Raw genomic sequence first — 247170 nt, forward strand, 5'->3', positions numbered from 1 at the left:
CCTCAAACATAGTCAACCAATAGGTGCTATGTAGAATATAAAATCATTCAGCATCAGCCTGGGATATTACATCAATATAAAATCAGTGGGGATCCAACACCCGGGACCCATGCTGATCATCTGCTAGAAGTGATTGTGGCACTAGCAACACTGAGGATAGGTCACAAATACAAATCTACTGGAATACCCCTTTAAAGCAGTGATCCACTTTTTAGAAATTGATGGCCTAACATTAACATTTTAGATCAGTGGAGATCAAACTATTAGGACCCCGCAAATCAGCTGTTTCCCAGCAATGTTTACACGCTGGGCACTGGCCACTCACTCCCTATATTCTTGATAATTCTGGTTGTGAGTATACCTGTATCCCTTTCAAGTCTATTGGACACCACTGCAGCCTCCATAAGTGTTGCTATCAAGAATGTGTCTTAGGGATGGGGTTGGGGGCCACAGTCACAGATTGCACTGGGGCCCACAACACTTTAGTTACGCTACTGGACTGAAATATTTTACAGCTAAAACCACTCCTATTATTTCTAGATGACCCTTCCTAACATCTCACACCTAACAGGTATAGTTTATGGTTTATTCCTTCACCTGGATCAATTAATTTCTACACAACTGTACTTATTCTACAATACCAGCTGAGATTTTGGTGAACTATGGACACCACTACAAACAGCCATAGAGTCACATCTCCTGCCCATCTACAGATGATAGAGCACTAGGAGAACAAGCCATGACCTCCTCCATTCCTCTGGACATTAGACTATCAGTCATTATACCCACATGATATATGTCAGAGCTGGTACATGTAGTACTGGCAGGCAGGTGACACCTGAGGATTCTGTGACCTCTGACATAATGTCACCTGCACATGACCAACTGTCATTTAGTATTCACTGAAGATGGTGGCGACTAGACTGTACCACTGGATCTCAGCGATACCTTTCATTGGACACAGAGGAAGAGGCGATAGGAAGAGAGAAGAGGGAAAATGAGAAGAGGATGGAGAGAGCGGATTTATGAGGATAAAGAAGATAAGAGGAGGAGGAGATGAGAAGAGAGAAGATGAAAAGAAGGAGAGAGAAGAAGATGGAGAGAGCAGATATAAGATGAAGATAAGAGGTAAGATAAAAAAAAAGAAGAGAGAAGAGGATGGAGAGAGCAGATGTATGAAGAAGAGAGGAGGGGAGGCCAGTATATGGAAGGATGACAGCTCAAGACCAGGCAGCATCCAGCCCCTACCCTGTCTTTTACATCAACCGATTCCTCATCCATCAGGAGTTGGGTAGGGGCACCTTTGGTCAAGTAAGTTTTAAAACTTTATTTTTTGTTAATAGAACAGTGAACCAAATTCTTTGTTATTTACCTTTGGAAAACTATTGTTTTCTGTTGTCAGCCATTTAGGCAAAATGCATTTTCCATTAATGAAGCAAATGACAGGATGTCCAGAAAGTTCCCATCCTCCATGATAACTCCTTTCTATCTCTAGTGCTGAGGACCTCCAATTACTTTCTATATATACAATATATATATATATATATATATATATATATATATATATATATATATATGTGTGTGTGTGACTGGTATCAGCAGCTGGTTCTATAGAGCTGCAGTGTAATAAGCCTCCACATAGTCTATTCTCATAGAAAGGGATATCCCGTGTGATGGGGTGCTGGTCTCAGGGACTGAAGAGATTGGGAAATGTGCATTGTTATTTACCTGCCCTGGTCTGTGTAGGCTGCAGTAAGAACACAATGTATATATTGACGTCTTTACACATATTACAACCAATGTCCACCTAGATCTGTAAATATACTTGAACATTAGTTCACTGTTCCTATCTACAGTTTCCTCTAGTTATGCCTATGTATATGGGACATTATATTTGCTCACTTCTTCTGATCTGTAGGGTCTGGATCCAGCTGACTGACCAACCACTCGGTCCACCCCTCTGTCACAGGCGGCAGAATAGCCAGAAACCCCTGCAGATAAAATCCCCCATGTAATAAATATGTAAGAATTTTCCCTGTGACCACTTTCAATGACTTTTCCATCTTTTTCTTCAGGTGGTCCTGGCATTAGTCCCCGGCCAAAACATCTTCATGGCTGTCAAGATTGTCAACAAAACAAGGGACAACGCAGAAATTATAATGAGAGAGCGACGGATACTCTTGAAGGTCTGAGACTGCCCATTCCTCTGCCATCTATATGCCGCACATCAGTCTCAGGACAGAGCCTACTTCATCATGGAGTATCTGTCTGGCAGCAGCCTGGAGGATTTACTGAGAAGGTGCGGCAGTCTGAACATCAAAACTACAAGGTACGTTAATGACGTGGGAAAAAATTGGCTGGACTGAAGGGTGGAAAATACGGTACATGGTGACATGTCAGGTCAAATATAGAAGAGACTGGAGGGAATACAGACGACCATATACAGCGCCTCCTGCTGCTGGTGATGCTTTGATAATACCAGGATATTAGGGGATTGCTAGAGAATGATTTCATGTCATTGATACTACACTCTGTCCTCTCTCTCAGATTCTACACAGCAGAGATGGTATGCGGCCTCCAGTTCCTCCATGGACAGAACATCACAGGTAAGCAGATGTCATTTGTAATGGTGGACTAATGTACCCAGTTTTTCCAGAGTCCTGAATGATGCTTGGTTTTGCTGAGGTATATGCCATGTCTTTTATATCACTACAACCTTGGGCAGGTTTCCCATTCTCTTTCATTTACACTTCATCTGTCTTCTTTCATTGCAGAGATATGAAGCCAGCCAACATCATGCTGGGTGGGAATGGTCACATCCGCATTATTGACCTGGGGCTTGCCCGAGATGATGTCACCTCCTCCAATAAGATCTGTGGAGCGGCGGGCACATTACGTTATCTGGCCCCAGAGATATTTCTAAGACAGGGTTATGACGCAGCAGTGGACTGTTAACTCCAGCCGGTAACGGCCTATTAAAAATAAAGAAAAAAAACGCGGCAGTAGCGGCTGTCACCGGGCCCCCTAATGTCCCGGGCCCTGTGGCAGCTGCCTCCACTGCCTCCGCAGTAGTTACAACACTGTATAGACATATAGATAGGTAGATAGATAAGTATAGATACACACAGATACATATAGGTAAATAGATAGAAGTTAGATTTAGATATCGGCTTTGATCCTGGGACATGATCTGATCACCATGTTTGGAGTCAGGAAGGAATTTTTCCCCTTGAGGACAATTGGCTCACTCCTCAAAAAGGTTTTTGCCTTCCTCTTGATCAACTCAGCCTTAAATAGGTTTAGTGTAATAGATCCTAAATTGATAAGTAATAATTCATATAACAGAATATAAAAATAGAAAAAAAAGAAAAATCAGTTTTAGTTTCATATAATGTAAAGCTTATATACAAATAATAAACTTTTTTTTCACACCAGACTGGCTTTTGATCCAGGGACTTGCTTTTTCATTTTTTCATCATTGAACCGTATAAAAAATTCTATACATTTTATATTCAATGTGAAAGTAAATGCACCTGAATCTGGTTGTGTTACCATTATTCTAATTCAACCTCTTGAATTTGATAGCATTTCTATATCTCTTACTGTAAAGTATATGCTCCTTATATAAATGTAAGGTCATATAAGGACTAGAGATGAGCGAACAGTGTTCTATCGAACACATGTTCGATCGGATATCAGGGTGTTCGCCATGTTCGAATCGAACACCACGTGGTAAAGTGCGCCAAAATTCGATTCCCCTCCCACCTTCCCTGGCGCCTTTTTTGCACCAATAACAGCGCAGGGGAGGTGGGACAGGAACTACGACACTGGGGGCATTGAAAAAAATTGGAAAAAGTCATTGGCTGCCGAAATCAGGTGACCTCCATTTTAGACGAATAGTGGATTTCAAATCCGGGTCATATGAGAATGTGAACTTTGTGACTATGAGACAGGGATAGCTGTACAGGCAGGGATAGCTAGGGATAACCTTTATTTAGGGGGGAATGTTATTAAAAATAACTTTTTGGGGCTCTATCGGGTGTGTAATTGTGATTTTTGTGAGATAAACTTTTTCCCATAGGGATGCATTGGCCAGCGCTGATTGGCCGAATTCCGTACTCTGGCCAATCAGTGCTGGCCAATGCATTCTATTAGCTTGATGAAGCAGAGTGTGCACAAGGGTTCAAGCGCACCCTCGGCTCTGATGTAGCAGAGCCGAGGCTGCACAAGGGTTCAAGCGCACCCTCGGCTCTGATGTAGGAGAGCCGAGGGTGCACTTGAACCCTTGTGCACCCTCAGCTCTGCTACATCAGAGCCGAGGGTGCGCTTGAACCCTTGTGCACACTCTGCTTCATCAAGCTAATAGAATGCATTGGCCAGCGCTGATTGGCCAATGTATTCTATTAGCCTGATGAAGTAGAGCTGAATGTGTGTGCTAAGCACACACATTCAGCTCTACTTCATCGGGCTAATAGAATGCATTGGCCAGCGCTGATTGGCCAGAGTACGGAACTCGACCAATCAGCGCTGGCTCTGCTGGAGGAGGCGGAGTCTAAGATCGCTCCACACCAGTCTCCATTCAGGTCCGACCTTAGACTCCGCCTCCTCCGGCAGAGCCAGCGCTGATTGGCCGAATTCCGTACTCTGGCCAATCAGCACTGGCTAATGCATTGTATTGGCTTGATGAAGCAGTGCTGAATGTGTGTGCTTAGCACACACATTCAGCTCTACTTCATCGGGCTAATAGAATGCATTGGCCAATCAGCGCTGGCCAATGCATTCTATTAGCGTGAACTGAGTTTGCACAGGGGTTCTAGTGCACCCTCGGCTCTGCTACATCAGATTGCTACATCTGATGTAGCAGTGCCGAGTGTGCATCAGATGTGTAGTTGAGCAAAACTGACTCAGCACTGCTAAGTCTGCATTCGCATAGGAATGCATTGGCCAGCCTTCGGCCAATCAGCGCTGGCTCTGCCGGAGGAGGCGGAGTCTAAGGTCGGACCTGAATGGAGACTGGTGTGGAGCTATCTTAGACTCCGCCTCCTCCAGCAGAGCCAGCGCTGATTGGTCGAGTTCCGTACTCTGGCCAATCAGCACTGGCCAATGCATTTCTATGGGGAAAAGTTAGCTTGCGAAAATCGCAAACTGACAGGGATTTCCATGAAATAAAGTGACTTTTATGCCCCCAGACATGCTTCCCCTGCTGTCCCAGTGTCATTCCAGGGTGTTGGTATCATTTCCTGGGGTGTCATAGTGGACTTGGTGACCCTCCAGACACGAATTTGGGTTTCCCCCTTAACGAGTTTATGTTCCCCATAGACTATAATGGGGTTCGAAACCCATTCGAACACTCGAACAGTGAGTGGCTGTTCGAATCGAATTTCGAACCTCGAACATTTTAGTGTTCGCTCATCTCTAATAAGGACATGACTTGCAGTCCGATCTGCTGATTTTGTTTTACAGGACAAGGCTTTTCTTAATAAAATATATTTTGTCATAGTTTTGCTTTAAAACATTTTTGGAATCATTTTGATCTGAACACCCTTCTGTCCTAAGTGAGAAGCGTTCGTATATGATTTTGATCTTCAATCAACTATTTTTCTTGCCTATTTTCTATAATCCCAAATTCAAGATTTACGTATAAATTATGATCCCATTGGGTGTGGATCATAAATGACTGCATGGGGAAGAGGTTAGCAGCTCGAAGATTTACATGTAGGAGTAAAATTGCAAAGAGATGCTATTAACTTGAAACAAAGCGGAAATATATATATATATATATATATATATATATATATATATATATATATATATAATATTTTAAAGTAAATTCAATAACCGATGCTAGGAATGATCTATTAACCCCTTGCACTGGTGGCATTTTTAGATTTTTGTTTTTGACACCCTGTTTTCCAAATCCCATAACATTTTTATTTTTCTGTTCACAGAGCCATATGAGGGCTTAGTGTTTGTGGGAAAAATTGTTCTACATAATGGTACAATTTATTATTCTGTACAGTGTACTGAGAAGCTGGAAAAAAAAATCTGAATTCTTACAGGCTTCGTTTTTATGACGTTCACTGTGCAGCCAAATTGACATGTCACCTGTATTCTATGTTCCAGTATGATTCCCAGGATACCAAATTTATATAGTTTTCTATATATTTTAACCCCGTAACAAAAATTAAAAAATTTAGAATAAAACCGTTTCTTCTTAAAGGGGCTCTATCATTGGGAAAAGTCATTTTTAGCTAAGCACATACATGCATAGCCTTTAGAGAGGCTATTCCACATCTATCTTTTGTATGTAAATCGCCTCAGTTGTTTTTGAATGAGCCCGCTTTTATTCATATGCTAATTAGCCTCCAGTGTGCACAGGAAGTGTCAGCGAGCACTGTCTAAGGCTGCCGCTGATGATTCATCTCCCTGCTCTCATACACAGAACACAGCAGAGAGAGGAGTGCTCACTGAGAACTTCCAGTGCTCTCTGGAGCCTAATTAGCATATGAATAAAAACGGGCTCATTTGCTAAATTACAATACATTACAAAATATTGGCATTTCTATTATAGTCAGCATAGAGAAGCCAAGATAAGCCTGGGAACCTTGAATAGGCTCCTGGCTGTTATGGCAACAGATTGGCTATCTATCTATCTATCTATATATATATATATATATATATATATATATATATATATATATATATATATCAGCAGCTATTGCAGGCGTGCGGCTCCTGAGTGAGTTTTTTAAATCATCTCAATTTGTTGTCTCAATTGGTTGCCTATGGATATGACCAGGAACGCAGGAACTTTCTATGGACTAGTACTTGTCAGGAACCCAGTTATGATTTCCTTATTGTGGCTGGATTACTGTCTTCTGTATGACCTGTCCCAGTCTGTTTTTGTGTAAGGAATAATTACAACCATGGCTGGGTTTCTACCAAGTGGCAGAGCATAGAAAGCTTCCACAGTCATGGTCATATTTATTGGCAACCGATAAAGTTAACAGACTGTCAGCACTGAGATGGTTAGGGAAATCTTTAAAATTCAGCCAAATTTTTAATTATTTTAATTAAATAATTAATTATTTACATTTGCAAAAATGTTTAATTATTGTCTACAAATTAAATATGATTATGTTCATTGGAAAACCCCTTTAACTCCAATTCAACTACTGACTTGAAATCACTCAAGGGAAATCTCATTCAACAATAATGCTTTCTTAGATGGGAGACACACTATGTACCTAGATGCTCTTATAACGGAATCGGACTTCATCATCTTCACCCCACCCCCTATAGCCCCCCCACTTGACCCATCTATCAAAGTTAACGGAACCACAATCACCCCTTGTCCCCCCTTGGCATGATGCCTTGGGGTAACCCTGGACTCCGACCTATCCTTCAAGTCAAACATTCAATCCCTCAACACCTCCTGCCGCCTCCAACTCAAGAACATTCATCGAATCCGCTCCTTCCTCACCCCTGAAACCACTAAGATGCTTGTCCAGGCCCTCATAATCTCCTGCTTAGACTACTGCAACACTCTTCTCCATGGACTCCCAGCAAACACCCTCACCCCCCTCCAGTCCATCTTAAACTATGCTGCTCGTTTAATTCACCTCTCCCCCTTCATCGGCTGCTCCCCTCTGCCAGTCCTTCCACTGGCTACCTATAACCTAGCAAATTGAGTTCAAGCTCCTAACGCTAACATTCAAAGCCATCCACAACCTGGCCCCTCCATATATCTCTGAACTAATCTCCCGCTACCTGCCCACACATAACCTCATATCCTCCAATGACCTCCTACTCCGCTCTCCTCTCATCCGCTCCTCACACAAACGTCTCCAAGATTTCTCCCGTGCATCTCCCATACTCTGGAACTCCTTACCAAGACACATAAGGCTGACCCCCACAATCACAGGCTTCAAGAAGGCCCTGAAGACTCACCTATTCAGGAAGGCCTACAACCTCTAATAACACTATCACCACATCACCATCTGCACAGCCTCCCCCCTCTCCTTCTGTCTCTATCCCCCTTCCCTCATAGATTGTAAACCGTCGCGGGCAGGGCCCTCTACCCCACTTTGCCAGTCGGTCATTGTTAGTATTATATCTACCTGTATATTTTATGTATTGTATGTAACCCTCAAATGTGAATCACCATGGAATTAATGGTGCTATATAAATAATAATAATTATAACCTCACTTAGACTCCATGCACACATCCGAGTGTGCTTATGATAAGGAGCCAAGTATGCAGCGGAATGTTAGGTGACAGTTGGAGTGACATCAGAGTGTATTCCATGATACTGTCCCTTCTATGGGAGCTTCTGATCTGTTCTGATGACATGGATGATTATTGACCAGGTCCTATCCTGCTACATGTCATCAGAGCTGAGAAGGATAGGACTTGATTAATATTAATTACTGATACTATGATATTTTGCTGTGACTGTGTTGTACGTGTTTCTATATTTTCTTCATCAAAAATGCACTGTGTGAACTCCGCCTAATGCACGCCCGACTGGCACAAGGTGTGGCTAAATTATTAAGAGGCTCTGACCTCACAATAATCCAGGCACTCACCCATGCACCAGAATGGTTTATATTCAGGAACTGGCATAGAATTCCTATATAACTCAATCCAGAAAACTAGTGTGAGTTATGATAAATGTATCAAGCTGTGGCATCCCCGGCCCAATCCAACTCTGTCCACATTTGCAGAAAGTGGTAAGCAGGGAGCAGAATCCTTGGCACAAGAAAGGTGTCAAAGATGCTCTACATCAGGGGTCCTCAAATTACGGCCCACGGGACACATACTGAGAACATTTGTCCAGCCCGCCACGTGGCCAATGTGTCGTCACCCGGATCGCTCACTAACGGGGAATCCGGTTCAAGAGTCCCCATTAGTGAGCTTTCGCTGCTTTCAGTTGTATGTGGAAATGAACATACAACTGAAAACTGTCAGTGTAGGCAGCAGTCTGCGTGACCTACACTGACTGCAGAGTGTGACCTCTGCCCTGACGCAGACGCCATGATGTGGCAGCTCTTCATGGGTATAAGTGTGTAAGTATAAGTATGTATGTATATAGGGGTGTGTATAGGTGCATACTGAAGAGCATATCATACTGGGGGTACTGAGGAGCATATAATACTGTTTATGTGGGGGGGGGTGTACCAAGGAGCATATAATACTGTGTGGAGGGGCGTACTGAGGAGCAGATAATACTGTGTGGAGGGGCGTATTGAGGAGCAGATAATACTGTGGGGGGGGGAGTACTGAGGAGCATATAATACTGTGTGTGTGGGGGGCGTACTGAGGAGCAGATAATACTGTGTGGAGGGGCGTACTGAGGAGCAGATAATACTGTGTGGGGGGTGTACTGAGGAGCATATAATACTGTGTAGGGTGGTGTACCAAGGAGCAGATAATACTGTGTGTGCAGGCGGGTGTACTGAGGAGCATATAATACAGTGTGTAGGGGCATACTGAGGAGCAGATAATACTGTGGGGGGGCGTACCGAGGAGCATATAATACTGTGTGTGTGTGTGGGGGGGCATACTGAGGAGCAGATAATACTGTGTGGGGGGGCGTACTGAGGAGCAGATAATACTGTGTGGAGGGGTGTATTTAGGAGCAGATAATACTGTGTGGGGGGTGTACTGAGGAGCATATAATACTGTGTAGGGGGTGTACCAAGGAGCATATAATACTGTGTGTGTAGGCGGGCGTACTGAGGAGCAGATAATACTGTGTGGAGGGGCATACTAAGGAGCAGATAATACTGTGTGTGGGGGGAGTACCGAGGAGCATATAATACTATGTGTGGGGGGGGGCATACTGAGGAGCAGATAATACTGTGTGGAGGGGCGTACTGAGGAGCAGATAATACTGTGTGGGGGGGGTGTACTGAGGAGCAGATAATACTGTGTGTGGGGGGCGTATTGAGGAGCATATAATACTGTTGGGGGGGCATACCGAGGAGCATATAATACTGTGTGTGTGTGTGTGGGGGGTTGTACTGAGGAGCAGATAATACTGGGTGTGGGGTCTACTGAGGAGCATATAATACTGTGTAGGGGGCGTACCAAGGAGCAGATAATACTGTGTGTGTAGGCGGGCGTACTGAGGAGCGTATAATACAGTGTGTAATACTGAGGAGCAGATAATACTGTGTGGGAGGGGGTGTATTGAGGAGCATATAATACTGTGAGGGGAGCTACTGTGGAGCATATAATCTTACTTTTTTTTTTTAAACTATATTTCAGCCCTCCAATGGTCTGAGGGACAGTGAACTGGACCCCTGTTTGAAAAGTTTGAGGACCCCTGCTCTACATTATCACACATCTATGCCAGAATACCAGCGTGGATGTGTTGATAAATTTCCCCCATTTGGACCACAAGCCATTAAAGAGTAGCAAAATATTTTGCAAGTGAAAAGTCTTGCACAAAAATTGCAACTCAGAGGATGGGGGACGTGGAGGTTATAGAAAGGTCACATACATTTCTATTAGTGTCTTATTATGGCTCTTTGTAACATGAGGCCTAAAGGGGAATAATGCTCCATCAATAAAAGTAATCCAATCTCATTCTTACCATTAAAATGCTATTAAACGCTTTACAATATCATTAATATTTAATATCATGAATTACACAATTGAGTAATCCATATTTACATGGAAATATGTGTACATGTCCAGACAAATAATCTGAGAACTATCTTGTCAGGGACTGGTAGTAAAGTTAAGAACTATGCCTCAGTAATCTACTACAAATGTTCTTCTTTTCGAAAGCTTTTATGATTGCAAAAATTGACTAAAATTAACAATGACCATATGTGTTTTCTTGCACTTTAGATCGGATTGTTTATTTTACAGATCCACAATCATCATTAAGTCAAGCTGTATTTTCTCATTGCAAAGAAATTTCCCACGCCTTAGCATCTGGATCACTGGCTAACCTTGAACTTGGCACTCATTCTGCAGTATCAGGAGGGTCCAAGATCTGTTCAGACGTATGGATGAAATACTTTCCTGGAATTAAACGTACAGCTCTAACTGGGAGGGTTCATCTGTCATCCTGTATTGTGATCTAGACCATACTATTTTATTCCGAACCAAAGCTTCCTCTCCTTTATACGTGTGGAATTGTTCAGGACTCCGCGGCATGTTTGAAATTCCTACTATGGGAAGGGGGTTAATCAGCTTTATAAATATTTACAGAGATATATACTTCTGTATAACATCTGTCTACATTGCTAGTGCTCCATAGCTACATTACAGATACAACTGTACAGATGCGCACCTTTCAATTTTATCTGCCCCAGTCTTTAACTAGGAATAAATGTTTTAAATATTAATGATCTATATGATCGGCCATCAATATTAGATCAATAAAAGCCCAACACCCAGGACCCCCCCCCGAGATCATCTGCTCTGGTTATATGCTGGGAGCCATATACCCTGTAAATACTTCTTTAGGTAATGCAGCGATGTCCCATAGACTTCAATGGGGTAGTATCTAACAACACCACTACAATTTATATGGCGAGTAAGCAGTGAGGCACTCTGCATGTAAACATTACTGGGAGTCACACTGTCCCAGGGCAGATTATCTACAGGGTTCCTAGGTATTTGACCCCACAGATCTAATATTGATGACCTATTCTAAGGCTAGGCCACCTGTCTTAGAAAATGGATATTCCCTTTAAAGTACAAATTCCAGTTATTTCTAGATTTTTGTGGATTTAATACTTATTAATTTATTATTATAAATATTGTAAGCCAATGGCAGGTCAGGTAATGGAGGGGGTGTACATCTCGCCCAGACTACTCAGGTGGGTGAGATGAGAAAACTCCAGGAATATTTGTTCGCAGCAGACAATTTTCGTCTGCTGAGCATTTTGGTAAATGCTCAGTATTGGGCTGGATTTTTAGGAATGACAGGTAGGTTGGTAGTGGGACCTGTCATTCCACCCCCTCCAGTCCACACTTTGGAGATGTTCCGGCAGCGACTCAGCTGCAGAGAGTCTCCTCGTCAAGGAGGCTTAAGAAGCCAGCTCCAGCAGCAACACTTGGGCAGAGTTTGGCTGGAGAGCTGACAGAGAGGTCATATTTTTGGAGCTGTGTCCTGAATGACTCAACTGGCTTTTGGATTTCTGTTATTCTAGGTGAGGTAACCTATTCTATGTTTAGTTAGAGCCTAGCCGGGCAGGGATTTATTTTTGTATTGTTTCCTTTTGTTGCTGCACTGCCTTTTTGAGTGAAAATAAAACTCCACCTTTGGTTTTGGATGAAAGAATCTGGACTTTTGTGTCTATGCCACCCCACCTAGCAACCCCAGACCCTGACAGTAATTAATAGCCTAGTATTTTTTAGCAGGTTTTACATTTGCAACTATTATTTCCTTATGATGTTGTTCTGAACTATACCAACTAAATTTACTTCTGACTTAAGGCTGTGTTCACACTATCATCACGGCTTCTGCCATGAAGTCTATGATGGGTTTAAAGGTGTTGTCCAGGCTAAAATTTTATTTATTAATTAGGCCAGGGAAGTTGGAAAAAAACCCAAATAATCTTCTGGTTGAAGTACCCACCACATGTGACCACTGAGGCCAATCAAGAAGGGAAACGGGACATCACAGCCGGTGAAAAATTCCACAGCATGAATGCAAGACCGGACCTCCCTGGAAGGACACCGAATAACCAGCCACAGGTGTGATTTTTTTTTTCACCTCCCCCAACTTAATTAGAACATTTTGTTTAGCCTAGACAACCTCTTTAATTTTAACCACTTCCCACCTCAACCATTTTTTCATATTCATTTTTTTACTTCCCTCCTTCCAATAGTATTGTAGTGGTACAAGCTATCTAATACTTGTAGGTCAAATGAGTGTCATGTAGAGGTACGGTTCTAAATAAAATAAAAACAAGTTAGCATAGAAACTGAAAACATTTAGCAGTAGAAAACATTTAGTGTAGAAAAGTTTAGCAGCTGCAGTTATTTGTGTGTCTTTTCCAGCAGCCTCCTCCCCCTGCCCTCTCTATAAACTTCTATGTAAAAAGTACCTTATAAGCTTGATAAGTGGAGAAGGAAATATATCCATCTATTGTTTCATATTTGAACACATACTTCACAGGTATTAAAACATAACAATTAATATGTAAAAAACACGTAAGAAAAAGGCACATTACCATTAAATTCCTCCTCATTCTTTTCCCAGCATCATGTAGTACAATTTGGTCCACAACAATATAAACCCTCATACTGCTTTGTTAACAGAAAAATAAAAAACCTATGACTTGTGGTAGGGCGGGGATTAAAAAGCAAACATGAAATAGAAAAATGGTTGCAGCAGGAAAGGGTTAATTGTTATATGTCAGCATTATAGGGGGAAAAAGACATGGTTCACACATCCAAGTATTATACATTAAAGATTCACATCAAATGATGGAACCACATACAGTTTCTTTCTTAATTCTTCACACTTTCAATCCCCCCCTTCCCAGGTAAGTAGATCTTGAGGAATATGTAGAATATACAATACACCTCCATTTAGAAAAGAAATAACATAAGCAAATGAGGGCTGTGGCCAAACCGGGAATATCACTCATATAAATATCTCCATGGTGAGGAGTTTCTGTGAACTTGCTCTATATGTAATAATATAAACCAGTTTAATATGCTTGCCTATGGGAACCTGTTCACACTCACCTAAAATTCATGAGAAACCTACACTTACAGTGGGGCAAAAAAGTATTTAGTCAGTCACCAATAGTGCAAGTTCTACCACTTAAAAAGATGAGAGGCGTCTGTAATTTACATCTTAGGTAGACCTCAACTATGAGAGACAAAATGAGAAAACAAATCCAGAAAATCACATTGTCTGATTTTGTAAGAATTTATTTGCAGATTATGGTGGAAAATAAGTATTTGGTCAGTAACAAAATTTCATCTCAATACTTTATTATATATCCTTTGTTGGCAATGACAGAGGTCAAACGTTTTCTGTAAGTCTTCACAAGGTTGGCACACACTGTTGTTGGTATGTTGGCCCATTCCTCCATGCAGATCTCCTCTAGAGCAGTGATGTTTTGGGGCTGTCGCTTGGCAACACGGACTTTCAACTCCCTCCAAAGGTTTTCTATAGGGTTGAGATCTGGAGACTGGCTAGGCCACTCCAGGACCTTGAAATGCTTCTTACAAAGCCACTCCTTCGTTGCCCTGGCGGTGTGCTTTGGATCATTGTCATGTTGAAAGACCCAGCCACGTTTCATCTTCAATGCCCTTGCTGATGGAAGGAGGTTTGCACTCAAAATCTCACGATACATGGCTCCATTCATTCTTTCATGTACCCGGATCAGTCGTCCTGGCCCCTTTGCAGAGAAACAGCCCCAAAGAATGATGTTTCCACCCCCATGCTTTACAGTAGGTATGGTGTTTGATGGATGCAACTCAGTATTCTGTTTCCTCCAAACACGAAAAGTTGTGTTTCTACCAAACAGTTCCAGTTTGGTTTCATCAGACCATAGGACATTCTCCCAATACTCTTCTGGATCATCCAAATGCTCTCTAGCAAACTTCAGACGGGCCCGGACATGTACTGGCTTAAGCAGCGGGACACGTCTGGCACTGCAGGATCTGAGTCCCTGGCGGCGTAGTGTGTTACTGATGGTAGGCTTTGTTACATTGGTCCCAGCTCTCTGCAGTTCATTCACTAGGTCCCCCCGCGTGGGTCTGGGATTTTTGCTCACCGTTCTTGTGATCATTTTGACCCCACGGGGTGAGATTTTGCGTGGAGCCCCAGATCGAGGGAGATTATCAGTGGTCTTGTATGTCTTCCATTTTCTAATTATTGCTCCCACAGTTGATTTCTTCAATCCAAGCTGGTTGCCTATTGCAGATTCAGTCTTCCCAGCCTGGTGCAGGGCTACAATTTTGTTTCTGGTGTCCTTTGACAGCTCTTTGGTCTTCACCATAGTGGAGTTTGGAGTCTGACTGTTTGAGGGTGTGCACAGGTGTCTTTTTATACTGATAACAAGTTTAAACAGGTGCCATTACTACAGGTAATGAGTGGAGGAAAGAGGAGACTCTTAAAGAAGAAGTTACAGGTCTGTGAGAGCCAGAAATCTTGATTGTTTGTAGGTGACCAAATACTTATTTTCCACCATAATTTGAAAAAAAATTCTTACAAAATCAGACAATGTGATTTTCTGGATTTGTTTTCTCATTTTGTCTCTCATAGTTGAGGTCTACCTATGATGTAAATTACAGACGCCTCTCATCTTTTTAAGTGGTGGAACTTGCACTATTGGTGACTGACTAAATACTTTTTTGCCCCACTGTATATAGACTTTGTTATTGATATGACTTTTGTGCTTGCACCATAAAAATGTTAACAAAGCCATTTTATCCAACAATAAACTTTCAGGACAGACATTTGGATCTCATTCACATTTGTAGACAGATGATTTATTTTGGTTATTTTTGCATCATATGTAATACTTGAAAGAACACTCTGCCTTTCATTGAACTTGATAAGACCTGACCAGCATGCTTTCTAAGGAACAGACACCCCCCAAAGAAATTATTTGCAAACCTTGGATTAATTGCCTTTATGGATTTGTAATGTAAGGGTTTCCCAGGCCTAAGGGTGCAGTTATGTCACTGTTTATACTTTGGAGCAATGTATATTGTGTAATTAGGTGATACTATGTATCCTTTACTATAAGCTGCCTATGTCTTTAAAGTGGACTGATTCTTTATCTGTGAGACTGCACAGTAGTTTTTTTTGTCTCGAACATATACAATATATACAGTCTCGCATATAGATATGTGTAGCCTTTACTATACAAGTTGTCCTGACATCAGGTTGTGATGACCTGCAGCACTATAGTGATATGCTGCTGTAAATGGCTGCAGGGATGACAGTCTTGTTGGCTGTCAGCTACCGAAGGGGCTAAAAATAGTGGAGTAGGTCCAGGATATGCCTGTTCCTCATGGGTAGATGTGCAAGGTAACACCAGATGGCTGTACCACCATAATATAACCAGTATCTGCTGGGAGTAGCATTGCAGAGTAGATAAAAGTGTTGGTTTGGCACCAATATGGGAAAGTGAGCATGTTATGTATATGGTGAATGCTGGAGCTGCTGTTGGTCTGTTAATAAACCTAGGCCTGTTCTGCCTGGTAAGATTGTGGAGTGCAGAAGATTGACATTGGGAAGACTTGGGTGTCTTGAGAGAAACATCTTGGCAAAGAGGAACAGAGCTCTGGAGGGTGGAACACAGTACATAAGGTTCTAGAGGAAAGGTCTTGTACTATGAGAAATATCTACCTAATGCTTGGAGGGAAAGTTAATGGATTTGTGGTGCCTGTGACATCAAGGACAGACTGAAACCATACCAGGAATCAAGAAAAAGAAAATATTTCAAAGACCCACAACTAATAAAAATATTCCTATTTAATATAATAATAATAAACATAATTGATATCACCGAATTCAGAAATTCCCAATTAAAATATATGAATTAATCCACACTGAGAATACCAAAAAAATAACAATGCTTAAATTGCTGCTTCTCGGTCCCCAAAATGAAATAAATAGTTAAAAAAAAAAGTTCTATGTACCCAAAATAGAACCAGTAAAAACTACAGCTTGCTTGCTTGAGGCACCGTTCTCTATTCAGGAATTGGAATCGGGTATCTCCTCCCTCCTGGGTAGCAAAAGTCCAGGTCCAGATGGTTTCACAGCCCGATTCTTCAAGGTCTTGAAGGCCGAGTTGGCTCCACCACTATTGAAGGCCTTTAACTCTATCTCCCCTGGCACATCCTTTCCACCGTCCTTTCTTCAGGCCCACATTACGGTCGTCCCTAAGGAGGGAAAAGATCCCTTGCTCTTCCCTAGTAATAGTCCAATCTCCCTACTTAATATGGATGCCAAGTTGTACGCCAAATTGATTGCGGTCCGCCTGAGCTCGTACATGGGAGATCTTGTACACCCTGATCAGGTGGGATTTATCCCCTATAGGGAGGCCCGAGATAATACTCTGAAGGCCTTCTCTGTGATCCATCATACAAAGTGCTCACAGATTCCTATGATGCTGCTCTCCTTGGATAGAGTTGATTGGGGGTGCTAGAAGTGACTCTGGATTAGACAGGCCTTGGCCCTGCCATGCTCACGTGCATTCGGTTGCTTTACAACTCTCCTGTGACTCGGGTTCAGGTAAACGACTCACTCTCTTCTCCCTTCACTATCCATAATGGCATCCGGCAAGGATGTCCTCTCTCCCCGTTGCTGTATGCTCTTGTCACGGAGCACCTCTTGGTGGCCATTAGGAGCAACCCTGATATTAAAGGCCTCCATGTCCATGACCTTCACTTGAAAGTACCAGCGTTCGCGGGCGAAGTCCTCCTTTTTGTGACTCATCTGCTCACTTCCCTTCGATCCATCCTGTGGGAAATTAGTGTCTACAGCTTTTATAGTAACTATAAGATTAACCTAACTAAAAGCACTACCCTTAATGTTTCCCTGCCGGTGATGGTCCTTGGTGCCCTGCGCTCCTCTTTCCCATTTTTGTGGTCCTCCAGGTCTATTAAATACTTGGGAGTGCAACTTCCTGATAATTTAGCAGACACTTATTTGCTGAATTTCCTCCAGATCCTGTGTACTCTGCAGACTGATTTAGCGTGCTGGGACACCAAGGGACTCTTATGGTTGGGTCGCATTAACCTGTTGAAAATGAACGTCCTCCCCCGACTGCTGTATCTCTTCCAAACCATTCCTGTGATTCTGCCGTCACGGTTTTTCTCAGTAGTGGGGCAGGCCTTTAATAAGTTCATTTGGGCTTCTAAACCTCCGCGGATCATCAGGACCATCCTGTTCAGGCCCAAACGGAGGGGCGGGTTGGCCGTCTGGATTGTGCAAAATATTTATTGGCTGCGGTTGCCTCGCACATTCTTCCTTAGCTTCATAAGAGGCATTGGTCTGACAGTAAAACTCTCCCGCTCCCCTTTGTTGCTCGACAGACACTGCGGGCGTGCTGCTTATATGGCTCTTCAAAAACGACGGTCCTTTGACTCCGATCTCAAGCAACCCAGACTTCCCTCCAGCGCTCCACTCCCCCTTCTTGTCTCATTCGGTAGGTACCATACTGTTGCCCTCCTGTATGGTATGTTGATGGAGGATCCTGATGGTGCTTTGGCAGCATTCACGGATAGCTGGGTGTGTGGTCCTCTGCCTTCCACACGTGCCACAAGTTCTCCATCTCATGTAAAGCGCAGGAGATACTTTCCAGGTGGTACCGAGTTTTGGCTGTCCTCGATGAAATTTATCCTTCCACTTCTGATAGATGTTGGAGGTGTCACTCTAAGCGAGGCACAATAACTCACATCTGGTGAGGATGCCCTCTTCTGCGTCCCTTTTGGTCTGGAGTTTGTCGAGTTATCCTACAGGTTATGAAGGTGGACTTGCCAGACGACCTGTCCTTTTACTTTACTTTTACTTTTTGGTAGAGTTGTATGGCACCTCAAGGGCCATCGGGTCCAACCCCCTGCGAGTGCAGGTTTTCCTAAATCATCCCAGCTATATGTTTATCCAGATTCCGCTTGAAGATTTCCATTGATGGAGCGCCCACCACCTTCCGTGGCAGCCTATTCCACTCTCTCACTACCCTCACTGTCAGAAAGTTTTTCCTAATGTCTAATCTGTATCTCTTTCCCTTTAGTTTCATCCCATTGCTTCTTGTACTTCCTTGTGCTAATGAGAATAGGGTAGATCCCTCTGCACTGTGACTACCTTTCAGATATTTGTAGACTGCTATTAAATCTCCCCTCAGCCTTCTCTTCTGCAAACTAAACAATCCCAATTCTTTTAGCCGCTCCTCATAGGACATGGTTTGCAGACCTTCCACCATTTTGGTTGCTCTTCTCTGGACTTGCTCCAATATATCGATTTCTTTCTTGAATTGAGGTGCCCAGAACTGTACACAGTATTCCAGGTTTGGTCTGACCAGGGAAGAGTACAGCGGTCCCTTTACTCCTCTCCATTTTTTCTCGTGAGTTCCGGAAACCCACCCTAGACTCCTAGGGTTCATGCTAGTTGCAGCGAGGTTGGTCATCCCCAGACTGTGGAAATCCCCGACACCCCCTACGCTCCTATCTTGACTGAAGGAGATCCTTAGTTTGCGTACCATGGAAAGCGTGGTAGCTGAGCTTCAACAGGAGTGCACCAACAGACGTGGCTCCTTTGGAATAATTTCTATTATTTCCGACGATTTCCGCTCCTTCTTCAATTCTGTGTCCTCCTGATTTTGTTCTTCCTCTTGGAATCTTCTCTCTTTCTGTGGTTCTACTCATCTGATTTAGTTGATGCTCACCTGTTTTGTACATGATTGTATTTTGACTCTGCTGAGTCAGAGTACTTTGTTGTCCCCCTTCCCTCTCACCCCTCTCCATTGTGCCTAATATCCTTATGCCAATGTCCCTCCCATACTTCTTGCTCCAGGTTTACCCCCCCCACGCACACCTTCCCTTTTCCCTTTATTGGTATATCCCCACATGTGTTAATGAAAAATTTCAATACAACTTTTAATGAAAAAAACAAACAAACTACAGTTTGCCTTGTTAAATACAAGCTCTCACATGACTATGTCTCAATACATTAAACATTAAAATAGTGGCATTGAAAAATACATGTCCTACAAAAAATAAGTCCTAATGGCAATATTAATGTAAAAGTAAAAAAGTTCTATCTCATGGAATGCGGTGAGGAAGAAATGAAAAATTACAGTGCCAGGAAGGGGTTATTATTAGAGATGAGCGAACACTAAAATGTTCGAGGTTCGAAATTCGATTCGAACAGCCGCTCACTGTTCGAGTGTTCGAATGGGTTTCGAACCCCATTATAGTCTATGGGGAACATAAACTCGTTAAGGGGGAAACCCAAATTCGTGTCTGGAGGGTCACCAAGTCCACTATGACACCCCAGGAAATGATACCAACACCCTGGAATGACACTGGGACAGCAGGGGAAGCATGTCTGGGGGCATAAAAGTCACTTTATTTCATGGAAATCCCTGTCAGTTTGCGATTTTCGCAAGCTAACTTTTCCCCATAGAAATGCATTGGCCAGTGCTGATTGGCCAGAGTACGGAACTCGACCAATCAGCGCTGGCTCTGCTGGAGGAGGCGGAGTCTAAGATCGCTCCACACCAGTCTCCATTCAGGTCCGACCTTAGACTCCGCCTCCTCCGGCAGAGCCAGCGCTGATTGGCCGAAGGCTGGCCAATGCATTCCTATGCGAATGCAGACTTAGCAGTGCTGAGTCAGTTTTGCTCAACTACACATCTGATGCACACTCGGCACTGCTACATCAGATGTAGCAATCTGATGTAGCAGAGCCGAGGGTGCACTAGAACCCCTGTGCAAACTCAGTTCACGCTAATAGAATGCATTGGCCAGCGCTGATTGGCCAATGCATTCTATTAGCCCGATGAAGTAGAGCTGAATGTGTGTGCTAAGCACACACATTCAGCACTGCTTCATCAAGCCAATACAATGCATTAGCCAGTGCTGATTGGCCAGAGTACGGAATTCGGCCAATCAGCGCTGGCCAATGCATTCTATTAGCCCGATGAAGTAGAGCTGAATGTGTGTGCTAAGCACACACATTCAGCACTGCTTCATCAAGCCAATACAATGCATTAGCCAGTGCTGATTGGCCAGAGTACGGAATTCGGCCAATCAGCGCTGGCTCTGCTGGAGGAGGCGGAGTCTAAGATCGCTCCACACCAGTCTCCATTCAGGTCCGACCTTAGACTCCGCCTCCTCCGGCAGAGCCAGCGCTGATTGGCCGAAGGCTGGCCAATGCATTCCTATGCGAATGCAGACTTAGCAGTGCTGAGTCAGTTTTGCTCAACTACACATCTGATGTACACTCGGCACTGCTACATCAGATGTAGCAATCTGATGTAGCAGAGCCGAGGGTGCACTAGAACCCCTGTGCAAACTCAGTTCACGCTAATAGAATGCATTGGCCAGCGCTGATTGGCCAATGCATTCTATTAGCCCGATGAAGTAGAGCTGAATGTGTGTGCTAAGCACACACATTCAGCACTGCTTCATCAAGCCAATACAATGCATTAGCCAGTGCTGATTGGCCAGAGTACGGAATTCGGCCAATCAGCGCTGGCCAATGCATTCTATTAGCCCGATGAAGTAGAGCTGAATGTGTGTGCTAAGCACACACATTCAGCACTGCTTCATCAAGCCAATACAATGCATTAGCCAGTGCTGATTGGCCAGAGTACGGAATTCGGCCAATCAGCGCTGGCTCTGCTGGAGGAGGCGGAGTCTAAGATCGCTCCACACCAGTCTCCATTCAGGTCCGACCTTAGACTCCGCCTCCTCCGGCAGAGCCAGCGCTGATTGGCCGAAGGCTGGCCAATGCATTCCTATGCGAATGCAGACTTAGCAGTGCTGAGTCAGTTTTGCTCAACTACACATCTGATGTACACTCGGCACTGCTACATCAGATGTAGCAATCTGATGTAGCAGAGCCGAGGGTGCACTAGAACCCCTGTGCAAACTCAGTTCACGCTAATAGAATGCATTGGCCAGCGCTGATTGGCCAATGCATTCTATTAGCCTGATGAAGTAGAGCTGAATGTGTGTGCTAAGCACACACATTCAGCACTGCTTCATCAAGCCAATACAATGCATTAGCCAGTGCTGATTGGCCAGAGTACAGAATTCGGCCAATCAGCGCTGGCTCTGCTGGAGGAGGCGGAGTCTAAGGTCGGACCTGAATGGAGACTGGTGTGGAGCGATCTTAGACTCCGCCTCCTCCAGCAGAGCCAGCGCTGATTGGCCGAATTCCGTACTCTGGCCAATCAGCACTGGCTAATGCATTGTATTGGCGTGATGAAGCAGTGCTGAATGTGTGTGCTTAGCACACACATTCAGCTCTACTTCATCGGGCTAATAGAATGCATTGGCCAATCAGCGCTGGCCAATGCATTCTATTAGCTTGATGAAGCAGAGTGTGCACAAGGGTTCAAGCGCACCCTCGGCTCTGATGTAGCAGAGCCGAGGCTGCACAAGGGTTCAAGCGCACCCTCGGCTCTGATGTAGGAGAGCCGAGGGTGCACTTGAACCCTTGTGCACCCTCAGCTCTGCTACATCAGAGCCGAGGGTGCGCTGGAACCCTTGTGCACACTCTGCTTCATCAAGCTAATAGAATGCATTGGCCAGCGCTGATTGGCCAATGTATTCTATTAGCCTGATGAAGTAGAGCTGAATGTGTGTGCTAAGCACACACATTCAGCTCTACTTCATCGGGCTAATAGAATGCATTGGCCAGCGCTGATTGGCCAGAGTACGGAACTCGACCAATCAGCGCTGGCTCTGCTGGAGGAGGCGGAGTCTAAGATCGCTCCACACCAGTCTCCATTCAGGTCCGACCTTAGACTCCGCCTCCTCCAGCAGAGCCAGCGCTGATTGGCCGAATTCCGTACTCTGGCCAATCAGCACTGGCTAATGCATTGTATTGGCGTGATGAAGCAGTGCTGAATGTGTGTGCTTAGCACACACACTCAGCTCTACTTCATCGGGCTAATAGAATGCATTGGCCAATCAGCGCTGGCCAATGCATTCTATTAGCGTGAACTGAGTTTGCACAGGGGTTCTAGTGCACCCTCGGCTCTGCTACATCAGATTGCTACATCTGATGTAGCAGTGCCGAGTGTGCATCAGATGTGTAGTTGAGCAAAACTGACTCAGCACTGCTAAGTCTCTGCATTCGCATAGGAATGCATTGGCCAGCCTTCGGCCAATCAGCGCTGGCTCTGCCGGAGGAGGCGGAGTCTAAGGTCGGACCTGAATGGAGACTGGTGTGGAGCGATCTTAGACTCCGCCTCCTCCAGCAGAGCCAGCGCTGATTGGTCGAGTTCCGTACTCTGGCCAATCAGCGCTGGCCAATGCATTCTATTAGCCCGATGAAGTAGAGCTGAATGTGTGTGCTTAGCACACACATTCAGCTCTACTTCATCAGGCTAATAGAATACATTGGCCAATCAGCGCTGGCCAATGCATTCTATTAGCTTGATGAAGCAGAGTGTGCACAAGGGTTCAAGCGCACCCTCGGCTCTGATGTAGCAGAGCTGAGGGTGCACAAGGGTTCAAGTGCACCCTCGGCTCTCCTACATCAGAGCCGAGGGTGCGCTTGAACCCTTGTGCAGCCTCGGCTCTGCTACATCAGAGCCGAGGGTGCGCTTGAACCCTTGTGCACACTCTGCTTCATCAAGCTAATAGAATGCATTGGCCAGCACTGATTGGCCAGAGTACGGAATTCGGCCAATCAGCGCTGGCCAATGCATCCCTATGGGAAAAAGTTTATCTCACAAAAATCACAATTACACACCCGATAGAGCCCCAAAAAGTTATTTTTAATAACATTCCCCCCTAAATAAAGGTTATCCCTAGCTATCCCTGCCTGTACAGCTATCCCTGTCTCATAGTCACAAAGTTCACATTCTCATATGACCCGGATTTGAAATCCACTATTCGTCTAAAATGGAGGTCACCTGATTTCGGCAGCCAATGACTTTTTCCAATTTTTTTCAATGCCCCCAGTGTCGTAGTTCCTGTCCCACCTCCCCTGCGCTGTTATTGGTGCAAAAAAGGCGCCAGGGAAGGTGGGAGGGGAATCGAATTTTGGCGCACTTTACCACGTGGTGTTCGATTCGATTCGAACATGGCGAACACCCTGATATCCGATCGAACATGTGTTCGATAGAACACTGTTCGCTCATCTCTAGTTATTATCATATTGCCTAGGTTTTCAGGCAGGTTATATTAATGGAGGTGTGTACAGAGGTGACATTTATCAAGTATAAACTCTAAAAGCAAAACATACTTTTTGGATAAGCGCCAGATTATTTAGCTATTAGAAGATGTTTCAATTTTGAAGAATGTCACAATGACATATAAAGGGAAATGAAATGTTGTGCTACAGAGGTTTTGCCTCTTTTTCCTGAAAAGTGTCACATCACAACGTAGAACTTGGTGGGATTATTTTGTTCAATGTTACATTTTGGAATGTTCTATTACATTGCTTCCAAATGAGTAACAATTGTTGGCAAAACAGTATTCTCCATCTGTTTAGCAGACTGTGTTAACATGTTCAGTGCTAGAGATGAACGAGCAAGATTTTTTTGTAGGTCAGGTCTCGGTGTCAAATAAATGATAAACTAAAAGAACAAGATGTGATAACTATGATATTTTTGAGACTCCAAGATTTCATTTAAAATCATCTCATACTTTGTTACTGTACCATTTATGGACATTTGCGAAGTAGAACCTATTAGCTAAAAATTTAATTATATTATACAACCTCTGTATATTATAAGGAACATGCATAATAGGGTAGATACACAATGTGGCAGAATTGCAACTGTATATCAATTCCATCCTTTTGAATGAGGTTGTTTGGTGGTAAGCACAAATCTGCTTGTGGACTCACCCTTAGGCTAAGGCCCCATGTAGCGAAATGCAGCAAAGAACGTTGCAGAAAAAACGCATTGGAAACGCATTGTTTTTTTTCCCACAGCATTTTTCACATAAAGTCTACCGAGGTTTCCTCAGTGGACTTTCCGCTCCTATTGTACCTATATAAAATGCGTTTCCACAGGTATAACTGACATTTTTGAAAATGCAGCATTTCCGCGGCAGATTTTTTTCTGCAATTTGTAAATGGGATTAGTCAGAATTCCATCTACTTGGCAGGTAATGTAAAACGCAGAATTTTTGCAACATGGGGCCCTGTCCTTAGACCTATTTCACACAATCAATATTTGGTCAGTATTTTGTATCAGTATTTGTACACCAAGTAGAACCTTATAGCAAAAAAAGTATAATGCAAAGATTGTCTCCCCTTCAGTAGAGATGAGCGAACACTGTTCGGATCAGCCGATCCGAACAACACGCACCCATAGAAATGAATGGAAGCACCTATGACGCTGACTTTGCCGGCGGCCGGCCAGCGTCACAGGTGCTTCCATTCATTTCTATGGGTGCGTGCTGTTCGGATCGGCTGATCCGAACAGTGTTCGCTCATCTCTACCCTTCAGTAATCTGGAAAATTACTGACCAAATACGTTTAAGTTTTTGGATTACAAATCAATTAACCTGAATGTGCGTCCTTACTGTCTCTGTTGTAACCATAGAGGTCGGAGTAGTTGCAGTTATGACCAGGCCAAGGAGCAAGGTCATCCTCAGCACATTACGGCTGGGTAAACTTCTTTGTTCTCCTTTCTGACTTCCTTTGCCCTTCCCTCTGGTGCACTGGAGTAAGAAGATTTATGATTAACCTACTGTCCATTGTCAAAAGAAAATGAACCTTTTAATGTAAAAAATAGCAGTTGGCCATCTGCATGTAGTCACGGAAGGTTTCCTTGTGGAAGACTATGGCACAATAAAGGGGGAATTATTATGTAGGAGAAATTGACAGGGGATGATGATCGGCTTGTGTACAGGTATATGTCATTTTGGGTCCAGATAGAGAAAGAAAGAGAAATGTAAGCGTTGCTAAAATGTAAAGATGGGACACATAAATGCTAAAATGGGACATGTTCGACAGATATGGGGGGAGGTTGCACAGGGACCCAAGCTGAGCTTTTGCACCAGGGTCCATTAGCATTTAGTTATGACTTTGCTTACCCTCAATAATAACATATGGTTATACTCTATCATGTAATTTGAATGTAAAGTGTTACTCAACTCCATTCTAAAGGGAATTACTAATGGACGCAATATAAAAAATGCCATATACCTGAAATATGAATTTTTATAAAATTATTTAAAAATAATTATAAAAAAAACAACTTCCTGCTGCATTGAGGAACGTTACTCCTTGTTCAAGACTAAATCCATAGCTAATACATAAACTCACATGAACTTAGTCAAAACACCATTTCAGTATACTTACAGTAAACCAGCCTAAAAATGATTTTGTGATATTTTACTAATTTGTATGAGATTCTATAATATTCACTAGATAAAAAAAATTCTGTCAGCGCTTTCTAGTATTGTAGTATCCGCCCTCTGATGAACATCTGCCACAGGCAAAGGTCGATCTTTAGGGGAATTCATTGTACCAGGGGAGAAAAAACATCCTCCCTAACTTGTGCTCAAAATGTGAAAAAAAGCAATGATATATTCTGCAGTATGTAAAGTATCACACCCATATAGCCACATGCCTTATAGCTTGTACAATGACACACTGTTATAAACAAGGGTGGAACAGAAGATAATACTATATGACGTCTAAATATCTATAGTTGTTATACAATCATTTAATGGATAGAAAGTTTCACTAAGGTTATAGTAGAATTTAATATCAAGTCTGCTGGCAGATACATTGGTTAGGGTCATCTTAATCAAACTCTTGGAGCCTCCGTTTATGACCAGAGGGCATTCTGCACTTTTCACTCCTTGAGCACCCAGTTTGGCATCCCCATACCCCGTAATTTTATCGATTCCTCCAAATTAGGCATGCCTTGTCCACACAGTTCCCTTCGCCTGTCACCATTTCAGCATATCCCCTTATAGGGGTGCTTCGTTCTCAGGACCCCCTAGGTCTTATCTCGGTACTGTATGATCACCTTATAAGGGTTAAAGGGGCTCTATCATTGGGAAAAGTCATTTTTAACTAATCACATACATGCATAGCCTTTAGAAAGGCTATCCCACACCTACTTTTTGTATGTAAATTGCCTCAGTGATTTTTGAATGAGCCCATTTTTATTCATATGCTAATTAGCTTCTAGCCAGCACAGGAAGTTCCCAGCAGCCTCCTCTCTGCTATTCTCTCCTATGTGTGTGTGCAAACAGGAAGCTGAGTCATCATCATCATCATCAGCAGCAGCCTGTGTGGTACACATAGCAGATGGTGCACGATGAGACTTCTGGGGTGCACCAAGAGGCTAATTAGCATATGAATAAAAATAATTTGAAAACCACTGAGGCAATTTACATACAAAAGATAGGTGTGGAATAGCCTTTCTGAAGGCTATGCAAGTATGTGCTTAGTTAAAAATGACTTTTCCCAATGATAGAGCCCCTTTAAGATGTCTGGTCTGGAAGTTCCTGACCTACTGTGATGGTGCACACTTATTCCGGATCTAACAGACAATACATTCTTCTGGAGTCAGCACAGTTTGTTTCCCCTGTTGCTAATAATAAGCTGATACAAGTTTACATTCTGCATCAAAGCTACCTGACTCCTGCACGTCTGCACAAAATGGGGAGGTTACGACACCCTGGGTGCTTGGGATGTGCTGGTATGTATGCTGATTTTTGGCACATGATTTCAGAGTGTTTGATAATTAAGGGTTTTTGGTCCGAGGTTGTAGGCCTGCTATCAGATCTACTAAGCACCCTGATTCCACTCCTACCTGAACTATATTTGTTTGGTGTCTTGGTTGAGGAGATTTGGCCGCACCACGTCCGTATCTTTTTGAGGGAATCTCTTTTCCTAGCCAGGAAAGCAATTGCCCTGCGCTGGATGACTCCCCATCCCCCCTCCTTCCCCATGTGGAGGAATTCCACTGTCCCATATAATAAAGTGGTGTATAAAGGCAGGGTCTGCCCTCAAAAATGTTATATTTTTGGGGCCCTTGGTGCGATTCTCCCTTGACTCTGTACACAGACCCATCTTTTCGCTCTGCCATGAACGCGCTCATTGCTTAGATGCTCAAGGGGTGACTGTGATCCATGCTTGTGCTATGTTTGGAACAATGGGTATGTTTGTCTGCATGGGTTCTTTTTTGCTTTTCTCTTGTTTTTTACTCTCGCCCTCTGCAGGTTGGACTTTACATGTGGAGTAACTACTGGACGACTTTTGCTAGTCTTCAAATACTACTATGGATTTTGCAGCATTGTTTTGGTTTCTTGTTCTGTTTGACAAGACTTCTGGTGTATTCTTATGTTGGATTATGTACCTTTTGTCATATCTTTTGTATTGACTTCTTGTAGTGTAATCTGTTGTACACTTTCTCAATAAAACAAGTCTAAAAAAAACAAACAAAAAACTGTCGGAGACTCCATTACTGAGATACCTCTGTTTTTGTCTATGCAATATGTCATCAGGCAATATTATTATTATTATCCACTGACATAGTAGTTGTGATTTGGAACAAACTTCCAGTAGACGTAGTTGAGAAACCCACAATAAGTGAATATAAGAATGGCTGGGATAAACACGCCTATCCGAAGATAAAATGGTAATATAAGGACAAACTGAATGGACCATGTGGTTTATTAAGTTTCTATGTTTCTATGAGATCTTTGGAACAGTAACGCCCACAATTGAGAAAACAGTTTGATTCAGGTGACCCTAACCTATCTATCTGCAGGGCTTGGTTGACATGCTAGGCTTAGCTGACAGATTTCCTTTAACCCAGTTAAGCTTCAATTCATTTGATGATACATGACTGCCATCCTTGGAGCCAAGAGACATTTTTATAGTCATACCTGGATCAGGATAAACATATAGAAGTTGTTACATAGTAGATGAGGTTGTATAAAGACACAGGTCCATCAAGTCCAACCTATAACCCTACAATCCCTAAAGTGTTGATCCAGAGGAAGGAAATTGCCTCATGTCAGGGAAAAAAAATTTGTTCCAAACTCCAATCTGACAATCAGTATAAAACCCTGGAATAACTTGTCTTTGAAAAAAAAAAAAAAAAAAAAAAAAAACTAGAACCCATAACCCGTAATATTTTTCTGTTCGAGAAAGTCATCCAGGCCCTCTTTGAACTTGTTGAATGAATCCACCATCACCACTTCCTGGGGCAGAGAGTCTCAGAGCCTCGCTGTTCTTACTGTGAAGAATCCCCTTCTATGTTTCTGGTGGAACTTTCCCTCCTCCAGACGTAGAGGATGTCCCCTTGTCACTGTCACTGGCCTAAATGTAGAAAAATCATTTATAAGAAGTTTATCTACTTTACAAATGTATTTTCTTAATTGTCCATAAAAAGGGCAACAATGATATAAACTATTGTCTTTTCAATTTCAGCAGAAGATATTATTAAGATGGGGTAAAATTCAACATTGAAGATGGATGATGAGAGGGCATTGCTAAATTGTTCAAGTAAAAGCCTGCTGCTGGGAATTTTTTTGTATGCAGGTATAAACTAAATAGAATTTTACAGTGCTGAGATGCCTAAAGGTAGAGTTGTACTTTGAAATATTTTTAGACCTGTTTTTGTTTGTAAAGTGTAATATGTCTGTTTGATAATAAATGACACTTTAGCATAATCCTAAACCAACTATTTACACCTGAAAAGCGGAGAATCAAAAATTTGCCTGCAAGTAGAGTCTGTAAGGCGTTAGCAGATGACTCTAGGCTGTGAGGAACACCCTTCTGACAGTAGGGAGATATCACCAGCCCCGGGGCACATAGAGGGAAAGCTGAATTCAGTGCTCTATCGGCTTTCTAATGGCATATAAAACTGCATATTCATACTCTTACTCAGAGAAAACCACTTGGATGCTAAGATTTAAAAGTATGTTTTGGGTGTACAAGAAATTACTTTTTGTGGGGTATATACTGTCTGTCTCCCTGTTCCATCCGCATGGATCCTATCAAAGTGCAAGCTATTATATCCCTACCTTTCTTAAGGCCTTGCAGAGATTTCCGGGCTTTACTTATTATGATAGGAAATTCATTCATAATTTCTCTTCCATAGCAAAGCCCTTAACTGACCTTGCAAAAGAGGATGCTGACCTAGTCCATTGGAAACAAGATGCTACCTTGTCCTTTAAGTCTCTTAAGTGTATGTTTATATAGGCTCCACTCTTGGTTCAACTAGATGTTTCGTGTCCCTTTCTAGTAGAATTTGATGGCTCGAAGTAAGAGTAGTCAAGGACAGCAAAGGGTCCCGTGATCTGAAGTATTAGGATTTCAGTCTGATGACTTAAAACTGAGTAATTCAGCAGCTGTATTGGTGTGTGCACGCCAACATTGTTTAAGCCTCACACAATGCAGGACTGCTCTACCTGTGGCAGACTTTGGGTGCTCCATTCAGCGGGGGTCACAGTAAAAGATTTACTGTTTTATGAAAAGGGGATGTGTAATTGATCAGGGGGCTGTTATAAGGGGCAAACTATTATTTATAAGGATGAAGCTGTTATAAGGTGGAACTACTATTGTTAAGAGGTCTATTAAGTGCTGCAACTACCTCCTGAACTCACTCAATATTACGGTGTTGTTGGATAATTAGCATTTAGGGCCCAGCTTTTAATTTTTCAAAGGGCAACAGTTTGTCTAAACTGGCCCTGGAGTAGGGGTGGTATTATTTTGAGGTTCCGACTCCATGACTAACCTATGCCCTTTTGACTTCTTCTCTTTTAGAAGAATTACAATATAAATATAAATGGGCCTTTGAAGAATTTTTAGAGAGAGCTATACACAGAATCACTGTTCTCACAGACCCTAAGAAATCTATTTTTTTTAGAATCTGCCAAGAGACTCAATCTATAATTTTGCGGTAACCTACAAATCTGGGTCAAAAAATGTTAAGGGTGATGCTTTGTCTACAGGTTTATGTCCCTCTCAAATCCCTGATCCTGAACCAGTCCTCTCTGACATTGTTATTTCTGTTGTTTCTTCTAGTGTCACCTTTGAGGTCAGCTATTAGCCCATCAAAATACCCTGGTCGGTAAATTATTTGTACTTCCTCAATTTAGACTTGAACAAACTACATGATTCACCACTTATGTGGACATCCAGTTATTTCAGGAACTAAAAGACCAGTTTTTCATCTCTCCTGACGGCCAACAGGGCCTCGTTGATGCCTATGTTTCCACCAGTGTCCGAACTGTGTGTCCTGCCCTGTGGATGAGCTGGTTCCATTGCCAGTCCCTCAAAGACCATAGACCCATCTCTCAATGGATTTTATTACTGATTTTTTGATTGTTTCACTAAAATGTGTCATTTTATTCCATTAGCTCAACTTCTAAATGCCAAAACTCTGTCCTGATTATGTATTGATCATATTGTTCATTTACATGATATTCCAGATAACAATCTCTAAATTTTGGAAAGCCTTTTTTACTACACTTGGGAGACTGGTCCTGAAACATCTCTGATCTCTAGTGAGCTGTGCCACCATCCAACTTCTTCACAGGGCTCTTTCTCACTTGGAGAAACCGGGGAACACCGTGAGGATAATGTTCTTTGATTTCTCCAGTGCTTTTAACACCATTCAGCCAAGGCTACTGAGAGACAAGCTGGCCCTTGTTGGACTGGACCATCACCTGTCCAACTGGATACTTGACTGCCTCACAAACTGACCTCAATGTGAGAGCCTGGGACTGTGTGTCTGACACTGTGATCTGCAGTACGAGGGCACCACAAGGTACAGTTTTTGCTCCTTTCCTCTTCACCCTGTACACTGCTGACTTTAGGTGCAACTCATCTAGCTGTTACTTACAGAAGTACTCCGATGACTTCGCAATAGTAGGCCTCATCATTGATGGAGATGACAGGGAATACAGAGACTTAAACCTGGACTTTGTGGAATGGTGTCAGCAGAACCACCTCAGGATTAATGCTGAGAACACCAAGGAGATGGTGGTGGACTTTAGTAAGCAGAGGAGTGCCCCGAATCCAGTGGACATTCAAGGGATGGGCATTGAGATAGTCAAGACCTATAAGTACCTGGGCGTGCTCCTCAATAATAAGCTGGATTGGGCTGATCAGCTGGATGCACTGCACAGAAAGGGCCACAGAAGGCTCTACCTGCTCAGGAGGCTGAGGTCCTTTGGATTCCAGGGGCCACTTCTTAGGGCCTTTTCAACTCTGTGGTAGCATCAGCCATCTTCTTTGAAGTGACCTGCTGGGGCAGTAGCATACCACCCAGGATCAGAAATAGACTTGACAGGCTGCTTAGAAGGGCCAGCTCTGTCTTGGGGAGCCCCTGGATCCAGTGCAGGTGGTCGGTGACAGAAGGATACTGTCCGTGGTGAGCTCCATGCTGCAGAACAACTCCAATGCCATGTATGAGACTGTGACAGCACTTGGCAAATGCGGTCAGGCTGTATAATAAACATCCCATTGAAATAAATGGACTTTTAAACTGACCACTAGCAAGCTGTCCCCAAGCTGTTTTTTCTGTAATTTTGGCAGAATCACGGTGGGAGACAGTGGTGCTAGTGTGAATGCCCCCAAACTGGTTTTCTTCTTTATATTTATGATTCTGCTGATACTAGGTCCCGGGCAGCCACATCCAACCGGGCTCTGGTAAAAACCCAGGAATAGCCTTAGTTTCCACGCTCCAAAATAATGTTGGGAAACTGGGAGCAGTTTTCTAGTGGAATTCTGACCTAACCTGTGTTAGGGCATTTCAGGGAACATCTCCATCTGGAAGTTGCAATCTGTATCTCTTTACAAACCCTTTCTTTAGTAAAGATTAATCTGGCAGTGAAATGAGCAATTTAGCAGGCAGGACAGAAGCTGGTAACAGGAATTAGAAGCATTCTCCTCTGATAAGAAATATTACAAAGTTTCTAAGGTTCACCTGAGATTTTCATTTACAAAAGAATTTGAAAGAATAGTTATTCTTTCACTGATCAATGGCGTGCACTGATATATAAAGCTGTTCACACGTAACAAAGTGGTTGTATAAAAAAATTAGGCAAGCTGATTTTTATTTATTTTTGAAGCATGGTTGAAATGTGAATAAGTAGCTCCCTCCTTCCAGGAGTTGTGTACTGAAGGCTCCATCTCTAGAAGCAGATATATCCAGCCTGAAGTACTTTACAAAATCGGAAGATAACAACCGTGTTACAGCTCTGTCCTGTTTTGTGTCTCACAAAACTGTATTGATAATTTTGAGCAATAACCAGGATAGGAGCCTGCACAAAAATGGGAAATATGTACTTGTTCTGTGTTTTTTATTTGTTCTTGGCTTTGGATGACAATCACTAAAGCAAATGACTGACGTGTTAATAAGAGTATACAAGGCCCAGACCAGCTAAAAAAAAACCCTTGTAAAGACTCTTAAGTCCCTATGATTTATCATTAAACATTTTACTAGAAAGGTGTTGATAGACTCATTGGTCCAAGCTTCATGATCTATTATTTGGCCACCATTGTTATATGCATTGTCTAGCTTTAAGTTGTTATAGGGATCTTCTGTGTTTGAGTATATCACATTTCTCCAGCATGTGCTAACGTTTAGCATTAGGCTATATGGTCTTGCGTTACGCTACATTTCAAAGAAATATGCGCAAATAAATCAGGGATAACAGACATGATTAATAAATAAGACACTCTCCTTGTTCTTATAGCAGGATTCATTTATCCAAACTGTAGGCCGCAGGATTTACAAAATCCTCTTTTTCCTGACATCTGCAGACCATTATCAACAGTATGCAATGTACAAGTCAAAATATCACACTGACCCTGTGTCACAGTTATGTATTACCTGGACAAGCTAAAGTGGAAAACAACCAAAAGATAAGATTAGTTCTCGTATAGTAGCTACAAAGTTCAGGCTTTGCCCCTGAGCTGACGGTACAGAACTTTTTCACTAATTGCTCTTTTTTAACAAATATTGGTTATGCAAAATCTAGTTTTTTCATGGCTGTAACCATACCTGTAGCCAAAGATGACGTCACAAGAGTTTTTAGAGTATCTCCAAATATAAAATAATTTGTCGATAAATAGTACATTTGACAAACCATGGGATGGGAACAGAAGCGTAATTAAGAGTTCAGCACAGGGGGAGTATACCGGATATACCAATATTAACATCATACAGTGACTATATAGTCATAGGTACCGGCTGTGAACAAGGCTCTGCAGACCATTGAAGTGAATATAGTGCAGGTAAATGTAGTTACTTACAGGTAACGTCTCTGACTGTATTCATTAACATTTCCTGTCACTTCCATCTGGACTAGGCCGCCATGACCACTTCTTCCAGCTGTGACGTGTCTATGTAAAGTTTGCAACACAGACACCCTTGGCTCCTCACTTTTCCAGGCACCGGCCCACATTGACCTCACCTGCACACCCATCCTAATGCTACCCCCAAATATAAAATATTTAGTATACATATCTCTTGGAAAGTAATAATACCTCCTTTATGCATCTTTAGATTATAATCCCCCTTATTATTAAAGGTTTTGTCAGCGATTTTAAAAAATGCAAAAAAATAAAAGTCTATTTCTAATAACCTGCATCCTCTCCTCCCTTAGTGCATTGGGCCAGATATTTCCTCCCTTTATATTATTACTGTCTAGTGATGTACCCCTTATTTTAGTAAGGTCCCCTTAAATCAATATTACCTCCTGTATTAGGGGCTTCCTTAACATATACTGTATTAATAATGCCCCCCCAAAGTTTGGAAGAAAAATACTAAAAATGAAACTCGCCTATATCCAATTACTGTATGCAACTTGCTGAAGCCACAGCCTTCTCTTTCAGGCTGCAAGCATACAAGGCCCCACGGTCATAAAATGTTAAAAAAAAGTTATGGAGTTTGGAAGATGGGGATTCAAAAACGAAAATCGAAAAAGTGCCTGTGACCAGAAGGGGTTAAAGGGGTCCTATCATTTAAACTAATTTTTTTCTGCCTATCACGTAGGAATAGCCTTAAGAAAGTCTATTCTTCTCCTACCTTTAGATGTCTTCTCAGCGCCGCCACTCCGTAGAAATCCCAGTCTTCGTCGGTATGCAAATGAGTTTTCTCGCAGCACTGCGGGCATCCCCAATGCTGCCAGAGAACTCTCCAGCGCCGCCTCCATCTTCTTCAGGAATGGGTCTTCTTCGCATCTTCTTCCGGGGGTTGGCTTCAAACTTCTAGGCCTCGGCTCTAGGGAAAAGACGACTGTGCAAGTCCGCCGGCCACAAGAAAATGACTGCGAGAGAACACATTTGCATACTGGCAAAAATCGGGATTTTTATGGAACGGCGGTATAGAGAAGACATCAAAAGGTAGGAGAAGAATAGCCTTTCTTACGGCTATTCCTATGTAGGCAGAAAACATTGACTTTAAATGATAGGATCCCTTTAAGTGCATTTGTCTCTGCCTCCGGCCATGGGCAGGTCATTCAGTGCTCCATCCTTCGCTCATTGAACTGGTTGCCTGTAAAATGGAGAATAACTTTTAAAGCTTGCTTGATGACCTTCAAATCCATAAACTGTTTATTGCCTGACTACTCAAGGATGGGGTCCCACGTTGTGAATATGCAACTTTTTAGCTGCGACAGAAACACCACAGCAAAAAATGCTGCCTATTACAGTACCTGCAAAGTGGATGAAATTCTGGATAATCCCAGCCACACATTGCAGAAAAAAAGCAGCAGTGAAAATGCTCCGATTTCAAATACCGTTGCATTTTTGTAAATCTCAGCATGTCAATTAAACCTACGGAAACGCTGGCGGTTTCTGTGTAGTTATAATAGATAGGTTTTTTTTCCGCAGTATTTCTCACAGAAAGACCGCAGAGTTTTCCTCTGTGGACTTTCTTTAAAAAACACTGCAGAAAAAAAACTTTGTGTGGGGTCTTGCTGACTTCTGAGATAAGAAGGCACAAATAAATTGTCCATTTCCAGGATTATACAATTTGGAGCCAGAGCCTTCTGCCATGCAGCCCCCACTTTCTGGAGTGTATTACCTGGACCGATCAGAGAGATCTCATCATTGAACAATTAGTAATCAGCACTCAAAACACGTCTATTCAGTTTGGCATTTGAGGGCAAATAATAACGCCCTCACTATACACAAGATATTGCAAAATACTGTTTAGTTAACATCTGGACTGTGCTTTGAGTCTATTGTGAGAAAAGCGCATTACCAATGTCTATTGTTGTTGTAATTTTGGGGCATGCCTCCTTTCCTATAAAGCCACTTTCAAAAATTTTTTTATCTCAAACTAGATGAGCCACATTTTGGTGCATCTTATGCCACAAAACGACTTGTAACCACATTAGTACGTCTTCTCCAGTTTACCATAGAATGAAAATTTCCTTTTGCTGTGCACTCATTGGCTGCATGTAACTATGTTTACAGCATTCTTTGTTTATGTTGAAATCTTGGGTACGGAAACATTTGCTTAGTTTTTTTTTTTAATATGGTTGGTGGGTGGTGAGGCTGTCTGATTCATTGTTAGGCAGATGTACATTTATGAGTTAGGTTTGCATGGGAATCCATGGCCTAGTTTACAATACAAGCATGGGTCAGTGTTTTGTTTCTGAAACCCCGCACACTGGCACACCCAAGATATGATTCATTTTTATCACAAACAAATGTTCAAATATTGTAACAAACAAAACTACCATCAATAAACTGCAGGGTCTGACTCAGACGTGCCGATTAAAAAGCCATAGAAAATGTGTGCCCACATAACACTTAAAAGGAATTTTGGAATCCCTGACAATATATCAAAGCAGACGAGATGAAGCGCCAAGTCAGGGAATTCTAACAGTATACACTCTATAGCCTTATATAAAAAGTACATTATACATAACCCAATGAATTGAATTGTAGTGTAGTCATAGGAGAGGTGAGGGATGGCATGTTAGCAACCAGTCTATTTTCTTAGTATGAAATGTGCGCTGAAATTAAGATCTATGGTCCCATTCTTAGAGCATCACTGTTATACTCAGTGTCATCTTTAACTATGACTATAAGATTTCCATAAAAAACTAATAGGTTAGTGGGTTCTATAACATCCCTCCTCCAAATAGCTAAATATGAGTTTGCAACATAAAATACCTCCCAGGCACAGCCTAGCAAATACTGCGGCACAGCACAAAATACTTCACCAGAGATCCCTTATAACATAAAGGACGCCTTGTAGTATGGTTATATAGACCACATTCCCTTTCTAGTATAATTTCAAACAGCCTCCTCTAAAATTACACCAATTGTCCACACGACAGCAAAACTGGATTTCATCTATAGCACTTGCCTTTCCCATATTCCAACTGTGGCTCGTGGTACTCAGATACCCCCAGGACTTATCAGTATAGATGAATTGCACAATGGATGGTCGCAAAACCACATTTATAAAGCATGTAACAATACTAGAAGGAAACTAAACACTTAAACAAATTTACTGGTGGAAGAGAAGGACTGGATGCTGAGGGTTGAAGGAGAAAAGTGTTCTTAGGAATAAAGTAGATGGCAGATGTATGGCATACGGCTAAATAGCAGATGAAATGAAGTGAACTGAAAAAGGCAATACTGATGTGATGAGATTTCTGCTTAAGCAAATCCCCAGGTGTCGGAATTGCAGCAGGTACTTGGCAGGACTGAAAAGGGTTCAAAACCAGGATAGTTAGGCCTCATGCATATGACCAAATGCATAGGCCAATGCGGGTCTGATGTATTAGCGGAATGCACTCACATGACATCTGTTCTCTTGATCGTGTGCATGAGGCCTAAGGATTATACAAAATAAAAGCAGAGAAATACCACAGTCCATAAAGGTACTAAGTCCAAGAGGTCATAAATAGAGATGAGCGAGCAGTGTTCGATCGAGTAGGTGTTCGATCGAATACTATGGTATTCGAAATACTCGTACTCGATCGAACACTACTAGCTGTTCGAAGTTTAATGTTCGATGCAGAACCAGTGTTGATTGGCGGAATGCTATACATTCTGCCAATCAACACTGGTTCTTCTCTTACCTTTCCGAAGTCTTCTCTGCGCTGCGTCCCCGCGTCTTCTTCCGGGTGGAATTCATTCTGCCTAGGCATCCGGCCTAGGCAGAGCCGACTGCGCATGCGCGGGCATGCACACGCATACACGCGCAGTCGGCTCTGCTCAGGCGTCGGGCCTGGGCAGAGCCGCACGCACATGCGCAGTCGGCTCTGCCTAGGCAGGATGCCTAGGCAGAGTGATTTCCACCTGAAAGAGGACGCGGGGACCCTGTGCCGGGAGAAGACTTCAAGCAGAATCCAGCCCGACCCTCACTCGTGGACTTGGTAAGTATGATTTTATCGAATGTTGCCTACCCCTGAAACGAGCATTTCCCCCCATAGACTATAATGGGGTTCGAAATCCGTTCGAACAGTCGAACAGTGTACGGCTGTTCGAATCGGATTTCGAACCTCGGACGCTTTAGTGTTTGCTCATCTCTAGTCATAAATAGAATCAAATCAGCAAGAGACAGAATGACCAGAAGAGTTAGCCAAAATCAGTAAACAGGGAATCAGCATAAAACAGTATAAGGCTCCGTTCCCACTGAGTAACGCGCCGCGCATTCAGACACGTATACACGAGTCAGAGTGTGAGCGCTCAAAACCGATCCCATTCACTTCAATGTGTGCCGGCTTACAGGTGCTACACATTGAAATTAATGGGAGCCGTTTTAACTCATTGATTTCAATGTGTAACACACGTGAGCCGGCACACATTGAAGTGAATGGGATCGGTTTTGAGCGCTCACACTCTGACTCGTGTATACGTGTCTGAATGCGCGGCGCGTTACTCCGTGGGAACGGGGCGTAAATCCTGAGAACACAGAGACAGAAAACTAACGTAATCACAGCTCTGGATGGGACAATGAGGCAGCACTCTATTTGGTTCTGCTTCTCAAAGCTTCCTCTCCCATTTGGCCACAGACAAATGGCCTACGGACATGCGCAGTAGGCACTTTTGGAAGAAGAGGAGTGCGAGAGAAGAGGCAGAGAAGAAGACAGAAGCAGTCGCTGGAGAGTTTTCAAGCAGCACTGGGGACGTCCCCAGCGCTGCAAGAAAAATCATTTACATGAGGAAGAAAGAAGATATTTCTCAGGAACGGTGGCGGGGATCAGAATAATAAAGGTGAGAGAAGAATAGCTTTTCTTAAGGCTATTCCTACATGTATTAGGTTTAAAAAGGGAATTCTGGTGATAGAATCCCTTTAATAAATGTTAAAAAATAGCAGAGCCATCATTGAACCTTGGAGTACATCACTTATAACATTCTGATCATTCACCACAATTCTCTGGACAGGTTGACACAGTTTTTAATCTAATTACAAATGATACTTTGTAAACCAATAGATCTTATTTAATTCCTTTGCAGTCCAAGAAGACTATATTCACCACCTATCTGACCAGGCTTATACGGACTTCTTCATAAAGATGCAGCGACATATTGAGAACTGCATGATAGCTCATATACGAAGTTGATACAAAGGCATGCACCATTGTCTAAACTTGACCTTCTACTTTATGACTAACTGTACTTAATGGCAAATCCCAGTGTGAAATTGCATAGAAGGCTGATCTTATTACACATATTTCAGACACGCCAAAGTGGCAGACAATGAATCCCCTCCTGCATGTGATTTCACATTCTGAGGCTGGAAACATGAAGGTCCCAAAAGGGTGGGTGAAGTGTAATGTGAAGATACTCCCATATCAAATATGAAAAACGTCTGATTTTATGTTCTTACAGTTTGAGGAGGAGGGATGTGCATGTTGCAATACATACAGTATTTAATAAAAGTGCTAGTCCATAGCTTTGTGACTTTCTTTTTTACAGGGTATCAGTTTAAAGATTATAACACAAAAAGCAAACAGTAGATTCCCTGATCCTGAGACATTTTAATCACATAGATTTTTCTCATGTAATGATGAATAATGGCACTTTTTTATATAACAGTCATGATTCAGCCAATTCATCTATATTGTCCTCTCTATAACCCTGGCACACCCATGTAAATGCACTTGCCATGATTGGAAATTCATTGAAATAGGTTGCTTCTGTAACACAGAAAATCTAGACATTTTACACTTGTCCACCAGTGTCTATACCCATATGTTGAGTTTATTCATGCCAACAAAACTGGTAGCTGTTAGAGGCAGTCATGTTTCTATGCCATGTTACTACATACCAGTTAGGCTCCATACACATGACTGAAGTGGCATTTACTGTCCGGAAAAATGGATCTGTATTAAAAAAAAAAATGTCCACAATTGCATCTATATGTCATTTACAATCACAGGTCCACATTAAGACTTGAATGAAACCATAGACTTGTATTTTTAGGTTCGATGGTTCCTACAGATGTATGTATAAGGCTATAGAAATGAATGGGTCGGTGTACTATCCACAGTCATGGATCTGTAATTGCACACAATAAAATGACTAGAGTCATGTGCATGGGGCCTTAGAGTAACATACATGTTAGTATACAGTCATTACTTCTAGCAGAAAAGCTCCATTTATCACATAATACTGACATGATCAAGGCGATAAAAAATCTATTCTTTATTTTAAGCTAGGTCAAGGCTTTTGTCCTCTAGGTCTAGTAGGCCCTCAGGGTCCCATGAGACCACCAGCAAATGACAGGGTTTGTTCATAATAGGGTTATGAGCACAAGTCATGGGCTACCCTAATGTTACTAAGAGTAGAGGAAATTGTTTTCTATAAATTTTTTGCCATTGATGTGTAATTCAGCAGACAATTCTGACTAACTTTTTGGCAAATACACAGGAATTTAGGCCTCTCTTAAAACAATATGATATAGATTCCAAATGTAGGTCTGGCTCAAACTGGGCCACCAAGGATTACAAAGACACTTGAGTGCTAAGAAGAGATAGTCAATATATCACTCGAGTCCAGGTCACCATCCAAAGGACACTGAATGAGACTGGACACTGAGTAAAGGAGACATGTGAGTGAATGATTTACCAGATAGCACAAACTGGAATGACATGGCTCGAAAAAGTAAGGGAACACTTATGGATCACAGTATAACCTCAAGTCAATTAAAGGGGTTATCCAATTTCTAATATTGAAGGCCTATCCTTAGCAGCCCTGGGACAACTCCATGGTAATATTAATTGTTAATTAAATGAGAACACCAGAATTGACTGGTCTACTATTGCTGCCTTATTCTTTTCACAGATGAGAACATGTTCAGCACTTGGGACAGGCATGAAAGAGTCTGGATGCTGCCTGAAACATTATCCAGAGTGACTTGTTTGGCGATGGAACAGCATATCCTTGGAGGGCCACACTGACTTACATGTGATTGCCAATGCTGCCCTGACTGCTTGTAGGTATCAGTATAAAATCCTCAAAGCAATCAGACCTTACACTGGAGAGGTGGACACTGGGTTTCTTCTGTTGCAGAACAGCACCCAGTCTCATATGACCTGAGTGAGTAGGCAGTTCATGGATGACAAAAGCATTGATGCCATTGACTGGCCTAATGTTCTCCAGTCTTGAGAACCACTGGGACATTATGAATCTGCACGTGCAATGCCATCATATAGCTCTATAGACTATCCAGTTGCTCACTGATGCACTGATTTAGGTCTGGGAGGAGATTCCCAGGACACCATATCTTGTCTCATCAGTAGCATGCTCGGATGTTGTCAAAACTGCATATAGACACGTAGGGCAATATACACTACAGAGTCACATTGTGAGTTGTCGTAATGCAATTCATGCTAATTGCATCTGCCTCTGATTTCAATTATTTGCTTTGATATTTGGGGTAATTTGTAATCCAGCCTTCACCTGGCAAAGTGAAGAGATGCCGCTGATAGATTCCTGGTTTTGGCATGGGGACAAGCATGTATCATTTCACCAATGGGGACATCTTAACTGTATGAAATGAATGACAACAAGTGGTGTACAGAGAGATATTGCCAAAGGTAGATTTTCAATAGGTAGAAGTAAAAATGTCCACGTGTGTGACATCACCAGTGGGAATCAAGTCAAAGATGGAAACAGAAACAAGCAACATAGCTAGCTGTAAACTTGACACTCTTAATATCATTTAGATAATGTAGAAAATCTGGTATGGCTACCACAGAACAACAAAAAAGAAAAACTGAAATATTCCTACCCTTTGCTGTGACACTCATGTTTAACTCGCATGCCGTCCATTTCCTTCTGATCCACCTTGAGATGGTTCTACTCCTTCATTGGAGTCCAGCTGTGTTTAATTAAACTGATTGGACTTGATTAGGAAAAGGCACACACTTGTTTATATAAGACCTCGCAGCTCACAGTACATGTCAGAGCAAATGAGAATCATGAGGTCAAAGGAACTGCCCAGGGAGCTCAGAGACAAAATTATGGCAAAGCACAGATTTGGCCAAGGTTACAAAAGAATTTCTACAGCACTCAAGGTTCCTAAGAGCACAATGGCCTCCATAATCCTTAAATGGAAGAAGTTTGGCGCAACCAGAACTCTTCCTAGACCTGGCCGTGCAGCCAAACTGAGCAATCATGGGAGATGAGCCTTGGTGAGAGAGGTAAAGAAGAACTCAAAGATCACTGGGGCTGAGCTCCAGAGATGCAGTAGGGAGATGGAAGAAACTCAACTATCACTGCAGCCCTCCACCATTAGGGGCTTTATGGCAGAGTGGCCCAAAGGAAGCCTCTCCTCAGTGCGAGACATATGAAAGCCTGCATGGAGTTTGCCAAAAATCACATGAAGTACTCCAAGACTATGAGAAATAAGATTCTCTGGTCTGATGAGATGAAGATTGAAAATGTTGGCATTAATTGTAAGCAGTATGTGAGGAGAAAACCAGGCACTGCTCATCACCTGCCCAATACAGTCCCAAAAGTGAAACATGGTGGTGGCATCATCATGCTATGGGGGTGTTTTTCAGCTGCAGAGCTGCAGGGACAGGATCACTGGTTACAATTGAAGGAAAGATGAATGTGGCCAAGTACAGAGATATCCTGGAAAAAAACCTCTTCCAGAGTGCTCTGGACTTCAGAATGGGCCGAAGGTTCACCTTCCAACAAGACAATGGCCCTAAGCACACAGCTAAAATAACAAAGGAGTGGCTTCGGAACAACTCTGTGACCATTCTTGACGGGCCCAGCCAGAGCCCTGACCTAAACCCAATTGACCATCTCTGGAGAGACCTGAAAATGGCTATCCACCAACGTTCACCATCCAACCTGACGGAACTGGAGAGGATCTGCAAGGAAGAATGGGAGAGGATCCCCAAATCCAGATGTGAAAAACTTCATGAATGTTGAATCATTCCCAAGAAGACTCATGACTGTACTAGCTCAAAACAGTGCTTATACTCAATACTGAGCAAAGGGTCTGAATACTTATGACCATGTGATATTTCAGTTTTTCTTTTTTAATAAATTTGCAAAAAATATCTACAATTTTTTTCTGTCAAGATGGGGTGCTGAGTGTACATTAATGAGAAACAACATTAACTTTTTTGATTTTAGGAAATGGCTGCAATGAAACAAAGCATGAAAATCTTAAAGGGGTCTGAATACTTTCTGTACCCACTGTATATTAGAAAAATATTCCAAACATTTCTGTTTGCAAGGTGAATAGTGTCACATTTTATTCTACATAGTTGAGACAATCAAATCCAGGCAGCATAGATATATAAATAGACATCAAAGTAATACAGACAACCAAGTCTTGTAGAAGATCCCAGATGTTTCAGTAACAACTTCTGCAGTGGGAGCAAAAGACTAAATTGTTTTGGAAAACACAGTGTTCCTTCTGTGCGTATTTTTCCGCATCCACTTTGCAGGGACTTTAAAACATTACATGAGACTAGTCTAGTCTAGTCTAGTCTAGTCTTGTCTAGTACAATTTCTGAAAAACCATGGTTTAACCATTTTCATGAAGCATTAAAAGAGTATTTCTACCACACATTTTTATTGTCTGACTGGTGGAACATTGATTTATGGGGAGCTTTTATACTATCAGTAAATTGTATAGTGTACGCTAGGTTCACACTAGTGTTGTGGAGTCAGACTGCTACAACAGTCATTACAGACAGACACTGGAGGACCCCATTGACTATAATAGGGTCCAATGGGTGTCTGCTGTGTAGGACTTTTCTCTCCATTGGTTTCCATTGGGAGATCACTGCCCCAGCAGTCCCATAATGGTGAATGGATCAGCGGTCATGCATATGCACCATTGCTCCACTCACTTAGGGGAACTTATAGGTCTCCATTTTTACAGATCTATGGGAGTCAGACAACCCCTTTGATAGCCATCACTCCAGTAAAACTTCCTGCACATGGGATGGATTTTTCAAGTGGGTCTACAGCAAATTTTGCTTGTATGACAATGATATTGCCCTGGAGTTATTGTGGATTTCAGTGCAGATTTATCTCCTTAAATTTACGGGAGTACAATCCTCTGCGAAAACTGTTTCAGGCTAAGGCCCCACGGGACGATTCGCAGCCCTAAAGCACTGTGGGAAAAAACGTGGCGGAAATGCATCGCTGTTCTCCCTGCAGCGCTTTAAACAGAAAGTTTGTGGAGTACTTTCTGTTACCATTATATCTACACAAAAGCCACCGGTGTTTCCGTAGATATAATTGACATGCTGCGATTTCTAAAACTGCGCTGATTTTGGAAATCACACCATGTCTGCGCTGCAGTTAGAAACACAAAGTGGGCATGGGGTTCGCAGGAATCCCATCCACTTTACAGATACTGTAAAACAGTAATGGAAACGGGCAAATCGCAGCGTTTCCGGTCCCGTGGGGCCCCGGCCTCAGTGCTAGAATTGGTTTACATAGCAGCAGTGGTGAGGCCTCTGAGTACATGACATGTCACTACTCCAGACCAGTTAAAAAATCCCAGCAGGGACAACCAAAGCTCATAACACAAAAATGTTACCTACAGTAGAATAAAAGGAGTATTTTTATTATTTTTTTGGAGGCTCGAAATCATTAAGTCTTTTACCCGAGTGTATAAAAGAGTTGGAATGTGCCACACAAATGTACAGGTACCTATACCAAGCCTTCTCCAAAATGAGATGGGCCCGCGAACAAAACCCCACTGAGCCAAAAGGCAGCACAAGGGTCAGCGCACAAATGTCTCCTTGCCTCTCCTTATTTTATTTTTTTCCCAGCATCTGGGCATTGTCTTAATAACTTGGACAACCCCTTTAATTCTACTGTATGTAACATTTTTGTGTACTAAATACAATAAGGATTTTATCAAATAGAATATTGTTTGTAACCGCTATTTACATATTGCAGCTTATAAACATTCTTTTCCTGTGATCTGTAATGCTATAAACAATGGAAGGAAAATGGAAAGGCTTTAATTTTTCTAAACTATGGGTAGAGCCAACATCTGCACATCCTTCCATTTAAGGGAAAACAAACAACGTGTAGCTTTAAAAAGCTTGATTTTAGCAGAACTTGGAAAATCAATGAGACATGACAATATGTTACATAATATATTATCTTCTTTATTAAGTTAACTAGAAACATTTGATTCTGGAACGCGTCTGTAGAGAGAAGTGTAAGGCTTGGTTTACATGGTGCTTTTCTGCTGAAGAACTCTGCGCAGTTTATAACTGCAGGAATGCGTAGCGTGTCACTATGTATCTCACCCGTGTGATAACTAGAGATGAGCGAGTAGTGAAATATTCGAGATTCGATATTTGTTTCGAGTAGAGCCTCAATATTTGACTACTCGATCGAATATTGAATCCCATTATAGTCTATGGGAAAAAATGCTCGTTACAGGGGAAACCACTATTCGACTAAAGGAGAGTCACCAAGTCCACAAGTAGCAAGAGGAGAGTATTTAGGAGGAGTGCTGTGCGGTTAAAGTGCACCGACCCCATTATAGTCTATGAGGTCCGTGCGCTTTAACTGCACAGCTCTTGCAGTTTCGCTGATATTCCGTTCGGGGGGGTCCTCCTGCGGACTCCTTCCGGATGGGAGGCAAGCGCTAATGTGAACCGGTCCTTACTCGTCCTGCAGAACCAGCATTGATTGGCTGAATGCTATACAGTGTATAGCATTCGGCCAATCAACGCTGGTCAGTGCATTTCTATGAGAAAAAGTCAGCTCCCACATAAACACAAGCTGCCAGCTCTCCCGACTAGCAAGGACGAGCCTGCTGCAGAACCAGTGTTGATTTGCCGAATGCTATACAGTATCCAACAAATATTCCTTCTAAGGCTCTGTTTTGAAGTTTGGATCGTTTCTCTTCTGGAATAAACACAAAGGCTTTACAACCAAAAACTCTTAAATGCTTCACACTTGGTTTATTACCTTGTCATAGCTCATATGGGGTCTTTTTCAGTTTCCTTGAAAAAAGTCTGTTTTGCAGATAAGTGGCCGTCATTGCTGCTTCGCCCCAATATTTCTCTGGTAGTTTGGAATCTGTCAGCATACATCTTATCATTTCAGTCAAAGTTCTGTTTTTTCTTTCTGCTACCCCATTCTGCTCGGGTGTGTATGGAACAGTCTTTTGATGCTCTATTCCATTCTGTTTTAAGTAGTTTTCTATTTGGTGTCCTGTAAATTCACCTCCATTATCACTTCTAATGATGATTGGCTTCCTTTGAAACTTGTTACTCGACTTTGTCACATAGTCTTGTAATTTACTGAAAACTTCACTTTTGTTCTTTATCAAGTACGTGACTGTGTATCTTGAATAGTCATCTATGAAAGTCACCATGTATCTATTACCTCCTGATGTGGTCACTTTCATGGGTCCACATATGTCAGTATGTACCAAGTCAAGTGGTCTTTTGCTTCTTGTTTCACTTTCTTTAGACATTGACATTCTTGTAGCTTTTGATTTGATACAACATTCACACCTCATGGTCATTGAGCAATTAGATATTAATAGATCTTTTGTCAAATGTTTCTTCTGTAATGCCATTATACTTTCAGGATGTCGGTGTCCTAGACGTCTATGCCATACATGAATACAATTCTTGTGATCATGTGTACATAACTTCACCTGTTCCTGTACTGTGTCTAGATGATATAATTGTTCTCCTGCATTTACACTGACTATAACCTTGTCTCCTGCTAGGATTGTACCCTTATCATCTTTGAATTCTACAGTAAGTCCTTTCTCTGTTAGACGTTTTACGGATAACAATCCTCCTTCTAGTCCTGGAACATACAATACATCCTTTACTAGTACTTTTACATTATTTTCAGATTTATCAGAACAGATCAGCATTCCTTGTCCAATACCTTCTGCTGTTATTCTGCTCCCATCTGCAAGATAAATTGCTTCCTTCTTATCTAAATCAAGCTCAGTAAAGAAACTTCTATTACTTGTCATGTGACTTGTTGCTCCTGAGTCAGTAAACCAACTTGATGATGATGATGACTTTTTATCAGCTGCTTTAAACGTACCATTGCAGTGATCTGCATGTGAGTTAGAAATGGAGCTTTTCACTTTGTTTACTGTCTCTCTGTTGTAATTTTTGTTGTTCTGCTTTCCATATAGAACAATTTTTCTTTAAATGACCCTTTTTCTTACATCTGAAACACTCTCTTGTTTCTGTCTTGTGGCGCTTTTTATCTGTAAGTTTAAGAGCATTCCCACAAACCTCTTCTGTGGATTCTTTTGTTTGCTCTTTCCTTCTCTGGTATTCATCTATAAGTCTGGTCTTTACAAACTCTAGTGTGATCTCTGCTTCAGGTCTTGTTTCTAGAGCGTTTATCAGAGCAGTATACGAATCTGGTAAGCTGCATAATAATATCGCTACTATATGACTTTCCTGAATATCTTCACCAATAGATCTCAGCTGTGTTATCACTTCCATCATGGCGTTTATGTGCTCATGCATGTCTTTCTCTGCACTTAATCTCATCTTGTAGTTTCCTTAGCAGAAATAACTTGTGATTTAAGCTGGATCTTTCATGTACCTTCCTCAAAGCTTGCCACATTCCCATTGCTGTATTCTCATTTCTTATGTGAATGAGCTGATCATCCTCCACTAATAAGCTGATAGTAGCTCTCGCTTGTCTGTTTTTCTTCTCCCATGTCTGATCATTCTCATTGGGTCTATCTGTGGTGATTACCTCCCATAAATCATCCTTAGACAACAACATCTCCAGTTTGAACTTCCATAACTGATAGTTCTCATTGTTCAGCTTAGCTACTGTAAGTCTGAGCTCTGAGCTGCTGATCATCTTTAACTTATCTTACTTTGTTGTAGAGACTTGTTCTGGAAAATTCTTTTGCATCCTCTTGTCTTCTCTGCCTGGTTGCTGGGGTGCCTGGACTGTCTGGGTGCCTGGGCCCATAACCTGTTGCAGAGTGCAGTCGCAAAAGAAAGCTTCAGAGTAGATTATATGGGTTAATCTTCAGTTTACTTTTCAGAACATGAGGTAACATACAGCATGTCTATACAGCAATATAACAGGAATACACTGGAAAGGACCTTAACCATAGATATGTGCAGCATTTTGAGATACAGACAAGTCTCCATAGCTTATCATTACATGTATTCAGCACATAACAATAATAACATCGCCATCTAGTGTCCGGAAGCTGTAAGTTCCTCCAACACAGTATAATACAATAAGTCTATATCTGTTGCATATATGTATATACCAACAATTTGTGCCTTGTATATTTTCTTTTTTTATACATTGATCTAGATAAAGGGGGTGATTTACATTTTTAATAATAGCAAGTTTTAGACCCCCTAGCTAATGAATTACAAAATAAATACACTTCTATTACAGACTTCTAGTGCAGCCTGTAATAGAAGTATACTGATGACAAGCCTGAAAGCCTTCAAAAGGCTACTGGATGTAATTGTAAAAGATCATGAAGCTTGTGAACGCAGGCTGGTGGCATTTATTCATCATGGTTAGGTTTGATTCACCTACAAAAATCACCCAACACACACCAAGGCCAAAGTTTGGTGCGAGCCCTATATTCTATTGATCCTGCTCAAAACAGAAGTCTACAGTGCCAACATCAGTGGCATGATAAAGATATGGCATGTTTCTCAACAGAACTTCAAAAATACTAATAAAATGTATGTATAAAACACCAGAAAATGCAGTTCTGATATTATACCAATGGAAACGACAGTGGTCTCCCTATGGGTATAACAGAAGCAGAAAGTGACTTTCTGTAAAAAGCACTGCAGGAAAAAACGCAATGCGTTGTCACTATGGTTTTTCCTGCAGCACTTTTTTGCTGCAGCCATTTACGTGGGGCCTTAGCCTTTGGTAGCTTTCAGATGGGTATAATAGCGGATGTTTTTCTTTGCACCCACAGTACACGCAAAACACCTGGACTCTTAGTAGGTCATCAGATCTAGAATTATAGCTCTCTAATAGAGATGAGCGAACACTGTTCGGATCAGCCGATCCGAACAGCACACACCCATAGAAAAGAATGGAAGCACCTGTGACACCTGCCGGCAAAGTCAGCGTCACAGGTGCTTCCATTCATTTCTATGGGTGCGTGCTGTTCGGATCGGCTGATCCGAACAGTGTTCGCTCATCTTTACTCTCTAACACTAGAATGATGAAACGCAGGAACTTCAGAGGTTGTGTCCATAATATATGAGCAATAAAGTGGCCATGTTATGCCAGTCTCAAAGCAGCCCTGGTTATCACATTAGTTGGGTATAGAGATTATAATTATTCATTAGTGTTACAATTAGGGGGGGGATAAAAAATGATATTCTATGTAAGCCCTATTTAATTTGCATGCATAAAATTGGTTGCCACATTCCTGCAATTTTTGGTGTTTTTTAACATCTGCAGTAGAGACGAGCGAGTACTGTTTGGATCAGCCGATCCGAACAGCACAGCACGCTCGCATAGAAATGAATGGACGTAGCCGACACGTGGGGAGTTAAGCGGCCTGCCAACGTCAAAGCGGAAGTACCAGGTGCATCCATTCTTTTCTATGGAGTGTGCTTTTCGGATCGGCTGATCCGAACAGTACTCGCTCATCTCTAATCTGCACCTGCAAAAAATAAATAAATTAATTAATTAAAAATAAATAAATTATATATATATATATATATATATATATATATATATATTAATATATATATATTAATCAATTAATTTGCATATATTTTTTTAGAAAGTATATACTATTTGTATGCAGTACGAAGTGGCATTTTGAGAATGTTGCAGGTGTCTACTTTCAGAAAATATATTGATTTGGGTGGTTATTATAATGTTTTAATGTTGCAATATAGGTTTTATTTGTACATCACAAAACTGTGATAATTGACCTGCCTACCAGAGGTGCAAAATATCCAAAAACCCTGGCAGATGTAGTTATGTTATTTAATACATGCTTTCCTTTATTGCTGTGCATCATCGGTGGTGACCACCCATATATTACATACAGTATATCCTGTATATTTTGTGCAGGGGTGTAACTAGCAAAGCCTGGCCTGTAGCAAGCGTTTGACTTTTTATTTAGGCTGATTATATAGTTACTGGAAAAATTCATAACTTCAGTATGGCGTGGATAAAGAAAAGTGAGGAAATCTTTGGCTACCAGATGTCGCCTGTATTTCACTGCATTTATACATTTTCAATCTTTATTTTCTATATAAATAAATAGGGCATCACTTTTTCTTTCCCATTTTCTTTAAAGTTGATATGTTATATATACTGTATATATATAATCGATATAAGCAATAAAATGATTCAACTGGTGGCATTACTTTTATTAGCACAACAAGCTCACATGGTGAGCTCCATAAAAAAGAAAGAAAACAACGCCAAAATTGCTGATTTTTTGTTAATCTTGTATGACAAAAATGGAATAAGTGATAAAAAGGTGCAAATACTCCAAAAGGATAAAACTAAAAAAGTACAACTAATATTCCAAAAAGTGCTCTAACACAGCTTGACTAAGAATTAAACATTTTTGATACTTATGCTATGCTGTGAATGGATATATTACTTGAAATAAAACATGCAGCTTCTGGCTGCCACAACTGATCTTTACGAGGTCTGGTTGTTGGACTCCCACAGATCACATACTGATGACTTATCCTGCGGATAGTATGGAAATTAAATTTGGGGCCATTTCCCACTGTATCCATTTTTCAATTTTTAATTTTCAATTTGTGGAACATATATAGTTACATAGTTACATAGTAAATGAGGTTGGATAAAGACATTAGTCCATCAAGTCCAACCTATAACCCTACAATCCCTATTGAACATTTTATATAATATATATAGAGATGAGCGAGTAGTACTCGATCGAGTAGGTATTCGATCGAATACTATGGTATTCGAAATACTCGTACTCGATCGAGTACCACTTGCTATTCGAATGGAAAAGTTTGATGCAGAACCAGCATTGATTGGTCGAATGCTATACAGTCGGCCAATCAACGCTGGTTCTTCTCCTACCTTTAGAAGTCTTCTCCGTGCAGCTTCCCTGCGGCGTCTTCCGGCTCTGAATTCACTCTGCCAGGCATCGGGCCTGGGCAGAGCCGACTGCGCATGCCCGCGCTACAAGAAAATGGCCGCTTTGACTGTAAGCGGCCATTTTCTTGTACTGCGGGCATGCACAGTCGACTCTGCCCAGGCCCGATGCCTGGCAGAGTGAATTCAGAGCCGGAAGACGCCGCGGGGACAATGCATGGAGAAGACTTCTCGGAGGATCCAGCCCGACCCTCACTCGTGGACTTGGTAAGTGTAATTTGATCGAATGTTGCCTACTCCTGAAACAAGCATTGTCCCCCCATAGAGTATAATAGGGTTCGATATTCGATTCGAGTAGTCGAATATTGAGCGGCTACTCGAAACGAATATCGAACATTTTACTGTTCGCTCATCTCTAATAATATACTGTGAAGCTGAAAAAAATGGGGTAAAATTAGAGAAAAACTGCGTTTGTGAAACTTTCTTAGGCAGGGGCCCCTTGGGCTAGAAACGCTGTGATTTGGCCGCGGCGTTGTACAGTACTTGCAATGTGGATGGGATTCATGTGACTCCCATGTCTACTTTGTGTAAAAAATTACAGTGCGAACACACTGCGATTTCCAAAACTGTGGCAGTTTCGAAAATCACAGCATGTCAATTATATCTACGTAAACGCTGGCGGCTTTCCCATAGATATAATTGTAGCAGAAAGTCTGCGGAGGAAAACTCTGTGAACTTTCTTTTCAAAGCACTGCGGGAAGAATCACAATGCATTCACGCCGCGGTTGTTCCTGCAGCGCTTTAGCGCAGTGGTTCCGGCCCGTGGAGCCTAAGCCTAATGGACTGTGTTTATACAGCATTCAATGTTCAGCCAAAATGATATATTACCTGTATTCTGCAGGTCGGTACAATTACGGCGATACCACATTTAGGCTAAGGCCCCATGTTCCAGAAAACCTGCTTTTTTCTTGCGTTTTTTTTAAGCCAAACCCAGAAGTGGTTACAAAAGGAATAGGAAATGTAAAGACAGCACTTATGCTTCTTCGTCCTACCAAATCCACTCCTGAATCTCACAAAATGAGTCACACAAAATTCACTCATTTCTAGCTCTGACATCATGACTGGAGTATCCCTGTTTGTTTCTAGAAGTGTGAGAGGACTCAACTAACCAAATAATAACTAAAGTGATGGGAATAGGAATACGAAATAATGGGACAAATTCGACAGTGGGTAATTAACCACCTGTCTAGCTATAAGGTGTTTGTCCCAACAAGCAGTTTGGGCTCTGCCATAACTTGAAGGTCTAAAGGAATGGTGATTGCAGGAATGTAATAAACAGGAATATAATAAACAGTAATTTACATAAATAAAAAGGGTTTATTTTGGTGACACATTCCTTTTTAAGAGTTGGAGGGTCACAATGACAACATCCATCCACAACTATTTCAAGTGTTGGCAAACAAATCAGTTTTACATTTGCCAAAAAGCCACAAAATATAAGACCTACCAATAGTATAGACCTAAAAATGGCAACAGTCCTTTGGTTGGAGCCCAAGTAGGTTGCGGTAGTAGTCCTCTGCTTAGGCAGTACCACGCTCTAATGAAATAGAAGTCTTCTCAGTCTAACAGTATCAGGTTCATGTTTGCAAGTCCTTATTAATGTAAGGATGGAAATAAGAGCATATCTTCATTATATGTGCAGCTTTCTTCACATGGATCCAGGTATCCAAGTTCTTATAAATGAGTCAGAAACAAAGATATATACAAATAAAGATACATATTATCATTTAGTTGACTTATAGATTTCTTATATTTGATAGTGAGTTAAAGGCACTGTATTATAGATATGACATCGGGGCAGATTTATTATGCCTTGTATGCCAGGTTTTCTATTTTTGCTCAAATCATTGCGACTTTTTCATTTCTGCTATGCCCTCGCCACTCCCAAACAAGGCCATGGCAAGGTCGTACAAGGGGTGGAACTATTGGACCTGCCAGATTTATTATGATTTATGCCAAAAATGTGGTGTAAATGATACAAGAAATACATGCCAGCTGTGAGATGTCGTGCATTTCCCTTTGAGCGCATGGCCCACTGGAGGCATGTGTTTCGTCATATATGAGGTGAACCTTCTGCCGGCAATGGGGCTATGAAGATGGCATTAAAGCCATTGTTAATAATTCTGTTCCATTGATTTGTCATTACAATGTTGTCAAGCATTCATTTACGACTATTTTTTTCTGTCTTGCTCACCCACATCTTATTGACATACATACATTTCAACCTGGTCTAGGCTCCAGAAAAACAACATTATATGTAGGTATATTCATGACTTTGCAGACATTTTACCAAATGTGATATTCCTATTATAGGCTAAGGCCTCACGGGCCATAATCGCAGCGCTAAAGCACTACGGAAAGAACCGCTGCGTGAACGCATTGCGGTTCTTTCTGCAGCGCTTTTAAGAGAAAGTTCACAGAGTTTTCCTTTGCAGACTTTCTCTTAACATTATATCTACGGGAAAGCTGCCGGCGTTTCCGTAGATAATAAATATAATTGACATGCTGCGATTTGCAAAGCCGCAACGGCTTTGCAAATAGCAGCATGTCCGCACAGCGATTCTTTTCCACAAAGTGGGCATGGGATTTGCATGAATCCCATCCCCTTTGCTTGCACTGTACAACGTTGCAATTTTTCCCGCAGCGGAGATCGCGGCGTTTACGTCCAGTGGGGCCCCGGCCATAGAATGATATTCTCTCTACCTACACCTGGCCAGACTATTATTTTCTAATTGTGGCTTTCTATCCACAAAAGGACAGAACAGTCTATGCTATGGGTTGCAAAGACCCAAAGAGCATTGTACTTGGCATGAGCAGCTTAGTTGAAGATCAGAAGATTAGTGCAGGTCCCAGGGTCACACTGCATCTATCAAACATTTATGGCAGGGGTCCTCAGACTTTTTTAAACAGGGGGCCAGTTCACTGTCCCTCAGACCATTGGAGGGCCAAAATATAGTTAAAAAAAATCTAAGATTATACGTGCCACAGTATTATATGCTCCACAGTACACCCCCACACACAGTATTATATGCTACTCAGTATGCCCCACACACAGTACTGTCTGCTCCTCAGTACACCCCCATACTGTATTATATGCTCCTCAGTACACTCCACGCACAGTATTATATGCTCCTCAGTACACTCCACTCACAGTATTATATGCTCCTCAGTATACCCCCCACACAGTATTATATGCTCCTCAGAACACCCCCACACTGTATTATATGCTCCTCAGTATGCCCCCTCTCACACACACAGTATTATATGATTTTTTGTAAGCACTTCCCCGCCACACACAGTATTATACTTACCCATGAAGAGCCAATGGGCGTCCTCCTTCTTCTGACTGCAGGAGCTGATGACTTAAGTCATCGCGCCTGTGTTGAGGCAGAGGTCACACTCAGCAGTCAGTGTAGGCCACAGTCGCGCAGTCCCCGGCCTACACTGACAGCTTTCAGTTGTATGTGCATTTGCACATACTACTGAAAGCAGTGGTCGCTCACTAAAGGGGGATCCTGCACCAGATTCCCCGTTAGTGAGCAATCTGGGTGACGGTGCCACTGCTGGCGGGCCGGAAAAATGTCCTCGGTGGGCCACATGTGGCCCCCGGGCCGTAGTATGAGGACCCCTGATTTATTGGATATCCTGTGGTCTAAGATAAGAAGACTAGTTTAACCCCTTCCCGCCAATGGCACTTTTTGACTTCCTGACCAAGCTCGATTTTTCAAAACTGAAGTGTCACTTTATGTGGCAATAACTTTGGAATGCTTTAACTTACCAAAGTGATTTTGAGATTGTTTTTTCGTAACACATTATACTTCATGTTAGTAGTAAATTTTAGTTGATATGTTTTGTGTTTAATTATGAAAAAATAGGAAATTTGGTGGAAATTTTGAAAAATATGCATTTTATAAAGTTTGAAATGATGTGCATTGCATATAGATAGTCAGATCGCCAAAATTATATCATAAATCTCATGTCCCAGATCTCGGCTTTATGTCGGCATCAAACTTTAGTCACCCTTTTATTTTTTATGGACATTAGAAGGTTTACAAGTGAAACAACAATATTCAAAATTTTCAAGAAATTTCCAATTTCTTAATTTCAATTTCTTTCCAATATATTAAAGCCCCCCATAAATCACCCAATTTTCAAAACTGCACCCCTTAAATAAGCCAAAACAACATATACCTAGTATTTTAACCCTATAAGTGCTTAACAAGAATTAATACAAAATGGAGGTGAAATTTTCAAATTTGATTTTATTTTACTAATATTTTCGTTTAGCCCTAGAATTTGCACATTCACAAGGGGTTAAAGGAGAAAACACATCCCACAATTTGTTATGCAAGTTCTCCAGACTACCATAGTACCCCACTTGTGGGTGTAAACTAATATATGGACGCACAGTGAGACGCAGAAGGGAAGGCGCGCCAAGATGCTTTTAGAGGGCAGATCTGGCTGTGATCAGTTTCAGGCACCATGTCGCATTTACAAAGCCCTTGAGGACTCAAAACAGTGGAAACCTCTAGAAAGTGACCCCATTTTGAAAACCGCACCCCTCAAAGAATTTATCAAGTGGGGGCCACACGGTGGCTCATGGTTAGCACTGCAGCCTTGCAGCGCTGGAGTCCTGGTGTTCAAATCCCGCCAAGGGCAAAAAAACCATCTGCAAGGAGTTTGTATGTTCTCCCCGTGTTTGCATGGATTTCCATCCCATATTCCAAAAGACATACTGATAGGGAAAAAAATGTACATTGTGAGCTTTATGTGGGGCTCACAATCCACATAAAAAAAAAAAAGAAAAAAAAAAGAATTTATCAAGTGATGTAGTAGCATTAGTAACCCAGAAGTGAATGTGTAAGCTGTGCGGAGTAAATTGGGTACACCAAATCCCATTCTATTTTCCCACTAGCTCCTATGACACGGACGGGGAAGAGGGGCATTCTGGGGGATCAGCGCTGGTGTATTATCTCTCATAAGCTCTAAATATGGGGTGTCCCCTGAAAACGCTCGCTCAGCTTATACATTTCCTTCTAGTCGCAGCCACTTATGTCCTAATGATTTGGCGACTTTTGGGGTTTTTGTCTTCACATTGTACAAGCTAGATTTTTATTTTTATTTTCTGGCAATGTGGCCATATGAGGGCTTGGTGTTTGCGGTATTAGATGTGCTTTTCAATGCCACCATTTTGGGGCCTGTAACTTATTGACTACATTTTATTAACTCTTTCTGGGTGGGATGTAAAAGGAAACATCAATTTTGGCATTGCTTTTTAGCATTTATTTTTTCCCGCGCAGCGTCCAGCATAAGTAACATGTTACCTTTATTCTGCGGGTCGGTACAGTGACAGCGATACCTCATTTATATTATTTTTTAATGTGTTGCTATTTGTGCAGAATAAAATTCAATTTAGGGGAAAAAATCAATTATTTTTGCATCGCTATCTTCTGAAAGGCATAAAATTTTTATTTTTTGGTAGACAGAGCTGGTTGAGGGCTTAATTTTTTTTCGGGATGACCTCTGCTTTTTATTGGTACCATTTTGGTTTTCATCTGACCATTTGATTACTTTTTATTGAACATTTTGTAAGGCAAAGCTGGTGAATAATCATTATTTTGTGCTGTTTTCTTCATTTTTTTTAATGATATTCGCCGTTCGCATTAAATAATGTTTTAATTTTATTGTTCAGGTGATTACGGACGTGGTGATACCAAATATGTAATGTTTTTTTCTATTTTTCTTTATTTTACATAATAAAACATTTTATATGGGGAAAATGGGATTTTTGGAACTTTATTTATTTCTAATTTATTTTAAACTTATTTAAACTTTTTTATTTTTACTTTTTTTTATACCTTTTTTTTTCTGTCCCCATGGCGGATTGAAGCCGTGATCTGCTGACCACTGCTTAACTATATGTATGCTGCAATATACGTGTATTGCAGTGTACAGGAAGCTCTCAGCCCCGTGCACACGCACGGGGCTTACAGCTTCCATTTTGGCAGGATCAACCAGGTACGTGGAGGGGACGGCATGGGGCAGATCCGGGGTCACTGATCAGACCCCGGGCTGCCCACTACCAACACCGACACCCCTGAAACCGTCGGCACCATTATGTACCAAAACCCCTGAGATGCCGGCGGTCATGTTTGACTGCTGGCATCTCAGGGGTTAACACCCGCGATCGGACCCGATTCCGACTGCAGGTGTTACAAGGCATTGTCAGCCGTAACATACGGCTGACACTCGCAGGGCATGGTGCACACACAGGTTCTGTGTGCGCACCATGAAGCCACCGTAGTACTATGGCGGTTTGTGGGAAGTCCTTCACGGCAGCGCCGTACTATTATGGCGGATGTTGGGAAGGGGTTAAGACTATTCCGACGTGTTAGTGAGAAAAATTGAGTTTTAATGATAGGATCCTTTTAAGGGGTTTTCCACATGGCCAAAATGAAGATTCCAGATGAAATGAAAGTCTCAGATTCCTCTTCATTTTCTGCTCCCCCTCCCTTTCCCCACAACCCCTACAACTCTATGGCTATCCCTTGCTGTTTAGATTAATGGACCTAATCAGTGGCTTCTATGGACTACACTATGGACTCTATGGTTGAATCAAACGTAGAATCTGTGACAAGATTTAGAAGGACAAGACACGGACCAGTAGATGACCCAAGAATTGAGTTTAAAAAAAACCGGCAGGAACTGCGCTTACCCAGCTGGCTGAGTACAGTTCATGCTGCTTTTTGACTCAATTCTTGGGTCATCTACTGGTTCGTATCTTGTCTTCAGTTGATGCCCTAGAGTGTTGGCGGGATCCTGCTGCCTATCATAGTCACTGCGTGGTAGTCATGCCAGTTAGCCCTGTAAAGTTCTGAGCCTAGTCTGTCTTGTCCCACCACTGTGGGCAGATATCTTTGTATGGATGTCATTACTACATTAGTGTTCTAAAGTCCCCTGATGATTGGCACGACATGGTGCCAGGAAATGCGTAGGGACTAGGGATTTTTATGCCAGGGATATATACAGGGACAGTTTAGAACTGCCCTTGTCAGGGCAGGAACAATTTGGGGATCGAGGGTCAGCAATTAAGATTTGACCATAGGTAATTCTTTCCTTTTTGTGCTGAGCCCTCTGCACCGTGATTCCTCCTGCCATCTGATCCCGGTAAGATCGCTTCACTTATTTCTTGACAGTCCGTTTAAGGTAATTCCTGTATGGGTGAGGTGTGAACTTTACCTGACTACCAATTGTGTCAATGTTTCAAATGTGATCGCATTTGAGGTTTTAAGGGATCAATTTCTTATGTAGATTGTGAGCCCTACATAGAGCTCACAATGTACATTTTTTCCCTATCAGTATGTCTTTTTGGAATACGAGATGGGATGCAAACACAGGGAGAGCATACAAACTCCTTGCAGATGGTTTTTTGCCCTTGGCGGGATTTGAACACCAGGACTCCAGTGCTGCAAGGCTGCAGTGCTAACCACTGAGCCACCATGTGGTCCCCTTAAGGAATCAATTTCAATTGGAAATAATAAATGTTATGTTTTATGTTCTGCATCAGTGCTTTTTGAGATCCTGCTGCCTACAGACTCAAAGAGGAACCCTCTATTAATTGGTTCCAATGCGGACCACATGTCTAAGCTCACAACTCTTTAAGGTGAGAGTCTAATCTTTTCCATCTAATCTTCTCTTCTATTGAACTAGCCTTTCCCAAGTGGTTTTACACTATGCACTGCTCAGTACCCTGTTTGTGTTCTGTTTAAGAAGATTGAAAAGGATGCTTATTTTCCACAAGACATGTGCGATACTAACGCTGACCAACTCGAATGGTGGGATAGAGCGCTCTACCCCGTCGGACTTACTTTTTCAGTGTTCTGTTGCAATTTATACCATTGGCAACAAGGGGATGCAGAATAAGGGTAGAATATGCAACTAATTTGGGGGCAGAATCCGCCTCAAAATCAGTACTAGATTCTGTTGTGTGAATGTACCCTAAGGGCCCCAAAATGAAGTGTTTTGGCTGTGGCAGAAACTCCAAGGTAAAATATGCTGCATTTTACAGTATCTGCAAAGTTGTTGGGATTCCATCCAATTCTGAAAATCACATCAAGTTAAATACACTATGAGAGAGTGAAGGGTGTGGTCTGGGAAGACAGGTATATTCCAGCCAGGCAGCTAAAGGGTGTATGGTTAATATCCACACCAGGGAGGTCAGATGAGTAATTAAGGCCTGATAATAGTCAGTGTGTGGGGACTAGGAGTGTGGCACCATACTGACAGAGCTGACCTGTCCAGACCAAACCTACAGAGCAGGTACTGTGCCACCAGTGGTTGTTACCAAGGTGGGAGTCTGGTAGCCATTCTCCTGCATAGTCAGGGAAAAGTTTCCTTATGTTTAGTTACATCTCAGCCGAGAAGGCCTTTGCAAAGGCAGTTAATGTACAAGTGAATAAAGCCTGAACTTGTGTGCAACCCAGTCTCTGTGTCCCTGTTTCCTGCACTGCTACCAAGCGTCTACTTGAGCGATTCCCCACAACACCTACAGAAATTCTGGCATTTTCCATAGAGATATCATATGGGCAGGCCTTCTTCTGAAAAAAGTGTTCCCTGTCGTCCGTACCAGCGGCACAATGTGGGGTATTTCTGCCCCTGTGTGCTGGTAGGACAGGCGGATATTTAATTAGCCAATCAAATGCGTGGCAGGCCCTATAAGAGGGCACAAGAACCTCCCCTCTGCGTGTTTTTTTCTGTCCTGTGTGGACAGAGGACAGGTGGGAGGGTACAAGGACGATGGAGATGTCCGGAGCTGGGGTCATCCAATCTCAAGGAACTCAGAGCAGTGTACCTGGCCCTAGTACACTTTGCCCCAGAATTAAAAGGCAAGTCTGCCAAAATCCGGTCAGACAATACGACGGTGGTAGTCTATATAAACAAACAAGGGGGCACCAGGTCACCAACCTTGCTGAGAGAGACGAATCTCATATTTGCCTGGGCAGAGAAGAATCTGGTCCAGTTATCTGCTGTTCACATAAAGGGCTCCCTGAACATAGTAGCGGATCAGCTGAGTCGGGGTATTACCGTATCAGGAGAATGGTCTCTCAATCCAGACGTATTTCAACAGATCGTCCAGATATGGGGTCTCCCGGAGGTCGATCTTATGGCTACCTGACTCAACGCCAAGGTGGGGACCTTCTGCTCTCTGTACCAGGAGGACAATCCCTTGGCGGTGGATGCCCTGTCCATCCCATGGAGGTTCAGGCTGTTTTACATATTCCCTCCAATTCCAATCATACCGAAGGTATTGATAAAAATAAGACAGGACCAAGCCTCGGGAATAGCCATAATCCCGTTCTGGCCAAAAAGGGCTTGGTTTGCTCAGCTCATACAAATGAGTCAGGGCATATATTGGAGGCTTCCCCCACTCCCAGATCTGGTAACCCAAGGAGAGCTGAGATGCCAGGATCTGAGGAGACTCAACCTGACAGCCTGGAGGTTGACCAGTCTCTATTGAGGAATAGAGGACTGTCACAAGCCATCTTGAAGACCCTATCCAGCGCCAGAGCGGATTCGACTAACAGGAACTACCATCGAATAGGTAACATCTTTAATGCCTGGTGTCTGCAGCATCAAGTGGACTCCACTGATCCCCCGACGGAGGCGATCCTGGACTTCCTTCAAGACGGACTAGACAGAGGTCTTGCTGCGGCCACACTCAAGGTACACGTAGCGGCCCTGTCCGCCTATCTGGGGAGGCGTTTGTCTCAGGATTCCTTAGTGAGCACCTTTATTAAAGGGGCAACTAGGCTGAGACCGGTGGTAAACACCCCTGTCCACCAATGGGACCTTATTCCGGTCCTGAACGCCCTATGTGGCCAGCCATTTGAACCTCTGGAAGAGGTCTACCTCAAGTCGCTAACCGGCAAAATGGCGCTGCTATTGGCAGTCACAACTGCCAAACGCGTTAGTGAACTACAAGCTTTGTCCGCTGAGGAGCCATATACCACCTTTTTCTCTGACCATGTACAGCTTAGGTTCCTCCCTGGGTTTCGTCCCAAGGTGCCATCTGCTGTAAACAGGAACCAACTGATTTCCCTTCCAGTGTTTTTTCCTTTCCCTTCTTCTGCTGAAGAAGAAAGATGGCACAAGCTGGATGTGGTTAGATGCCTGCAGATATACTTGCTGCGCACTCGCCCCTTTAGGCGGACTGAAAACCTGTTGGTCAGCTACACGGGGAAAAACAAGGGCGCCAAAGCTACAATATCCCGGTGGGTTACCGAGACTATTAGAGTCGCCTATACCGCCCAAGGGCTGTCGGCTCCATCTTTCCTTCATGCCCATTCAACCAGGGCAGTGTCCACTTCACAGGCAGAAAGAAGTGCTTTGTCTGTGGACCAAATATGCGCAGCTGCCTCTTGGGCATCTGAATCCACCTTCATTCGGCATTACCGCCTGAAGGACCAAGTGGCAGGTTCCACTGCCTTTGCCCAGACCGTTTTAAGTTCGGTCATGGGTTAGTCCCACCCATCTTGGGGACCTGCTTGCTATATCCCCACATTGTGCCGCTGGTACGGACAACAGGGAACAAGTGATTATGAAGATAATCTTGTTTCCTTTAGTCCTAACAGCGGCACAAGATTTCCCACCCTGGGAATCATATTTTATGTATAAAACTATATATATAAATGTTATGGAGGTACTTTTGTATTTACACGCAGATGGGAGGTTCTTATGCCCTCTTATAGGGCCTGCCACGCATTTGATTGGCTAATTAAATATCCGCCTGTCCTACCAGCACACAGGGGCAGAAATACCCCACATTGTGCAGCTGTTAGGACTAAGGGAAACAAGATTATCTTCATAATCACTTGATGTGTTTCTGCCACGGTCTTTTCTGCAGCGATTTTTTTTTTCTGCGGCTCGCTACGTGAGGCCTTAGGGTAAGTTCACACGATGTAACGTGCCGCGTGATGTGGCACGTATACGGCGTGTGAGACTTTGCAGGCCGTATACGCTCCCATTGATTTCAATGGGAGCCTGGATCGTATACGCGGCGTTATTTTGCAGCCGTGATTTTGCGGCCGCAAAATAACGCGGCATATACAATCCAGGCTCCCATTGAAATCAATGGGAGCGTTTACGGCCTGCAAAGTCTCGCTCGCCGTATACGTGCCACATCACGTGGCACGTTACTCCGTGTGAACTCCCCCTTAGGGTTGGTTCACACTAGCGCTTGCATTCCGTCCGGAAGGAGTCTGCATGAATGATTCGTGTGGGCAGTGCGCGGCAAGCACACAGAGCCCATTATAGTCTATGGGGTCCATGTGCTTTGTATTCCGTCCTGGGGGTGTCAATAGATATGAATGGGTCAATGTGCTATCCGGGAAAAACCCAGCTAGCACACTGACCATTCATACTGTCACCTGCAAGGGGGCTAAGGGTGATAACATTGCTAGTAAATCCCTCCTAGGATGCAGCACCTTATAGCTATATGAGGTATTACATGTCATGTGTCAGCAATCCAAAAATAGTAAAGCTTTTGTGCTTCACATTTCATTCAATAAGAACAAGTGATTATGAAGATAATCTTGTTTCCCTTAGTCCTAACAGCGGCACAATGTGGGGTATTTCTGCCCCTGTGTGCTGGTAGGACAGGCGGATTTTTAATTAGCCAATCAAAAGCGTGGCTGGCCCTATAAGAGGGCACAAGAACCTCCCCTCTGCGTGTCAATACAAAAGTACCTCCATATTTATACACAGTTTTATACATAAGATATGATTCCCAGGGTGGGAAATCTTGTGCCGCTGTTAGGACTAAGGGAAACAAGATTATCTTCATAATCACTTGTTCCCTGTCGTCCGTACCAGCGGCACAATGTGGGGATATAGCAAGTAGGCCCAAAGATGGGCGGGATTACTCCATGACAGAGCTCAAAATAGTTTGGGCAAAGGCAGAGGAATCGGACACCCGGTCCCTCAGGCGGTAATGCCGAATGAACGTGGACTCAGATGCCCAGGAGGCAGCTGCACAAATCTGATCCAAGGACAACGCACTCCTCTCGGCCTGAGAGGTGGACACTGCCCTGGTCGAGTGGGCATGAAGAAAAGATGGGACCGGACGCCCTTGGGCGGTATAGGCGACTTTTATGGTATCGGAGACCCAGCGGGATATCGTGGCCTTGGCGGCCTTGGCGCCTTTATTCTTCCCCGTATAACTAATTAACAGGTTTTCGGCCTGCCTAAAAGGGCGAGTACGCTGCAGATAAATTTGCAGACATCTGATAACATCCAGCCTGTGCCATCTTTCCTCTTCAGATGAAGAGGGGAAGGGAAAAAATGCTGGAAGAGAAATAGTTTGGTTCCTATTTGCAGCAGATGGAATCTTGGGACGAAATCCTGGGAGGAACCTAAGCTGCACATGGTCCGGAAAAAATATAGTATATGGCTCCTCGGCAGACAAGGCTTGTAGCTCACTAACTCTTTTGGCAGTTGTAACTGCCAATAGTAGAGCCATTTTGCCAGTTAGTAACTTAAGTGAGACTTCTTCCAGGGGTTCGAATGGTTGGTCGCAAAGAGCGTTCAGGACCGGAATCAGGTCCCATTGGTGGACAGGGGTGTTCACCACCGGTCTCAGCCTAGTTGCCCCTTTAATAAAGGTGCTCACTAAAGGATCCTGAGACAAACGCCTCCCCAGATAGGCGGACAGGGCCGCTACGTGTACTTTGAGTGTGGCCGCAGCCAGACCTCTGTCTAGTCCGTCTTGAAGGAAGTCCAGGATCGCCTCAAGAAGAATTATGCTCCAAAGGTAGGTAACCCATAGAGCCTAAAATAAGAGGACACAAGTCCTCCCCACCTGTCCTTGACCACACAGGACAGAAAAAAACACGCAGAGGGGAGGTTCTTGTGCCCTCTTATAGGGCCAGCCACGCTTTTGATTGGCTAATTAAAAATCCGCCTGTCCTACCAGCACACAGGGGCAGAAATACCCCACATTGTGCCGCTGGTACGGACGACAGGGAAAAAAGATTTATTTGCTAAATCATGGGAAAGTGAATCTAAAGTTGTGTTCCAGTTTTACATACAGTATGTTATGTTTTATTTCACATACATTAGTGCTTAAACCCTGATGTACATCTATTTATGTGATCTAATATATTTGGACAGATTTATTGCACTGGGGCTGGTATCACTGCCTATCTGGGAGACTCTACCATATCCCATAGATAGCCACTATATCGTCACCCAGCTTTCCCTGGGTATGGCTTTGTCTATGATATTGGCGAGCTTGGGCATCAGATTGATGTCCTAGGCGTTTGTCAGCCATCTGTCCAGGTACAATGCACTGCCAGGGTGCAGGGATGCCGCAGCCCAGTGCTGGTGTGTATGGAGCCCTGCTTGCACACAGCCCCTGGACAGCCTCAGCAGCTGCTGCAGCCAAGAAAGGCAGAGCCTGGAGAGGAGAAGGAGCAGCCGCAGCTCCTGCCTGATGTCTCTGGGCGGGTTCACTGCCACTAAAGCTTTTTATCTACTTTATTGTCCCTGACGGCCACTTGCTTGTATAAATTCTAAATAGCCTGTGTCCTGACAGCACAAGGATCACCATGGCATGTGCAGCCCTCACTGCCTGCTGAAGCTGTCCCTGCTGGAAGTCACTTCTTGGCCAGTGCGTCTTGGGGGTAGGGCTGTGCACACTTCTGCCTGCGTAACGCTAGTCTGGAGCAGGGTAGCTAGAAGCTGGAGGCTAGATAGCGCAGCGCTGGGGTAGATAGGATCTCTGCTGGGGCTTCTGGCAGCTTGCAGCTTCCTCCTAATGTGAGAAGAGCTCTTCTTTATTCTTTTGGACAGGAGCCTGTGGAGCACAAACATCTGAGCCTGGGCAGTAAGACTAGAGAGGACCTGGAGGAGAAGAAGCCCCTGTGAGCTGCACCAGGATGAGGCTAGCTACTCTGCTGGGGCTGGCACTGGGATTTACAGTGTTGCTCTCCTTCAGTGCCAGTCAAGGTGCTGACAAAGATGTGACATCTGATACAGTCAAGGAATCCAGAGCCAACAGAGCCAAGAGAAGAGGTGGAGGTGCTGGAGTGGGTCATGATGTCCTCAAAGGGTAAGTATCAGTCATTTACTGCAAATGTATAGGTAATCCCTGTTATATATGTTACTGTACCTGTCCAAATGAACAATATGGAAGAATTCATATATGACAGGTTGACATAGACTAGATGTTAATTATATTGTTCACATCTGATTGACTAATACATTATTTTATATTGTATAATATATATATATATATATATATATATTTATCCCAATATATATATATATATATATATATATATATATTATATATAATATATATATATGTATATATATATATGTAAATGTTTAATCCAAGTAGTGCTGTTTATTATTAGTTTTATCCATAATATTTATATGCACATATAGAATTATTTACTTTGTGACTGTGAATTGGACGCAGGTTTCTTGATGGACTCTAAATTCATATATTCATATAACCAGTACACAGTATCTTAAGACAGTGTACTAGTGCCACTTGGCATAGTTATCTTAAGGTGCCAGCTCCACTTAACTATGCCAGATCTGTCTAGCACACCAGAGCGGTGTCATTATCCAGAGATACTTAAGAATCTTTATACAGATGCAAATGTTAGGGTTCCAGCCTTTAATCATAAGGGTGGGTTCTATATAATACAAACACTGGGATTTAGATGTTCTATCATGTGGATTACACAAAAATGGGGAGTGGACCTTTACATCATGGGTAGAGATTTACTGATAGCTCTTGTTCTCACACACACAGGCTTAGAGTGTATGGAACACAGATATTTTAAGGGATCGGATAGGCTTTTTGCTACGTTTATATCAGTATCTCTGCAACTGAAGTTGGAGATTCTACTTTTTTATACAGTTTCATAAACATCTGTCATTGTCATTATTATACTTTTTTTTTTATTTTTTATAAATCATTAATTCCATGATGCTTTACATCTGAAAAGGGCTTAACATAAAAAAGCCCCAAAACAAGTTTAATAGACTAACATTGTGATCAAGTTATGCAGTGGTATAGAGGACCCTGCCCAAAGGGGTTATTATAATCTATGGGGAAAGGAGGTCTTCAGTATATATTTTAAAAATGGCATATATATATATATATATATATATATATATATATATATATATATATATATATATATTAAGTATATGAGTATATATACAGTATAAGTGTTAAAGTATTCAGGTATAAAGTAATAAGGTTATAAAAAATATCAATATCAGTTCTGTATGATTATGAAAACCCCATAAACTGAGCATTCACAAGCCATAGGCTTCCAGAAATACTTGTCTATTTAGAAGTTGTAGCCTTAAACATATTGAATGGGTTGGGGTAACATTTTCAGCGATGCCTGTAATTCTCTATGATCGCACAGTTTCCGGAAAGTCATTTGTTTGTTACTGTGAAATTGCTATGAGACCCCCTGACAGAGATCATTGCAGAGAATTGTTCAGACAGCCTGTATTAAAATGACAGGATATAGAGAGCTCATGCCAAAATATGTCAGCTATGTGCAATTTTTTTGCTAACAGATAATAAAAATCCCATGAATTATTTTTGAGGGAACATATTTCCAAACACTTTTGCTTAGATCATGGTTGACGTAACTGAACTTAGTTTATCATTTGCGGTGGGGTCCCTTTGACATACAGTATATTGCATCACTTTAAGCTGGAGGTTACCTAAACATTTGGAGTATGTAAGTGAGGCGCGTTCCAGGAAGAGAACAGTCAAGTCAACTTGGGCGAATACTGATATTCTTGAAATATTGCAGTTTTGAAAATAGAATTTTTGATGCAATATTTTCCATTTTATAAAGAAATATATTGTTCCTATGTTATATATTATGATAAAAGTGACTTTTACAACAGAAATACACTTAGACTGATAGATAGATAAATAGATAGATACAAGAAATCTGTCTTCTAGAGTAATAAATAAATAGAGAGATAGACAGAATGTTTAGTTAGGATAGAATTGTGGTGTTGCCTGTTGCTATCTGGAGAGTGTCATTGGAGTGTCATTGATCTTATCAACAGTCTGTGCTGTAGTGGGCACTGTAGCCAGTAGGGGGATCTCCAATGGTTTTTACAAAGGTAAGTTGTATAAAGCTGTTGGTGCTCCCCAATGCTGAAACTACCTAGAAAAGTTAGTACAATTTTAATTCCCTCGTGATGGAAGAGCAGCGAGCAATGCATAATTATTCTTCTGTAATGTTTAAGACACTATACAGATGGCTAAAGGAATAAGACGCACTGCAGTTGGCTTATTCATACAGCTGTGTTTTATCAGGCCAGTCCTATATAAATTCCAAGGAACTGTGCATAGAGAACAGTAACAGTAGTAACTTAAGAGGTTGACTTTGTATAATAAATGCTCCAAATTGAAAATGTAACCTTAAGATATAAACACAAGTACATTCATATGTTTATGTATTGTAAGGCATTGCACGCCTTCCAGGTGCAGGAAACACTTGTCCCCCTTACAGTTTCTATAGCCTTCAGTAATGGACTGTATTTGACTAGATAAAGCATCCAAGACTAGAAAGTTCACTGGACACTTGACTGTATGGTTGTTATATAGGGCCAATGTATTGAGTACTTTACTGATCTTTTATATTCATGTTCTTCTGTCACTTTTGGTAGAACTTAAAATCCGGGTTTCCTCCCACCAGTCACAAAGATTGTATTGTCAGTTTTCATGGAAGCTGATTGTTCTTGAGATTGTGGGATGAGTGCCTGGAATAAGTCCATATAAATACATGAAGAACATATAAACCCCATTCAGATGTGCCCATGTTCAGCATTAACACATCAACCCTTATCACTGCACATTGTTGGGGGTCTAAGCACAGTTAATATTGAGTGAGGCCTACCACATTAGTTGTATGGCCCAGTTTATGTACAATGGTGCAGTAATAATATATAATTGTGTATCTTCAGTTATATAATAATATGTTTGTAGATCATGTAGGATAAGCATCTCCTTGTTAGTCTTATATAGGCATGTCTAGTACACTTTGTGGTTGATCTCTTCAAGAATGTGAAGACAGTAATGAGATGAATGTCAGTTTATCACATAGTCAGGGCTCGTTCACATCTGCGCCCGGTCTCCGTTCATGCAGGTTTCCATTTCCTGCACAAAACTGAGCAGGAGACGGAAACCTGCAGGACTCTTTCATACCCATTCATTTGAATGGGTTTGAAAGATGTCCGGCCGTGAGCGCCAGTGAGCGTTTTATGCTCTCTGCCACAAAACCATTTTTTTTAAATCGGACACAGAGTCCGACATGCAGTACTCTGTGTCCGGCTTAAAAAAAAACGGTTTCGCGGCAGAGAGCATAAAACACTCACCGGCACACATGGCTGGACCCGGTCTGACAGCTTTCCGTCTTCTGCATGTAGAAGACGGAAAGCTCAGAACAGACTCCGGGCGCTAGTGTGAACCTAGTGTCAGTCTATGAAATTCTTACTGGTAGACATATAACAAGATCAGAGGGTGGAGGGAATAGTTATCAACTCAGCAACAATGAGAATGGGTCCCCATTCTGAATGGAGCAGTGGTCTGAGTTTGGTCTCAGTTGTTGGACCCCTACAATCTGCAAGTGATAGAATAGATAAGATAATCCTTTAATAGTCCCACTATGGGGAAATTCAGTGTGTTACAGCATCATGGATAATACAGTAATATACAGTCCTATGAAAAAGTTTGGGCACCCCTATTAATCTTAATCATTTTTAGTTCTAAATATTTTGGTGTTTATAACAGCCATTTCAGTTTGATATATCTAATAACTGATGGACACAGTAATATTTCAGGATTGAAATGAGGTTTATTGTACTAACAGAAAATGCGCAATATGCAATAAACCAAAATTTGACCGGTGCAAAAGTATGGGCACCTCAACAGAAAAGTGACATTAATATTTAGTAGATCCTCCTTTTGCAAAGATAACAGCCTCTAGTCGCTTCCTGTAGCTTTTAATCAGTTCCTGGATCCTGGATAAAGGTATTTTGGACAAACAATTCAAGTTCAGTTAAGTTAGATGGTCGCCGAGCATGGACAGCCCGCTTCAAATCATCCCACAGATGTTCAATGATATTCAGGTCTGGGGACTGGGATGGCCATTCCAGAACATTGTAATTGTTCCTCTGCATGAATGCCTGAGGATTTGGAGCGGTGTTTTGGATCATTGTCTTGCTGAAATATCCATCCCCGGCGTAACTTCAACTTCGTCACTGATTCTTGAACATTATTCTCAAGAATCTGCTGATACTGAGTGGAATCCATGCGACCCTCAACTTTAACAAGATTCCCGATGCCGGCATTGGCCACACAGCCCCAAAGCATGATGGAACCTCCACCAAATTTTACAGTGGGTAGCATGTGTTTTTCTTGGAATGCTGTTTCTTTTTGGACGCCATGCATAACGCCTTTTTTTATAATCAAACAACTCAATTTTTGTTTCCAAAATGAAGCTGCCTTGTCCAAATGTGCTTTTTCATACCTCAGGCAACTCTATTTGTGGCGTGCTTGCAGAAACGGCTTCTTTCTCATCACTCTCCCATACAGCTTCTATTTGTGCAAAGTGCGCTGTATAGTTGACCGATGCACAGTGACACCATCTGCAGCAAGATGATGCTGCAGCTCTTTGGAGGTGGTCTGTGGATTGTCCTTGACTGTTCTCACCATTCTTCTTCTCTGCCTTTCTGATATTTTTCTTAGCCTGCCACTTCTGGGCTTAACAAGAACTGTCCCTGTGGTCTTCCATTTCCTTACTATGTTCCTCACAGTGGAAACTGACAGGTTAAATCTCTGAGACAACTTTTTGTATCCTTCCCCTGAACAACTATGTTGAACAATCTTTGTTTTCAGATCATTTGAGAGTTGTTTTGAGTAGCCCATGATGCCACTCTTCAGAGGAGATTCAAATAGGAGATCAACTTGCAATTGGCCACCTTAAATACCTTTTCTTATGATTGGATACATCTGGCTATGAAGTTCAAAGCTCACTGAGGTTACAAAACCAATTTTGTGCTTCAGTAAGTCAGTAAAAAGTAGTTGGGGGAATTCAAATCAATAAAATGATAAGGGTGCCCATACTTTTGCACCGGTCAAATTTTGGTTTAATGCATATTGCACATTTTCTGTTAGTACAATAAACCTCATTTCAATCCTGAAATATTACTGTGTCCATCAGTTATTAGATATATCAAACTGAAATGGCTGTTGCAAACACCAAAATATTTAGAACAAAAAATGATTAAGATTAATAGGGGTGCCCAAACTTTTTCATAGGACTGTATTACAAGAAAGAACACATACAAGCGCATAGCAGATAGAAAAGACACTAGGAGTCATAGCAACTAAAAAGAAAGACTCGGGATCATTTAGTTCTTTGTGCGGATTGATCTTCGCTTAGCCTGATGTTGATTATACAGCCTGACCGCGGTTGGGCGGAAGAACCTCCAATAGCGCTCCTTCTCACACTTGGGGTGAAGCAGTCGGTCACTGACAGTACTGTTGACCGATATCGGGATATAGGGGATATCAAGCTACGATGAGAAGACCCCCTTTAACTAGTAAAGTTCTGTTTTAGAGAGATACATATGATGCTGAAAAACAGAAAGAGAATCTAATCAGGTCAGGTTGTATAGTGAGTGGTTACATAACGTACATGTACTGAAAAGAGAGGCCATGATATTTATACACAGTCTGTTACTTTGATCACAATGTTCTTTTCAATACTTGGGTGTTGGACCAGTAGATAATTCTGCTGCATTGCACGAATATCTCATTTATATGCAAATTAGAATTGTAAGATTTGGATTGGAAGTAGATTGGAGCTATGTTGTCTATTCCAGCCTGCAGCACGTTCAGCATACTATAGTGCTAGTGATGAGACTTTGGGAGTACTTGTAAGTAATGTTTACGTTGGCTGAGAACTTTATCCAGTGCTTAGAATGTGAGCAGCGATTCAGTGTGAACTTTCCGTTAACCCTGTTTAATGACGGAATCTACAGTAACAGTATAGGTGATGGGAGATTCTTTCCTTTTTCAAGCAGAGGGGATAACCCCGTCATTCCAAACAGGGTAAGAGACTATCACAGTTTTATAGCTAAACAAAGTGGTAAGATGTTTTTTTTATTTGTAATAGTTATGCGGTACAGTAAAGTTTTATGTGTTTTGCGCATCTGGCCTGTGAGATCCTCATTTTTACATGCTGAGAAATGAAGTCATTGATGCTCCCAGTGGACTCTCTTATCTAAACTGTCTTAGTTTTACTAGTGTTAAGCTTTCAAAGTTCTTAAAATGTATAAAAAGTTGTTGGCAGAACTCGAGATTGGATTGTCTTATGCTTATGCATCTAAGGCTGGGGACACATGGGGAGGAGTCGCAGTGGGTTAGCTGCCACGAACTTGCCAGCACTAACCTGCCTGTAGCCTACAGAAGCAGCATTATGGATGAGAAATAGAACAAAGTAATCTGCACTGCAAGTTATAAACCTGCAGCATGTCATTTTCCGATAGGGTTTCGCCTGCGGCTATCAGCTTGTGCCATGTAGCGGCTTTTAGCTTTTATCTTGGGACCCACCCACTGTGAAAACCTGCCGAAAATCGAACAGAGGCTTGTTTTTCACATAACTTACTTTTTTGGATAATTTTTGCAGTGGTTTCAGTGTTTTTTTTGCAATGGGGGCTTGCAAAAAAACACACAGAAATTCAGCAGCATGTTCACACTGGGGCCCAGATTTATTATTTGAGCTGTGCCAAGAATATACTCAAAAAGGTGCCTCAATTTGGAACGTTTTTGGTACATCCTGGCACATCTGAGCTCCTTTGCCCTGCTTGCCACATTTTTAGACAGTGGTTGATATGGGGTGCAATCTAGGCAAGCCGGGGGGGGGGGGGGGGCTGAGAAAACTGTTGTGAGATACCAAAAATCTAGACTAGTTCCTTACTGGTGTAGATTTGAGATCAGGTGAGCCTGCAAGCACAAGAACTGCTAAGAGGCCAGAGCCTTTTAGTGATATAGGCGAGGATTGTGCCTGTTGGGAATTAATTAAGGCTCATGTAATCTCCGGTTTTAATTAATTCCACTCTATGGAGCAACACGGTGGCTCAGTGGTTAGCACTGCAGCCTTGCTGCGCTGGAGTCCTGGGTTCAAATCCTGCCAGGAACAACATCTGCAAGGAGTTTGTATGTTCTCTCCGTGTTTGCGTGGATTTCCTCCCATTCTACAAAGATATATTGATAGGGGAAATAAATGTACATTGTGATCCCTATATGGGGCTCACAATCAGGGGAACAGTCCGTTTTCAATTTATTCACACCTTTCTAGGAGAAATAAGAGATGAATGGCACCTCTCAGAAAAGATGTTACAGAACTAATATATTATTGGGAATACGAGTAGTTACCTATACAGACATGTCAGGAGAGGCCGCGGGTCCTCCTAAATCACTTTTCTTTCTATCTTAAATTACAAATTGAGAGAAATGACACCGGTATTAAATACTATTACAGTGGATGAGGGTGAAAGGTTGGAAACGTTACTGGTTGGAATGAAAAATTACTTACAGATGTAGACACAATCTAAATATGGTTCCAAACGTGTGCCTTAAGGCATGGGGGCGACATTCTAAATACATTGCATTGCTTGTCTTGGGTTGGCTCTGAATTACAGTCTGCATTGCAGTCCAGAGCTGCATTTACCATTCTTCTTGTTGCCAATGAAAACAATGTACAAACTTGTGCTCGGGCACATCTTTAACAGTTTAGTAATGGGACAGTTAGATTTTCCAGCATCAGATTACTATAGATTGTTACTATTACACTGTTATACCACACCCTCTCCAAGTGTCTTATGTGCCAGACCACACCCTTCCCAAATCTCTAATGTGCTAGACCACACCCTCTATGGCTGTTCTGTGTCCCAAATTACGTCTTTAGCTTCCACATGAACCTGACAGTGCCCTCCTTTGTGGGCCACCACAACGTGTTCCCTTGTGTCAGACCACTCCTTCCCCCAGTACTGCTGTCTATGACATCTGTTGTCAATAAAAGAATAAGAAGGAAAATTTCAGTAACAAATGTCTAAACAAAAGCAAAACAAAGTTTCTGCCATCAGTGGCTTAATACAATCCTATGGATCCCAAGACAAACTTTAGATCAGCCTCCCTACTTTAATTCTCTCATTGATATTGCTCAACCCCATCCACCATGCACCATTTGCGACCGAACCCCAAAGCTCCTCCTTTCTTTATTGCCCCTTTAAATTATTGTGTTTACAGGGTATACCTTTATGTTATATAAGAGCTCCCTCCCTTTTATATTATACACTGACTCTTTGTATTACACACAGCCCCCCTCCCACCTTTATATTACACACTGCCCTCTTTAAATTATACACCGCCATTCACTTATATTCCCCCACCTTTATATTATACATTCCTCCTGCTCTGTATATTATATACTCCCCCACACCTTTATATTATACACATTCTCCTTCTTGGATAGTCTCTCCAGCCATGTCTTGACTGCACACATTTCTTTCCTCCTAATTCTGTAATTGACACAAGGATACTTGTACTTGGGCTTATTTCTCATATACCCCTAACCGTTACAGATTGCATGATTTCGGGATCAAGAAGCAGACCTATGATGCAAGTGTCATCATCTGACCATAACTAATCACGGGTCTCAATGATATTGTACAAACCTATAAAGAATAAAATGCTATGTATCCAAATATGAGAAAACAATAACAATCTCTGTTGAAAATTCATGTATTAAAACCACTAAAAAAATGGAGCAAATCCACTAGCATATAGAAAACAGCACATAAAGTCCCAAAAATACAGGTTGCAAAAAAAATAAACAGTAAAAAGTCATTTGATGGTGTAGCAGATTAAACCCTATGTGTTATAAGATTTGAGGAGTAAGTAAACAAATATAAGATAAGATAATCCTTTAATAGTCCCACAATGGGGAAATTTCAGTGATACAGTTTCATAGATAGTACAGTAGTATATAACAAGAGAGAAAACATATACAAGCTCATGGCAGAATCATAGCAACTACAAAGAAAGAAACGCAGACACACTGCAGGATCATTTAGTTCTCTGTGCGGAGTCATGTTGATAATACAGCCCGACCGTGGTTGGAGGACACGAGGAGGGGGTCACAGCATGTAGATATAACAGACAGAAGCGTTTTTTTTGCAGAGGTGGGGGACATAGGCAGCTATCATGATAACATGTGGCAGTTCCTTTGGTAGGTGGTGAGATCTCATGCTCACAGCTGATAGTTTGGTATCTTGCATCAGCACTGTTGTCCATTAACCACAAAAAATGTCCCAAATGTCCTTCATCACAAGCCCTCCTCCTCCTCCTTTCTTCTTACCACTGTGTTCTACTGCCCAAAGAAGTCTAAATCCATCCAGGTAGACAGGGTGCTGCTCTCTTGCCAAGCTTCCATAACCACATGGGGTAGGTGGGTGATGGTAGGTTCCCAGGCTGTAACAGAGTCCCACGTGTCCACAGTAAAAGAAAGAAATACCAGTCAGCTGTAGCATCTTCACACATCAGCAATAGACACCGAAAATCATCTCCTTGAAAGAAGATATATATATATACAAGTATAACATAATGGTGTCTGTAGAGTGGTTAACTGTAGACTCCCCTCACTTAGGGGCCTTGCTGTAATTGTGAACCCTATAGCTACATCACAGAATACACCAATAATGAATGGGGGTACATATTTGCTTCCATTTGGGCATTTGTCTGTGTTAAATAATAATACATCTGTCTTGCCTCCTCCTCATTAACCATGACTAATATCTTCCCACCTTTCAAAAGTGCCAAAAAAGGGACATATTTTAAATTTTGGTATAAATATGGAATGTGCAAAGCTTTCCATCTCCATATGACATAGTACAGTCGTATGAAGTAGTACAGTATGTGCCCATGTACCACTGAGTGCTTTATTACAGCTTTCTCTAACAAGGGGCCATAATAAGACCATGTGCAGCGGCCTGACTGTTCTCCTTTGTGTGAATACATGCTGACATGTTGGGTCTGTAGCTAGTGTCTTCTGTAGTCACTTCTACCTATATGTAAAGACAGTGACTGCGTCATTCTGCTATCTTTAGGAGCAGTATATTTAGTTCTGTTTACAAAGAAGATTTTCCATTTATTGTGTGCAGTACATTTGTCCAGAATCTAGAGATAATGATTTACAGCTGAAATGTCCTGCTTTGTAGAAACCAGTGACTGGGATGTACATGTTTCATACTGCTCCAGTGCTAGATTGTCCTCAGATAACCTATCTCTGGGAGGTTTCCTGTATATGTAGTATGGGGAGACTCCTTATAGCGCTGCCACTTGGGGATGTTGTGTATTTGACACCCTTGGCACTCAGGACTGTCAAGCCTATTCTCTAGACGAACATAAAAAAAAGAAAGGACTTTTTTTAAAAAATTTTGGCTTCTAGTCCAACAGCTGGATAATCTCTCAATGGAGGGATGTTTGGACCCTCATGTAATATAATGCAGAGATACACCCTGGACAAGCGAAATAATCACATCTGATGAATACTTTCTGTCCACATTATTTCAGACTCTGTAATGCACAGTAGTATGACCCAAGAAAAATACTCCGTCTTCATTATGTCCTTGTGAAAAAGATACCCAAAGATGAAAGGATCACAGTTCACAGTGTAGAGAGACATGGACTGAATATTACTGTATTCTGTTATCTGTAATTTTATACATTTAGACAATGAATGCGATATCACCATCTATATATAGTTTTATATATTTATATATACATTACAAGATACAGTTAATTTTCATAGGAATATAATAAATATATATATATATATATATATATATATGTATATATAAATATAATATTTTATATTTTTTTTACGTAGGAATATATTTTTTCAAGCAGATGTTTTATTTATCAGTTGAGAAGTATTGTGCAAATTATCTTTTGTACAAAAGAGAAAAACGTCCTATAACTCAAAGTGAACTTGTGACATGGAAAATGTTATTCAGTCTGCCAGCGGCATGTGATAGGGGAACTGAACAGACTGATATATAGATTTGTAGGAAAAGATTCAGTATAACTTTGTCTAGACTCCTTCTATGGAGGAGAATCAGGAAGGAAACTAAACTAAAAGATTTCACGCAACACTATATATCATATATCTGCTCAGCTCCTTCTGCTCTATAACATACTGCCCCCAGATTGAACAGCATTTTTAGTATTTTGTATTACCCTAACCCTTCAAGAGTGGTGCATGGTATAGTACATTCACTGCACTACATGCAGATAGCCAGCATACAGTATCTCACTCAGCCTATGTGCCTATACAAAGAACTTGGTTAAATATTTAATGTATAACATTTATTATAAAATATTATTATATTGTCAGAAATAACTTGACAAAATAACAGTTTCTTATATATACAATCATTGCCTTGTTGAGACAATTGATATAGAGGCAGATTGATCCTTCCTCCAGGGTCCTGTCTCCTGTCCTTGTCCCTAGGGAAAACCTAATCTAAGGTAAGGGTATTGTGGACCTCCAGAATAAATGAAATATTATTTAAGTAACATATGTAAAGGTGACATATAACTTATTGCACCAGTGACATTTTGCCCTTCAAGATCTATTTTTTTTACTTACTAGTAAAAGTCTTCTAATGTCGAATCACCGTTCGTATGTTTTTTTTTGTCCTTTCTACCTTGCTGCTGGAAAAATTTAGTTAGATTTTGAGTGGACTTGGTACAAATCCTATTTTCTGCTGTCCATTGCAAGATCTTTGTGACACACGTGTTTTAGCTGAGATGAGAGAATTTTCTCTTTTTTTAACAAATAGTTCTAGGCAATGTTCCGAGAGCAGAATATTTTTTTCTAGTTTTAAATACAACGTCCCTGTTTTTTTAATATTGAACTCCATGGGGAAAAGGTCACATAACACTAACAAGCGCATGCTGTAATAATAAGTCATATGGTGTGATCTGTATTAGTAGATAACTAATAAATACTAACAGTTCACTTCTGACCATTACTACTATATAGTCCAGCAGACAAACCAATATAATAGGTTGCCCTGTGAATATAAGCGTACATATTGTTATGTTATGGCAGAAGTACAGTATATTTAGGACTTAGGCCTCAAAATCACGGCCGCAAAATAGCGCCGCGTATACGATCCCGGCTCCCATTGAAATCAATGGGAGCGTATACGGCCCACAAAGGCTCCCGCGGCGTAGACGTGCCAGATTACGAGCCAAAATACATTGTGTGAATGCACCTTTAAAGGAATTTTCTGGGACTGTGATATTCATAACCTATCTATAGGTTTTCTATAACACCTTTATTAACCTTCTTTTATCTACTTAATGTATGTAATACATCATGCAGCAGAACACATACAGCTTGATTCTTGATAACAAGGATTTAAAGCCAATTTTTCATAGTTTTTCCATAGATAGGAAAACTATGTGTTACAAATGTACGTTTGTCACACCCTAATTCTAAAAACTAGTTCCTCCAGGATATATCAGGTGTCGTGCACTATTATATGAGCTTAGTCTTATCTCTTTAATATGGCAATCTGTACAGAAATCAGAAATGTCAAACCTGCAGTTTTCACATTGGCCACTAGATGTCAACACAGATGGTTCACATAGGGTTAAAAGGGTTGTCCAGGGGTTTTACTTTTAGATCATGTTAAGTTAAATTTACTAACTAAAAATAAATGGGCACCTTCTGAGACAGGTCAGGTTTTCTTAGCCACCATGGCTGCAACATCCATGTGCAACTCAGTTCTCCCAGTAGCTCAATCTGACATCATCTAGTGGCCACCTACCTTAGATGTAGATGCACCGTGCCTTCATAAAATAACAGTCTATCTCCATGTCCGTATGAAGGGGCTGTGATTATTATTTTATGGGGTTGGCAAGCTGGTAACATTTGCGATACTATCCTGACTGATCCCCTAAGGTTTCCACTGCAATGCATCCCAGGTCTCTGCTTGTCACTCCTCTCAGCCACTCATTGGATGTAGTGCTGATCATGTTCTCAGCCCATGTTCTAAGAATTGGTCCACCGTGAACATACAAACTCCTTGCAGATGGTTTTTTGCCCTTGGTGGGATTTGAACACCAGGACTCCAGCGCTGCAAGGCTGCAGTGCTAACCACCGAGCCACCGTGTGGCCCCTTCTTTAGTTTTTCCCCACTCTACAACCCTTGTCCATTAGTACACTGCAGTCTTCTTCCCTGATAATTCTGTGTTTGTGTGTCCATATGTAGAAACTTCATTATTGTTCAAGGTTCTGTTTCTACTTGTCCAGACTTACCCCTTTCCAGATATTCATGGGGTTTAAAGCATACTTTCAAGTTATAGCATGATTTATTACACCTAGGATACACCATCACTTTTCGGATCAGAGAAACTATGGAACCCCGACCTTATAGTAAGAGTCACAGCGCTGGTTTACTGCTCTGTCTACTTCAGATGAGGAAATGAAATGGCTGTAGACTATTATAATTTGTGGTCAAATTTTGGGTAATTATGTTTATTTTATAGCAGTTATCTTGTACTCAATATTTTCTGCAAAAGGAAGGAAGTTCAGCCATATTGGTTGTCACTTTTGAATATGTGGTCCAAGGTATTGTGTACTGCCACCTAGTATTCATCTCTAATGGGTCTGTGTACAGTGAAACTTGGATTGTGATATCTGATCCTTGGTTATTTGAGTTGTTGCATTGGATAGAAATGGTTAGAAAAGTGAAACTTTAGCCGGAAATGTTATATATTGTGGGGAAGTTAGCTCGGTAGAAGCAGTGGTGTGAACTCAAACAGTCAAGACGGACACAAAATTTGCAGCAAACCTGTTTATTTAGAAAAAAAAACCCAGGAGAATAAATAAACTTTGGCTTCAGGCACAAAATTAGCAAAATAAAATACAGCCTTAACTTTAGGCAAAAACAAAATAAAAAAAACCAGTACTGATACAAACAAAACAGGAGCAATATTGTCTCACCGGACTCAGGGTTACAGGACAGAACCACACACCTCCTTTCACCTCATGGAACTGCCTTGCAATGCAGGAGATGCAGCATTTTTCTGGCCCAGTAATGAGCCCAGGATCTACACCTGTGCTGAGGCCTACTCCAGATCTGCCCTGGACCACACATATGTCAGAAACCTGGGGCTGATATTCTTGGACTCCAGCACTCTGGCTGTCACCTTCTCACAATTTTCACTTATTTTTGGTTGTATTCTTTTTTTTTACGTTTTAATATTTTTTTATATGCTTCTTAAAAACTTTAGAAACTTTTTTATATTCTTTTTTCTGTCCTGCAAAGGAACTTGAACATGGGATAGCTTGATCCCCTGTACAATATGCTGCAGTACTTCTGTATTGCAGTGTATTGCATATACAGTAGATTGCCTATGTTTTATAGTGAAAGCCAGCCAGGGGGCTGTTGATTGATCTCTTGGCTGCCTTGGCAATGCAATCTCCTCACAAGGGAACCGAGAGGTTGAAAGGGGTAAGTGATCTTGCTTAATAACCACCCAGATGCGAATGATCACTATTGACCATGGTATCTGAGGAGTTAAGCTATACCAGTTTATTTTACCTCCTGCAGCTAGTACTCGTCCCTACTGAATGTTATACAATATACACTGAGTGCTAAGTAATAGCATGACGCAGGGGTTAAGGGGTTAAAACACCCCCTGTCTATATGTTCTGTTAGACCATATAGACATTGCAGTGGAGTCCCACACTTTGGGGCCCCTTCTATGAGCCAAAGCAAAGTGCTGCGAAGTAAAGCTGCATAATAATGGATCAACTCAGTCTGGTTACTCTCAACTCAATTTGGATACCAGGTAGTTAGTTTTGCAGGGCAGAAAGTACCCACTGTATGTAGCTGGTTGTTATCTATAGTGATAATCTATCCGCTGAGCAGTGTTTAGACACTTAACATGGACACGAGCATGTTTAGACATGTAAGTATAACTTTGACATCTCACCTACCTAAAAAAGGACCAGTTGTGGCGCTTTTTAGTATTGGAAAAATGACAAAAGCAGTCTAAGGTGAGCTGAGGTGATTTGGTACTACTGCTCTGGCAGAAATGGTTTTTCTATTACATAGTCATCCATTCATTTGTATGATCTTCTTGTAATACTATATTTCTCCAAGGGAAATGTATAGACAATTAAACTTTGGCCAATAACATATTATATTGCTGGAAGTCCAGAAATAATCCCATTGAAGAACTAGGTTATATCCAGGAATAAGGTGACTATACGCATGTAATGGTGATCATCTAATGTGTATGACTGGCCTCCTGACTTTTCTCCAATGCCATATATTGGGGAAGATAAACTACAGAATCCAACTAAACCTTTCGTTCTTTACAAGGTTGTCCACTGTCGGACTCCTCCGCCAGAAGACTTCTCTCAGTACAGTACACAAGTATACATGCAGTGCATATGCTTTACTCGACCATGTGGAGCGAGAGATTGACCTACAGTATTCTGAAGTGTATGGCTGGCTTTAGTGTTTTTTTTAGAGGATTTTTGTTACATGGTAGTCACAGTGGCTATGCTGTATTATAATAGTTAATGAGGCTAGTAATACTGACCTTTGTACTCTCAAGAAAGCCATACACTTTATTCCTGTGTAGCCGTTTCTCACGTCCCCCTTCCCACAATATATGCACTTGATTGCCCTCTTGGGCGTAATTTTTTAAGACTGGTGTGTCATACACTAGTCTTAACAAGGTCTCTCACAGGCACAAGGTGCACCTGACTTCTTAAGGAGATCTAGCCCCTTAGGCGCAACCCCATGCAGCAGAATTGAAATTGATACCAGTCAGGAACTGCCGTAGATTTCATGTTCCCATCCCAGCCCGTTTTGCTCTCTGCTCACTTTCGCAAAGAAATGGTGAGTGAGGTGCAGAGTGAACAATGTGGTGCATCTTTGGCGCCAGAAAGAGTCATGTACTAAAGATGCTCCATAACTGCAACCATGAACACCGAAAAGCTACCATAGATAATTAATAAATTCCCCCTAGTATATAGTATTATATCCCATTCATGTACGTTTTTAAAGGCAGTCGCCTTCTGCAACTTGTACGTAATATATTTTACAGTCACAATAGAACCACCTTTATTCAGGTAAAAAGCAAGCGCTGACACGTCAGTGATAGCAGAAGAAAGAACTAGAGAGAGCTTTTTAAGAACTCTGCATGCCACGGTAGTGTCTGTGAACGCAGTCACTGATGTTCTAAAGATTATCGTAAAATTGCGTACTTATTTCCTGTTGCTTATTTTAGTAACAGGAAATACAGCGGCTTGTGTGTTATGCAGCATCTAAGGAGTTAAAGGTCCCTGAAATGACCATTTGTCTGTAATTTTTTAATGGACTTTGTTGTGCCTGGGGAGAGTCCAACTCATTAAGTTGTAGCTGAGTGAGAGCATCCTGGACTCATTAAAATACTGCTGAGCTGGGCAGAACGTGGGCCATGGTGACCGTTAATACCTCATCAGGTTTTTTATTTTCTAAACTCTCAGGCGCAGCGTCCGTTCCACTTGTCTTTCACCAACCAAATAATGTGTCAGTTACATAAACCTCAGAAAGCTGATACTTTTCTGCAGCTACCTGATTTTTTCTTCTTGCATGAGTAATGATATTAGATTAAATACAACTCTTAGTCCTTTTTCCTATGACATAAAGAAATGAACATCTGTTTCTATACTTGACACTTTAATGCCGTTTAGCCACATTGGTCTAATATTCTGCTTTTGTTTTTAAGACCCAATGTTTGCGGATCCAGATACAATGCATACTGTTGTCCCGGGTGGAAAACATTACCAGGAGGAAACCAATGCATCGTCCGTAAGTTGCCATCTCTTTATTATATACTTACCTGCTAATACTATATTTCCTAGGTTAACAGGTTGTGTTTCACCACCTACTTGCCAACCCTGAGTGCCACAACTTTTCTGAATGATGGTGATCATCAGCCATCATCTTCAGAAGGAGAGTGGCTCATTGGCTACCGGGCCTACCCGGAGGTTAGAGGTTTCCATCAGTACTGAATAGATCATAGGTTATTAGCTGGGCCCAGGTAGAGAGCAGTGAGAACAATTCTTAGTACTCACACCTCACATAAAACTCTCTGCTCTACCTGTGTGCGGGCACCAGGACCAGAGAAGGTGGAGGGTGTGCTAAGATGAGTATTCAGAAAAATTGTCACTATCACTCCCTGGGCCCTTTTACTCTATATGCTCTAGACAATGGCATTACACTGTGTGGGACCTCAGGGCATTATATAATGTGAGACTGGGGGACATTATACTGTGAGTGTTCTTGGGACGTTATACAGTATGGGATCTGGGACATTATACTATGTAAGGACTATGGACATTATACTGCATGGGGGCTGGGGACAGAAACAATATGCTGTGTGGAAGCTGAGGAATCATAATGTGGGGTTTGGAGTCATTATAGTTTCAGCTGGCCGCTGAGGAGCCATTATACATTGTGGGATAAGGGCACTTACAGAGATAATATACTGTATGGGGATCACTAAGGAGAGCATAATACTGTGTGGGGTCGCACTGAGAGGGCATTATACTGTGTGGGGTAGGGGCACTTACAGAGATAATATACTGTGTGGGGTCGCACTGAGAGGGCATTATACTGTGTGGGGTAGGGGCACTTACAGAGATAATATACTGTGTGGGGTCGCACTGAGAGGGCATTATACTGTGTGGGGTAGGGGCACTTACAGAGATAATATACTGTGTGGGGTCGCACTGAGGAGCCATTATACTGTGTGGGGTAGGGGCACTTACAGAGATAATATACTATGTGGGGGTCACTAAGGAGAGCATAATACTGTGTGGGTTCACACTGAGAGGGCATTATACTGTGCAGGAAGAATCCTCTGCACTGTTGCAAACAAAAGAACCCTTTAGTTCCCGTCATGATATTTTACCATCCACCCCTTCTTTTAAACAACAGTAAACCCCCTTAATCTCTTAACCCTATCCAGCCTGTGTTACCCTCAACCTCATTTACTATATGTTTTCTCCATTTAGACTTTGCCTTCACATGCTCTTACTAATATAGAACTGGGCAAATCCAATAAATCAATCATTGCAGACAGACAGACAATAAGACAGAGAAATAATGTCTTAATAATTCTTACAGGATGGAAAGCTCCAGTTAGTGGCTTTATGGACATCAGGGGATACATGTTCACACACCTGCTACAATAAACACCTTTTTTTTACCATTGCACATAAGATTGGAACTTCCTCAATGTAATTCGAGTGCTAGATTATAGAAGGCAATGGCCACTAATGGCAACAAGTCATTGTTCATCATCTCCACTATTACACCGCATCATCATTTTTCAGCACATATCCTGCACAGATGTTACTGCTCTCCATAAATTATGGAGCCCTAAACGGGAAGCAGACATACTGCCTCAGCATAGTTATGTTACATGCAGGTTACACCCTCCGAAAAACGCTCACTAAATGTCAGCCAGGCAGTCCGGTGGATTTATGTTATCGAAATAAAATGTCTTTGATTTTTTTAGAGTATTTTTCATTGATTTGACTCGATTGATTCTTTCTGTTACATTTTGTTTTAGTATTACATAATGATAAAGCCTAGCTATCTATACTCTGATCACTTCCATTATTGTGTTGGAAAAGGGTATAGGAACAGGGATTTGACTACCAGACAAGCACTGACCCCCACTTATGTCATATGCTGACCTATATCTGTGACATGTCAGAGGATATGTAAAGGTGACGTTCACACAAACATTTGACCATACATTTCCCTGTATTTCCCTACATTGCCAATGACATATATAAATAGGTATGAGTGTGTGTCCCATTCCAGAGACCATATTACAATACGGATCTAAACTTCCCAAACAGATATCATGATGTCCAGACAATGCCCTCAAAAGGAGCCTAAATACGCTTATACAGTATATACTATATATTTACTATGTCATTTTTCCCTCTGAGACCGACCTGAATACTAATGGATAAAGTAATGACCCCTCGTTTTCGCTGGAAAAGGTCTTGCCACCTGCAGCAGACTCATGTTATTACCTTGTAATGTAAATCCTGTATGCCAGATAAGCAGATTTTCCTACACAAGGAATATAAAAATGGTGGTGTTTTACTATAAGATATGTTTGTCACCATATTTTCACCCAGGCATGCAAGGCCATTTTTGATGCATGATTTTCATTCTAACAGATGATGTCATCGTGTTTTATTTATATAGCTGTTGCTGGGTAATAGCCTACATGTATGATTTAATTTTTATATCACATTTGCAATATTAAAACTCATCATGTGCTTCCAGCTATATGTCGCCATTCCTGCGGTGATGGATTCTGTTCACGGCCTAATATGTGCACATGTCCAACCGGTCAAACAGCGCCATCATGCGGATCAAAATCAAGTAAGTTCTGTATTGTGCCTGGTTTCTGTATAAATGGAAATCTATATATACTCAGAATATAGAGAAGAGAAGAAAGGGGGGCCCTCAGCAAATCTTCAGAAAAATGATACCTTTATTCCAAAGTCCTTTTTTTTTTTTAATGTAGATTGTGAGCCCCATATAGGGATCACAATGTACTTCTTTTTTTTTTTTTCCAATCAGTATGTCTTTGTAGAATAGGAGGAAATCCACGCAAACACGGGGAGAACATACAAACTCCTTGCAGATGCTGTTCTTGGCGGGATTCAATCCCAGGACTCCAGTGCTGCAATGCTAAACACTGAGCCACCGTGTTGCCCCCTCCAAAGTCCAATTGGTAAAAGACAATTGGTAAAAGCAGATATGGGAGAGAGGTGCAGAGTACAGTGTCCGGGTGACGGCCATCTCCTCTGGCCCCAAAATAGAGGGATGCTAATTTTGTATCTTGGAGTCGGAAGTACAAGACAAGATGCAATGTAGAACTTTCGAAGTAAAGAAATGATCATTCACAGTAATTTGAACTGGTGATTTTATAAGCTCTTAAGTATATTTCCACTTCCTGAGAAGTGGTAAAAGTGTATAATAATCACTGAAATATGACACACTCAAGTAAATATACTCCAGTAATTGGCCTCATCCTCAAAATTTTGTCCTGGACGTTCTCCAAGTTGCATGCTGAAATTAAAAAAAAAAAGCTGTGATGGAACCGATACTTTGAAAACGAATGCGTTCATTCCTCCCCAGATAAAAAGACTCAGTGGAAATATTACAGACAACGTAAGAACAAATGTAGGAAATGTCATATTAAGGGTTCATGTGAGCTTGTTTTCCGTTTCAGAAGCGTGTCTTTCCTCCAGCTTGGAAAAGTATTCTCAAACCATGTCTTAAGCGTCTGTTCACTCTTCTAATCTAAACTACAGTTCAAAGTATGTGAATGAGCTTGATGGGAATGGAATTAGAAGTTGGCAAGAGCTGCATTAATTGAAATCAGTTTTCTTCAGTCGATTTCCTACCCTACTTCTTGGATGATATAATTTCCTATACAACTTGCAAACCAAATATTTCCTTCAGAGGAAGAAAGCTATCTAAAACAACACATTTTTTAAATTTAATTTACCCTTTTCCAATGTTTTATAGTAGATAACATATTTAGAATTAAAACATCACTTCTAGTCTTATTTTAGGCTAAGGCCCCATATAGCGAAACGCAGCAAAAATAAAAAGCTGCGTAAAAGACTGTGGCAGAAATGCATCATGTTTTTTTCTGCAGTGTTTTTCATTGCATTTTCACAGAGTTTTCCTCTACAGACATCCTACTGAACTTATTATACCTACATGGAACACGCCTGTGTTTCCACAGGTATGAATGACGTGATGCTGCAGCTTTTCCACGGCACATTATTTCCTGCAATATGTGGATGGGATTAGCCAGAATCCATCTTGCAGGAACTGTAAAACACGGCGTTTTCAGCCTTACATATATGAGGATTTCCATCTTATAATGTTATGGCATATCCACTGGCAGTCTTAAAAATAAAGAAATTATGATATAGTTGCGATATAGAGATTTAGTTTTTTCCACTTGTGAGCAGCACCCTTGTCTCCCTGATTTACAGGGAACAACCACATATTTCTAATTCCATTCCAGACATTAATGGGGTATCTTGTAGTATGAATACAATTTGAGTCCACAGAAAGCCCTGAGTCAAAAAATCCAAGAATGGAGGTGCATGGACCACTCCCCCCGGATAGGGGCAGGATACAAAAAGCAAAAAGAAAATTGTATCTTGTAGTATGCCATAAAATTCCAGTGTCTGAATACTCCCTTAACTAGGATTTCATTCTGAGAATTAATGGGGCTCCTCACAGTTGGACCCCTATGGATTAGGAAGTGATAGCATATCCAAGTGATATGCCATTTCTTTTAATAATGGGTAAATCTTGTGGTAATCACAGGATTCACTTACCTGCTTACTTCAGATCACCCCTATTTCTTAGTCTCTAAGTCACCACCTCCATCAACTTTAACTCTTTGCATCCTACTACATGTTTTGGTCAACTTATTCTGGCGCAGTTGGAAATTTTTCTCTAATCCCTACCATTACTAAACAGTTTGGCTTATAAAGGCAAGCATGCCTTTCATCACATTTTATAACTATTGTAGACATTTTCTATACCTTGTCCTTATCCGGGGGTTAGTGCTTAGCCTAAAGAGGATGTGACACACCATAAAAAAGGTTCTGGGATTTTATTTTTCAAAAGTAAAACCAACTATACAGTTTAACGATGTTCCAGATTTATCACCCTGCTCCAGTCACTGTGATAAATCTGGAGCATTTTAAGATTACCTAGTCTAACTATGTACTGGCTACCTATTAGACAGTATTAAAGCGGACCTTTCATCACATCCAACTCCAGTTCTTATCATATGTGCCACTGATTCTGGCACAGTTGGAGTTGTCAACTACCCCCTGTCTGACAATCTCTTCTGACATTATAGAGCTTAAATAGCACATCAGTCACCAAGACTACCAGCACTTGTTCCTCGGGAATGGTGGGGGCCAGAGAAAAGTATTCCAAACGCTAACAACCTGAGCTGCTGGAGGTGTTGAAAGGTCCCCTTTAGTTGGTAAAAGTTAAACCAAATAGTGTGGAGAAGGGCCAGATTTATCATTCAGTATCAGACACTGCGACATATCTGCCCTATTTACAGATTGTACAACGAAAAAGAATCCAGCTCTGCTTCAAAGATCCTTAAAACTTAGCGTTTATTTGCACTGATTAAAATCCAAGACGCATTACAAACATTGCTGTTATCACAATAGTTCCATTCCTACTGGGAAAAGCGACCAGCTATTTACAGATTGCCCAACTAAGTTTGCTAATTTAGAACTGGATTAATAAATCTTTCCAAAATCTTATACAGCCAAAAAGCCTTTAATGTGAGACATCTTAGTTTTCTTTTATTCTTTACCTGGAAGGCAGTCAGATGAGAATCACTTTTGATGGTTGCTTTCATATTATGTTTTATTTCACATGATCAGTATTTCCATTTATCTGTAATTACAATCTTTTATATACTCCACTATCTACGTTCCCAGCCAAGATGTTGACGTTAGTCGAAGAGGGCTGGAACATGCACATTAGTCATGTTGTAGACCAAAGTCATAACATACATAGACAATTTTTATTTTACTGTCTTGAAAATTTACAGCATGTTGATTTTAGGGAATCTGATGTAAATATATACTCATATGTTCTCATCCACTTTCATATTATAAAGCACGACCATGAAACTCAGGCATAGATTTATAGATCATTCAATGTCTGCAACAATATCTTCTATGTCCAAAACTACCCTAATTGTGGATGGTTATCTTGGGTTTTATGGGAATTTATTATCTAGAATTGTCATAATTTAAGACACCCATCAAACTTGAGCACACAGAAGATTTAGAGGAGTAAAATCTCTACATATCCACTCTAGCAGATCAACTCCAAGTATGTGATGATGGGGTTGGAGGAACTTTTGGGTCACACTTAACAAAAAATACATTGTCTTATCAGTTGCTTTAGACAAACTCTATGCAGATATAATAATTAGTGCATGGTAAATTGAATACCTCTCTGTAATATCCACTTATATTGGTAATACATTGTATTCTATCATAAGCTGGGGTTTAGGGAACAGGAGAATGGCCTTGGAACAAGTACTGAGTATTCTGATCCTTCATAGTTCTAGGCCCAATAAACATATGTACTACTATCAGTTACTAGCTGTGATTTTCCCCTTGGCTATTCGTACCATTATACTCAATAATTCATATTTATAGGTATAATTTAATGTTTCTGGCGCTGAACAGGTCCGGGGTGGATACAGCCAAACAGACTAACCAAACTTTTAATACCACAAAAGTTCAACAATTAATTCCCTGACAAACCATAAGAATGTGTAGAATGTCTGGTTCATTCACTCTAGACATGTTTAATAGATGTAGAAGGTAACATTGGATGTAGGGTATGGTACTCTTAGACGTTAGTGAAATTTTTACTGCATAAGCTTTAGAAAGCTTTGCCTTCGGTCTTGTCATGACATCAGTATGTCATTTTTTTCCTTAACATCAGACACTGCATACGGTTATTTTAACCTTGAGTTGTAGATACTTTAGATATCTTTACTGGAGGTTCAGGGGCACTAGGACATTAAACTCTCTGTGATAGCAATAAAATATTCTCTCTTTTTTTTGGAAGCCAACAACTGAGATCAATAAGTAAAAGTGTGATAAAATGTCTAATTCTTGCCACCTGTTATGGGTCCAATCCTGTATTGGATGCGTGCAACACTATGCACTCTTGTGCTACAAGACCCCACAAGTCATATTCACACCTCCAACCAGCTTCCTGAAATAGAACCTACATTATCACATTTGGGAAGTTCGGCTATCATGTTCTTCATTTAGAGACCCAGGCACGGTGACGAGACAGATTCATCATGCTTTACATTGTTCATATCAAGTTTATTGTGTTTCAGTATATTTTTAGCATACTCATAAATTGACTATAATATTTGCTATTTATTTACAGACCATACAATAAAACCTTTAGTTATGGAACTAAGATAGAAGATATGCTGCAACAAATTTGGCATTGACTGAACCAAGGCTCAGGGTTCAAGGAACCCTGGTATTATTTACTTCTTCACAAAACTGATCATTCCCATATGAATCTGCAGGCAGTGGAGTCCAGGCTAGTCAGTTGATCATCAGTTGGTGCACAGCAGAGGTGTAGAGAGGAGGCATAGATTATACAGCTCAATAGTGCTTCGACAGCCCAAGTCAAGCTAAAGGGTCATTGTTGGACTCGGTTGCCTAGCCATTGGCAGTAAAATTCAGCCTGGAGATCCACTCCACCGCTACATGCAAATATTACCTGATCCCTTTTTCCAAATTTATAAAACTCTGCCGGCACACATTTTTTTCGCATTAGAAGTTAGCTGCCTAGTCCTTGCCTTGGATTGTTTTTGTCCATGGGGCCTATTCGTAGACTGCTGCCTTCTTAGCTCTGTGAGTCAGGGATATGTACTCACACAGGAACGGGCCTCAGACAACAGCAAAATTGGGGCTCCTGCAGTGACTATGAGAAGGTGGGGCTCAGGGAGGGAGGATATTTGTAGGCCTGTGTCTGCACCTATGTGTCCCGGTGCATCTACATTTGAATAAACTATAGTTTATTATGTGGACTCATAGACCAGTTATGATAGATGTACTGTAATTGGATTCACGGTGGCTGTAGTCTCTCTGCCACTATTCAGGGGCTGGCACAGTGAAGAGGGTGCCTGCACTGTAATATTGCCCAGGGCACACCTTGTGGTTTCCTGTGTCTCTCTAAGCCAGACGGTGGTTGGGGTGCCATTGATGTTAATGTTTCAGGATTGAAGACTCAATAGACAATGAATGGTACAAACAACCCAGAATTTCATTGCATCTTAGTGGGAACAAACAACAAAATCTCTATAACAATTGAGGCTTAAGCTTAAAGCAGTGTTAAGACTTCAGTTGAGGCTGGTGTCTCCCTTGCTAGGACAGTCTTCCTCTATAACAGTGTTCAGAATCCACTAAAACTACAAAGTGTCCACAACATCCTGGCTGTGGGATGTATATTTGAAAATGGCTGCCATGCCTGACCTGAGGTTACAGGCAGTGTTAAAGCTATGAGGTCCAAATAACTTTACCCTCACAGACACTTCTTGCAAACAATTGCCACAAAAATGAGCATGGATAAATTCCATCTCCTGACTGCAGATCTACTCTTGAACCAAATTACAGATATCCTATTGATCACCTAACCAGAATACCTTAGCTCGATACCTCCTCATTCCTCATGAGGAGGCAGGAGATTATCTGTCTCCCCCCTTAACTATAATGTTCTAAGTCATGGATCGTACCATCTTCCAGTTCAAAGTTACAGGACATCTGCAAAGACATTTGTTATGTAAACATGTTAAAATGTAGGAATGTAGAAAAAATTCTAAAATTTCTTTCCAGTGATGGCCCCACTGGGATACTACAACTGTACTATACAATTGTGCAAGAGTTGAGTGGCTGAAGGGCCCACCCTTGACCAGGGGCTCATCTGCTTCCCTGTGGGACAGTCAAAAGCCTGTTTATGATGGAGAATATACAGTAGTATTTCATACTTGTGACACCATAGGATGGATCTTTATATGTATTGACCGTCAATGAGCAGCTAGGCTTTTTCTTATTATCAGGAAAATACATATGAATAAAACTTTTTATGGTTTAAGAGGATTCATCAATTTAGTGTATCCAACACATACAGCTGTTTCATCCTTCTGGGTCTCATCAGGGGTGTTCTGGATTCTGGTTCTGCTCTGGAAGGGGTCTGCACATCAGGATCCAACCCCATACGGAGAGAAACTCGAAAGGTCAGCTGTTTATGACATGACCTGGCAATCCTTTCCTAACTGATTATGTTGTTAAATCCTACATTATTCAAGGGAGTTAGTCCAGAAACTCGGAGTGGTGAGTTTGTGTAGGTGTAGTTCTCCAACAAATACAGTGAACATTACAAATAGATAGATACAAAGAAGATAAATACGATTATACAATATTTACAATTACAGAAAATACTCACCGGAAATGTAATACATATGTTATTTTATAATATCTGTGAATAGAGTCTGGGATATCTCTCAATCATTTTCATGTTGTTAGGATTTTATTATGTGTGCATATTATGGGAAATAAGCTTTGACTTGCTTGTTGAAATACAAATTATAGTGTGACAGCGAATTTCCTGACATCTAATAATCCAACAATTCTGATAGTATGACAATTGTTTCCAAACCAGAGTTGGAATAGAGGGGGCAAGTATCAAACCCTGTACATTAGTTTTCTGGTGTCTAAAAAGTTGCAAGTAGCTTTTTGCAATTTCAGCTTAGGTAATCATTTTTCTACCATAATTATTTCTATATTATATTATAACGATTCTTCACTTCTAATTTCAGTTCAGCAGTGTAACATCAGATGCATGAACGGTGGCACCTGCAGCGATGACCATTGTATGTGTCAGAAGGGTTATACGGGAACACATTGTGGACAGCGTAAGTAACTTTTTATTATTAAATGCTTCAAGGGAATGTTTTTTATATTTAAAGAATTTTGGTGAGGTTTTTAAAAATTTTAGTTATTTATATCTGAAAGAAATCCTAAAAATCCTACAATTCTTACACTGGCCACTTTGACCAAATAATATACTGAAACTTCCTATTTACCGTAGGAGATTTCTTTGCAGCACCCGCCTTACTTATCAGCACACAGCATACAGCTATCATGTATATATAGATAAGAAACAATCTACCACAATAAGTGACTTCACTGATGGTCACCCCCCCCCCCCCCCTCCATTGACCTCTACACATGTCACAGAGCATGCCTATAAACCTCTCCCCTAAATGCCAATAGTGTCTGCACCAGACCATTGTGTCTTTGGTCCATAGTCCTTCAGGAGACAGGAAATCACAAACTATTTTAGGTTTAGTAGCGCAAGAGTACTGGATTTTTAAAAAAAATATATAAATAATAACATGGACAATTTAAAGCAACATCACATTCTTAAGAAATATATTTAATTTACAAACATGATTTAAACATTTCCTGGCGACACTTTTCCTTTAAAGCATATTGTAATAATACATCTCATGATTCAATAATGGTAAACTTTGCAATAAATTTTATTAAATAAAATGCTTCTTTTCCCATGTCATGTCCCTCCTTTCCCTGCACTGATCACAGTTTTTGTACATATGTGTACAATTTATGTTTTGATATGTATTCCTTTTACTTACAGCTGTCTGTGAACATGGGTGTCTAAATGGTGGACGGTGCGTAGCTCCAAATAGATGTGCCTGCACATATGGCTTCACAGGACCCCAGTGTGAAAGAGGTAATAACAAATGGAGAAGATAGGCATGCTGCTAGCACAAATAATGCCATACTATAACTACAATCTCCATTCACTTTATTCTGTATACACCTCAGTAACTGAACTACTGGATTACCACAGGGGTCTATGTTATGGCAGATGGACTAATATTTTTTTTTCATATTGCCAATTTTTTTTTTACTTATTATGGCTTATAGCTCTATGCTTATGCTAGCTATGCCTTAGTTCCATGCAAATGGAAATTTGTACATTTTGTCTGTACTTTATAAACTAAAAAAACTATAAAAGCTTCATTATTACCAGAAAACAGGTCATATGACCAATATAGACTTCATAGAATAATTATACAGAAATACATATTGTACACATTATTTAATATAAATTTTAAAGGAGAGCTGTTACATTGAATATGCAGTTCAGTTTGCTGGTAGCCTTTTATGGCCATGTGGAAACCTTTGTTTTTCTCATAGAACATAGAAAATTTACTGCCCACTTGGTGAATAAGAGCTAATTTACATATAATCTTCTTGAATCTTGAATCTTCTTGAAGCTTTCATTTGAAGGGGTGGATGGATTAAAAAAGGGACAAATTGATAAGTGTCACATTGTCAGACAAATGATGTATTACATTTACTGTAGTGTATTGTATTAGTAGTGTTAGGATAGCAGATGCAGTTCAAAGCTAAAGTGAGAACCAGTACTAGATACACTGATTTAAATGGTTAACATGGCGCAGTGTGTCAAAAACCACCCGGGTCACACCAACTCCAACCCCACAATGGTGTTCATCAGAGCCGGGTCCTGGTCGTCTACTAGAGGGCAATGCAGTACAGTGGGAAAGTGAGTCGATAATAAGAGCAGTAGAGCAATACAAAACAGGAAGCCGAGGTCTAGAGGCAAGCCAGGGTCATAAACAGGAGCAGGCACTGTACACAAATCAGGAGGCAAAGGCAGGGTCAGAGGTCAAGGCAAGGGGTCAGAAACACAGGTCAGATAACAGGAGAAACGCTTACTATTAGGACGCGAGGTATAACTGATTAACCAGCGGCGGTCCGGAGCCAGAGCCCTCCTTAAATAGGCTCCGGCCCACCGCTAGGCCGAAACAGGAAGTCCCTCGTCTGGCTCAGGAGGAAACCAGCAACACCAACACATCACTGCAGAGGTTACGGCCTGCCTCTTGAGATCCCAAAGTAGGGGACTCGGGAGCACAACGAGGACAGGGCCGGCAGCCTCCGCACAGCACTGCGAAGGCTCCGGTCCAACTCCCAACAGGTAGCAGGTCCACTTTGAAACACACTGTTTCCATATGTTTGTGAAGACAATGTTGGCTCGTGTTTTATTTACTAGATTTCTAAAATTTCACTTTTCACTAACTTCTCCACTTTTGTCTTTCTTCCTTCTTCACTTTCTTATATATAGCTATCCTCTTTCTGCTCCTTTCCTTCTTCTTTATGGTTATTGGTGCAGCTGCAACAAATTTTAAGTATCTCAAAGAATTGAATGAAGAGCCTCCTTAACAACAGAGGTACTGCCATCTTACTATTGCACTACCCTAAAGCATATCTGGGGGACACTGGTTCTATTATACACCTTCATTTTTCTTCCCCTTAGATAGATACTTTATTTTGGAAACAATGAGGACAAATAGGTCAGATTATCAGATTGTCAAATAGGCCAGATTATCAATTGGATGCTTATAAAAAAGGATTGTATCCCAAATTAAAGAAATCCTACTGTATTTACTGTCCTAGAAATCCATACTGTGGCACTTGGTACCGCTGGGCATCTTCCCTGTATAGCCACATGGCCTAGAAGTGCTGATGTCCTGCATCTATGTATTCAGTATAGTTAGTAACACCACTTTTGAAGCATAGAGTTCATGAAACATCTCCTGCAAACACCAATGGTCCCGACACATTTGAACCTATAAACACCGTAGGTGAAAAATAATTTATTAGGGATTTTGATTGTATCCATATTTGAAACTTACAATATGGTATCATATTTTACTTGGGTCACCTCTCCTGTTAGATTGTATGGACTTCCCTATTGTGATTAATTCCAAGGCTGTTTTGTAGTATAGAAATTGTGGTCTGGCTCCTTTGCTATTGTGGGATTATTTCAAAGATTCCTATTACAAATGATTGTAACCCCCTAACCTTTCAGCAAGCCCCCTCCCAACAGAAGTCATATACAAAGCATAATTCCTTGGTTTTAACACATTGTTCAGCTTATATATGTAATCTTTATTGTGTGGGAGCACCCCGCTCAAGTAGTTTGTCCTTTTGCCTAAGATTTATGATCTGCATACATGAGATTCATGTGTCTGGATACACCAATGAATCTTCCGCTGGGGAAGATTTGTCTTTCCCTTAGGAAACAAGGCTCAACAGGCACTTTGCCAAATCTATAGAGATTGATGATAATAGAGTAAAGTAAGCCTTATGTTTCTTACCATATGCAGTAAAATATGCCATACTATGAAAGTAAAAAATCTTATAAAAACAGTATTAAATTTGCAGCAGAAAACTGTGATTGGGAAAGAACTTGTAAAATGGTGATAGTCATACACACAAGGAAAAAATTAGAAATAAGAATTGATATACAATCATATAGGATCAGTATAATTGCAGAACATTAGATTTCAGGCAAAACATATACTGTCATTAGTATTATTATATAATAGTATTGTGAGGACAAGGTAATACTGTTCGGGTTCACAAGAGCGAAATTTATAGCCAGTGCAGACCATCTTGTTTCACTAACCGGCTCTACCCACAGCCAAATGTTCAGTTAGGGGTAAAGGTTTCTGAGCCGACACGAGATACACCTCTTCCTCACTACTCTCTACCAAGATCTGTTCTTGTGCGAATGCGTATCACAAATTTAAGAAATGCAGTTACTACCATGTAAAGGTGCTTGGCTGCAGATCACTGTTCTAAGATGACTTTTCTTTATACATATTTCATATAAGATTTCAACAAAACGCTCAAAATAGAATGGAAAACTAAACAGAACACAGTTTGTATGTAGACATTACATTGGACCACAGTCTATATCTTTAAAGGTGTATTCCCATGTACATAATCATATCTATATTTGCAGATAAGTAAAATTAAGCATTTTTGGAAGTATAAGTAGTTAAAAATTCTGCAGAGTTTTAAAGATTTTCTCTAACTTTCTTAGTGGTGACAGTCTGTTATCTTGATCAGTTGCCAATGGATAGGACCACAAGTGCAGAAACTTTCTATGGTCTGGGACTTGTTGGGAACCCAGCTATGATTTTCTTATAGTAGCTGTGTTATCAGGCAGGGACACTACATGTATCAAAAGATATCCCGGCCACAATAAGGAAATCATAGAGGATTTTCTGACCTTAGAAAGTTCCCGCATTCATGGTCGTATCCACTGTCAACCGATCAAGACAACAGACTGTGACCACAAGATATTTAGAGAAAATCTTTAAAACTCTGCAAAGTGTTTAATTACTTATATTTGCAAAAATGTTTAAGTTTTAATTTTCTACAAATTAAAAAATAATTCTGTTCATGGGAATACCCCTTTAAGTCTATTCCAATAACAAGCAAAGCAGTGTTACATAAAGTATTTTGCTCCCCATCTAGAAGAAGGATCCTCATACTTGACTGGGTATTTGCAAGGTAATATCAATGAAACCTAAAGCGGAGTTGCTTATTACTATATGCCCTCCATCCTCTTCACATGGGATTTTCCATATCTTTAGTGGATCTAGAAAGCTTCTTAGGTTCTGTTGTAAATTCAAAGAGGGAAGCTTGGTAGTAAGCAGGAATATATTACATAACTGCATCTGACATTTATATTTGGCTGTTTGAAGTCTGATGAAGATATTATGCAGTTGAGAATAGTTAAGAAAATCAATGTCTTCTAAGTGACTGCATGTTGATCCTAGTTTTGACCTTACATGTGAAAGATAATTTGTGTATTTCCTTCCTCTATAGAGTTTCATGTTTCACTTCTTACGCGACTGTCATCTAGGTGCCCAGTATTGAACGTAATCGTAGATTCAAGGAGAAGAGGAATAGTTGGGTGCTGCTAGAATGGGACATGTTCTTTCTAGTTCTCAGTATAGGAAGTGTTATCAGATGTGACTTAATGGTGGTTTGGATAGAAGAAACAAAATAATATTAACACCACTCTTTTAGGAACAAAGCAAACTATGCAATATTAAAATTGGGGACATAACTGAAGAATATTTGTGTACATTATTTAATATTCAGTCATCTATCACACACCTAATATTGTGATGTTCTTCATTTGTCTGGTTACATCAGGTAGGGCATTTGTCACTGCAGTACGTGTAAACCTTCATGATCTTTATGTATGCATGCTTCTCCATAGGACTCAAAAACATAGTAGATTACTTGGAGGGAAGTACAGTATGGTAGGACATCTGTCTACACATTGCTTCCTAGACTCCGCTAAATATTTGTGCTTTGTTGCTACAGCTGAGTAATGACATTCATATCCATGGAGTATATTTACTTTCATGAAACAAATGGTTAGTTTTACTGTGGTGTCAATCAGATGATTTACATAGTGCGGCGGTAGCGATGTGCGTACTCTCTAAACGCTTGGAAATATTACGCTGCATTCTTTACTGCCACCCATCTCAAGCATCTGTTCTTCTACAATGACTTAATCTGTAGTACATCATTGTTTGGATTCATCACAGTATTGGACAAAGATAACTTTTGGACAGTGATTCTAGGGACAGATGTGGTGTGCTGGCTGCAGGTTGCGCATGGATGCAGTCACATTTTGCACGTTGAAAGCTACAACTATGTGCAGTTGTTTTTCATATACTTGATAACTTTTTCAATATAAACAGATAAAAAGATATGGGCAATGTTTACTGTGCTAGGTACATGACATTCAAAGCAACTAAGGGCTCCTAAGTTAATGGATTTTACAAGACATGGTGCATATGCTAAAATTATGACCATCCCTTACAATAAAAGGGGTTGCCTGTTAGTTTGTAAAAATTACCATATTATAATTCCTATAAAATATAGATAAGATAGAAGTATCTTGCAAATAGGAGTCTATTTAATGCTTTGGCTTTGCCAAAGCCAGTTTTATGCTTTTGCTTAAGCCAGTGGGCATGGCTAGAAGGAGAGTAGCAAGAAACACCACTTTGTACTGTTTGTTGGCCTTGCCACAAAATGGTAGGTGAGATGTCTTCAATGTACCCAGGGATGGACAGAATATACAAACAACAGGATAAAGTAAATGAGCCGACATGATGTCCTACCAGCCATTCACATGGGTTACTCTCCTTCTAGTCATGCCCACTTTACAGGCCATATGAAGAGGGCTGTCGTTTAGTTACCTCTGTCGTTTCTGTCCATCTCTGGGTACATTGAATAGATTTCATCTCCCATTGCTTCTAGTCTTAATAATGTTATCTGAGCTGACATAAGCTTTGAGTTGCAGGTAAAGCTAAACCACAACTCCCGTAGTAGAGAGAACCATTTTATTGGTGCCCTCTCAGTTGCAGCAGTGGGCATCTTCATTGGCACTGGTTACCGACTGTCATGTTCCTCTTACAGCTTGTGGTTTACGGCTTCAGTTTTACTGCTTTGAAAGTTGTTGAAAGGTTGAAATATTGGAACGGGGAAGTGCAGTTCAGAGAGGCGTTAGCACCGAGATGTTTACTCAACTTGTCATTAACTAACGGGCTTGTTTAAAAACTGAAACTAATTAAGAATTCCAGAACCGTCACTATTTATATAAGGTATGACTTAGGAACTTCGTTTCTGCAAACATTTTTTCCTTTTGTTTAACCTCTGAAAATGTTGAGATATGAGATCCAAGCTTTTGTTGCCAAATCCTTTTGGGGGTAAGACATAGGCCACTGGTATATATTATGTACTACGGCTGTGCATAGGCCTGGTCATACACTCAAACAGTGAGCGCTAGTTTAAAAGGTGGAGTCACTTGGTAGATTTCCAAAGAAAGTGAGTAATTATTGACCTAATGTACAGAGCACATATTCTTTTGGTAAGAAATTTATGCTTTACAGGGTGTACAAGAGTTCACATCCCCTTTTTTCACATCTTCCAAAAAATTGTAAAATGCTCAGCTGTTCTATTAAATGTTTAGTCCTAAGAAGACTGAAATGAAAAAGTCGATCTCGATAAATCATGGTGATCCGTGTCCAGAGATTCCAGAACCTTCCACTCCAAACATATAGTTTACATGTATCCCACCACCCGTGTTTGCCCCGTGTTTGATGCTTTTGCCAAACTTCACACCATCACTTGATTATAATTTCTGCATGAACTAGAGTTATTCAACTCCATATATATCGCTTTTATTATGGCCATTTTATATTGTTTCTATAGACACAATCGTATCTGGGATGAATGGAAAACAACTATAAAAGTGAAAAGAATAAAGCAATATAATGAATATTGTCCGCTATAAATATAAGACATTTTTCAGTGTTCCTTGAGAGCATATTCTAAAGTATATTCAGGCAATCAACAGATATGGCAATAACTTTGGAATGCTTTTACTTATCTATGTGATTCGAAGAATTTTTATCATTACATATTGTATTTTATTAGAGATGAGCGAACACTAAAATGTTCGAGGTTCGAAATTCGATTCGAACAGCCGCTCAATGTTCGTGTGTTCGAACGGGTTTCGAACCCCATTACAGTCTATGGGGAACAGATACTCGTTAAGGGGGAAACCCAAATCCGTGTCTGGAGGGTCACCAAGTCCACTATGACACCCCAGGAAATGATGCCAACACCTCTGGAATGACACTGGGACAGCAGGGGAAGCATGTCTGGGGGCATCTAACACACCAAAGACCCTCTATTACCCCAACATCACAGCCTAACAACTACACACTTTACACACTCAATACCACCTCTCTGACAGTAGGAAAACACCTTGAAACATGTGTATTTGGCACTTGCAGTGAGGAGAGCTTGTCACCAGCAGTGAATTTGGCCCTTGTAGTAAGTTGAGGTTGGCACCAACATTTGTTTTGAAAATCAGGGTGGATTGAGCCTCTAACCAGCAGAGTTTGGGCAAATTCATGGTGGAGGGAGCCTCTAAAAACCCCAGTTTGGACCAATTCATGGTGGAGGGAGCCTCTAACCAGCCCAGTTTGGGCAAATTCATGGTGGAGGGAGCCTCTAAAAAACCCAGTTTGGACCAATTCATGGTGGAGGGAGCCTCTAACCAGCCCAGTTTGGGCAAATTCATGGTGGAGGGAGCCTCTAACCAGCCCAGTTTGGACCAATTAATGGTGGAGGGAGCCTCTAACCAGCCCAGTTTGGACCAATTAATGGTGGAGGGAGCCTCTAACCACCCCAGTTTGGACCAATTCATGGTGGAGGGAGCCTCTAAACAGCCCAGTTTGGGCAAATTCATGGTGGAGGGAGCCTCTAAAAAACCCAGTTTGGACCAATTCATGGTGGAGGGAGCCTCTAACCAGCCCAGTTTGGACCAATTAATGGTGGAGGGAGCCTCTAAACAGCCAAGTTTGGACCAATTCATGGTGGAGGGAGCCTCTAAAAACCCCAGTTTGGACCAATTCATGGTGGAGGGAGCCTCTAACCAGCCCAGTTTGGGCAAATTCATGGTGGAGGGAGCCTCTAAACAGCCCAGTTTGGGCAAATTCATGGTGGAGGGAGCCTCTAACCAGCCCAGTTTGGACCAATTAATGGTGGAGGGAGCCTCTAACCAGCCCAGTTTGGACCAATTAATGGTGGAGGGAGCCTCTAACCAGCCCAGTTTGGACCAATTAATGGTGGAGGGAGCCTCTAACCACCCCAGTTTGGACCAATTCATGGTGGAGGGAGCCTCTAACCAGCCCAGTTTGGACCAATTCATGGTGGAGGGAGCCTCTAAAAAACCCAGTTTGGACCAATTCATGGTGGAGGGAGCCTCTAAACAGCCCAGTTTGGGCAAATTCATGGTGGAGGGAGCCTCTAAAAAACCCAGTTTGGACCAATTCATGGTGGAGGGAGCCTCTAACCAGCCCAGTTTGGACCAATTAATGGTGGAGGGAGCCTCTAAACAGCCAAGTTTGGACCAATTCATGGTGGAGGGAGCCTCTAAAAACCCCAGTTTGGACCAATTCATGGTGGAGGGAGCCTCTAACCAGCCCAGTTTGGACCAATTAATGGTGGAGGGAGCCTCTAACCAGCCCAGTTTGGACCAATTAATGGTGGAGGGAGCCTCTAACCACCCCAGTTTGGACCAATTCATGGTGGAGGGAGCCTCTAAACAGCCCAGTTTGGGCAAATTCATGGTGGAGGGAGCCTCTAAAAAACCCAGTTTGGACCAATTCATGGTGGAGGGAGCCTCTAACCAGCCCAGTTTGGACCAATTAATGGTGGAGGGAGCCTCTAAACAGCCAAGTTTGGACCAATTCATGGTGGAGGGAGCCTCTAAAAACCCCAGTTTGGACCAATTCATGGTGGAGGGAGCCTCTAACCAGCCCAGTTTGGGCAAATTCATGGTGGAGGGAGCCTCTAAACAGCCCAGTTTGGGCAAATTCATGGTGGAGGGAGCCTCTAACCAGCCCAGTTTGGACCAATTAATGGTGGAGGGAGCCTCTAACCAGCCCAGTTTGGACCAATTCATGGTGGAGGGAGCCTCTAACCAGCCCAGTTTGGACCAATTAATGGTGGAGGGAGCCTCTAACCACCCCAGTTTGGACCAATTCATGGTGGAGGGAGCCTCTAACCAGCCCAGTTTGGACCAATTCATGGTGGAGGGAGCCTCTAAAAAACCCAGTTTGGACCAATTCATGGTGGAGGGAGCCTCTAAACAGCCCAGTTTGGGCAAATTCATGGTGGAGGGAGCCTCTAAAAAACCCAGTTTGGACCAATTCATGGTGGAGGGAGCCTCTAACCAGCCCAGTTTGGACCAATTAATGGTGGAGGGAGCCTCTAAACAGCCAAGTTTGGACCAATTCATGGTGGAGGGAGCCTCTAAAAACCCCAGTTTGGACCAATTCATGGTGGAGGGAGCCTCTAACCAGCCCAGTTTGGACCAATTAATGGTGGAGGGAGCCTCTAACCAGCCCAGTTTGGACCAATTAATGGTGGAGGGAGCCTCTAACCACCCCAGTTTGGACCAATTCATGGTGGAGGGAGCCTCTAAACAGCCAAGTTTGGACCAATTCATGGTGAAGGGAGCCTCTAAAAACCCGTTTGGACCAATTCATGGTGGAGGGAGCCTCTAACCAGCCCAGTTTGGGCAAATTCATGGTGGAGGGAGCCTCTAAACAGCCCAGTTTGGGCAAATTCATGGTGGAGGGAGCCTCTAACCAGCCCAGTTTGGACCAATTAATGGTGGAGGGAGCCTCTAACCAGCCCAGTTTGGACCAATTAATGGTGGAGGGAGCCTCTAACCACCCCAGTTTGGACCAATTCATGGTGGAGGGAGCCTCTAAACAGCCAAGTTTGGACCAATTCATGGTGGAGGGAGCCTCTAAAAACCCCAGTTTGGACCAATTCATGGTGGAGGAGCCTCTAACCAGCCCAGTTTGGACCAATTAATGGTGGAGGGAGCCTCTAAACAGCCAAGTTTTGGGAAATTCATGGTGGAGGGAGCCTCTAACCAGCCCAGTTTGGACCAATTCATGGTGGAGGGAGCCTCTAAACAGCCCAGTTTGGGCAAATTCATGGTGGAGGGAGCCTCTAAAAAACCCAGTTTGGACCAATTCATGGTGGAGGGAGCCTCTAACCAGCCCAGTTTGGACCAATTAATGGTGGAGGGAGCCTCTAACCAGCCCAGTTTGGACCAATTAATGGTGGAGGGAGCCTCTAACCACCCCAGTTTGGACCAATTCATGGTGGAGGGAGCCTTTAAACAGCCAAGTTTGGACCAATTCATGGTGGAGGGAGCCTCTAAAAACCCCAGTTTGGACCAATTCATGGTGGAGGGAGCCTCTAACCAGCCCAGTTTGGGCAAATTCATGGTGGAGGGAGCCTCTAAACAGCCCAGTTTGGGCAAATTCATGGTGGAGGGAGCCTCTAACCAGCCCAGTTTGGACCAATTAATGGTGGAGGGAGCCTCTAACCAGCCCAGTTTGGACCAATTAATGGTGGAGGGAGCCTCTAACCAGCCCAGTTTGGACCAATTAATGGTGGAGGGAGCCTCTAACCACCCCAGTTTGGATCAATTCATGGTGGAGGGAGCCTCTAACCAGCCCAGTTTGGACCAATTCATGGTGGAGGGAGCCTCTAAAAAACCCAGTTTGGACCAATTCATGGTGGAGGGAGCCTCTAAACAGCCCAGTTTGGGCAAATTCATGGTGGAGGGAGCCTCTAAACAGCCCAGTTTGGGCAAATTCATGGTGGAGGGAGCCTCTAACCAGCCCAGTTTGGACCAATTAATGGTGGAGGGAGCCTCTAACCAGCCCAGTTTGGACCAATTCATGGTGGAGGGAGCCTCTAAACAGCCCAGTTTTGGCAAATTCATGGTGGAAGGAGCCTCTAACCAGCAGAGTTGTGGGAAAGCAGGGTGGAGGGAGCCTCTAACCAGCAGAGTTGGTGGAAATCAGGGTGGAGGGAGCCTCTAACCAGCAGAGTTGGGGGAAATCATGTTGGAGGGAGCCTAGTATTAGCAGAATTGTGCAACGCTTATGGTGGATGAGTATGAGGATGCGGAGGAATTGGAGAGGTTGAGTACAGACATGGAGTTTCATGTTGGGGTGCTTTACACAGGTGGGCACAAAAATGAAGGCTCTATCCAGTGGTGGTTCATTTTTATCAAAGTGAGCCGGTCGGCACTCTCAGCTGACAGACGGGTGCGCTTGTCAGTGATGATGCCACCGGCTGCACTGAACACCCTCTCAGATAGGACGCTGGCGGCAGGACAGGACAGCACCTCCAAGGCATATAGGGCAAGTTCAAGCCACAGGTCCAACTTCGACACCCAATACGTGTAGGGCGCAGAGGGGTCGGAGAGGACAGGGCTGTGGTCGGAAAGGTATTCCCGCAACATGCGCCTATACTTCTCACGCCTGGTGACACTAGGACCCTCCGTGGCGGCACTTTGGCGAGGGGGTGCCATCAAGGTGTCCCAGACCTTAGACAGTGTGCCCCTCGTTTGTGTGGACCGGTGAGAACTTGGTTGCCTACTGGAGGAACTGCCCTCCCTGCCGCCAACGTCACATGCTGGAAACATCTCCATCATATTCTGCACCAATTGCCTGTGGCAAGCATTGATGCGATTGGCCCTCCCCTCTACCGGAATAAAAGACGAGATGTTGTTTTTATACCGGGGGTCAAGGATAGCAAAGATCCAGTACTGGTTGTCCTCCATGATTTTGACAATACGCTTGTCGGTTGTAAAGCACCCCAACATGAACTCAGCCATGTCTGCCACAGTGTTAGTTGGCATGACTCCTCTGGCCCCACCGGAAAGTTCAATCTCCATTTCCTCCTCATCCTCCATGTCTACCCATCCGCGCTGCAACAATGGGACGATTCGAAGTTGCCCGGAAGCCTCCTGTATCACCATCACATCATCGGACAACTCTTCTTCCTCCTCCTCCTCCTCCTCCTCCTCCATTAAACGCAGTGAAGCGGACAGATGTGTGGACCTACTCTCCAGCTGTGACGGATCGGATGCTATCCCTAACTCCTCTGTGTGATCTGAGTTATCCCTGATGTCAATCAGGGATTCTCTCAGAACACACAAGAGCGGGATTGTAAGGCTCACCATCGCATCCTCAGAGCTCACCCTCCTTGTGGACTCCTCAAAGACCCGTAGGATGTCACAAAGGTCTCTCATCCATGGCCACTCATGGATGTGAAACTGAGGCAGCTGACTTTGTGGCACCCTAGGGTTTTGTAGCTGGTATTCCATCAAAGGTCTCTGCTGCTCAACCACTCTATTCAACATCTGAAACGTTGAGTTCCAGCGTGTGGGGACGTCGCACAAAAGCCGGTGTTGTGGCACATGCAGGCGTTGCTGGAGAGATTTTAAGCTAGCAGCGGCTACTGTCGACTTGCGAAAGTGGGCGCACATGCGCCGCACTTTCACCAGTAGCTCTGGAACATTGGGGTAGCTCTTTAGGAAACGTTGCACCACTAGGTTGAAGACGTGGGCCAGGCATGGAACATGTTGGAGTCCGGCAAGCTCCAGAGCTGCTACCAGGTTCCGGCCGTTATCACAAACGACCATGCCTGGGCCCAGGTGCAGCGGCTCAAACCATATTGCCGTCTCATCGAGGAGGGCATCCCTCACCTCGGAGGCAGTGTGCTGTCTGTCCCCCAAGCTGATCAGCTTCAGCACAGCCTGCTGACGTCTACCAACGCCAGTGCTGCAACGTTTCCAACTCGTAGCTGGGGTCAATCTAACAGCGGAGGAGGAGGCGGTGGCGGAGGAGGAGGCGGTGGCGGAGGAGGAGGCGGTGGAGGAGGAGGAGGAGGGGGGTGTTCTTCTCGTGTCCCTGCCAGGAATGTTAGGCGGGGAGACGAGGTACACCGGGCCAGTTTGGGAAGCAGTCCCAGCCTCAACTACATTCACCCAGTGTGCCGTCAGTGAAATGTAGCGTCCCTGTCCGCATGCACTTGTCCACGCGTCGGTGGTCAAGTGGACCTTTGTGCAAAGCGCGGAACTAAGGGCCCGCCTGATGTTGAGTGACACGTGCTGGTGCAAGGCGGGGACGGCACACCGGGAGAAGTAGTGACGGCTAGGGACGGCATAGCGAGGTGCCGCAGTTGCCATCAGGTCCAGGAAGGCGGGAGTTTCAACAAGCCGGAACGCCAACATCTCCTGGGCCAGCAGTTTAGCGATGTTGGCGTTCAAGGCTTGCGCGTGTGGGTGGTTAGCAGTGTATTTCTGCCGCCGCTCCAATGTCTGAGAGATGGTGGGTTGTTGTAAAGAAACGCCTGATGGTGCCTTTGATGGTGCAGGAGAAGGAGATAAGACAGGACCAGGGGAGGATGAGGTAGAAGTCAACAAAGTGGCGGAGGCAGATGAAGTGGTGTCCTGGCTCGTCCTCTGGAGTGCATCGCCAGCACAGTCAGCAGTGGCAGTGGCAGAGGCAGAGGCAGTGGCAGAGGCAGTGGCAGTGGCGTGAACGGCAGGCGGCCTTTGTCCTGCCGTTGCTGCCTGCCACTGATTCCAGTGCTTGGATTCCAAATGACGGCGCATTGAAGTGGTGGACAGGTTGCTCTTCTCAGAGCCCCTAATCAATTTCGAGAGGCAAATTGTGCAGACAACACTATATCTGTCCTCGGCGCATTCCTTGAAAAAACTCCACACCTTCGAGAAACGTGCCCTCGAGGTGGGAGTTTTTCGGGGCTGGGTACGAACTGGAACATCTTGGGAGATTCCGGGTGTGGCCTGGCTTTGCCTAAGCTGCTGACCTCTGCCTCTGCCTCTAGCTACCCTTTTTGGTGCTGCACCTGCCTCAACATCCACACTACTTTCCCCGCTTGACATCCCCCCTGTCCAGGTCGGGTCAGTGTCCTCATCATCCACCACTTCCTCTTCCAACTCCTGTCTCATCTCCTCCTCCCGCACAATGCGCCGGTCAACTGGATGCCCTGACGGCAACTGCGTCACATCATCGTCGATGAGGGTGGGTTGCTGGTCATCCACCACCAAATCGAACGGAGATGGAGGAGACTCTAGTGTTTGAGCATCTGGACACAGATGCTCCTCTGTTAGGTTCGTGGAATCGTGACGTGGAGAGGCAGGTTGAGGGACAATGAAAGGAGCGGAGAACAGCTCTGGGGAGCAGGGACAGTTTGGGTTATTGTTCTGTAAAGCTTCGGAATTTTGGGAGGAAGGAAGACAAGACTGTTGGGTAATAGGAGGAGAGGAGGCAGAGTCTGACTGGCTGCTGGACAATGTGCTGTAAGCGTTCTCTGACAGCCATTGCAAGACCTGTTCCTGGTTCTCGGGCCTACTAAGGTTTGTACCCTGCAGTTTAGTTAATGTGGCAAGCAACCCTGGCACTGTGGAGTGGCGCAATGCTTGCTGCCCCACAGGAGTAGGCACGGGACGCCCTGTGGCTTCACTGCTACCTTGCTCCCCAGAACCATTCCCCCGACCTCGCCCACGGCCTCGTCCACGTCCCTTTCCGGGAGCCTTGCGCATTTTGAATTCCTAGTTAGAAATTGGCACTGTATACCAGTAGTAAAAATTGTGGGTGCACGTAACCCCAATATATTCTTTGAATTCCCAGTCAGACACTGGCACTATATGGCAGTAGCAAGAAATGAGGGTATTTGTATTCCCAATATACTCTTTAAATTCCCAGTCAGACAATGGCACTGTATACCAGTAGTAAAAATTGTGGGTGCACGTAACCCCAATATATTCTTTGAATTACCAGTCAGAAACTGGCACTATATGGCAGTAGCAAGAAATGAGGGTATTTGTATTCCCAATATACTCTTTGAATTCCCAGTCAGACAATGGCACTGTATACCAGTAGTAAAAATTGTGGGTGCACGTAACCCCAATATATTCTTTGAATTACCAGTCAGAAACTGGCACTATATGGCAGTAGCAAGAAATGAGGGTATTTATAACCCCAATATATTCTTTGAATTCCCAGTCAGACAATGGCACTGTATACCAGTAGTAAAAATTGTGGGTGCACGTAACCCCAATATATTCTTTGAATTACCAGTCAGAAACTGGCACTATATGGCAGTAGCAAGAAATGAGGGTATTTATAACCCCAATATATTCTTTGAATTCCCAGTCAGACAATGGCACTGTATACCAGTAGTAAAAATTGTGGGTGCACGTAACCCCAATATATTCTTTGAATTACCAGTCAGAAACTGGCACTATATGGCAGTAGCAAGAAATGAGGGTATTTGTATTCCCAATATACTCTTTGAATTCCCAGTCAGACAATGGCACTGTATACCAGTAGTAAAAATTGTGGGTGCACGTAACCCCAATATATTCTTTGAATTACCAGTCAGAAACTGGCACTATATGGCAGTAGCAAGAAATGAGGGTATTTGTATTCCCAATATACTCTTTGAATTCCCAGTCAAACAATGGCACTGTATACCAGTAGTAAAAATTGTGGGTGCACGTAACCCCAATATATTCTTTGAATTACCAGTCAGAAACTGGCACTATATGGCAGTAGCAAGAAATGAGGGTATTTATAACCCCAATATATTCTTTGAATTCCCAGTCAGACAATGGCACTGTATACCAGTAGTAAAAATTGTGGGTGCACGTAACCCCAATATATTCTTTGAATTACCAGTCAGAAACTGGCACTATATGGCAGTAGCAAGAAATGAGGGTATTTGTATTCCCAATATACTCTTTGAATTCCCAGTCAGACAATGGCACTGTATACCAGTAGTAAAAATTGTGGGTGCACGTAACCCCAATATATTCTTTGAATTACCAGTCAGAAACTGGCACTATATGGCAGTAGCAAGAAATGAGGGTATTTATAACCCCAATATATTCTTTGAATTCCCAGTCAGACAATGGCACTGTATACCAGTAGTAAAAATTGTGGGTGCACGTAACCCCAATATATTCTTTGAATTCCCAGTCAGACACTGGCACTATATGGCAGTAGCAAGAAATGAGGGTATTTGTATTCCCAATATATTCTTTGAATTCCCAGTCAGACAATGGCACTGTATACCAGTAGTAAAAATTGTGGGTGCACGTAACCCCAATATATTCTTTGAATTACCAGTCAGACACTGGCACTATATGGCAGTAGCAAGAAATGAGGGTATTTGTATTCCCAATATATTCTTTGAATTCCCAGTCAGACAATGGCACTGTATACCAGTAGTAAAAATTGTGGGTGCACGTAACCCCAATATATTCTTTGAATTCCCAGTCAGACACTGGCACTATATGGCAGTAGCAAGAAATGAGGGTATTTGTATTCCCAATATATTCTTTGAATTCCCAGTCAGACAATGGCACTGTATACCAGTAGTAAAAATTGTGGGTGCACGTAACCCCAATATATTCTTTGAATTCCCAGTCAGACACTGGCACTATATGGCAGTAGCAAGAAATGAGGGTATTTGTATTCCCAATATATTCTTTGAATTCCCAGTCAGACAATGGCACTGTATACCAGTAGTAAAAATTGTGGGTGCACGTAACCCCAATATATTCTTTGAATTACCAGTCAGAAACTGGCACTATATGGCAGTAGCAAGAAATGAGGGTATTTGTATTCCCAATATATTCTTTGAATTCCCAGTCAGACAATGGCACTGTATACCAGTAGTAAAAATTGTGGGTGCACGTAACCCCAATATATTCTTTGAATTCCCAGTCAGACACTGGCACTATATGGCAGTAGCAAGAAATGAGGGTATTTGTATTCCCAATATATTCTTTGAATTCCCAGTCAGACAATGGCACTGTATACCAGTAGTAAAAATTGTGGGTGTATATAGCCCCAATTCTATTGCTAGGGGACTTGCAGGGTATTTCTGGGGTGAAGGTGGGGGGGCACACCGTTGGAACGGGTATCGGGGTATATATCGGGTATACGGGAATACACTGACAGTGTATTCCATTCAGGATCCTGGGAAAGCTGGGTTGCGGCGATTGAGCCCGTCAGTGCCACGTTACACTGACAAGCTTCTCCCTGGAATTTAGCTCTTACAAGAGCTGTTGGTTGTCTTCTCCTTCCTATCCTAGCCTGTCCCTGCCTACCCAGAATCTAAGCCCTAGCTAGCTGGACGGAAACCTCCGTCCTCGGTGAATTGCAAGCTCAGAATGACGCGAACCTGGGCGGCGCTGTTCTTTTAAATTAGAGGTCACATGTATTCGGCAGCCAATGGGTTTTGCCTACTTTTTTCAACGTCACCGGTGTCGTAGTTCCTGTCCCACCTACCCTGTGCTGTTATTGGAGCAAAAAAGGCGCCAGGGAAGGTGGGAGGGGAATCGAGTAATGGCGCACTTTACCACGCGGTGTTCGATTCGATTCGAACATGCCGAACAGCCTAATATCCGATCGAACATGAGTTCGATAGAACACTGTTCGCTCATCTCTATATTTTATGTTAGTGGTAAGTTTTGGCCAATATGTTTAGAAATTATTTGTAAAAAAGAGCCAAAGTTTACAGAAAAAAATGGAACAATTTGCAAATTTATGCTTGTATTACAGAGTCATACCATACAGAATAGGTAATAATTAATGTTTAACATCTCTATTTTATGTTGGTATCATTTTTTGCCCACACTTTAATTTTTTTTAGGATTTTAGAAGGCTTATAAGTTTACCTGTAATTTTTTTCACATTTAAAAAAAAAAGTCCCAAACCTTTTTTTAAAGGGACCAATTCAGCTCTGAGGTGGTTTGGGTGGGCAGTGGGTCCAAGCTACACCCACTCATCGGTGTCCTTTGTTACATCACGCCTATTACTCCTAGAAGACTCTGGGACCAGAGAGGTGGTGGTGGGTCCCACTTATGAAGTCTTTGCACAGGGTCCACCAATGTGTTAAAACGGCCCTGACTATATTGTACTATAATGAGTATGGGACAATATGTTGCTGGGAGGCAGGGACTCATAGCAACATAGATACCTATACTGATAGATATTCCTCTCTCATCATGATGTTCAGGCCGGTAAATCTGGCTAGCACATGGACTGAGTTTTCGCACGTGAAACTCTGTCATGTGAATGCAGTTTAAGACAGGCCCTTTTATAACTTTATGACACTTTTTTAAAGTCACTTTTATTACTTTATGACACACACACAGTATTATGCCCCATAGTGGTCCATGCGCACAGTATTATTCCCCATAATGGCCCCTGCACACAGTATTATGCCCCATAGAGGATCCTGCACACAGCATTATACCCCATAGTGGCCCCTGCACACAGTATTGTGCCCCACAGAGGATCCTGCACACAGTATTATGTCCCATAGTGGCCCCTGCACACAGTATTATGCCCCATAGTGACCCCTGCATACGGTATTATGTCCCATAGTGGCCCCTGCACACAGCATTATACCCCATAGTGGCCCCTGCCACACAGTATTGTGCCCCACAGAGGATCCTGCACACAGTATTATGCCCCATAGTGGCCCCTGCACACAGTATTATTCCCCATAGTGGCCCCTGCACACAGTATTATGCCCCATAGAGGACCCTGCACACAGTATTATACCCCATAGTGGCCCCTGCACACAGTATTATGCCCCATAGAGCATCCTGCACACAGTATTATGCCCCATTGTGAATTACTCATGAACAATTATTATACTCTGGGGTCTTTTCGGACCTCAGAGTATAATAATCGGAGACCCAGTAGAGGATACAAGCATAAAAAACACTATTACTTACCTCTTCCTGGCTCCAGCGTACTCCCAGCAGATGTCGGCCATCTTCAATGATGGAGCAGATGTCACTTGAGCTGGGCCTTGCGTTGCAATGCATAAGGACGCAAGCCCGGCCCTGGAGCCCAGGAGAGGTAAGTAACCGTGTTTTTTATGTTTCGTCACCTCCCGTGGGCCTCTGATCATTATACTCGAGGAACAGAAAAGACCCCCGAGTATAATGATAGCAATGTTTGTGGAGTTCGCGGACGCGTGGCTTTACTTGCTGATCCCGGCTCCTGCTCACTGCCGCTTCCACAGAAGGGGAAGCGCCAGCATCCGTGAGCTGCAGCCAGGATTGGAATTTAAATAGGGCCCGTTACCTGCAGGGCCTCCTAATGTCCCAGGCCCTGTGGCAGCCGCTACCGCTGCTACCCCTGTAGTTACGTCCCTGAGTGATCATTATCTCTCTGTGCCCAGAGAAGATCTGACATACAGTGCTGAGAGATACAGAGCAGTACAGAATGGCAATCTGCATTTTTAGGCCATCCCTTAAAATAACGTACTGCAGACACAAGGATCAGCTATGGAGCCTGATAATTTACTTGGATTGTTCAGGAAGAAGTTAAGACATAAACACCGCTCCTGTATAGGGAGTGCCATATAATTATCCACATACACAGTTCCAAAACAGGCAGTTGCAGCTTATCAGTGCTATAAATCAGACTGGCCGCACTTCACCAGTCCTCTTTGAAATACTTCCATTTATTCACTTTTACATGAGGAAGGGGTGTGGCCCCCCAAAAGTCATGTCAAGCTGAATTGATTATGAAGGAGTCACCACACAAAGTGTTCTCTCTGTGGACAGATTTATGATGCTAAAAAAGTGAATAAATGGAAAAATACTAAATAGAACTTCTGAAGTGTAAGTAGTCTGATTTATATCACTGATAAGCCACAATTGCCTGTTTTGGAACTGTGAATGTGGAAAATCTAAAATGTAGGAGCAAAAATTATGGCATTTGAAAGTTATGCACAACTTTGATGTGATAAAAGAAGATTTTTGCATATATAAGTGTTTAACTTGAATTTAAAAAGTTATTTCAGGCTGCAATCCTCATTTCTTCATTTATTTTCAGACCCCATTTCTTTATTTTCAGACTCCTTGATGTGCAGTTTGCAACCTCTTCTTAGTTTCAGATTTTCCTCATAAGAACCTGTCCTTTCCATATATTAATACATGCTGAATGTAAGGTTTGTGCGTCGAAAATGCCGCTGCCTTCACTGACCTTCATGTATCAGCACAGCTTGGGGCTGACACTGATGCTGGGGGAATGTGTGATTTTACTCATCCTGTATTCTGCCATGGGTTCTCTTCTCTCTTCACAGCCTATGTGATTTTACTCTCTTGTCTCAGGCTGCCATTTGTGCTTTGTTCCTTATCTACAGGCTATGTTATCTGTCCTCCTTGATAACTCATGCAAGGTTCATACCTGCATTTGGGTTTCCGTTTGTCGGTCTGCCCGGTTTCTGCCCAGTTTCTGCCTCTAAAAGGTAGAAAAATGTGGAGAGAAAAGTCCTGCTTGAATTTTTTTAAGCAGATTCCCCGAATGGAGACCAGTTGCAGATGTGAACCTAGTCTTAGGTGTATTTTCCCTCTCCACACTCTATGTATTTTAGCATTTAGGAAACAAATAGTAAAAAAAAAAAAAAAAAAAAAAAATCCGAGTGAGGCCCCAATTTGCAGAAAATGTACTTTTTTATTGCAGATTTTACTGCATTTTTTAACCAAATCTAGTAGCATCTGCAGAAAGAATGGGAAATATGTAGGAAGTACCTATAGCTTATCTCTCCTGCTCAATCCACTCCTGACTTTGGCTCAGCAAATCGCAGCAAAATCCGCAACAAAAAGAGCTGATTCAGTTCAAGGTGGTTTTTGTCACTACAGAGACACAGCTGAAAAAATGCTGCGTTTTAGAGTACCTGCAAAGTGGATGAGATTCAGGCTAGTCCCATCCACACATTGCAGGAAAAAAATCTGTTATGGAAAAGCTACATTTTAAAAAATACCTGAAAATCACAGCATGTCAACTATACCAGCGGAAACATTGGCATTTTCCCTATAGGTTTAATAGGCTGTGGAAAACACGTGAGTCATTTCTGCCATTTTTTTCAGCAGCGGTTTTTTAGCTCCATTTTACTATGTGTGGCTTTAGCTTCAAGGTTTGGTTTTCTCCAAATCTATATTAGTGACATACATAGCAGAGGTATGTTGTATATGGGCCCATTCACACTACGGATACGCTGACTGATTCTGAGCGTTAAAACACGTTCAGAATCAGCGCGTATAAAGCAGATCCCATTCATTTCAAAGGAAGCCGGCATACGAGTGCTCCCCATTGAAATGAATGGGCTGCTTTTTTCTCTACGAGCAGTCCCATTGAAGTGAATGGGCAGCGCTCGCGTGTACGGCTCGGAATGAGCTGAGCTAGCCATACACGCGAGTGCTTCCCATTCACTTCAATAGGAGCGCTCGTAGAGAAAAAAGCAGCCCATTCATTTCAATGGGGAGCGCTCGTATGCCGGCTCCCATTGAAATGAATGGGATCTGTTTTATACGCGCTGATTCTGAATGTGTTTTAACGTTCAGAATCAGTCAGCGTATCCGTAGTGTGAATGGGCCCTATCACTGTCATGTGTAGCATGGTGGTGACAGCTGAATATTCTTGGCGGAGGTGATAGACCCCCTTTAATATTTTGTATTGGTACTAGGAAATAATACTATTACTACTTTGTGTTAGAACAAAAAATGAGTAAACTTGTAATATGACTAGTGTTGTTTTGGAACATAAGGCCACATAATGTTTGAGATTCACATTGAATTAACATGGGTAATGTTAAATGTTCTATTTGATCCAGTCTAGCCACGAAATATCATCTGACGTGTGCTGGTTCCATATGTAATTGAAAAATCAACTAAAAGCATAAATATTACTTAGTGTATTACATTGATGATGTGAAGTTCCTTGACTAAAGAATCTTTTTAAATCCAACACCTGTCATGCTACATACTGAGAATGGTGGCCATTCATAGATATAAACATTAGCTACACAAATAATTTATTAGCCATTTTAATATCCAAGTCCAGTCTGTCCATATGTCCATTCATTCATATAAATTGTTTTATTTGGTAAATGTCATTAGCTCTCTGCCACAAGAAAAGGCGTAAATGAGTCTCATCTCCAAGCCCTTCATCGGTGCAGTATCCAACGTCCCCCCGGGTGCAGTAAATATAGTCTGCATGCATTATCTCAAAGTAAAGCCTTGTAAAATAACATTCATGAAGGAAGCACTTTGTAAGTTCATGTGGTAACGCTGCCTGACTGTACCCTTATTGTACGACCGCTATGTGCTGCATGGACTGCCTGTACTAAAAAAAGAAAACAAATCTAAGTAAATAAAAACACGGTCAAGCTAAGTAAAGCTCTGCAAACATAGAAGATGCACTGAATTCTCCACAGAATCTCCAGCCATGCTCTGCACAGTCTACAGCTTTGACACTAGGCACTGACTTTCAGCACAACACTATTGCAGTGTACATGGGGTGATCATGATGCAGAAACATCATGGATAAAAAACACTGGCATTAAATAATCATGATTTTTTTCTATGAATGGTCCCTTCATTACGCTGCAGAGAGTAGCAGCTTGTATATAACAGTCTGGTCCTGTCTATGTTCCAGATAAGTGCCGGGCTGCACATATAGTATGCTTACATTCTAGATGCTTGCATTGTCAGAGGCGTGTAAGCTTAAAATGATACCCCGCATTAACTCTTATCAAAAACATTATGGAGAAATGACTTTGTTTACTGTAAAAGAAGGTGAATATTCCCAATCATTGAAGTTTCCTTTGTATAAGTCCTGGGGGGTTCTAGTTTCTAATTTGAGGATATTGGATTTCGGCATGAGGTCTATTGGCAGTATTCCTTGGGAAAATAAATATGAAAGAGATAAATACAATATACAAATTAATTCTAGATAACTAAGCTGTAAGTCTATGTCTCACCTGTATAGAGCCTTGAAACACTACTAGGGATAGGGGCATTCTAGACACCCTTCTGTAAATAGCTCTTTACATGTTCTTCCCCATATCTGACTACTATTCACTAGATGAGAAGCCTTTGACACAGCACTGACAAGGGGCAAGTACCCCAAAACAGCTGTCGGGTTAATATCCCTGGTCATTTTTTAAAGTCCTTTTTTGGGATGAGCATTTACATCCCAGGTGGCTACAACAGAAGTTGAACCAATTTGCACCAATTCTACCCTTACATGTTATTAATCTTTGTGCTAATCTGGTTCACATCTGCATTTGGTATTCAATTCGGGTAGTCTGCTTGGGGACCCCCCGAGCGGAATACTGAGTGCATTAAAAAACAGTTATCAAAGAAAGCACACAGACCCCATAGATTATAATGGGGTCCGTGTGTTTTCTGCATGGTGTCCGCACGAATCATGCGGAGAGATACATGCTGCTTGAAGTATAGTCTATGGGGTTTGTGTGCTTTTTAATGCGTTTGGTATTCCTTTCAGCGGATCCCAAAGCAGACTCCCCAAACGGAATACTGATCTGAATTAGGCCTAAAGAACCCAGTTTGATCCATATATCCTGGGGTTGAGCCAGTTGCTTCTGTAAGACTCTATATTTTATCTGTATCTCCTCAATGAGAATCAATATAACACATGGGAGAAACTACCAGGGTGGGTGGCCTAGTAGCTATTCCTGGGCCGAGGAGTCAAGAGGTTCTGCATGAATGGAGGCACACGACTGGAGCCTCCATGAGCGGAGATACGCCTAGAAGTTTCTCCTATATTTTATATTGAATGATCACTTAGTTAGATGCTCCTGAAAACTTGTGGTAATGAAGAAAATGAGTAAAGTTTTACATAAGTTACGTGTAGGTATGTCTAAGAAAATAACACAATATTAATAAGCCTGTATACCTGGATGGCCTCACATGAACATGGATAGTGTCTTGTTCACCTGTATTTTATCCTTTCTTCGTTCTCCTCTCACCATGTCTGTCAATCCCGTTCGTCATGTCACTGTGACTTTTGGGTTAGTCCAAAGGACAGGGACGCCCACATGACAGTCTATGAGCAGATTGCAGCATAATCTACTCTTCTTACTTTTTTCCAGCCATTTGATTTTTAGGAATATAGTAGGAAAAAATATATAAAATATGACGTTTCAAATGAAAAATATCTCATCTCTTCAAAAAATGTTGGAGAAATGTCTATAAATATGACTACAATCTTTACTGCATAAATAGCTAATCTCCTTTATGCAGAAATGTGGTGTCTAAACATGATACATGAACAAATAATACTGATATATTTTAAGTCCATAAAACTGTCCAGGCCTTGACTTTAAGCATTACTGTATATACTTGGCAGTCAGCTGGGGCTTAATGGACAGTGTAGCATTTAGTATCAAGGGTTTCTACAATCAGTTTGTGGTAGGAACATTGCGTGATGCCAGGTCTTAAGGCAAAATACAGATCTTGCATATCTCATGCTTTAGTGTAGGTTTCTAAATAGTTACTAAGCAGAACAAACAAAAACAACAGGAAAATACAAAAAACAGCAGGATATTTACAGCCTGTACTCCCTAATGGATGAGGTTGGCAAAACCCGTGTGACTGTTGTGTGTGTAATGCAAAGCAATGTTTTTATACTGAGCACTGACCCACAAACAACACGGACACTGGAAGGCAGTGATTCTAACTCTGGTGTAATAAGGCTTGTTCCATAAAACACTCATACTCAAATATTGTCCTATCTCATATGCTTACTCAACCTTAGTTGTTTCACTATTTAAGCCTGAGGCCCACCGGGACGTAAATGCTGCGATTTGCCCAAAGCGGAAATGCCGAGGGAAAAATCACAGCGTTTTGCAGTCAGGGTAAAGTGAATGGGATTCTAGGGTATCCCATGCCCACTTCGCAGTATGTCACTTATACCTACAGAAAAACCAGCGGTTTCCCCATAGGTATAATTGAATTAGAAAGTCTGCAGAGGAATAAAAAGGTATCAACTACTGAAGACTTTATAGAGGAAATACTAGTTTGGCAGAGTGAGAAACTATAGACGAGGGTCAGGGGATAATCATACACATTAGGGAGGATGTGTAGCTACATAGGCATACGGAGACTTGCAAGTCATTCCTGCTCCGCTAGGGATTTTGGGTACAAAATATACATACTTCCTGGAGAATAGATTTGCATATTTTTTACCCAGAATCCCGAGCGGAGCAGAAATGACTTGTAAGTCTCCGTACGCCTATGTAGGCACACAGTCTCCCTAATGTGTATGATTATCCCCTGACCCTCGTCTATAGTCTCTCATTCTGCCAAACTAGTATTCCTGCACTATGCTGAGGAGGTCCAAAAGACCGAAATAGTGCTGTCCATAGCTGGGAATCTGTTCCTTTTGGAATAGAAATACTAGTTTGGCACTAAACCTCGCATCATGTCAGTAGCCTTATTAACTGAGTCATGCATGATGTTAAGGGGGCTGCCTCTAGAGGGCAGCATACGGAGGCACTGTTCTCCTAATTACATCCTGGAGAATAAATTTGCATATTTTTTCCTAGCGGAGCAGGAATGACTTGTAAGGATCCGTACGCCTATGTAGGCACACACTCTCCCTAATGTGTATGATTATCCCCTGACCCCCATATATAGATAGATAGATAGATAGATAGATAGATAGATAGATAGATATCTATTTATATTACCATTATTTAGTTATTGCTTTCTATATGAGAATTTATGGGATCCTTCTCTTCATGATGGTCATGTGATCTCTTTCTAATCTGCTGGCGATTACATATCTTTCTTTGATGTCTTTTGAAAAGTCATAATCTCAGTTCCTGTATGATGAAAAGTCAGGAATACAGTAATCATAAATAATCCAGCTCAGCAGTCCCAGGCTCTATACACAGCGCACAGGTCCATGATAGGTCAATGTAACTCCAAGTACAAAAAATGCAATCCAGCAAAGACATTCAGCTTTATTCCAAATTCAGATTAAACACATGTTGAGGCAAAAAGGGGGGGAGTGTAGCCAAAAAATTAATGCTATTAATAATGACCGGCGACCTGTTCAGAATGCATAGGATTACTGTGTTCACCAATGTTTGTCCCAACACATATGTATTTTAATCGGAATTTAGAATAAAGCATAATGTCTTTACTTTTTAAGCAATGGATTAGGAGGAGGAGGAGGGGTACTATGTCTAAGAATTCTGGGAAAGGAATATACAAATAAATCATCTTTGGTGGAAAAGGAGAACCTGCTATGGAGCCAACTTTTGGAAGATCAATGGCTGCTTTTCTTGAAACCCAGTGGCATTTGAGAATAAAACCAAGCCAAAATAAGCCCTCTTAAAAGAAGAGAAACCATCTGCAGACAGCTGTTAAGGTTTTTACCTCTCATCAGTGTGAAGCAGGGTACTGATTACCTCGGGGAGAGGTTGAAGACATGGGTCTATATTTATTGTATATAGACTGTTCCACACTGGCTGTCTACAGAGGAGACACAAGGTCCTGTTACAGTTATTAATGTGGATTAGACAAGCTGCTTTGAGACAGCTCTAATAAAGAAGATGACAGTCTCACTGACTGTATACTTATGGTGGCTTGCGTATTTGTAGCAGAATATAGAAAGAATGATAGGCAGAGATGGTACTGTCTCTAGCTGCCTAGCTGATGTTGTGCTGAGACATCATAACATTGAAAGAAGAGCATGGAGAAAGAGAAATCTAAAATCCGATCAGACAGGAGGCCGCACTGCAGGGATTGAGTGCTATACACATAAAAGTAGTGCAGTGCAGAGTGCAATAAACAATCAGGTGAGGGGCGCAGCGATAAAAAATTTTTTTCTGAACTTCTTCTTTTTCTTCTTGCTTGTCTAATTTCAATTGTGAAATCCTTCTAGCTGGAGGAAAACTTTTAACTTCTGAAAGTTATTTTTGAGGTAGAATACCTCACCTCAACCCCCGCCTCACAACAGGTTCTATAGACTGAAGCTCTCTCCCAAGAAATGCATGAGGAGAAACGCAGTGTTGGCTGTGGCCATAATGTCCTCTCTCCTGCTGTGGACATTGACACATTTCCCAAATCCTAATTCTGCCCCTGAGTATAAGGGATGCTTTTTAGCTTTATAAATATTGCACTGCATATCCTTTTGATTATGTTTCGTCATTCAAGCATCTGTATTTTTCTGGGAAAGAAACTCTAAGCTCCAGATGGAATATTATGCTAACATAGGAATACTTATTCATACATCTGTTAGGGTGGTCACTACATTGTTTTGAAGAATTTATAATGAAAAGAAAGTTAAGACTTCAGTAGACTTCAGAATTGCTGAACTCCTGATTTCTGTCAATCTTGTACTGAAAATACATAAGTGTGGAAGAAGCAACAAACACAAGTGGCAGGGAGTTACCATACATTGCAAATATATTTTACTAGGCAAACTATATCAATAATGTCCCTTAAACTTAATAGTAACTAAACTTCTTTCTATAAATCAGTAGTTTAAGTGGAGATAAGAAACGTAACATAGTTTATAAGATTAGATTAAGGGAAGAGGAGGAATCAGCTTTTAAAGTTGCTGCTACAGCTTCTAGTAAATGATCTATCTCACCCCAGAGATGGATTCACATTAACTCAATATTGCTATAGTACAGTAGAAACTGCAATAGGTAAGATATGAGTAGTAGGGCATTTAAATAGAAGACTCGTGTCCCTTGCTTGCCCCCGACCCCCAGTTTTTCTCCCAAGCTGTGCACGGATTTTTATGTTGCTTCCCCTCCTCTCTGCTTTTCTCTTATCTCTCATCCTTTACTCCATCCATTTAATAATGGTTCCCCTTTAAAAATGTCCTTGTATCAAACAACTGGAAGTTATATTTCATAATGTACTTTTTGCATGTATGTCTACACCTATTCTTTCTGCAGAAAAGGTCAGTGCATGTGCAATGCATAAGCCAGTGTGTGTAATGCAATATGTGTGACTGTGTGTGTATTGTTTATATGTGACTCTGTGGATATGTGTACATGTGAGTGCATGTAATGCGTATACACGAGTGTGCGTAATGCATATAACATGAGTACATATAATGCATATACACGAGTGTGTGTAATGCATATAACATGAGTACCTATAATGTGTATATATTTGAATGTGTGTAAAGTGGATTTGTGAGTGTGTGTAAAGTGTGTTTGTTACTGTGTGTACTGCGTATACTTGTGTGTAATGCATATAAAGGCATATCTGTATTGTTAATGTTCATACTAACATTTTTTCGGTATATACCATATAAACATTACTATTTACCGCATGTATATTGTTAGCAGATAAGGTCACTGACATTTACTTTAGTGACATTTTCCAGTATAATGAATGTGAACAGGGTTTCAAAACGCAATGCAGAAATGGCAGGAATATTACACATAGGAATAACACACAACAGTGGAGAGAATTTAACAGGCCTATTTTTAACAATTTTTTTTTATTATTGTACACCTTTTTTAAAAATTTTACACCATGTGAACAGGATGTATCTGTTTTGTGCCTATTTTCATGACTTTTACAAAAGACTTAGGAAGGAACAGGACAGCACTCTAAGGCCGGGGTCCCATGTAGCGTTAACGCCGTGGCAAAGACTGCAACGCTTTACAATCGCTGCAAAGCGAAACCCATCCACACATTGCCGAAAACTATGTGCAGCAGAAATGCTGTGATTTCCAGAACTGTTGCATTTTATGAAAATCGCAACATGTCATTTGTAACTATTGAAATGCTGGCGCTTTCCCTATATGTATAATTGAAGTAGTAAGTCTGCAAACTTTCTGGAAAAGAGGTGCAGGAAAATCGCAATATATTTCTGCTGCGGTTTTCCCCTGCTATGTGGGGTCTTTGTTTAAAAGTTTGTTTGTGGGCTTTATAGTTATTTTATTTTGCATAATACTGAGATACATATATAGTAAACAAACAAAGAATATTCGTTCAGTTTGCACATTACATGCAGAAATAGACTCACATATAGAACACCAGTTGGTAATTGTATTGCACTAATCAATATTGTAAAAAGAATGTGTTACTACAAAAGGTGCTGAATAATAAATCCCCCCCACTATGTTGTGGAAAAGGGGCATCGGGGCCCATAGTCCTTTAGTTACGCCAGGTGCTATTTATTTTCTATCTTATAATCCACTCCGGGTTTTGGCTTCAGAAACTGCATCTGAAAACCTGAACATATAAACACACCCTGCAAGTTTTAGATCATTCCTGCAAGAACGTGCTAGGATTTAGAGATTAATAACAGCTGGAGGAGCAGATGTTGACCTGTAATGGCCAATGCAATGAAGTAATTTGTTTACAATGTATAACTCACATACTGTATAATGCTACTTCAATGTATCATGTTTAAGTGCTGGTGAGTGCCTTGACCTTTTTCAGGATCATAAATTTGGGTTGACATCATTTGTCATGGTGCATTTGATCATGTGAAACTGATGGCTTAGTACTTGTAGCATTTGTACTACTGTGTGCTAATCCCTATTTTCATGGTACACATAAAGAAGGGCCATATTATTACCAACCCTTATGGTTAAATGTTTTTTGGAATCCAATATTTATCAGGCTTAAAGTTTCCTATATACTGTATGTATCTTGGAATAGTAAGTATATTGATTGATATAATTATGTATGATATTAGGCTGGTATTATGATATATTAGGCCAGTATCATATACAGTATAAACATTACCATAATTCATGTTCCTTTATAACCTCTGTTCCCATCTCATACATTTTGGACACTTTAAAACAGATCATATTCATAGGGGCAGGGCCCTGTGCGCCGCTGTGGGCGGACCAAACGAGTGATGTCACACAGGAGCACGGCGTCACCTACACCATACCTCCCAACTTTTGAAGAGTAGAAAGAAGGGCAAATTTAGCTCCACCCAATTTTATGTTGACTCCATCCATTCTCATTCATTTTTCTTATGCTCCCACACAGTATAATCCTCCTACAGTCACCTGTAAATTATATGCCCCCCTCCATCTCTCCCCCAGTTTCATATACACCCTTCCTCTGCCCCCAGTTTCATGTCCCCCCTCCATCTCTGTCCCCAGTTTCATGCCGTTCTCCCCCCCTTCATCTGCCCCAGTGTCATGCCGTTCTCCCCCCTTCATTTTCCCCAGTGTCATGCCGTCCCCCCCCCTTCATCTGCCCCAGTGTCATGCCGTTCTCCCCCCTACATCTTCCCCAGTGTCATGCCGTTCTCCCCCCCTTCATCTGCCCCAGTGTCATGCCGTTCTCCCCCCTTCATCTGCCCCAGTGTCATGCCGTTCTCCCCCTCCTTCATCTTCCCCAGTGTCATGCCGTTCTCCCCCCCTTCATTTGCCCCTAGTTTCATGGTCCCCCTTCATTATGTTCCACCTTAATGTTTAACAACAAAACAAACACTTACACTGACCTTCCAACTTTCCCCCACTGCTCTCTGCTCTCACTCCACTCACATAGTTGTAGGCCCGATGTGACGTCATCACATCACGCCTACAAATGCAGAAGCCAGACTGTGACAGCTCCTGCTTTCATCGCCTATGTATTCAGCTCATCGGCGTCCAACGATTCGAACCCGATCCCGATCCTAATTCCGATCCTAATGCAAGTCAGTGGGATTTTTTTAATAATCGAAGATCGAATTTTAAAAACGATCTTATTCACTACACAGCATGTAGTCCAAAAATTGAATGCTTTAATTTTTAGACTCCACGCTTTGTAGTGATTAAAAAAAATCCTCTGGCTACTTAGTCCCCCTTGGTGTCTACTTACCTGCACAGATCGCTGCCGCTCCCCGTTGTTCTCGCTCCTCTTCTTTCTCATTTACAGGCCTTCAGAGCACCGTGCACGCCTCCGCCTCCCTAGGCTAGTGTGAGAGATGCTGGGAGTAAGCGGGGCTTGTTGTGGATTAGGAGAGTGTAGGCGGGTACAGGGTGGTGAGATGTAAGTGCATCACTCACATCTCCCCTCCCAGTACCCGCCCACACTCTCCTAAGCCATAAGCCCCACCTTCTTCCTAGGTCTGTAACACTAACCTTGGAGCTAGGGGTGCACACGGTGCTCTGAAGGCCTGTAAATGAGAGAGAACCAGATCGAGAAGAACGGGGAGCGGCAGCGGATCTGTGCAGGTAAGTGGACTATTCTAGTGGACTATATTATTCTATTTCCTCCCTGCTGTGCCATATACTTGGCTCTGCTACATCTCAGATGTAGCAGAACTGAGTATACAGTAAAACAGGGATGAAGCAGAAGAGTGGCAGGCTGCGGTTAATCACTCTGTGCTGCGCTGCTGTGAAATGAGCGAGTACTATTCGAAACTGCCATTTGGAATAGCATGCTACCATAGGAATAAATGGATGCATCTGGCACGCAGGGGGTTAAGCGGCTGGACGCCGGCACAGGCTGTGTGCCGGCTGTATCCATTCATTCTTATGGGAGCGTGCTATTCGAAATGGCAGTTTTGAATAGTACTCGCTCATCTCTAAATTCATTGTTATCTTTTCCCACAATGCTTGGCCAGTAGCAAAGCATTGTGGGAAATAACCTCCAATCTCGATCCTGCCTAAAAAGATCGGGATCGGAATTCCGATCACGAAATTTACTTGATCTCTGATCAGAATCCGATCTTTTCCACTCCCAATCGCTCAACCCTAGTTGCAATGTATTACTATTTATGCCTGCACAGTGGAGCTTCCGGTCACCTATTGATTCCCAAGGGAAAAACAATAGATCCTTACCTATCTATCTGGGTAACTGGCTTGATTTGCTGAGTTGTGGTAGCAGACTCCCCTGAAAGAGGACTTTTCATCATCTCTAACAAGTCCAGATCTTTACATCAATTAATAGCTGCTGGAATTTTCTTGCTAGCCCCCAACATTTCTGAGCAATCAGTGCAGTTAGTTTTGGTACCTGATATGCTATCTAGACTCTGTACTGTCAGGGGGCGGTGTCAGGCAGGAACAGACAATGAGGTGTGACTCTGAGCTTTGATACTGGCTGCCTCTGATTGGAGCTCTGAATCACACTCCTGCCTGACACTGCCCTTCTGACATTACAAAGATTAAATAGCATATCAGGCACCAAAACTAACTGAGCTTGCTTGCTTACTAATGTGGTGAAGGTGGTGAAAGGTCCTCTTTAAGCACTTTCTGTGTCTTGTTAGCATAAGAAACTTTCAGTATATTTAAGTGAAGACCTTTAGAAATACTTTAGAGTTTAGCTAATGAGAAATGAAGGAATATCGATTATTTAATACTGTATACCTTTACTAAATAGTTCTCACCAATCTGTGTATAAGGGTGTTTCATCTGTTCCCCCCATCACCAGATTTTACGGTAATCAAAGGACTATGCCTGTTGGATTCTTATACAAGTGATCATTTGTTCTTCCAGAAGACATGTCACTGTCCTAGTTGTCTGGCAGCGGCTTATCAGTTGTCCCATTGAAATAAGCATGTAGTATCAGCCACGCTTGCATGTCAATGGGCAGGCCACTGAAGATAGCAGTCAGATGAACGAGCATTCAGTTTCGCCTGACAATAACTTTAATAATGTCCACCTTTAAGATTAAAGAGACATTACTGATAAATTTATCCTACTAGATGCATTTCAACCCCATTGAGCAGAATTTTTTAGTCTGTTTTTTTTTTTTTTTTTTTTTTGTACATCCTGATAAATGGAGATGACAGCGTAGCTGTACCTATGGAGGGTTGTGCCATATGGCAAGCTCAGTTCTGCTACAGCGACAAACACAGCTTTCCAACTTCATACTTTTGTTTTTCCCCACAATGTTTGTGAACTTAAACTTAGTTTCTTTTTTCCGAATAATTGCATGGAAAATCTCTTAAACCTTAAAAATAAAAAGATTGTTGAAAGAAAAATAATAAAACAATAAAACACTAGCACAATCACACACTTGTAATACATTTATAGGAGCCTCCAGATTGTGGTGGTTCTCATAAGTAGCATTGCCCTTTAATTGTAATATTTCAGTATTCATTATTGTGTGCACACAATAGGGTTATTAGTAAAGATTCTATTGCAGTAATACGTGGTTAGTACATTGGCAGTGCAAGGAGATGACTGTAAATATTTTGAGTTGGTATAAATAGTATAAATGAGAATTTTTGACATTTTATAATGCTATAATTGGTGTAATACAGATGACTTTGATGAGGAATTTGGTATTAATGGAACAGTTGACATTTTCATGTTCTCATGGGTACCAGTGCAGTAACAGCAAATGTCAAGGAAAAAAAGAGATCAGTTAAAGTGGATTACTACAAACCTTTGTTTCCCCCCCGATACCTCTGGCATTGGATTGCTTCTTTCTCCTCAATGAAATGAGCATGACCACTCGTCTGATCTGAGCATGCATGTTTATGATGGAACTGGCAGAAATGGTCATTGACCAAATGACCTTCCACTTACTAGCCATCTCATGTTTATGGCTAGCCAAATAGATTTTGGTGCATCTAACAGAAAATGATAATGTTTAAGCCCTACCAAATGACAGTCTCAATTTTGCTACGGTATATTGACATTGAAGCCCTGCTACCATGACATGATATGATATACTTTAGCTCCTGCTACCTTTGCCAGCTCAGATCATATTCGTACTACATTTGTGTTAATCTCTGTGTATGTTTTTTTCGCTCCCAGTACATCAGTATGCTTGTATGATTATTAAACAGTAAAAAAAATATTAAATAGTAAAAATGATGAACAAAATCCCTCCCTTGGGCACCAACATGTATACTATGTGCCAAACAAAAGTCTCAGAATAACCTTGATACTAGCCTGCCCTTAAAAGCCCTTCGTAAAATCCTGGTCAAACTGGTACAGAGCTTCCCTAGTTTGCCATTTATAGTCCAAACTGGCAATATTATTGCACTTTACAGAATAGAATATTTAGATGCCAAACCCAGTTTGCCAGCATCAGTTATTGTTTGGTCCCTTCACTGCCAAGTTTCCACCATTCAAATCTGACATGTACAATAGTCCAGATGTTCACAATGTCATGGATACGGTGGTGTTTTCTCCATGTATGGCGTGTGTTTGGCAATACCGTGCTATAGTTGTTTGTTACGAAGGATGTCTTGTGTAAATGCAGACTATTTGTACTATGCACTTAGAACAGGAAGCTTTGTGATACACAATAGAAACATGAAATGTGCATTTGGGCACCTAAACAATAAATATTTGATTCCAGCGCTAAACATTACATTTGGAAAAGACGCATTTACTTTAATTGTTACTTAGTTCCGACTACGTAAAATATCGAGCTCCTCTCTCCGGATACTCATATTATACACGTGCTATAACTTCTAGGAATATTTGGCAGCGGACCAAGTAGAAGGCAACATTGTTTAGATTACACTTTGCATTTTCTACAGATGTATCCGTTGGCAGTGTTCTATTTTTCTAAAGTATCTGTTGGTTTTTGTCTTAAGATTACAGGACAGGACCTTGCTTCTCTATTGTGAGCAACCAAATGTGCCAAGGACAGCTGAGCGGTATTGTGTGCACGAAGACGTTGTGCTGTGCTACAGTGGGGAGAGCATGGGGCCACCCTTGTGAGATGTGCCCGGCCCAGCCACATCCCTGTCGCCGTGGCTTTATTCCAAACATCCGAACAGGAGCGTGTCAAGGTATGCAAAGTACATGGAGCTGTTGAAACTGCTAATGTCTTAATGTTGATAGAATTACAGGGCTTTGGACAGCATGCCTTGTTTCATACCCCAGCCTGTGCATAGAGAATGGAAAATCATTGTCAAATGCATTACCTCACGACTGAGTGACTGCGTGATGTAAAAGGGGGGGCATTAGCAACTCAGGTCAGACAGACGAGCCAAAGTCTTAATGAATTTCTCCCTGCCAAGAACTCCCTCATTCCTTCAGAAAAGAAGATAATTTAACATGACCTCAGATAGAGACATTTTCTTTCAAATAAAGATGGAATATAATGGAATCCATGCAAAGTTATTACTGCCTCTTATTAGGCAGCTGAAAGATTGTTTGCTTTGACTTGTGAAAAACTTACTTATCCACCTATGTCTCTGACTTTTTCTTGTGCTGGAGCGTGCAGTTGGTTCAGATCATTGCATTCGCCCAGATGTTCCTCGCTTATTCCTGAGCATGCCTCCTGATAGAGAGCTCTGACACAGTTTTTGGCTTTTGCTCTAATACTTCCAGCTGTATAAATTCTTTTATTGTCTGGATGTCTGGCAGGAAGCTGAAGAAAGTTAACAGAGGCAGTCATATACTAAACTGTTGAGTAATCTAACTTTCCAGCACTGTGGGGGAATTTTGCAAAGTTTTATGTAAGTTTTTCACTTGGGTACATAAAAAACATTAGAGACATCAGAAAAGGCAGAATAAGGTAGATTTCAGTCCAGACAATCTACATTCTGATCTTTTGCATGTGAATACTGGCATCGGCACAGAGGATATAGCAGGACAGACTTTTTAGTAGCTAGTTTGTGTGACGCGGTTATATTACAGCATTCAGAGGGGTTCGTATATGTACTCCAAGAATAGAAAAGGTCTCAGGTTAGTTCTGTTTACATGCCAGCTCTTGAGCCAGCGCTATACTCAGTGGGATCAAAGACTATGCTTGTGCATGATACATCATAAAAGGAACTGGATTCATCTTAACTGAATAAACATTCTAGATACGATTCTCTTTTAGGCCGGGTTCTCATAAATGTTAAAAAGAGAAATGGCCAACAACAAACAGCCAATTTTTTCCTATGTGTCTGCAGTCCTTATGTCTGTGCATGAGAATAAGATGGACTGGGAGGCCACCAAAGACAATTTTCTCTAGTGATCTCCAAGTCCATGTCATTTTATGCAATTTTAAGGTCTGGGTTGTGTGATTAGCAGTATGTGATATTATAGGTCCATGTGCAGACACAACACAGGCCAAAAATACATCTGTCTGAATTTGACCAAATAAAACTCAATTAATTCTGTACATTAGTAGTACCCGACCTTTTTTATCATAAAAGGAACCCTGAAAAAAGTTGGGAGACAACTACTCGATACCTACTGTACAGATAACATCTCTACTGGAGCACCCATGACCAGATAGCCAATATGTCGAAAAAATAGTGTACAATGGCACAGTTGCCAACTCTTTACTTAATTTCATGCATATTAGATCTAGATCCCCTATAGTTTATGTATACTAGATCTAAATCTCCTATAGTTTATGCATACTAGATCTAGATCTCTTATAGTTTATGAATACTAAATCTAGATCTCCTATAGTTTATGCATACTAGATCTAGATCGCCTATAGTTTATGCATACTGGATCTAGATTTCCTATAGTTTATGCATACTAGAGCTAGATCTCTTATAGTTTATAAATACTAGATCTCCTCTAGTTTATGCATTCTAGAACTAGATCTCCTCTAGTTTATGCATACTAGATCTAGATCTTCTATAGTTTGTGCATACTATTGTTTATGCATACTGTTATTCCTTTCATAGGTCTCCTATAGTTTATGCATACTAGAGCTAGATCTACTATAGTTGATGCATTCTAGATCTCCTATAGTTTATGCATACTAGATCTAGATCTACTATAGTTTATGCATTCTAGATCTCTTATAGTTTATGCATACCAGATCTAGACCTTCCATAGTTTATGCATACTAAAGCTAGATCTCCTATAGTTTATGAATACTAGATCTAGATCTCCTCTAGTTTATACATATTAGAGCTACATCTCCTCTATATGCATACTAGATATAGATCTTCTATAGCTTATGCATACTAGAGCTAGATCTCCTATAGTTTATGCATACTAGAGCTAGATCTCTTATAGTTTATGAATACTAGATCTAGATCTCCTCTAGTTTATGCATACTAGGGCTAGATCGTTTCTAGTTTATGCATACTAAATCTAGATTTTCTATAGTTTATGCATACTACTGTTTATGCATACTGTTATTCCTTTCATAGATCTCCTATAGTTTATGCATACTAGATCTAGATCTCCAATATTTTTTGCACATTAGATCTAGATGTCCTATAGATTATGAATACTAGATCTAGATCTCCCATAGTTTATGCATACTAGATCTAGATCTCCTCTAGTTTATGCATACTAGATCACCTATAGTTTATGCATATTAGATCTAGATCTCCTATAGTTTATGCATACTAGATCTAGATCTCCTCTAGTTTATGCATACTAGATCACCTATAGTTTATGCATATTAGATCTAGATCTCCCATAGTTTATGCATACTAGATCTAGATCTCCTCTAGTTTATGCATACTAGATCACCTATAGTTTATGCATATTAGATCTAGATCTCCTATAGTTTATGCATACTAGATCTAGATCTACAATAAATGAACATTAAAAAGTGGGAGGAGGTTTGCTAAGTTCAGTTCAGTATGGTCACTCATTTCTTCCAATGCCAATTCAGGACTTTCTGGTGTTAGGCAGTCTTGGACAAAGTAGGTAGTCATTACTGTGCCCTATACTAGACCTACTAGCATTCTATGTAGTGTATCAAGACATTCTTCCTACGAAATTCATAGTACACCAAAATGTCAAGACCAAAACCTCAAAAAGTGACTTTAATAAGTGTTAGATTTTACTGTAGTGTACCTACTTATTGAGGGGCACAAGTTTCTGTTTGCCGGGTGCCTCTGTGCTTGAACAAACAAAGCTTTAGGCTCATGTACCCTTAATTTGTAGGGACTATTATACCGCTGAGTAGACCCATCTATCACATAACGCATAATGAAATATCCTGTCCCATGTTTCTTAATCCCCAACACTAGAATGATTTCAGTTTTAAGCCAATCTTGTATAACACTCATGTTAATGAATGGGTGACTTAGCCTTTAAGAATAATTAGCTGTAATGGGACAAACTGAGAGATGTTTTCAACATTTTGTGTTTTTTGTTGTTCTGTATGCTTGGGGCAGATGTGGACGAGTGCCAAGCAATCCCTGGGATGTGTCAAGGAGGAAATTGCATTAATACTGTGGGATCTTTCGAGTGCAAATGCCCAGCTGGACACAAGTTTAATGAAATAACACAAAAATGTGAAGGTAAGACGTTTCCAAGCTCATCAGGACAAACAAAGCAGTTCATATTTCTGTTTTCGGAAATCATAGAATGTCCTGTTCACTGTTCCGCATCATTATTGTTGATTATTGTCATATTGTATGTGTCATATTTCATTTACTTAACTCGAGTTATTTGCACATGTTGAGCAGGACACTTGTGATCTGGATTATGATACAAAGAAAACTGAGTGAGGTTAGATCTTCAGGGAATTCATTTCACAGGGCTGGGATGGGAAATGCAGCTGCTTGGAGATTACAGTGTCATATGGCCTCACGGTGTGTTTCCTAGGTCCATAGTCCCTTCTTACATGATGTGATCTTAGGAGGGGTTTCTGGAAGCATCTACAAGACTCCTTGCCAGGAGAGGCCCCAAATTGACCAAAGGGACCCCAGCAGATGAGTGTTTTCTAACTATCTTTACACATCATCTGCTCATAGAGTTTAGGTTTTATGCGCACAAACATGTGCTTTGTCAATGTAGTAGTTTTGTCTTCTAGGTCTAGCACAATGACTCTTTATTTCTTATGGTTCCATACATATGCCCGTGTATTATGGATGGATCTGTTTAGGCGGCCATGAGCCTGGGGCAAACAGAACAAGTCTTATTCCCGTCCATTTTGCGTCCTGGCTTAGTGCAAGAATGAATGGGTCACTGGAAGGCACAAGAGGCAGACAGACATCATCCATGTGCTGTCCATTTCATTTTGCTACAGACCCACAGAGGCCCCTGTTTATGTGCACATTGCCTTGCTGTTATTCCTTTCAAGTTTAGTAACTTAGCACTTAAAAGATTTTCCAGTACTTTAAAACTGAAGGCTTAACCATTGGATAGCCAGTCAAGGTTAGATTGGTGGGGGTCCAACTCTTGGTATCCCAGTCAGTTAGTTCTTTGAAGGGGTTGTTAGCATTAGTGTGTACTGCAGCCTCCCGATGATTACCAGGCACAGTACTGTACTTCTAATAGGGCCATGCCAGGTATTGCAATGCAGTTACATTCACTAGAATGGTATGAAATTGGAGTAAACTTTTAATAGCAGGCACGCAGCTAATAAACCTATGAAGCTGTGCCTGATAAACAATAAAGGGGGTGCAAACCTTGCTGAAGCTTTGATGTCCTACAGACAGCTGATCGGCAGGGGTGCCAAGACACTGATGCCCATCTATGCTAGTTTTGATGACCTATTGTAAAGATAGGCATCAGTTTTAAAGAGCCAGATAAGGTCACATTAAACCATTCAATATGATGCTGTTTTATAAACTCAAATGCATCATGGTTCTTCCCACAGCACTTTTCACAGAAATATCCAAAACGAAAAAAAAGACATGGCCCGCACACCCCAGTCTTATACAAGGTGTATAAGCCCACTAGCCACTTCACAGCGACCTCTTTATAGCGGGTCTCTACTCTACTGGGTGCGGCACTTAGCAGCGACCGCCACAACCACAACACGGCGCCCACAGGGTGAGCAACTCAGCTGCTCACAACACTCCTACCACCAGGCTAAGCCCCCAGGCATTGCACCACAGCAATGGCAGACACCACACAGCACTGCACCATGTGAACAGATCACAAAAAAGTTCACCTTACAGTATGGTGTCAATCAAAGAACTGCAACATGTGAACAGATCTTTTCAAAGAAAGACCACAGAGTTTTTCTCTGTGGACTATCTGCTTCACTTATACCTGTGAGGAAAAAAAACTGTGTTTCCGTAGATATAACTGAGATATCATGACAGTTTAGGAAATCACGGCATTTCCACTGGAGATTATTTTCTGCAATGTGTAGATGGGATGCTCTAGAATCTAGGGTTGAGCCAATCTTGAGATTTCAAGATTGATTTTAAAATCCGATTTCCGATCATTTTCCAGCCGATCTCGATCGTGAAATTTGCTCGATCGCCGATCGGAATCCGATCTTTTCCGATCCCGATCTTCAACCCTAGTCAATGCTTTTCTATGGGAAAAGTCACTTTTAGGGTTGAGCCGATCTTGAGATAACCTCCGATCTCGATCCCACTGGAAAGGATGGGGTCAGAATTCCGATCGTGATCGTGAAATTTACTTGATCGCCGATCGGAATCCGATCTTTTCCGATCCCGATCGCTCAACCCTACTAGAATCCCAACTACTTTGCAGTGATTGTAGAACAGTGCGGATTTTGCCACGAGCAGCGCTGGTCTGTTTTGGTTTCTGCAATTGGTGTGACAGAGGGGCGGGGCTTAGTAAAAAAGCATGTGGCTAATAGAGAAAGCGCTTAAGATGCAGGACTGTTCTCCAAAAATGTGCCAAAAGTATGGAATTTTTTTTCCTTGGAAACTAGGCCAACTCATACGTGGTGTAAACTTAAGCTTGACAATCCAGCAAAACCCCAGTTTTATAAGCTTAAAGTAATAAGCCCTATTTATCACAGTGCCTGATACTGACCCCTCGTACATATCTGCATTTGGTAATCCGTTCGGGGAGTTTGCATGGGAATACCAAACACAATTGCAAGCGCTGTGCAGTAAAAGCGCATGGATCCCATAGACTATAATAGGGTCCATGTGCTTGCCGCCAGATGTCCGCACAGAACATGCAGAAGGGAAAGTAGTTCACAATCTACTTTCCAATGCTTAAGCCTTAGCCTTAAAGGGAAAGTGCTCTGTAATAATGATGACTATGCCCCAAAGACCCAAAATTTAAAATAGTCAATAGCTCGCTCTAATGTGCAGGCTCTAAGAAATAAATATTTCTGACATTTAAGAGTTTATGAACATGGAATTTTGCTGTATAAAAATATGTGCAAGGTTTATCTGTCACCTCAAGCAAAATGGTTTGCCTAACCTCAATTATAGAGTAGAAATAGCAGTGGTTTACCAGTTGACCATGTGTAATAATATAGAATGTTGCCTTTCCAGGCCAATACATCTACAGACATCTAGACTGGATACGTATTGCTGGCCTTAGTCAATTAGCGTCATTTCATCACAGCCATTCTTCCAGGGGAGGGTTATATTGTATAATCAGGTTAATGACGGTATAAGAGACTCCAGTTAAACTTACATTATAAACCACACTTTTGGGTCCCATATGGCTTTAATTTGAATTTTGAGGCTGAGAAATTTAAACAATTTCTGCTAGTTGAAACGGTCCATTACCAAGGTTCTTACAAATATTTTTCCAGTGGTCACCAATCCAACCACAAATATTTCAGGGGTCAGGAATAGCCACAATGTGGCATCGTGGGAGAATGTTTGGTTGGCTACATACAGCAGTGCACTGAGCACATAGCTGGTTGTTTGAGATAGCTGGTGCCCAGTGGTGGCCACAAGCAATAAACACTAACAATTTTCAATATTGTAAATGTATAGTCTTGTAGCATATATATACTTAAACATGCAGGACATTCTTTGTATACTTATTTATGTTCTCCAGGTCTTTGTGTTAGACATCCCAGTAGTGTTTCTGGCCACACTTTTTGGTGCTATTAGCTGATATTTGATGTTTACCTGCCCCTCCATACCCATTGACATGTTAATGCTTGGCATGAAGTACTTCATTTGTTCTGCAGCAATTGGTCATATCACCTGTTCATCTAGTATCTGGAATTTGTGGAGCTCATCACATTATCGGATAACACCTTTAAGTTAAGTTTTCCAAAAGCATCAAACACCAAAAGTGGCCCCTATAGCTCCTACAGGGTTTTCACTCATCCTTCTAGAACACCCAATCTAACATTCAGGATGGGGCAACAAAGAGAGTATTTTCAGATAACATGGAGAAAACCAGATGCTTAACATAGCTGGATAGCATTGTTAAAGGGCTTGTCCAGTTTCAGCAAATAAATGTTATTGTTTGTACAATGAGAAATTCTACAATTTTCCAACATACTTAACAATTCCTCACAGTTACTAGATCTCAGCTAGCTGCCATACTTTGTTTAGTTTAAAATCCTAGACAGAAGGATAACAAGTAGAGATATATAAAGCCATAGAAAATTCATGCAGAAAGTATATTGCAAAATTGTATACCTTTTGTCTGAAACTGGAAAGACCCTTTAAATAATAATAATACATCATGTATATGTCACAATGAAGGTGTAATATCCAGTAGTATATCTTGTAGCCATGCCACAATGAAGATGTAATATCCAATGCAGTGAAGTATTTCATCAACAGACTGACATTGTCATAGTAGTGCCCTTGTATAGTAATTGTAGCTATGCCCTTCCACTAATATTGTGGAGTATTTGGCAATCCAGCACACACATTGGGCATGATGAATGCCAGTACTTTTACGGTGCCTAGGTTAGTGATGTTTAATTTACATTCAGCCAGAACATCGCCCGAACATTGGAATTTCCCTCCAATCCCATGTAACCAGCCATAATCTTGAGTGCTGTGTCAACATAGACGTGCCTGAGCCAGGGACGTTCAAAATGAATACATATGCTGCATTATTTCACAAACCATGGATGTGTTTTCTGAAACCACAGATGTTCCCCAAGGCCTCTTTTAGTGCTCAGTGCTAATACAGAGTTGGGGGAGTTGCTGAGACATTCGCTACTGTCAAATAAAACTGGAATTACTACTGGGTTCTGCCTAGATTACTTAAAACCTAACACCTTTCATTTGGAATTATGTGAGGACCCCGGGGCTTCGGCAGGGATTTACTCTCATGCAGGAATTGCAACATGTAATTGTTGACTCTACTTGTGTGCAAAGCCTGAAAATGACTACCTACCAGCAGATATGACCACATATCTTCCCATGACATTTACAGGTCTCAAAACAGATTTCACAATTCCAGGTTTGTTTTTGCATTACTGTGTATATCAAACCCAGACCTAAACCCAGACTTAAGTTCTGTCAAACAATCTTTGTATATACAGTTCAATACACGGCTCTGCAAAGCTTATAGCTCAGTCTACAAAGGATAATGGTAGGTTTGGGTACCACAATTATGGATTATATGTGTTGTCCTGGTAGGATTCTCTACATATATATTGTTTTTTTGGCATATATTTGATCAGTTTAAAGTCTGGTAAAGGTTTTTTTTTTCTTTACAATGGGAATCTGTGCCTTTTGAGCCAAGTGCAAATGAAACAGGAAAACTACAGACTTGTACTTCTGGAAAACTACATTTTACGGTGTTTTTTTTTCATTTTTATTTTAGATATTGATGAATGTAGTACCATACCCGGCATCTGTGAATCAGGTGAATGCGCAAACACTGTGGGCAGCTACTTCTGTCAATGTCCGCCAGGATTCTTTGCATCAGCAGATGGATCCAGGTGTATAGGTGAGTATCATAAAATAATAATCTGGGTGTTCATGTTTTTTATTTGAATTATTTTGAGTCCAGAAGAAACCAATAAAAATATAAATTAACACTACTCTTTTGTTAATGCCAGATACTCGTCCTGGATATTGTTTCGCAGCTGTAAGTAATGGACGCTGTGTAAATCAACTTCCTCAGCTCCAACCAAAAACCCAGTGTTGTTGTGATTCTGGAAGATGCTGGTCTGCAGGAGCAGCAGGGGTGCCTGATATGTGTCCTTTCCGAGGAACAGGTGGGACTTCTTTCTGTGCCAGTAATGCATCTGGCTGGGCCAAATAAAGCTAAACTACATCTGCTTGACCCTTACACATAAAATAATGTGCAAGTATATGTCCATTAGAGGACAAATAGGGAGGTACTAGGGCAGTGATGGCCAACCTTTTGAATTCAATTTGTCAAAATTCATTAAAAAAATCAAATATAACTCAGATAGTGTGTCATTTCTAGAAAAATCCACAGTTTTGTGATATTTGTAGCTCGAATAACAAAAAGGTATACTTTTAATATACGTAATATATTTATTAATAAAGCAAAAACAAAAAATTCTTTACCTTACCACTTAGTGACTTATATATTTTTGAATTTCATTTGCTAAATCTTCAACTGAAGGTTGGTACTTTGTACACTTCAAGACCAGTGAGTTCTTAGCAGAGTTAACTGTCTCTGATGGGGTGTTCTCTTCCCTCAGAATTGCTGAACGGTAACTGTGTTGAGTTACAGGGGCAGTTATGTGTCTCTGATGGGGTGTTCTCTTCCCCCAATATTGCTGAGGGCTAACCGTGGTGGGTACACTGGCAGCAGGGTGAGATTTTGGTAGCTGCTTTAAGATAATAGCTGAGGTGTAAGGAACACACAAGCCTGAGATGACTCTTCTATTGCCCTGCAGTTACTGGAATGGACCTTGGTCCAGCCGTCTGCCATTGACAGGGTAACTGTGGGACACATTTCTAGTGTTCCCAGCTGTCTGGGTGCAAATCTGCAATACGTTTAGTACAGGTTGGAGTTCTGGCTTCACTGCCTAGTCCTAAAACCAACTTCACTAACAGAAGTAAGATGGCTGCCATTCGCACAGCACTCTCAGCAGGAATAAGAAGAGTTGCCCTGCCTTCGGAGGCTGTTAGCTTGCTGTGTGTCAGCAAAAACACCTCAACGTGTCACCTGTGACACGTATGTCATAGGTTAGACATCAGGGTACTAGGGGATGGCTCTAGTGGATGCTGAATGTAAGAAGAGCATTGCAATGCTATTCTTTCATTTGTACGAACTTTTGTAGTAATACACGGTGACTGTTATTGGGTACAAATCGCAGAATAATAAATTACACTATGTAACAAATTTTTATTTTTGTTTTAATAATGTTATTTTCTGATTATTTAGATCTGAAAAGAATATTAAATGCTAATTTCAACTCATAAACTTTGCTTTTGGTACCAGGACATTGATATTTTAAAATCATATATTTTAATTAACAAGCATATCATATATCTAGATGTTTGTGTAATATTTTAGACTGTTCTGAAGACTTCTAACGTCTACATCATTCTAGCCATGTCTAGACGTCGGTACAATATTCTAGATGTCTACCTGTTTCCTATATAAACACGTGTGTTGAACAGTAGTACTTATTGTAATCGCAGTTATAGTTTGATAGTGGATAGCGATATAGTGTGAGAGCAAGTGCAGCAACTGAATAGGACTGAGAAATACGAGTATAGTGTGTAGTTAGATGCAGAGATGGCATCCAGAGGCTGTAAGCATTCTGCTGATTCGTTTAGCTACATATGTGACGAATTCATCAAGAAGTGAGCCAAGAAATATTCAATGAGAACATCGGTCTGGATGTGTGAAGCCTATAAGGTATACTTCGGAGTACAGGTTGGGGACCAGGACAAATCCTGGGCACCTCACTACAGTTGTGAAAACTGCAAAAGAACACTTGAGGGATGGTTCAAAGGGGAAAGAAGATCCATGAAGTTTGCTATTCCAAGAATTTAGCGAGAGCCTACCGACCACGCAACCAACTCCTACTTTTGCATGGTCGATCCTTTCAAACATCGAAGTGGTAAGAATATTCTTCCAGTGGTGTATCCTGATATCCCATCATCAATTGCTCCAGTACCACACTGCACGGAGTTCCCCATACCTGCACCTCCTGAAAGAAATCAGCCATCATCAGAAGAAAGTGGCACATCAGATTGTGAACCAGAAGATGTAACTGATCCAGTCTATAGTGTCAGTAAGCGAGAAATGGAGAGATACTACCTCAATCAAAGGGATCTCAACGACTTGATACAAGATATGGGAGTCACAAAGTCCAATGCTGAGCTACTGACATCTAGCCTGAAGCACTGGAACCTTATGGACGAAACTGGCACAGTTTTCTTAAAGTGGTGTGAGGTTTCCTTGGTAAGCACAAGGCAGAAAATTATGTAGAGCTTGTCCAAACTCTTGTGCACAAGTACCACAAAATGGACTGCAGGATGTCTCTTTAAAGTTCATATTCTTGATGCCCACCTCAACAAGTTTAAGGAGAATATGGGGGAATACTGAATTTTGAACGTCGCTACCAAGGACAGTACAACGAAAATATGATGGGAGATTACATTTGGGGACTTGTTCGAGAAAGTGACTTACAGTATAATCGTAAACCTAGAAAAGCAAACACACTTTTAAGTTTAATAACTTGACTCTTACAGTACTGTATAATGACATTATTTTTCTATGACATTTTGTTATTGTATATGAAGCTAGACATCTGAATATAGTCGTTATTTATACTAATATCAAACATTTTTATTGTTTTCGATGCCCTGGTCATAAAAACAAAGTTGATTAATAATAATTTGTATTTTCTGTAATGCCAACCTATGCACTGTTAGGAAATAACATTTGATGAACAAGGACAAAAACTCTGTTACATAGTGTTATTAAAGGTATAGATATATGTATAAAGATGTTGTTCTTGTCTATAACTTTATTAATTCAGTAAATATAGTTGCAGCTGGAGATTGTAATATAATTTTTATATATTTTTTTAGATGAATATCGCAAATTGTGCACATTTGTTCGACCTGGTACATTTCCTGTGCCAGAACCTGGACCAGTCTTTCCTCCGGGACCAGTGTATCCGCCTCCTATAGGACCCCAAGTACCATACCCCCCAGTGTTTCCACAACCACCTGTTCCAGGAGTGTACCCTCATCCACCTCCGACATCTCCTGGTAAATAAAGGCACCATTATGTAATATCTTGTAATGTTCCACTCCTACAAGTCTTCTTTTAGTCTGCACAGTAACTTAACAAGTTAGAGCAGATTTTGTTTTGAGATTGTGCGTTACACTTGTTCCTCCTAATGTTAAAATAGGCACAAAGTTGCTTGTGTCAGACTGGAAAATTGATTTATAGTTGTGACATTGTCTGCAAAACCAAGGTGTATGGAACAAGATGATCATAGGAGATTTTATTAAGTAACAAAATAATGGAACTTGACATAAATGTTTAGACATAAGTCAATAAAACATGTAAAAAACTCTGTTGAGGTCTAGTCTCTACTGTACATACCCCTCATACTCGCATGAAACAGATAGTGTTAGATATTAGGATTAAATATGTTATTAGATAAGTGTAGGTATTGTTGATAGTCAATGAGTTTATATATCACGTATACTATTTTTATATTGTGACTTTTTTTTTCAGTGGTTTCATTGAATTTGACGCAAGATTACTGTGCATTGTATAGAAACCTGTGCATACATGGCCGTTGCATTCCTACTCCTGGAAGCTATCGTTGTGAATGCAACAAGGGATTCCACTTAGATGGTAGAGGAGAATGCATAGGTATGATAACTTTCTAACATTATAAGTTTGCTGTCATTTGTACCACAAGTTGTTCTTATTATTGTTATTGGGTTTTTCTTTTTCTAAAGTCAATGTGAAAGTGATTGTAAGCGTTAGATGAAAAGTTAACAAAAAAGTCAAATCAGACATCAATGGATAAGAATAGTTTGGATGAGAACTAAGTTGTCTTAAAATTAGTGACCATTTAAGCAGTCTGTTAGTAAATAAAACTGTAAACACATTCTGTGTACTGATTTGGTTAAACCCGTTGAACCCCTTTAAGCATGTAGGGAATTGCTTTTGTACTTGCTATAATAATACCTGTAGAAGGAATGATTTTTTTTTAGTATCTGCTGTTAGCAACTTGTGGACATTTGGCTAAGCTGGCGGGAAATAGTTGAAATGGACATTTCAAAAATTCCAAGAATGTATTAAATCAAGATATTTTCCCTGAAGGAATAATAGAAAGATCCCTAGAAACTGTCACAAAGTTTTAAAATTCTATAGGGAGAACGATTTTGATAAAAAGAGGCGCTGAGTCTAGATTTATTTATTTGTATATATTGGCATACATTTAACTAAGGTTATTCATACATTGCAGATAAAAGAAAAGCACTGCTGAAAACCTGTGCATTCAAAAACTCATGCATTTTTGCAAAGCGCAGCACGCCAATTTTACCTGTGGAAATGCTTGAGTTTTCTGCATAGATTTAATAAGGGAAGAAAAACCACAGAGAAAAACCTCCCACAAGATAATAATGCCTCTTTGGTACCCCCACTTAATAATGTCCCTTAATTGAATAATACTTGAGTATCCCCTTAAATTAATAATGTCCCTGGAGTGCCCCCTTAAAGTATTAATGCTGCCTGTGTGCTCCTTAAATATTAATGATAGTTATAATTCTCCTTGTGTCACCTCTTAACTTTCAGTGCCCCGGAGTGTTCTCTTAAATTAATTATAACCCTGAACACTCCCTTAAAGGGGCTCTATCAGCAAAATCATGCTGATAGAGCCCCACATATGCATGAATAGCCTTTAAAAAGGCTATTCAGGCACCGTAAATGTTATATTAAACTACCCCCCGTTTTAAAATAAAACCCTAAAAAAAGAATATGATCTACTTACGCATCGTGCACGCTGGGCGGGCATTCAGGGTGTGTTTTCTTCTTCATCCACGCCTCCTCTTCCTCCAATGTCCTCCAGTCCCGTCCTCCTCCGGCGCTCGTGAACTGACACTGATATAAAAAAAATGGCCTGGGCGCATGCGCAGTAGCATGCGGCTTCTACTACGGCTACTGCGCAGGTGCCCAGGACATTTTTTTTTATCAGTGACAGTTCACGAGCGCTGGAGGAGGACGGGACCGGAGGACATCGGAGGAAGAAGAAGCGTGGATGAAGAAGACGGCGCACCCTGAATGCCCGCCCAGCGTGCACGCTGCGTAAGTACATAACATTCTTTTTTAGGGTTTTATTTTAAAACGGGGGGGGGGGGGGTAGTTTAATATAACATTTACGGTGCCTGAATAGCCTTTTTAAAGGCTATTCATGCATATGTGGGGCTCTATCAGCATGATTTTGCTGATAGAGCCCCTTTAAGACTAAGGCCCCAAGTAGCGAGCCACAGCCAAAAAGCACTTCAGAAAAAAACGCGGTGGGAATGCTTCATGTTTTTTTCCACAGTGTTTTTCCAGAAAGTCCTCAGAGTTTTCTGCAGTGGACTTTCTTTCCCTTTTGTAATTCTATGGAAATCTCTAGCATTTCTGTAGGTATAACTGACATGCTACAATTTACAAAAACGTGACAGTTTTTTGAAATTGTAGCATTTCTACTGCAGATCTTTTTCTGCAATGTGTGGATGGGATTAGCCAGAATTCTATCCACTTTGTAGGTACTGTAAAATGCCACAGTTTTTGCTGCATCGTTTACACCGCAGCCAAATCGCTGCATTTTCGCGGTATCCTGGCCTAAAGTACCTAAGCTTTTCAATTGTTCCCTGAGTCTCCCTTAAAGTAATAATGCCCTTTGAGTTCCTCCTTGAAGTGATCATACCTCCTAAGTGCCTTAAAACAGTATATAGTGCTCTCCACTTCCACAAAGCTCCAGCTCTTGTAAAACCGTATTGGGACCTTGATCTTTCATGTTAGTGACACCACTGCGTCCTTCTTTAAAACTCACTTGCTATGCTACTGAATGGATGTGTTACTTTATATTGTAATCCTGCCTTTGATGACAATGAGATAATTTCTAGGAGATAACCTCTATAACTGAACAGAAAGTGTCAGCTATTGTGAATACTCAGGGGTCAGTGTGAAAGCTGCAAGGTTTCAAGATTCTGATTACTATATATATATGTCACTTTCTGATGGTATATTCCCTCTAATATCTCTAACATTGGCAATTGCATGTATTACAAGTTGTTTGAAAGAAGAACATCAGGATGGTGGTTGATGAAGAGGCTGTGTTGGTGTATAAATGCAATATATATATCCATAAATGCAGCTGTTGGGTTGTGCTGTGTACATTGATGGTTAACACACCAACTTTATATATGCAGGAATGGGGCAAATTATAGAATGCCTTATCGTAGGGGATAGTAATGACAAATAGTAAATAATGGTTTGGATACGATAAATGGTATTGAGGGTCAAACAATAAACAATGTCTGTGGCCATTGTTATGCAGCTTTTCTTTCCCCAAAATATTACTTACTAGAACAACACCATTTCATATACTGCTTGCCCCAGTGTTCAATTCTAGGCTGCATTGCAAACTCTGGTACCTGAGCAATTTTGTAGTGACCCGGCAGGGATTTTGTATAGGAAATACTGCAGTGCACTTGCCAATCACTGCTGTTTGTGACTGGAGTATTGACTAGACCTAAATGCCTTGGTTGCTTGGCTATTATGTTGTCAGGCCCCATCTGTGGTCTAGAAGAGAACAGGAAGGTTTTTCTGATATGGTACTGTAGAGGCAAGTGGAACTGGGTCAAGGAAATCTAAGATAAACTGGATTTTCAGTTTTCATCTGCAGTTGCACTACAAAAATCTAATAGTCCATGTAGTCCATGAAACAATATTTAAAAAGAAACTATAGACTGGACCAAGGACAAGAAGAAAACGGCATGTTAACAAAAATGAAAATCTTCATCTTAGCATATGCCAAAGTCATCAGCCTTGGAATTCTTTATGGCTTCTTTGCAATGGAAAATACTGGTTGCCAATAAATGTACAAGTGACTTTGAAAGTAAAGAATATTATACTGTTAGAGGCTGCAACGCAGGGAGCGTCGTGAATCCTGGGCTGGTAAAATGTTTGTGTAATACATTTGGAAGTGTGTGGAATTTATACTTGAGAATGTTGGTTCATAAACAGCATTGGTGAGTCCAAAAGTTTTGTGGTGAGTCATGCTTTGAGATAGAGGATGCCAAGTCATAAAATGTATCCTAGGAAACTTCTCCTTGGAACATTGGTTGCTTGCCACTTTTACAGGATACTCAACTCTACCTGTGCTTTTTAAGAATAGAATATCTACCCAAAGAAATATATTTTTTCAAGGCTTGAATGAACAGCTTATTTGGAAGGAATCCGTCCATGGAGTACCCCGCACAGGGAAAATTAAATGACACTAATAAAACAGGCTGTTACTTTTACAGTTATCCTAAAGAAATGGACCTATGAATTACACAGGTCAGCCATTGCACTAAAGCCGCCTGCCTAATATTGTCCAACAAGTGAAGCCTTCATGGCTCGGACATCTTTTTTCAGCACGTCCAACGGATGCTTGGTTGGATTAAGATGTGATAGGTTTGGAGGCTGAGTCACCTCCTTGAACTCTTTGTCATGATCCTCGAATCATTTCTGAACAAATTTTCAAGTGTGGAAGGCAGGGCACACTGTCTCAGCTATCTTGCCTACTTCCATTATTGCATCCTAATACCATCTATTCCCCAGGTTAGTGATTCACACATGAATGACTATCCAAATAATTTAATAGAAATCATTACTTGATCAGATGAGGCCACCTTCCTTTATTACTTCAAGGTCCAATTTTCATACTCATATGACCATTGTAGGTGCTTTTCAGATGGCCAGGGGACAGCATGGGCACTCTGACTGGTTTGTGGCTATGTGACCCTATAAACAGCAAGCTGTCATGCTCTTTGTGTTCTGTTGCCCTTAACTTTTTTGCAATTTGTGCTACAGTTTGTTGGATTGGAAAAAATGGGTTAGCCTTTTACTACCCTCACATATCAATGAGCCTTGGGTATCTGGAATAATTTCACAAATTGTTCTTTCTTTGATCACTTTGGTAGTTTCTAACCACAATGTGCCAGGAATGTCCCACTAGACCCCTTGGTTTGGAGATGGTAGCGCCTTTTGTTTTGACCCTTGTCAAATTCGAACAGGTCCTTCACCAGATCCACCTGCTCATTTATCCTGTTTCCGTCACAACAACTGGCTATGAGTATGCTGTCTAATATGTAGCTTTTGACATTTACCCTTGTAATGAATTAACATGGGGGAAGTTGTGAATTTTGATAAGTAGCTCAAATCAAAATGTAATATATTTTGATTATTTTGTGACTTACTGTATTTAAAAACACAAAGCAAAGTGGGGCTATTAATATTGTAACTAACTAGATTTGAGCGGTCATTGTCCTAATGAAGGTTAAAAAATCTCTAAGTTTTTAACTATAAATCCTTCTTTTCTGCTCAAACTTGTTATTATACATACCATGTTTATACTGGGGGAATCCCTATTTTGCTACCTTTAATGACCCTTGAAGGCGCTCTATCATTGGGAAAAGTCATGTTTAACTAAGTACATACTTGCATAGCCTTTAGAAAGGCTATTCCACACCTACCTTTTGTATGTAAATTGCCTCAGTGGCTTTTGTATGAGCCCGTATTTATTTATATGCTAATTAGCTTCCAGCCTGCACAGGAAGTTCCCAGCAGCACTTCTCTCTTCTATTCTTTCCTATCTGTGTGTGCAAACAGGAAGCAGGAAGTCAGCAGCAGCAGCAGCACAGGCTACATAGGAAAGAATAGGCAGAGGGTGACACGATGAGGCTTCCGGGGTGCACCGAGAGGCTAATTAGCATATGGATAAAAATGGGTTCATTCAAAAACCACTGAGGTGATCTACATACACAAGGTATATGTGGAATAGACTTTCTAAAGGCTATGCAAGTATGTGCTTAGTTAAAAATGACTTTTTCCAATGATGGAGCCCCTTTAAATTCAGATGATTAATAAGATATTATACATACATTTTCTATTTGTTCTGTTAGATGATGCCAGCTTCTACAAAAGTCTGCTTCCACAAAATGCCACTTGTGACAGATATTGTTGCAAGAGGTGTTTACAAAGTTGCAAACCCCCAGTTTGCGAATTTTTTTTATTCTAAAAAAGTGGTGTATGCCCATTATAAATGTGTCCTTAAACGGCCGAATTTCTGAACTAGGGTTAGTGTTGATGGCAAGAGTCACTGGTTCAATGATAGACTGTCCCTTATGTTTTGTCCTATATAGTTATAAAATATTATATATATATATATATATATATATATATATATATTATAAAATATTGTCTAGTATATTTCAACAACACAGTAGGTACATTAGTGAAATATCAAATTTCAGTTTTAAATTGATTTAATATATCCTAAATTTCCTTTTGGGTAATATAATTCAGTATGGTTTGAGCCCAGACATATAAAGTAAAATGATAGTAGGAGATGTTAGCTGCGCACTGTAGTCTACTGTTGAGATGACTTGGTGATGATTCCAATTTCTTCACACCTAGTTTTTTATAAGCTCTAATTCTGTGCAAATATGTCAGAAATCACTCTGTATAGATTATTCGTTCAGCTAAACAACGCCTGCAGCACATAGCAAAGTGAAGATGAATTACAGGTCATTTTGGGAAGGATGTTTGACTAGAAAACGCTATTTACCCAAGGGATAGAATTATGAATGAGCGACAGTCTTTACTAAGTCTTGATCTTTTTTCCAGATTGTGTTGAAAATTAACTTTTGAAATGCATTTAACATTGAAAAATTAATACATATACTATGATGTATCTTGTTTTAACCAAGTTCATATTTTTAACCACAAATCCTTCTCATTGTTATAAAGAAAGTGGTCGCTCCCATGTGCAGCCAGGGCTATATTTGATAAGCAATTCTGTCTGTTACTTGGGGTTAAGAATATGAACGGAATGCACTTTAATCCTCTGGATTTGCATTCTTTCTGACTATATTTTAAGGAATTCCCTTTTCTATCTGATGTTTCACAAAGACCTGAAAGCATGTGAAAGGATAAGCTTTATCTCTGATACACTTTGTGCTCCTAGCATGTGTGATGAGTATGTATTACTAGTGATAGTAATAGTCAGCACAGGGCACTATCAAATATATAATATATCTATATATAGTAAAGGGGACCACTACCCAAACATATAACAACACTCGACTTAGGTTGAACGTTGCAGTAACCTCCTACACCCTTACTTACTATGAGTCATTGAGATTGGCAGGGTTTTGTCTGTCTCCTGGCTCTCTTGACTGCTGTCTTCTTGAATATCTTCATCAAGGTATAGGAGAGTTCTTTAGACATTACTTGAAAAAGGAAAGAAGAAGAGAGATGGAAGAATATTTTACGTTGGTTTCTGCCTCAGGTTCCTTATATGTAGTGTTGGTTTGGAGAGATTTGGTGGCCACCAAAAATCACCCAACTTTGGATCTGCTATTACAATATAATTTTCATTGTATTAAATTTGATTTTTTTTTAAATTATTTTCCATTTCTACTTTCTAGATGTTGATGAGTGTGAAAGAAACCCCTGTCTTCATGCAGAATGTGTCAATACCCAGGGATCATACATTTGCCAGTGTCACTCTGGATTCCAGAGCACATCTACACGGACAGAATGCAGAGGTATGGAATAACATGGTAACAGGACTGTACTGTCTGGAAAGGCACTAGGTGCATCTCTGTTTCACTACTTTAAAGGGATTGTTTGGGATAAAAACTAATCCCTACGCTAATCTAAACACCCTCCCCAGAATACTTTCTAAATAACATAATTTATCAAAAATGTATATTTACCCATATCCCTGGGGAAGTCATGTGACCTCCCAGGGACATTTGATAGTTGTTGATTGACGATCCGTTTCCCCATTTCTGGAAATGGAATGTCACTACTGCTCCCCCCATCTACTCCATCATACTTACCTATCTTCCTTCTAGGCTTTTTCTTGCGGGATAATTCCTCCCTCCTTTCTGACTACCGACACGCTATATAGTCCTAGTGCTGTTCTGCGCACTGCTGCTGATAATCCACCTTTACTGCGCAGCTCCCATGATTGCGCAGTAGAGGTGGATCATTGGCTGCAGAGCAGAGAGCAGTGCTGGGACAATAGCGCGTGTCGGCAGAATCAGAAAAGAAGGAGGAGCCGTCTTGCAGGAGGAAAGCTGGAAGGAAGAGAAGTAACTATATAATGGGGTCAGGGGTTGGGCTGAATAGGTAAGGAAGGACTAGTAATGGGCGGGATAGCTAGAGGGACAGGGAGGGGGCGTACAAAAGGGAAGGAGAGAGTATGGAGGGAGGGAGAGAGGAAGGGGAGAGTGAGGCGAGAGGGAGCTACTGTGGAAGTTACATAACAGGAAACTGAACCATGTAAAGAAATGCATGGTGACCCTGACCTATCTATCTGCAGGGTTTATATTCTGGGTTGTAGTGAAATATAGGCGTGGTGGGGGCCTTGGTACAGAAATTGCATGGAGTACCTCTGCTGACCTGAGCTCAGCTAGGTTGTCTCATCTAGAACTAGGTTCTCAATCTGTGGTATATGTATTTCAAGGGGTACATTTCTGCTCTGTTTTTAATAGTCAGCACAGTGTATGTTCATAGCATTGGATACTCTAAAAAAAAGCACACTGGGTACACTGTTCCATCACAGCGTAAGAAGAAAGCGATTATAATGATGTCACATGGAGGCATTGTAACGTCCCAGTAAACTAATGGAGGTGCATTCATTTCTCCATGTCCCTTTATTTATATCTATAGCCATCCCAGATTATGGCTTAGGTTTAATTTTGAAAGATTTTGATAAGTGTAATATCTTTTAGATATTGACGAGTGCTTACAAAATGGTCGTATCTGCAACAATGGACGGTGTGTAAACACAGATGGCAGTTTTCACTGTGTGTGCAATGCAGGCTTCCAAGTGTCACCTGATGGGAAGAATTGTCAAGGTAAATTATTTCTTAATTTGCTTTATTTTCTTTGACTGATGATAGTAGATTACTAATTATCTTCTTTTACACTCATCTCAATGTCATTGAGGCTCTATACATGCAGACTTGTGATCAGTGTGCTAACATGTTTTTCACAACTAGCACACTGACCCAGTGTTTGTATGGCTCCATACACATGACTATGTACTACCATGGGCCCATGTATGAGGCTATGAGCTGAGGCAAAACTAAGGACCTGTCCTATTCCTGTCTGTTTGCTGCCTGAGCTCACTGAAGGAGGTGAATGAGGCCATGGAGGAATGAGTGGCACGCAGAAATCATCCATGTGGCGTTTTACCACCAACCTAGCACATACACATGGTCATGTGCATGTAACCATAACTCCCGCTTTACACGCACAATGTATTTCCTCAACAGTGATAAATAATATTCCCTGTCATAGAGAGGTGTAACTTAAAACTCCGGGCCCAAATGCAAAACCTGTAATGTGGCCCCTACCTATCCTGTGCTATTTATATTAGTGGTATATTTTATGTTGCACAGAGACCTTTGGAGCTTTCTCCAGGTCTAGAGCCCAGTAGTAATTGCTATTTAATATATGAAACAGTCTAAAGTAGGTCATAAAGCTGTGTAAGGCCGGGACCCCAAGGGACAGAAACGATGTGATTTTCTCACAGCGTCAACGCCACAGGAAAAATTGTGGCGTATTACAGTACAGGCAAAGTGGATGGGATTCTAGCAAATCCTATGCCCACTCTGCAGTAAAAAAACGCTGTGCAGACACATCGCGATTTCCCAAACCAGTTCAGTTTTGGAAATGGCAACATGTCAGTTATACCTGTGGAAACACTGGTGGTTTCCCCATATCCTTGTAGCGTAGCTGCCGCGGTTTTTCTCGCAGGGCTTTTTTGCTGCGGGGCGTCCCATGGGGTCTTAGCCATACACATGCACACTTGGCTTAGCTGGATAGTGCATGGGTGCTGACCTGTACAGGGAAGAGAGTCAGTAAGTGGTCATCTCCACAAGAACAAAAGGTTTGGGCAGTTGAAATCCAATTGTCCGATTTTTATCTCTCCTCCAAATCTGCTGTCAGTAGGCCTCCATAATCAGTAAATATTTCAGTAAACCATTAAAATCTGAAAATATCACGACGAACATCTAAAGTATACGTATGGGATGCCCATCGGCCGAATCTGTCCACCAACTTTACTATGTCTGTGCCTTATTTTACTGCCTTGACCTTTTAGCATACTAGGAGTAAATATAGCACTGGATATTGTTCAGCAGAGGAAATTTAGTTATCAAAGTTTCCCAGAAAGAAAGTGTGTTATATTGAGGAAGTAATCGCATTGTTATTGAACACAATAGTGTTTTGAAGATTGGCAAATTTACAAGTTTTCAGGAAAAGCCTTCCTTTCCTCGTACAATAGTGGGCGTAGCTGTGAGATAGCAATGAAAGTGATACCATACGGTAGAGCCTAGAATGAAACCTTCGGGACATCACTGACATCATCGAATGATGTTACTAAGCAGGATAGAAAATATATTAGAAGTGTATATGAGCATAACTACAACAGGGTGTTTACTTGGCTACAATCTGTAAGATCAGATCTTTAAGGGTCCATTCACACGGAGTAAACGCGCACTCATTTTGGCAAAATACACATGCAAGGAATAAGAAAATAAGACTTCTATTGACTTCGATGACATTTTACACGTGTATTTTGAAGTGTTTTTTTTTTTACACGTGTAAAAAATTGTAATTGAAGTCAATGGGAAGTCTGCTCTGCCCCTCTCTGATCATAACCTTCTGTCTCTCACCATCAGTGCCCTCTCCCCTTCACAAGATACACCTACCCATCATACATATAGGAACTTGTGTACTATCGACACCCAGCACCTCTCAGATACTCTACAGTCCTCTCTGTCCCCTATCTCCTCAATCTCCTGTCCCAATCTGGCCACCAGTCACTATAATGAAACCCTTAAAAATGCATTGGATGAGGTGGCTCCCCCCTCCACTCGTAAAGTCCCACGTAGGAGGCAGCAGCCCTGGCACACGCCACAGACACGATTTCTTCAGCGGTGCTCTAGGTCTGCCGAACGTCTCTGGAGAAAATCACGCTCACATGCAGATTTCTTCCACTTCAAATTTATGCTTAAAACATATAGTTCTGCCCTTTACCTCGCCAAGCAAGACTATTTCACCGCCCTCATCTCTTCTCTCTCCAGCAACCCTAAAAGGCTTTTTGAAACCTTTCACTCCTTACTCACACCCAAGGCGCAGACGCCATTCACAGACCTCAGTGCTCATGACCTGGCCACGTATTTCAATGATAAAACTGATAAGATCCGTCAGGAAATTACTGCCCAAGCCCCAGGTGGCATTGATCCCACCACCTACCATAGCAATGATCCCCTCACCAACCGCACTACAGACTGTCCATTCTCATCTTTTGAACCTGTTACAGAAGAGGAAGTCTCCCAACTACTTTCTTCATCTCGCCCTACAACCTGCAGCAGTGACCCCTTCCCCTCACACCTTCTCCAATCTCTGTCGCCTGCTGTCACTACTTACCTTACTAAAATATTTAACCTCTCTCTCTCTTCTGGAATCTTCCCATCCTCCTTCAAGCATGCTGTTATAACCCCGCTATTGAAAAAACCCTCCCTGGACCCGTCCTGTGCTGCTAACTATTGACCTGTCTCTAACCTCCCCTTCATCTCTAAACTCTTGGAACGCCTGGTCTATTCTCGTTTAATCCGCTATCTCTCTGCTAACTCTCTGCTTGACCCCTTACAATTTGGCTTCCGCGCTCTGCGCTCTACTGAAACTGCTCTCACAAAAGTCTCCAATGATCTCCTAATGGCTAAATCCAATGGCGACTTCTCTCTTTCTTATTCTTCTGGACCTCTCTGCAGCTTTTGACACTGTTGACCATCAACTCCTCCTCACTATGCTCCGCTCAGTTGGCCTCAATGACACTGCGCTCTCCTGGTTCTCCTCTTATCTCTCAGACCGCACTTTCAGTGTATCATTTGCGGGCTCTGTTTCCTCCCCTCTTTCCCTTGCTGTTGGGGTTCCTCAGGGCTCGGTCCTAGGCCCCCTCCTCTTTTCTCTCTACACAGCCCCCATTGGACAAACCATTGCCAGATTTGGCTTCAGGTACCATCTTTATGCTGATGACACCCAATTATACACATCTTCCCGTGACATCACCCCTGCACTCATACAGAACACCAGCAACTGTCTCTCTGCTGTCTCAAATATCATGTCCTCGCTCTATCTGAAACTAAATCTCTCCAAGACTGAACTACTATTGTTTCCACCATCTAATAGATCTGTCCCTGATATATCCATTGTAGTCTCAGGCCTTACTATAACTCCTAGGCAGCAGGCCCGCTGCCTCAGGGTCATATTTGATGCAGACCTTTCCTTGACCCCTCATGTTGAATCACTCGCACGTTCATGCCACCTCCACCTCAAAAACATCTCCAGAATATGCCCTTTTCTCACCAGAGATACACTAAAGACACTTATTGTCTCTCTGATTCATTCTCGCCTTGACTACTGTAACTCCTTACTTATCGGTCTTCCCCTCACTAAACTCTCCCCTCTACAATCTACAATCTATTCTGAATGCAGTGGCCAGGCTCATCTACCAGGCTAGATGCTACAGCGATGCCTCGGGTCTGTGCCAGTCACTACATTGGCTGCCTATTCATTATAGAATAAAATATAAAGTTATCACTCTCATCCACAAGGCTCTCCATAATGCCGCACCTCCATACATTTCCTCCCTCCTCTCTGTCTACCGCCCAACCCGTGCTCTCCGCTCACTCAATGACCTAACACTTACATCCTCTATTATCAGAACCTCCCACGCTCGTATACAAGACTTCTCCCGAGCTGCACCACTTCTCTGGAATGCTCTACCCCGGACAATCAGATTAACTCCCAATTTCTACAGCTTCAAACGCAAACTAAATACACATCTTTTCAGACAAGCCTATCACAATGTCTAACGTAAACCCTTAACCCTCCTCTGTCCCCGCTCCCACATTACCCCACATGATATGTCATCTCAGGATAACTTTATAGGTCCAAGCTCCATCCACATGTTACAGGACACGACTGGTGACGGCTCATAAAGTCTTATGTTTGTGTAATGACAGTAACCTCTATTACAAAAGTGTCTGACCTCTGCATAAGCAATACCGCCCCTGCTACCTCTTGTATCACCCCCTCTACCTCATAGATTGTAAGCTCTTGTGAGCAGGGCCCTCAGTCCCATTGTGTGAAATGACTTTCTTTGTAATGTATCTGTCTGTATTTGAACCCTACAAATTGTACAGCGCTGCGGAATATGTTGGCGCTATAGAAATAAAATTTATTATTATTATTATTATTATTAATGGGAATCTTATTTTTACGTGTGTATTTTTTACACGTGTATTTTGCCAAAATGAGCGTGTGTTTACTCCGTGTGAATGGACCCTAAAAGATAATTTTTTTTCTTTTCCACATTCTTACTACAACAGTACCCATATGGAACATTTTCTAACTTTAATCACCTAGTTATTATGAATGTACATGTTGCTTATAATGTTTTTATTTTCTGACTTTTGTTCTGTTTACTGTACATGAGTGGTTCTCCACATGGAGAATATGAGAATATTGTGGGCATGCTCTGTGTCATATAAATAAATGTGATCAAACTTGGTAATCCAGCATGTTCATCAGTTTGACCATTAGACATTACCTAGTCTCAGTCAGTGTACTCATTAGTAGAGATTAGCGAGTAGTATTCGATCGAATACCTCCCTTGCATAGTTATTGGTGTAATCGGTCAAATACCACATGGTAAACACAGTAAAAATTTGATTCCCCTCCCATCTTCCCTGGTGCTTTTTTACACCAATAACTCTGCAGTGGAGGTATTCAATCGAATACTACTCGCTCATCTCTAATCATTACTACTGTGAGCTTTCCAATTGGCAGATTGTCAAGTAGACGTATACATTTATACAGGAGAAAGGTGATATTGTAGATAAACTCATAGGATTACTCGATCTAAATGTGTCATGTTATGTTGCAGATATGGATGAATGTAGCGTAAAGAACATGTGCTTAAATGGAATGTGCATTAATGAAGATGGAAGTTTTAAATGCATCTGCAAACCTGGTTTCCAGCTCGCACCTAATGGCCGTTTCTGCTTAGGTATGTATTATCAATCAATTTACTAAGATATAGTGATATTGCAATAAAGTGTATAATGTGTCTGCCTGAACCATCATAAATGTCTAACATGGCAGTGGCTGCTAGAAAGTGTTTATCCTAACAAGTTTTCTAACAAAAATTACTGCTATATAGTAATTACATTGGACATTTTGGCCCTCAGCCATCGAGACCAGAAACTCATCTATCTCCACATCCTGATCTCCTTGGCACACAAGAACTGCCACGCAGATGATCACCACTGTGGTCAGCGACTGGATGGGGGCTCATTATGCTGTGTGTGTCAAAGGAGACCAGGATAAAGACCAGTGGGGGCCTGGTAGGCCTCAGGATGGGTGTCGCAGAGTTGAGTATTACTTCTTAACCCATTCTGAGCCATATGTCATACATCTTTCCTAGCAGAAAACCCCTGTAAGTGCTGCTATTATTTAGAATATGTGTCATTCTCCTTTGTTATGTTAAGTTGACTGTCTCGTACGTGTAAGGAGAGTTCATGCCCTCAGCATCTTGTACTTAGTAAGTACCAGACTACCACAGCAGATGCTCGGAGGAACCTCATGAAATTCTTTATTGCTGAGATGGCACATCACTAATCCTCTTTCCACCCAAACAGTACAGCTTGCTTTCATTCTTTAATAGTTCAGCATGTCATGTACAATGGACAGACTGGAGACATTAGCCATTTTGTATGTGACATTGTGGTTTCGAGCCCTCTGAGAATTTGGTTTTGAAAACAGAAAAAAAAACTTTTGGGATTTTGACCTTTACCTCATCAAACCACGGACATGAGTGCAAAAACATATGTCCAGCCAAATGAACTGTGGTTGATCTGTTTGTGTTCCCTCTGAAATATTTGTTTTGTCATTGTATTACAGAAAGCCATCATGAGTTGGTTTATGTGGCGGTAATAATCTGCACATTACATAACCCATCTATCATACCAGATCTTGAAATGGAAATCCTAAACTTGTTTACATATGTTGAGTAGTTATAAGGCCACATTATTGTAAATCCATGTAGTATGGCCACTGTACTGAGTCTATGGTCAATTTACGTTTTGTCCCTTAACTTTGACCCTGAACATATATTCAATAGATTTAGGGCTTTTTATTTCAATATACTTGCTTTCTTGTTGTTTTTATTACTTTGGCGTTTGTTTTACTCTGTGGAATATACTAAAATGGTTGGTTATATCAGATTTTATTATAGCTTGTGTGACAACCCAGGAAGACTCCATATGACAGAAATACCTAATATTCATTATCGCCTTGGGTACTCATGTCTCATGAGCAGGTTTAAAAGATATAGAAAAGTTGAGTTGGGGTGAACCTATCCTTTCTGCTGTCGGGCCCCCACATAGTATATAACCCCCTTTTAATGGTCTCCCACACAGTATATGGCCCTCTTTTTTTTGCCCCCACATGGTATTTAACCCCCTTTTGCTGGACTCCCACACAGTATATGGCCCTTTTTTGGCCCTCCACATGGTAGAAGACCCCCTTTTTCTGATGCCCCACATGGTGTATGACCCTCTTTTTTGCATCCAGTATGCAGATGTGTGTGGAGGCTATGAGGGGAAAAAAGCACCCCCTTCTCCCCCCATTCAACTCCTTCTCCCCATCACCTCCTTTGTTATGTATGGAGGTTTCTGGTAAAAAGGGCTGCTAAAATTCTGTACTTTTATATGCTAATAAGCAGCTCCATATTGGTCTCATATTCTATATCCATATTGCAGTTTCATATATTCCAGTTCCATATTCCAGATCCATATTTCAGGTCCATATTCCATATATTCCGTTTCCATATTTCAGTTCCATATTAACAGATCCATATTCCATATATTTCAGTTCCATATTCCAGATCCATATTGGTCTGACTTCTCGGACTGGCATCAATCACTCTCATGTGTGCACTGTGATATTGTTCAGTAAAGTTTCTGCTTCTGTTAATGCATGGTATTATCACTGGTTGGGGAGGCATTTTGGGCCTTACAGACACCCTTAAAAGTTCAGAACTCTTTTAATTGTATTTCATCAAATGCTACATATTAGGCAACTGTTACGTTATGTGAGATGACACTGACAGGTCTCCTTTAGTCAACTGAAGACACTGTAATATCTCAGAAGGATAGGTAACAATGTATATATTCATAAAAGTTTAATATGATATATACACGGAAGGGAGTTCACCCATCAGAGTCTGCAGTGCAGTCCTAGGCTCTGGTATGATCCGTTTTCTGTTAATACTAGACATGCTTTGAATGTTCTTCTTAAGTGTCTAGTGATATTTCAGAATTACAGTCTATTAATAAAATACAGTTGGAGTGAGTTTGGATATTGCAAGTGTGTGCTATGGCCAAGAGCCAGAGAAAAAAGAAAGGAATAGAGGTGTTTCATACTCATTTTGTCCTTTTAAGGTCAGGAGTGCTGCACATTGCCGGCTGTCTTCTGTGTTGTGCTCTAGTTTTGTTTGCATGGTAACATTGTATATGTCATTTATTGCTATACTTGTAGCTACAAAGATGAAGCAATTAGTAATCGGCATTGTAATACAGCCAGATCACAATCTTTCACATGTTTTATTATGCAGTTGTCTTGGTACATTGTTGTCTACTTAACACATTTAGTGATTAATGTAAAGCACATGTACTAGTATGTCGGCTATGGTTGCTGCTTACAAACAATAAAAGAACATTTAGCTATGTGATGTTTAACTCTTAAAGATCTTAGACTACAGTGGATAAAGACTCTATGAGAAATATATACGCAAAAAAGTAAACACTGAAACTCACCATATATTCACCATAATCCCCAAGGGTGCACGACCTAGAAGCTTCTGGACTCACGAAGCAAGACTTCAATAGTAAGATGCAAACAGGAAAGTAGGTCCGCAGTCCTTTTCGGATATGTTTAAAATTTAACTTTTAATCCATAGTTTAAAAAGTACAGATTTCCAGATAGAAGTCAAAAAATAAAGTTCCAAAGTGAAGAAAAAGTTAGGAAAATACACACATAGTGATTAAAAAGTATGGAACGCCGACGCGTTTCGAGGTAGAACTACCTCTTACTCATGGCAGGTCTCACCTCGCAATTTTAAACATATCCGAAAAGGACTGCGGACCTACTTTCCTGTTTGCATCTTACTGATAAAGACTCTATGTCTCATTATAATGTAATGAGACTTGATGGTTTGGTGCTTGTTATATAATCATTATATGGCTTTGTCATTTCAGATATTGATGAATGTGAAACAGCAGGCATTTGCATGAACGGCCATTGCATAAACACAGATGGTTCCTTCCGGTGCGAATGTTTCCCTGGCCTTGCAGTTGGACTTGATGGACGTGTGTGTGTAGGTAAGATGTAACTTCTATATCTACATTCCTGGTATACACAGTTGTTACTTTATTAGTTTCACCATGAGCTATGTCAGTAATTATTTATGGTATAGATTCAACAAGATACTGGACCATATTCAGATGGTAGCGTCACGCAATTGCAGCAGATTTATTACATGTAAATTTATATGGAGGATTTCCTAGTCAAGCACATACCGGATATATTCTGTTTGGATATTGCACAGGTTATCTTATTCTGGGTTTAGCTCTTCTCATTGAGGAGATCTAACAGAGGAATGAGAGTCTTAAGCAGTCCATACGCATTTGATAGTGATGAGTCGAACCTGCTGATTTTGGCAGGATCATTCAAACAACTGTTTGGCTAAGGGCCCGTTCACACGGAGTAAACGCGCGTGTATTTTGGCAAAATACACATGTAAAAATAAGACTGCCATTGACTTCAATGACATTTTACATGTGTATTTTGACGTGTTTTTTTACACATGTAAAAAAAATCTCATTGAAGTCAATGGGAGTCTTATTTTTACACGCGTATTTTTTACACGAGTATTTTGCCAAAATACATGCGTGTTTACTCCGTGTGAACGGGCCATAACAGTTATTGAAGTGTGTGGTCGGCTTTACTGTCAATGCTCCATTGGAGAATTAGAATACACATTTGGCCTCCTTTAGAAAGAAAAAACAATGCAAACAAACAAAGGCACAAATTCTGAATTTCAACTATAAAGTGCAAAAAATGTTGTCAAAAAGACATAAATTCATAAATGAATAAAGTTTATTAGAAATAAATAATAAAAATAAGACAACAAAGTAACAAAATGAATACAAATAAATGACATATAAGACAGGGGAACCAAAACTACCAGAGAAACAATGTGGAAGGTACATGAATCATATTGGTGCAGGGTATAGATAAGCATACAATGCTGCTCTAAATTATTCAAGAGACAATGTCTCAATATAGCATGTTTGTAAAAATATAAACAATAAATCCCTCTACCAAAACCATATAATTGGGGCGCAGGGTCTACAATGTAACAGGTACATATATAATGGATATATAGCACATCAATCTTTCTGAAAAAGATAGCAGTAAAGAAAAGTGACGAAGTGTGTGCATAATAATGAGTAAGTCTAATAGTAAAGCACAAGAAAACCTAGTCACGTTCCAAACATCACCAAAGTGGACCCACAGGAAAAAAGCACCTTTAGTAAATCATAATGGGACCTTACCACAAATGTACGCGCCCCAACGCGCGTTTCGCCGATATGGCTTCGTCAGGGGACGATGATCCTCCCCATTCATCCAGGCCTAATCAGGAACGTGATGCTGTGATGAAATGCTGATGTGCACTACATCGGCATTACGTCACAGCTAGACCATGGCGAAAATGCCAGCGGCGGAAAATGAAGAGGAATTCCTCTTCATTCTCCACTATGTCAACATACCCTAAAAAGACTTTTAAATCCTCCTCCACTCCTATACTGATGCTCCAATGGTCTTTCTGGTATAAACAGAGTGAGTTTTGCACTGGATAATCTACATCAGAATAGTGAAGAATTTAAGAAGTGACCACTGAGTCACAAAGCAATTAAGCAAAAAATTTGTAATTTCAAGTTTTAGAAAATCGGACAAAAAGTAAGTTGCATGTTGTAAGGTCATATAAATCCATGTCTGGTACTAACTTCCTTCTATGCATACATTGTATTACAGATACTCATATGAGGAGTACTTGTTATGGTGGCTACAAGAGGGGCCAGTGTATTAAACCTCTGCTTGGTGCTGTGACGAAATCAGAGTGCTGCTGTGCCAGCACAGAATTTGCTTTTGGTGAACCATGCCGACCTTGCCCTGCAAAAAATTCAGGTAAGCGGTCTCATTTTTAAAACCAAAGAAGTCTGTATAGATCCACAAAAGTTGAAAAATATGTGCTATAAGACATATCAGAATTGTGTACATGGTTTATTTCAGATATCATGATAACACACATGATGGTAATACATTTTTTGTTTTCTATTACTACTTTTGTACCATTCTTTCTCATTATCATCCTAAACTGTCCACCTTTCAGTATAGTGGAACCACTTAGGCTATGTCCACAGCTGCCTCGTGGTGCTATGTTCTTCTATCTTCTGGTACCAGCTGGACTCCATAAACACAGTAGCTAAACAACATGGATGGTACTCCATGCTATTCTCTCTTGCCTTTAATAGTGGTGGAATTGTCTTCCACATTGTGAAGCTAGTCTTAGTAGCTTAGTAGTTACATCTTCCAGGCAGAAACACTGCCGCTACACCCTAACATACAGTTTGGCTTCTCAAACCACTACATGCAAAAATAATCATTTTTTACACATGAAGTTATTTTTTTCATGTAAGTAGAGTGTCTATCAATGGTCAAGTCCTCACTCTAATTTTACAAGCAGTTTTCAAGAAATATCTGAAGGTCGGTGCACAGAGTTTTTTGACACTGAATCTGCCTCAAAATCAGCCTCCAAAAAAGCCTTCCAATAGAACTCTATTGGGAGGCTTTTTTTGGAGGCTGATTTTGTGGCAGATTCAGCATCAAAATCAGTGTCAAAAAACTCTGTGTGCACTGACCCTAATGGTGCTACTGATAAAGTGTTTACTTATTTATTGGGTGATCACTTGCTTTCAGAAGGACAATAAAAATCCCCATTCACTGGTAGCACATCTTCCTGTGTAAAGACAATATAACTTAGGGAGCATTCACACGGTGTTACGTGCCGCGAGATTTGGCACGTAGACGCCGCGTGACCCTTTGCGTGCCGTACACGCTCCCATTCATTTCAATGGGAGCGGGGAGCGTATGCGCCGCGCTAGTTTGCGGCCGTGAATAAATGCACGGCCGCAAACTAGCGCGGCGCATACGCTCCCCGCTCCCATTGAAATGAATGGGAGCGTGTACGGCACGCAAAGGGTCACGCGGCGTCTACGTGCCAAATCTCGCGGCACGTAACACCGTGTGAATGCTCCCTAAGAATGAGTCATTTTCCAGGCGCTATCCGATAAGCTGGTCAAAGGTCTTATTTAATGTCTAGATCAATTTTTGTCTTTTTAATTTCTTATACTTTACAACGTCTTTGTTTCAATCCTGTCTGTGTTTTTCATGGACACGTAGACTTTAATGGAGCTCTGTGGTCCACAAAATGGATCAAAGTAGAGTATGTTTCCATTCAACAGCCATAGACTGTAAGAAGCAAGGTCCTCACTCCTATTGTTTGATATGTTTCTTTGTTACATTGTAATGTCTCATATTGTTTGTTCATCAGATTGGTAAAATGTTTCGGAATATGTTGGTGCAATATAAATAATAATTATTATTAGACATCTGCATGCGCCCATTACAATAAATAGGTTTGCATGCAGTCTGTGATATTCAGAGATTTCACATGTTCACAAAATGCAGACTTGTAAATAAGATCTTATCATTCCTTCAATTATCAGATTAATAAGCATTAGCTCATTCAACCAGGACAGAAAGATCATGGAAGTGATGGAAGTTTGTCTGCATGTCCTCTGCATCGGCCTGTGTAATAGGCTGGTGTACAAGAGCTGATCAGCATGTTTTGTACTGATCTCATCTACAATCCTCATTTACTCATTCTATTTCTAAGTATATTGTTTCTCAGATATACTGTTAAATTGGTGTTTTTCTTAATAACAGTCTACAATGTTATTTCCTGTGTTTTCAGATGAGTATCAAGCCTTATGCAGCAGTGGCCCAGGAATGACATCTGTAGGAACTGGTATGTATGACTAATATTCTGCAATGCTAGTCAGTGCACCTAAAGTACGTAGATCAGAATGGGAATCGAGTAGGATTATGCTCTGCAGGTGTCTTCCCTGGAGATCCTTGGGATGGTTCAGAAATATGGTTTAATCAATCATCTGAAAAATACATGGTCGTGTGTGAGAAAGTCGGTAGTTTGCTTGTTTTTTGTTTTTTTTTTAATCTCTTCTCTTCCATTTTTGCTGCTTTTTTTTTTCTTGCACCACAACTTATTTTAAATTTACATTTCAATTCACAAAAAAATGGTTTTACACTTCCATATTCGGACATAACAGTTTTGGGGGGTTATTTCCATTAGTTGATCTGTGTACTTTTTGAGGGAGAAGCAGTATTACTAATTGTTACCATTATGGGGTACAAAAGACTTTTTGATAACTTATTTTCCAAAAATGGCAATTTGAGCATTGTTATTTATTTTCATTTCCGTTTTTCATACTGATGACTTCTCAGGATACGATTTCTGGGCTATCACACAGCATAGAACCCCCTTTCCATGGCCCATCACACGGTATAGGACCCCTTTTTCTGGACAGTCACACGGTATAGGACCCCCTTTTTCTGGCCAATCACATGATAGATGATCTCTTTCTGGCCAATCACACGATATATGATCTCTTTCTGGCCCATCACACGGTATACGATCCCCTTTTACTGGCCAATCATACAGTATATCACATAGTATTTTTAAAGTCCACCCACAGTATATGACCCCCTGTTATCTCCCCACCAACAACAGAGTAGAGGCTGATACTTTTTACTCACCTGTCTACACTCCAAACCAGGACACTGTCCGCTGCCACCTCCCGGGTGTGTTGTTGCCAACGCTGAAGTTGGCTGGGACGCTGTATGTAGCCCGGCGTTCTTCATCGTCGAGATGCCTAGTGGAGGCAGCGGATGGCGGCCAGGGCAGGAGTGTGAACAGGTGAGTAAAAAGTATCGTCAGCTGCTTATTGCAATAACACAATAAGTAGCTGCCGATGCATGCCACCCAAAATGTCTTGGCATATCATCTGTGACACGTGTGTCGTAGGTTCACCAATATCGCCATCACTGCTCTGTGACATAAGACAAGAATTGATCAGCAGCCAAAGCACTGCAGCCAGACAGTATAGTTGGTCTGAAATCTAGGTAACGCATTGTGAACACTAAAGAGGACTAACGAGGCAAACAGGAAGATTGATAGAGCAATGTAATGGGCAAAAGCACTTCAGTTAGCTTAAGCAACACGTTTAAATATGATTCTGGAGATGGGATACCCCTGTACTGCCCATATTAGTGCTGCAACATACATTACCTCAGAGGTTTCTACAAACCAGATATACATTACTGTCATGTATAACTAAATGGATTACAAAGAATACTAATGGATACATTAAAATTATAATGAGGTCTGTGAGGTTTTAGTCGACTTTCCTTTATTTTTGACAGCCTGGCTCTGTAGATTATGCCATTTTGTCATAGAAATTACAGGATCGTCTTATAGAGAGCTAATAATATCCGTTCCTGAGCCTACAAGTTGCTTGCTCAGTCAGACCTGTATATAACTGCAAATACATATTAAGCAGCTTGTTTTCCAAGTTATATTCCAAGGCTGGATAGAAATATCCCAGAATATGAGATTAACTGATTTTTGTCTTATAAATATTGAAAGCATGTTCTGTGAACTTTATGATAAAAGCAGTTAATTAAAAACATCGCTTTTTTACTTCCTTCTTTCTCCAGCCACTGGTTTATTTTTGTAAACAGACTTTATGCAGGTTGTTTCCATAAACCATAAGAAAGTAATTAAAAGGGATCAATTATAGATTCCATTTGGTGCAAAACAATGTAATTACATATTGTATATAAACAGAGTTCTTAGCTTTAGGAAAATTGCCAGAAGTAATATCCTGGTAATATATCTGCTTATGTGATGAAACAAGATACAAGGGGCTGAAAGAAGTCATTTGGTGCACCCATCAAAAGAGTTGGGAAAACCTGACAGTCAATGCGTCATCTAGAAAGTGTGTGAATTATAGGGATATAAAGCATAAACCAGCAAACCAATTAGATAAGTCAGGCTAAACTACATGTTACACTTTTTTTCCTCCATGATTAGCAAGCCTCCATTGCCAAGATATTAATTTATTTTGGAATATGTAAATGAGCAGTTTGAAACACTTGGGGTTTTGTTGGAGTCTGTATTCTCATAATTTGGGGTAAACTTATCAGGCATTGTACAATTTAAGTTTGACGTCTCTTTAATTCTACTACTTTTGTCCTGAAATGTCACTCTGGTGTACAGCTCACCGGTCTGGCCATTCCCACTTTTCCACTCGGTTTTTAAAAGTGGGATGAGAATGCAAAAAGTTTTTTGACCCTGATATTTTGGAGGACAGGACTTGAGAACTCCTCACTAGGGTTGAGCCAATCTTGAGATTTCAGGATCGTTTTTAAAATCCGATTTCCACTCATTTTCCATTCGAACCTGATCCCAATGCAAGTCAATGGGATTTTTTTAATTATCGAAGATCGGGTTTTAAAAACGATCCTATTCACTACACAGCATGAGGTCTAAAAATTGAACGCTTTAATTGTTAGACTCCATGCTGTGTAGTGATTAAAAAAAAAAAAAATCCTCTGGCTACTTAGTCCCCCCCCTGGTGTCCACTTTCCTGTACAGAAGCGCTGCCGCTGGTCTGGTCCCCCTGTTCTCGCTCCTCTTCTCGCCTCGGTGCCCCCTGCCTCCCAGGTTGGTGTTACAGACCTAGGAAGAAGGCGGGGCTTGTGGCTTAGGAGAGTGTGGGTGGGTACAGGGTGGGGAGATGTGAGTGCTGTTAGTTTTTCCCACAATGCTTGACCAGTAGCAAAGCATTGTGGGAAATAACCTCTGACCTCGATCCTGCCTAAAAAGATCGGAATTCCGATCGCGATTGTGAAATTTACTCAATCGCCGATCGGAATCCGATCTTTTCCGATCCTGATCTCTCAACCCTGCTCCTCACCAATGTACTAAAAATGACTGCACTGGTAAAATCAGGATGAGGTATAATAAATAATTGTGATATTATTTTTTTAGGACAAATTTCTTTTTAATTCAGAATTTACCTTTGTCTTTTAGATATCAATGAATGTGCTCTGGATCCTGATATCTGTCCAAATGGAATATGCGAAAACCTCCGGGGAACATATAAATGTATCTGTAACTCTGGATATGATGTGGAAAGTTCTGGAAAGAACTGTGTTGGTATGTCTGGATTTGTTGTTAAGATTAGTGGTTTCTAGTAAGTTGTTCATGTATAAGCACTAATGCGGAATTTACGGTATGTATGAATAACATAATTAACTTCACTGCAGTAATGATACTAAGACCGGAAATGTTTATATCGGGAGGAAAGGGGTTAGCAGAAGATAGGCCAAAGATATGATATTATAACAATAAATATGAGTAGTACTCTATAAGGCTAAAGCCTCACTTTGTGGAAATGCAGAGGGTTTTTTGTTAAAGATTTTGCTGTGGTTTTTTTTTTTTTTTTTTTTAGTCAAAATCAGAAGTGGCTTGAGAAGGAACAGAAAATATCAAAGAAACTTTTAGACGTTTCCCTTCTGTCAATTCCACTCCTGATTTTGGCTAAAAAAAAATGCAGCAAAATCTGCAACAAAAACACTGCATTTCCACAACATGGGGCCTTAGCATAAAAGTGTATATGTGACAAAACACATAGATAGAAATGGGTTGAAGGTTTTGGTCCATATTGGCTGGTACAGTGATCCAAACAGGTCAATGGCATCAGGCAAAGGACAAACTATCTTCCATGGAACAATCATTTGTGTTATAGCTGACTGCACTATCACCATTGAAGTACTAGTGACTAGTGGTTAAAAAACTGAAACACACATATTTCACCATCACTGCTAGAAAAGATCTGTTTTGATCAACCTTGGATTAATGCTAGGGATATACTGGGCAGAAAGCCAGTCCCTGAATCTTGTTGATCCTGGCATGATGCTTAAAAGCAGACAGTCAGGGGCAATTGGGCTGCTTTTTCTGAAGCTTCTTATGGGTATAAGCAATCCATAAGCAATCCATAAACATAGTCAGCTGTAGCTAATACAGATAAGATGCCTTTGATGAGATTGGTTGATAGTGATATGTGATCCAGAGCAGTATACTATCACCACCAGTACACACTTTATTCAGCTCACTAAAATGATCAATATATTGACTAATAAGGTTCTGTGTTTGCACCTTTGTAGATATTGATGAATGCGCTTTGAACAGGCTGCTGTGTGACAATGGACAATGTCGAAACACTCCTGGGAGCTTCTCCTGTACTTGCCTGAAAGGATATGTCTACAAGCCTGAGCTAAAAACTTGTGAAGGTAAAACCAATCCTGTACAATGTAATTGATAACCACTATATTGAGTAAGTAGGGTAGAATATTATAACATCAATAATAATACATATGGTGTTATTGTCCTCAAATTTATTTCAGACATTGACGAATGTGAGTCAAACCCCTGCATCAATGGTATATGCAAGAATATCCCGGGATCCTTTAATTGTGAATGTCCCTTTGGCAGCACATTGGATGAAACAAAGACAATTTGTGTTGGTAAGTATAGTATATAGTCAATGAAGTATGGTCATAGTGGTATTCCCATCTCAAACATTCATGGCTAATAGACAGGGATATGTTATTAATGTGAGATAGATGCAGACTGGGATTCATACCAGTCTTGATAATAGTCGCCCCTGACCACCGTTTTGTGCCTGCTAGGAATGGAAAGTGCTGACCTGTCTCCATACATATCTATGGGACTTCCAAAAATTTACTTTATATGGAAAGTTCATGAAGACTGGTGAAAATTGTAGCTAGATAATCAAGACACATACATTTCTTATAGAATTGGGTGCACTTTTCTGGAAAAGTGGTGATGCATCAGAAAAGTTAAGAATCACAAGTTTTTGCTCAAACCATTTTGTAGGAGAATGATGGATTCCCTGTTCTGAGAGATCAAACTGTTTCTTGTTTACTTCATGAGTGGACAAATATTTTTCAATGTTCACAATGGTTTTTCTTTAAGATACTGGAAAAAAACTATCAAGACTAGCATTTCTATGCCGGTCTTGAAATCCATTGCGCCATCAGAGGATGTACGTAATTGTGCTGAGGTGCACACCTTGTTATAAATTGATCACATGCAGCAGCAGTCCCTGCACGTACAATAAAAATCCATTATTCAAAGCATAGTGAGCATTTGGAATAGGAGTACAGGTGTTCATCCCCAACACCCACAAGGGTCAGTTGTTTCTGCGGGGGAACCATTTTGCCTACCAATATATTTTTGGGATGTAAAATCCACAACTCCATGCAGCTGTTGCCCTTAGTCAGATTCAAAACCAGGATATATATTAGAAATGTATTACTGTGGTGCACCAAAACAATGTCATGGTAGAAGAAAACATCAAAAACACACTAAGCAGTACTTACGTTTTTATGACTTTTTATTTGAAGAAAAATTGCTAGGATAGAACTACCGTATTTGTGTTAGAAGCCTAATGGTGAATTTTTGTTTGCTCCACAGAAACTCTAAAGGGTACCTGCTGGAAAGACATGATCAATGGAAGATGTGAAATAAACATAAATGGAGCCACTCTGAGGTCTCAGTGTTGTTCAACATTAGGTGTAGCATGGGGAAGTCCGTGTCAACCCTGTGACGTTGGTAATGGAACAAGCTTTTAATTAAAACTTTCAATTGCCCCTTGTTTTTTTTTTCTCTGAATCCCAGAATACTATATTTTGAATATATTAAGAATATTTCCATGTTATTCTAGAATTTCACATATGAATGTGCATTCTTTTTAACATAACCTTTTTTAAACAATAACTATATAAACGGGACTTTACAATCATCGCTTTCTTTCAACAGATCATGTCTGTGGTAAAGGTTTTGCAAGGACCAAAGGCAATGTTTGTCAAGGTAAAAGTCTAATTGTTTGTAGTTACCAACAATGGCGTTTAACATTATTGTAGCCCTATTTTTGTTTTCTCCCAATGTTTTTGCCTTTATTTAATTGGCTCCAAACTAAGGTGACCAAAACTTGGAAGAGCCAGCTCAATGGACAACTAGATACTTCCACTGACGCACGGAGAACACAGCTCTTCCCTGATGTCAGGTCTCCAAAGACCCTTGTTATGTACTTGAGAGAGTTCACTCCCCATGACCCAACAATTTGGCTTATGATTTTGTCTTATGTTCACCATGACAAACCTGAAAACGCCTTGGAATAAGCCTGCCAAAGTCAACACTCATAAAAAAGGGTGGTCCCTTCATTTTTTTGGACTCTTAATTAAAACTATACAAAAAGTGGAATTGTTAGCTATGTGTTAATGCCCCCTTCCAGATGAGAATTATGTAATCGTGCACACTGTCTGGAGCTCAATATCCATAACAGCAAGAAAGTAAAGCTTTTTGTTTGTGGCGTGCCTCTGCTTTAGCCTTCAGGACTTACATGTACTGTAGATGACTAGATAAATGATGAGTGCAACATTCACCAATGCAGATTATACCTTGGCTTCCCTTTATCGGGGCAAAGATTTGGCCCTGTCTCTAAATACCCTGACCAGGGCAGATTGGCTTGTCATTGCCCCACAGGCACTCCTCTGGGACATACATAGTCAGTCCTTAGACACACAGAAGTCTGCATTGTAGACACACCATTTATTTGTACAAAACACTTTAGTTCTCTTATTTGACCCAAGAAACATTAATGTTCAGAAACTAATTGTTCGAGTAGCAATTGAAACCAAATGTTTAATATCAGTTACATAATAGAACATATTTCTTCCATCAAGTTATTAACACTTGACATTTGTGAATTTCATGAGATTTATTTTAAACCATTGTGGTCTTGTATTTTATGTCAGAGAAGAAGGTATAAACATTTTTTTTGTTACATTGTGTCATTTTTATGCTAGGTTCACACCTGCGTTCAGCTTTCTTCTTCTTCAGGTTTCTTCTGTGGAACCCATAGACTATAATGGGGTCCACCAGGTTTCTGCCCAAAAATGGCAGAAAAATGTGTAAAAAAGCGCTGCTAGCGGGACTTTTCTCTCTGTATTTTTAAAGTGGAATTGGGAACATAATCCCCCAGAAGATACCCAGTGTAGGTGTGAATCTAACCTTAGCTGTTATATATAGGTTTTTCTTAGGTTACTATGTTGCTATTCTTATCACCCTGTACAGAAAAATGTACATATTGCTTCTACATTCCCTTCTGCTTGATATAATGGGCACATACACAGTCCATTCACATTAATGTGACCACCTGTCAAAATCCAGAATAACCACCTTTGGCAGAGCGGACCGTTGTGCGACGTGAAGGAAGAGAGGGGATGTTGTGATGATGTTCACTGGGATGTTGAGCCATGCTGACTCCAGTGCCGTGGCCAGCTGTGCTAGGTTACGCAGTTGAGCATCCATGGTGCGAACAACCTGATCGAGGTGGTCCCACAGATTCTTGATTGGGTTCATGTCCGGGGAATTTGCTGGCCAAGGCAGTACGGTAAACTCATCCTGGTGCTCCTCGAACCATGCACGTACATTGCGAGCTCTATGACATGTTGCATTGTCCTGCTGGTAGATGCCATCATCCTGAGGAAATACATTTCCCATGTAGGAATGAACATGGTCTGCAAGGATAGATACATACTTTTGTTGATCCATCCGGCCTTCCACAATGATGAGTGCACCCATATGGCTGATGACACATGCCTTCTACGATTGGTTATTTAACGTTGATGTCAAAAGTAAGCGGTGGACATATTTATATGACTGGACTGTGTATATTATATTGCATTTACAAATGTCTATGTTTGCATTATGTTTTATATCTTTAGATTTGCTTCCCTTTGATTTGAGATGTCAGCTTCCCTGGCTCACTGTAGTCATGGACCATTGGGAATTGTTCCACACCCTATTGTATGATAAATAGTGTTATTTGTGTTCTCTCCTAATGTAACATTCACTGTTTTGGTTGCAGATGTTAATGAATGTGAGGTATTTCCTGGAATATGCACCAATGCCAATTGCAGAAACACAATTGGATCCTTTGTCTGTGAATGCCCCCAAGGAATGAAGGTTGATGCTTCTGGACGAACATGCATTGGTATAATATCATGGATTTGATACATAATAGTCAGAGGAATGTTTATTTGCAACTGTTTCCAAATATTCCCCACTGAATTTTGCAGAACAGTGATATAATCCAAAATTGTTCTGTTACTGCTTTTATTGAAAGATTGCTGTTGTCACAATCCACTTTGCAATTCCAATGACTCACAGGTGGATTTGCAGATTGTTAAATCTTTTTTCAGGCTTTAGTATTATACAGGCAAGTAGGGAATTATGAATAAGATATTAGGATTGAGACTCTGTCTGCACATGGTTACAATGGTTTACCATTGTTCAAATTATTTATGCACATTAAACCAAAGTACCCCTCCTGGTTCATAGTAGGGGGGTCCTGTGTGGGTGACCTCTCCATGACAACCCTATACCCTATTGAGTTTATAAAAAGAGGAAAATCTTGGTGTGTAATAGAGATGAGCGAACACTAAAATGTCTGAGGTTCGAAATCCGATTCGAACAGCCGCACATTGTTCGACTGTTCGAACGGATTTCGAACCCCATTATAGTCTATAGGGGGAAATGCTTGTTTCAGGGGTAAGCAAAATTCGATAAAATTATACTTACCAAGTCCACGAGTGACGGTCGGGCTGGATTCTCCTTGAAGTCTTCTCCCAGCGCAGCGCCCCCGCGTCTTCTTCCGGCTGGAATTCACTGTGCCTAGGCATCGGGGCCTAGGCAGAGCCGACTGCGCATGCACAGTCAGCTCTGCCCGGCCGGACGCCTGAGTAGAGCCGACTGTGCATGCGAGGGCATGCCCGCGCATGCGCAGTCGGCTCTGCCTAGGCCGGATGCCTAGGCAGAGTGAATTCCAGCCGGAAGACGCAGCGGGGGCACTGCACGGACAAGACTTCTAAAGGTAAGAGAAGAACCAGCATTGGTTGGCAGAATGTATAGCATTCTGCCAATCAACGCTGGTTCTGCATCGAACCTTAAACTTCGAACAGCTAGTAGTGTTCGATCGAGTACGAGTATTTTGAATACTGTAGTATTCGATCGAACACCTACTCGATCGAACTACTCGCTCATCTCTAGTATGTAAGCCTTATTACTAGAGATGAGCAAATTTTTTAAAAATTCGATTCGGCCACTTCACCGAATTTTCGATTGAATTGGATTCGATCCAATTTAATTCATGGCGAATCACATTAAAAGAAAGCTATTATAGTGCCTGTATAGTGGTGTAGAACACTGTGCCTTGCAGTAACACACATGGGAAGTCTGGTGTGGTAGTGAAACAATACAGTGAGTCAGCATAACATGCACATGACAAGCTTCGCATGCACACCTCACTTATTTGGCCAGTTACGATGTTAGTGCCAGGTATAGGGAACTGTGCAGAGGCCCAAGATCCAAGGGCCCAAGATTATTGACAGTAAGCTATTTTGTTGCATTACAGAACAATTTGATGCATTTGGTAGTGCACTTATGATATAGGTAACAACCCCTATTGAAGCATGATTTACTACATGCTACATAAAATGTATTAATTCTAACAGCTTTTGGCTTTAGTAGGTCTCACTGTTGTCTCTTTTCTGAGAGATGCGACACAACAAAACTACTGATATTATGTAGTATCAAATAAGCCACATTGGAATTGTTCTTTAAGGATCATCCTGGGCCTATATAAACAAATACCTGGTGTTCTATTTAGATCGAACCTTGAGTTTCTAGGCTGATTATAACCTTGGGTCATGTAGTTGGAACCAGTACTTGAGTCGATCCACCTCTTCTCTCGTGGTCACTGGTATTTACCTACACTGTGGAGGCTGTAGAGTAGAACATTGTAATAGTAAAGAAAATGTAAAGCACCATGGAATTAATGGTTCTATATAAATAAACAATAATAATAATAGTAAAGTCAGCCCTTATAGTAAAGGTCACTATTTGTGAACATGCAGAGGAGAGAAGAGGCAGACCAACTCAAGCAGTGGGTGCTAGTTCAGTTAAGGTTGTAATCCTGCTTGTAAGTGTTTAAAAAGTCCCTGGATAATTCATTTAATTGTAGCAATTCAATAATGGTCATAATAGAAAGCAAATCCTATATTTTCTATTAGAATATTTTTGAGCTAGTGGCTTGTTTTTCTCTATTAAAATGTGTAATGTTCACAGAGTTGTCCATTTCTCATAATGGGTTAAAATATCAGACTGTACCCCGGCAATCTCTGTATCCTGACCTTCAGCAATGGCGTTTTAAAACAAACATGTGACTGCTGCATCCAGTCACTAATGTCTATGGTAAAAATGTCATCACTGGAGGCCAGGATGTAGGGACCGGTAAGGGAGTCGGGGGATAGTCACTGGTAAGGTGAGAATGAATTATTTTGTTATTTTGCATCAATCAGAAATATAGAGGCTGGACAGCCCTTTAAGTTCTACCCCCATTTTATTCTGGAACAGCTTTTAGCCCTTTATTTTTACTTAGAGAATACTCAATGACATCAAATCACACTGAGAACAGAAAGGAATGGAAATGTCAGACCAATTATTTAACTTTCTTTTATTGTTTATCTCAGACATTCGTGTGGAGACCTGCTACCTAAAACACGAGGAGGAGGAGTGTTCTGCCCCTATTTCTGGTCGCCATAGGATGGATGCCTGCTGCTGCTCTGTTGGGGCTGCATGGGGGCCTGACTGTGAAGAATGTCCACCAAAGGGATCACCAGAGTTTGAGATCATTTGCCCCAGAGGTCCTGGTTTTGCCTCTAAAGAGATTACGCCAGGAAAAACATTTTCCAAAGGTAAAAACCAACTATAAATATTCTATCTTTTGTTAAAGGATAAACTTCAGATAAAAAGTCTCCTATCCATTAAAATAGGGATCAATTGCACTCATGCCATACTGGTAGTAGGGACTCCCTTCATGTGTTATTACCGGGTATTGATGTTTTATACAAGTTCACATAACTGCTGGCTTTAGCATTGCTATGTGCATGTACAAAGCATAACCACCTTGCAGTAGCATCAAGAATTATTGGGAGAACCTGGTTTTGGTGGCACAGCCATGCTGCCAACTGTAAATGTATGAAAAATAATGTTGTTTTTTTTTTTGTTTTTTTTTTTTTTTTTATCTTTCATCATTTTCCCTCTTTTTATCTAAACTTTGTGTTATGATGTCCCTCCATAATAAGCAGAACTCCCTATAACTATGTTAATTTAATGATGGAGATACTTTTATGATTTGCTTTCCCTATATGGGCTGCAGGAAAGGTAAGCTTTTCTGGATCTGCAGTAGAAAGGATCTTTCCATATCATAAAGTGATGCCAAATCGTTATCGCTTGTGATCATTGATGTCTAAATTCCAGGATCTCCACAATTCAAGTATTTAACAATATATTCTTATTTTTCTTTGCCTTTAAGACATCAATGAATGTAAAATGATACCAAGTCTTTGCAAATATGGTAAATGCAGAAATACTATTGGCAGCTTCAAGTGCCGGTGTGACAGTGGATTTGCCCTGGATGCTGAGGAAAGAAACTGTACAGGTAAATGTTAATTTCTATAACATCATGGCTCTTCAGTGCTATAGAGGAGATACCTAACCACTCTTGCATTTGCAGATATTGATGAATGCAGAATATCCCCGGATGTTTGCGGACCAGGAAACTGCATTAACACTCCAGGAGACTTTGAGTGTGACTGCTTTGAAGGCTATGAGAGTGGATTCATGATGATGAAAAACTGTATGGGTGAGTGAAGCTCATGTGCCGTGTCACACTCAGTGACAGATACTGTATATCTTCTCTGTTTTGTTATATCTATAAATATATCTATATCCTGTATCAAATCTGAGGCTTGAAGTCATTAAAATCAACTTTTTTTGATATTCCAGATATTGATGAGTGTGAAAGGAACCCCCTCTTATGTCGTGGTGGCATCTGCTTGAATACAGAGGGAAGTTTTAAGTGTGAATGCCCTCCTGGACATGAAGTGGCCCCTGATGGTTCTGCTTGCCTAGGTACGATGGACAAATAGTAGCAGCCTCAAGACTGTAGTCGTAATCTTTACCAAACAATATTTTTAGTTCTCATACCAGTCTCTCTTCTAAGTATAAAATAATAATAATAATATGTCATAATCCATGCACCAGTGATGGCGGTGGCAGTACCTTCTGTGAAATCCATAGGTTAATATGTCTCAACAACCCTTCAGTTCTTTGTGAATTGACACTCAAATGGATCTGGTGTTGCTCCAGTTTTATTGTATTTGGCTGCCGCCTTGTAAGCACAAGCATTATAATGTGCATAAAGAACTCCATAAAGAGTATAGGATTATTACAGTTATTACCATCCTAGAGAAAGGGTTTGTCAGTGTGTTCACTGCTGTGTTATTTCCATATTTAATGGTAGATTACAAATTCTACATTTTCATGAAATATTATACATAACATGACTTGAAAGTTTTTCAGATTTTTTTGGTAGGCTGGAATTCAATAGTCATAGAGCCTGTGGCTGTGTAATAAATAGTCTGTACTGTAGATGGTATTTAGGATAAGGGGATGTAATTGAGCTCAGCTTACCTTCTACATTGCTGCCCCAGGACCCTTAGTTGTGTTACAGTAATTTATACATTTATAACAGGCACATAATAAAAATAAAAGCCTTGACTTTCCATTGAGAATAATATGATAAGTCTTAGATGCTTCAACATGTAGTTATCAATTCCAGGCATCTATGATGTTTGGTCTATCCTTGATCCTTATGGCAAGTTTCCATCTTTTCTCTAGATATCAACGAGTGTGGACTCAGCACTGATCTGTGCAGAAATGGTCGCTGTATAAATCTGATTGGGAGATACCAGTGTGCGTGTGATCCAGGATACCAACCATCTCTGGATAAACTCTCCTGTGTTGGTAAGTGTTGTTTTTTTCTTGGTTAATCTGATTTATATATATTGTAGTAATACAGTCTAAAATTGCTAATTTATAGTTTACTCTTTACTTTTTATTTTAACTTTGAATTAAATATCACTGTTAATGTACACGTACTCTCATGTATTCTGCCTTCATATATCTCCTGAATTGGAAAAAAAATCATGGCTTAGGTTGCTGAAATAACATAGGTAGTTTCCCTTAAAAGCATTGCTTCTAGAGGGGCAAACACAAAAAATGCAGCAATATTCTGCTAAAGCACCAAAATATTACTGCTATATTTATTATATGTAGTTATGAAAATAATATCGTCAGCTAACACTTGAACTACAAGTTGAACTACACGTCCTCTAAATTTATATAGGGGTTAGGTCTAGAGAGAAGTCTTTGTAGTGTCCCATCTAAGAAGGTTTCCTTGCTGCTGTCAGATGGACTCTTCCAATTTGTTCAATGTATTATCTAAGAATCTAATTTTCAGACTCTAATATAATGACAATAATTTACTTAGTGTTTTAATAGAGTGATGCACATTGGCAAGTGTATGTTTTTTGTTGCGTTGCTTTAAGAAGCAGGAATAGATCATGGATTATACTTTGCGGGGGCTGATCTCCTTTGTGTTATCCCACCCTTTGGAGAATCCATAGTATGCCCCTGTGTAGTAGTGAATAACCGTGTAACATGGCGCTATATGGACCTGCAAAGACTTCCTGTCCTGCCATATAGGATATCCCATGTACATGAGGCCTAACTGTGACGTCTTTGTTATTTTCTTGACTGCACTTCTGTTATACGCTTGAACATTTGGCTGAGTTTTTCTTATGCTTCCAATGCCTATTTTTTTTCAGATATTGATGAGTGTGAACATTACAATGGTGGATGCGACTCAAACTGTACCAACTCTGTAGGAAGTTATGAGTGTAGCTGCTTGGAAGGGTATGCTTTAATGCCAGATGAAAGAACCTGTACTGGTAAGTGTTTTGCTTATTCTCAGGTACTTCTAAATTTGACTGGTAGGGTTAAAACATTAGGACCAACCACTGACCATGATCAGGTTCCTCTTTTTTACAGATCCAAGCCTAAAATTTAGACTTTGTATGTAAAGAGTTATTGTTACATTGTCCTCTAAACCTAACATAAAATATATAGTACATACAGGTGTTACCCTTTTTAACTAAAAATTGAGAACATATTGCATTGTGATAAGTCAAGGCAAAATCCATTGAAAAAAACTGAGAAAAGTCAAAGTGAAGATGGTTGCAACTGTTCACTTGACTCTAAGCTGTGAAGTTAAAAATGTTACATCATTAATGGAATGAACATGAGAAATTCTTAAAGGTGTATTCTTACTTAAACCACTTACTGACCCACATTAGTGCGAGGTGAAGCCGCTAAGTTTTCTGCCAAGATCAAGTCATCCACATAATAATCTATTTACAAGAACATAGATTTATTGTGTGAATAGTGACGGCCGTTTTCTATATTTGGAATGGAATGTCGACATTAGTAGAACAAAAAAGGGCACAAGTGACTTCTAAGTCTAACTGCACAAAGGAGAGGGCGACATTTCTGTATCCTGATATTACAGCTTGTTATGCAGGATGCAAAAGATGGATAACTAAGAGCTCGTTCACACGTGAGCCCAGGGGAGGTTTTTGACAGCGGATTTCGCGTCAAAAACCTCCCCTTACAACGGTGGTCTATGCAGACCGCCAGGCTTCTTTTTTCCACTAGTGGCGGGCTGCTGCTAGTGGAGAAAAGAAGCGACCTGCCCCATCTTCAGGCAGAAGCCGCGCGGCTCAAGCCCCCGGCAGCACCCTCCTATGTTGGCTCATTCATTTGAGCCGACAGCGGAGGGGAAAGCTGTGACCGCGATGGTCGCGGCAGGTGGGTTTTGACCAGAGAGAGACGCGGCTCGCCGCGTCTCTCTCGGTGTCAAAACCCGCGCGGGCAGTTCACGTGTGAACTAGCCCTTAGACTATTATATAGAACATAGTAAGAACTTGAGGTGTCCCTTTCTGTCAGATTGTTAGATGCTGACTCAATGGTCACCTGCTGTAGTCAGAGGTTCCTGGAGCTACATTGATGATGTACCCTACTACTGCATGTGACTACTGTGGCCAGTTGTTGCCTGCAAACATTAACTGATGTTAATACATTAATATCAGTTAGTGTCTGTTAATATCCATTATGATAAGCATCCGTTTTCTTTTTGTTCAGAACGGATATCCCATGGTAGTATGAATGCCCCCTAACTTGATACCGATAGCTCACTGTCGCATATCTTATCACAGAACACAACAAAGTCATTATAAATACATTGAAGCAGTTGAGATAAGATTCTGTGCCACATATTAAAATATTAAGTGTCAAAGTAACCTTTGTAGATTCTTACAACAGCAAACTTCTGATATGGTCACATGTTAATGATACTTATTGGTGACACCGAGTCACTACGTGGCCTTACAAGATACCATTGCTTATAAACTACAGATAGCAGTTAATTGGCATGTAAGATGTAAAGAGAAATCTTAGCTTTCTTTATGACTGAAATATGACATTTCATCTTTTCATTTTGTTTCTAAATAGATATTGATGAGTGTGAATCTAATCCAAATATCTGCGATGGAGGCCAGTGCACGAACATACCTGGAGAGTACCGCTGCCTTTGCTATGATGGTTACATGGCTTCTATCGATATGAAAACTTGTCTTGGTTAGTCCCAGTTTTATATGTAACATTTCCTAGTCTGAGATGCATGGTCGAATATCCAGCTGCTATAAGGCTACAAAATCCGCCATTTGTAGCATCATGTCTTTGTAGATATCCGACCATAAAGCAGTGAAAGAAGCGTCATGCAAAACAGTTTTATTTTATAGTAATCCCATTTGTTACCAATTTAGGAATGAAGCTTTTATTGTAAAAGATATTCTCCATACTGGATGCCAATTCTGCAATTAGCTGATCAGGGATGTTATTAGGACACATTCCATTAAACAGCACGTATCCCACATGCAGCGTTTTCTCAGCCTCTAGTACATCTATCCCAAGGGTTATATCTAATGGCTCGAAGGAATGCCTATTAAATGTCATTTATTTCTATATATCTCCCGTTAGTTTAGCTTTTAAAGGAACACTAGACATAGAAAATTCATGAAACAAAAAAAAATAGATCTTGCTACCATTATCTCTTTCTTTTGTCTGATGTTACAATTACAACTGAATTTTTTTTTTAAAAAAAAAGATAACTTTTATTCCAAGAGCCATGCCCTCTCTCCTCCTAACTATTCAATGTCTGTCTATAAGACAATTGCCTGGAGCTGGAGCCTCCCATGTCTGCCCTGTTTGTAGTAGGACAAATAGACTTTAAGGCTAAGGCCTCACGTAACAAGTCATAGACAAAAAATGCTATGGAAAAACTGCGGCAGAAAGGTATTGTGTTTTTTCCCACAGTGCTTTTCACAGAAAGTCCGCAGAGTTTTCCTGTGGGTATTTTTCTACAATGTTTGGATGGAATTTGCAGGGATAAAAATTAGGCCTGGTTCACATTTGCGCATGGGTTTCCGATCAGGGGTCCCCAAGCGGACCGCATAAAAAAGCAGTTACCTAAGGAAATCTGTGGACCCCATATACTATAATGGGGTTTTCACATGAAAAATGTGGAGAGAAAAGTCCTTCTTACAGAACTTTTCTCTCCACATTTTTCATGCAGGGAAGGGAACAGAATATCTGAAACGCAGATGTGAAGCGGGACTGATATTGACACATACATTTATTTATTTTTTTAGTTATTCATTTTTAATAAAGGGCCGAGTTTGACAAAATATTTTTTGGCACAATAACTTCACCAATAAAGTACTGTATACATTCCTTCTTAATCTAGAAAATAAAATTACGAAAAACTTAGAACATTGAGGTGAAAGCTGTAGTCTGATACAACCAAGGAGGAGACTAGACCAGAGAATTCTATTATTAAGACTGCGCCCCTACTTATGGTGCCAGAAATGAATACACAAACAGCTGGGTTATGAAACATATGTTTTTATATATCGTTGGATTTATATGAAGAGTATAACATAAGAAGTACTCTGCAGCCTATATACATATAGACATATAATAAGGACATGAGGATTTGATAAAATTGACACATATGATGAAACTATGGAGTAACATTGCAGTTATTTAGCTGAGTGTTGTTCTAATACTAGTAGGGTTGGCTAGCAGTCAAATAGTTAAATAGCGCTACAATGATCTCAGAGATCTATCATTCACAGGTTTACTTGAAATCCCCTGGCCGTGTCATCTAATCTGCTTGGACGCCTGTTCAGTGTGTACAGATGTTGACTACATATGAAGTTGTTCTTACTCTACATGACAAGTGCATTTTGTTTCAGATGTTGATGAGTGTGAACTCCATTTAAACATCTGTCTGAGCGGAAGCTGCGAGAACACCAAAGGCTCCTTCATCTGTCACTGTGATCCTGGTTACTCTGGCAAGAAAGGAGTCACCGGATGTACAGGTAAGAGCGGTATACCGTTCATTCAACGTCAAACTTATTTTCTGCATTGCATCGGAGCAGTCATCCAGTGGTTATGTTACTCTAGGCTTGTTTGATGCTATAATATATGTGAAAACAAGACCTAGTTAGCCAGTATTCATGTAGCATTTTGCTGTTAATGTGTTATCCAAATTATGTATATGTAAGCATTATAGGTGCGATATAATGTGCCACTAGCACTCTATGCTTGGTAACTCATTACTTACAGCAATATATGAACTCTAGTACAATAAGAAACTATAGTCTTTGCTCAACCAGTCAGATGCCATGTGATGCTGTTGGGAGGACCTAATACATATAGTAGATGGTTGGCTAGTCGCAACAAAATTGTCAGAATCAGCTGACATTAATATAAGCTTAAGTGGCTAAAGATTTTGTCTAAAGCATTCTTAACTTTTGATACCCAGTATGCTATAAGTGCCTGCTAAACTTATGGATAAGACCATTAGCATTGATAATAAAACAGTTTATCATAAATTATTTCAATTTTTTTATGTTAACATTGAAAAATTTTGGATACAATGTATAGTTGCCTGAAAATAGCTGTTGTAGAGCTGGAAAGCACAGCAGGTCTGAATTATGTCCAAGAACAATGAAAATAGATTCAGGTTTCTTGAATAACAAACTGAAGGAAGTGAACTTACAATATATTGAAAAGGGTTTGGAGGACAAGTTATGTATAGGTGGAAAAACAGTGACTTTCCTGTTTAGAATCTAAGATTGATGTAGAGCTTGAAGTTTGAATACAGTTTGGTGCCTCCAATTTCAGCAAGAGTGGGGCAGCCCCAGCACATCGGATGTACTATAGGGGGGCATTCACACAGAGTAAAGTGGTGCTATTCTGGCACGATAACTCGTGGGAAAAAGGACTCCCATTGACTTCAATGGGTTCCGTTTTCCTCGCGGAACACATTGAAATAAATTGGAGGCTTTTTAATCCATTGATTTCAATGTGTTCCACGCAGTAAATGGAACCCATTGAAGTCAATGGGAGTGTTTTTTATCAGCACTGATTCTGCCGCAAGTTATCGTGCCAGAATCAGCGCCACTTTACTCTGTGTGAATGCCCCCTGATTTATGTCAGAAAACTGGCAATTCTGCCGCATTGGACCACTTGAGATATACCAGATTTATTAACATGCCCAAGCCTCTTAATAATTCCAATGTGTCTTGTGACAGCAGGAAAATGGATTTAGACTGGTGTGGGAAATGTCAATCTTAATAAATTCCCCCATTGATGAAAGACACTGGACAAAATACTGACAGGCAAATAAGGCCTAAATCGCTATTGTGGGAAAACTACTTTGAGTTAATTAGACTACTAATTATTAAGTAATTAAACCATCTGGTTTAACTATGAGTGGGCAAAGAAATACAAAGTGAGTTAGCAGAAATCTGGGTAAGTTAGAAATGTGCCCAGGAGCTCTGTAGTCATTGTCCTTTGGGCTTCATTAGTTTTAGCCTAAATATTTCGGCTCCCCTGTCATTGTAGATTGTTTCCATGTTCACAAATAAACATGTTTTATTTTCCTAATCACTCGGTTTCGGCATCCACCCACTATCATGCAGCACATTCCCAACCCACACACACGTTTTTCTCCTTCTAAGTAGAATTTAGAGCAGAGTTCAGAAAAAAAAAAGTTTTGCTGTTACCTCTGTAACAGATGGAATACTTGTAGTAATGAGAACATGAGATCCCTATGGAAAAATATAAAGTATGACAAAGCCATATAGCCTTGGCAATTGCTACTTAGCGATTTAATAATTCACCGCCAATTACACGCTCCATTAGAGTGTTTAACAATAGCTGGAATGTAAATGTGGAGAAGTAAAATGAGCTATGGAGTTCCTTTTATAGAAGAATGCTCTGCAATTTACCAATAAAAACTAATTATTGGCTATTGTAATTAACCAGTACAACTAGTAATAGTAAAGACAACTATTAATATTACGTTATTCTGAACACTAGCATACGAGTGTTTTCTGATACCCGGGGGAGCTGATGGAAGTGTTCATTCCCCACACTTGTCCTGCAAATTCAATGACTTTAGTGAAAAACAGATATGTAACAGATGTTTTGTTAATGCTAAACATCAGAAAAATGGGTGACAATGGCTAAATACATATGGTCCATTTTTTAATGGACTGTTTTATTGGACATGTCCTATTTTTGTCCATGTTCATAGATGGACAGATCAATACAAGCCAATGGGTAAATTTTTAAAGTCTGTCAAAATGGATTTGCATCCTTTTGACAGCATGAAATCCAACAGATACCAAGGTTCACTCAATTAATATTCACACTAATTAAAGGCATACCACCAAATGGAATAAATCTGAATAAATATAAAACTTAACTTTTAATAAATATAAGTTAAAAAGACGACAAGTAATAATGAAGTGCAGGGAAAGGGAACAAGTGGACCAGTATGTATTATAAATGTTACACAGGCACGGCGGCCTCCAAGAAAATCAACCGTTTCAACTCACCAGTCTGATGATGTTGTGAAAAAATGGAGGTCGCCCATAAATAAATAAACTGGACCACTCAACAAGATTTGACCCAATAAACGGAGGCCATGCATAAATCCAAATAAAGGGAGGTATATCAGATGAAAGGTCAGAAGGGAAGGGTAGACAGTGGGTATTTCTGTCAAATCCCTATATACCTAACTCAGAACCAATACACTAGTGATAACTGGTCTGACCGGAATCTCACCCTAAACCTATGGCCACCCTATGGGAAAAAACCTAATAATGCACTCAGATATAGTGAGATAAAATAATATGAGCATGCCACCCGACATGCATGTTTTGTCAGGGTGAAAGTTAAACAAACCAACCTTGACTCATCAGGGGTTACCGGTGCTCAACCATACCAGCCTTATATAGGCACACAAATGAAGGGGTTAACACTGAGCCATACACCATACATACTCACTCATACATAATGCAGACAAATATCCCATTAGCTCATGGGATTGGAGAGAGTGAGAGAAAGGTGAATCCTAACTATAAGTTTATAGGATAAATGGTCCCCTGGAGTGCCAGTCATAGACCAATGAAGCTCAGACCTCAGGTAGAGGGCGACCCCACACTAACTGCCGCATCTAAATAGCCTGGAAAGCGCGCTTCGGATCGTAACGAAGCGCATGCGCATAGATGCCGACACGGATTCAAACACCACTGCTTACTTGTCGTCTTTTTAACTTATACTTATTAAAAGTTAAGTTTTATATTTAATCCTTGTGACAGCCATTAAAAAGGATGAATGGGTTAGGTCAAAGAAAAAAAAAAACTAGACAAGTCAAGTTCATATGTTTTTTAATAAACAGTTATAAACAGATGACAGATTGATGTAAAATAGACATTAAAAACGGACAGATGGCCAAAAAAAATAAAACTAAAATAAATATGAAATAAATATATGATAATATGGTAAAAATTAACTGACACACTGATAGAAACAGATGTTAAAAACTGACAGTTTCATCAATTTTTAAGTGTCGATTTTTCCACTCTTTTGTGCATACATATTAGATGAAAGTCAGCTGAAATGTCCAGATTCTACCAATTCTGTCACTCACTATTATGAACCAGGTTTTCCTAAGGTATACACACATCCCCTATCCACAGGAGAAAAGATAAGTATCTGATTATTAGTGATTCGTTCACTGAGATCCCCATCAGTCAGTAAAACGGGGACCCACAATTTTCCCTAAGTGACCACACATATGCACCAAAACTCCATTAACATGGAGCACTTAGAGGAACTTGCAGGTTCCCATTCACATAATTGCTTGGGATCAGTGGCGTAACAAGTGTCTTGTGGGCTCGATGCAAACTTTCATCCGGGGGCCCTCCCCTATCTCAGCGCTCCATCTCCTCAGACCCCAGAGTACTATAATCGGAGGCATAGGGAAGGTGAATAAAAATAACAATCTGTAATACTCATCTTACCTGGGCACCCTGGCTCCAGCTGTCTTCAGCATCTTCAGCCATCTTCCTGACATCCCTGCTGAGGCCTGTGATTGGTTCTCAGCAATCACGTGGGGGCGCACTGACGTCATTACCCTGCTGCACCCCATATGACAGCTGGGGCCAAATCACAGGCCTCAGTCACGAGACGGAAGAGCGCCAGAGAGGACGCTGAGCCCAGGAGAGGTGAGTATAACTATTTATTATTTTAAGTCACCTCCCCTGGGCTAGTATGTATAGCGGTCGGGGAACCAGGCTTTCCCCAACTGCTGTTGGGCCTGGTCGCGGTCACACTCCCCGTGACCATGATCATTACGTCCCTGCTTGGAATTCCATCAAGTTGACACTTATTCCTTATACTGGAAATTAGAGCTCTCCATACTCTGACCCCTGGTTAGTCATCGTTCTTGAGCTCCTAATTGGCCAGCTTCTTATTAAGAAGACATGGCAAGACAACACCTTTTTAGTACTGTCACTGGAGAATCTGTATTGTACTGATTTGTTGTAAACTGGTGTCCGCCTTTTGCAAAATCTCTTTCTCTTACAGCAAACTTTACGCACAGTTGCATTTCCTAAACTAAATTGTTCCCAGAGAGTCTGTACTTGGGTGACTGACAGTTAGGCAGGAGATCAATCTGAAATCTACTTACTGTGCCAAGATTTGCATGAATAAAATTTTCCCTGGGAAGAATGACTTTGGATCAATTCTAATAAACATCCTATTATGGTTTTGACCAAACCACAGAACAAATCACCACAGCCCTCAATATTTGTTGGTAATGCTATAACATCTAGAGTTATTTGGGTGATTTCCATCTGTTTTCAAAAATTCCTTTAATATTACTAACTAAATAATCCGAATTATTACAGAATATAAAGTATAAACAAGTTGGACTGGTAGTCATAACCAGAATAGTATAGACAGGATAGATTGTGGATGGCTGATTATTATTCTTGACACCTTAGTATTTTTGCTACTTGCCTTACACATGACATTATTCGCATCTGTCATGAGTCCTCTCTTTATAATAGATTTCATATTACGAATATGTAAGTTTTAGCTAGAATCAAGTAAAAGTTATGGCTCCTCTGTGCAATTTGGGCTACACAGGTACAGCACTATTTGTTTTCTGTACTGTCTGCTATGGGGGATTACTCAGTTGTGTCTAGTTTCCTTTAAGGACAATTGCCAGAATATGTGTACTGTTTGTTTTCTTAGCTAGTACAGGAATCTCCTTGAGCTCCCGGGACTCTTATACAGATCCCAATATATCTTAACCCAGTTTTTTCCTTGCATCTTCATAAATATGACATGTTCCACATTCCACAAACAGGATGATGTACAAAAAAAATCAATTTCTCAAGCTGTTCAAGCTCTGTGGGAAAAGATATATCCTAGCTGAGAGTACAAAGGATCAGTGAGGGGAAGCTATGCTGGAAATGATTCTAATTAACTCTCGCTGATATGACTTGTTTATCACACAAGCTTGTAATGTCATGAGCATGGCGGGAACAAATGACATAAAGACCCAGTCTTGGAAGAGTGTCCTGTCCTATGTCTCACAGTGGAAGAATCACTTTGGATGGCGCTTCATGTGTATATATATATATATATATATATATATATATATATATATATATATAATATATATGTTTGGAAAAACCTCTCTGTCAATCTCCTTTATAATTTGTGTGCAAGTGTAACTAGAAGAATTGATACAGAATTGAAGGTCAGCTCACTAAAGGGTGGGTGGCGCAAGACAGAAAAAAAGTCACTTTTTTATTGTGCAAAACATAAGTTGCCCAAAGATTTTGCATTTAGCATACAAGGCATAAGAAATCTGAAACATATAGCAAAACAAAGAATCTTTGGCTCACCGTATCTCTATTGAAGAGATCCACAAGCCTGGGAAGCATTGACTGCTGTAGGTCTCAGATGAGGGATCAAATGGAAAAGGAGATAAAAGCCAGCGTCTACAGGAAGGATCCATGATGATTCAGGAGTAAATATAAAATATGGCTTTTATTTGCTTCATCATAAAAAGTTACAAAGTAACTGATGGAGTAGACTTATTACATTCCAAAGGCTATGCGTTTCAGGGCATTGCTAGCCCCTTCCTCATGGCATGAGGAAGGGGCTAGCAATTCTCTGAAATGTGTAGCCTTTGGAATGTAATAAGAAATCTGATCCTATTAGTCCATAGAACATCAAACACCGCTTCCATTTCATTCTGTGAGCTGATGAGTAGTAGAAATCTCATTGATGATAAATGAATGCCCTATCCCATGTATAGTTGTAATATATATGGTAGCATAACAGCATCATATCAAATAGTAGAAACAATTTACAAAGATTAACTAAAAATATCATTTGCAGACTTTAGATGAATCGCAAATAATTCTATTTACATGATTTCAATATTTTTCTCTTTCCTTACCAGATGTCAATGAATGTGAGATCGGAGCTCACAACTGTGACAGGCACGCCATGTGTACAAATCTTCCTGGAAGCTTTAAATGTGCTTGCAATCCTGGATGGGTAGGAAATGGCATCAAGTGCACAGGTATGGTGTTTTCTCAGTAGCACATGCTGTAATATTCGGCTAGTAGCCTCTCTGCATATGGCTATCATATTGACCTGGACACCTACACATAGAACTTTGTACATGTGTTCAATACTGGTTGGCTGTACATGAATATCTGCAATTTAGATATAGAATGTGACTACTATGTATATATCAACATTTTGAATTATTAGCGTAATATGTAGAAATGAATGTTAAAAGTGAACCAGGGTAGACTTATAAGAGGTTGGGCTCATAGCTCTTGGTCTCTTATTGCAATCAGACCACTCAGTTGTCTCACAGCCAGGCAGTGGTTTGCGGGAAAAAGAGGCAAGTGACCAATCTCCCAAGACACAATTATTGGAATTCTTTATATATTCTTGACAGATTTTCTTATAGTATAAGACAGAATAGCTCTAAGGGTGGTTTCACACACAGTGTTTGGCTGAAAAATGCCAAATTTTAGTAGCATGATTTATGGAATTGAAAGCCTATAGTGAAATATAAAACCTTTGGTTAGTGGAATTTTTTGAGTTATTGGTGAAAATGTGCATGTCCTGATGGTGCCGTTTTTTTTGCTATAAGATTCCTTAAAGGACTTAAAGAGGACTTTTCATTTCTCCTGATATGTCTGTTTTAGTAAATACTTGTATTTTCCATTAAGTAACAATTGGGAATCATCTTTTCTTTATTGTTTCTTCTAGAAATGGATGGATGCATTGACAACTGGGTGTTACCATTCTTCTTGACAAAGGGGTGTGGCCCTACAATATCTGAAACGATCTGTCACCACTGATTAAGCAGTGTCAGATTGTAGGAGCACACCCCTTCCCAAATGGTAACACTCAGTCCTCAAGTTATTAATAAATTGCTAGTAGGTATAACAAAGGAACAGCACAACACAGAGTTATAAAATAAAATTACCATATTATAGGCAATACTGTTATTTACTAAAACAAGCAAGTCAGGTGTGGTGACAGGTCCTCTGTAGAAGAAACCCGAAAAACCCTCATGTTAGAAATGTAATGTATCAAAAAAGCCACCTAAGACATTTGTGAAAATGCTCTTAAAAATTGTTCATGGCATTTAAAAATACTGAAAAAAAAATCTGTCTACAAGGAAAAGTTAGTCTAGCTAAGGCTGGGTGAAAACGCCCACAAAAATTCTGCAAAAACTCATTGCAAAATATTGCGGGAAAAAAAGCTGTGACAAAATGCGTTGTGTTTTTTTCTGCAGTATTTTCCTTGAGTTTTTGTTCCGTTTTCCTTCCTCTATGAAATCAATAGGTAAAATACTTCTAATTCTGCATCTACAATTACCATGCTGCAAGTAGGGCCTTAGCGTTAAAGCGGTTTTCTCATTAAAGACATGTCTCACCTATTCAGTGGATAGGTAATACAAGTGTGATTTATCACAAATAACAAATTATTTGACTTTTTATTGATTTATATTGTTTACGCAGATCTTGATGAATGTTCAAATGGAACCCATCTGTGTAGTCCAGATGCAAACTGCAAGAACACCTTGGGATCCTACAGATGTCTGTGCAAGGAAGGATATGCAGGAGATGGCTTTGAATGCAAAGGTGAGGCTGTATTTGGAGATGCATTGAGGTTCAGTTCATAAACTGAAGACTTTAATATATTGTTCTGTTGTGGGAAGGAACCTAGAATGAGATAACCCACTTGATGCTATCATAGTGTTATTGACTCTTTTATTTCCATGGTGGTTGCTGTTTTCATGGTGAGATCACTGCAGCAGATTAGCAAATACATTAAAAACTTGGTCTGGTAGACGGATTGTGCAGCGTTACTGCCAGCGACTAGGTCATCCTTGTTAGGATGGAGCTTTATAATTACAACAACAGGGAAAGAGATTTTAGCTTCAGTAACACATTGGGAACTGTAAGATATGCCAAGAAGTCGAAGAGTTTAATAAAACAGTCTGTTCTTTTAACAGATATTGATGAATGTACCGAGAACCTGAATCTTTGTGGAAATGGGCAGTGTCTTAATACTCCAGGAGGATATCGTTGTGACTGTGACATGGGATTCTTACCAAGCGTTGATGGGAAAACATGTGAAGGTAGGTTGTGCAAAAGGTGCACAAAGAAATACAGAAAGATATTATATCTCAAGTAGTCCTGACTTTTGTAGAGCCGTTTTAATTTTGTTTGGGCAAAATCTGCCCCTACTTATTTACAAAGACTCTGTACTTATTCCTCAACTCACATAGTATATACCTGTATATCCCAGCCATTACAGTAAATCCTCCATTCCTTACTACAACCTTCATCAGCACTGCAAAATCATATGCTGTTTGTTAAGGTGGCCATACACATTAGATGAGCATTTGCGGAACCCACTGATGTTGGCATTATTGTTCAAACATCTAATGTGTATGAGAGGATTTCCCAAATTTCCTTTAAGGATCATGCACTCTGAGTGTAAGCTATGTGTCTTCTGGGTCTGTTCCAATGGATTTGAATAGGACCTGGAGTAAGGATACAGAACCAAAGGTCAAGAGACAACTCAGATTGCCCACGGTCGTGTGCAAGACGCCTTAATGGAAGACATGGGAAAGAAGGATTGGACATGATGAATTTTACATGAGTGATATTTAGCTTTAAAGGCAGATACGTCACCACTAGTGGTGAACTATGGCTTTCATGTGTATATGTAAGTGATAAATGTAGTATTCTTTTGTTTCTACATATTAAAAAGAATATTCTTATATTATTTCTAGATATTGATGAATGTGTTCTTCCTAACATCTGTGTTTATGGCACTTGCAAAAACCTCCCGGGTCTCTTCAGGTGTGACTGTGATTCTGGATATGAGCTGGATAAAAGTGGCGGTAACTGCACGGGTAAGATCTGGACAGCTTTTTATTCATAAAGTGATATCTATTCCTTCATTTCTGTAGGAAAAAAGGAAAGTAATTGCAATGTAAGCAAAAAGTAATGTATGATTAAAGGGAACCTGTCGATTCATTCTGTACTAACTATGGGCAGTATGAAGTACTGACAGGCTCCCACATTACATAGAACTATATTTTACTCTGAAACCCTGCAGCATTTCAAAGGCTGGCTACAGGGAGAAGCTGAAGGGAAGACATGGAGTGGACAATTCTCCTCAATTCAACGTGGCTGTGCATTACTATTGTATGGTCACAACCTTATGGCACCTTCAGATTGATTCTGGCCTATGATCTATTTTCTGTTTCTTTACTATGTGTATAGCTAATACAATTGAAATAATCAGAATAATTTCCAAAAATACTTATTAGTCATCTTACTTATTAGTCATCAATACATATTAGTCATCTTAGACCCCATATAGTCTTATTACTCACATGACAAACTCTACATCTTGTCAGGTCAGAATGTCTTATAGAATTGGAATTGCTATTGTACAGCCAATAATGTGGTGATGATCGGCTGCCAGAGATCTTCAGCTGGTTAAATAACTAGCATGTTTCATGAAAATATTTTTCTGCTTTTTTTCAGATGTGGATGAATGCACTGATCCAACAACATGTATAAGTGGAACATGCGAGAATACTCCAGGAAGTTACAATTGTGAATGTCCCCCAGATTTCCAACTTAACCCCACTAGGGTTGGATGTGTTGGTAAGGCTTTTTGATAAATGTATTAGCAATTGGTCTTTACTAGGTAATCCTCTTGGACGTAGCGATCCCTAGTTGTTATGTAAAGTAGAACGCCTGACTCCTTTGTAGAATGAGTATAGTAGATTTTATTGAAGGTATTCATAATTATTGTTGCTAACAACTGATATATATATATATATATATATATATATATATATATATATACTTGTTTACTAAATATTAGTCATGACAATAATGCCATATACTAATGGGGCTAAAAACTTTTTAGCATTACAATTTCAGTAAAATTTTAGCTGTATTTTCATACATTGCGTTTTTCTTCAGATACTCGGTCTGGAAATTGTTACCTGGATGCAAAACCACGAGGTGATAATGGAGACTTGGCCTGCAGTAATGAGATTGGTGTTAGCGTGTCAAAGGCCTCATGTTGTTGCTCACTTGGGAGAGCCTGGGGAACTCCTTGTGAACACTGTCCACCCGTAAACTCCAGTAAGTACAAAGCTGTGAAATGTATTTTTTAACCATATATATGGTCAATTCATTTGGTGCCTGTGTAGAAATCTATGTAACAGCAATATCTTGACTTCTTTAATCTTCTTTATCAAATGTTTTGCAATCTTCAGGATTCAGGATTAAGCACATAGTCATGATGTTTTTCCTGCTGAATAATGTTGAAAATTTATTATTACATATTTTTTCATTTTTTTATTCAATATTTCTTCATTATATTCCTTTAACCAAGGTAAGGTGATGCTTTGTGAGAGAGTACCACACTCTCTTCATCTAAAAATATTGCAGGATTTGAGTTTGGAGGAGAGGAATTCTCATTCTTTCCCACATTCAGAATGAATGAGGTGATTAGAAAATTTATTGGGATTATATTGACTGTTACAATACCCATTTGGAATTTGAGAATTAATGAGAACCCAGTTCCTGCGCCAGAACACACAAAATTGTAATTGTACACTATTGGAGACTAAAGCACAGAACAGCACGGTGTGTGGATGGCTCGGCGCCCCTTGTGTTAATGACCTACAAATCCCAGTGCAGATCTGTTAACACAAGCTTATCATTATTGCCTTGTAAATGTGATGTTACATTGAAAGCTACCAATAAATAATACTAACTTCATCTTACAGGTGATTATAAAGTGTTGTGTCCTGGAGGAGAAGGTTTCAGACCAAATCCTATCACGGTTATCTTGGAAGGTAAATTTCATGTCACTTCTTCTATCTGCACATGCATGTAGATTATTCTCCAACCTTGTAGTCAGAGCCTCGTGTTACTTGCTCCAGTTTCAATTGTTTCTGGCTTTGTGAAATATGTCAGGTTGGGGTTTGTATTTAAGGGATAATTTTATCAGATGTCTTCGCAGATCTATAACCCAGAAAGTGAAAATCCTTATGTGGCTTCTTTACATTATTCTAGATATCGATGAGTGTCTGGAGCTGCCAGGTCTTTGTCAAGGAGGAAAGTGTGTTAATACTTTTGGCAGTTTCCAGTGTCGTTGTCCAACTGGCTTCTTCCTTAATGAAGAGACACGAGTTTGTGATGGTAAATCAGAAATTCTTAAGACCTTTTTTGTAATTCTTCTATATAAGGCATTAAGATTCATTATCAATGCAACATATTTAATAAATATATTGGTATAATTCTGTTTAAGATGTTAATGAATGTGAGCAGCCTGGAATATGTGGACCTGGCACATGCTACAACACTGTCGGAAACTATACTTGTATATGCCCTCCTGACTTCATGCCAGTAAATGGAGGAAACAACTGTATGGGTAAGTTGTGGCTCTTAATATATATATGTTATTAGTTATTAATTTTAGTTGTGGCTAAAATTGAGGTTTATGTGTTTTTTCCATTCATTAGCAAAGAAATCAAGCTAGTTTGGATGTGCAAGGTGTTAAGAGTAGATAAATCCAGATAAGGATATGCATAGAAAGTTCTGCACTCATATCTTAATGCAAAGTGTTATTTTACAAAAACATTGGTTTGTGGATTGGCTGATGATTTTGTGAATAGTATCTTGCGTCAAGTTTTGGGCAGTGCACAGTTTTCAATGGATATGTTTTACAGCTAGACTTATAGACAACTGTATTCAATAACCATATGCTAGGGATATGTCTGACTTTTTTTTTGCATTAGAAATACACACTTGACGATATACTTTTTACTATGCACAGAAGGGTATTACTTAGTACAGCATACAAACTGAATCCCAACTAAAAAATATTGTAGTTGTAGTAACCAACGGTACATTATAATGTACCAATATAACCAATGTACTTTCCAGAGTTTGGTCAAAGACAAGGGGGAATAATTCAGAGCTCCAAATAGAGGCAACAGTATCAGATTTTAGACTCGCACCCCTTTGCCTACTTCAGCCTAAGCCCGTCCACCTGACAGTAGCCTAAATAACATGTCAGACACTGAAACAGTGGAACAGCGCAAGTTACAAAAATTCCAACTAAAGTAAAGAAGAAACTGGGAAAAGTTCTAGAGCGCTGCTGTAGGTAATCACTCAATGAGTCAAGAACATGTAAGCAAAGGTTCCCTGGCCTGCCTGGATCTCATGTTTATTGGCCTGATGAAGATGCTAGTCTGGCATTGAAACGCGTTGCCTGTTGTATGTCCTTTGGAACCAATAAATCACCTTTGCTTACACATTCTTAACTCATTGAGTGATTACCTACAGCAGCGCTCTAGCTCTAGAACTTTTTCCAGTTTTTTCTTTACCCTTGTACATTTTATCACCACCTACATTGTATGTTGGTGCGTGGGTAAGAGCTGCAACTGTCTACCTGGCTCATAATTTGAGTTTCTTTCTCCAACACGGGTGCTGGGTCGACATTTCTTTTTTTCCGAAAGTCCAACTGAGCCAGAAATAAGGGAGCAGCACCTTTTAAAGGCTACAAAGAACTGAATTTGGGAGAGATGGTGCATGGTAGAACCGTAATGTGGAAGGCAAGCCTTACTTTTTGACTGAACGGACCACAAATTGAGACCAACGTTGTTAAGCCATATCTGACAACAAAATAGAATAAAACAGCTGTCTGTTTCCAAGAGCAACCGGCAGAATTTTGAAAGTAGAGGGGACAAAGAAGAAATAATAAAGAAAAAAAACTAGGCAAAACTATTAGTCATATTGGAGTCAAAACTTGATTTGCTCATTGCTATGCAATTTTCTGTGGGCCGTTGCAGTTTTTGTATACCATTTCTTGTTTGGAAATCTATCCCAGCTTTGCTTTATAGAAATTCTGTACAAATTCTTTCCCCACATGAACCTCTTCACCCTCCAGTTAAGCTACAGATGACTTAATTTACATTAGCCGTCACAGATTTGTTGAAATAACAGTCTGTGGTTTGCCAGATCTATAAACAGTTGTAAAAGTACATCCAAAAAAATATGTCAAGTTACAAATATAAATAGAGTGCGGCTTAAGCCTGTTATCCGGCATTAAGGATTCACACCTTCTAGGCTATAACAGTTACAATAGAAGCAGATGATTTATACATCTCTTAGCTAATCTATTTTATTGCCTTCTCAAGTTCAGTTCCATTTTATAGTATTTCTAATGTAACAATATTCTGTTCTTTTGAAATTGATATTGTTTTACTGTTCTTGTTCTCTTTTCCCATAAATGAGAGGGCGGCCAATTCATGGTACACATATTTTAATTTCTATGTGAATGACCTGTTATATCTTATATATACAGACATGAGGAGAAGTCTGTGCTTTAGAAACTATAATGCCGACAATCAATCTTGTGATGGAGAATTACTTTACAACATGACAAAAAAAATGTGTTGCTGTTCATACAATATTGGACGTGCATGGAACAGACCCTGTGAGGAGTGTCCATTGCCAAGTACTGGTGAGTGCATCTTAGGGTGACATAACATGTAACCATCTCATAATTTGTAATGCAGTTAGAGATATGCAGTTATAACTATTTATTCATACCAAAGTATTAAACTTAACTCCACTGCAACTAACATTAGTCAAAGCGAGTTTGCAGTTTAGATACTGTATAGAGTGATGTGGCCCTGTAGCTTAGGTTCATAGACCACGACCAGTGTTATCTTCTGGAATGCCTCACTGGTCACCCTGGCTTTCTAGTGACTTCAAGAACTACTTTCCTCTCTGCATGATTCGTGCGGACACCGAGCGGAAAATACACGGACCCCATTATAGTCTATGGGGTCTGTGTACTTTCCTAAGCTCACCGCTTGTCAATGCGTTCGGTATTCCATTCGGGGGGTCCCCATGCAGACTTCCCAAATGGAATACCAAAAGCAGGTATGAACCAAGCCTGTCATATTTAGAGCCTGGAATGAATTTTCCCCATAATAGCAAGGGGATTATTTGCATCACAATGTAAAGATAATGGACGGGGTAGACCTTAGTAACACTTCAAGGTGATGCTGCTATATACTAATCTTTAAAGGTTTTTATGGGACTGAGATATATGACCTATCTTTATGATAAACTATTAATATTAGATCATTAAAGTTTCACAGTCACGACCCCACCGACAAGCTGTTTGAAGAGCTTCTGACTTTTGTGTGATCTTTACTTTCCATTCTGTGGCCCATAATGTCTATTGGTCATACTGCTGCAGCTTAGTCCTATTCAAAGTAATAGGGTTGAGCTGTAGTATCGACCACAGCTGCTATATAATGTATAACACGGTGCTTGGTGAGCAGTGAAGAGACCACAGTGCTTGTGCAAACGCCGCAGCCCTTTCAATCAGCTGGGTAGAAGGAAATCCGGGTGTCTGACTCGCTCCAGTCTTATATTGACTGGTGATTAATATCATACTATTTTAAAACTGCTTTAATAAAATGTGATGTATTTTGTAAATTCAATATTCATTTCTATTACTTTTAAGCACTCTGTTTTGTTTTCCCATGCAGATGAGTTTTCAGCTCTCTGTGGAAGTGCTCGTCCAGGCTTTGTCATTGATATCTACACAGGACAACCCATCGGTAGGCTTAATTCAGATTTACTGCTTTATTGTAAAACCCGTATTGACATTACTGAAGCTCCAATCCTTGTCTTCTTCAGACATCGATGAATGCCGAGAGATTCCTGGGGTTTGTGAGAATGGCATTTGCATAAACATGATCGGGAGTTTCCGCTGTGAATGTCCAATGGGATTTTTCTACAATGACAAACTTCTGATCTGTGAAGGTAAGCGTGCGGCCAATATGGCTTACATGAACCACCAGCAAGTCCTTGTCATATGTGTAAATCTTGAAGTGCCCCAAACTCCTGTCATAAGCAGTATAAATATTTATTTGGGAAGTTGCTCTGGTCGGGATGTGTTATTAAACAATGTGTCATTTTAGGGCCTCCATTGAGCAAAGAATCTGAAAAATGTATAGTGGAAAAAATGGCTGACTTTATTTTATATATTTCAACAAAGACATTGAAGTCCACAGTGAAAAATGCTGACAACAAGTTGCTTGTCAGATATATTGCTGGAAACTCCATATGTATACGCCCAGATAGTAATGACTGATGGTTTATTTCATTATTCAGTAAATAACAAAAGCTCCATCTCTCATCATCTACTTGAGCTCTGCCTATGCTCTTGTCACATCTCACACAGCCCCTACAACACGATAGGAACTTCCAGATTGCAGCCTAAGTAAGCGCAGTGTTTCGCCAAACCGTACGTGTGACACATCAACAACACTTTAGCTGTGAACATCTGAAACCTAAAACTCAAGGATCCAATGATGTAAATAAACTGGCAGCATATTTGCCAATCTGTAAACATGGCAGAGGCTTACAGGGGGTAATAGTGCCATTCATAAAGTCTCCGTACAGACAGAGAAGCAGTCACGGAGGAAAGAAAGGGGTAAATTCTCTAACTTAGAAAGCAAACAGGACTCCAAAGAAGGATAAACAGGATACTTAGCCGCCTTACCACTGCAGGCTTTTTATTTGATGCTGCAGAATATAGTACATATTACATTTTCCTGTACAACACAGCCTATGGTTCAATGTCTGCCATACTAGTCATGCTCCAGAATCAATGACCATGTGTTTCATTCATAATATAGTAGTGTGGAGAATTTTCACAGATCACTTGCTAGCTAATTGAATTTTATGAAGGAATTTTTCTGAATATTAAAACTTTCCTGATCTTATTATAATGCATATGTGTCTGATTTTGTTTCTTTTGCCAGATATTGATGAATGCCAGAATGGGCCTGTATGTCAAAGAAATGCAGACTGCATTAATACCCCAGGGAGCTACCGCTGTGACTGCAAACCTGGTTACAAATTCACTTCTACTGGACAATGCGTTGGTGAGATATTATATAATTTAGGATTCATTCACACCTCTGATGGGTCCAGTATATAGGAAAACTGTCTGTATTGTATTTAACCAGATTGTATCCTATAATGCTAATAGATAGGACACTTTACTGAGCTACTGACAAAATCTCTGGCCAGGAAACTACAAACAATAATGAAGTGACTTTCAGGGCTGGACTTCACAGAAAGGAGACAAAATTTGTTAGTGAAGTATATTGAAGTATATTGAAGTATATTATATAGTGAGGTATATTATGATATTTATTAGTGTCACAAATGCAGTCAGAATGTCATAAGGGAAGAACATCTCTATAATACACTGTTGTATGTAGCCACTATACTTTAGTAAAAAGAGTGTCTTCAGCCCTGTTTGCAAGGGATATTAGTTCACAAGATAAACTATTGGCAGTATAAGATAAGATGATCCTTTAATAGGCTCCCCCTTCCCTATTTACTGGGGATTTCCACTATAAATGTGCTGGTCAGAATTTAAAAAAACGGAGTATTTTTCCCATATAATTAAATCCGAGAACACGCTGATGGATCTGGCTCTTTTAGATAGTATGGTTCTTATTAAATAGCATGGCCTGGGCAGTTGTAGAGTCTGAGATGTGTTGTCATCAGTCTTTGATTTATTATTGTTTTGGGTCATCTGTTCTTTCACACCAACCACACAAGCACAGAACTGAACCCAAAACATGAAGCTCTCTGGCACCCTTCTAGTATTACCTAGCCAGAAGACCATTTCTCTTCACCCTAACACTCTTGAGATGTTGAGAGCTTTTCCCAGGTCTCTGACTGTATGACTCAGGAATAGCTGGATTCAAACACTATAAATGTAGAAAAACTATTCTTTGAACCCACAACAGAAGATTTTTGATGAACTATAAAAAAGAATGTTACATGATGGAGATACTATATTTCACTTTCTTCTCCAAGTTTGTCAAGAACAGTCTTCAGTTTTTATCCAGGTCCCTCTGCTGATGAGGAAGGCTATTTATTGTTCCTGCACTTTCTCCATCCCTAGAATGAAACCCCATTGTCAGTAGGGTGTTGATATATGCTTACTTGGAAGTCCTCTGGGGCGGTTGTATAAAGATGTTTATAATTTCCCTCACAACTACTATTGTAACTCGCTCAGTATAACAGGAAAACTACTAGAAAATCAGATCTAAAGAACAATATTGGTGATCACATTGGCAAGTCGCACACCTTCCTGCCATTCTCCACGTACTCATTTGATAAGTGCTCAGGGAACCAACCTGGCTCTCAAACACTGCTGTTTTGCAGGAAACATCTGATAGAAAGAATATTCTAGTGATGTGGGTACAAACCAGGTTGAGTTTCTGTATAAAAAAATGGAGTTTTTGACAATTTAAAGTATAAGTCAATGGGCATCAGGCTTTTATGACCCTCATTTATACAAGCCACTATAAATAGTAGAGTGATGAAAATGCAGTACTTCAAGTGGGTCTTTTCACTGGTATGTGAAGATATTTAGATACGTGGTGTGAAGTGAATAAATCTGTAAAAGTTGTTTAGAGGGCCCTGACACAGCAAGGCATAGCTAACCAGATTGCTTCTCCTGGGAAATGTTCACATCCGGTCAGTAATGCAATCACATATAATTCTGTGGTTGTGAAATGGGGGTCATATACCAGGGGCAGATAAGGGGGCCCTTTACTATTGACTGGTGGTTATCTGCAGAAAACTTCCTCATAGAAGAAAATCAGACCATGTAAAGAGGATGGATGGTAATTCAAGCAGCAACTATTTGCTGTCAAAACCTAGTACCGAATGAGAGGTCCAGTTTAATCTTTTCTACACCCTATATAATCTCACGCTGTTCCATCGGTGCAGACAGAGTCAGAGTATGTAAAGGCGCAGTGCTTTGACAAGTTAAATGGTAACACCCAGTTGTCAATTTATTCATACATTTCCAAAAGGAATAATAATGGAATGGCATAATAGAGAGTTATAAGAAATGATGCTCATTCAAAGACTCTTCATTTTTATATACTAGTGAAATGTCCTCAGCAAGGAAGTAGGTTGTGTGCAGGCATTCGTCTGTATAACAGTGGACTATGGACCGTACGTATTTCACTGTCCTGTTTGATCAGTAAGATGTCATTGAGATATTAGTAACACACATGCACTCCATGTTTAGTGTTGTGATCAGCGCTTCTGCTCTCATCACTGAAGGCAGACGACTTTGTAAACACTTTGATTGTGGAAATGAAGTTTGTTTAAAAGACGGAAACATGACAACCACCGACAAATCAAACCAGTATGCTCCATGGGGGAAGTGTCATAGAATCACTGCTCGGCACATGTGTCCATCATACATCCTTGTTTATCTATCTGTTTCTTTTTATCTCTATACAGATCGTAATGAGTGTCAGGAAAATGTGAACCTTTGCAGCCATGGAGAATGTCATGATAAGACTGGAGGATATTACTGTGTTTGTCGTAATGGATTTAAAACCAATGAAGATGAGACCATGTGTCTGGGTAGGTTGTTCACATTATCTGAAACTACTAGAAATGTTAGTTAAAATTACAATTACATATATATATATATATATATATATATATATATATATATATATATATCTATATCTATATATCTGTGTCTATCAATCTATCTATACACATATATTTAGACATATGTTTGCATATGATATGTAATATGTGCATGATCAGGACTACTTGCTTAATAATTGAGATCTTAGTATTTCTTCCTTCTACCACATTTTTCTAGAAAACTAGCTGAATATGACACAGTTTTATAACATCAGGTTGGACCTGACATTGTTTTCACCACTGTTCCTGTCCACCAGATCAGTAAATGAATCACACTGTGAGTAACTCTGAAGTGTGACTCTTTTTTTCAGATAGTAGCACATGGTGCACAGGGGCTTCATAAATTTGGGTTTTAACCTGAGCACCATTTATTGTCGATGTAATTTTGCTAGAAGACTTGTGCGACTACATTGATGAATATTCCTAAAGAAATGGTAAACCAGTAAATGTGCTCAAGCAGTTGTTACTTGCCTTAATACTCAGTGACATGAATTTACTAACACTTTGTTCTTTTGTGATAGCCTTGTGCATGAATCTGTCAGATAAATATGTAGTAACATATTACATATTACTTATAGTACACAAAATAACACAAAAATAGCAAAACGTGTTTTGTCATTGGGCTGCTGGAACACTGAAAGAACACCCTGGACACATGGTTTATCAGTCTGGTGTATTCATGAGCAGAGCCTACCCCAGTCTTTAGCTGGGAATTGATAGCCTGTGTATATATAGACAACAGTCATTCACCTCCCTGAGCAGTAGAGGAAGGTGGGATGAGACAGGACGAGCACTCTCTCCATACATACAGTCTAGTGCGTTCTTTCTCCAAGTAGCCAAAAGGCACAACTTGTTTTGTGTTACTTTGCCCTATTGGGAGTATGGACATGAAGTTGTAATATGCGGCCTATACATAGAGTTGCATGTTATGCTGGCAGATCAGCTTAAAATGAAGGTATACATTATAATAATAGCTATACATGATCATACTATTGTAATCTATATTGGCAGAAGGTCATTTGTAACATTTTTTCTTGTTGCAGATATTAATGAGTGTGATAGAGATCCCTGTGGTAATGGCACCTGTAGAAACACCGTCGGCTCTTACAACTGCCGCTGCTTTGATGGCTTCATTCTGTCCCACAATAATGACTGTATAGGTAAGATGATTTTACCTCTGAGAGCTAAACAGTTAAATAGTCTACATGGCGCTAGGATGAAAGCATGCCCCCTTTGTCCAGTCTAGTCAGTGTTGTCTTTTCGCCTACACAGAATTCAGTAATGTATTTTCTCTTTGAAGATAATCCAGATATTAATTAAAGGAAATGAGCCATTATATTGTCTTTGGATGATATAATACTCCTGATACAAATCATTGTGACATATGGCTTCACATCCGCAGGAGGTTCAGCACTAGGGAGATTGATTCTTCTGACTGTGTTCTATGTATTTTACAGATATCGATGAATGCGCCACTCTCAATGGTCAATTATGCCGAAACGGACAGTGCATTAACGTCATTGGGTCTTTCCAGTGTATATGTAATGAAGGATATGAGATGGCAGGCGACGGGAGAACATGTCTTGGTAAATATCAGTGATTCTGCAATGGTGAAACACGACAGTAACGGATCATAAACCATATCCATTTGTGAATATAATTCTAGTATAGTATAGACAGTAGGCATAAATCATCTAAGCATGCATTGCTTGTGAACAAAATGATCTGTGTAGTTATTATCAAGATCATCTCATATTGTATCTATAGTTTATATGAAAAGATTGTATGATTTAGATACGCCACATTTATAGCCTCCAATGGGGAGCTGTACAGTAGTTCTCAGTAGGAAGAAATAGCTAGTTACTCTTCATCTCTATCCCCTCCCCCCCCCCAATGTAACTTATTAAAGCTGCTGGAAATTCTTAAAGGGGTATTCCCATAACTCTTGTTCTGCAGCCTGAAGGCTCTGTGCTCTCTTCACTTCCTGGATTTCTCGGCACATTGGTGGGCAGGGTTTCACTTGCTCTGCTATCTGCTATGTTTGCAGTCAATAATGGGGGATTGGTTGTAAATGCAATACCACAGTATGAAGCTGATGTAGTTGCTGATGTAGCAGAGCTGGATTTGAGCCAGCTTGCATTATATACAGAGGTAACGGACTCCTTATCTCAGCCCTTATCAGCCAAATTCAATTAAACCAGCTGATAAGTGGAAAAGCTGAAGATAGACAGCACAGTAATCCTGGAGCCCTCACCTCCCCCCTCCCCTATCTGAAGAGCTCCGTTGCTTGTCAGCCCCTCCCTCCCTCCCCTGAGAGCAGGCAGCTACATCACTTGAGAAATGAGCAGATAAGCCCAGTGGCCATAGAAACGCAGTGTCAACAATGAAGTGAATAAATTAAGATAGCGGCCAAACAAAGCAGTTTTGATAAAGCAATGTATTTAGGAAAAGTTTTAAATCCACATAAACTAGCAGTATAGATAGGATGCTTTTCATGGGACAACCCCTTTAATATTACACAGAACTAACAGAATGAGAACGGCAGCACTGTACCCTCCTCTATGGGTAATAGATGAGGTAGGGCTTTCTCTATCACAAATAAATGTGACGTTAGTACCCTGTGGAGCGGAAGTTGACCCCCAACTAATTAGATATTGAATAACTATCCTCAAGATAGGTTATCTATATGTAATTCCCTGAAAACACTTAAAATGTCATTCCTACTTCCTTGAGAATTAAATGTTGTTTCTATATCTTGGCATTTCTTAGATATCAATGAATGCGCCCTTGATCCTGGGAAATGTGCTCCTGGAACATGTCAAAATCTTGATGGCTCATACCGCTGCATATGTCCTCCAGGATATGTTTTGAAAAATGACACATGCGAAGGTAATAAAGAATATATGATATGATTGTTTAAGTGTGAACTGTAACAAAACCTGACCTTGTACAACTGCACCTTTGCAGATATCGATGAGTGTGTTGAAGAGCAAGAAATCTGCGTCATGGGGACTTGCAGCAATGTTCCTGGCAGCTTCATCTGTCTGTGCCCAGAGGGCTTTGTGCTATCCTCTCATGGAAGGATATGCAGAGGTAACATTTTAAGAAGTTGCTATTAAATATTGTAAATAGTGAAAATAAATAATTCACACATCAGCCAAACTTGACACTATAAACCTATCTAGCGCCAAGATGACCTCAAAGGATAACCATGCCATTTTGGCTGTGTGGTTATGTTCAGAACCTATAATACTGTGTACTCAGATACAATATAATTAAATGCAGATACATTTATCAACTATGTTCTTACTTCAAAGTCATTAGCATAGTCATTGCAACATTCAGAAGTTTATAGCACGTATTTATTCCTCCTTAACAGATGTCAGAGTTGGATTCTGCTTCACTAAGTTTGAAGAAGGAAAATGTACTGCACCCAAGGCTAAAAATCACACAAAAACAGAATGTTGCTGTTCTTTCCGAGAGGCTGGATGGGGATCTCCATGTGAACTCTGCCCATTGGAAGGAGATGGTATGATACTTGAGAGCCACATATCAAAATAACACATATTTTATACAAAGCTGCCACTTCTTGTACTGAATGAATGTTACAGAATGACAGGATTCCCATTTGTAACATAACACAATGAACCAAAATAGAGTAAATTCACAGACAGTCTCACGGGGAAACAGTTACTTAGTGCAACAAAGAAGTAAATCCATCTTCCGCCCATCTAAAGCTGGCGAGGGCTTCGATTGAAATGTACTTGAAAGTTGAGAACAATTTTAGATGAACATGATATGTCTACTAAAAGAAAATATGACAAACACTCATTGCAGATATTGACAAGTTATAGCAAAAGAAGCACAATATTCTGTTAAGTCTCATTGTAACTTTCTATGTCTATCATCACCTGGAGGGTCATAGGTTGTCTATCATCACCTGGAGGGTCATAGGTTGTCTATCATCACCTAGAGGGCCATAGGTTGTACAGCTAATGGCTTCTTGTTCATAGAATATAGACACATTAGTGGATACTGTAATAACATTGTGTGCTTTCTCTTGAAGAGAATTTCGGTGACACCTGTCCACGTGGATTTGGCAATGATGTTGGACCAAATGGTGAACGAATTGGTAAGCTGTCATGTGAAGTAATAGCACAATTGTGAGTAGTCTTGTACTCGGAGACTTACATTATGTTCTCAATTTCCTCCTGTAGATATGGATGAATGTGTTGATCCAGACAAATGCAAGAATGGGCAGTGTATCAACACAGATGGCTCCTACAGGTGTGAATGCTCTTTCGGCTATGTCCTCACTGGGGAAGAATGTATAGGTAAGTGTATTTAGCATTTATAATGACTAAGCATAAGGCTATGTTTGCAAACATACGATTTGACACAGATTCAGTGCTAAAATACACAGCAAATTTATGCTCCTATACTGGTCATTTGAGTTTCCACAACCCAGTTAGAAGAACGTGTTCATTATTGTCATTGATTCCACACAGACGGCCACAGAATAACCCCAGTGAATGACAACGGGGCTAATCCTTGTGTAGATTCCCATCATATCTGTGGCAGAAATGCATGTTTGAGATTTTAGTTTCTGCTACACAACCTCTAGTAAATATGCTTGATTTGACAACAAATTTTCAATGTGTAAAGTTAGCCTAAGAGACCACTAAGATGCATGATATTAATATAGCAGACTGGAGGATTCAGGTGTCCATGTGTTCTAAGTGCCTAAGTAGGCCCAGGCCTGAATCCATAGCATCATTCAAAGGAATGCTATGAAAGAAAAGCTGGGAGAAGCCGAAATTACAAAAATTTTCAACAATATATACTATTAATCCATTCTTTTATAGGGAGTCCCTCCTTTTGACGTTATTACAGTGCTGTCTTTTGAATACAATTATTTAGTTAAATAGTTAGATATATATTCCATGGTAATTGTTTAATGGCTGAAATAATAGCTGAAGAGTAATTTTTTTTTTTTTACCTTTTCCATAGATATTGATGAGTGCTCTGTTGGAAACCCATGTGGCAATGGAACCTGCAAGAATGTGATTGGTGGATTTGAGTGCACATGTGAAGAAGGTTTTGAGCCCGGACCAATGATGGCATGTGAAGGTAACTACTAAATTCTATATAAATTTATTAGACCAATCAAGTATCATTTAGGTAGGCCACTGATAGTAAGATCAAAGAAGGAAAACTTGTAATTTACTGATTATGAACTTAAAGGAATTTTCCTCTATCAGGGTTTCACCTGCTCTCCTGTATTCTATACCCTGCACTTCCTGGTTTTAAGGATTAGTTAATAGGTGGGTTAACCTTTGTTATGGAAAGCACAGGCTTTCACATCTGTGCTGGAGTCTCCATTGGAGGCTCCTTCACAGAAACTGACAATAATTGTGACGAGAAATGTCCTGCACAAAGGACTTTTCTCTTTGTCGGTTTCAGTTTTGAAAGGGACACCCGACAGACACCATTATAGTCAATGAAGTCCCCCTGGTGTCCGCTTATATACTAGTATAATAGGCCACTACAATAGCAAGTTAAAACATAACTTTTAATAAATAATAAATAAAACACAGTGTGTCCATTCGTAGACAGAGGGAGAGAGGAAATATCCAAGCTCACACCAAGATGGTGTCTATGTGTATGAGATAATTGTAGCTGGTTTCAATAAGGGGAATAGGCTCAAGAAAATACTATTTATCAGCAAACACTAATCTTCCGCAATACAAGTGAGATAAACACTCCTTACCCCAAGGTGCATACTACATAATATCTGCTAGGCTGAACCGAATAGTGCAGAGACTCAGATGGTGAGGCCTATTGCCACGCCAACATCACCTGCAGTCTGAAGTCAGCTCTGGACTAATACACTTGTTGGAGGAGTGACGCTCCTAAGCTAACCAGATAGACCCTACACGTATCCTTTAAACATTCATCACGTGTCACAGTGAAGAATGCAGTAACAAGTGATATAGATGACAAAACTAAAAAATAGCAAACACCATGATATGTAGGTGGTATAATGTGACCGCATCTGATGGCAGCGATATTTCTGTCTCCGAATATCTTTTTTTTTTTTATGTAGATTGTGAGCCCCACATAGGGCTCACAATGTGCATTTTTCCCTATCAGTATGTCTTTGGAGTATGGGATGGAAATCCATGCAAACACGGGGAGAACATACAAACTCCTTGCAGATGTTTTTTTTGCCCTTGGTAGGATTTGAACCGAGGACTCCAGCGCTGCAAAGCTGCAGTGCTAGCCATTGAGCCACTGTGTGGCCCCCTTTGTCTCCGAATATCTAGTGGACTATTACTGTATACTAGTATATACTCTGTCTGTAAACTATTTCAAAGTAGTAGGCAAATACCTTAGCCATCCTTGAGTTACGGTGTCCACGTGTAACTGATGAAACAGTGGTACGACTCTCTGTTGTTTGGATTCCCCGGCGGACCTGAACAACAGAGTTCACAACACTAGTGTGAAAATGAAGAGTGTTGTAAATTGCGCAGTTATTTTTGGATTTACATACAGAGGTAACAGAGACAGTGAACACGCACTGTTCTAGCTCTTGTTAGGGCTCAGCAGCTGAAAGCACTTTGCAGAGTGAGAGAGAGAAAGAGAAGAGAATATAGGTGGTCAGATACAGGGACTGACATAATCAGCCTGACCACTAGAGCTAGATATAAGAGGTGGTATGAAGTCTAAGCAACGAGGTCTATACACAGAGCACAAATATTTAGCTGGTTCTGACAAACGGGTCAAGATAAACAAGCCGTGTATTGACTAAAACACTTCCATTAGCTAAAAAGGGTTTTCACATTTCCCAGTTTCGACAACTTTGCCTGCTGTCTCTTGTTCTGTATTCTTCAGTATGCTGGGAGGAGGTGGCTTTGACTGTTGATAAACAGGACATTATAAAGTATTGTAATACAGACTTTGCCTTTACCATGAATGATTATTTATTATGGTTACTAGAAATCTAATATATGCAGGTCAATTAATATTCACCGTAAATGTATATTACATTACAATGGTTTGTATAGAACACATGTTTCTAGAGAACAGACTGAGTGTTATCTTTGTGTTTACTTAGAGGGTAACAGACAGGACTCCCGAAGTCGTTATCAGCAAATTGCAATTAGCTGAACTGATTGTCCTGACCTCAGAGTTGTACACAACATTTAGAGTACTTAGGTCACCCAGAGAGCAGTGACTCAAGTCATCCATCCTGTCACATAGGGCGTGCTTCATGGAAACAATGTGTAAACCATGGGAGTTATAATTTCACATAGCTAGCAAACAAAGCAGCATTGTTAAAGCAATATATTTAGGAAAACTCTTGAATTTACATAACCTATCAGTATAGATAGGATCCTGGAGATTGGAACACTCCTTTAAGCTACAAGTTCATACATGATCTTGGAGATGGACCTTTAACTACTTGGCTAAATGGTTTGTGCTGTCATGTTAAATTCTAGTTTCAAAGTCACAGAAATAGAATAGAATGGAATCCTTTATTTCATTTTCTTAATTTTACCAATGGTGCTTTTGCTTATGGTTTGCTCATCTCCCTCTGAAACCACAGTATTTTAAGTACTGATGACTGGTTGAACCAAAGTGCTAAGTTTTACTAATACTGGTTATATAGTCAGTAAAATCTTGGTGTTTAAGGGTCTATATTACTTCTTATTATGAGCCTGGCTCAGTGGGTAATATTGTATTAAAGCGCCATCCTATTGCGAAAACCATGAATTAATCAAGGCACTAAATGGAGACACAGTTTAAGAATACTAAGATCTTTTAACAGTAGCTTGTTGGTGACTTCCAGGTAGCTACATGACTATAGTTTTTCGTATATTGCATATTGTAAAAGAAGAGCTTCATTAGGAAAGTTATTGATTTGTTTATTCGATTATGGTTAAATTATTAATTTCTTATTGCTATTGTGTTTTCTTTTGTAAACTAACACACTGTTCTTTTAACAGATGTTAATGAATGTGCTCAAAACCCCTTGCTATGTGCTTTCCGCTGTGTTAACACCTACGGTTCATATGAATGCAAGTGTCCAGCTGGTTACGTGCTTAGAGAAGACAAGAGGATGTGCAAAGGTAAGTGTCCGCCATAATGAGTAGAGCTTAGCACATGATGGAGCCATACAATTAGATTTCTCTCCATTTATTAAAAGATCCATAAGTTTGTATATACTATGCAATTATAGGTTTAGTATAGTTTCCTGCCAGTCCATAAAATGGTGTAAGGCATATTGTCCTTTCATACAATTAATGCTAGTTTGTATGCATCCAACATAGAGATGGCCCACAGTATGCCGGAGTAAACGCGATTCCCAGACTAGAGATAGTGGCAACACAAAATACCAAAATGCTTCATTGCAACCCCAACCCCAATGTGTTATTCATACACAAAGTTTGGCTATACGATTTATTGTAAAGTGCAACATTCTACAGAGTGGATCTAAGAAAATGGATGGTGTAGGGGTCCATGGTCACCTTTGTGGTCACATCCCCACCTAAGTGCTAGAGTCAGTCCTGAGCATTATAGGTAACATTAACTGTTTGATGTACAATTGAATATATAACAAACCTGCAACGTGTTCTGAAATGTAGTTATATCCTCTATTATAGATCAGGATGAGTGTGAAGAAGGCCTTCACGATTGTGAAGAAAAACAGATGACCTGCAAGAATCTTATTGGGACATTCATGTGTATATGTGGTCCAGGGTATCAGCGCAGACCAAATGGCGAGGGTTGCATGGGTAAGTGAAGGTGACAGCAGATGCACCAAATAACTACTCAGCATTGATAAACAAATATTGTAAATCATTTCAGTGAGGTAGGAAATTGGGATCATTTCATGGAAATGAAGGAATTATGTACATGAGTATACTTACAAAGTAATACTTTGAATACTAATTTCTCGAGCTGTAGAGCTGTTTGTACAGTAGACGTGTTTAAAGCTGACATACCCATGGGATAGGATGGGTTTACATGTGTAATAAGAAGGCATTAGTGTTCTGGTGTTTTGGCCCTGTATAATATGAATGTTCTTGTTTCATAAGATGTGAATGAGTGCAGTAAACCAGGATTATGTGAAAATGGAAAATGTCTGAACACAGTGGGCAGCTACAAGTGTGAGTGTGCCGATGGATTCAACGCCAGTGCTACTGAAACAGAATGCATTGGTGAGTATGAAAATACCAGACAAGTTTCATAAGGACATGTAAATGATTGTGGGGGAAATTCTCTGACATTCCTTCAATAATACGTACAATTTTAGCCTAAAAATATCATGCAAAATTAAAACCGACACGTATTTGTCAAATTCTGAACAAAAGCAAATAATCATATACAACCTACAAAATGCAAAGCACACTAATACTCTGTAACAGCCAACATGGTAAGTGACCTAGTATAGAAAAAAATTGCCTCCATAAATTACTTTCTAGACTTTCATACAGGGAAAGCAAACCTAAAGAAAATGTAAGTTCTCTTTATTTATAAGTAACTGGCAGTACCCGCGACTTCGTCCACGGCAGCCCCCCATTGTGTCCCCTTTCCAACCCCCCCGACCCCCTTTCCACCACCCCCCGCAGCCCCAGCCCCCTTTCCACCATCCCCCTTTCCACCACCCTCCTCCACGACCCCGGCCCTCTTTCCACCCCCCCACCCCCCCACGACTCCCGGCCCCCTTTTCAAAAAACGCAGACAAGACAACAACAACAAAGGGAGGTCAGCTAGCCAGGGTTCGGTAACAATCGAGCAATGCAGTGTCAAAAACGATATCCAAAAGAGTAGTCTATAGGGAAAGCCAGAGGTCAAGAATCAGAATACACAAATAAACAGCAAGAGAAAAGGACAGCAAGCACGAAGCAATAGCAAGCATTAATGTGAATGTGAGCCAAGACTAAATAGGGAGGAAGAACCTGTCCTGAACCTGATAGGATGGCAGGCTGTCAATCACAGGGCAAAACAAAACTTAACTCTTAGGGAGCGTTCACACTACCGTCGGTGTCCGACATGTAGTGTCCGCTCCTAGTGTCCGCTCAAAATCTGTCACGGACACTAGGAGCGGACACTAGATGTGTTCGTGACACCTGTCATTCACTTTAATGGGCATCGGGTGCGTTCTTTTGCACTCCGTGCCCGTCCTTCCCTGTCCGCAAGAGAAGATGTCCGACTTCTCAAGCGGACAGAGGAACCCTGCATGCAGGGTTTTTCTGTCCGCTTGAGAAGTCGGACATCTTCTCTTACGGACAGGAAAGGACGGGCACGGAGTGCAAAAGAACGCACCCGATGCCCATTAAAGTGAATGACAGGTGTCACGGACACATCTAGTGTCCGCTCCTAGTGTCCGTGACAGATTTTGAGCGGACACTAGGAGCGGACACTACATGTCGGACACCGACGGTAGTGTGAACGCTCCCTTAAGGGGCCGTGCACACAGAGTAAACAGCCAATTATGGCAAAATACACATGTAAAAAATACACGTGTAAAAATCAGACTCCCATTAACTTCAATGCCATTTTTTACACGTGTATTTTGCCATAATCAGCTTGCGTTTACTCTGTGTGAACGGCCCCTTAGAGGAGCAGAGGGAAATGAAGGTTAAGGAATAGGACAGTGTTCAGACAATGCAACCAAAAACTTGCAATGCAATGCAAGTTATCAAACTGCACATGCCTCCTGTGCCGCAGCACGCAAGCAGAGGGTGGCGCAGAGACCCGAACATGCAGAGATGTTACACTAGTGCTTCTTTTTTTCTGCAGTGCGCTGGTCAGCTTTGCCATATAGACTAGGATAGAATGAGAACAGTCATTTCATTAACATTGATAGCTCTGATACTGCAGGAGGCCTACATAAAGAAGGATAGCAATACATGAAAAAGAAAAGGTTATCTAAGCATCTCTTCTACACATCCTAGAGACCGTAAATATATATATTTCTCTATTCTGCTTCAATGATCGCTGCCATAAAACACACACATACCCTGCTACATTGTCAATAGAGATTAAACATGAAGGAAGCGTAAGTTTCCAGTCCATTGATTTCAGTGACAACTGTGCAATGCCTAATTTTACCTATATTATAGATTATAGCTAATTTTTTTGTGGGACAATCTTTTTTTAAAAATTTTTATTGGGGTAAACTTCTAACAAAAAAAGGACTTCCAAACCTAGCAATTCCTATAATATTTAAAGGCATTCACCATAGCTAGTATTTGTGTAATGCTGTTTTCTGTCCACTGATATTTACCATATTGTATTTTGCCTCAGACAATAGGCTTGGATATTGCTTCACTCAAGTTCTACATACCATGTGTCAGCTTGAATCTTCCACCCAGAACTCCGTCACCAAGTCTGAATGCTGTTGTAACTCAGGCAGAGGATGGGGCATTACTTGTGAGATTTGCCCCTTCCCTGGTACAGTACAGTTTAAAAAGCTTTGTCCCTATGGCAAAGGTTACACAACAGGAGGAGAAGGTATGTATCTTGTATTCTATCTATCTATCTATCTATCTATCTATCTATCTATCTATCTATCTATCTATCTATCTTATTCTGATAATTATTCATTAATATGTGACGATAATTTAATTATTATTATTATTATTATTATTATTATTATTACTATTATTATTATTTCACAATTCATGACCCTGACATTTAACATGGATTTGTGGGTGGGACAAAAGCAGATGCTTTGTTGAGCCCCCAAGTTAGAACTGACAGTCAAAAGAGGACAATACAAGGGATGCAAAGTGCATCCACTCATGGTCCACTCATTAGTTTATTATCAATTAGGGGTCATTATGCACGGATACAACCCACATAAGGATATCAATTATATCAGATTAGAGTTAACAGCCATGTTGTAATATTATGATGTGACATATACTGTATGTTCTTGAAGAAATTCATTAAATAGGTGGATTTAGGATTTTTTTTTTTAACAGTTATTGAATAATATCAGTATTTTACTCACCTCCTTTATCTTTTATTCTTTCAGACATAGATGAGTGTCATGTACTTCATGGTATCTGCAAGAATGGACAATGTATTAATGAAAGAGGCTCATATAAGTGTGAATGCAATCCTGGCTATATTCCAGATGTGGCTGGAACTTCATGTATTGGTATGTTGACAAGATACTCATAGGGCACTCACTGCTAAGTACCAGTGCCAGAAAATAGCTCAGTACAGAATAGGTGATAACTTGATAATCTTGAGTACAAGGTTCTGTTTTCCTGGTATGAATGGAGTGGGAATGCATTTGTGCAAACTGTCGCTGCAGTCATATGAGGAAAACAGGATCCCATTGTCCAGACCGGTGAGGGGACCAGCAGTCAGACCTCCACTGATCAGCAATTCACCACCTATCCTGTTATTTACTTTAGTCCAACCCTTTTCATGGTATAGAATGGAATAGGTCTGTGTGTATTTATCTCTGCAGTGCTTATTTTTCTATTATATATTAACACGTAGAATATAGTACATTTACTGCTACGAGCGCTGGTTTCTATTAAGCAATTATTATAACAGGTTTTATTTTCCTTATAGATCTTGATGAATGTAGTGTGTCTCCTAAACCATGCAACTTTATCTGCAAAAATACTGATGGAAGCTTCCAGTGTTCCTGCCCTCGTGGCTATGTTTTACAAGAAGATAGGAGAAGTTGTAAAGGTAATGTATGATACACTATATATATATATATATATATATATATATATATATATATATATATATATATATACACATACACTCACCGGCCACTTTATTAGGTACACCATGCTAGTAACGGGTTGGACCCCCTTTTGCCTTCAGAACTGCCTCAATTCTTCGTGGCATAGATTCAACAAGGTGCTGGAAGCATTCCTCAGAGATTTTGGTCCATATTGACATGATGGCATCACACAGTTGCCGCAGATTTGTCGGCTGCACATCCATGATGCGAATCTCCCGTTCCACCACATCCCAAAGATGCTCTATTGGATTGAGATCTGGTGACTGTGGAGGCCATTGGAGTACAGTGATCTCATTGTCATGTTCAAGAAACCAGTCTGAGATGATTCCAGCTTTATGACATGGCGCATTATCCTGCTGAAAGTAGCCATCAGATGTTGGGTACATTGTGGTCATAAAGGGATGGACATGGTCAGCAACAATACTCAGGTAGGCTTTGGCGTTGCAACGATGCTCAGTTGGTACCAAGGGGCCCAAAGAGTGCCAAGAAAATATTCCCCACACCATGACACCACCACCACCAGCCTGAACCGTTGATACAAGGCAGGATGGATCCATGCTTTCATGTTGTTGACGCCAAATTCTGACCCTACCATCCGAATGTCGCAGCAGAAATCGAGACTCATCAGACCAGGCAACGTTTTTCCAGTCTTCAATTGTCCAATTTCGATGAGCTTGTGCAAATTGTAGCCTCAGTTTCCTGTTCTTAGCTGAAAGGAGTGGTACCCGGTGTGGTCTTCTGCTGCTGTAGCCCATCTGCCTCAAAGTTCGACGTACTGTGCGTTCAGAGATGCTCTTCTGGCTACCTTGGTTGTAACGGGTGGCTATTTGAGTCACTGTTGCCTTTCTATCAGCTCGAACCAGTCTGGCCATTCTCCTCTGACCTCTGGCATCAACAACGCATTTCTGCCCACAGAACTGCCGCTCACTGGATGTTTTTTCTTTTTCGGACCATTCTCTGTAAACCCTAGAGATGGTTGTGCGTGAAAATCCCAGTAGATCAGCAGTTTCTGAAATACTCAGACCAGCCCTTCTGGCACCAACAACCATGCCACGTTCAAAGGCACTCAAATCACCTTTCTTCCCCATACTGATGCTCGGTTTGAACTGCAGGAGATTGTCTTGACCATGTCTACATGCCTAAATGCACTGAGTTGCCGCCATGTGATTGGCTGATTAGAAATTAAGTGTTAACGAGCAGTTGGACAGGTGTACCTAATAAAGTGGCCGGTGAGTGTATATGGGCAGGCTTCATACGTCTCAGCTCCTACATACCATTTAATGACTCTGACACAATTATCACAAAATAATATTGCATATTATAAATGTGTATACATACTATATACATAAAATACATCCATGTAGATCACTCTGGAGATAATAGTTCATGGAGACATATAGGTCTGCATTGGAGCTGTATACACAAAACGGTAGGGCATTTTTAATCAGGTATGTTTGCATTTTCCATATTTAAGATGCATCACGGCAGTGATTGGGAAAGTGGTTACAGCCCATAAACATTTATTTACGCACAATAAATACATTACTAATATGCTTGTCAACCTTTGTATGGATAAATGAAATGTACATAATTGGATGAAGTCATATCTTACTACAGAACTATAGCTTTATTATTAATATTACATTTCTATTCAGATCTTGATGAATGTGCAACCAAACAGCACAACTGTCAATTTATTTGTGTCAACACAATTGGAGGATTTACATGCAAATGTCCTCCTGGATTTACTCAGCATCATACTGCTTGTATTGGTAAGTGCTTTCCATTTACTACTGTATGTCAGTGATGTCAGTAAAGAATACTAGTATGATAGATTATACTTAACCCTGTGTAATAATTTAAGCACTGGTACTGGTTTATGGTAATGGAATTCCATATTGCAGTGAAGAGTGATTTAGGCTGGGGCACCATTGGTATAAACAGTCACGTTTTATAGTCCCTGCAAAGTGAATAGGATTATAGAAAACATCATCCACACACTGCAGAATAATACACACAGCGGAAACGCTGTGATTTCCAAAACCGTTGCGGTTTTGGAAAGCACATCATGTCAATTATACCTACGGAAACGCTGGCGGTTTTCTTATGGATATATGGGAAAGCTCTGCAAAAAGCAAAAATGCAAAAAGCTCTTTTCTATGAAAAGCGCTGCAGGAAAAACAGCAATGCACTGCTGCCACGGTTTTTCCCACAGCCCTTTTTTTTTTGCTGTGGTCAGCTACATGGGGGCTTAGCTTTATAAAACGTAAGTCACTCTATTGTCAATGATCTATAATTCTGGTGTTATTACAATTACTTTTTTCTTAGAGCTGCTCAGGTTAATATTGCCAGTAATTCCAGTTGTCACTGTCGTCCTAAAGTACTTTTCTTAGTAGTAGGATTTATGCTCCGAGTGGTATGAAGCCTTACATCAGGGGTGCCCAATACGTCGATCGCGATCTACCGGTCGATCGCGAAGGACGTATGGGTCGATCGCGGGATTGGTGTCTGCTTTTTGACAGCGCAGGCTGAGAATCATCTCCGGACACTGGCAGGCCGGGGCCTTGCACTCATTCGCAGTCAGGGCTGCGGCGGCCCCGCCTGCCAGTGTCCGGAGATGATTCTCAGCCTGCGCTGTCAAAAAGCAGACACCGGAGAGCTGTTTCCTGCTCTCACGCTCTCCGGTGTCTCTCATGCTCCCCACCCCCTGGCCCACCCGGCCCCGCCCCACAGAAATGGATAGTAGATCTTATCCATTGGTAAGTTTCTAAAGTAGCTCACATGCTCAAAATGTGTGAGCACCCCTGCCTTACATAATTCATATAAAATTATGCCGCTTTACTATACCTCTTTCTACCTATATTTTTTAGTTTCAAAAGAATTTATTGTACAACAGCATAAAGAAGTACATTGTACAGGTAGAAAAAGGACAGTATTATAAACAGTGAGAAATTTACAAAAAATAATTTATGTCTATGTTTTTGAAAGGTGGCAAACTGATTTAAGTGTAAACCATGACAGCATTTGGCGATACTACTGTGCTCCTCTTTATTAGTTTAATATGTTGAGGAAATATATTATGGTTTTCTGGTTGGTGGTAAAGAACAGGAAGCTCAGTATAACCATAATTCATAGATCTTACATGAGGTTTCATGTCATCAAGTTCTTGTTCATTAATTATCACAATAACAGACATGATCGAATACACTAGTGTCATACTTAGCGCTCAATGGCGGCTTTCTAATGTAAGTTGTGTGACTCATTCCTTGGGTTTGGAAAATTGGAACCATAAAACTTAAAGACTGAGAACACTAGGATTTGCTCTGAGGGGATTCACTAATTAAAAAAAAAAAGTATAATCATTTCCTTATAACAAGGCTGAATAATGTATACTGGATCTGTCAGGATGAAATTATTTTTTGATCTGTATAACAAGTGCCCAGGTAGAAGAGGGTACAGGTGGTTCTGACGCTACGTTTTTTGGCAGCAATTTCCTAGTGGTTGGCATGGCTTTCATCCTTCTGCAAGGCCAACAATACACCAATAATTACAGTGTTGGCCAAAAGTATTGGCACCCCTGCAATTCTGTCAGATAATACTCATTTTCTTCCAGAAAATGATTGCAGAAAAATTGCCATGCACATGGGATAGTCAGCCAATTCTCCGAGCTCGTCTGTTTTTCTCATTAGGTTGCAGTAGTCATCCATTGTTGCATTATACTAGTCATGAGGCTAATGTTGTCTGGACTTAAGAGCAATGAAGGGTTGTTATGTAGCACTTAGTGGGTGCACTAGTTCTCATTGCTCATTAGAATAAAAATGAATGTATTGCCTTCCTTGAAGCTTTGATAACTTGTCTGAATTTTCACAGAATTTTACAATTCTTGTCTATTACCTTCCTATATCCTCTAGATAACAATGAGTGTGCCGCAGAAGTAAACTTGTGTGGAGGTAAGGGAATATGTCAGAATACTCCAGGAAGTTATGCTTGTGAATGCCAGCGTGGATTTGCACTTGATCAGAGTGGAACAAGTTGTGAAGGTAAAGACATTTCTTCATGCTACCAATATATTTACAGAAATTTACCCCTTACAATTAAAATGCTATACAGTACTGGAATCAAAATGTCTAAAGGGGATCAAGTTTTGATAGAACCATCATTAGATACACCGGGGCAGATTTACTAATCCTAACATTTTAAAAGTGTAAACTTAGACTAAACACGTGTCAGATTTATCACAGTGGCTGGTATCAGGAAACAATGTAAATGCTGTTATCAGATCTGGCTTCTAAATACATATAAGAAGCAAGTATACACATAATAAATAGAGACATATCTAATAACAATCTGTTAAAACGAACTGAAAAAAAAAATAAATAAATATGCCAAATAATACATTTGCTGGCCATTGTTAAAGAGTGAACATCTCTATGTTAATGATTGTAATATAACAATAGATCATAAATTTCACCTTATTACCTTTTTTATTCATCCTGTGGTGTAAACATAAATCTAAATTCTTTCCAAGCTTCATCGACTCTTAAAGTTGACCCTTGTAGTTCAGTGTCAGTATAATCTTGCCAATTCTATGCCCTAGAGGCTGCCCAGGATCCTGAGTAGTGCACCTCAGCGATATCTCTAATATCTAGTTGGAGCAGGAGGTTTTTCACATTGTTGCATTAGCCAAGAGCAACATCAGTGTTTCTCAGTTATAGGATAGTGTCTGGCGAACGCAGGAGTATCTAGGCCATGTTGGCATATTGGTTAAACCATCTGGCTGCCATATAATAAATCATAAATATTTGATCTGTCTAGTATATTCATCTCTTTGTGATCTTCAATTACAATTGTTACTATACGGCTGTTCTTCTACAATTTCAGTTTATTTTTACATGATCTTTGTACTTACAGTGTATGCTTGAATACAGACAGTAGTCTGTAGCTTTGATTTCTAAAAAATATAAAAACTATTTCATTCTTTTCTCTTTTTCTGTTAACTAGATGTGGATGAATGTGATGGAAGCCATCGTTGTCAGCATGGATGCCAGAACATCGTAGGTGGATATAGATGTAGTTGCCCACAAGGCTATCTTCAACATTACCAGTGGAATCAGTGTGTGGGTAAGTGATTCCTTGGAATTTTGATATAAATTATGTAAGGCTCAATTAATAAACTTTGATGTTTGCATATAAAATAGCGTGACCGCTAATGAAATCTAAACCAGATTGGGAGTAGTTAACTCACTATTGATAATGTACTGCATGCAGAAAAAGCTGCATATAATATAATTTCTCCATTGCCAGAGTAACTCTAAAAGTTCCAAATAAAGAGCGTGAACCAGGAATGAGAAAGTAGAAAATAACTTACTTGATATAACTGTAGATGGATGTGAAACTAGGCAGACAGTGATCTGTCACCGGGTGTGAAAATCTCTGTGACATACATCATCTGATAGGCACTGTCACCCTGACCAATATGATGTTTTGTTCATCCAAATCCATTGACAGGCAGTAACAATGCTAATAGTGCAAATAATGTATATAGTGTCCCGCTAGGGCTGGCAGTGCTTCACTCTCTATCCAGATATGTACAATTATCATATGGCTTGGGAAAATTCACATTTATTTTGCTTAGTTGTAAACTGAACTAATCCTAGTGCCAATAATAGGAAGTGTTCTTCTCTTAATGTAACATGTAATGCTAACAGATGTGTTTGTCATGCCATGGCTAAGTGAAGACATGTGTGTCACCATGACTTCCCTTGTTATTGTCTTTTTAATAGGCATAGAAAGGCCTCCTATTTCCAGACAAATGACCACTCACTGATTTTTCCTTCTGTTGTCCACAAGTATTATTAATAACAGAACAATATCAGACATCTGAGATTCATTTCATCTAGATTGTTGATTTCAGTGTTGCAGAAGTAGAAAAGCATTGTGTCCCCTGTTTATCTCTAAAAGCAGTTTTTGTCTATCTAAAGGGCTTGTCTGGTGTTATATCTCCCTTTCATTACATCCTTTACCAACACATACTTCCCTGCAGTAAATATTCCCTATAGCCATGGAAGTATTCTTCAGTTGTGAAAGGATAGATTTGGGGATGTATTCTTTGTTTTTTCAGTAAATGATAAAACACACTAATTGTAATTTACTTTTCTTTGGTGTTCCCCCGCAGATGAGAATGAGTGCCTGAGCAGTCAGATATGTGGAGGAGCCACGTGTCACAATACGCTGGGGAGCTTTAAGTGCATATGTCCAACAGGATTTCAGTTTGAACAGTTTGCAAGTACTTGCCACGATGTCAATGAATGCAGTTCTTCCCAGGCTCCATGTAGCTATGGCTGTTCCAATACAGAAGGAGGTTATGTGTGTGGTTGCCCTCCAGGATACTTCAGAGTGGGACAAGGGTAATCTTTTTTTTTTATTTTCCTTTATAATAAAGAATAAGGAATGTTGTCAGTCTTATTTTGTCTTATGAAAAAGGGCGACGATATGTATAAATAAAAGCATTTTTATTTATACATATATATTTTCAGCTCCTACATCTATGTCCTTTATCAGTCTCCTTTGGCTTTACTCGATAAAGCGATATAACATAGGAGGCCTGACATTTTGTGGTTGAAAAAAGATTCAGCTACCATGCTTCACTATATCACGTATTCAAGTTGGTTGTGGATAAAGGGGACATGTAAAGGGGTTGTCCATTTGAAACAACTGTCTGACTGTGAAAATTTGTATAGAACAATAAAAGAACACATACTTACCTGTTTACTCCCCCCCCCCCAGCTCCATTGATACAACTCCCTGCTTGTTGATCTACACCAATGGTGATGTCATGTTGTCCACACATGCCTACTGCAGCTAGTTACAGGCCTAAACTATGGCCCTGCTACATCGCTAAGTCTTATTACTTAAAGTGAACTGTGCAAATTTTCAGGAACCTAAATGGGTCTTGTAGCACAACAGAGTAATTTGTTTCAGTGAAATGTAAGTTACCAAGGTGCTCTTAAAGGGTATTCCATCTCGTAAAGTAATGACATGAAAGGTGGGAGTTCTACTGATGGGTTTTCTTCTCTATTTATCCCTGCTCAATGGCACTCTGGCCACCCACGGCCAATGGTGACCACTCATCCTACTGTGCATGGAAAACTTAAAGGGGAACACAATCACTTTTCTTCATTCTCAGTATTATTGGGGATCCTAGAGGTCAGACCCTCATAGATAATAAATTGATGGCTTATTCTTGTGATAGACCATCATTTTACAAAACTCGAGTAACCGTACATCAAAGGGGGTAGCATCCTCCTCTCCTGCTGTTGTCTACACTACATGGTCTTCCTATTTTGTTCACCTTCTGGACTAAATGCAGATGGAAGAAACATTTCCTTCCAGTTAATGACCAATAGTCTTCAGAATGCTTTGGAAACTTACATTGACAGAACCAAAGGAAAATAAATAATGCTCCTGGTCCGTTACATGATCAGAGTAGCTCCATATCACTTATAGCTGTACCATATTTTGACTGAACATTTGCTCAGAGTTTCACAAGTCAAGAACCAGCTAAAGATTTCATTTGATGCTATAGTGTGTTGAATGCCGAGGCAGTGACTTTCCTGTTGTTGGGAATAATTCTCAGAAACTGCTCTTGGCATGGAAAGCTTTTAGTGCCACCGCCCTTGGAACACAGTGTTAGAGTAAGGGTTATGTCACATGTTCACATTTTCTAACTTCACTGTTATTGTCTGTGCAAAGATTAAACGTTATCTTGGAATTAGACAAAGATCATGTCAGAATCATTATTATTAAAGGGGCTTTTCAGGATGTATAATTGATGACCTATCCTTAGGATAGGTCGTCAGTTAAAGATAGGTAAAGGTGCGGCACCTGGACCCCCAGCTAGTTCGCTGTTTGAAGAGGCTGCAGTGTACGTGTGAGCCCTTCAGCACAAAGAAAGCTTCCTGTCAGCACAGTAATAAATGTGAAGTCGAGGTTCAGAAATTCCTGCAGATTTCATAATTAAAGTACATCAGTATGTTCAATTATTTTATAAATGAATCCAGGACATTGTGCACAATAGTACTATTCAGGATGGGTTCACATCTACGCCAGGGCCTCTGTTTGGAGGCTCTGTCGAAGTGACCGCCAAAAATCACCAGGCGAAAAAGTGCTGCAATATTGTTGCTTTCTGCTATTTTAATGGTCCGTGTGTCTATTGGTCTGGACCTGAGCAATAGGCAGCTCCTATTCTATATTTTTAGCTTCTGAGACATGAGTGTGCAGTTTGACCTATATTGCTGTTGTTCTTTTAGACATTGCGTATCTGGAGCAGGAATGAGCAGAGCTCAGGATATGGCAGTCAGTGGGGAAATAGATGACAACTCCTTATCCCCAGAAGCGTGCTATGATTGTAAGATCAATGGCTATCCTAAAAGAGGAAGGAAACGAAGGAGCGCCAATGACACAGTTACAGATGATGAGGTAAATATAATGAATTGTACAGACTGCATGAAAAGAAAAAAGTTTAAAAATGTGTTAGCTATGGGAGTAATTCTCTAAAAAACATAAAATAAATTAACTAGACACAGGGGAGGAAAGCAGCTTCATCTAGTCAATGAGGGACGTGACAGTCTTGCTGCTCAAGGTGTGATTTAGAACAATGACTGCTTGACTAGATGTAGCTGCTCCGCATCCCTGTAACTACTTAAGGGAAATTTGCATATGTCAATCTAAAGTTTTAAATAACTACTTGACTTTTCAGCGACAAAAATTTTACTGAAGGGAACCTCAGGAGAGGTCATAACTTTGTTTTACATACTGGAAAAGTTTAGGGCAGAAAAAAATATCTGATAGGTTAATGATGACACAGTATGCACTGAGCTCCTAGACTCCCTCTTGTAGTGACTAGTAAGCAGACAGAATTATTCGACTCTGTGTCCGTGCTTCGTATCTGAATCACAAAACAAAGCTCTAAGGTTTCATGCAAGATTGAAAGTGGTTTCTACAAAAAAAAAAAAAAAAAAAGCAAATAACAAATTTGTTAAACAAATCCTTGCCTAAGAAACGTATATTTTTTCATCTTGTTACCAATTATAGAATAAAACATTAAATGGTCACGGTGCGTTCAACCTTGTAATATATATCATCACTGAAAAATTCTTCTACCTCCTCTATGGTAAACTGAATTTCACTCTGGAATCTCTGCTCAAGTTAGACTGCAGGTCACATGTATCATGTCTATAGATATCTATGGAAAATTGGGTAGAAAAGGGAGCAGGAAATGAGGGAGAAGGAAGCAGAGACACAGCCTAAGGGCTAGTTCACACGTGGGCAAAGGGGAGTTTTTTGACAGTGGATTTAGCTTCAAAATCAGCCCCTTTACAATGGAGCCCTATGTGAACAGCTAGCTTTTTTTTCCGCTAGCTTTTTTTCAGCTAGCAGAAAAAAGAAGCGACATAACCTTTCTTCAGGCGTTTTCCGCCTGAAGAAAGCAATAGAAGTGAATGGGAGGCAAAAACCGCATGTTTTTTTTCCGTGCGGTTTTTTGCAAAAATAAGCGACGCAAATTTTTTGCAAAAAAAACGCGCGGGAAAAAACCGCTAGCGTTTTTTTCAGCCCATTCACCTTATGGGAGGGGAAAACAGCCTGGCTTTTTTTGGAAGCGGTTTTTACAAAAAAAAAAAGCTCCAAAAAAAGCTTGGCAAGGTAAAAAAAAAAAAAAGCTTCCTAATTAGGAAGCGTTTTTTTTCAGGACCAAGGGTCAGTTCACACGTGAACTGCCTGCGCGGGTTTTGACACGGAGAGAGACGCGGTGAGCATCTCTTGTCAAAACCCGCCTGCCGTGACCATCACGGTCGCGGCTTTCCCCTTCGCTGTCGGCTCAAATGAATGAGCCGACATAGGAGGGAGCTGCCGGGGGCGGAAGCCGCGCGGCTTCCGCCTGAAGAAAGGGCATGTCCTTTCTTTTCTCCGCTAGCGCCAGCCCGCCGCTAGCGGAAAAAAAAAAGCCCGGTGGTCTACATAGACCACCATTGTAAAGGGGCGGATTTTGAAGCGAAATCCGCTGTCAAAATCCGCCCCTTTGTTCACGTGTGAACTAGCCCCAAAATAAGCCAGGAGGTTTTTACGTGTGAACTAGCTGATGCTTGGACTATAGAATAATTTTCTATCACAACCCCAGTTTTTTTATTCACATAAGTGCATGTCAATAGTTCTCTATGTATGTCATGCATGATCCTGGAGGTGATTCTTAATGAGAGCGAGAATACAAAGCAGATTCTTTTTAGAGTTCACAATAATACCTGTACAGGTGTCATAGATTTCCCTAAAAAAAACTTTAGGCATTAAACTTTTCCCAGCAGCTCTGTCCCACCTGGCATCCCTTTGCTGATATCCGCTATACTCTTATGGTGAATATCTGCACTTTAAATATGATGCTAATCACAAACAGAGCAAGTACCGTAACCGCCAGGACTCCGCAGTTTTACAGTCCTCTCTCATAGCAGGCATTTGCAGTGCTAGACTAATAGTGTGCTTGGGATTTGCATACAGAGATAACAAAGGCACGATCAAGCCCACTGTTCTAGCCAAAAAGCCATCAAGAGTAAGAATAGGTCATCAATAGTAGGTAATAGTAATAATCCTTTAGAGGGTTTGTTTATTGGAGGACCCCATTCCAGCTTCATGGCAATGGTCGAGGAAAGCCTGAAACCCCAACTACTGTCTCCTGTAAATCTATTACCAGGGCCAGTTTCAGACAAAGACTGTGTTTCACTCTCAGTCTTCTATGGCAAAGCAGAGAATTTACAGCTCCCTGCTCCGTCATAGGTGATAATCTTGGTGCTCCAGACCTGTGGGCCCCATTAGTCGTCAGCTACAGTGAGAAGACAATAGAGATGGTTAGAAACGTAGGAAAGATGCTGTAAACAGTGAGGAGATTTAATCAGCAATATCTAGCAAGCTGCTCAAGATAGATGAAACAATGTATTGAGTTTTTAAAAGCTATATTTACAAGGTGCCAACCTCATATTTTATTGTGTACCTGCATTGAAGGTGCATTTCTACTTTTAGAAAACATTGTATAATTATACAGACCAGGACCCTACTTCTAGCAATGACTTTGTACAGGCTGACTTATGACTGATGCCATTGTACAACATTCATTTAATGTATATGTCCTGATGGATACAGTAATGGAGGCCACATAAGTCATGTGAATGCAGTCTTATACATACTTAATTTTATTGATTATACATTTTTTTTTCATAAATTTTTCCTTTATTTCTTAGGAGAAACTTGAGTTGGAAACCATGGTTAACCTCGCAAGTTGGGATCTTGAAAAACCAGCACTTCTTTCTTTTAACATCTCCCACTTGAACTCCAGAGACCGTATTCTTGAGCTGACTCCAGCGCTCACAACTCTACAACATCACAATAGATATGTAATAGACTCTGGAAATGAAGATGGCTTATTCAGACTCAACCAAAAAGAGGGAATCAGTTACCTGCATCTGACCAAGAAGAAGCCAGTCCCTGGTGTTTATGACCTAGAGATTAGCAGTTTTCCTCTTTATAAGGAGAAAGAGCTTATCCAGCTTGAAGATAAACATGACAGAGACTACCTCACTGGTGAACTGGGTGACATTCTTAAAATGAAAATTAAGATCTTACTTCATTAATTCGCCAAGCCAAAGAACAGCAAAAAACAAAGATTTATAAGTAGACATGAATGTTCCTTGCCCAAATTCACTGATTTCCCATAGCTTTGGTACAAACCCTTCATAAGTATGTTTTTATGAATAAAAAGCACTTTCTTCTAATGACATATGCAAGGTACAGGATCAGTATCCCAGCTCAACACAACCACTTTCTCAGGCTTCTTACATAGTATGTAGCTGAGCTACCTTCATATGGTGAATACGCCAATTGTAAACTTGGAGACTTTCTTTGAAATGGAAGTTGGCCTTTGATGCTGAAATGGTCGACAATTTCAGCAGAGGTACATGAAGTTGTTCTTGTGTTGGACTTCTCTGGTTTGTAACGTCAAAGTTTTCCAATGCCACCTAAACTCACTAAGCCAGACATTTATGATACCTTTTTGGTGCTATAACTCAACATTTTGTATGAATGCACTGTAATATGTACACATTTTAGAAGTCAACCATTATTCTGTCTAAAAAGTTACAAACTCAACCAAAGTTAGCTATAGTTTATCTCAATTATCTCTATATGTCATGTAGATGACATGTGTGTATACTGTAATCAAGCTTTTATTTATCCTCGGAGCAATTGTAAACTAGATATAAAACCTAAAATGGTTTTGGGTTTTTATTTTAAACGGTGCTTATAAAGACCAACTACTTGTATACAGAAGCCTAGTGGTGCAACTTCTGATACTAGGTGAATGCACTGAGGTCAGATGACCATATAGGATTATCAAAGAAAGTTCAGTGCCATCCTACAATATATGACATACATTGCACATTGTAAGTACCCAGCGGCATTCATATCAGTGTCACAGATGCCACCATAAAACAGTATTTTTTGTGTTATGTCACGTATTTGTTACATTGTTCAATTGAACCAAAGTAGTTACATTACAATATACTGTTACAATCATACAACAGCTATTACTGTATCTTTAGTTTCATGTTGGCAGGAGGACCAAGACAGTATGCTTTCATGTAATGTCCTGTGGTACTCACTTTTACATAACTACAATGAAACATCTGTTTTTCATCTGTGTGAAGAAGTAAAAAAAAATCTATTAAATTTACAGAATAAATCAGCAGTCAATCTGCTGCTGTAAATGTTACAATGTGAATGTCTGACGTTGATTCTTATGGTGTCTTTCAAGCACTTTTCTATGGTGTAAAATTGCAAAAGGTATCATGCAAAATCCCACTTCCTTGATGATCGTGGATTACTAGATAGTTCTATGTGGACTTGACTCATTTTTATCTTTCAGGGATCTTCTGTGCTATTCTTTGTATCTGAGTGGGGACGGATTTGCTATTATATCATTCACAATATGATCAGTATAGCATTCTGTTCACAGATACAGTGATACTGTCCCTGGAAAGTTTTTCATTTGCACCAAGGCCACATTTTTACATTCCATATGTTGAAGGGGTTATGAGACAAGATTATTAGCCTTGATCTGTTTTCCCTATAGAGAAGATGTCTTTTTTTGTCCAGTCACCATTGCAGTATTCGTCATTTCGAAATAATCAGTTTTTTTCCATTTATTTTTCAATTTAATTTATTTGGCCTGTATTACACAATTCTGCTGGAAGTATATGGTGTTGGCAGTAACAATTGTGTCTCTGATTCCAACCCTGCATTTTTTTTTCATGGAAAGAAAATATAACTTTTGCCCTAGTATGTGAAAATAAATAGCTATAAAACAAACTGGAATTTGCATTGTGTTTTGTGTGTACTAGGCATTACAGATATATTTTCAGATTGAGAAATGTAAGGCCATGTTCACATAAAGTGGAAAATTTGCACTACAAATATAGCCTTAAAGAGGATATTTCACAATTTTTTATTCATTAAAACCAGATAGTAAAATATGACTGTTCTAATCTATTTCTATTTTGCAGAATTTTATATACTATTTTCTATACATAATTCTGGGAGTTGCCACCTTGTCTGAGCTTCTCAACTGCATTGTTAACCAAATTTCTTTATATGCTTTACATCATAGTCATGGACGTAGGCAGCCATAGCCTTGAGGTTTATGGGACAGTTTTCTAGACATGCTCTGTGCAGGGAGGGAGAGTAGATAAGATGTGACGTCATCTTCTGTCAGTAGTGGATGCAATATTGGATCAGTTGTGCTACATTCAGAGGTTCTACCTTCTGTTGTAATCCTACCTGTTTTGTCTGTCATGTAAATTGAACACTTTTTATTAAAAAAAAAATAAAAATACAGATTGTGACAAAAGAATTTTAAAAACATCACAAAAAGTTCTTTAAAAAAATTCTTTAAATACATTATATATAACATGGTCTAGCTGTGTAATTTATTTCATCCCAGTTCCCTTCCCTTGATCTATTACCTAAGGGCTCCTATGACATGGGCTCACCAGTCCAGAGCTCGCTCTCCTGCATAGACAGGATGTCAGTCTCCTTGTACGACTGACTTCCTGTGCACTATGGGATTACATCAGCACTGACAAATCTTTCCCGTCAACGCCCAGCCACCTTCCTTAATTCTTTGTGGTTGTTTTATTAATAAAAAAAATAACATATTATAATAACAATATGACAGCAACAAATAACAATAGACAAAAACATAAGGTAACAGACAAGTGAGACAGAAAATAATACAATTAACAAATAACACTTCAAGATAACCTAACAAGTGACTAATCTATATTATACATGTTGACCCTTATTTTATAACCATATTCTTCTATATGTCCCTCCAGTGTTGCTAAATATATAACTACCTTGCCTAAAAGTTATATAGTAGGTGAAGCCATACCATTATTGCCTGCAGAGTTATAAAACCCCCTGACTCACACTGCCTGTCTCTACTAGATTTGTGTTGTGTACCATATCAACAGTTAACTTTTACGACCTGGAGCTTCACACTACTCCCTGTTTACTCCTGCTTGCAAGAGGTGACAGGGAGAAACCGATCACAAGTAGTAAGCAAGGTAGACAGGCTGATGCCGCATACACTGAGACAGTGCACTGTGAACTAGGGAACAGAGGTTCTGCGTGACAGATTTATCACTCGCTTGCCTAAGGCTCCAAGTACACAACTGTATTTATTTTCCCCATATTATCCAGTATATGGTCCTATTAATCTCTATGGCCCCCATGTACGTAACCATGATTTCCAGGGGTATGTATGAAGGCAGTGAATCTGGGCTGCAAAAATGGAGCAGGTCCTATTCCCATCCATTCTGCAATCTGAGCTCATTCAAGGGTATTGGTCTGTGAAAAATGCAGACAGCACATGGATGCTATCCATGTGCCAAGTGTTTAGTTTTTCATGGATGCATATGGACACTATGGTCATGTGCATAGTGTCTTGGAAACGACTCAGAAAGAATCAGGTCTGATGATGCACTCCTACTCTGATTTTTTTCTAAGCCTAAATCATACTGTAAAATGTAGGCTGTATTAGAGGAACCATACAAGACAGGACGAAGGATTTATGATAGTTGATAAACAAATATATGGTATATTAGATAAGCCAGGTATACATAAGGCATACTACGTTATTCTTTAAGATGTGCCTATCTTGCACTATATAGCCAAAAAAGAGTTGGAGTGCTTCTTTAAACCCTCCACAAATACCCGGCAAAAGTTAGATCAGAATTTTGCAGAAGAATTCACACTTTCCAATGCAATGAGTGAAATCTGCAGAAAAAAAAAAAAATAGTAATACATTTGAAACCAATCCAAATGATTTTTTTTGCAACACATAAATGGAGTTTTCTAAAAACCCATTCACCTGCATAGTGCAGTATAGTGTGGTGGGAATGTCTGAGTTGCAAGAAGCTGGCATCATAGCACCCATTGGACCAGGTCTATTCCTATAGTTTTCTGTTCCCCCTATAAGCACAAAGATTGTTGCATTGTTCTTCACTCAAAGTATTGTCATGCACAGTCATGAGTCTTGATGACATATTAATATGTGGTTGATATTTATTTGTCTTTCTTCAGCATAGAAGTGCATTAGTGGTATATTGTTTAGGCATTTTTCTTTTTATTTATTTATTATGCTTACTGGTATAGTGCCATCATATTCCGCAGCACTTTACAAACATTGACCGTCACTGTCCCCATATAGGGTTCACAATCTACATTACCTACCAGTATGTCTTTGGAGTGTGGGAGGAAACTGGACTACCTGGAGGAAAGCCACACAAACACGGGGAGAACATACAATCTCCTTGCAGATATTATCCTTGGCAGGATTCGAACCCAGGACTCATAACCTAGGATTATAAATAGTAGATCCACCAATTATGTTTGCAGCCACCAATGGGATGAACCAGTTAACTAGTCATGGGACTAACAGGGATGTTATATTATTGTCTAACTTTTCAGCAGATAAGATTACATTAAACCATCCTAACATATTCACAGGCATCTTGAACATTGCTACATCTTTTGCTTTTCAGTTTGAAGCGAAGCAGCAGCATAACCGCTGCATCCTTCTTTCATTGTCTGAGAACTGTGGTTATAATTTTGTTCCTTTACCCCTTCACGACTGTCCACTGAATATAAACGCTGGTGCAGCTTGGGCTCTGTGCCACGCCGACGTTTATAAACGGACCCTGCTAAAATATGGATCAGGTCTCCCCAAGGGTCGGGAGCTCGGTGGACACAGCGCTAATAGCTGCTGCGGTCCACGGAGACATGATCGGGACCTGATAGATTAAGGTCCCGATCATGTAGCAGCCAAGTCAGGGAAAGTTTGTTGGAGTAACAAACTTTCCCTGACATTAGATGCCACCCGCAAGTTGGCAGTCACTTCTGCCAAGAGAGTTGGTGAGCTTCAAGCTCTGGCTACCACTGAGCCTTATCTCTCTTTCTTTCCAGACAGGGTGCAGCAGAAATTTCTTACCGGTTTTCTCCCTAAGGTACCTTCTAGTTTGAATTTCAACCAGGTCATTTTTTTTGCCAACATTTTTTCCTTCTTCTTCTCTGGAGGGGGAGAAATGACATACTCTGGATCTGGTAAGATGTTTACTTACAGCAATCTGGTGCCTTTAGGAAGTTGGAAAACCTGTTAATTTTTTCTGGTCGTAATAGAGGTTTAAAGATGGATAAAGGAGGCAAAATCTGTCTCTTTCCATTCTCAGGGGCTCTCTGTCCCAGATTTTGTGCGGGCCCACCAGAGCAGTTTCTGCCAGAAAGATGCTCGATTTTGCTAGGAGAAATTTGTGCTGCTGCCACCTGGAAAATCTCATTTAACTCTTATTAGGCATTATAGGTTAGATTAGCATAGTTTGGAGGCAATTGCCTTGGGACGTTCAGTTTTGTCAGCGGCGTGCCAAGGGGTCCCTCCCTTAGGGGTTTCTTGCTACATCGCCATGTGTTGTGCTGCTGTTGGACGTAAGGGAATGGAGGATTATGTAGATAATCTGTTTTCCCCTTAGTCTAAACAGCAGCACAAGTTGCCCTCCTGTTAATTTACTTTCTTGGTTGATAATTTTCTGATTTTTTTAAGCACTTTATAATTAACACGGGGGAGGATAGGTTTCCCTGACCTCTTAAAGGGGAAGGTTGATTAATTAAAAGTTCCACCTGTCCTAACAACACACAGGGGCAGGAAGACCCAATCTGTTGTGCTGTTGTTTGGACTAAGGGAAAACAGATCTACGTAATCCTCCAATATTTACCACTAACATGAAGTACAATGTGTCTTGAGCAAACAATCTCAAAATCACATGTATAAGTTAAAGCATCTCAAAGTTATTACCGCATAAAGTGACACATGTTAGATTTTAAAAATGAGGCCTGGTCATGAAGGTACTTTTAGGCTCGGTCTTGAAGGGGTTAAGGCATCAACCACATCAAACTCTTGTACTTTTCAGTTCCATTGGATCTTATTCAATTCCAGAATTATTCAATGTGCACTATCACCAAATCACGTGGAATCTTATTGATTTTTCTAGTATATACATTTTTTTTTTTTTTACAGGATCTCATCCACACAGCTCTTTGGCATATATGGTATCCCATGGTCCAAAGACCCAGCTTTGCACCATGGTCCTAATTCACAACAAATACCTACTTCAGTGTTCTTGGTGCTTGAAGTCCGCTTCATTTACAAATATTGCATAATGTACATAAATATACTGAATATCACAAATAGCTTCATTCACATCAGTACTAGTCAGTACTTCTCTATATATGTCTTGCATGGTCCCAGGGCCGTTTCTGTGTCAGAGATATAGAGCTGATTTTCCTGTACCTACTAGGAGCACCTACCATCTTAGCAAATCTATATATTCTAGGTAAAGCAGAGGTCTGCCCTGTTTCCTGGTAACATCTTATCACTTTATTTATTATTTAAAGTCTATTACTTTTCTGCTGACCCTGTCTTCTCAGTTTTTCACAGAAAGTCCGCGATTTCCTCTGCAGACTTTCTGCTCCCATTATACCTATAGGGAAACCATTGGCGTTTCCATGAATATAATTAACATGCTGCAATTTGAAAAACTGCTTATTTTTCCGCAATGTGTGGATGGGATTAGCTAAAATCCCATCCAGTTTGCAGGAACTGTTTACGCCACGTGGGGCCCATGGCCACAAAAAAACCCCCAAAACACAGACCTTAAAGGAAATGTTCACTATGGAGCAATTTTTTCTTTAATCTTACGTTGCACTTTACAACTATATTCTTCTAGACTTTGCATATACAGTCGCGAGAAAAATAAAGTACAACTGTTTTGAATTCTATGGTTTTAAGTATTAGGATATAATAAGTAAACATCTGGTCCTTAGAAGGTCTTAAAATTAGATAAATACATCTTCAGGTGAGAAACAATACATGACAAATCACACCGTGTCATTATTCAGTTAACAAAAACTAGGCCAGAATGCAGAAGCGGTGTGAAAAATTATGTACACCCTTACTGCATCTATGGTAACTAAGAGGTTAAGTAGCTGCTAATCAAATTCCCTTGATTAAAGGGGTGATCCACCTTTACAAAATAATGGTTTAAAGTGAGCCATCTATTTTAGCAAGCGGTGACTGTCGGGACCACCACAAGGCTGCTGTTTCTCTGTGGGCTCTGTGCTGCTCATTCACTTTTAGCAGCATTGGCAAACTGTACTGCAGCGATGTCCAATAGACTTGAATGGAACATCCCTGAAGTACCCATAACTGCTGCTACTAAAAGTTCTGTGAGGGAGAAGCATGTAAACAATCAGTGGCGTAACTACCGCCATAGCAGCAGAGGCAGCTGCCACAGGGCCCAGGGACATTAGGGGCCCGGTGACAGCCGCTACCGCTGCTATCATTATACTCGGGGGTCTTTTCGGACCCCCGAGCAGGGGCGTAACTACCATGGTAGCAGTGGTAGTGGCTGCCACTGGACCCGTGACATTAGGGGGCCCAGCGACAGCCGCTACCCCCCCCCCTTACAACAGATAAACTGTTGTGACTGCGGAAGAGCGGGGAAAGCTTGTGCTGAAGGACCTTGTGTGCCGTCACATGACTAGGTGGGCGTGTCTTTATAGCCCATGCAGTCCTGGAAGAGATGAAAAGAAGGAGAGATGTGGTGCTAGGTACTGAAGGGGAGGGGGATGTGAGATGCAGGATGGAGAGTGTGTGTCTGTGTGAGTGTGTATATATGTGTGGTGTGGAGGAGGGGAGAGAACAGTGTCCTGATATCTGTGTAGGGGGAGGTGAGTGTCAGTAGATGGTTCAGCACTGTACACATTGTATTCAGACTTGCCTGCAATTGCTGTTACTAATGACTGTCGGGTCAGTAGTCGGGCCGCTCTGTGTATTGTATTGTATTGTACTGAAGGGGAGGGGGGTTGTGAGATGCAGGATGGAGAGTGTGTGTCTGTGTGTGAGGTGGAGCAATTGAGGAGCAACAGTAACCTAGGGGCAGAGATGGAGGGGAGGACATGAAAATGGAGGTAGAGATGAGGGGTGCATGAAACTGGGGGCAGATGGAGGGAGGACATGAAACTGGGGGCAGATGGAGGGATGGCATGAAATGTCATGTGACATCAGTGCGTTATTAAAGATGGCCAACACCACCAAAGACTGCAGCGGAGCCGCAGACAGGTAAGTAACTTTTTTTTTTTGTCTGTATCTCCCCTCGGTCTCCGATTATTATACTCTGGGGTCTGAAAATACCCCAGAGTATAATAATTGTTCATGGGTGTTCATTATGGGGCATAAACACATTTGCAGGGGCCACAATGGGGTATAATACTGTGTGCAGGGGGCACTGAGGAACATAATAGAGCGCACAGGAACACGGTGGGGGTCGGTCGGTCAAGGTCTTCGGTGTCGGTCAGGAAGGGGGGACGGGCCCATGTCAAAAGTTCACCACGGGGCCCCGCCATTCCTAGTTACGCCACTGTAAACAATGTTGGGTGCCGCATACTTCAGGAAACAGCTGATCCTCAGAGGACCAGACAGACAGTTGGACCCACGTCAATCGAAAATTGATGGCCAAAATGTCGTAAAGGTGAGTAGTCTCTTCAATTTATCGAAAACAAGGGTGACCACCTAGAGCAGGGGTCCTCAAACTGCGGCCCGCGGGCCACATGCAGCCCGCCAAGCACTTCTGTCTGGCCCCGCCAACAATGCTGGCAGGCGTGCATTTATAATGAAGCTCCTGGGGATATATAGAAGGATCCCACTGTTTTTTTTTTTTTTTTTTTAAAATGTAGATTGTGAGCCCCACATAGAGCTCACAATGTACATTTTTCCCTATAAGTACGTCTTTTTTGGAATATGGGATGGAAATCCATGCAAACACGGGGAGAACATACAAACTCCTTGCAGATGGTTTTTTGTCCTTGGCGGGATTTGAACACCAGGACTCCAGCGCTGCAAGGCTGCAGTGCTAACCACTGAGCCACCATGTGGCCCCGGATCCCACTGTTTTTTATGATTGCAATTCCGATTTATTTCAGATAACAGGAATTCGTTACAACAGATGGTATATATGTAAACATTTTCGGCTCAAATAAAGCCTTCCTCAGACTCAGTTATTGAGGTTAGTATAGTGCGAATAAGCTGCAAGGATGTACTGTAAATTTCTATAGCAATCGTGGTAGAATTCAAACGTTTTGGGCTCAAATAAAACCTTCCTCAGACTCTATAAGTTGAATACATAACATAGAACAAAATGAGCAGACATAAACACCAAATGTGTACACAAGTAAATTACATTTGTGGAGAAATAAACTAATAAACTATATACATAATGTACAAAAAGCAATGTCACATGGGTATAGTGCTGTATTCCAGGTCCATATAATGAACTCCTCGTATGTAGTGTACTGTAAAGGTTAGTGCCCTCAATATACATGAACAAATCATACAGAACCTTCTGGATCAGTACCATTTGAGATACCATCTCATAAATGCCCCTTCTGTACTGTGATCCCATGAACGGGTAAATGGAATGCGTAGAAAAATAGTGAAAGGAAAACCGGATTCAGAGGAGAAACCGGACAAAAAGTAATAGCAACTCACCAGTTATTGAGGTTAGTATAGTGTGAATAAGCTGCAAGGATGTACTGTAAATTTCTATAGCAATCGTGGTAGAATTCTCCCTACAGGGAAAACATGGTAGTAATGGTAAGTGAGGTAAAAAGTGCGCTTCATTACATTAAAAGGCTAAAGAGGCGGAAGATAAATACCTGGGGTTAGAGGTCTAGAAGTAATCGAATCCCAAAAGGGTAGGAGATTATTCTAGGGTCTCCCCTGGGGAAATCCTTGTCTGGGGTGTCAGATATAGGCCGGCTAGTATGACCACAGGAATAAAACATAGGGGTAATCAAGAATAGTGTGGTAAACTATATTACGAGGCTATAGGCTATATCATCATGGTGAGTACCTGTGGTGGAGCCTGGAGTAAATATCCTGTATGGTCACAATAGATGTCGTAATCCTATGGATCCCCAGGAGTTGTCCTTGTGATAAAGAGAAGTATTAGGAAACTACACCTTACCATTTAATGAGGTATGGAGCGGGAGAGTCGTATGGTTAAGGATGGAGTCCTCCTTACCTGTGTGGTGTTGCTCTATGTTGGTAGCATATAGTGGTGGCGAGCGCTGCTAGGCTGGAGCCTTTATAGAGCAATCTGGCCAGCAGTGATGACATCATATGTCACGTGATCGGGGGATCATAGCACCTGACCGTTACTAAGGCAGCAAACAGCTTCAGATTGGATCCGATCACATGACTCCCATGCAGGATGTCACATGATCGGGATGTTGTGTGAAAAATAGTGTAGTTGCGGGGCTTACTCGTTACTAAAGGTATTTAAAGGGCCAGCGTATGCATACTACTATAATGCGTCTATTTAAAGGGCCAGCGTATGTACACTAATATAATGCGTCTATAGAATTTCATAAGCAGTACTCAAGTCCAGGAGGACAAGAGTTGTGTTGCAAGGATAAGTAAATTGGCTAAAGTTGAAAAAAAGAAAAGGAAAAAAAGGAAAAAGAATGAGTAGAGAAAGACAGATAACCACCCTGTGCATATAAGTGTCATGTATCACACAGTGGGTGTGATACACGTCCCGTTAGTGATCAAGGATATGAATCCATTCAGTATCCCGGCGTTCAGGTCCAGTGTAGAGGCATTATGGACGGTTCTGAAAAGAGAAAGTCAAAGTTAATTATCACGGAAGTATCAGTCAAATAAAAGCAGATAATTCGTACTCCCGATTCATACCCATTGGTTCCATGGTCTGCAGCCTAAATATCCAAAACGCCTCCCTCTTTTTCAGGAGGCGCACCCTGTCACCTCCCCTTCTAGGGAGCTCCACCTGTTCCAAGACCTGGAATCGGAGCTGGGCTACTGTATGCTTATTGGCAATAAAATGGGATGGGACTGGTAGATGGGTGGGGTTGCACCTGATGTTGGATTTATGCTGGCGAATGCGGTCCCGCACACGCTGGGTGGTTTCCCCAACATATGCGACACCGCATGGGCATTTAAGGAGATAAACCACGTGAGTGGATTCACATGTATAAAAGCCATTGCTTTTATAAACTTGGCCCAACAGTGGGTGATATATGTTTTCACCTCGTAGGACGTTTGAGCATTGTACACAACCCAGACAGGGGAATGTACCCCTTCTGGGCGTATCTAAAAAGGTCTGTTTAGGTACACGTACCAACGAACCCACATCCGCTCTTACCAATGAATCCCTTAAATTTCGGGGGCGTCTGTAACAGGGTAGAAACCCGTTGTGGAATTCTTCCACCTGGGGAAAAGATTGTGAAAGCACCCCCCAATGTCTCCTTATAATCCTATGTACCCTATAGGCGAAAGGATGGTATGTATGTGTGAATGGGATACGCTTTAACGTCTCCCTTTGTTGTGTGCCCGTATATCCATCAGACGCAATGGCCATGTCCCTCACGATCCTCTCTGGGTAGCCCCGTTTAATGAATTTCTCTCCCATTTCTTTCAGCCTTAAATCCCGTTTTGTTGGATAAATAAAGCCTTCCTCAGACTCAGTTATTGAGGTTAGTATAGTGCGAATAAGCTGCAAGGATGTACTGTAAATTTCTATAGCAATCGTGGTAGAATTCAAACGTTTTCGGCTCAAATAAAGCTTTCTTCAGACTCTATAAGTTGAAAACATAACATAGAACAAAATGAGCAGACATAAACACCAAATGTGTACACAAGTAAATTACATTTGTGGAGAAATAAACTAATAAACTATATACATAATGTACAAAAAGCAATGTCACATGGGTATAGTGCTGTATTCCAGGCCCATATAATGAACTCCTCGTATGTAGTGTACTGTAAAGGTTAGTGCCCTCAATATACATGAACAAATCATACAGAACCTTCTGGATCAGTACCATTTGAGATACCATCTCATAAATGCCCCTTCTGTACTGTGATCCCATGAACGGGTAAATGGAATGCGTAGAAAAATAGTGAAAGGAAAACCGGATTCAGAGGAGAAACAGGACAAATAAAGTAATAGCAACTCACCAGTTATTGAGGTTAGTATAGTGTGAATAAGCTGCAAGGATGTACTGTAAATTTCTATAGCAATCGTGGTAGAATTCTCCCTACAGGGAAAACATGTTATTCGAGAAATCAGGGGTGGGACCCAATATTAGGGACCTATGTGTAGACTTACTCTCAATAGTCCTGGAGGAGAACTATTTTATCTTTCAGCACACCTACTACCAACAGAGACAAGGGACAGCTATGGGGTCAAATGTGGCCCCACCGTATGCAAACAGCTATATGGCTTATTTTGAGGACATGTGGGTATACACAGATCCCGATTTTCAAACATACTGCCTGTTGTGGAAAACGTATATTGATGATATCTTCTGCCTCTGGACAGGAGATACTGACTCACTACTGAGATTTAGAGACAAGATTAATGGGGTATGGCCGGAGTTGCAATTTACACTTAATTTCAGCACTACTCACATAAACTTCCTTGATACATTAATTTCAAAAGACGAAATGGGACACTTGACATCAGATCTATACGTGAAGGAGACCGACCGGAATAGCCTCCTTCATTTCTCTAGTTTTCATCCCCCGGCTACTAAAAACAGCTTACCCAAATCACAATTTGTCAGGGTAGGCAGAATAGTACAGGATCCAACAAAACGGGATTTAAGGCTGAAAGAAATGGGAGAGAAATTCATTAAACGGGGATACCCAGAGAGGATCGTGAGGGACATGGCCATTGCGTCTGATGGATATACGGGCACACAACAAAGGGAGACGTTAAAGCGTATCCCATTCACACATACATACCATCCTTTCGCCTATAGGGTACATAGGATTATAAGGAGACATTGGGGGGTGCTTTCACAATCTTTTCCCCAGGTGGAAGAATTCCACAACGGGTTTCTACCCTGTTACAGACGCCCCCAAAATTTAAGGGATTCATTGGTAAGAGCGGATGTGGGTTCGTTGGTACGTGTACCTAAACAGACCTTTTTAGATACGCCCAGAAGGGGTACATTCCCCTGTCTGGGTTGTGTACAATGCTCAAACGTCCTACGAGGTGAAAACATATATCACCCACTGTTGGGCCAAGTTTATAAAAGCAATGGCTTTTATACATGTGAATCCACTCACGTGGTTTATCTCCTTAAATGCCCATGCGGTCTCGCATATGTTGGGGAAACCACCCAGCGTGTGCGGGACCGCATTCGCCAGCATAAATCCAACATCAGGTGCAACCTCACCCATCTACCAGTCCCATCCCATTTTATTGCCAATAAGCATACAGTAGCCCAGCTCCGATTCCAGGTCTTGGAACAGGTGGAGCTCCCTAGAAGGGGAGGTGACAGGGTGCGCCTCCTGAAAAAGAGGGAGGCGTTTTGGATATTTAGGCTGCAGACCATGGAACCAATGGGTATGAATCGGGAGTACGAATTATCTGCTTTTATTTGACTGATACTTCCGTGATAATTAACTTTGACTTTCTCTTTTCAGAACCGTCCATAATGCCTCTACACTGGACCTGAACGCCGGGATACTGAATGGATTCATATCCTTGATCACTAACGGGACGTGTATCACACCCACTGTGTGATACATGACACTTATACGCACAGGGTGGTTATCTGTCTTTCTCTACTCATTCTTTTTCCTTTTTTTCCTTTTCTTTTTTTCAACTTTAGCCAATTTACTTATCCTTGCAACACAACTCTTGTCCTCCTGGACTTGAGTACTGCTTATGAAATTCTATAGACGCATTATATTAGTGTACATACGCTGGCCCTTTAAATAGACGCATTATAGTAGTATGCATACGCTGGCCCTTTAAATACCTTTAGTAACGAGTAAGCCCCGCAACTACACTATTTTTCACACAACATCCCGATCATGTGACATCCTGCATGGGAGTCATGTGATCGGATCCAATCTGAAGCTGTTTGCTGCCTTAGTAACGGTCAGGTGCTATGATCCCCCGATCACGTGACATATGATGTCATCACTGCTGGCCAGATTGCTCTATAAAGGCTCCAGCCTAGCAGCGCGCGCCACCACTATATGCTACCAACATAGAGCAACACCACACAGGTAAGGAGGACTCCATCCTTAACCATACGACTCTCCCGCTCCATACCTCATTAAATGGTAAGGTGTAGTTTCCTAATACTTCTCTTTATCACAAGGACAACTCCTGGGGATCCATAGGATTACGACATCTATTGTGACCATACAGGATATTTACTCCAGGCTCCACCACAGGTACTCACCATGATGATATAGCCTATAGCCTCGTAATATAGTTTACCACACTATTCTTGATTACCCCTATGTTTTATTCCTGTGGTCATACTAGCCGGCCTATATCTGACACCCCAGACAAGGATTTCCCCAGGGGAGACTCTAGAATAATCTCCTACCCTTTTGGGATTCGATTACTTCTAGACCTCTAACCCCAGGTATTTATCTTCCGCCTCTTTAGCCTTTTAATGTAATGAAGCGCACTTTTTACCTCACTTACCATTACTACCATGTTTTCCCTGTAGGGAGAATTCTACCACGATTGCTATAGAAATTTACAGTACATCCTTGCAGCTTATTCACACTATACTAACCTCAATAACTGGTGAGTTGCTATTACTTTATTTGTCCTGTTTCTCCTCTGAATCCGGTTTTCCTTTCACTATTTTTCTACGCATTCCATTTACCCGTTCGTGGGATCAGTACAGAAGGGGCATTTATGAGATGGTATCTCAAATGGTACTGATCCAGAAGGTTCTGTATGATTTGTTCATGTATATTGAGGGCACTAACCTTTACAGTACACTACATACGAGGAGTTCATTATATGGGCCTGGAATACAGCACTATACCCATGTGACATTGCTTTTTGTACATTATGTATATAGTTTATTAGTTTATTTCTCCACAAATGTAATTTACTTGTGTACACATTTGGTGTTTATGTCTGCTCATTTTGTTCTATGTTATGTATTCAACTTATAGAGTCTGAGGAAGGTTTTATTTGAGCCGAAAACGTTTGAATTCTACCATGATTGCTATAGAAATTTACAGTACATCCTTGCAGCTAATTCGCACTATACTAACCTCAATAACCGAGTCTGAGGAAGGCTTTATTTGAGCCAAAAACGTTTACACATATACCATCTGTTGTAACGAATTCCTGTTATCTGAAATAAATCGGAATTGCAATCATAAAAAACAGTGGGATCCTTCTATATATACTGACTACGGATTGGGACACTATCCCACAGTCTATAACTCCCAGTGACTTTACCACACCTAAATAATCGAAGCTCCTGGGGAGCTTGGGCCAGGCCATGGAGCTAACTTCACTTTACCTATTGGAGGGCACCGCTCCCGATGTCTGTGCGACCTGCTCTGCCTCCGGCCCACTGTTTATAAAGTTTGAGGACCCCTGACCTAGAGCATGCGTGCTTGTGTGTTAATACAATGCCAAGCAGGGAAGGCATCAGCAATGAGCTCAGAAGCAATTGTTCCTTCGCATCAATCTGGGAAGAGTTATAAGGTTATTTCCAAGTAATCTGAAATCCATTGTTCTAACATGAGAAAGATTATTTAGAAATGGAAAACATTCAAGACAGCTTACAATCTTCTCAGAAGTGGACCATCAAATATTCAGAGACTGCAAAAAACCAAGGGCTACATGTAATACTCTACAGGTCTTGGTCAGCATGTTAAATATTCAATTTTATGACAGTACCATTAGAAAAAGACTGAATAAGTATGGCTTATTGGGAAGGGTTGCCAGAAGTCTGACTTGTTTCTATAAAGAACATGACATGACTTAAAGCATAGTAAACCAGCCACATGGTAAGATAGGTCAGCCTCACCTGAAAGTAATGCTTCACTCTGCATGAAAAGTCATACATCCATTATCTCACAATATTCAATTGAGCAGTCTAGAATACCAAAGCTATATTGCTATAGCTATATATAGCTATATTGCTCTAAACTGCTACACCCACACTGCTATAATATCTTCTCCTTCCCCCCTCACTTCTTTGAATGATAAGGAGATAAGCTGGAATTACCTAGCCCTCTGTTCCTGTATCTGCACAGGTGTATTAGAGCAATGTGGTATACAGTATATAAGCAGTGTAGAGCTGTACAGTATAAGAACTATAATAAAAGCTGAAGAATGAAATTTCCTATGTCATGTCAGACTGACTGCCTGATGGCTCCATGTCCAGCCCTTCTTTATACTGGTAGGGTCAAACTTTTAGGTAAAGGCTTTATGTGAAAAACACTGCTTAAAGGATCTTCGAGGTCAAGAAAGGACTTGCGAATGCTTAAACATGACACTGTAATAGCCATAGTTTAAATCACGATCTTGGTGCAGCAAGATACAATAATGGTCCAGCACATTGTTTGTGTGTGTATATAGGTATACATACACAATTAACTGGAAAGGGGAAAATACTGTATTAAAGTCTAAAACTAAACAAAAGCCAACGTGAAAAACCATCACATCGGAAGTATTTCTTAATGCTCATGATATTTTACCGTTTCCCAACAAGAAAAAATACTTGACATTCTGATGTCAATGTGAAGTAAATTGATCTTTATGTGGTACACTGAAAAAAAGAAAGGCATGCATACTGATAATTCACGTGGATTCAGTCTACAGGATGATTTATGGCTTATGTATGTAGATCTGGGAAAGCTTGTGCAATGGAACTAACCTAAGCCAGTTGTTTCATCATTTGAAACCAAGCTGGGATTTTATAGACTAAAGACAGCAGTGGAAAAAGGAGCTCATCAATTCTCCCAAGAATCTGACTTATTTCCCAGATTACTCAGCATCATGCCCAAAGCCTCCCTGGAAAACAAGAACGCCCAGGATTCAAAGGTTACCATCCAATGTTTTCTGTGCTGTGTTTGGATAAGGAACAATTCCCAAGAGGCCTTAGAAGCAGCCTGAAGAAACACCTGAAGAAATCCATAGAAGTGAATGGGAGGCGAAAACCGCGCGGTAAAAAACTGCGCGTTTTTTTTTTGCAAAAAACCGCGCGGTTTTCACCACGCGGTTTTTATAGGACATTTTTTTAATAGGAAAAAAACGCTAGCGAAAACCACGGCGTGGTTTTTTGAAAAACCGCGGCAAAAAATGCGCGGGATGCAAAAAACCGCATCGAAAAAACTCGCCGCGGTTTTTAACCTTGCACAAATAAGCTAGGCGGTTTTCACGTGTGAACTGACCCTAACACTAAGGGCTCGTTCACACGTGAACAAAGAGGCGGATTTTGCTTCAAATACCGCCCCTTTACAATTGTGGTCTATGAAGACCGCCAGGCTTCTTTTTTCCACTAGCGGCGGGCTGCTGCTAGTGGAGAAAAGAAGCAACATGTCCTTTCTTCAGGCGGCAGCACCCTCCTGTGTGTCAAAAACCTCCTTCTGGTGGGCCACACGGTGGCTCAGTGGTTAGCACTGCAGCCTTGCAGCGCTGGAATCCTGGTGTTCAAATCCCACCAAGGGCAAAAAAACCCCAAAACATCTGCAAGGAGTTTGTATGTTCTCCCCGTGTTTGCATGGATTTCCATCCCATATTCCAAAGACATGCTGATAGGGGAATAATGTACATTGTGAGCTCTATGTGGGGCTCACAATCTACATTTAAAAAAAAAAAAAAAAAACCTCCTTCTGTGTCAAAACCCGCACGGGCACCCCACATGTGAACTAGCCCTAAGTCTATATCTGTTGCATATATGTATATACCAACAGTATGAGCCACAGTGCCCATGTAAACATTGACGTCTAGCCATAGAGGACCTCTAGATGTGGTTTCTCCATACTTAGTGATAACTAATCGTACCATTTGATTAGTAATTCCATGGCTGCAAATTAATCTGGGTGATCATGAATGTAGAAAGAATACATTTATTTTCCCACCTGGTTTCTAAATGTTGGCCTATTAAAAAAGAAAAAAAACAAAAACACACATGACTACAAACTGAATCTGTTTTTGTGTGCCGTGTTTTCTTTTCTTGTTACCAGAAGTTGTTTGTTTATAGACGTTGATGAGGACCACACAATTGTTATTTAGTAAAAACATGAAATTGAAGGAGGGTGGGCTTTTATCTTATGATGTATTATAGTATGCACTCACCCCAGACCGCCTCTAAACTTCTTAGACCACACAGACTTGCACAGTAATATGATGGTAGCCAAGTAGTTTTGTTCAGACTGACTTATACCTTTAAGATACTTGAAATTTCTATGACTGGGACGTAGAGATGAGCGAGTACTATTCGAAACTCCCATTTCGAATAGCACTCACCCATAGGGATGAATGGACGCAGCCGGCACGCAGGGGGTTAAGCGGCCGGCCACCGGCAAAGTCTGCGTGCTAGCCACTTCCATTCATTCCTATGGGTGCGTGCTATTCGAAATGGGAGTTTCGAATAGTATTCACTCATCTGTAACTGGGAGTACTACATGTTGAAACATTAGGAATCACTGATGTATGGTAGTCTCCTAGTTACCCACTGTACAGTTTCTGCTGTATAAATAATGAAAAAAAATATTAAAACTATATTTTTTAAAAAAAGAAAAATCTTTTGCTTTCAGACGTCGCTAGCGCTGACTCAAGTGGTGACAAATTTGCAGCTATGTTTGCTTCTTTGAGGTGAAGTGTTGTGAAAGAAAACAGACGGTCGTCTGCCAAACAACATTCTGGCTTCACATAGACAAAACTGAGGGAGATCTTCTACATCACTATTTCTGCCCACCAGCACCAACTATTTGGAAACACGGTACGTTGAGATCTCTCTATCCTGGAAGAGCAATCTAAAGAGCTACAGAAATATGAATGGTTTCTACAAAATGGATAGGGCTGGGTCATTGCTCCTGGAATTACAACGCCCAGTATCTACCTAAAATAAAGGGCTGACATCTGTTGGTATAGAGACCTGGAACGCTTGCACTTATAAAATTCTCTTCCTATGAGGCAATGCTATTCAGTTGTTTGTAAAGCACATATGGATCATGAGGTAAAAGTATAGGCCTGTATATACACTCAATGACAAAAAATAAAATACTAAGAACATCTTGCTGAATTCATTTGAAACTTCATATGTGTGAAAGTTATGATGATATATGTGGGTGAATGCAATATTAGAGCGAAAAGACAAATTCATTTGGATAAACTGTTCAACTGGTGGATTCATTAAACAAGTTCAAAGAGGACCTGGATGCCTTTCTTGAAGAGAAAAATATAACAGGTTATGGACTCTAGATTTTAAGGACACGTTGAGCCAGGGTTTTTATACTGACTGCCAGATTTGGAGTCGGGAAGGAATTTTTTCCCCTGAAATAGGGCAATTGGCATGAGCCTCATGGGGATTTTTTGCCTTCCCCTGGATCAACACTGTAGGGATTGTAGAGTTATAGGTTGGACTTGATGGACTAATGTCTTTATCCAACCTCATCAACTATGTAACCGAATTGAGCTCTTATCAGCCGAAGGGTGACTGTCATATGCAATGGCTCCCCAGATACAGGACAGTGTATCACTACATAACAGTGTCAATGGCTGGACATGTAATGGGCTTTTGCCAAATACCTACAAATAGTCTGGGCAGAGACAGGTGTGTGATAAAAAAAGGTCACCTGATTCTGGATGATGGTTAAGGAAACTATGCCAGGCTGCTCATGCTCAAATGATCCTCTGCGGTCCAAAGCCGGTTTTCCTTTGCGCATGTTCCCACTAACCACTGCTCCTAACAGCTGGGTCAGAAATGCTTAGTGGCAGGCAGTTCATTGAAATAATCATTTTACTTCTCAAAGTCTGTTAATGGGACAAATATCTTTAGCAGTCAGCATTCTCTCACCAAAAGGTACACGACTCAAAAGCCACATACGAGAGCACCACCCCATGTGGTAACACCCAGTACCTAATCATTCCACAACTGTATTTATTTACATATATGAATACGATAACTGCATGCTGAGTTTTACAGCAATCTTGGTGGATTTTTGTCTTTGAGTGTAGTTGCACCTACATCTGGTTTAGTAACATGACAGACAATTTTTTGGCTTATTATAATCTGTTGGAGATTAAGAGGCCACTTTGAAGACAAATTGAAGTAGTTTTTAAAAGTTTTGCCAATGTCAGAACCATGCAGAGTTTGGAGTTAGAGCCAACGTTTTCTAAATATACCCAGTTACTAGTGTTGAGCGAGTAATATTCGATCGAATACCTCGCCGGCATAGAGATGCGTGTAATCCGCCGAACACCAAGGGGTTAAACACTTCGAATATTCTATGTGTTTAACCCCTTGGTGTTCGGCCGATTACACGCATTCCTATGCCGGCGAGGTATTCGATCGAATATTACTCGCTCAACACTACCAGTTACTGATACCTTGATAGAAAAATTAAAGAAAATGTTTACCAAAGATATGATCTGACAAGTTGGACAATTTCAGCGAATGTTAATTAAAAACACACGTATGACTTTATTCTTTTGTTGATCATTTGACACCAAGTCTTGCGCAGAGTGTGTTTGCTTTTGAAATATAAGCTGGTTATCCATGTTAGATATTGGCAGCCATGTGACAATTGGTTAATGATCATCTAATATTCAGCAATAATGGCAAACACTTATTTTTGGGCATCTGCTGGTTGAAAATATCCAACACAACGGATCTATTTTTTGCTAATACAAGTCTACAGTCGTGAATGGTCATTTGCCACTTTGGCTCCTCCAAAACTGCAATGGAGGCATGTCAGTTTCATGGACAGCAAGTGGCCAGGATGTCTCTGTATGTAATTCTAAACTATAACCAATGCTAATATACCACTCATAGTTGAGAAGAACGCTCTGAACAGACAAATACTTTCATATATACACTGTGTTCCACATTATTATGCAAAAAGTGTTTAGGAGTGATAAGGTAAGAATTTTTTTGTTTGTCAGTTAAACTCATTGATGGTGATGTGTGTCAGGGCTCTCTATGTCACTGAAAGCAATTGCAGACGCCTGTGCTAATTAGTTTGGCAGGTGTGTCCAGTTAAAGGCAAGACTACTTAAGAAGGCTGTTCCACATTATTAAGCAGCCTACATTTCTGCCAAAATGGGAAAGAAAAAGGATGCGTTGGCTGCTGAGAAGCAACAAATTGTGGAGTATTTAGGTCAAGGAACGACTGCCAAAACACTTCATCTTGATCATTGCACAATCAAGAAGTATGTAGCTGATTCACAGCGCACACACACACACGTGTGCGTGCTGATAAGGGAAAATTGACAACTCTTTCCAACAGACAATTATGTCAGGTTAAAAGAGCAACTGCAAAAATGCCTTGTCATAGCAGCAGACAAGTTTTTGAAGCTGCTGATGCCTCTAACGTCCCCAGAACAACAAGATGCAGGGTCCTTCAGAGGTTTGCAGCTGTGCGTAAGCCATCCTGTCGACCTCCTCTATCCACTGCACACAAGCAGAAACTGCTCAAAAGGGCCAAACAATACATGAAGACTGACTTCAAAACTGTTTTGTTCACCGATGAGTGCCGTGCAACGCTCGATGGTCTAGATGGATGGAGTGGAGGATGGCTGGTTGATGGACACCCCACGCAAATACGGCTACGGCGCCAACAAGGAGGAGGAGGAGTAATGTTTTGGGCTGGATTCATAGGGAGATTGTCAGCCCCTTTAGGTTCTCTGAAGGGGTAAAGATGAACTCCATAATGTATGTGGAGTTTCTCAAACAGCACTTCCTGCCATGGTTCAAGAAGAAGAACCGTGCATTCCGCAGCAAGATCATTTTTATGCATGACAACATCTGCATATCTGGCTACTATGGGCATAAAAGGGGAGAAACTTATGGTGTGGGCCCCCATGCTCCCCTGACCTCAACCCCATTGAGAACCTCTGGAGCATCATCAAAAGGAGTGTCTATGATGGCGGGAGGCAGTTCACATCTAAGCAATAGCTCTGGGAGGGTATTCAGTCCTCATGCAAAACAATTGAAGCAGAAACCATCCAAAACCTGACAAATTCAATGGACAAGAGAGTGCAGAAGCTCCTTTCGAACAAGGGGTCCTATGTGCAAATGTAACATCACCTAGAATTAAGTTTTGACTTGAAAACGGTTTGATTTCAGTTTCTAATAACCTGCTAATACTTATAATTTTACAAATGACCATCTTTTTGTTCTTTATAAAAAAGGTTGAAAACTCTGCTGTGCATAATAATTTAAAACATGCATTTTGAGTGCATTTAGTTTTTATTAAAATATACTGTTATCATAGGCAGTTGGTTCAAAAACCTTTCAATTGTACTCTAATAGTTGAAGACTGGAAAATTACAATGACTGCAATTCAAATATGTAATTTTTTGAAATACGAGAAAATATTATTTGCATAAGAAATTTGGAACACAGTGTAAATGACTGCTAGCAGAGCCCCCCTATTTGATACGTTGATAAACTTGTACAAGTGAAACGATATTGGAGTAACAAAGCCTTTCACTGCGTAAAATTTTGAAGAATATGCTGGCACTATAATTAAGATGAACTGTCAGTTTCCTGAAGGGTCTGTTGCAATGGAAATTATATATATATCATTCCCTATGAATCACCTTTTCTTAGAAATTGTGCTAACCCTCCTGGAAACAAATGACTTGGGTGTTCCCATTCCGCTTGTCAATATTGCAAGACCATACAAACTCCAGCACTATCCAATCAATAGTTCAATACAAGTACTTGCTATTAACAGAGCATTATACATCTTTTTAGAACAGATTTTAACATGTTTGCGCAGACTGTAATGTAACAAACAGATATACTGTAATGCTTTAGCTTTTTAAGCATCTCAATGTAACAAAAAGGTATGTGCCAAGTCTATGTAATAAACTGGACACAAACATTACTAAACCTGTCGGTATCCAAGACTGGAGTTATCATGGACACTAAGGCAAGCATTTAGTTTTCCCTTCAGTTGAGGTCACAAATTTATGCAAGTCAAAAGCAATGCTTCTGCCAAAAACATCACTCTGCACTCTACCAAATAAAAGGACACTTATTCTTACAAGAGAAGGTTTGACAGTACAGGAAATAGGCAGGGTCATTGAAGTTTACTTTATACTGGAATGAGTTTAACCATGTTAAAGCCAAAATACAATAGAATATTAAAGTAATCTGCCATAAGGGAGAAAGGAACATCACTTTGGCATGTCTCAGGAGTTCCTTACTACCAGCTGTAAAGGCCTACTGAATAGTAAGTGATCCATCTAAGAAACTGAGCACTATGCTTGCACTTTGCATGTAAAGGTCAGGTTATAATTAGAGATGAGAGAATACTAAAATGTTCGAGATTCGATATTCGTTTCGAGTAGCCCCTCAATATTCGACTACACGAATCGAATATCAAATCCTATTATACTCTATGGGGGGAAAATGCTCGTTTCAGGGGTAGGCAACATTCGATCAAATTACAAGCAGGCATGCGCAGTCGGCTCTGCCCAGGCCCGATGCCTGGCAGAGTGAATTCAGAGCCGGAAGACGCCGCGGGGAAGCTGCACGGAGAAGACCCAGCGTTGATTGGCCGACTGTATAGCATTCGGCCAATCAATGCTGGTTCTGCATCGAACTATTCCATTCGAATAGCGAGTGGTACTCGATCGAGTACGAGTATTTTGAATACCGTAGCATTCGATCGAATACCTACTCGATCGAATACCACTCGCTCATCTCTAGTTATAATCAGTATTATATTTACTCTAAACTTTCACAGTATAAGCAGGACCTCCACAATCCATAGGAGTGGTCTTCCATTTAAAACTTATAAGACTGTCAAACAATCAAGTTCTGTCCTCAGCTAGATTTCAGCAAACTCATACCAGCTGTGAAAAGGCGACAGGCAGAGCACTGGCGTCCAGGAATATTAGCCCTAGACTCCTAGCTTGTGTGTGATCCAGGGCAGGTCTTGAATAGGCCTCAGCCCCAGGTGTGGGTCCTGGGCTCAGTACTGGGCCATAAAAGTCTGCAGAGCCTGCACATCAGGGCAGATCCTTGGAGTGAGAGGAAGTGCCTGGATTTGTCTTGACACTGAGTCTGGCTGAAAGTAAGCCACCCGTACAGTTAGTATTTATTGTCTAATTAGAGCTCAGACAAGCAGGGTTTTTTCTCATATTCCTTTGCCTGAAGTTAAGGCTGTATTCTAGTTTTTCGCCTTTTATGCCTGACAAAGGTTTATGTACTTTGCAGTAACCCCCCCCCCCCCCCTAAATAAACCTGCGTGCTACAGATTGTGTGTCCCTAACTGGTTGGGTCCGCACCATTGCTGCTACTGAGCTACCTTCCCCACACCTCAATTCAAAGGATTACTTTCTTCACTTTACAGACATTGTATTCATACTCTGTCTCAAGTAGAGATCTGAGATATATATATATATATATATATATATATATACACACACATACATACACACACACATACACAGTACAGACCAAGAGTTTGGACGCACCTTCTCATTCAAAGAGTTTTCTGTATTTTCACAACTATGAAAATTGTAGATTCACACTGAAAGCATCAAAACTATGAATTAACACATGTGGAATTATATACTTAACAAAAATAGTGTGAAACAACTGAAATAAGTCTTATATTCTAGGTTCTTCAAAGTAGCCACCTTTTGCTTTGATTACTGCTTTGCACACTCGTGTGTGTGTGTGTGTGTGTGTGTGTGTGTGTGTGTGTGTGTGTGTGTGTGTGTGTGTGTGTGTAAAAATATAGTCATGCAGATTTTTGTCCTTTGAACCCAGGACCCTACCACTGTAAAGCAACAACTACTGAGCTTCCAATGATTAATAAGAGTCCCAGTGGTGAGACCCTGGAGAATCGGACAACTTAACCCTGTGGAAGGTGGTAAACTGATATGGTGACACAACCACTATAACCATGTTTGATAAACTAATGTCAACAAGATCAGAATATACTATAGAAAGAGGTCATGAGGAATATTAAGAGGAAGTTTTCAATGTGATGAAACAGAAGGAAATGGTCTCACACCAGAGAGACAAACATAAAACGAAGTCCATTACTATGAAGTAATAGTTCCTGTGGGAGGTAAAAGGGTTGCTAGCACTGTGTTGCTTTATTGAGGTGAATCAGATCAGTAGCTGTGAAGGCAAGCAATGCTAGGAGTGCTTAACGATGCCATCTAGAGGAGGAAGACCAGAACAGCTTAAGTTTCTAACAAAAAGACTAATGTTAAGTCAGTGTTGTATGAAGCATTGTTAATCTAACCAACTGTTTCCTGTTGGCTCTATTGACTTATCCGTTTTAGAAAATACTTGCATTCCTCACAAAATAAGAAAAGATTCTCCAAGACTGTGCTGTTCTTGCAAAGCTTTACTTGTCAGAATACCAAAGCAAAAGGGATACAAAGATTTACCAAGATAGAACAGCAACCATCTCACACAGACATCCATGCCATCTATGGAAGTTATCACCTAAACAAAAATTTTAAAAATAAAGTAAAACATAGCATGTAAATACACCGCAGTTCGCTAAAGTAGCAAAAAAAAAAAAAAAAAAAAAAGCAAAACTGGGGTGAATATTTCCCGTGACATAATATAGGGTACAGTGCAGAGAAATCGCATGCACAAGTGTTGTCCACAAAGGAAGCCTTTCAAAAACCTTGAACAAAAAAAGCCTAGCTACAATTTACCAGGACATGTGTAAAGGGGTATTCCCATGAACATAATCAGATCTACATTTGTAGAGAATTAAAAGTTAAAACATTTTTGCAAATAAGCAGTTAAAAATTTTGCAGTTTTAAAGATTTT

General features: G+C 40.7%; 1 protein-coding gene across 1 annotated transcript; it reads left to right on the forward strand.

Annotated features, from left to right (window-relative positions):
- The first annotated feature begins 64720 nt into the window (after nt 1-64720).
- On the forward strand, nt 64721-223083 carry FBN1 (fibrillin 1). The gene is made up of 66 exons (XM_075273441.1): nt 64721-64910; nt 65080-65338; nt 82151-82233; nt 84736-84834; nt 91880-91975; nt 92722-92817; nt 126722-126919; nt 130220-130345; nt 135519-135644; nt 135757-135915; nt 138722-138904; nt 139380-139520; nt 146342-146461; nt 147656-147781; nt 152884-153006; nt 156257-156379; nt 158097-158249; nt 160099-160152; nt 163297-163422; nt 164433-164558; nt 164673-164792; nt 165766-165903; nt 166111-166161; nt 168224-168349; nt 170886-171110; nt 171731-171856; nt 171932-172060; nt 172204-172329; nt 173098-173223; nt 174087-174209; nt 175828-175953; nt 177633-177758; nt 184217-184339; nt 185802-185924; nt 186299-186424; nt 187085-187207; nt 187848-187970; nt 188295-188459; nt 189110-189178; nt 189399-189524; nt 189634-189756; nt 191695-191853; nt 192896-192967; nt 193047-193172; nt 194177-194299; nt 196695-196820; nt 197936-198052; nt 198350-198478; nt 199662-199781; nt 199860-199985; nt 200272-200421; nt 200959-201024; nt 201110-201226; nt 201903-202022; nt 204902-205024; nt 205559-205690; nt 205994-206116; nt 208209-208415; nt 208942-209067; nt 209493-209615; nt 211332-211448; nt 213588-213716; nt 214678-214797; nt 215852-216083; nt 217986-218154; nt 220962-223083. The coding sequence occupies exons 2-66, from the start codon at nt 65166-65168 to the stop codon at nt 221349-221351; spliced, it is 8616 nt and encodes a 2871-aa protein (XP_075129542.1). The 5' UTR covers nt 64721-64910; nt 65080-65165; the 3' UTR covers nt 221352-223083.
- The last annotated feature ends 24087 nt before the right edge of the window (nt 223084-247170 follow it).

This window comes from Leptodactylus fuscus, chromosome 5 (assembly GCF_031893055.1).
Source record: "Leptodactylus fuscus isolate aLepFus1 chromosome 5, aLepFus1.hap2, whole genome shotgun sequence".
NCBI classification, from domain to species: Eukaryota; Metazoa; Chordata; class Amphibia; order Anura; family Leptodactylidae; genus Leptodactylus; species Leptodactylus fuscus.

Excerpts from the sequence above, each read along its gene's own strand:
- FBN1 (XM_075273441.1), top strand. The coding sequence starts at position 65,166 with ATGAGGCTAGCTACTCTGCTGGGGCTGGCACTGGGATTTACAGTGTTG. Across the intron at positions 153,007-156,256 it reads TAATGGCCGTTTCTGCTTAG|ATATTGATGAATGTGAAACA; the intron begins GTATGTATTATC and ends TTGTCATTTCAG. Across the intron at positions 205,691-205,993 it reads AAATGGCGAGGGTTGCATGG|ATGTGAATGAGTGCAGTAAA; the intron begins GTAAGTGAAGGT and ends TTGTTTCATAAG.